The following is a 288,358-nucleotide window of genomic DNA, read 5'->3' on the forward strand; positions in this document are numbered from 1 at the left end:
CTGAAGCAGTCTCATATGCATCACCCCCAGCGGCGACCGCCTCGGAGGACGCCATATGCCCCAGGAGCCTCTGGAAATGTTTTAAGGGGAGCGCCGTGCCCGGCCTGAACGCGGTGAGGCATTTCAGCACTGACTGCATGTGCTCGTTGTTGAGGCAAGCTAACATTGAGACTGGGAAAGCATGTCGGACATCTGGGCGTCAGTCTCAGACTGGGCATGCTGGCCCGAAGGCGGCAGCCCAGTTGAGTCATCCGCGTCAGACGCCGGACTACTCTCCGATGCAGCAGCGAGCTCATCCGGTTCGGGGGGCTCAAGAGGATAGGCTGGCTGGCCGTGAGGCGAGTCGCTGTTGCCTCGAGCCCGGACGGAAGTCAACGAGCATGTAGCGGGGCGGGTGGTTCGCGGGGACGTACCCGACAAAACCAAGCCGTTGCCATCCCCAAATCGCCTCCAGCCGGGTCATCCTCAATCCCGTGGGAAGAAGGAATGGTGCAGGGGGTGGCTGGAGTGGCATTCCTTCTGAGGAAGGAAACCCTCGACCACAACATTGCCGAGGTCATGTTCTTGCAGTGAGAACATGAGTAATCCAGAAACGCTGCCTCGGTGTGATCGCTGCCCAGACACACGAGACAGCGCCTGTGGCCATCAGGAGCAGAGAGCACTCTACCGCATCCAGGAACTACACGGGGCGGAAGGGCATCTTTAGAAAGACACGTCCTGAAAAGGACGTTCAACGCCAAAACTACACTGCTGTGCAGAGAAGGGAGAAAGCTGCTGATATGTGCCGTAGATCCAACAGTAATCGTACTCAGAGATAGGAGGAACAGTATGTGACTCACAGCTCACTGCATACACAACCAGTCGGCTCCGAAGAAAATTTCTGAATGAAACAGACGTATTTCCCTCCCTTTATACCCGGATGTCCAGGGGCGGGACATGCAAATTCTGTCTGCCAATTCCTCATTGGCCTTTTCTCATAGATCAGAGATGCGAAAGGCTCTCAAGAGAGACCCCTAGTGTTGCTTCTTCGACACAACGTCGAAGTGAGCGACAGACGGGGAACCAAAAATAAGCATATAACACATGAGGTGTGTGTGTGTGTGGACGCGCACAAAATGGCGGATGTGACTCACGTGGAGAGTACGTCACACGAGATTTACGGCCCGAGAGTTTTGCAGCGAATGTGGGCAAAGAGAAGCCGGTTAATGGCATCTGAACGTTTACCATGTGTCTTCGCTTGTACGATAACTTGGGGACAAAGCTGAGCTTTATCACAAAGTTGTCTACTAGCAAAATGTTTGTGAGGGGTCGCGCGTGTGTGCGGTTAGTAGGACAGAGAGAGATAGAATAAAGTGACGGCGCCGAAGCCGGTTTTGCGATCGTGGGAGAGAAGGTAACTTTTGCGGTGAACAGCTCGTAACCTGTCCCACAGTCTTTGGTCCTATAATGGATAAACACAGTGTGCCGGTCTCATCCGCGATGGCGTAAATATACAACAGTAGGTTGGATTGTGTGGCAGGGCGGAGGGCGGGGCCGGGTCATGATCCTATGCACCCGGTCCCATATTAGGCTAATTATGCCTCTATGAGGGTTAAAGGCTGACTGCGGGGGTTTGTGCGGGAGAGAGAGCTCGTTTACGGACATGTCCGTCATGTGTGTTTTTTGTCTTCTTTTAAGTTTACTATTAAACTATTATTTGTATTGAAAAGCCGGTTCTCGCCTCCTCCTTTCCATTGAATACCTTTTACAGATTGCAACACAGCAAATCTCATTCGTGATAACAGTATGTTCCAGTAATAATAATAAGTATTATTAACAGCAATGAGCAGACTCGGTGGTCCGTAAACTGTACAAGCAATAACCTTGATACACAAGAATAACACTCTATAATATTCTATCTCTGCCCAGATGTAACCACTTACTTGAACCACGTGAGAACGCAAGTAGAATGAATGTGTGTTCATCCGTCGTTTGACTCCAACTCGGTTCCTCTAGGCTCGGGTGATGACAGGAGGCCGTTTTCTCGCTCTGTCGGCAGGCAGTACGGCTGCTGATTCTCGGCGGGCTGGCGGAGATATCAGAGATGTTGACTCGATTGAAGATGGAAGAGAAATCTTCTTTCTTCACTTCTGCAGGCAAATGGATGAAGATGCAGATTGCTCTGCTGTCTGCTTCGGATCTGTTAGTGTTCGGTGGAACACAGAGTAATCTCAACTCGTCCAGGCAAGATGGAGATTGTATGGCCACAGTTTTAAGTCGTACGTTACTTTCTTGTGTAACGAGGCTGCACCTGAAGAGCAGCAATGAGCTGCATCTACGTACGGCACGCAAAGTCACCGGAAGCAATGCTCAGAAGGAATTCGGAGGTATTTCTACTCCCGATGACATCATGGTTGAGGGGCGTTCTGTTGAACGCCTCATCCAATAGGAGTTGAGATTTCGATCCTTTGGAATTTCACACAGTTGTAATGTGAGCAAGGCTTCTTGGGATTGATAGTCTGTTTTGTGACTTTACGACTTTGTTAGGCCTGCTTTTGTCTTGTATCTGAATACATGAGGCCCAACATTGTTCATGGGAGAGCAGAAAAACTATGTACATTATTTTTGGAATATATACTCCAAGATATTTTGGATGCAAAGACATACAGGTTTTGCAATTATACCAGAGCTAAAACTCTCTATAGCAAAACTGCGTTCACTACTGCTATTTTCATAGGGTGCGTTTATTCATGTGGCATTCACTACAATTGTATGCCAAGTTAACACATAAGCATAATTCATGCTGGTTTCCTTCATCACATGATAAGTCCATGCAAATGTGCCACAGCAACATCTCAATTAATGGACAACCATGAAGCGGTGAGATATCAGAGCACATGCCAGAGTACTCATTTAGAAGTACGTCAGAGGCATCTCAATGCCATAAATGGTACTAGGCATATCAAATAACACACTGGGATTTGAATCTGCCCTCCATCGATTTAAGAATCCCAGCTAAAACCAGCCAATTTAAAGTATCACCAGAAGGAATTAGAATGCACCACCCAAAATAAACATATTCCCATCTTCTTTCAAATATATGAATCTGATTTGGAATTCTGAAGATCTCAAACTTAATTATAGCCAATTTCATGTGATTGCACACTGCCTCTGTTGGTAAATAAAGTTCAGAGGGCTGAAAATTAGGTTTGTGTGAAAAATGCATGGAGTATTTTGCCCTTTTAGATATCGATGGGCAATGCAAGTCTATAATATCCTCTGGTGAACAAGCTGAACATCAGGCACAGCTCAAGCATTTTAGTCTGCCTTTTGAGCAGTTTTTGCAGCAGGTTGTTCACCTTCACAACAGAATATTAGTTACAGTTGAACTATTTTGCTTTTGAGCAAATTAGCCATTTCCCTCTCTAAAGATTATCTTAACCTTGTGACAAATGCAGCAAAAAATGTGCCGTTGTTTCTGTTGGGTCTCCAAGACCACTTTCAGATTAACAGAGATTATACTGGTCTTTGAAAATAGCATCTGGAGTATATCAAGTAGGCATGGATTTTTGTGTAACCCAAAAATGTATGGGAAAAATTGGAAAGGCACTGTAGGGGGAATAGAAAATGACATATAGCATTTGAGTTATAATATGTTTAATTTATATAGCACCTTACCAAAATTCAAGGACGATTCACTATAAAGAACAGTAACATAAAATAAATAGACAGTCATATGGACAGTGGACAGTTCACCAGTCTGAAAAAAAAAACCAAATGCTGTTGTATATAGCAGATCAGATCGTGCAATCGACATATCAATCCAGTAAAAAAGAACATATAACATCATGTAGACAGTGGAGAATGTGTACTCGATGTTATGTGTTAGAATCTGAACAACATCAACATGACACAGAGTTGAAAGTGTGTTTGTTTGGCTGGCACGCAGTGTGGTGTAATAATAATGGCAGTGAACAGAACAGCCTGATCAACAATGACATTGGATTGAGTGAAAGACAAAGGAAGGTTTCTTGTCTAGGTGTTTCTGGTATGTCCCTTGACTTATGGAGCAAGCAGATACCTGGACAGTGGTGAATCCAATTGCACTAAGATGTAAGGTCTAAACTCAATGTGATGTCAGCCAGTGAAGACTATGTGTGATCTGACAGACCTGAGTCAGGTCATCCCAGGGTAAGTCAGTCAGTCTGTCTGGTTGTCTCTGATACTTAAAGACAGGCACACACACTGCATTGTGTCTTTTTCAATATCTGCTTGCAAGATAGAGACAGTTGTGTTTTACGTCAGACTGTGTGATATACAGTACATCTTAGCTATGACTTTGGTCATGATTAATAGTGTTGACTGGGCATTTAAGTCACCAGATTGTGTTTGATATGACATTTGATATGAAAATGTAATCACAGCAAACCCAAGCAACTGGCTTGCCCAGTCAGTTGTGGTTAGGTCACAAGAAAAAGATCAAAAAAAGGTCACATGCTCATTCTTTAGAGTGATTTCAGGGTGATTTGGATAAATGATCATAACATGAAGGGAATGCTAATACCAAGATGTTTATGTTGTGTTTCAAACAGGCTAGCTGTACACATTATTTTCAGAGGGCTTTAGAGACCCACTTATTAGAGGCCATATAGACTGGGCTTTAGAGAACCATCATAGCACAACTGCAATGATTTAAACCTATATATATATATATAAAAAAATCTAATATTCATTAAATTCAGGTAATACCTACACATAACAATAAATGACACTCTGAAGTGTATAGCAAAAAAAAGTTGTTTTGTTTTTTTATGAATTCCCAACATGTTCAACCAATACTGATTGAACTATTCCAAATTATTTTAATCTGTTGTCTTTACTGTTTCATCATTAAATAAATATTTGCTTTATATTCATATTATATTAAATATATTGCATCACATAGACCTGGGAATTTTTTTATTTTTTTATAACAGGCTACCAGCGAAGATATCATCAATATTAGTTATCCTCATTAGTTTTGAATAGTCAAATTTCTTAACTCTTCATGAAATAACATATAATACTTATAATAATTATAATTAAAAAAAATATTTTTCATTATTTTTCATATATAATTAATATGCTTTTGTGTTGAATTGTTTTGTGAATTCAGAACTTCCACTTCCCAAAAACAAATAAATAAAAATTTAAAAAGAGTGGTGAAATTTCACAACCCATGTAACCTATGCATGGTCATGAAAATGTCATGTTCACGTACATTTCAAGAGACCAGGCTGGTATAAAATTTGACAATTTCTCAAAATAACATTTTCATCAGTATTAATGCTTGGGTTTCTGAGGGTTAATATTCATTGCTTAGGCAATTAATTGGACGTCAGTGACCATGTCAAGACTTTGCCATATGATAATAGAATTATTTTATGATTCCTGGGATGTATCTCTGATGGCTAAATCATGGCCACAGTTGTTGTGTGTAACATTCAAAGGCTTCGGGCTGTTTAATCTCCTGCACCACCGTGGAAAGCAGCAGAAATATGTTGTGCAGAGAAACACGAACTGTGTAACTGCTACAAGCCATCCCACTTGACATTAGAAGCATCAGGAAACTATCACTATCTATCTCTTGACTGGGATTTATTGTCCTTGCAGAAGTTTGCCTGGTGAAGAAGTGCTTGGACTGCAGCCGGCTGGGCTTGGGTATGGCACTTTGACTGAAGGCAGGACATCACCTTATGAAAGCAATGTTCTTAGGTACATGGAATGTCAAGGGGAGTCACGTGTTGATATGACTTTGCCAGAGTGCTTCACTCTGCTTTCTGTCAGGACAGTGCATATCTGCGACACCATTAACTCTCCACTGCTACTGTCACTGTATCAGAAAAAGACTTGGTTAAGTTACATTGTGGCTTCAAGCTGCAAGAGATGTTTTTATCCCTGTGTGGTATTACTTTACTAATCAGCTTCAGCCATGGTGTCATATTTCAGAACTGTCAGCTGTTCTCATCGCATATCGTCATAAAGGGCACCAAAGAGAATTCCAATCAATTTATTTGAATATTGGCTTAACCAATAGAGTGAGTGTTTGAAACACATAAATTATACCTTTCACCTTTGAGTCTGAGGTGTTTCTATTAAAATTCCTTAGGAGAAAATAAACTATAGTAAAAATAAATTAGAGTACAGAGCTATAAAATCACTTTGCATAGCAAGTTACATACAATTTGGTCTTGGAATTTAATGAGAAATGTGAAAACTGATTTCTCTGACTTTTAAATGCAGATATATCTTGAACAATCTAAGCACAGTTTGAGGTATTTTTGAAATCTCTATTGAAATGCTGGAGGGGACACTGGTGTGAGATCACTGGGGCCTTTCTCTCAGGATAAATTGAAATCTGAGAAGAAGGAGATTTGCTGTTTATTGAATTTCTAAGGGTGTGTTCACACTTATAGTTCGGTTCTCTTAGCGTTCACACTGGCATTTTTAACACCGAACCTAAAGATACCAAACAAAAGGCATAAGGATAAGGTCACAACCTGATTGGACAGCTTTTATGACATATATTTTGTGCCTGAACTTGCCGAACATCCAAAACAATGCTGGCTGCTGGGCTAAATGTGCTTGTTGGATTTATGTATACAAGTCCTTCAAAGGTTCACAAGAACATAAAGGGAAGAGCTTGAAAGAGATCGGAAATGTATTCTTGCATGCATGCTTAAAGGAAGGAAGACAGAAAAGTGAGCCACAGAGAAGAGAGGGAGAGTGGTGTTACAATTTATTATTAATGACTGGTATGCACAACCTAACACCATACTGCCCTCTAGCAACATGTGGAACTTTAATACAATGTATTTTGGATGCATCCCTGAGAGAAAATCATAACCTTTTGTGGTGCTTTAATATTTATTCAGGCCACAAATTAAGTCAATAGTAAATCTATAATTGAGCCACAGTGTAGGGAGAGGCAGAGTTGTTGCCCTGTAGACATGATGTTTGATCCCCATGGTAGGCTTCTGGTATTTTAATTTGAAAGGACAGCTTTGATGCCTAAATTAATATATATTTCCCTCTGATGAAGGGTGACAAAGGGTTAACCAAGTCATTTGGATTTCAGACAGGATTTAAAGAGCAAATCTTGGAGGAAAAAACATGGCATCTTTTATTGACACATTTTGCACCAACACTTCTGCCTGTAGAAATCTTTAAAGGAAAGATAAACGGTAGTTTGGCCTAAAACTAAAATTTAGTAATTTAAAATGGATCAATTTTAGACTTAAATCTCTGAGCCTAATAATCTGTCAGATGTATACAAGGTGAAAAATAAAGTCAGGGTTGCCAACTTTTGATACCTGGTTGGGGTGAAATTTTGATGTAATGGCCAGGGCCACTTTAATACATAGCAAAACATTCAAGCCCCTGGGCCTCGTGGTACCTTAAAGCAGTGATTCCCAAACTGAGCTTACCAGAGTTCGCGTAACCTCATTTGCTTTGAGGTCAAACATGCATAAAATGTTCCACTATAATTTAATTGTAAAATTAATACATTTTAAATGTTATTAAAAATCTTTTGCTTGCAATGCCAGGGCCAATCTAAAAAATTATAATAATGGCAGAGAAACGCAAAAGCACTAATTCCCCAAAATACATTTCAGCTAGCAGCTCGTTTTTCCTGCAGTCAGACCATTGCTATTTTATGAATAAAACAAGATGTCTAAGAAAATTAAAAGTGCTGATGACTCATCATCAAAAAGAAAGTAAGGCTATATACCAAGACTTATCTTAACTTCGGTTTTATTGAAGGACAGGACATGACTCGGCCAGAATTTGTTATTTATGGCGAGAAGCTAGCCAGTGACAGCATGAAGCCAAGCAAAATGCAACAACACCAGGAAACAAAACACCAGGAGACTATTGGTGAAGGTCAGGATTTTTTTTGAGAGACAGAAGCAGTTGGCACTATCAAAAAGATCCACAGACATCAGAAAAGCATTTGAAAGAGCAGGCAGTGATTTACACAGAGCCTTGTAACATTTGAGTGTTCGCTATTAATTGCAATGGCTAAAAAGCTGCACAATATAGGAGAGCAGCTAATCAAAACCACCTGCCTGAAAATTGTAGAGAGGATGTGTGGCCCACAAGTGGTGGATAAAATGAGAACCATCCCACTCTTTGACAACACTGTCAAAGACAGAATTGATAAAATGGCTGGAGATTGTCAAAACCAGCTGCACGAGAAGCTTAGGAATGTTCCCTTTGCATCCATTCAGTTGGATGAAACAAAACAGTGTCAGACAAATCAGTGCTCATCTTTTAAGTGCAAAATACTGATGGTGATGACTTGAAACAAGACAGTTTTATGCCTCCCAATCTAGCCACAACAACAGCAGGCCAAGATCATTTTATAGCTATGGACTCTTATCTCTCATCCAACAATCTGCCCTAAGAGAATATTGTTGCATGCTGCACTGCTTGGCTGCAGCGTTGATGGTCAAAAACAAGGCATTTAACAGCTGATCGAAGGCAATTTTCCACTTCATGCTACATCTCCAAGCACTGGCAGGTAAAGACCTTAGTAACACCCTTGCAACTGTTGTTAAAGTTGAAAACTTAATTAAGACGCACCCTACTAACAAGAGACTATTTGCCCAGCTGTGTGAGGATGAAGTGCATCAAACACTGCTGTTACACACAAATGTATGCTGGTTGTCGCGTGGACAAGTGCTTGTGCGTTTTATGGAACTGCAGGAAAAAATTAAAGAATTCTTGAAGATCACTGTGCGAACAGCTGACTGATGCATTTTGAATCAAAACGGCATATAGCCACTCTCTACAATGAGACAAACAAGCAGATGCATTTGCAGTCTCGCGGACGTGGATTACCTCGGCTGTGAACACGAGCTTGCTGACCTTCAAGCCGATTCTGTGTCAAAGGAATATTTCCACGAAAACGGATACAAAAAGTTTTGGATTGTCAAAGGACATGTGTTGCACACAAACTGGCCAAACACACAGCATAGAAAGGGTTATTCTACCATTCAGCGCTACATACCTGTCTGAGATAGCCTTCAGTGTGCTTGTAACAATAAAAACATAAGTAACAGGCTTAATGTCCACCAGGACTTTAGACTAGCTGTCACTAGCATCACACCTGACATCCCATCCCTGGTCAGATGTATGCAGGCCCAAGGTGGCAATTCGTTTTTTAAGGAAGGAAAAAGTTATTGATTGTAACTAACCATTTGTTATTGTTACTTATTGTTATTTTTATAACACATACATTATAGTTGTGTCAAAACCAGTGTTCACATAATGTGCATGTGTGTATGCAACAATCTGCCTTGTTTCAGTTAATTGGTCTGAGGGAGATCGAGGATAGAGCTGTATAGGTGCTGTTAATAACTTATTACGCTGATAATGAATCATTATTATTCTTTTGGTAACAATGTGTGTGTACAGGACTACTGTGAGTGCACATATAATGTGCGTAGCTTTTCGTAGATACAAGTATTGGGGGCTCCAAGTAAAAAAAAAAACACTGCCTTAAAGTGACCATGGATATATAATGTGTGTAATTGATACTTCTATCTTTTTAACACTGCAATTTCTAACACCAAAGAAAGACCTAATCAAACCCTATTAGGCAACAATCTGCTTCTTTTTTATATATTTTTTTTATTGTGCTTCAATTAACCTGCCATTCACATTTTCAGAACACCCATAAACAAAGTTTATTTTTTTTATTTTTACTGGGTCAAAATGTTAGAAGCACATGCTCGAAGTTGGTTTGTTACACATTTGCAATTACGTATTAACATAATTATTAAACTGCATTTTATGTTTATATTAAATATCCGAAACCTTTGAATTTGACTTTTTTTTAATATTCAAAATGCAATAGGAAATCCTACTGAACTAAATTAATTTAAATAAAACCTTATTTGTATAGGGCTAGTTATCATATTTTGACTATAGACCACTTGGACTGTGCTTCCAGCAAAACAAAACAAATATATAATAAAATGGTTTGCTTTTGAAATATTGTTCATCAAGCTCTTAATAATGTATAGTAAGTCATATTCAGAAATATATTAAGGCAAACATGGCTAGTTTGTTAGAACTGGAAAATGTGTCCAAAATTCATGGAGGTCCAGACTTTAAACCCCTACATTCTTGTGGTCTCTTCCCTCCGCCAATATATGCTACATTCAAAAATGTAGGCAACTGAGTTGCTGCCTAATCAGTTAATGGCTTAATAGACAGCGTTTTTGAATTAGTGGAACTCTTATGGAAATTTAAAAGCACCTTAGTTCATCCTACCTCCATAAACAGCCTATGAAGTCAGCCTTTTCCAGTTATTGGACGCAGCCCTTCCATTCCACTCTGCGATATCCCAGAGCTCTGGTTATCCAGTCCGAATTCTGGAGCACGTTGATGTGCGTTGTGGTGGTAAATTTGATTCTCTGGCCCAAAAATTCAAGTCTACTGCTGATGGTAAAAATCCAAATTAAAGATTTTTTGCTATGTTTTATTTATCTTACATTGAATTACATTGTCTTATTATTTATCCTGTGATTAATTCAGAGAGAGTGAGAGCGTGAAACAGAGCCTGAGAGCACGTGTTCTCATGCCAAATGCGTGAGAGTTGCCAACCCTGATAAAGTACAGTTCTTCAAAGGCAAAAAAGGTCAAAGGTTGAAAGGAGGTAAAAAGCGGCATGGTATTTCACACTGATGTCTGACATCCAAAAGGGATTCACATCTAAAGTACTGCTCATTAAACCATCAGTTCCCAGGCTTCAAAACTTTCAAACCTCAGTCTCCTACTAGGCTGAGATACCAGCAATTTCTTTGATCAACAACATGACTGCTCTGCAACTTTTAACTGCTACTAATAACAAAAATCAAACAACTATTAATTAACTATTAGATAGTAAGGTTCATAAAGCCTTGTCTGAAAATTTAAACCAGTTTTAAAAGTTTTAAGTTTATACAGACATTACAGTGAGACAAACAACCTGCTAGCTAGATAAACCATCAGATAGTTAGACAGACAGACAGACAGACAGACAGATTGATGTTGCAGGTTATTAATAGCATGTAACTATTTTCTAGATGTTGTTAGGCATTGGTATTATGTTTCTTGCGCTTGCTAACATGTTTTTGCTAGAAATGTGTGTGTGAGAGAGAGAGTGAGAGAGATAGAAAGCAAAAACAACATTTCCCCTTCTGTCGCTCTCTTACGTTGTGTCAGAGAACGACACTAGGGGTCTCTCTTGAGCGCCGATATTCACCTCTGTACTATGAAAAAAGGCCAATGAGAGTTGGCAGCCAGTATTTGCATGTCCCGCCCCCGGACATACGGGTATTTAAGCGGCGCAAATACGGGAGTTCATTCAGAAAATTTCTTCGGAGCCGATGGTCGTGTTTGCAGTCTGCTGCGTTACTACACACCGAGTTCCTGCTATCCTCTGCTGCATGCTGTTGGATTCTGCGGCGCACAACAGTGGCTTTCTCCTGGTTGCACGGCTGTGCACTTCCTGCCCCTGAGCGCATCGACAGTTGCAGATAGAAAGATCTCTCACGAGTCTTTCATTCATAAAAGAGTGATTTTATTTAAAAGAGTAATTTCCTCTAAAAGAGCAAAAACACAGCGGCGTTGAACATCCTTTTCAGGACGCGTCTTTTTAAAGATGCCCTTCCGCCCCTGTGTTGTTTCTGGATGCGGTAGAGTACTCTCCGCTTCCGACGGCCACAGGCGTTGTCTCGTGTGTCTGGGCAGCGATCACACCGAGGCTGCGTTTGTGGATGGTTCATGTTGTCATTGCGAGAACATGACCATGACAACGTTGCGGTCACGGCTTGCTTCCCACGGGATTGAGGACGATGCGGCTGGCGATGGAGGTGATTTGGGGATGGCAGCGGGTGCAGCTCCGCCGGGTACGCCCCCTCGGACCACCCGCGCCCCAGCACGCTCGTTGACTCCCGTCCCCGCTCGAGGTGGCGGCGACTCGCCTCACAGCCAGTCTGCCTACCCTCTTACGATGGAAGCAGATGAGTTCGCCGCGACATCGGAGGGCGTGGGCTCTGACACTGAGGGCTCCTCTGGGCTGCCGCCTTCGGGCTTGCACGCCCAGCAGGAGGCCGACGCGCAGATGTCCGATATGCTTTCCCGGGCAGCCAATAGCGTGGGCCTGGATTGGAACCCTCCATCCTCCCCGCAGCCATCACGGCTAGACGATTGGTTTTTGGGCGTGGGGCGCCGCTCACAGCCTCGCCCCCCCCAGTACCTTTCTTCCCGGAGGTGCATGATGAGCTGACGTCTTCGTGGAGAGCACCCCTCTCCACTCGTCGTGCCACCTGCTCATCCGCCCTCGCCACCCTCGACGGCGGAGCGCGCCACGGGTACACGGAGATCCCCCAGGTGGATAGAGCTGTTGCGATCCATCTATGCCCCGGAAGCACTACCACCTGGCGGGGCCGCCCTGTACTCCCTTCCCTGTCCTGTAGAGCAACATCCTCGCTCACCGCGAAGGCCTACAGCGCTACCGGACGCGCCGCTTCCGCCCTGCATGCCATGGCTCTCCTGCAGGTCCACCAAGCCAAGGCACTCCGCAACATGCACGGGGGTGGCCCTGATCCCGACATGCTGCAGGAACTGCGCTCAGCGACCGACCTCGCCCTGAGAGCGACGAAGGTCACAGCGCAGGCACTCGGGCAGGCGATGGCCACTCTGGTGTTCCAGGAACGTCAGCAATGGCTGGACTTGGTTGAGATGCGTGAAGCCGACAAGACTCGCTTCCTCAACGCCCCTGTCTCCCAGTTCGGCCTCTTCGGCGACACCGTGGAGGACTTTGCCCAGCAGTTCTCCCTGGTGAAGAAGCAGACGGAGGCCATTTCTCACATCATGTCGCGCCGCAAGCCTGCCGCCACGGCCCAGGCCCCATCTGCTCGCCGAGGGCGTCCTCCTGCGGCCAGAAGACCTTCTGCTCCGCCCCAACCTAGGCCCAGCTCTCAGCCCCAGCGTCGAGCAAACCGCAGGAAGTGTACGCCCCCTGCCTCACGGACCCCGTCGAGGACCCGGAAGGCTCCCAAACGTCCCTGAGACAGCGGACCCAGAGGACGAGAAGTTAGCTCCAGAGATGGTGAGACCGCTCCGTCCCCCGGTGGAGGGCCGGGAGGAGAATCTTGTGTTTTTTCATTTGCAGCACCCCCTGACGGGGGCTGCGGTACCCAAATTCTCAATAAAAGAGCTATTTCCTTTACCTCTGGGTCACATGGCCCGCAAATGCCGTTCTCACGGCACTTGTGTTTCAGGCCTCAACAGTCCCGGCGCCCAGGATGCGGTGCTCCCGCCCTCAGCCCCACGACTGTTCCCCGGCCGGCCGGTTCAGACGAGTCCAGAGGACGCTGACATCAGACCTCCTCCTCTGTCACGAACCCGCCCCCTGCCGGGTGCGCGGAACAAGGTAAGTGCTTTGAGCTTATTCTCAGCACCAGAGCCTCGGGACGCCACAGAGCCTCCCGACGCTGCGTTACCTGTTCCGCACCGCTGCGAAGCCCCGCCGGGTACGTCCAAAATACTTGTCCCCTTGGTGCCCCTAGCACAGAGCGCAGAGGCATGGCTTTCTCTGCCCAGCTCGTCACGCTGGCTGCACCGGACCATTCGACTCGGTTACGCAATTCAGTTTGCCAGGTCTCCGCCCCCTTCCTGGGCGTTCGTTCCTCCGCAGTGCACGGCGAACATGCCCTCTCCCCGCGCGAGGAAATCGCCTCCCTTCTAATCAAGGACGCGATAGAGCCTGTCCCTCCAACCGAAACGAAGAAGGGTTTCTACAGCCCTTACTTCGTTGTACCCAAGAAAGGCGGTGGCATACGACCGATCTTGGACCTGCGAGTTTTCAATCGGACCCTGTCCAAACTCCCGTTCAAAATGCTCACCCAGAAACAAATTCTATCTGGCGTTCGGCATCTAGATTGGTTCGCAGCGGTAGACCTGAAGGACGCGTACTTTCACGTCTCAATTCGCCCTCGACACCGACCCTTTCTACGGTTCGCATTCGACGGCCAGGCGTATCAGTACAAGGTCCTCCCCTTCGGCCTGTCTCTGTCCCCTCGCGTCTTCACGAAGGTCGCAGAGGCGGCTCTTGCCCCGCTACGAGGAGCGGGCATACACATACTCAATTACCTCGACGATTGGCTCATTCTGGCCCCCTCGCAGGAATTACTATGCGCACACAGAGACCAGGTGCTCGAGCACCTCCGCCGCTTGGGGCTTCAGGTCAACTGGGAGAAGAGCAAGCTCACCCCAGTCCAGAGCATCTCTTTTCTCGGTTTGGAGTTAGACTCAGTCTCAATGACAGCACGTCTCTCAAACGAACGTGCTCAGTCAGTGCTGGAATGCCTCGCTTCCTTCAAGCCAGGCACCGTGGTCCCGTTGAAACGTTTCCAACAGCTCCTGGGGCATATTGCATCCTCCGCGGCGGTCGCGCCACTGGGGTTGATGCATATGAGACCACTTCAGCATTGGCTCCAGACTCGAGTCCCGAGACGAGCATGGAAATTACCACTGCCTGCCTCCAAACCTTCAAACCCTGGACAGACCTCTGCTTTCTTCGGGCAGGGGTACCCTTGCAGCAGGTGTCCCGTCGCGTTCTGGTTACAACCGACGCCTCCAAATTGGGTTGGGGCGCCGTGTGCAACGGGCGCGCAGCCGCAGGCCGGTGGAACCAAGGCCCGCTGCGCTGGCACATCAACTGCCTAGAGCTGCTGGCCGTTCGTCTTGCCCTGAAGAAATTTCTTCCGATGATTCGTGGCAAACATGTCCTGGTCAGGACAGACAGCACCACGGTGGTGGCTTACATAAACCGCCAAGGCGGAGTACGCTCCCCCCACATGTCACAGCTCGCCCGTCGTCTCCTCCTTTGGAGTCAGCAGCGACTGGAGTCGCTGCGCGCCACTCACATCCCCGGCAACCTCAATGTGATAGCGGACGCGCTGTCAAGACAAACCTTGCCTGGCGGAGAGTGGAGGCTCCACCCCAATCGGTCCAGCTGATTTGGGACAGGTTCGGCAAGGCCCAGGTAGACCTGTTTGCCTCCCAGGAAACCTCCCACTGTCCGCTCTGGTATGCCCTCACAGAGGCTCCCCTGGGGACAGATGCTCTGGCTCACAGCTGGCCCGTGGGGCTGCGCAAGTACGCTTTCCCCCAGTGAGCCTTCTTGCACAGGTGCTATGCAAGGTCAGGGAGGACAAGGAGCAAGTCACTCTGGTGGCCCCCTATTGGCCCAACCGGACGTGGTTTTCGGATCTCACGCTCCTTATGACAGCCCCTCCCTGGCGAATTCCCCTGAGGAAGGACCTTCTTTCTCAGGGACGGGGCACGCTCTGGCACCCGCGCCCAGACCTCTGGAAACTCCACGTCTGGTCCCTGGACGGGACGCGGAGGGTCTAGCCGGCCTACCTTTAGCCGTCATAGACACTATTAACCAAGCCAGAGCCCCTTCGACCAGGCATCTTTACGCCCTGAAGTGGCGTCTGTTCGCGAACTGGTGTTCTTCCCGAGCCGAAGACCCGCAGAAGTGCGCAGTTAGGTCAGTGCTCGTGTTTCTTCAGGAGAGGCTGGAGAGGAGGCTGTCCCCCTCCACCCTCAAGGTGTATGTTGCTGCTATCGCGGCCCACCATGACACGGTAGACGGCAAGTCTCTTGGCAAGCACGACTTAATCGTCAGGTTCCTAAAAGGTGCCCGGAGGATGATTCCCTCCCGGCCTAACCTATTTCCCTCCTGGGATCTCTCGGTCGTCCTGAGGGGACTCCGGAGACCCCCTTCGAGCCGCTTGACTCAGTTGGACTCAGGGCCCTCTCTCTCAAGACTGCCCTGCTGGTCGCGCTCGCCTCCATCAAGAGGGTCGGGGACCTGCATGCGTTCTCTGTTAGCGACGCCTGCCTGGAGTTCGGTCCGGCAGACACTTTCGTGATCCTAAGACCGCGACCGGGCTACGTGCCCAAGGTTCCTACCACACCCTTCAGGGATCAGGTGGTGAACCTGCAAGCGCTGCCCCGGGAGGAGGCAGACCCAGCCCTCTCACTGCTGTGTCCGGTACGTGCCTTACGTATTTACCTGGACCGCACACAGAGCACCAGACGCTCTGAGCAGCTCTTCGTCTGCTTTGGGGGACAGCAGAAAGGGAACGCTGTCTCCAAGCAGAGACTCGCCCACTGGGTTGTCGATGCCATTTCCCTGGCTTATCACACCCAGGCCGTGCCCCCTTTGCGGGTCCGAGCCCACTCCACCAGGAGTGTTGCGTCCTCATGGGCACTGGCTAGGGGCACTGCCCTAGCAGACATTTGTAGAGCTGCGGGCTGGGCAACACCTAACACTTTTGCGAGATTCTACAATCTCCGAGTTGAGTCAGTTTCGTCCCGTGTTCTCTCAGGTACCGAGCCCGTAGAACTCGGTGACACGCCGACGATCTGACCGGGTGGATCGCTTGCACCCAGCGCCCTTCCCCTAACCAGGGGAAACAGTGCGCCTTCTTCCCAGGAGATCCCAGGCTTGGGACACTGGTTGGCTCCTCCCCTAGCCCTTGCGGGTCGCAGTTCTGCGGAGGGACTCGCCGACCCAAACCACTGCGGGTACCGCTAGCTACCCTGTACTGGTATAGGGGCCCCACAGGTAAGGCCTCCTGCTCGGACTCCCCTGTGTGTAAAACCACGGTTCTGTCCCCTCACGTGAGTTGACGCCGTGTTTCCCTTAGGCAGTCACAGCTGCCCCAGGTGCCGTGCTGTATGCTCCCCCCTCTTTGAGGCTGGTGCTACCACCGCACTACTGTTCCGCATAAGGCCTAGGTATAGGCCATGCGATGTATGTGCCACTCAAATTTGCCTCCCCTCCGGGTAGGTGTGGCCTCCGCAGGGTCTTCCCCGCCCTACCAAGGGCTAAGACCCCCTTCCCTCAATGCGTGTAAGGGCCCCGGCCGTAGTTGCTCTATGCGAGAAACATAGAGAGAAAAGAGGCCCAGCCAGGCTGGCCCGTTCTCATGTTGGCGGCCGTCACCTTGTTCCCCCCTCCGGGGTAACGATAAGGAATCCTGATGGCTTAAATGGGGCATTGGGGAAGGGTACGTGCGGCTGATACAGTTGGTCGTTCTGCACGTAGGAATACCTGCTCGCTCCTGTATCAGCGGATCACGTACATGGCTCAGCGCATGGCGCTTTTTAAGTGGACCCCTAGTGTCGTTCTCTGACACAACGTAAGAGAGCGACAGAAGGGGAACGTCTAGGTTACGTATGTAACCTCAGTTCCCCGATGGAGGGAACGAGACGTTGTGTCCCCCTTGCCACGTCGCTGAGCCGAGCCCCTGTTGTGGCCGGACCATTTCCGGCTCCTCAGAAAAATCCTGAATGAACTCCCGTATTTGCGCCGCTTAAATACCCGTATGTCCGGGGGCGGGACATGCAAATACTGGCTGCCAACTCTCATTGGCCTTTTTCATAGTACAGAGGTGAATATCGGCGCTCAAGAGAGACCCCTAGTGTCGTTCTCTGACACAACGTCTCGTTCCCTCCATCGGGGAACTGAGGTTACATACGTAACCTAGACGATTTTCCAAATTTAAAGAACAGAATCAAAAAGTATTTGGCTCATACAAAAACATATAGACCCAACCCGGACCTGATTTTTGTTGTACTTATACTCCAAAAACTAGTTGTTAAAGCCTATCCATTATAAGAAACTTTGTTTAATACTCTTACAGGTAAAATTCCAACAGGTAACTTTAAATGTGGCAATTGTACTAACTGTCAATTTACCAAAAATATGAAATTCTTAAATAATCCTATAAATGATAATCGTATTGACATAAAAAGTTTAATAACATGCAAAACTAGGAATGTGATCTACATTATTTAATCTTATTTAATGTCCATGTAAAATGCTTTATGTTGGAGAAACATCTTGCCCTTTAAAGGAGCGAATGACCAGTGGTGGGGCTAGGGGTTGGCCAGGGATGGCCATAGCCACCATGGACCAAAGCCTGGCCACCCCATTGGTCACTCCATTCGCAATTGCTGTTTTTGTCGGTTTTAGTTTTTTTGCCACAATTTAGTTATTTAGATGTGAAATCATCTCTGTACAAATGAACATCTGGACATAACATGTGCCCAAATCAAAGTTGCCAAACCTCTCTGTACCGGGTGTCATTGTATCCACTCAACCCCACCCCCCGCCCCCACAGTCTGACGATATAACAGAAAGATCGCTTGCCCCTGCCTGGTCACCCCTTTGAAAAACTCCTTGCTCAGCCCCTGTGAATGACAGAACATAGAAGCACAATAAAAAGAAATGATAAAAACAGTTATGTTGCAAGACACTTTAAAGAATTCAACCATTATCATCCTTTTTCTTTTAGGGTATTAAACATATAAAATATAGTACGAGAGGTAGGGATATTGACCTTGTGTAGAAAAAGAGAGAATGTTTTTTATTTTTTTACTTTAAAAGTGTATTTCCAAGGTGAATGAATGAGGACTTTTCTGTGAAGGATTTTTTGTAATGATTTTTGTGATCATGATGGTTCTTATGTTGATGATATTGAAAAACTGTGTTAAGATTCATATATAAATAGTTTTTATATTGTCATTTGTGAGGTGTGTTAGTGAAGTGTGGCCTATTTGAAACACCATTCTGATATTTTAGTTGAGTTTCTGACTAACTGAATGATTGAGGTAATGCAAATCCTTAATTAACTTTAAAATGAGTAGGGATGCATCAGCTGGATTCAATTCCAGAGCCCAATATGATTGGCTGTTTAAGTGTGCTTTCATTGGTCAAAGTGGTTTTAAATGCGTATGTCTTGTATTCTTATCCTAACCTGTAACATCACGCTTTGGTTTGTGTTATAAGTCCAATAAAGTTTATGATGACTAAAAGTCTGATCAGTCCGAAAGGTCATAGCAACCCCAGTCAAAGCAGTCTCAAGGTATGTCCCTAATTTGGTAGCTTGAAAGCTTAAGGTGTTCTTACAATACAACATTTTGAATGGGAGTTAATGGGAAATATGGCCTGTTCGGATGTCTGCTTCAGGGATACAGTAATTCTGATCAGCACACTAATTTATAACAGTCTGAACTTCTGTGCCACGCTTGGTGGATAAAGCTTCTAGGAGGAGTTACGTTTAAAAAATATAGGTCTCAGAAGAAGAATAATCTAAATAGTAGATCAGAATGTTGGCTTTGTCAAGCCAACAAAATGAATCTCAGATTCTGCCTTGATAGGCTACTTCTAAATGTTATTGCTGTATGTTTTCATAAGGATGTTGTAAGGAATAGTTCACCCAGAAATGAAAATTCTGTCATTATGTACTTTTTTTTTTTCATGGACTGCAAAAGGAGAAATTTTGTGGTACGAAAGCAGCACAAAGGTCAAGAAAGGCCTGGCCTGACCCAATTAGTGTGGTCTCTGATGAGTCACAACCTATTTCTCTTAAGCATCTGGATTCTGTATGCTTTTACTACTATTTCCAGGAATGGAGTGTCCTCTGCTACCTCTCCTCCCCTGCAGACATGTGATCTTGCTCAGAGAGAATCATGTCAGATAATGGCAATGGATAAATAGAAGCATCATGATGTGAAAAGCCAGTGGCACTCTATTTGTAGTATTATAAATTACCTCCCTTTAAATTTTCTTTGAACAGAACTTGGATGACCCGAGTGGATTCATAAGGGATAGTAGCACTGAAAAATAATTCTAAGAATGGGATTTGGCCAAAACGCTAATCAAACAGAGGTCATGCTCTCAGCCCTGCTAGTAAAGTTGGACCTCTGATATCACAAAAACTTGTGTTGGGGAAGCTACTTTGAAACTGTACCTTACCATGCAACTCAGACTTTAAAGTAGTCAAAATCCAGTCAGGCTACTCTTAATTTTTTTTGTTAACTACACTACAAGCTATCAAACAGATGATAGCAATTTTGAAGTTAAATACACAACTATTGAATTATATAAATGATAATTTAATCATTGCCACATTTAGTCTGGCACAGAAACAATGACTTGTTTAAAATCCTACCTGGTCTCATAGAAACACATCACTATACCTATATTTCTGCAGAATAATTATTTGATTAACAATTTTAGAAAATCTACGTTTAGCATTAGCCAGCACTTGTACATTTGATTTGATGTCAGACGTACTGGTACCCTAAATGCATTTAACGATAGTGGCTGGAGACTCTATTTCCACGTTATTTACAATAGAATTACCAATAACAAGGGCTCTTTTAATATGATTCTCAGTGGGTGCATCACTGAGTGTGGAGAATCGATTGGAAACCCTAACAGGAACGGGAGAGTGGTGTCACTTTTCTGAGCGAGAATGTCGCCAAGACTTCACTCAAATGCCCTGCTGCGGGGGCTCTACAGCTGCATCCAAAGTGTGCGTGTTGCTCTCTGTACTGCCCGTATCTGAAACCGTATCTACTGGCTTCTCTTTCTCACTGACCTCCACTAGCATTCGGATGCGTGTCTCTAACTCATTAACCTTCTCAGCCTGACTAATTCCCTACATTTATCACATGTGAATCCTTCACTGCTGACGGAAGAGGCTATTGTAAACATTGGTCATCTGCATTTGTTGGTGTTCCAACCTGGGGACATTCCTCCGCCCCTGGCAGTGGCCCCGCTCCAGGCGATCGGGGAGTTATTTCCCTCCTCCCCTCGCGGACGGCGGTCTTCCCTCGACCCCTCCGCGTTTCTGGGGGACGGCAGGGCACTCCTCCGCCCCTGGCAGCATCTCCATCACTCCAGGAGTTTGGGGAATCCAGTCCCCACTCGCCCCGCGGACGGCGGCCGTTCCCCGCATCTGGGCGGTCGGGCTACTCCGTCACCCGGTACTCCCCTGGGTGGACGGCAGTGTTGAAGACTCTGCGACGGGCATCCCTCCTCCTTCCCGGGTTTTGGCACCAATGTAAGGGGATTACGATGGGCAAGGAGGAGGCGAGAACTGGCTTGTCAATATAAATAATAATTTAATGAAAACTTAAACCAAAAGCACAAACATAAACACACACACATGACAGACATGCCTGTAATTCTCTCTCTCGAACCGTCGTCACCAGCTGCCTTTATCCCTCGCGTGCCCCATCAGGCTGATTGGGGACCGGGCGTGCAACATTCTAGCCCGGCCCCGCCCCCCTCTGCTCCACAGAATGTTATACATGAACGTGAATATTTTCACCAATGTTCGCAAAAGACTAAATTGGCTGGCTAAAATGTAATCCAATTAAAATTTTACTGAAACCTGATGCACAGCCTTACAGTTTAGCTGCACTGCATAGAGTGCCTTTCCCACTGATGCAAAGTAGATGAGAGGTTACAGAGGATGGAGTCCATGCAGATAATACATGAATTCACAAAGCCCACGGACTGGTGTGCCCCTATGGTCCTGGTAATAAAGAAAAATGGGAATATCAGAATATGTCTGGATTTAAAGCATCTCAACAAAGCTGAGAAGAGGAAAATCTATTCTGCCCACGTTAGACAACATTGATCCAAAGCTGGCTGGTGCTAGAATTTTTTCAATATAGGATGCATCATCAGGCTTCTGGCAGATCCCAATAGACTCCCACAGTGCAATACTGACCACCTTCATTACTCAGCGAAGTTGGTTCTGTTTTCAGCATCTGCCTTTTGGAATCACATCAGCGCCAGTGATTTTTCAAATGGAAATGAGTGGGCTGGTCAAGAGTCATGAGGGCTGTTTAGTGGTCATGGATGATATCCTGGTGTATGGCAGAGACCAAGAGAGACATGATAGGAACCTGGAAGCCTTTTGCAGACAATCCAGGAGTCAGGGCTAAAGCTAAACAGAAAATGTCAGACAAATGTAATTGTAATAAGAGTGAACTCCAGTTCTTCGGACACATCATCAGCAGTGATGGAGTAAAACCAGACCCTGACAAGGTAAAGCAATCACTGACATACCATCACCTAAAGACATTACTCAGCTTAGACTAGTGCTTGGCATGGTAAATTACTTAGGGAAGTTCTTACCTGGCTTATCCACAGAGCTCTACCCACTCACTGAACTGCTTAGAAAAGATTTTGCATGGCTGTGTGGCATACAACAACAGTAGGCCCTTAATAATGTAAATAAAATATTATCTTCAGTGCCAGTCCTGGCATTCTATGATGCTATCAACCTACTATCATGTTCACTGACAGCAGCCATTTCAGGCTGGGCACCACCCTGCTGCAAAGATGACCCACCCGGTGACAGATCTAACCCAGTAGCTTTCTGCTCTAGAAAACTCACTACTGCCGAACATCGATACTCTCAGATTGAGAAAGAGTATCTGACTGCAGTTTGGGCATTGAACAGCTTGCCTACTATCTCCAAGGCCTGGGTGAGTTACCGCTTCAAAAGGACCATAAGCCCCTGGTCCCCCTTCCCAACACCTATGACCTAGACAAGACTGTCAATGGCTACTGATGCTCCAAATGTGGTTCAACGTCAGAGCTGTACATGTTCCAGGCAAGTCATTGGTAGTGGCTGAGACACTGTCATGCAAACCAATCAGATGGACATGAGGACAGGATTGTAGTTTTCACCACTCACTAGCAGTCGTAACATGATTTTTGCGAGGTGTGGTATTCCACGGGAACTCCACTCAGATAATGGCACACAGTTCAGTAGTGCAAACTTTGCAGACTTTTGTGAGAATTGTGGCACTCAGCACTTTACCAGCAGCCCCCACTACCCACAGTCAAATGGTGCTGTGGCAAAGCCGGTATTCTATGGCAGCCAGACCCCTATTTGTCTCTCTTGAGCTACAGCGCCACACCAATTGCTGCGACTGGGGCAAGCCCTGCTAAGTTAATTACAGGTCATCAGATCCGCACCACATACTTGTCTTGGAGAAAAGTCTATAACCGCGTCTCAACAGTCACCAGAAGTGGCTGAGAAGGACAAGAAAATCAGCTAAAGGCATTCAGTTCGTCCTCTTTCTGACCTACACCCTGGCGGGAGTGTCCTCCTAAAATTGGATGGGGAGAAAACATGGTGAACATCAGTCACAGTTGTAAGACCAACAAAGGCAAGGTCATATTTGGTACAGACACTGATCGGAGCCATCCCAGTCATAATAGGTGTCACCTGCAGTCTGTGCCTTCCTCAGAGACAGACAGTAAACAAACATACACTTCACTATTCAATACAAATACAAGAGACCCAGAGCACACTTGCACACTCCTCACCTGTTGCTGATGTGGAGCGTGTTCCACCTGACTCCACTCTTGCCCTCAAATCAACATCAAGTGGCAAGGTAATAAATTAAATAAAATAAATAAAGAGAGAGGAAAAAAGAGTGAACAAATAATTATGCGGACACATATTTCTACGAACTATGTTTCTATGTATTCAAATATTTGGGTAAAATTCTTTACTGTTGGAAATGGTATTCTAAATGGTGATTATGCATTTCTGATTGCAGGCATGACAATGTTAATGTTTTGGAAATATCTATGCTTAAGAGGTTGTTTATTTCATACTGTGTTATGCTTGTTAAGTTTTCTAGAAAGTAACAGAGCTGTGATGTAATGCTTACCTCATTTGCCATAAGGGGTTTCACTTCACATTAGAAATGTGATAAATGTTGATTAACATTTCATTTAACATTTGGCATTTAACTGTGAGAAATGTTCCATCTTCATTACAGACGTTTATGTCTTTAAGGGCAGATGTGGTGATGTGTGTTTAGCAGTTCTACAATACCCTAAATGCTTCATTGGGTGACATCACAAGAAGTAATGTATGGATTGCAGTGCTGCTTAAGGACATTAGCTGTGTCTCGTTTCGTTGGCTGCATCCACCGGAGGTTGTATTTGTGGCCGCATATGTCATCAAGGCTGTCTCATTTCAGAAAAGCAAGTAGGACACTCCCAATGCAGCCTTTCAATGTGGCCTTATTTCACGGGAATTCAGAGGATGAATGAGGTGTCCTTCATGGTCTCTCACAACCCACATTTCTTTGCTTTGACAGAAATTAATATAAATTGTCTAAATAAAAATTACGCCAATTTGCCTGAAAATATGATATTCAGACGCAAGTAAACTTGTGAATTGTATTTAATACGTATAATTATAGTAATATATAATTAAAATAAAGTAAGTTCTAGACTAAAAGTACACCTGTAAATCTATTTCTTTCACTCTATATCATTATAGCTCTCCTAAAATGTACCTCATATATTACCTTCCAAAGGGACTTTCCCTTCTCACTCAAAGCGCTCACGCTTGTTATAGAGTAGCGTGCTGTCAAAGCAACCAGGAAAAGTTATTTTTTCGTTTCTCCTACGAAGGCTGTCTTGTTTAAACAAGGCTTGTTTAAAGGAGGATGCTCGTTATACCGCTGCCTTCAAAGGATGCATCCTAGCACACTCAAAACGAGACACATCAATGGTTGATGTAAGTTTTAAGAGTTTTACATGGGCGATTAATAAAGCCTTTGAAACCACAAATCTATAGATGTGAGTCTGTGACAGTAGTGACAATTGCCTCTCCTCTGCCCACTCTTGTGTCATGCCACTTTGTCATCTCCTGTGGAGCAGATATTTATTATTGTTGTCTTATTACTTTCTCTGCTCTGTAAAATATCCTGTGAACACTTGCACTGTGCCAAATCAAATACCTAGAAAGGCCTCTAGTCATTTCTCTGCAGGCCAAGCAAAATGTGTGTTTATCGGGAGAGTGGACATGCTGCAGTGTTTTGACTGTTGAAATTACTGTTGAAAGAAATTGGCTCCAAGGCTGGTATACAGAACAGGGGGTGTCTTTGAGTTGTGTGGCCAATTTTGTTTACAGCTGTAGTGTGAGTCTGTGTTAACAGTATAAAAATTTGAGTGTCCTTGTACAGACAAAGAGCATCTAAAAGAAGCTTCCACATTTCCTCCTGTGAATCATTGAAGAAGAGAAGGTCTGTTCAGTTGGACTTGTGCACTGCAATTATATAAGTGGTATTAAAACTCAGATGCAAGACAAATGTAAGACATTTTTAAAACACATTGTGGTTTTTTTATGATTTAAAAAAAAACTTATTTAAACTACTTGCTCTTCTTCTTAAACTGTGTATCCAGTCTTGGTTATCTTTCTACATCTGTGTTTCTCATGAAAGAATATGCTGTATATGTACTGTTTTATGGATATGGAGGGATATACAGTGTAAGCCTGACCCTGTGCTGCCCTTGGGTGAAGATTACAGAACTTAAGAGCCTGTATTACTGTTGGTCAGGCTAGCTAGCTGATGTTTATTTAATGTATGCAATTGTCGTTGATTTGCTGTTATTTACCTGCTTTGCTACCTGGAGCAAATAATTGACAGTAATTACTAAATTTGATGAAGGTATTCTTACGAAAGATGTGGAGAGTGAAATGCCATTGGCATTCATCAGCTACTGTAGTTACACTAAAGTGTAATTATATATATATATATACATCTTATTAAACTCACTGTGAGTAGAGAATTGATGACAACCTGCTCTATTATGTAACAACACACCTCACAGTCTTCAAAAACCCTCAACCATCAAACAAGACCAGCTGATCTAAATTGGTTAGGTTGGTTTAAGCTGCTTTTATTCTCAGCAGGAAGAGCCTGTTTCAAACCCAGTATATTGACTTAAATTTAAGGAATTGTGTTAATATGATACTAAATTTGAGATAAACCAGCAGGCTAAAGTGATAGGCCTACAGTATGCACACAATAAACCCTGGACATCTGAACTTAATTTGAGTGTCATATTGGTATACCAATAAGCATACTTACAAGTATGACTGAGGATTTATCAGAAATTATTTTGCATCCACTGCTCATCCTTGTTTCATGGAGCTTTACTGTGTGGAAGTCTTGCATGAAGAATGAGAGTTTCTTGACCTGCAAAGGTTACTAAATCATATCCTTTAAAATCACATTGTAAGGGAGAAACCTGCTAGAGAAATCACTCATTCTTTGATATCTATTCAGGGACAAGAAGATGTTTCAATATTAAAGTTCATTTTATGTAGGAATGCAAATGTGCATGAACTTGAACAAATTCCAACTTTTATGAACTTTTTATATATTTTGGATAAAAAATTTATAAAATATATCTCAAACTGTATCATATATATATACAGTATATATATATTCAGCATAATTGTGAGTTTAATATTGCTTTTGCTACAGTCCAAAGAACAAGTAAAAATGAAAGTAAGGAAAAACTAAGCACTGTCACAATAAACACATTTGTGCATGGAACTACATTCTTACGTCACGGATCAGGATCTTCAATTGCTAGTTCAAAAGATGTGCGCAAAAGATAACATCACTTCAGAACAAGTAACGATGGCTTGGGCTGTGAGAGAGAGAGAGAGAGAGAGAGAGAGAGAGAGAGAGAAATTGAGCTTGTACCATAAATTGTGTCTGTCACAACTCCCAAGCAGTAGCATAGTGTTAGTCAGCTTGCTGAAGATAATAGGAATTTTGGTCAAATACATCCTATTTTCTCTGTGTAAAACTAGCTGTCTGAACGGGTTCCCCGTTCCACCCCTGCAAGAGTATTTTGCAGTAGCCAGTGCACATGTCATTCACTATAGAAACCATTCTCTTTCTAACATTTGTTAGGTGTTCACTATTGGAAAATGCCTCGGGTGTTGCCAATCCTTGAAGCACCAATAACACCACATCTGTCAGTTGACAGACCAATCACAGCAGTGATGAGGGAGTCCCATGTCCCTAATTTAAACCACTGTCATAGGTGCCTTCTTCATTCTCGTTCTCTTCCTCTGTGAAGATCATTGGAAACTATCCTCAGCAGGACTCGCAAGAAGTAGTCGCTAAGCAGTTCATCAATCGAACCTTTCAGGTTGTCACGATCCCCGGTTGTCTGCCCCGTGTCTCTTGTCACCGTTATAAACTACAACTCCCATAATTCCCGGCCCTCATCACTGCCAGCACTTTGTTATTGTTCTCACCTGCATGTCATTTAGTCGTTATTGTGTCTCTGTATTTAAACCCTGTTTGTTTGTTCAGTCTTGGTCGATCGTTGTTTGTGGATGTTGGAAGTTGATGTTTTGCCTTGTCTACCCAGTTTGTGTACCCTTGATGTTTTCATGTTTTGGTTTCATTTTCCAATCATGGACGTTTCCTATGTTCCAGTTTTGTTTGTTTTCACTTTGATCAATAAAGAACCCGCGTTTAGATCCTCACTCCTCATCTGCCTCCTCCTGCTAAACGTAACACAGGTACGTTACAGAGCCCGGTTGATCTTTTTGCGAGTATATTCGCTGTCAAAATGAATACTTTCTGAATACTTTCTGCTTTAGAAGCTGTTATAGTTTCTACCTCTCAAGTACATTATGTGGCAGATCGGCCGGTCCTGTCACATTAAAGGGATAAACACAGAATCAAGTGGCATGTTGTGGTGAACTGCTTCTGTGTTCTTAAGTTCAGGCTTCTGTCATGGCAACCGCAAGCTCACCGAGTAGCAGAGTGAAGGGAAAGGATCTCTTCTGTCTGTGCACTTGTGGATCTATGATCTTGCCTAAGGATTCCCTCCCACTAGGTATAGCCTGTCTGGGGGTCAGGGAGACAGTCCAGGGAGAGCTGGAGCTTATTGAGATGTGTAGGAGGGCAATGGCCAAGCTCAACACAACAGCTACAGCAGACTAGCCAGGGTACAGAGAAAGATCTGTATGATGGCAAATGGCTGCCGACTCATGCTGCTTCAGTCAAACAATTAATTCCAGCCATCCCTGTGTGCGTCACATGCGCTACTTTAGGAGAAGACTTTTTCACACAGAGTGCCTGTTAAAGGTTTCTCTGCTTGCTTCATGCTTGTTTAATTTTTTTCATGTACACATGAAACATGTAGGCTGTATGGACACAAGTTGGAAGATTTGGGGATTTCCAACTCCCTCCAGTCAAGGCGTCGGTGGATGATCACCTTCACCCCTATAGTCAGGTGACCTTTTCGTCTGCTCCCCCTTCATTTCTGGGATGGACGGAGAGACTGTTGGACTCCATTTACCAGAAGATCTTCCAATCTTCTGTTTACTACTTTTCTGCAACCCCTTTGGAGCGATCTCTCAAAGGAAAGTGGTGACAACAGATGCGTCACTCATAGGTTGGGGAGCGGTGTGTGAAGGCTGAATAATGAATGAGATTTGGCCCGCATCACTACAGAATGCACACATAAACTTTCTAGCACATCCTCGGCAAACGCACTGATTTATGCATTTCCTCCACTGAATCGGATCATTCCAACTCTAAGAAGGGTAAGAGAATATGGCCTTTCAGTCATTCTGATTGCCCCGAACTGGCCAGGGAAACTGTGGCGATGGGAATAATTAAACTCTTATACACCCAGCCTTGGACCCTCCTGTTGCGCAGGGACCTCCTATCGCACACGCGATGGAAAATATTTCACCCTGCCCAGACCTAGTAGCTCTTTGGGCCTGGCCAGTGAAAATAACTTTTACATAAAGGCAGGGTCTTTTCTATGGTAAAGGTTTATCTCGCAGACATTTCGCTTGTCACTTGGGAATTTACTCAAATGCAATGGATCAACACTCACTCATTAGTTAGTTTATGAGGGTCGCACAGCATTTGAACAGGGTGTCAAAACCAATGGTTCAATCATGGGATCTGTCTGTGGTCCTGAAAGTGCGTTTTCAGCCTCTCTGTGAGCCAGTTGAAAGTACAGAATAAAATAAAAAACAAGCTGCTTTTATTAAAATGATTGGCCTTAACAACTGCAAAGTGGGTTAGTGAACTACATGCTTTGACAGTTCATCGCTCTTGCATGTGCTTTGCTGTGGATTTATTGGGAGTGTCTCTTAAAACGAATCCTGATTTTGAGTGTGGAGGTGAGCATTAAGCCGGTGGATTTGCTAACTTTTCAGCCGCTGCCTCTGAGGATGAGCAGCTTCACTGTTTGTGTCCTGTTCCTACTCTATGTTTGAACGTGGAGAGAATTAAGGCAATAAGGAAGAGTAATCAGCATTTTGTTTCTTGGGCTGACTCTTAAAAGGGCAGACCCATTTCATAATAGTGCCATCTCATTGGGTAGTGGAGGCTATTATATTAAGTTATAATAGCTTGGGTTTGCGACCTCCGGAGGGCTTGAGAACTCTACCAGAGGAATGCCTCGTGGGCACTTTTTAAGGACATTTCATTCCAGCACTTTTTGCACAGATGTGAGTTGTTACAGTGCATTGGCTTATTCAGTGCTTGGTGTGGTTGTGCATTCAGTCGAAAAAAAAAAAGTTAAAAGCACAAGTTTTTTTTTGTTTCCCACATCCATTCTTTAAGAATTTGTTGGGTTCTTATATTTTGGACACTGACTTGTCTGCTTCAGACAGTAATTCTGTTGGGAGTTGGTATATCCTATTGTGAGATACCAAACAAATGTTAGAAAGAGAACATTAGGTTACTCATGTAACAACAATTCTCTGATAAAAAGAGTGAGGTATCTCACCAGTGCCCTGAGTATGTGTGATTATCAGCTGTGATAAACCTTAATGCTGAAGCAATTTTAAAGTGAGGATAGGGGGATTATTTGTCTTCACCAGGCTGACATTTAAAGGTTAGCAGGGTCCTTCTTGATCTAGAAATCAAATAAAAAAAAATCACAAAAAGGATTAGACAATTAACGGACCGATGCAATAAGAGAAACACATAACTCACCTCTTAGGGGAGACAGCAAATCCCAAAAATGCCCCTCTGTTTGTTTTCCCCATGATTATTCAAAGCCACAAATGAAATGCAAACATCCTTTGGAAAGCCCAACCTAAGCTAAGTTGCACGCTCTGCATGCTTGCATTAGGAAGCTCCTCAAGATTGCACTAAAACAAAAAGAATGCTTAATGCATGAAATCAAAGCATGACAGCTGGTTCCATGTAAATTATTGAAACAAGTCAGTGACATTGAGTCTAGAGGAGAAAATGCAAAGTGAAAGTGCCTGCTTACAAGCAGAAACTGAAACAGGATGCACCCACCCTCAGAACGATCCAGTGCTGGTCCGACCAATCAGACACTATGCTACAAGACTGTTTTGATCACGAGGACTGGGAAATGTTCCAGTCCGCCTCTGATGACGACATCGAGGTTTACGCTGAAAGCGTAATGTGTTTCATCAGGAAGTGCGTAGAGCAGGGGCGAAAATTTCATCAAAATGTTGGGGGGACAATAAACATAACAATTCTCAAGAGCAAATTTTGAAGAGGACACCAAGGGATTTTTTGTTGTTGCCCCGTTTGCATTTGTATAATTTTATTTCTTAAACAATTATTTGAAGAATATATCATTATATTATTTACAATACACATATCTTAAAGATATTTTAGGGGGGGACAACCCTAAGATAGGGGGTGGGGTCCTGACCCCCTCGACCCCCCGGGATTTTCGTCTATGGCGTAGAGGACGTTCAAGTCAAGTCAAGTCAAGTCAAGTTTATTTGTATAGCGCCTTTCACAACACACATCGTTTCAAAGCAGCTTTACAGAAGCATTAACAGACGCTAAAACTGTTGTCTATAAAGTCGATGAATCATCAATGTGCAATTTAGATAAAATCCGATTCTTAATCGTGTTTAAAAATAATTAAATAATAATTGTATTAATAACCCCAGTGAGCAAGCTGTGCGCGGACCTCCGCTTTTAATTCTGGGAACGCGGAGGAGCATAAATAAGCCAGTTATACCCTCCGTAAAACCAACAGAGCAGCCAAACGCCAGTACAGGCACAAAATTGAAGGACAGTTCAACACCACCGACTCTAGAAGTATGTGGCAGGGAATTAACATCATCACGGACTACAAAGGGAATAAAAACTCTGCCGTGAACACAGCTGCCTCTCTCCCGAATGAGCTTAATACATTTTATGCTCGTTTCGAGGAAAATAACACCGCCCTCGCAGTGAGAGCACTCATGGCCGATGCTACAGAGGATGGTTCACTCTCCATCTCTATTGCGGATGTAACCCGATCCTTCCGACAGGTGAACATCCGTAAAGCCGCAGGTCCAGACGGCATTGCAGGCCGCGTCATCAGAGCGTGCACGAACCAACTGGCTGGTGTTTTTACAGATATTTTCAACCTGTCCCTCTCCTTGTCTGTAATCCCCACATGCTTCACAACATCCACAAAAATCCTTTACAAAATCAATCAAAAATCACTTGTTTAAATGACTGGCATCCTGTTGCTCTGACCTCATCATCAGCAGATACTTTGAGAGGCTAATCAGAGATCACATCTGCCCACTTCACTGGACCCATTGCAGTTTGCCTACCGCAACAACCGCTCCACTGATGATGCCATTGCATCTACAATACACACTTCTCTCCCCCACCTGGAAAAAAGGAACACATATGTGAGAATGCTGTTTGTAGACTACAGCTCATTCAACACCATAGTGCCCTCCAAGCTTGTGATGTGAAACTCTGGGCTCTGGGCTTAAACAGCTCGCTGTGCAGCTTGATCCTGGACTTCCTGTCAGGCAGACATCAGGTGGTTAGAATGGGCAGCAACATCTCTTCATCACTGACCCTCAACACTGGAGCCCCGCAGGGCTGTGTTCTCAGCCCACTCCTGTATTCCCTATACACACATGACTGTGTGGCAATACATAGCTTCAATGCCATCATTAAGTTTGCTGACGATACGACGGAGGTGCACACTCTGACACACTGGTGTCAGGAGCACAACTTCTCCCTCAATGTCAGTAAGACCAAGGAGCTTCTAGTGGACTTCAGGGGGAAAGACAGAGTACACAGCCCCATCACCATTAATGGAGCACCGGTGCAGAGAGCCAGCAGCTTCAAGTTCCTCGGTGTCCACATCACTGAGGAACTTACATGGTCCATCCACACTGAGGCCGTTGTGAAGTAGGCTCACCAGCGCCTCTTCTTCCTTAGATGGCTGAGGAAGTTTGGAATGAACCAGCACATCCTCACACGGTTCTACACCAGCACTGTAGAGAGCATCCTGACTGGCTGCATCACCACCAGGTACGGCAATAGCACCACCCACAACCGCCAAACCCTGCAAAGGGTGATGCGAACTGCCAGACACATCATCGGAGGTGAGCTTCCCTCCTTCCAGGACATCTATACCAGGCGGTGTGTAAAAAAGCTTGGAGGATCATCAAAGACTCCATGAGAACCATGGGTACTCTCACGGCTACCATCAGGCAGGCGGTATCGCAGCATCAACACCTGCACCAGCTGACTACATGAAAGTTTCTTCCCCCAAGAAATCAGACTTTTGAACACTTGATCTCTCACGATCAATATACATCAGCACTGCACTTTATTAATCTTATTATCTCACACTGGATTGTCATAATTATATTCTCCACAATACAACTACTGTATATTTATTTTTTATATACTTTTTAATAAAACAAATGTATTGTATGTGCATTCTATATTGTGTTTATTATTTACTGTACATTGTATATTATTATTGTGTTTGTATTTGATATGTAAATTGTGTTGTGTAAATATGTTGTTTATTGTAAATTAGTATATGTCTCGTCACTGTCATGACTGCTATGTTGCTCGGAACTGTACACCAGACTTTCACCCACTGTTGCACTTGTATATATGGTCGTGTGACAATAAAGTGATTTGATTTATAAAGGAAGGGAATCATGCGTCTGTCTATTAAGGTTTTTTACTGAGGATCTGAAAATTAGGTTTGACCATAACAGTGTTCAGCGTCGTGGCCGGGAGGACACAACGTCTCCTTCCCTCCATCAGGGAACGGAGGTTACAACAGTAACCTATACGTTTCCCCTCTGTCGCTCACTTTGACGTTGTGTCGGGGGAACAAATTGACGTGCCAAGCATGGGAGTAGGCCGTGCCAGCCGTGCCATTTCTCTCTCTATGTTTCTCGCATAGAGTCAAAGTGGCTGGGGCCATCTTAACGCTATCACAAGCATCAGGGAAGGCGTTCTTTTCCAACTCCTATTCTTTCAGGGGGAAAAGGCCCCGTGGAGACCACCACATGGCCAGGCTGGTGGAGGGTAAAAAGTGGCGGAGAACTTAAATAGGAACTTTTACTTGGTGAATGTCTCCTATGAACTTTGTTGAAATGTTGGAATACTGCGACCTAAGCGCTATATACATCACTCTTCAAGGCACAGTTGTATACACTCTGATGCCATCCTTGTTCCTATATTTCAGCGTAAAGCTTATAGACTGCTATGCACTGGTGTTGATTTTAACAACCTGTCAGGACTTAAACGCATGGAGTTTTCTCTGTTATCATCTGTGCCCTTGTGTCTGGTGAAATCAGTGCTTTTTAATGCATGCTCTGTGAACAACAAGGCTGTGATTTTATCGGATATTATCACAGAAAAAAAACTTGACCTTGTGTGCTTAACTGAAACTTGGCACAAACAATCTGATGGACTTTTGTTTAATGAACGTACTCCTGCAGGCTAGGGGTTGTTTGATCTCCCGCAACCCTCTGGCAGAGGTGGGGGTATTATTGTGCTGCCTAATAAACAATACAACATAAGTCCCGTGGCTATTCCCCAGTTTAATTATTTTGGATGTCTCGTTCTGAGTGTCCATGCACCCTTCACTACTGCCATAGCTACAGTCTACAGGCCTCCTAAGACAAATGTATATTTTTTATCAGAGGTTGCAGATCTACTGTCAATGTTGCACCTCAAGTTTGAGAGAACTCTGATACTTGGGGATTTTAACATCCACGTTGACATTAAAGGCTCTGTAATGACAAAGGACTTCTTGTCCTTACTGGAGTGCTTTGATTTGAACCAGCTTGTGGACTGTGCTACACATAATAAAGGTCACACATTAAGACCTGTTGATTGCTAATGCTTTGTTTTTGTCTCAGTTTTCCACTGCTGATTTGGGACCGTCTGACCATTTGGCTATCTTTTATAATATTGAACTCCCACACACTAACATTTGCTCTTCTTGCACTGTACAATACCACAAATGGAAATCCATTGATCTCTCTGATTTCACTGACTTTATTGACTCTTCTTTAATTAGTTTTTCTCCATCTGACCCACTGGAGGACAAAATATCTATGTTAAATACTGTACTCTTGTCTGGCTTGGACTCATTTGCTCCTTTGAAATCACGGTTTGTCTAATTTGTACGTTCCGCTCCCTGGTATAATGATGAGCTGTGCTCTATGAAGGCAGCTTTTCGCAAAATAGAGTGAAGGTGGCGTCTCTCTGGCCTGAGTGTACATCACCAGGCTTGGAAAGACCACTTGCATGAATATAAGGCAGAAATTGTATCCGCCAGGTCCCGTTATTTTTCTCAGATAATTGTCAACAAATTGCTCAAATGTAACAGTTCCTCTATTGTACCTGCATCAACTCACCTCAGATTTCTTCAGCACCAAGATTGACAATGCTCGTAAAGGCCTTCTTAATACTCCTGTCTCATCTGCTTCACATCTTTGTATTTCTTATTTCTCTGGCATATCTTATAAAAATGTTTTTCACTTGACCTGGTTTCTCTTGGTAATGAGGTATCACAAATGAAATCTGGCACTTCCATAGTTGATCCTATTCCAACTTGTTTGTTTAAATCATGTTTTGCCTCTTTGTGTCCTGTTGTCTTGAGTATAATAAATGACTCCCTGTGCACTGGTGTTGTGCCAGCAGCATTTAAAACTGATGCTGTAACCCCTGTACATAAAAAGACTAACTGGGATTTGGACAATCTTAACAACTTTCATCCTATTTCTAATCTTCCCTTTCTTGCAAACATTTTAGAAAGAATTGTGGATCTCAATTATATACTCATCTCACTGTAAATAATCATTTTGAGCCCCTTCAATTTAGCAAACTTCACAGCACTGAAACAGCATTAGTGAAGGTCACAAATGACTTGTTAACGGACTCTGGCTGTCTTTCCATTCTGATCCTCCTTGATCTCAGTGCCGCTTTTGACACTGTAGATCATTCTCTCTTACTCACACCTCTTGAGACAGTCTTTGGTGTCACTGATACTGCATTAAACTGGTTTAAGTCTTATTTCTCAGATCGTTGGCAGTTTTTTCCTTGGGTGGATATAGGTCCAAGGTTGATTTGGTTAAATGTGGTGTTCCTCAGGGTTCAATTTTGGGGCCCTTACTTTTTAGCATTTTTCAAATCAAAATCAAATCACTTTATTGTAACACTACCATGCACACAAGTGCAACAGTAGGTGAAAGACTTGTGTGCAGTTCCGAGCAACATAGCATTCATGACAGTGACGAGACATATACCAATTACAATAAACATATTTACACAACACAATTTACATATCAAATGCACACATACTTACACAACACAAAAATAATCTACAATGTACAGTAAACAATACACACAATATAGAATACACATACAATAAAAAAAATAAATAAAGAGTATATAAAAAATATATATACAGTAGTTGTATTGAGGAGAATATAATTATGAGAGTCCAGTGTAAAATAATAGATTAATAAAGTGCAGTGCTGATATTGATCGTGAGAGATCAATTGTACAAAAGCTGACATGTAGTCGGCTGGTGCGAGTCCTGATGCTGCGATACCGCCTGCCTAATGGTAGCAGTGAGAGCATCTCATGACTCGGTTGGCTGGAGTCTCTGATGATCCTCTGAGCATTTTTCACACACCGCCTGTTATATATGTCCTGGAGGGAGGGAAGCTCATCTCCGATGATGTGTCTGGCAGTTTGCACCAACCTTTACGGTTGTGGGCGGTGCTAATGCCATACTAGGCGGTGATGCAGCCAGTCAGGATGCTCTCTACAGTACTGTGTGAGGATGTGGTGGTTCATTCCAAACTTCCTCAGCAATCTCAGGAAGAAGAGGCACTGGGAGCCTTCTTCACAATGGCCTCAGTGTGGACGGACCATGTGAGTTCCTCATTAATGTGGACACCGAGGAACTTGAAACTGCTGACTCTCTCCACCAGTGCTCCATTAATGGTGATGGGGCTGTGTTTTCTGTCTTTCCTCCTGAAGACCACTGCAAGCTCCTTGGTCTTACTGACATTGAGGGAGAGATTGTGCTCCTGACACCAGCTTGTCAGAGTGCGCACCTCCTCTCTGTAGGCTGTTTCATCATTGTCAGTGATCAGACCTACCACTGTCAAATCGTCTGCAAATTTAATGATGGCATTGGAGATATGTGTTGCCACACAGTCATGTGTGTATAGGGTAAACAGGAGTGGGATGAGAACACAGCCCTGCGGGGCTCCAGTGTTGAGGGTCAGTGATGAGGAGATGTTGCTGCCCATTCTAACCACCTGACGTGTGCCTGACAGGAAGTCCAGGATCCAGCTGCAAGGAGCCTGGAGTTTCACATCAAGCTTGGAGGGCACTATGGTGTTGAATGCCGAGCTCATTTACATGTTTCCCCTTGGTCAACTCTTAAGACCTCTCTGCCTTAATTATAATTTTTAATGCAGCTGACACCCAGATTTACATCCATTAAAAACCTGGTGATTGTGTGGCTGTCGCGTTCCTTGCACAATGTATTACTGAGATAAAAAAATTATGTCTCTAAATTTTCTTTGTCTTAACACTGACAAGACTGAGGTAATGCTCATTGGTTCACCCCACCAGCTTCGTAAAGCTGGTTCTTTAAACTTAAATATGGATGGCTCTGCTCTGGAGTTACAAACAAAACTGAAAAATTTGGGGGTGATATTTGATGCAAATTTAACATTTGATCACCAAGTCAATAATTCTGTTAAAACATCATTCCATCTCAGAAACATTGCAATACTGCGCCCCATGTTATCATACTCTGTGGCTGAAAAACTGATCAATACTTTTGTGTTTTCTCTTTGATTATTGCTTTACTTGTAGGAGTTTCTAAATCAACTTTAAATAAATTGCAGTATGTGCAAAACTCTCCTGCTAGAATCTTGACAGGGACCAGGACAAGTGATCACATCACTCCTGTCTTGGAGTCCTTGCATTGGCTTCCTCTCAGGTTTCATGTAGACTTTCATGATTACCTACAGGACTTTGCATGGTTTGTTCCCTCAATACTTGTCTGAACTTTTAACCCCTTACACTCCAACGCGTGACCTCCGCTCCTCCGAATCAGTTTTTTTAACTATTCCTTCTACTCGTCTACGTTCTATGGGTGACAGGGCGTTCTCTTCCCTCTAAGGTTAGACATGCTGAATCTTTTTGTATTTTTAAATCTTCTCTTAAAACTCACTTTTTTAGGGTTACTTTTCTGTGATTATTATGTGATTTATTATTGTATTATTTAAAAACAATTCTAATGGCATGTTTTCTTGTATTAACGTATTTCCACGCACTTGTGGTCGCATCTCAAGGAAAGGTACACACACTGAAGCCAATGAATAAATGTCTGATAGGAGATGGGAGTTGGCATAATGTGGCTAATCAAAGGGTACTGGAACTTTTGGAAACAACATTATTACATGACTACCCGTGTAATAATGGTGTGCGCACACACAAGAAGCAATGCCATTTGGGCACCAATGTCATTAATGCACCAATTTTAAATTTGGACACAAACCTGGACTAGATGCGAGCTTCAGAATTCAGAATAATTATCAGTAAATACAGACTTATTTTATGTCTTTTGCTCACACAAAACTGTTGTATGGCTTCAGAAAACTTGGAATATAGAGACAACATTTTGTTCTTTTAGCATTCGTTTTAGTTTAGTATATTTGCCTTTTTGTGTTGACACTCATTTCATGTGACAATGCTTGCTGAATCACTTATCAATTATTTGGAGCAAGGCTGTGAATGGATTTCTACTGGCTTATCAGCAAAACCACACTGATGAGGACACACTCACAGCAACAACTTAGCCAATAACAAAGGACCTCCCAAAGAGTCTTAATGACATTTTTGATGGTAAACAAGGCCTTTCGGTGTCTATCCCACCCCAAAACTTCTCTGGAGGTGTTGTTCTCCAAATGTTAATTATTAAATCTTATCACAGTCTTCAACAGGAACAGCGTCATCTTTTGGAAGCTGAATTGATTGTCAGTGTGCGCATGGAGGCATGAAGTGCTCATATATCAACAATAAGGCTTAATTTAAAAAATGGAAACCCAGGGACAGGCTAAATCCCTAAGTGATCTTCTTCAGAGAAGACACGCATAGAAGCACAGCAGAGGTTAAATGTTGTTTCCTCCTGAGGATGTTTACTAATAACCTCAAAATTTTCCTTTTCCATCTGGTCACTCAAGCTGTTTCCCAGGTTTTACAGTTTAAAAGAAAAGCTGAGAGGGAACGTCATCTTTTTTCTTGCAGCGTCGAAGAAGTGCTTATCCTCTGATGTATTGGCCAAATGTTTGAAGAAACAAAGTTTTAAATATGATGACAAACAGATTACATTCTTTATTTTGTATCACCTTAGTCAAAATGTTCCATATTAAATATATCCTAGAGGTAGAATTCTACACCACTAATCTCTCCACTGTTTGGTGCAGTGGAGAGATGAGCTGGAAAGAACATCATGTTCTACAATGAATATAAACACCATCCTTATGCATACCTGTAACATTGCATTGTGTACAAGCAAGTGGGATTGGATAATACTTTTGTAGATTGTTAAAAATGTATCTGGTCAATCATTCTGAAATTGGTCCACTGACAAACAGGTTTAAATACACACCTAAGTCATTTATAATTGCAGTCACAGATTTGGACTTCACCCAGAGCTTTGAAGGAAAATAGGGGCTTCACAAGCTTTCCTGAGTTTGAAAAGAGGCCTGCAGATGTGCCGATTAGCTATTATGAAAACCAAAGAGAATTGCTTCAGTGAGTCATTCACAGTGCACTTGACAACAGTTTCAATCAACTCCAATTTTGATCTTCAGCGAGGCTTACACAAAAGAGCTAAATGTATCTTAACTACCACATACAAAGTGTAAAGAAATAGGGCAGATTTGTGGAAAAGGTAAATAACTCCTTTGATAAGGTCCTCAGAGGCTTTTATGATTTCCTTATACTTTTTCATGTTACTATTTTACACAAATGTTGTATGCTGAAGGAATAGTAATGTATATACTTAAAAAGCATTGAAAAAAGCTTTCAAAAAACATCTAAAAAAGTATTTAAATGCAAAGGCAGAACAAGGAACTGCTTAAAATTAAGAATATTTGTTTTCTTAATATTTTGAAATAAAGAGTTTGATGTCCATCGGTATCTATAGATCATGTAAATTACAGTAATGAAATCTTCCTCCCAAGTCTAAAAAGACCATTTGAAATTAATCTTCAAAAACAGTCTGAACTTCAACCTTCTGACACCAGACAAATTAATACATTAATGCATGACTGCCAACAACACCAATTTGGCAGTGCTTGAATTGGAAGAAAACAAGTGCAGGTACTCTCCGTTTTACTATTAAATGATACTCGGAGACCACTTTTGTTCGCAAAAATAAATTCATTTCGGGGTTACTGGCAGGGCTCTTTAAATGCTTTTTTCATGGGCTAGATTATCCAGATGAAAACTCAATGGGGCCAAACTTTTTTCCACATTTATCTTATCAAACTCTTTCATTGTAACTAACATGTTAACTTGAAAAACAAAACACTGTTGATAATGCGTGTTTGTTTACATTAAAATAGTCCTCAATAAAAGGGGGTTTTAATTAATATATTTTTTAGGTCTGGACATACATTTATTTTTAAGATCTGGCTAAAGAACACAATTTAGGTTTCGATTAACTTTACTTCGAAAATAAAAAAAACAATAAAGGTTTATTGTTTATGAAAACAGTGGAAAAACATTTAGGACTGCTAAATTCTGTATATCTTTGACAATATTAACCCGTATAAGAAAGCAATAGCAATCTAACATAGAAGTGTCTTTTTAAGATAAAATAATGAAAAAATGCAATGCCAGTTATATCGTTTCTCTATTATTCTACCATTCAGGAGGAGAAAATGAACCTTTACTTGTCCTGCACAAATGGTGTTCAGGATTGAGAACTCTGACACACTTCTGATCATAGAACCAAACACAATCAGGATATATGATGTATGCAGGTTTAATGACGCTTCACGTAATCACTTTTAACGAGCACGACTGACCCTGAAAAGATGAGACACACCCATTTAACACTTGAAGAAAGGATAAAAAAATAAAAACTTTGTGTATTTTCTTTAAAGGTTCGGTTTTCATCATCAATTCATCTTTTGTTGAAAAAGGTTGTGCATTTGAGCTGACATCACCTCTGTAACAGTATTTTTTAAGTTTTTAGTTTTTACTGCACCTGCTAAGCAATTTGCATGAATACATTTTGATTGAATTAGACAATAAATATGCTCACCTAAAAGTTGCGGGTTCATGTTTTAAAGAGCAATGTAACTGAATTAAGCTCAGACAAGGTTAAACGCAAACGCTCCACTGATGTTGATTCATGTACCGCTGAATGTTGTTAAACTCGCTGCTAAGTTTTGCGCAGAGAGTGCTCAGATGTTTAGAATGTGAATTATATCAAAATCCATCAGGTAAATTGGCGGGCTGTATCAAATCATCCACTGTATTACATAAAATAAAAAAATGACAAAGTACCGGGAGACTCAGACCCAGAAAAACTGCAGGTACTCTGTTGACTAAATTAGAGAAGTGCAGGTACTGCATACCGGTGAGTACCCACCCACTTCAAGAACCTTGGCCTGTCACATGAAGTAATAAGGAGGAAGTTGACTGGTATTAAACACCAGAATAACTATGATAGAAGTATGATGTGGAAAGTCTGCCAAACCTTGTTCTTTTCCAAGATGTGTGTAGGACCTACACTCAGCGTATCATTCCGAAGCATGGAAACGGATGTCTGGTTTATTTTTAACATGGTCATCCTCATCATTTTACAGTCAGATTTTAACAGTTTGTGTAGAACATTTTAGAGCATGTTGTTGTGTTGTTTTCAGTGTGGAAAATGGTCATGAATAAATTAAATACTTTTTAATTTGTGTGATATAAACAAAAAAACCTTACAGCACCATTTATATTAGTATTTGTTTTTTTAACAGTCTTCTTGATCAATGCTGTATAAGATGTTCAATATGTGAGTTCTTTAATCAGGGCACATCACTCTAATACTTGTGCTTAAAAATCAAAGAGCTGTTTAATTATTCATTATAAAGAGATATATTATAATTATTATTATTATCATTATCATTATTCCTACAAATACATGTATCCCAGCACTTTGAAAATAAAAAAAAAATTCTATCTTTTTTAATTTTTTTTATCTTTGTTAAAACAAGAAAGCTAAAAATATCCTATGGTGAAAAAAATTAAGAAAAACCACAAACAATTAAAACATTGCGAAAAAAAATAACAGCACAAAAAGACAAATAAAACCATAATGAAATCAAAAAAGAAATTCTACATCCTTTACAAACACCATGGCCCAATAATTTAAGAAAATAGTGTCTCTAAAACGTTCATATTGCTTTGAACCTTCATCCGTTCCCTTTGTGGAGTTCAGCATCAAGATAGTGCTTTGAAGTTTTCACAATGACCAGAAGGTACTCTGTACTGACTTCCAAAGGGAAGTCTTGAGGTTGCCAACAGATGTCTTTTTGCGTCTTTGAGAAGAGAGAGAGTGTCCCATTATTAGCTTGTTTACTCTTCAGCACAAATTCCTTTTGTTTCCTTTTGGCAGTAGAGAAAGAAAATACAAGGTATAGATACTATTCCTCATGATCATGGAGTATTCACCACTGTTGCATTTAGGATTATTACTCTCTAAGAATATTATTACTATTATTATTACCATCACAGATAAACAGAGTGCATTGTGTGTTGTGTGCGTGTTGGGTGTGTGCGTGTGTAATTGTGTGCACATGAGTCAAGTGTTCAGTGCTCATTGCTTGCTTTCTCAAAAGAGAAGCTAGGCAGAGTCAATAGCTTGGAGTTCGGAACTCCCTCTTGAGGCAGCCCGTCTCCTCCTCCACCCAAATCAAAAGAGTCCTTGGAGTCACTGGAGGGAGCTCGCCTCCTCAGGCAAGTGTCCCTGCTTGGCAGCGGGGGTGGCACCATAGCCAGAGCTGGATTAAAGCCCCCTGGATGCTCCAGTCCTTCTGGCGGATCCACGGAGATGCACGGGGGACTCATCTTCTTCTTGCGGGTGCGTGGCGAGGACTGCTGTTGCTGGATGCTGTCCCCTCGTGAGACAAAGCCGGAGGAGATGGAACTGCTTTGGGGACTGCTATCCACAGACGAGCATACCTCTATGGAGTGTCGGCGTGGGTCGTCTAGCCAGGACAAGGGCCGCAGTAACAGCAACACTCGCTGGCCCTGAATATCCACACTGTGGTACTTCTTAAGATTACTCCTACTTACACCTACATCTCCCATTCCTCCGCCAATCCCATCGTCGCTCCTGCATGCAAGCCCGGTCCTGACAATAAGGGACACCTCCTGGTCCACTGAGTCCATTTCTTCCTGCTTTACAGGGGGCCTGGAGGCTGATGGGTGCGGATGTATTGGTGGAGAGTGGGCGTGTCTGGAGAAGATGTTGCACTGGTCGTAGGGATTGTGCTGCGTGTGCACGCTAGATCGTGAGGGTTTTGGAGAGGCACCTGGTGTGGCGGGAACCAGAAAGAGTGAGGGCTGGTACTGCTGCTGCTGAGGTTGGATGATGACAGGGGGGTCAGATAGTTCCCGGAGCCCCAAAGGACCCTCATTTCCCCCTCCCTCTGTGTACAGAGTCTCCTGAGAGTCGGCACTCACTGCCACCTGAGGGGAGCAGGGACGGAGGAGGTGAGGGGAGGGTATGAGGGTAACATTAGGGATTAAGACATGAAAGGGTGAGAGGGATACTGGTTAATATGAGATGTTAGGGGTGTAGTAGCCAGCGGGAGGGAGGGAGGGGGAATCGTGGAGTTAGAGTGGAGTTTACCATTAGCATTGCACTCCACAATTTCTCTGTTTTAAAGGATTGGAGGTGGAATTAGAAAAAGAGAAAAAAGGCTGCTTTATGGCATCTGTTTTGAGTGCATTTGTAGCCCCAATCAGAGGTAGCTAACATTTAGGATCTAACGCTGATGTTCTTTTTAAAAGCTAATTTAAAACTTGAAATAGCTCACCAAAAAGAAAATTCTTTAAGCCATAACCTACAAAAAATAGCTCTTAAGTTGTGCTAGTACCAAATTTCAATAAAACTTGCTTAATAGTAGTGACACGTTCTGTTTTTGAAGTACCATTCCTAGATCAACAACCACTAAAATACCCATTGAAACATTATCAGTATTTTCTGTGTAATTGTGTTCAATGCTATAGGAAATGTGTATATTGCACCCTTTCAACCAAATGAACAGTGTACACTGGAGATTTTGCCAAATAAATATTTGTTAAATAAATGTATTATTCTCCCTTTTGCTCTCCCCTTTGTCATATTCTAAGTAGCAAAGTCCCATGTACTAAACTTACACACTGCCTGAGTTGCTGTACCTAGAAATGCTACTGCTTTGAGTAAAGTCAAATAAGTGAAAACTTACAGTTTCAATTGCACTTTCAGTGAGAAGTGTGTAATAGGTGTATAGTTTTCAACTAGGGCAGAGAAACATTCACCCTAAGGCAAAACTACAGGCACTGTTTGGCTGACTGCACTCTGAGCCACTGGACTACTGCAAGAGACCATAAGACCCATGTCTCTTCATGGGGTCACATTCTCTCCGAACTCAGTAACTGGAGGACTTCTTCCTTGCCTCTAGCTGAGAGAGTCCAAAAGAAGGCAACAGCCCAGTAGGAGAGAGGTGGGTGTGAGTTTTGGGAGAGGCTAAAGATCAAGAGGAACCAAACAAACATGTCAAATTTAAAAAGTTAGCCGATACAGAGTAGGAGACAGGAGCCTTGTTCAGTGTTGTAGCTTGTAAAATTGAATCTATACTGCCACCTAGTGGCAATATATCTACACCACTAGTCAAACGTTTGGACACAGTTGACTGAATTTTTTAAACTGTTTGAAGCTTATGCTTAAATGTTTGAAATATTAAGATGAACATAAATTATTCCCATGTATACATTTCTTAACAAAACTAACCTGATAGCTAGCCAGCCAGCCAGACAGACAGATTTTGATGACTTAATTATATTCATAAATGTGTAAAATAGCAATAATAAAGCACGATAAGGTGTGTCCAAACTTTTGAAGTGTTTATATCAGACAGTTTTTATTCTTAATGCTAGGGTGAACAACACTTTTTATTTAAAAATTAAATAATGTGCACCATAATTAGATTGCAATTAAATAATGTGCACCATAATTAGATTGCTGTACATTTTATGTGTTTTTAAAGAAGATGGTGTAAACTGATGGTGATTATTGCAGATAACTGATACTGGTGTTGGGTCCGATACCGCTTATGTACTGGTGCTCATACATGTAAAGATGCTCCAATACCAAAAACGATACCATCTGACGTACGAATGTCATCACGTAAACATTCAGCCCACAAATTAAAATCAAGTTATGTCCAATTAGTCGATTATTTAACTGCAAAACCTATGATTTAATGAAATAAATATATAGTTTGCATGTAATTCAAATATGAGCGCTTGTGAATGTGTGGAGACAGTGCTGTCCTGATGCCGACGTCGACGCTTAAAGCTCCTCCTACTCCGTAATAAGCATCACGCTCTCTGTTTGTAGCAGATGACAGTAAACAGAGTACAAATTCAAGTTGTAGCATGAGACACATACAGGTTACATATTTAATTAAATAGCAGCCTTTTGTGGTTTAATAAGTACCACTTTGAGTCATGCAGCAACCGACTTTTCCAGAGTGGGAGCTGCCATCATAACGTCAGAGCTCCTTGGTCAAAACAACACAGAAACACTTCAAAATAAACGCTCTATCATAATAAAAGCGAAATTTATAGGAAAAAATTATGACAGAAATATATCACTACTGTAAAGTTGTTATATTCACTGTAATACTCAAACTACTACTACTAATAATAAATTAGAAGTAATTGTATTATACTTCAGCAGTATCTAACAACTGTGATGCTCTGTTATACATCACATTATTTGACCAATAATTACTCCAATGTTGTATTTTGAATTGTGCTGTGAGGCTCTGTATAAAAGCACTTCATTTGATAAAAATAATACAATATTATGTTGAAAATTAATTGCTATACTTAAATTAGATTAGTTTGTTTTTTAATACATTTATTTATTAAACACCATTTTGATGATAAAATTGAAATAAACGTTTGATATGGAGTTCATAAAAAAAAAAAAAAACAGGTATCGGCTTAGTATTGGTGAGTACCAAAAATGAAGTATCGGTACTCATACTCACTCTCAAAACAAATGGTATTGGGACATCCTTACTTAGACATAGAAATCTCAATATATAAATACTTTAATGTCAGTTATTTTCAGTATTTAAGTCCCCCTGATCTTTACCCTATTATTTTGGCCTTTACAGTAGCCATGGTGAAATGCATTGGGATGGAAGATTTAAGGGGTGATTTAGAGGGTGTGGTGGGAAAAAGAGGGACAGGTTCAATGGTGATGTGCTAGAGTCCAGCTGACTCAACCACCCCATTCCAGCTGTCTCAGAAACAGGAGTATCTGTGTCTCAGGAGCAGCTCGGGGTCGGGCTGGGGTTGCACCATGCTGAGCTGCTCGGGGTTAGTCACATTAGAAGGTGTTCAGGCCAAGAGAGAGCAGAAAAAAAGGAGAGAATGCAGGAAGGATTAAGAGCAGAAATGTACTGGCCAGAGGGAGAGATCAACAGTGCAGAGGTGTCAGACTTCATACCAATCACATTCCCATAAGTCTCCAAATACAATCCATAAAGTGTTGAATGGAAGACTTGGCATATTATGCATTATGAGAAAATTCAAGCAGAGAAACAATGCAAAGAATAAAGCACAACATTAGGAAATACAGACACATTTTAATGGATTCTGAAAGCAATGTATCATTCTATCTTTTGAAAAGGAGCCATGAGAGAGGGTGAGATGTCTGAACCTGAGCTCACCTGTCTGCGTAGGGTGCGTGAAAGCATGTGTGCCCGGCGAGGTGGGGGGATTCGAGGGATGCTCTCTGAGTCTGAGAGACTACGAGGACTGATTGGTCGGAACAGATTGGTGGGCACAGTCAGGTGCTGGGTGGGTTCTTCTGTTTGAGATTGGACAGAGCCAGTAGAACCTAAGTGACAAGACATTTAATTTAACAATCTAGCAATTATTATGTAAAAAAAACTTTATTAAACTGATATTACAGTGTTATTACATGCTTACAAAAAACATATTTAAAACAATCCAAAAATCAGTGATGCACCTGTCTGAGCTAGGTGAGGTGAGGTTGTGTGGATATTGTTTGTTGAGTTGGGCTGCAGCATGTAGATATCATTGGGCAGAGAATGTGTACGGCCCACTGAGGTCTTCTTCACATACAACAGGTGCTCATCCGTTGGCTTGCCTGACTCCTGGAGGTCTGTGGGATCTGGTGGAGCTGTGTTCTGAGGGGCATTAAAAGAAGTGCAAGTAGAAGTGTGAGATGAGGCTTGTGTTTGGACCATCAGGGGCCTTCTTTATAAATACACGAACAAACGCACACTGGTTAGCATACAATGAAATGCAAACAGTGCACTAGACACAGGGAGGAGACTGATCTAGAAGCATGTTCTCATAAACCATGTCGTATCCGTGTATGCAAATCCATACTTTTGATTAACTGTTTTATATCCATGCAGACGACTTTTATTGCAGATGAGTGAAGAAACTTTTAACTTAAAATATTCATGATCTTGCTTTACAAATTTCAGTACTTTTATTCAACACATTCTAATGTTCTTATAATGTTTTTTTGACATTGCTGTATTTACATTATAGCTGACATTATGGTGTTACGCAAAGCTCAGTGCACAGATGACACATTTCAGTTCTCAAGAATGTTTATGCACAACTTTTTTGTCCACATAAATACGACATGAGAAATGAAAACAATGTAAATAAATCTTAATCATGTTAGAAATGCTATGTATTAATTATGTATGGGTCTATGAGTATAGTTCTGAGATAATGAATATTAATTAAATTGTGAGGTGATAGAACCATCAGCCTCCTCCCAATAGAAGCTGCACCCAGAGCCTGTACTACTGTAGCTGGCAGACATCAGAAGCCAACCACATACAACACTCCTATGTTTTTTAAAGAAGCATGGTACTAGGCAAAACTCCATTTATATAATACCAGACCAAAGATAGGTAAAATAATAAAGATAAAATAATGGTACAAGAAAACTAAAAAATAAACACATGTAGATATGCAGACAGGCAGATTAAAAAACGTAAACAGCATCATCTAAAAAGTATGAACACACAACAAAGATACAGATGGAGACGAAGTTCAGAAATGATCTTTAGATATGTGGGAGGAAGAAAATAGACAGAGGTGCAAAACCCAGACAGTAAAGTAGCAGATCAACAGGCTGTAATACTATTCTACTTGATTGGACTGGACCATACAAACACCAGGCTGGTGGGAAATGAAAAGAGAGAAATAAAGAAACAGAAAGGAAGAGAGGAGTGGACAATTAGAAACCCCAAAACTTCCAAACACACTTGCCTCTCAGCTCTGCACAAAGGTCGCTTATCAAACAATGGAGAGAAGTAAAGATGCTCTACTATTACAAAATCCCTTCCTTAGACTGATGCACAGACATAAATACATTCTTGATCAGATTACTATTGACAGGGTACAACCAGGTATCAGACAGCAGATTACTTGCATAATTATTAGTTAGTCATGAATCACTGGCAGTTGCTTCATAACCAGGCTTATCATTAATTCACAAATGTAGAGAGGTGGTCCATCCAACTATGGGATTCTTTAAGGTTCCACTCTTAAGGACATTTAAGAAAGGATGGTTTATAGGCCAGTGCCCTGGGGCATTTGACTGTCAATAGTCTGCAACTAGTCATGGTACGTTGTCTCTTGCAAAGTATCGTCTGTTCATTCTTGTAATTGCAACTTTATTTCTCATATTTATGACTTTATTTCTATTAATTGGACATTAAATCTCACATATCATCATGATAAGAGGTTGGTGCCCCGGAACCTCACAGGACCATAATCTGTCCTTGCATTTAGGTAAAATGTTAAAAGAGAGCAGATTTTTTTTTTTTTTAACTGAACAGAGGATTTGAATTAGAGGGCCAAATGCCTTGGGGCTAAATTATGCTCAATTATAAATTAGGCCCAATATAGGTGCAGAGTGGAGAGGGTGAGTGGCTTTGGAAGCAGTGCAAGGCTGAGAGGCAGGAGTGGAGAATGAACATTGCTCTACTGTTAAATACATTGCACTCCTGACTGGTTAATAAGAGGGGGTTAAAATCGTCTGGGACAGAGTCATCCGTCAGAGCTAAGGACCAGGATTTCTCCGATGCCAGAGACAGAGCCTCCATCTCGGCTAGAGGAATCTAGAGAAGAAGAGATGAGCCAAGAGTGAGATGGTAACTAAGACATGCATAGTTAGTAGACACACACACAGACTTTCACACTACTTAGAGCAAGAAAATGAATAAACTTAACTCAAACCGTTACATGGAGAAGTCATTAATTTTAGCAGACATACTGTAACAGTTCAGCACACAGATAGACCATTCAAAGTCAGATGGCAGGAACCTTCCTTTAGCAGCCATGATAGATGTCCTGGTGTTTAACAGTCCTCAAAAATTAAATGTATATTAGAAATGAAAGTTGTACCTCAACTGGCCTCAAGGACAAGTCATGTGGAATATTTTGAAGTTTAATCATCAAAAATCAATTAAATGGTTTTTCCACACTGTGTCTTAACCAGGCATGATGGAATACGTTTTTAGTGACAAGCAATATGCCTATCCACACTGAATGCAAAACTGTGTTGTGTGTGATATGACACAATAAAAGCCAGTCAGAACACATATAGTATGATGTTTAATAGATTAAGTTGCTGTTTACAAAAAAAACGCCTGGCGATGGCACTGAAAATAAAAACTTTTCACAAAGGAATTGCACAAACTCTGATCACAAACTCCTTTTTTAATTTAAAAAGTGCTGTGAAAGATATGAGGCCAAATATTATATAACTATGATCGTATTCCATCATGTAATATCTAATGGGATGAACCAGTCCCTGCCTCCACCAGTGCAGTGCATGGGCTACTTTTTGTGAAAGGACTTAATAATTTTTATATAAATAAATAAATGTATATAAATAAAATAATTAAAGCTAATGAAATACTTCTAAAAATAATGTCTTTACATTTTTTTTGACTGTAGTAACTTATTTAATCGTAATTGTCTGTTATTAATTGTGAATATTGAATAAGATCATATTTATGTCAAATATTAATATTTACTGTGTGCAGACCAATTATTTAACCAATGATAGTAGTTTTTGTTTTTATATGCCACACTTTTCAGGCTTTAGAAATGCATTAAAGTGAGGATGGGTACCTGTTACCTGTCCGACATTATCATTCAGGCCTAATGGAATCTGGTTTTGCCGATAGTTCAGAGAGAATCTACATATTTTCTTCACTGTAAACCACAGATATCCATTCATAATAACTTTTATAAACATTAATGAACTGTTGTGCTGCACATATCCCCCATTGAAATCTGCTACTCATAAGAACCAAGAAGAGCAAATGCCTGATGTGTGACATCACACACTGTACCAATTAAATTTCATGGTGGGCAGGGCTACCCAGCATGCAGAAATCGAAATCACAAAATCGACAAAACGTCATGCTGCTCATCACTTGTCATGGCTGGTCAGGACAAAACCTCTGATTAACTTTTATCGCATGACACTTGGTTGCATTGTGCCTGGTTAGGGCATGTGTCAGGCAAAATTACTGCATATTACACTGTCCAATTAACTCCAACTGAGAGCTTGGACTGGAACAACTTTTTGCAAAGTCGTCCAAAAACAAACAAAAGAAAAAAGTAGAAAGAAGGTGGTCAGCTATTTCCATAAATGCATTGCAGATTCTCCAATTACATGAAAAAAAAGCTTTTAGAAGCCTACATTTTGCAATGCTAATGTAATTTAATGAAATATTTCTCTGTGAAACAGACCAAAAGAGATTTTCGTGCATAATTCAACAGCATCCATCTCTTTATCGATCCACACATTATCTCTTCGACTCGAGCCTGATGAGTCCATCACTTTTTGCAATTTATGATCTTTGGAAAAAGACACAAGAGTCAAAGTATCTTTTCATGTTTGAGAATTGCAAGAGACATTTTTCACTCTTATGGGATGAGGAAGTAAGAACGCAAGGGCAGATGAATATTACTGAAGCAGAACCGAGTCCTCAAATCCCAAAATGCAGTGGTGGTAACCTACATACAAAAAGCTTAGATGCCATTGTCTAACAAGTAAACAAAAAGTCCAAGTTGTCCAGACAGATGAAACAAATAAAAAGACTTAATGGCTTTACACACTTGAAATTGTTAACTCAGGGGCATTCTAAACCCTGTGTAAACATAATCCTTGGTAGTCTTGTTTCATATTTCTGTTAAAAATTACAAGTGTGAAGCATTGCTTAACCCAAGATTAAATGTGACATTAACCCGGGGTTTAACAAGATAATAACCCAGTGTGCAATAGCGCCAGAAAAGCCAGAGAGAGAGAGACAGAAAGCTGGGTGAACAGGGAATTGACCTGTTTCTCTGTGTGGTGCTTGCTGGGAAGTGGGGGCAGAGCGTAGTAGTGGCAGATGGAGCCAGACAGGTTGTCCATGATGCTGAGCTCTCCTTCCAGTGAGCCCTGGATCACCAGGGAAACTGAGTCTAACATAGGTCTCCTCTAAAAGCCCCAGCATGTGGTAGACAGAATGAATGACCAAAAGAGAGGAAAAGAGCAGACAGAGACAGAGGCAGAGGGGATGATGGGGTGATGTGAATGACAGTACACAGAGAGAGAGAGAAAAAAGAGGAGAAATGAAAAAAGGAGGAGAAGTAGACTACTATCCAGGTAGCCAACAGAAAGAATTACAAAGGGATACACTAAATACTCAGTATGCCTAAAGGACCAGTTCACTCAAAAATGAAAACTCTTTCACTATTTATATTATTAGCACTAGCTTTCAAGCTTCAAAATGGATCATACAATGGCCCATATGAATTGTGCTACAAACCAAGTTTTCTGAAGTCATATGAACAGTCATATGAGGTAGTTGAGGTAGTTATTTACTGAAAATTACAAATAACATAAAAAGCTTGACATACACCCTAGCTCACAATGGCATGTTCATGAGTGTTCATGACAGAAGTAGTGATGTCCAATCAGTTGACCCAGTTCACAAAACTGGTCTGAAGGATTCATTCACAAATCAGACTAATCCAGTTCTCAAGTTTCTCACTGACTGGATGATCTCGAGTTAACAGCTCTTTTTAGGTAATTTCTCAGAATTACCTAAAATGTATTACTTACTTAAACTGGAAGTGCAATGTATTATGCAGTAATCCGATGTCATATATTTAAAAGTTAGTGAAACACCATATTCTACACTTCCAATGATATCCACCAGGGGGCACTAGAATTCTATTAAGATTTGTCCTGATAATGAGCAAAACGTTTTGACACCACCACACTCCAGAAGCAAGCTACAGGGAAAATGTCATTGTTAACTGAAAGGGAAAAAAAATGGCTGGTATTCTGGAAATAGCCAGCCTCCATTAAAAAAGGTCTGCATAAATACTTTCCCATGACACATCTGACCTTGGACTGCTGAGTTTTAAGTGGAGAAACCAACAGGCACATCTCTTTACGACAACAACAGAAACTCATGAATTTCCCACTCTAAAAATAGCAAGTAGGTTAGTATTGTTTTTATTTGAAAACATGTACTTTTTTAAAAACAAATATATGTTTGTAGTGATTTGAAAACCCCTGATGACTATTCTGCATCCTGACCGACCTATATTTTTTAACTAATTACTAAGTACTGCATCACCAGAAGTTCATACACCCTTAATAGTAGTCCCACCCCTATGGTTAGGGAGATTATTGAAATGTTGAATAACTGAAGGAAGAAGTGAGTCTTTACGAAAAGTTTAGTGCCAAAGGAAAGTACACACACTGACCTCAAAGCCAGCATCTCCACTAACCTCTAATGGTGGTGCCATACTATTAGGAGGATCAGGATCTGCCTTGATGTGATCTTCTGAGTTTCTCTGTATGTCTGTTGGTGGGCTGTCTGTGGGATACACAGGTCCCGACAGCTCTTGAGAGTCTCTGGAGATCCCTGGTGACCCCCCTGGACCACCCACGACTCCCGGCCCTGGAGGTGGCAAATGCCCTCTGTACATTCCTCCAGATCCACCTAGAGTCTCAAGCTCCAACTCAGCTTCCATCTCCGCCTCCTCCTTGGCCTCTTGGTTGCTTTCCTCCAGATGCTTCATAAGCACAGCGATCACCACATTGACCAGCACAAACTGAGCTGTCAACACGAAGGACACAAAGTAAATGGGGGAAACCATCGTGTTGTAGCAGATGCCCGTGTCCTGGGAGCAGTCTCGCAGTGTGTCCTATGATGTAGTCAGAAAGAGTACAAATATTATGTTTGGTAGAGTTAAACCGATTGAAAATGAGTGTACACAGACAACGTGTAAAGCATTTGAAATAAAGCAATGGGCATCATTAAAATTCAGCGCCATAGAAGGACAGTTGATTCTAGTTCCCACCTTCATAATGCCATTCCAGTTGTCCCCGGTGGAAACGCGGAACAGCAGGAGGAAAGCCATGCCAAAATTCTTGAATGTGGCGTAACGGCCAAGACCTTCACAGGGGTGAAGCTCATCACATACTGGGACGCAAACAAAGTCAAAGGCATAGATCAGGATTATGCAAAACTCCATATTTTCAAAATAAACTAGTCGGTTGGATGCCTTAATGACTAGTTGACTAATCAGTCTTTAAAAAGCCCTATTTACAGTAATTAGGGTAGTTTTGGGTTCACCTGACCCTGATTGAACGTGCTGAAAAAAATTGTTTCGACCAGCTAGTCTTCAATGCTGGTCCATGCTGGCTTATGTTGAATAGTGCTGGTATGGCTTTGTAGGGCATTTTTCACAAGCAAATTATCTTTCAAACTCTTACAAAAGCTGTTTGACCAAGCAACCTTGCTGGTTAAGCAAGTTAAGATGCCTAGTAGAGACACCAGCATACCATTTTGGGGACCAACATCCAAAACACAACATAAGCTGCTGACCAGCAATGCTGGTCTATTCAACAGGGGTTTCTTGGGGGCATTTATATAAGACACCATCTTGTGTTCAAAAACAGCAGTGTTACAGATTTTAAGCCCGGGGTGTCAAAATGTGTGTGTTTTTTTGACTACCTTTAACTAACAAACTTCAGTTACAAGTCAACCATTTTGACCCATCTCCTGTATAAATGAATATGGGATGAGGCAGGAAAAGTGTGCCCTGCAGACAGTCAATCTCAGTTCAACCAACATATATTGCATTTGCAGGGTTGGGAGGATTACTTTTGAAATGCATTCCACTACAGATTACAGAATACATGCTGTAAAATGTAATTTGTAACATATTCCATTGGATTACTCAAGGTCAGTAACATATTCTAAATACTTTGGATTACTTCTTCAGCACTGGTAGATTTGTTCACTTGTTTTGACTATAAAAACTCTGCCAGAACAGTAAGACAAAATACACGTTAAAAATACATTCTCTGAAAAACCTAAATATCTTATGCAGTGTTTTCTAAAACAATATCTATCAAATTGATCTTGTTTTAAGGTATTTTTACAGGAAAACAATACAAAAATTATTATAAACAATATGATTGTTGCCTTAATAACCAAGATCTTACTAGAAATTATGAATTCTAGAAATTAGAATTATGATCCAATGGGAATTTTCTTGTTAAAAAAATATGATCATGCCTGGTAACATGAGCATATAAAATGGCAGGTAATAGCATTTTAGCTTAGCATCAAGCTGACAATTTACACAAGATTTATTTATATTTATTCTGCTCCAAACTTACTTCAAACGTAATAATCTGTCTGCTCGTATGAATGTAACAAATCATAAAAATAATTTCACTGCTGTTCAAATGCACTATGGATCGCATAATTTATATGTACACATTTTTCCATCTGAAAGGACTAAATATTAAATGAAAAAAATGACAATAAATTGCAAAGTAATCTCTTCAGTAATCAAAATATTTTTTGAATGTAACTATTCTAAATACCACTGATTAAAATTGTAACTGTAGTGGAATACAATTACTTATATTATGTATTTTAAATACACATTCCCGTTACATGTATTTCGTTACTCCCCAACCCTGTGCATTTGGATGGCATTGTAAAGCTGGATGTGAATTATGAAGTCTCTACATTTATCTTGAGCTGGCTGATTGGAAATGACATCAGCCGTGGCATTGTGCTGAGCTGAAGTGAATCATGGCTGGCTGTATTCAGTAAATCTGTGCCAAATGTGCTGCCACATATTTTTGAGAAAATCTACTACAGATATATAATTAGTAAGGTTGACAAGGTTGGAAAACTTTCTAAAAGGCCAAGGTGATCCCAAAACAATTAAAAAAAAAATTCCATTTAATAACCAATATTAAATCAAGCAATTTTTTAATAAATAAAAAAAAAAACGTTTTTTGGCTTCGGCTTATAGGTCATGTCTATTAGAATTGAAGCCATCTAAATGCTAGTGTACTCATACAAGTTGACAAAATGAACTTTCTTCAAATAAATGCATTCAAATAAAAACAATTTTTTTAATCTATTCTAGAAATATAATATTGAAAAATGTGATGTAATTTTCCAATCAAATGCTCTCTAGATTGAGAATGTCCCTCCCCCAATCTTCTATCAAATAGCAAGTAAAAAATCATGGTTCGCATACCTAAACTGAACACTGTGCTTGTCAATTGATTTCATGGGGTCTTTAAAACATAACAGACAATCAGAAGTTGAAGTTACAGCACCAGTAGCCCAATCAGTATTAATAAGGGGGACTTTTAGACAAAGATAAAAAAAAAAAAATAAGTTATACTGAGTGCATTAAATTGAAAATATTGCAGATGTCTGGTGTGTTTTTTAAAGTTTAAAAAACAAAAAAACAGTGGAATGTGGTGCAATGGTCAAACATGTGTGTCTAACATGTGTTAACAGGGGAAAAGATACAAAAACAAGCACAGTGTGAACAACCCTTGAGCTAATAAATAAATTATTAATTATTTTGAAGTAATTTCAAATTCAGTGGAAATAAAACCCAGATAGGAGAATCATATGGTGGAAATATGTGTGTATGTCTAAGACAATTAGAACATGTGGAATATTTTTCCTTTTAATGTGTTTGTTATGCTTACTCAGGTCACCAAACAGCTCTACTCCCAAAGCTGCAAAGATGAAGAAGAGCAACATGAAGAGAAGACCCAGATTCCCCACCTGTACAGAGAGAGGAGAGGAGAGAGAGAGACAGCCAAGGAGAGTTTTTCATGTAGCACAAGAGAAACTGATAGGTCAGACCTAGAAATACCAGTTGTGAGGAGCCAATAATAGAGAGTCAAGAAGTGAGAAAATGTCAGCTGTATCCCTGGTTAGTCTGCCAATCCTATTTGTGGACTTAAGTTCAGCCTTCAATATCATCATGCCTGATCTTATCTCAACCAAACCGACCCAGCTCTCCGTGCCCACCCCAATCTGTCAATGGATCACCAGCTTTCTGACAGATAGGCAGCAGCTAGTGAGACTGGGGAAACTCATATCCAGGACCCTCACTATTAGCACTGGTGCTCCTCAGGGATGCATTCTCTCTCAACTGCTCTTCTCCCTGTACGTGAATGACTGCACTGCACTGCAAAATACCCCACTGTCAAGCTCCTGAAGTTTGCAGATGACACCACGGTCATTGGCCTATTAACGATTGTGACGAGTCTGCATACAGACAGGAGGTTGATCAGCTGGCTGTATGGTGCGGTCACAATAAGATTGAGCTGAACACGCTCAAAAGAGTGGAGATGACAGTGGAGTTCAGGAGAAACCCTCCAAGATCTGTACATCTCCAGTGAGGAAATTTGCAGGTAGAATCACTCTGGACCCCACAAACCCTGCCCTCTCCCTCTCTGAACTGTTGCCCTCTAGCCAGGACATCCAGGCACAAGAACAGTTTCTACCCTCAGGCTATTTTCCACTTGAACAGTTAAACTGCCTCAGGACTCCCCAATAGTGCAATAATGTAAATAGATACCTCATGTACATATGTAAATTCACTGAGATTTAATTCAATAACTGTACATACCCCTACCTTGCACATACATTACCACTTGCAAATTTACATATACCATTCTATGTTATATGTCGTATTATTTGCATGTCTGTTTATACTGACCTTGTTTTATATTCTGTCTCACTGTAATGTTCTGTGTACACTTGAATCACCAAAGGAAAAAAAAGAAAAGATCCTTGCATACATGAAAACACTTGGCAGTAAAGCCCATTCTGATTCTGATGTCTATAGAACTGCAAAGTATATACCCCTAGGTCAATAGCATGAAAACAAGGTGTATATATATATATATATATATATATATATACAAATATAAATACAATAATGGCATTTCAAACAGTATTTTCTTTCAACCATTCAATGTTAAATCGGCCATTTGTTGCATGATAGCATGTATATCGCACCATTTCGCAGCCGTTTCCGGCATATCACGGCCCACTTTGGCATATAGCAGCCCCATTTCGCTGCCGGCCCACAGGGAAAAGTCCGCCTCTGGCTAGTGCCATGCTCTTCCAGTTGAGCTACAGAAGCAATTCCCTTTTAATTCCACTTCCTTAAATTCAATTAAAAAATGTCATTTCCGCATTATTTTTGCTACCTCAATTTACATTCAATTCAAATGCAGGATTCAAATTTATACCAATTCAATTCTGAATGGTGTACAACCCTGTTGGTCACAGACAACTGGATCAGGCATGATATAGAGGAAAATGGAAAAACATATAGAGAAGCAGATTTAAAGTGCTATGATCCAATAGATATGTTGACAATTCCAATTACAGTGATGTTTCTTTTTCTAAGTCTGGCTATTTTCCCACCCTAATCTCTCCTAAGTGCACCGCACACTGCCCGGATTCACAGTGATTTAGGATCAAGCTCACACAATCTGGCAGCATACTTCAAAACATCGTTCCGGATCACCTCTCCCAAAATGCATATAGGTGGGTCAATGGCCCGGAATCACAAAGGGCAACTTCAATCAACAGCAAAAGTAACAGAAAGGATGTTAGGAAGCATATGACCAGGAAACAGCTAAACATGATGTAATCCAATTAGTGACAATCAGTCAAAAGTAGAATTGAATGTCTAATTATCTGTGTGCATTTCTGAGGAGAAATAAGGAATCAAAAGTGTCCTGCAGTGCTGCGTTACCATATCAAAAAACACTGCAGGTGAAGGTGGAGACTAGTGCAATCAATGCGTGTGCTGGTGATTTTTGTCTTTGACATTTCTGATATTCTCCAAGCAGCCCATCAGAGCCAATCTGCTCCATTGAGGCCTCTTAATGGCTCATGGATTGACCATGTAAATGAGACCTGTGGAGAGCAGAGGGCACCCAGGTGGACAGGACATGGGGACCGGGAGCTCTTTCTCAGCATTATGTGGATGAGTGGAGAATAGATCTTTATGAGTGAGAGAAGACAGAGAATGGGGAAAATGTTTTAGCAGTACCTGAGGCAGGGCTTGCATCACAGTGTCAAGCAGAGCTCGCATTCCCACGGCCATCTTTAGTAACTTTAGCACTGAAAGGAGAGGACAGTCCACTGATTTCATCATACTGTACATACATCAATTATACAGTATTTATACAGGGGGTAGTAATACTGAAAAAGTGTAGAACATATCCCCTTGGTCTAGTGGGTTTTGGTCTAATGATCTCTATAACTCCCTTATATACCGATCTAGAAACATCTGTGACTCATCCTATTACCCTGATTAGACAGCAGTAAATGCACACACAGTGGATGCACTGTTTCTTTTGAATTTGCTACTGAAATGTAATTCTCCTCTAATTTTCAAAGTGGTCAGATCACAGAGCATGTTATTATTGGGGCGATGCACTACACACATAGAGCTTTAATGATGTTGATGACATGGCCATTCAGCCATGGAACAGAGAGCGATGTGGAGGCTTGGTTAATTGCTATCAGTGCAGTGAGTGGATGATGCCTGTGACTTTCATTAAAGGAATGTCTGAATGAATCCAGGAGGAAATAGGTTAAGTAAAGGTGTTTCTTTAACTTGTGGCTTTTTAAATAAATAAACCTTCTTAAAAAAAATTCACACTCTCATTAGTTCATTTAAAGAAATCCAACAATGTCTAACAGTAGACATACATGCATTAAAGAGGATTTTTGTCATTTTTCAAGAACATTTTCACCACAGTGTCATTTCCTCCACATCTCAAATTCTTGTGTGTATAGCAATCTGTAGTAAAATTACATATACATTTTTTTTTAATAAAATGACTGACTCTTTAGTCTGGCTGAAACTAATTCCATCGCTTGCAATTTATGTGTCCGACAATAGATGTTTTTTCAAATTTCTTCTATAATTGGACAAAATTACATCTTAACTGTAAAGTTATATATTATAGGGATTTTTATTGGTTTTCTTCACACACCACATGTCTCAGATTTCATATCAAGCATACTCTTTACTGACACTATTATCTCCTTGGTAAAAATGCACACTACCTTGATTTTTCTTGGGGCAAAATATACCTGAAGTGATGATTTAATGTCGGAGCTTGTCTATCTGTCTTTTAAAGTTGACCACATTTATATCCACATCAATGATTAAAGTAATTATCTGTTTAAGACTTTATTCCAAAAAAAGTTTGAATGCTCCATAAAGGTTTAAATGCTCCATAGAGTATTCATCTATTAGGAATATTCCTCCTTATCTAAAACAAAGAAACTGAAACACAGGCATATTATACTTTCACCTGTTTGTAGGCTATATTGATTTTATTTTCATGTTTGAATTTGTATTTATTATTCACTGCAAAATGTGTGCTTGACATTTCACATTTGCTTAACACCTCCTGCCTTCAGAATAATGTTGTTATACATGAACAGACAAACAAAAATTCTGTTTTATGCAGATATTAATATCTGAAATACCAGGAGAAACCAAAGTTAACAACATATTCCACAGTTAATATAGCCTACAAATTCAGCATCATCTGGTAAGTAAAAGAAGAATAGAATATTTTTTAAATAATAATTGTAGAATGATAATAATAGTAATAGAACTAATAATACAATAATAATAATAATAATAATGATTATTATAATAATTAGGCTATTATTATGAAAAGACATATACAAGGCATATTTTATTAATAGAAACTATATTTGTGAGAGCAATGTTTAAAAATTGGCATTTTATATGGTTTGGACATTTTCACTTCAGGTTTAAGCCCTGCCCACACCCTGTTCTATCCGAATACAGACAGAGATACAGATCATTTTGTCATATGAACAAATATAGATACAAATACTGATAATGGCTTCGCTGCACACCCCTTGTAAACATGTAAAAATTTATATTTTTAAATAGGAATTTCATAGTTTGTAAAAGTTTGGGTCTGGCACAAGGGCAAAAAAAAAAAAATATATACATTTTGTACATAAAGACATTTTAAATTTAGCATGGAAAATAGTGTCATAGAACAAATTGGAAATGTTTAAGTTGAAATCTGTCTGTTTTAATAAAAATGAACCCCTGTGAAATACAAGTTCCCATAGTTGATGAAACACCCGTATATTTGTGTACACATACATACACACGCACACATGTTGGTGCGGCTATCATTATGAGGACTCTCCATAGACACAATGGTTTTTATACTGTACAAACTATAGATTATATATTCTAACTCTAACCCTACCCCTAAACCTAACCCTCACAAACAACTTTTACACTTTCAAGAAAACATAGTTTAGTATGTTTTTTAAGCAATTTGAATTATGGGGACACTATAAATGTCCTCGTAAACCACATTTATAGCATTGTAATTACCAGTTTGTAACCTAAAATGTCCTCGTAAACTACTTAAACCTGCCCACACACACAGACACACACACAGACACACACACACACACACACAAGCTGCTGGCACACAGACACTTGAGCAGGTGTGTTTGCTTGGACATCTCTGTTGAGGGAATAATCAATAAAGTCTCATTTCTGAAGCTCTTTTATTAGAGGAAGAATAATTGTTCCAAGCAGACAAGCGGTCCAGCTTCCCACCCTGTGTTTTGTGTGTAAGCTCATGCGTGTGTGTGTGTGTGTGTGTGTGTGTGTGTGTGTGTGTGTGTGTGTGTGTGTGTGTGTGTGGTAGAGTGTTTGTGTGAACTGAATTTCTCATTACAGCCATCTGAACTCTTTGTACACAGACTACGGCTTCTGCTGAGCAGTCTGTGAAACAACAGAGATCATAAGTGTGATATAATCAACCCAGCCTGATCTACTGAGGCTAACAGGTGGAATGGTGTGAAAGTACACTTTTGCAGGGGAAGAAAAATGGACTTTGGTGGTGAAATTACAGAAGATAAGAGAGGATACAAACCACGAGCGATCCGTAGAACTCTCATGATGCGAATTATAGTGGGGTTAATGGGAAGGGAAGCATTGACCTCAATTTCCTCCAGAGTTATGCCCATGATAGACAATAGCACAATGGCAAGATCCAACTGGTTCCACCTGCATAAAGAGACTTGTTTGGTTAATAAAAATAACAGATGTAAAGTTCCCATATTGGAATGATTGTATTTAGTATGTCATATTAACCAGTGAGGAAATTTTCAGTACAGAGTTTCTTAAGCCCTAATTATCCAAGTTAGAGATAGATCAATAGACATGTGTCCATCCAAGTTACAAATGTTATTTATGCAATTAAACAAAATATCTCAAAAACAATTAGCAAATAAAGCAGCGTTTCCATCCCATGTGTTTAACACAACAAAATATTCACCTTGAGGGAAACTGCTGCAAAATAAAATGAAAATATTGTATTAAATGTTATGAATTACTTGGGATTTAAAACAGGCAAATTTAATGCCCTATAATTTTCTAGCGTTCAGTAGCAGGTGCCTTATGTCTGGGAGTGAAAGCGTGCCTCCCAGTTCTGAGAGGTAATAGCAGCCAATAGTTTTGATGACAGGCTTTGGCATTTCAGAATAACCAGACCAACATTTCAGGTGCTATTATGTGTTCACATTGCTTGTTGAGGAAAAGTAAATGTTTAATGCACATCTATTCCTATATAAATTCAATAGGAATATATTTTCAGTAAATGTGTCTTCTTATCAAATAAAAACAATTATCCACCACAAGGCAAGCACTATGTTTTTATGCACATTTTGGAGATTTTATTTGCATCTTAGTGTTACCATCCAACATTTTTTTTTATAAAATTTGCAAATATATAAATGGAAACACAGCTAATTAAAGAATATTGGTGTAAGTAAATGGTACTGGCCATAAAGACCTCATGAAATCTAAATTAGAGATTTGTAGATTTTAGTCCATGTGTATACTCATTGATGCCATCTTTATGCTATTGTAGACCTAAAAGTTGACAAAATTCACATTTAGCATATGTTTCAGTGGAACATATCGACACCGGAAAGACAACTGTGAACATCAAGCAAATCACTGAGTCTTTAAGTTTTAATTGTTCATTTTGAATGTACAGTTTTGTGTACTGTGATAAAGAATAGCCAACAAGCTTGCCAGAAAGTACTACTCATTTAGACAGTTTATGACACGACATGCTTGTGTGACAAAACAACATTTCCCATCATTCTCTGTGGCAGCACAAGAAAAAATCTCTTTTCTTTGCCAATTATGGAATAAGAGATAATGAAATATGAAATTGCACAATGTCTGTCCATTGTTTCCCTGACTAAAATCACTCAAATGCACATCATATTGTAATTGAGAATTCTGAACCTATAAGTAGAAACTTCTGAAGAGGACTTTGGAAGGTAGCATTTTGTTCATAAATATGCCATAGATAATTCAAACTTAAAGTAACTCTTCTTTGATCCTGGATTTTACTTCTCCTTTACACCATGTTTCTCAGCATAATCATTGTCCAAATACGGCTTAAAGCTTTGTGGCTAACTTTAAATAACTACCTCTGAGGGTAAAATATTACACTGTCATGGTGGTTAGCTACAGTCTAGAGCATGCTTTGTTTTAGACACATAATTTTCTAGGGCCTGAAGCCATGAGAGGTATTTCATTAGATATGCTGAGAAATTGAATTCAAATGATTACACAAAGCCTTTCTACACTTTCCTACTGGTTTCATTCACTAGTGAATCATCAGTGATCAAAGTGTACTTCCATCTTCCATCCCAGTGGATTTGTAGCAGGTTGCGTACATAAACTGTTCATAAACAGTCATTTCCAATGATGTAAATCAGTAAGCTCTTCAATTTCAAACTTTTACGACTTCATCTCTTGAATAGCATGTTGTGAAATGCCTAAAACAATTGTCAATGCAGTGGGTGGCATTTCCTTTTTTTAAATCACATAAATTATGTTTAATAATATTGCTCATTAATATGCAAATAGCTGGTTTACATTTTCTTCTACATGGATTAGAGATCTAGGAATACATTGACATGGTATGCTCTTCATTATGTTATTGAAAGAAAAGGCTGTGAACTTCTAATGGCATATCAACTTCAATAATGAAAGCCTGCACTAAACCTAATCCTCACAATTTCATTAGTAATTAAAAGACTAATGGATCATTCAAACCCAATAAAAATGTATAAATATGTTAAATATTACCTATACATATGCATATTAAAATTGTAACATCAGGTGTTTAGCACTACTTTGACACTAATTTAGGAGGAACAAATTCCAACCATAGTCAAAGCCCCAGGCTGTGATCTGAACAGTAATCTGTTTTTGGATACTTCAAGACGGGTTTCTTTTAACAACCACAAATTATTAAAATTTGGTTTTCGTTTTCCACCACAGATGCCAATTTATTCAGCCCTCTTAATCTTCCCACAGACTAAGAAAAACCAAGGAATTGCAAAGCCGTGATATCATTTCAAGGGATGTGGCTTTGTTCAAGGGAACAAACCCTATTTTATTTTAAAAAAAGATCCATAGGGGCACCATGAATTCTCAGCAATTTTCTGATGTGAGTGCATCTTAGATATGAGCAGTAACTTTGAGAGAGCCACGTCTCCTACCTGTCCTTGAAGAACCGGCGAAACCCAAAGGCGACAAGCTTGAAGACGGACTCCAGCACAAATATTATGGTGAAAATGTAGTTACAGATCTTCAGAGATTCATCCAGTACCTGTTAAAGTGAAGAGATTGCAAAGAGAATGTAACAGTGAAAAAGGTAGAAGTGATATGACTTTGTAGTAACACAGAACTCAAACTGTTGTCCAGTTATTTGTATGGACATTAAAAAAACACACATTTTGCCATCTCTAAAAACAATGAATGTGAAGACTATTAAACTTGAAATTGCAATTTTATCAAAGTCAGTAGACAGAAAAGAGCTGTGTGATCTAACATTTGGACTGCACAGATATTTAAAGTGTGGGTTATATTTAGTTTATTTGTCTGGTGCATTATTTACAGCTAGCTTGATGATGCTGATTTGATTTAATTTGATTTCACAGTTAACAGTCAGAATTGTTCATATTGGCAACTTTTTTCAACTTTCTGATTCAATTCAATATATAAAGATACTGTTTTATGTTTACAAAAAAATGCCCCTGGAAGTACATTTCAGAGAGAATAAATTGAATGTTAAAAGTCAATTTTCAACATTGGCACATATACCACAGAAAAGTGAGTAAATATGCAATCTGTGGTCTATAAAGAATGGAATAGGTCATTCCGCAATAATCAGTGGAAAAGTTGATGAGCTATCATAAGTGGTTAGATTAGCTCAGGGGACACAGCAGTCATTAGATGACATTTTCAGGGTCTTACAGAGGTAGCGGACGTTTCCCGAAGTCCACCCTTCCCCGTCCACCACACAGTAATTAAGGCCAGGCCAAGCCTGACAAAGCACAAATCAATTAATTGTGTTCGCCGAATGGGTGTGTAAGCCTTCAAAGCCTAACAATCCCTTCCGCTCTGCTTCCTGCGAGATTCAGCGTGCCATCGGGGCTCTAATTAAAACAGACTGCTATTTATATCTACAGGTGAGGTCAGAGACCTCCATTAGCGATAGGTGCAAGCCCTGGAAAGCATCCCAACAGGGATGTCTAAAGGGAATGGTAAACACCAGCTGATTGGAGGAAATATGACTCAGGAGAAATGCACTCTATCAATTTATATCTATAATTTGACACCACTCTGCCTCTGTGGTAAGCACACTATATGGAAAAAAGTATGTGGACACTGAACACACCACACATGTTATTGTTAAGCATTTAATTTCAAAATAATTGGCATTAATAGGGAGCTGGTCCTCTCTAACAGCTTTCACTCTTCAAGAAAGTATTTCCAATAGATCCAGTTCAGACAAAAGAGCAGCAGTGAGGTCAGGCTTTGATGCGAGTCTCGGGGCTTGGCTCACATTTGACATTTACATTTATCCCAAAGGTGTTCACTGGGGTTCACTGTCACTTGTAATTTACAGCAGTCTTTTCCTCATCAAAAGTGACATTTCATAAAATAATAATAATTTTAAAAAAGCACTTCAGATGAACGCATTACACCACTAAAAGGATTTACAGAGAGCCAATGTAAACTCCAACAGATCTCCAAACTCATGTTATTGTTTTTTAGTCCTCTACTAAATATTCATGAATTGTCTAAACTCTAGTGCTATTATGCAGGGGGGAAAGACAAATTAGGGAATATGCATGCATTTCAGTGTGGTTTGTTTCAGTGATGCATTGCCTCGTAAAGCTTCTTCATTCATAAGTAGAAATACGAAATGTCTTGGAGCAGGACAACATAAGCACAACATTCAAATAAGTATAATAAAATGAAGCACATTATGAACTCACTGCTATGACATAATTAAAATGCAACACAGCAAAAACAAAACATTAACATTAGCTACTTAATCAGCAAATATTCAGAGCAATAAAAGTGAGACAGTCGTGATCTTAAATTACAGTAAAATCATTTGCAGTTAAATAACCACAGAATTTTCTTAAAGGAATACCAACAAAGTGCATGCACTCCAAGAGGTACTACCTTGGGTTGTTGGTAGTGCTCCATGGACATGGTGATGACATTGAGCCCGATGACAATTGTGATGAAGAGGTCCAGATAGTGGCTGGTGCAAATCTTGTGGATGATAAGCCGTGTGGGTGAGTAATCAGAGTAATAGGGTTTACTCTGGGCTTCTGAAGAACCATGGACACAGGGAGGAAGCATAAAATAATAATTTGGAAACTTTTTGTAAACACTTATGTCCACACCAAGAAAGGAAGGAAAGAGGAAAAGAAATAGGGGAAAAGAAAACAAGCTAAGAGATTGATCAAATATGTATCACCCTCAATTACAAGAAAATTATAATTTCACAAGGAAGGATTTAAAGGAATAGTTTGCCTAAAAATAAAATCTGTTATTATTTACTCACCCTCACTTTGTTCCAAACCGATATGACTTACTTTCTTCAATGGAAGAAAAAAGGAGTTCATTGTGAATAATAAACTGGTCGCTCTTTACATGCAGTTATAATGAATGGGGACTGAAGCTTTCAAGCTTCAAAAAATATGTAAAAGCACAATAAAATTATCATAAAAGTTGTCCATACAACTTGTCACTATATTCCAAGTCATCTCAATCTCAAGTTATACAATACCTTTTGAAGAGAAATAGAGTGTGAATGACTACTTACACCATAGCAGTCGTTTCTTACACCAAGTGAATTTAGTGCACTTGTCATATTGACTACTTTTATGAGACTTTTATGGTGTTTTTGTGTTTTGTTTTGTTTCTTAACTGCAGAAAAATTATATTATATTATATTATAAGGGTGAGAGTATATTATAGGTTATTACACTATCTAAGATTTTATATCCGATATTACAAGAGGGATAGCGCATTCTTCAATTTCTCGATTTGTGCTCCATTGAAAAAAATTAAGTCATAAGGGTTTGAAATGACATGAATAATATGAAATGTATAAATAATAACCAAATATTTAATTGAGGGTGAAATATTCCTTTAATTGTGGCTAAGTTCCCGTGGCCTGTTAAAGAGGCAGAATCCCAGATTGAAGGACTTGACACAACAAATGATCTTATTCCATCATCAGTATTCTTGTGGGATCCCCAGAGACAATGAAAGAAACTTCATTCCTCAAGCAATTCTAAATATAACATGTGCATATTCTATAAAATGTTAGTTTTGCTGTCTGATCCACTTCTATTCTTTATGTCACTCTATTGTTCAGTTTGTCCCTCACGCTACAGACAGAGAGGGCTGGAGGGATGGCAGAACAGCAAGGGGTGGGGGTGGGTTTATCATCCTGACACACAAGCAGGGCTACGAGTGGCAGCTGCGTTCCCTGTGGTCCTGTCAGCCCATTATGTGGGCTGTTCCTGGCACCAGCCACTAGACCCTAGGAACAGGTACTATATTCAACCTTTTCATTTTTATATACAATGGTGCCACATCAGCAGTATTTGTTTAATCACATGGCTGCTCCCCACTGGATAGTGAGTTTGAGTATGACTTATCAAGAACATGCCCAAATTATTTGCTCATTAAAAGGTTTTGTGTGTCATTTTTTAGATGTAAAAATTGTTTCTCATAACACAGCTTAATTTGCAGAGACAACTATAAGTAAGCCATTCGTATGTTGATTCCCTAAATCAAGCATCACTGGCACTATCAAAGCATCACTGATCTAGTAACATGGTTCAACCTTATGGTATGTGTTTCAGATGGGACAATCTGTTTTCACCGACAAATGGCAGATGGAGGGAGTTTTGAGAAACCTGTTTAAAAACAGTGATTATTTTTGAATTTCTGTATGGTGATGCTATTGTAGAAAGTCTATACCAGGGGTAGGTTTAATATTTGGGTTAAAGCCTAGTCAGGCTCTAAGACTAGATTTTTCACTTGTTTTGACTATACTTGTTTTGACTATAAAACTGCCAGTACAGTAAGACTGTACTGGCAGTAAACATGTTGAAAATACATTCTCTGAAAAGCCTAAATATCTTATGCAGTGTTGTTTTAAAACATGATCAATCAAATTGATCTTGTTTTATTAATTATTTTCATATTTTTACAGAAACAAAAATAAAAAAAATATTATCAAGAATAAAATGTTTGCCCTAATATCAAAGGTCTTACTAGAAAAAAAAAGAAATTATGATCTAACATGAATTTTCATGAAAAAAATTAGCAGACCTAGTAACATGAGCATATAAAATGGCTAGAAATAGCATTTTAGCTTAGCGTAAAGCTGACAATTTACACAAGGTTTATTTGTTATTTCTTCTGCTCCAAACTTACTTCTCTGTCTGTTTATATGAGTGTAACACATTATAAGAAAGTGTTTCACCGCTGTTCAAATGCACTTTGCATTGCATCATTATTTGTATAAATGTTTTCCATCTGAAAGGATTAAATGTTAAATGAAACAAATAACAATAAAGTGCAAATAAATCTCTTCAGTAATCAAAATACTTTTTTGAATTACCATTTATTTAAATTGTAACTGTAGTGGAATACAGTTACTTATATTTTGTATTTTAAATATGTAATCCCGTTACATGTTTAATGAAGACAATATGTCGTTAAATTGAACTTCAGTCTGCAGAAACCAGAATTAAACCACTATCATGTAAAATTTAGTAAATATTTGGTAAATGTTAACTACTTTAATTCTTATAATATTTTTTTTAATTATTTTTTATAACTTTTTTCACTGTATTTTTTCACTGTTTCAATCAGAAACCAACATCTATTATAATATTAGTTGGCCAAAACAAAGTTTTCATATATTTTTGTATGTTAACTTTTCCATTTTTTGTTGCTTCATGAATAATTTTGTGCTTCATAATTGTTCCAGTTTACCACTATTGGTGGGGCAAGTTATCACAAAATGGGCAAACATTTAGACATTTTTAAATGCTTTATTTGTAGCCCAGACTTTAGGGTATGTGGCCATGCAGAAATTGACTCAAAATAAATCTACTCATAGAAATATTAATTGTAGTAAAAAGTGTGACAATTAGCTCCGGACTCATGCATATGTCATATATTGGGTCACTCTACGAGGTCCTAGGACAAAATGCAAGGCTACACCAGTTCTGAGGATTATTGCCATTAGAATCATCAAATACATCTGGCTTTATTTTTGTTAATTGGAGCCATGTTCATTGTTTTCTCAAATGTGCTGGCTCGACATTACTTGTGCTTATGAATCTTAGAAGTCCAGACTTGGCTACATATTGCCACTTCTGTTATTTATTTATTTATTTTTAATGAATGCTAGGATCTATCAAAATCTGTAATGAGGTATATCATATCCTCTTTAACTTACAATATGTGTTTTAGATTAATTGATTTGGTTTGTAGACAACAGTATCCAGGGGGGGATAAACCATGCTCAATACCATTCTTTGGGACCAAAGACAGTGGCTGTGAAGACTACACCAGTCTCACAGGTGCTCAATTAAAGGGACAGTTGCAATATAAGTCAGGGATGTGGTGGGCTGGGAACATTTTGCTGTTCACAGATGTTTTTTGTGAACAGATGTTCACAGATGGTTTTACAGCAGACAGGTCAGCTCCCACAAGACAACACTGCTCATCTACTTCCCTCCTACCCTCTTCAGTGAGATGCTCTCCCTTTGTGAACTTGAAAAAAGCATGTATTTTAAGGTCTTAGGCTTTTGTAAAAGATGAATGAACTCAATTTTGATTGGCTCACTTCACCAACAGAAATCCTGCATTAACAGGAATCTCATATAAAGACTCCATGAAATCGAAATAAGAGGTTTAAGGTTTTTAAATTTGAGGCTTTAAAAGTGGTTTGCAGCCTTTTAGTCCAAGTCTATTGCCTTTAAAGCAAAATCATATTTTAGCAGATATACACATTTAAAATGTAAAAAATTTCTTTTCTGGGCAAAAGACCAGAAAAATGATGACTCAAGTTGCACTTCAAGGAATTGTGTCCAATCTAAAGCACTCTAGAATGAGAAGATCCTTCAATCAACTAGCAAGTCCACCTGCAACCAACTGGCAAGCAAGTGATCAGTGATTTAAATTTCAGTACAGACTGTTTTCAGCTGGATATGTCCTGATCAACCTATTAGTTTCAATAGGAAATATGAACACAAAGGACAGAAAGCTGCACTCATCAAAATATTTCATGGGGTCTTTAATGCAATAATGGTAAATTGTTTACTGTTTGAATAATCCTCATCAACGACAGAGGGAAAGCTCTCTGAATAACCTGAGTATTAATGAGTATTGCACTGAGTTAAATAAAAAAGACTTTTGCTCTCTGGCTTGCATATCAGCTGGAATTTTTACCCCAACTAAAAAGATGTTGGGAGACAGTGAAGGACTTGGCATCCCATTTATAGAAAATGATTCCTATTGGCATCAGTGCCACTCTGATGTCATGATATAGCAATGGGTCCAGATAATGTTCACATCAACATCAGCCAAATCAACTTTAACATGATTTAAAGTGAGGGAATATGGATCAAAACTATTTTTAACCAACATGAGAAAGATGAAATAGTTGTGGAGAATGTGGCTCTTGGACCTCTCCATCTCTGCCTATTTTTGTGGCACAAGCTAATGATACTATGACTATGATTTAATGAGACATTCTTTGCTTAGATGGCAATTTTAGCCCACTCCAATTCCATCTATGAATACATTTGAGAATGATGGCCAGACATTTGGGTTAGGCGATTAAAGGTTTGGGGCTGAATGATAGATAGCAGCATCCCACATTTGAATAAAGCCACACAACTTTGGTCGCCCACCAGTCTTGGACATGCTATGTAACTGTTACAACTCAGTGCAATATCCATCAGCCCCCAAAAGAGGTTACAACAACAAATCTATTGGCTTTTTCGGTCAGTGAGGCTTGAACTCATGCTGGTATTAATGCATAGAATTTAATTCTGACTTTGCTGCAGTTAACATGCACTTGGAGGAAAAGGCTCTAAACTTCTCAAGCCAGGAACTCTGGACCTCATAAAATGATTTACGGAATCATAAGTGTGTGAAAACCCCATTTTCCCTTATCTGTAAAAAGTATTTTGTAAAAATTTTGTAATAAAGAAATACATGGTCTTGATTTCTCAGTTTCAAAATCTAGTGAGCTGCGTATGGAGGCATTTCAAGATCAAAATAGGCAACTTTACTATGCTGCCTCCTAAGATAATTTGTTTTTAGCCAAATTGTAAGGCAGCTTCACACACGCGCACACACACACACACACACACACACACACATATATATATATTGATGAGACAATTACAGAATGCATGACGACTACGAAGGCATTTCAACGCCATTAATCCGCGTGCGTTGTTGACGCTCGCATGCGCGATATATTAAAGCCACGTGAGGAAAAAGGAAGATTTTCTCAAAAGCTTAATTTCTCAAAATTAAAAAGAGTTAGTGGCCATCCATGATCATCCTAATCGAACATGGTTTAATATCCCAGTTAAAAACGACGTTAAATATTTAGGTATCTGGATATCTAAGTCGTTGGATAATTTGGAAAAAATTATTTTGATAATTTTGATAAAAATGTAGATAAATGTAAATTAACTATTAATACTTGGCTGCAGAGAGACATATCGATATTCGCAAGAATTCTATTGACGAAAGTAGGCTATAGTCTTTCTAGGTCCATTTATCCGTGTTTCTCACAAGCACCTTCTGCTAAAAAGGTAAAATAATTAAATAAATAGAATTTTGATTGTATATGGAAAAGGAAATATAGTACGTAAAAGTGATATGACTAAAGATTATGAAGATGGAGGTTTTAAGATGATTGACTTGGACATTATGAATGGGGCTATCAAGCTTAAATGGTTACAATTGTTTTTTAATAATGAGTCCTCATTCTGGTTTGAGATTCCTTCAGCTGTATTTAATAAATGTGGTGACTTAAGTTTTCTGTTACAGTGTGACTTTGAAATGTCTAAACTCCCTGTAAAACTTTCTGCTTTTCACCAACAAGTTCTATTATTTTGGAAATTGCCCACATAACATGTCAATCTGGAATAACAGATGTGTAACAGTGAGCAGAAAATCTTTGTTTATTGATGAGTGGTGGCAAAAAGGCATATGGTCAGTGACACATGTTATGGATAACTTTGGGAATATAATTTCCTTTTTCCTCGCGCGGCTTTCCTCTATCGCACGTGCGAGCATCAATAACGTGCGTGGATTAATGGTGTTGAAATGCCTTTATAATGATGAAATATGAAATATTAAAAAGGCTTATACATTTTTACATTGTTATTATTAACAATAATCAACTTTACCTAAAATCAAACCTTTTTATGCTGCTTGTTTAAACTTATTTTGCAGCTTTGAAGATTTATGACAAGAACACATGAAATGTTCCGTTTAAAATAATTCTGACAGTCAAACTAAAAATGAATGGCATAATGACTAAACATCAATAGCGATGTGCACTCTCCATGTGAGAAATACAGTCATCCTGTGTTTGTAACATTTGTTGGACTTCGGTGTGTAAATTAGCCATTATATAATGTAATCACGCCTGCTAAATCACACACATCTGAATGATCATTCGTGATGTTCATGTCTTGAGCTCAAAATGCACTTACAAACACCAACAAGTGTTTGAAATAACATCTGACTTGGATCTGATGTGGATTCCAATCACAGAATGAAGTAGAATTACATTCATTACTGAGTTATATGTGATGCTTTCTCTTACGCATACTAATCAGTTTCATACTAAATATACTTTATACTAAAACAAATACCAGAGACCGCTTAGACAAATGTCTCATGTGCTGAGAATGTGCTAACGTGCTAACCATAAAAATATAAATCATAAAAGTTTAAGAACCAGAATGGCAACCTTTTGAATCATGCTTGTGCCAGAGAATTATTGCACCTCGCCTGTAATTGACCAAAATGCTCCGTTCGACTTTTCAGACACCCTCTACTCTTCCCTGTGGAACCCGGAAGCTTGATCTCTGACCCACCTTCTGTAGATCTGAATTTCTGCAGTTTGAATTTTAGAATATTGAATTTGGTTTTCTGAATTTCTTCTTCATTTTGAAAACTTGAAGCTGTATTTTATAAAAAATACAGTGTAAGAATTCAGAACCAAAAATTTGCTGTTTGAAAATACATATTTATAAAATTGTGCCATAAAAAATAAAAATATAATTCAATTTGGTTAAATATGAAATGTCCAGGATTGGAGTTTAATAAATTCAAATTCAAACCTATTTAAAATACAACGTAATATTAAATTTGGCAAAATCACACTTATAATTCAAATTCAAAAGTCTATAATTCAAATTGACACAATTCAAATTCAAATTGTTTTGTCATATTTCTGGCTCAATATTTATCCAACTAAACAATTTTTAAGAATAAGATTTAATGTTTGGTACTCAAATCTGTGTCAAATATACAAGTCAGAGATAGAAACAGCTGAACACTTGTTTTTTCAATGTAATTTGGTGAATTCATTCTGGAAGGAGTGCTTTCTGGATGCTACAAAAAATACCTGCCAGACTGATAATTTCATGGGAAATTGTTACATTTGGTTTATTAATTAAGGATAAAAATGTATCTTATGTTATTAATAATGTATTGCTTTTATTGAAATTTTACATACACAAATGTAAATTTTTCAAAATTCCTCCCTGATTAGGACTACATGCTTTTACGAGCGTGCCGGGGGGTGTACCTGGCGGAGCTGCACCCGCTGCCATCCCAAGATCACCTCCATCGCCAGCCGCACCGTCCTCAATCCCATGTGAAAAAGGAGCAATGCGGGGGGCGGCTGGAGTGGCGTGCTTTCGGTAGAAAGCAAGTCGCGACCGCAATGTTGCCATGGTCATGTTCTCGCAGTGAGAACATGAACCATCCACAAACGCTGCCTCGGTGTGATCGCAACCCAGACACACGAGACAACGCCTGTGGCAGTCTGAAGCGGAGAGCACTCTACCGCATCCAGGAACTACGCAGGGGCGGAAGGGCATCTTTATAAAGGGCGACCTGAAAAGGACGTTCAACGCCAGCTGCGTATTTGCTCTTTTAGAGGAAATAACTATTTTAGAGAAAATCACTTTTTTCTAACTCTTTTACTTATAAAAGAGCATAACCTAGTTCCGTTTTATACCCGTATGTCCGGGGCGGGGTATGCAAATACTGTCTGCCTAATTCCCATTGGCCTTTTTTCATAGATCAGAGGCATATTCGGCGCTCAAGAGAAAGCCCTAGTGTCGCTTCTTCGACACAACGTCGAAACCTCCTACTCCCCTACTTTATTTTTATTTTTGTTTATTTTACTTATTTACTTATTTATATTTTATTATTTGGTTTGTTGTGGAGAATGTGATGTGTAAATTGAATTGTAATCTCAGTCTTTGTTTGTAAATCTTTCAGGTATGACTGCCTTTCTGTTGATCTTCATACAAGAATAAAAAAAATAATAAAAAAAACAGACTTTGGCGAATTGTTTTGCGCCTGCTGTCAGGCATGTCCTCGCATGCGATATGTTGTATTGCGTGCGCAGGTGATGTCATGCGCGCGCGGGATCTTCCCGTTTCCTCGTGTGGCAATGAACTAGCCTTCTGTGCGCAAGTGTCAATAATGCGCATGAGGGTTTAAAACGCGCATGCGAGTTCTTCCTTTTTCCTAGCCTGGCTTTAATCTATCGCGCGTGCGAACGTCAATAACATCCGCAGATTAATGGCGATGAAATGTCTTCATCATGAAATGACGACCATCCAAGATGTCGGACAAGTTGAAAGAAATATTGATTTCAAATAAACAATTTTTTTCATTCAATACCGAAAAGTATGAAAATAGTTCAGTGTAATATAAAAGAAAATTATAATAATAAATATATTATTTTTAGCCAAATATTTGTTTGTGCTATGAATTTTTATACATAATAGTGTATCACATTGTGAGAGCGTTGCATCTCTATTAGTCACTTATAATGTTACATAAGATTTGGGAAGCCTTAGGATGTGTTGCCTATGTAGGTAGGCTCTAGGCAGCTCACTAGGTTTTGGAAGTGCGCTGATATTTCAATAATATCTGTTTCTGTGTTTTCTATTTTGTGAATGAATCTACACACAGAGGTCCAAAGTACTTGAAGCAAATTCTCCATAGAAAAGAGAGGTTATGTGGAAGACAGAAGAGTTCCATCCAAGAGATGAACACATAGCACTTATACTGTAGCTAGTACCTCAGAAGTTAAATAAGTCAGTTGGGAAATACAGACAAACTCAGGTTCATAATCTAAAATTATTTGTACTAAAAACACCACAGATTATTGCAGAAAAAACAGTAATTTTCAGATTGTACAATATTTAGTTATTGATTTTAATCTTGTCCTACATAGAGGAGGGATTATTACTGATTGTTGATGATTTTGAGGACTCTAAGTCATGAGTTAGGGTCTAAGGGTAGAAATTAATGACATTCAAGTGTTGGTTATACGAGGTCAGCTTGGCATGTCTCTCTAGAGCTGTACTTACAACAAACTAGAGTTCTGTGAAATGTGTTTGATAATGCTCTGTCCATTATATGCACTCTCATGAGTCATATGGAGGGAAAGTCATGAGCACTGGGAAATTGTGGGCAGTGGGAGGACTAGACTGTTATTTAAGGAAGAGCCTGAGAAAAATTCTAAAGCATGGATGGCAAAATGTCAGACAAAAATAGAACAAGGAAAAAACAGAGGTGATAAAACAGCCTTTACTGAAAGAGAAGGAAATCAGTTGCATTTTCTTTTGCCTTAAGCCAAAATTTGTTTTATCAGAGGCTGGTTTCACACCTGTGAAGTGCATGGTCAATGACTTGCTCCATAACGTAACAAGTCAATGTCTGCTGGACATATAGTTACTGATACTCCACAATGTAAGAATTGGTTTATCAGCAATACTACAATTGTACTTTTTTTTTTGCCACAATATGCCAGCACACACTGAGTTAAAACCAACAAGAAATGACAGCCTAAATGCCTTAACACTGGCAAAATACAGAAAAACAGAAACAAGAGGAAATGTGAGACTTTAAGGAGTTCTGGTAAAAATAAGTATTTAAGGGATAGTTCACCCAAAAAAATTAAAATTATGTCACCATTTACACATTTCCACCTAACATCTCATTTTGTGCTACACAGAAAGAAACAAGTTCATGTGGATTTGGAACAACATTAGTAATTAGTGATTAATGATTTTCATTTATAATTTCTGAGTGAATTATCCATTACAATTTAAGAAAAATAAATCTTTAGTAATGGAGGGCATTCAACAGAGCTCTCTCTCTCTCTCTCTCTCTCACACACACACACACACACACACACACACACACACACGCAAACTTACAAAAAATAGTAGTGATACAGAAACACAGACCCACACACAAAGTATAACATGCTGGTAGACGTGGCAGGCAAACCACACTTTCTTTCTGAGTCTGACTTGAGCAAGACGGTCCATCTGAAATGGAGGCTGAATGGCAGAAGCTGGTGGAGTTGTGAGTGTGTGGATGGGCAACAGGGCAGCGGTGATGATATTTGAAAGAGTGACGGAACTCTGTAGTACTCAGTATGAGAGGTTAATTAGTACGTCTAACATTTTGGAAACATGATTTCATCTTGCAATCAGAAAGATGATGAATCCAATAAAGAAATAAAATCTTGTCCATCAAATAAAGTCTTGAACATGTTCCAAATCCTATGCACCTATGCAACCCAAGGTAATATGTTTGTTATGTAGTAGTCAACCAATATTTACAACAACAAAGGGCCATTTTTGCAGCTTACATAGCTTGTTTTATCCCAAGACTGCAGTACATCTCTATGACTGCTGGAATATCTCAAGCCTCCACACCTTCACAACATGGCAAACAATCCAGCGATATCCAGCCTGATCTCATCACGAACATTTTGCTTTCGTGGCAACCCTTTTTCAAAACGAAATTACATTCTTTATAACACGTTTGGCTGCAGTTTCCAGGTGAAATGTCCATTGGAGAGCGCCAAAAGCATGTGAAATGGTGTCGTAATCAGATGAGGTTTATAAGTTTAATATTAGATAAAGGGTTTAATTAGTAAAACATACCTCCCTAACCTCAAACTTGAATCTAAACCTATAGTGTTCTAAAATGATCTAAGAGGTGAACAAAACATACATTCCATACCTAACCGATAGGGTCCAAAAACATAATGGGAAATGGAAAGCACAATTTCTGAAGGTGTTCTTGTGTTGCTTCTATCACACTCTTGTGTGCTTGAGTGGTCTTGGACCTTGTACTGCAGAGTCCAAAGTCCAACACTCTATCTGGTGAGCTACAGTGGAAGTTAATCACATCAGAATAATTGTATAAATATGCCATATTTCCAGAAAAAAAAAAATATATATATATATATATATATACACTTATTCTAATGTGAGTCACACAAGGTCAAAATTGAAATGTTGAGAGAAAAAAACAAAAACACAGATAGGTCACATCTCTGTATCCACAGATTTCCTGAGCAACCACTGGGCGGAGACATGATGATTCTAATTGCCTGTTTTGGTCTCCAGACGCCAAATAAAAACTAGCAATCCAGAGGAGAACAACAATTATTTAAGTGTTACTTCGAATAAAAAATGTATTTACTTGTGCAGTTGTTGGTTGTCATAACAACTCAAAGTAGTTAATGATATCAATGTAACTCGGATCATTACTACTACACAATAAGATGAGGCACTGTCGATACAAAAATGGTCCTCTCAACTCTGTGAAGTATCGGCATGTTTTTTGACAAATTGAAAACAGTCGAATCGTGGAACACTTATAAACACTAATATATATATATATATATATATATATATATATATATATATATATATATATATATATATATATATATATATATATATATACTGTATATATATATATATATATATATATATATATATATATATATATATATATATATACACACAGTTATTATAACTTAACGTTGGTAGCAATAATACTTTGTAAAACAAAACAAAACAACTATTCTAAACATTCACAATAGTCTCTTCAAAAGTGTCGGGGTCTGAGTGAGTTCATCAGTCTAGAGCAATTGGATATGAATATTAAAAGAAAATATCAACAGTTTGTTTTTAAGCTGAATGACAGCAGTCCAGTTTTTGTGTTTGAATATATTTTTTACATTCAGAATACATAGCCCTACCTATGTATGGGACATAAGAGGCCTTTTAATAGATCAAAAATACTGTATAGGGGTTCAGGGGTGTCCCCTGAAAGAAAATGTATACATTTAAGTCTGAATGGAACATTTTTATATATTCCATAAAGTGACAATCTACTTAAACAAACAAACATTTTACATAACAGTGCAGCATAAAAATACTGTTGGCTATATATAGGCTGTAGGTTTAGATAGGCTCACTGTCAAATAATGGAAACATTCTCAACTCCAGAGAACTCTACTAGGATAACTAGTAATATCAAAGTTTTGGTAGACTTTATTTGATATTGAGATGATAACATCTTTGATGAATTGTCCCAAAATTAGAACAAACATCGGTTTGTTTATTATGAAAGGCTTGTAACATGCTGATTAATGAAGCTAAATTTAGAGAGGGGAAAATGTTTTTATAAGCACCACGTTAACTTATCCTGTCACAAACCTGCCTTATTTGAACCATCGGAGTCATATATCAGACAGATGAATATAGTTTCACTTTGCTTCATTCATGTTTTCTGTAAAGTGTTTAGGCAAAAGATCCTAGTATCCATCTATATTGCTGCTCACTGCGTCTCCACTACTGTTGTTAAAATAACCGTGCCTGCAACTCTACTTATAACTCTACCGTTGTCCAATTACCTCCACAGGTGTAGGATAAAAACGGACATTTAGAACAGCGGTCACCAATTAGCACACCGTGGTCCTGGACTGGACCCTGGTTTGGTTTCATCCAGACCGCGAGGCATCATGACAACGGTTGCTTCATCTTACCATTTCAAACTTGAGTATATACAGTATAAAACTCATTATATCTATGGAGAGTCCTCATAAGGATAGCCGCAACAACATAGTGTGTGTGTGTGTTAATATAGTTGCACTCTTCGCCATCCCGGTTTAACACTCAAAAATAACGCGATGGGTGAATAACATGAGAAGATGGTCAGAGGTTTCGCACAATATATTTTTTAATTAATTTGTTTTATCTCTTGGATCTCTCAAATCAGTACATCCACAGCTTGAAGGTAGGAGGATCTTGTGTTTATGAAGTAGGCTAATCTTGTTTTAAAATCTCCCCGCTCTGCTTCCAGATGATCCCCTGAACACTGTAAAATACTCATGGTAGCTTATGACAACTCTATAACCTGTAAATCCACTTTGCTACCTAATTACACTTTGACATCAACAACATAGATACTGTACATAGAACTGCTAGAACATATACACTCACCTAAAGGATTATTAGGAACACCTGTTCAATTTCTCATTAATGCAATTATCTAATCAACCAATCACATGGCAGTTGCTTCAATGCATTTAGGGGTGTGGTCCTGGTCAAGACAATCTCCTGAACTCCAAACTGAATGTCAGAATGGGAAAGAAAGGTGATTTAAGCAATTTTGAGCGTGGCATGGTTGTTGGTGCCAGACGGGCCGGTCTGAGTATTTCACAATCTGCTCAGTTACTGGGTTTCTAAGGTTTACAAAGAATGGTGTGAAAAGGGAAAAACATCCAGTATGCGGCAGTCCTGTGGGCGAAAATGCCTTGTTGATGCTAGAGGTCAGAGGAGAATGGGCCGACTGATTCAAGCTGATAGAAGAGCAACTTTGCCTGAAATAACCACTCGTTACAACCGAAGTATGCCGCAAAGAATTTGTGAAGCCACAACATGCACAACCTTGAGGCGGATGGGGTACAACAGCAGAAGACCCCAACGGGTACCACTCATCTCCACTACAAATAGGAAAAAGAGGCTACAATTTGCAAGAGCTCACCAAAATTGGACAGTTGAAGACTGGAAAAATGTTGCCTGGTCTGATGAGTCTCGATTTCTGTTGAGACATTCAGATGGTAGAGTCAGAATTTGGTGTAAACAGAATGAGAACATGGATCCATCATGCCTTGTTACCACTGTGCAGGCAGGTGGTGGTGGTGTAATGGTGTGGGGGATGTTTTCTTGGCACACTTTAGGCCCCTTAGTGCCAATTGGGCATCATTTAAATGCCACGGCCTACCTGAGCATTGTTTCTGACCATGTCCATCCCTTTATGGCCACCATGTACCCATCCTCTGATGGCTAATTCCAGCAGGATAATGCACCATGTCACAAAGCTCGAATCATTTCAAATTGGTTTCTTGAACATGACAATGAGTTCACTGTACTAAAATGCCCCCCACAGTCACCAGATCTCAACCCAATTGAGCATCTTTGGGATGTGGTGGAACGGGAGCTTCGTGCCCTGGATGTGCCTCCCACAAATCTCCATCAACTGCAAGATGCTATCCTATCAATATGGGCCAACATTTCTAAAGAATGCTTTCAGCACCTTGTTGAATCAATGCCACGTAGAATTAAGACAGTTCTGAAGGCGAAAGGGGGTCAAACACAGTATTAGTATGGTGTTCCTAATAATCCTTTAGGTGAGTGTGTATATATATATATATATATATATATATATATATATATATATATATATATATATATATATACCATAGCATAGCCATAGCAGTACAAACATCTGTGAGGTTACAAGACCTTTTAAATCCGTTCCCTATCTATTCAGTTAATAAACCTTCTCCTACTAAATGAACCATGAAGGCCCATAAAAAGATTAGGTGCACTTTCTGCCAAAAGGCAGGTGAAATGTAAAACACTCTGCATGCATTTGTAATCAGAATCTAACTCAATGTTAGACATTTCTTGCACCCCCACAGCAGAACATTCTAAAAGAGGTTTTTGAGTAGTTTTTACTATATGCACTTAAAAACAGTAAAATTGCCTATTAAAACTAGGGGATCAGGGTGAGTTTGACTAGTTTATCTAGATTTTTTTCCCCCTTTCAGAAAAGCTGTTTTTGAATGCAAGAACGCTTATCTTATGTAAAACTTATTTTCTTATGTAAATGCCCCCCTGGAAACAGAGTTGGGGTCAGCTAAACCCAAAACTAGGCCAAATATACATGACTCCATTAAGACTAACAACTAGTCATTCAGAGAATCCACCTAACTATCAATTTTGAAAATATGTAGTTTTATACATCCCTACACATGTTATTAAAATTCAATTCAAGTAGTATGTTTTGAGTGTAAAATCATACAAATTAACTGTTTAGGGATATCCAGACGGAAAGGACAAGCTAAATTGACATAATCAAATCATGACATTAATCTGAGTAAAAAGTCATTCTTTTAGCTGAATATTTCTACACCATCTGTTCAATTTAGGGAGCTGTTACTTGCCCAACTTACATGAAGAACACTTTGAGTCATTTTCACTTTCAGTAGGAAGAAAGGAAATGGTGTTTGGAGCTGCCAGGTTACATAAGCTACTGTGTTGCCTTCTGCTGCCAAGAGTGGAGGTTACACACCATACTTGTAAATAAATTTTTTCTCTCTGTCACTTTGTCTCATTGCTGTCCGAGTATCAGTCGGGAGACGGTATTATATACTAGATCGCTAGAGATTAAAACATTTCTAACTACAAATGTGTTGTCATCTCAGTGCTACAAGAGTGCAAGACAAATCAATTAAAATTCTGACCTCCTGTTGTACGTTAAACTGTATTTTGTAATGTAGCTCTGTCATTGTGTATCTGTAATGGGGGGTAATTAAGCTGCGCTCACTGATATCATTGTTTATTTGCATGTTGTCTGGCTGTTTTAGCACCACTTCATTTACTAAATGAATTCTGCAAATTAGGTAACAATGCAAGCACACCCAAAAATGTTTTTGCTGAACTCAATTTTCATTGTACTATTCCAGATCTTGCGGGTCGTGAGTGCAAGGCTTTGGAGAATACAGCTGAATACTGTGATCTGGCATATTTTACAGTAGGGCTGCCATAACTAACAGTTATTTTGATAATCGACTAATCTAACGAATATCAGAACGATTATTCAACTATTCAGCCGATTATCACAACGATTAGCACTCAACCAACAATTTAGCTTGTGCCTCATGTTAAAGGGTTGTATTAAACGTGTTTACTAACAATAAAGAGGACACAATCATCTTTCAAAAATACCTCTAAATAACATTTACTTAATTACAAGGGAAAAAATATACTTTTTTTTATTATTAAGTTTAAAACTATCACTACAATAAAATCATATTTTAATCAAATGTTGTTGTTTTTTTTCCATTTTAAAATATCTACAAATCCTAAAAAAAAAATACAGTGACATGAAAAGCAACATACAAGATATTTATACTTGCTTCAGAGAATGTGTCTTGAATATAAATGTTAGGGATACCTTGTCTTGTTTTACCGTTGCCCCTTTTGTTTCCATTTTTGTCCCTTTTGTTTTCCATAGGTTCACTTTTGTCCCTTGTTTAGCTCCACTGTCTCACTAGTCTATTGTTTAAAGAACTACACTTCCCAGTATCCACCTGTCATCATCACTGCCATTTTGTGTCTTTGTTCACACCTGTTTATCATTTGTAATCATCCTGTCCTTGTGTATTTATATCCTGGTTTTTGGTTCAGTCCTTGTCTTTCGTTGAATGTTGTTAGCCTGGTGTGTGTGTGTGTGTGTGTGTGTGTGTGTGTGTGTGTGTGTGTGTGTGTGTGTGTGTGTGTGTGTGTGTGTGTGTGTGTGTGTGTGTGTGTGTGTGTGTGTGTGTGTGTGAGAGCGTGTATTTATCACTTTGTGGGGACCAAATGTCCCCATAAGGATAGTAAAACCCGAAATGACCCCAACTGACATTTTGTCGGTCCCCATGAGGAAAACAGCTTATAAATCATACTAAATTATGTTTTTTGAAAATGTAAAAATGCAGAAAGTTTTCTGTGAGGGTTAGGTTTAGGAGTAGGGTTAGGTTTAGGGGATAGAATATAAAGTTTGTACAGTATAAAAACCATTATGTCTATGGAAAGTCCCCATAAAACATGGAAACACTACATGAGTGTGTGTGTGTGTGTGTGTGTGTGTGTGTGTGTGTGTGTGTGTGTGTGTGTGTTCCCTGCCTGTGTTTTCGGTGTTGTGTTTATTTTCCCCATTGAGGGTTTTCCTTTGTGTTTTTGTGTTTGTAATAATAAAGTAAGCTGCACTTAGATCCGCTCTCCTCGTCTGCCTTTGCTGTCTGCATTCGTAACAATAAACACATGTTTTGTAAGTTAATTTTTTTCAATTGTTTATACTTCTGCCAGTGCAGTAAAGACAAAATATACTTATATTCAATATACAATATATTATATGAAAGCCAGTCTAAATATCTGATATGTTGCTTCTCACGTAAATATATGCTGTTTTAAGGATTTTAGATATTTTAAAATATTAAATATTATGTTCAACATTCTCCAATAACAATTTTTTCTTCTGCAGTATAAAGTATTGTAAAGTAAATGTACATAGTTTTAAAGGAGTTTTAGAAAAAAGACTATCCAAAAATTTATTTTGTTGCAATATTTATCTATACTATCTCACTTTTTAGTTCACTTGATTTCAATCAATTTTTAACAAACTCTCGCTTCTTAATAGAGCTGCGTGTACCGGATTTCTTTAGATACACACCTGTGGGGGTCACGTGAACATAACAGAGCCTAATTATACATGGTACGTTAATGGAGTGGTGGTGGCGTAGTGGGCTAAAGCACATAACTGTTAATCAGAAGGTCGCTGGTTCAATCCCCATGGTCACCACCAGTGTGTCCTTGAGCAAGGCACTTGACTCCAGGTAGCTCAGGGGGGATTGTCCCTGTAATAAGTGCATTGTAAGTTGCTTTGGATAAAAGCATCTGCCAAATGTAAATGTAAATGTTATTACAGTGTGTCATGGTAAACTACTGGCCTTGCACAGTTTTGACAAGGCACCTCAGTAAATGGATAATTAATGATGACTAAGGGAGGACAAAGGTAGAGGAGAGGCAGATGCTTTCAGCACTCCTGCAGAGTGATATGATTAATCAGCCCTTTGATCCCACATGTGAGTGTATAGCACCGATGTCAGACCAACAGGAGGGGAACAGAAGCTAATTGAGAGAGACAGACAGGCAGGGGGTAATACCCCACCTCTTCCAAACAGAAACCCAAAACAGAATTATAAAATATGCTGAGGCGCAATGTAACTGGACGGTCGACATATAAAAACATTGTCTGATAATAAGAAGCAAAACGGAGCTGTCAGTTTTTCATCTTGAGTAAAGTGACATAACTCAATCATAATGTGAAATAACTCCATTATAATCACATCAGTGATCAAACTCTTATAAGCAATATCTTAACAGTTGTCTCTAACACAGAAAATTGAAAGGAGAAAGAGAGAACGCTAAAGGATCTAGGGAAGAATAAGGTGCAAATAAATGTATGAGAGAGACAGACAAAGAGAGACAGAGGAGAAAAGGTAAGAACAGGGGTTCAGGGGGGAACCCTTGTTCAATAGCTGCGTTTCCACTGTCAGGCCAAATGAAGGCATGCTAGTGCGTACCAAGACCAGCTGCGTTTCCACTGTCCCTTCCGGGGCTTAATCGTGCCTCCTCAGGGCTTATTCGGAGCTAACAGCCTTTGGCCCACCGAATACTCTTTGACCAAAGAAGGCCTGGGGACTGAGGTGCGGTCAATGTCAAAGGTGAAGGTTTTGCGTTTCATTCAAGTCGGATGTGGGACATTCCTACTTTAATTCTCCAAACTCTGACCATAAAATAATTCCAATGACAGATGCTAGGAAAATTACGTTTAAACAACCAAAACTACAACCCTCTAGTTAGCATAACAGGGGTTTGACTGTTTCCTAGCAACCCAACTGATAAACAATGCTGCTATGCTAGCATTTGTGCTACAGATATAAGATCATCAAACGAGAGTTTAATATACTGTTTTGTACACCAATCTCTGCAAACATTTGTTAAACAAGCTTTAATATCTTGTAATGTAGGAACTTTTACTCATTGATCAATATAATTTATTAATTATGAATGTTTATCACTAAATTTTTACATCTCTGGGTGATGACATATTTGTGTGACGTCACACACCTTCATCTCAGTGAAATTTTTTTTGGACACGTTACAAATCTGTTAAGATGCACAATGGACAAAGCGGTGCCCAAAGCCATGGTTCGAGATCATGGACGGTGTGCTGGGACCACGTCCCGCTGTTAGTGGAGATACCATTCGAGACACCATGGCGGTTTTTATTCATTTGGTTAAAGTCGATGAGTTGTCAACATTAAATTATCTTGAAAGCTAGCTAACGTTTACATACAATATAAACTTGATATTCTAGATAACTAGATAACATGCGTGTTTGTTTTGGATTGTGAAATGGGTGGGTGTGTGACGTTTGCATCAGGGCGGCATATTAAATGCTGGTTTTAGGGGAACACTGTGGGACTTTTGGCCCAATGGTGGGAATGCAGAGCGATTTTGGTCTCGTGGCTTGTGGTCTGAGGCTAATGACCGCGACTGACCAGTTTATGGTACTGGCTTGCATTGGTCCGATACTGAAAAAGCAGCTAATGAGGTGGAACACCTTATAAGAGAGATGCTACACTCTGTGCTACACCGAGAACAACAGAGTAAACATGTTACACTTACCAAAATAGACTTTTTTGACATTACTTTTGAAAAGGAACTGTCAAAATTGTTTCGGTAAAGCAGACATAGTCATGCAAACTTAAAGTGAGACACTGCATGGGGTTCTGGGGTATTATCTGAAGATTTTTTTAAGTAGAAGCTTAAAGTTTTCAGGCAAATTTAATGAATACAATTTAACTCAACAATATGTACAAATTAGCTTTAAAAAAGGGTATCTTGAGGGGTGTTTTTGCACTTTTAACATGGATTTATATTAGGGATGTGTCAGGATGGTTGACAAATCAACTAGTTGATTAGTGGGGTCAACTACTAACTTAAAGGGATAGTGCACAAAAAAATACTAATTCTCTCATAATTTATTCACCCTCATGCCATGCCAAATGTGTATTGCTTTCTTTCTCCTGCAGAACACAAATTAAATTTTTAGAAGAGTATTTTAGCTCTGTAGGTCCATACAATGTAAGTGAATGGTGACTAGAACACAAAATGTCCAAAATGATATAAAAGAGGCATAAAAGTTATCCCAATGACTCTAGAGGTTAAATCCATGTCTTCTGAAGCAATATGATAGGTGTGGTTGAGAAACAGATACATATTTAAGTCCTTTTTTACTATCAATATCTGGCTTTGATCAGCTCCAACCAGTAGGTGGCTGAATGTGAAAGTGAAAGTTTAGATTTACAGTTAAAAAAGGACTTAAATATTGATCTGTTTCTTCACCCCTATCATATCACTTCAGAAGATATGGATTTAACCATTGTAGTATTATGGATTACTTTTATATTGCCTTTTGGGCCTTACATTTTCTGGTCACCATTAACTTGCATTGTATGGACCTACAGATCTGAAATAGTCTTTTAAAAATCTTCGATCAAAGATAGTCATTCACATCTCAGATGGCATGAGGGTGAGTAAATGATGAGAGCATTTAAAATGTCCTTTAATATTTTTAGTGGTGGTGGTTTAAAATAGAGATGCAAATCTCAAATTAAATGAGAGTCACCAATTCTCAGAGGGCTTTTTTGGTTATAGTCAGCATGGTAAAAACCCACTGCAAGAAGGTCGTATCTTAAAGGTTTTAGCTTTAGTCTTCTTATGCACTGAAGTTACAGAAAAGTGCCTCATCATCAGTACATTTCAAGATGATCGGAACTTCTTAAGTAAATCGGTTTTTATTTTTAAAGCCCATCATTCTTTGTTCAGGATGCACATAAGCGGTTTTGTGTCGCTCTGTATAAGAGCCTTGCTTATTTCTTAATTTTCTTAATTTAATGGTTTTGTGTGATGAGGCTATAGTTATTTAGCCTATTTTTTTTTGTTGAAAATCCTTTAGTTACCATGTTATACCCATATATATCTCGGAAACACGTCTGATCGGGGTCATGTGAACATAACGGAGCCTAATTATACATGGTTCGTTAAAACCAATTAGTCGTTCAGACAATCCACCGACTAGTCGAATATGAAAATTGGTAGTTTTGCACATCTCTAAATTATATTGATTTAAAATAAATAAATAAAAAAAATCTTCTGCGGTTTCACATTTTAAATGCAATATTAATCCAACCCACAACATAAAAACTCCTCAACTCACAAAAGTGACATATTTTGGATTAAAAATGGATAATTTTACCAAAAGGTGAAAAATGTGCATCCATGGAGATAAAACGCTGGGAAGGGACCAAAAAGTACAACTAATTTTTCAACTAATAATTCAAATCACTTTCCATTCATACAGGGGAGCAAGCCCCTGCTCCTTTTGTTCACAAATCTAATAACCTTTGCAAATGTAAAGGTGCACTTTTAAGCGGAGTTGCCATTAAGAGCGTGGAAATTTATGAGGAGATGTCTTTAATACAGCACTTTCGAGTGAGTTGTGTGCGATATCAGCTGTTTTAACAGACGCTTCACGCTGGACATGTTTTTGCATCAGTCCGCACTGTTTTTCAATGTAAAGCAGCATCTCGCGCAGGAGTGCCTGTATAAATGGATCATTCCTACAATTCTGTGACATTAAGTCCCCAGTACAAGAATGTGTGGTATTTATATTGTTTAATTTCATCCGATTACAATTTTAGACCTTTTATAATGTTACACACTTCTGTTGGCTTAACATTTACATGTTAAATAACTGAAATCCTTTTATATTGCACTGTGCCATTTCCTCATATCCCCAAAACTGCATGTCAAACATATTTGACAAAAATAAGTGCTAAATCATTGGATTTCTATTTTTCCAACAACAATTTAGAGTTTAGTGTTACATTCTCTCACTAACAAGTACTCATTTGTGGTAAATGTGTCATTTTAACCCTGACAGTGGAGGTTTTTTTATTTCCCTTTATTTATTGCGCACCCTGTTATGTCATATTTTGACCTTTCATTGAAGATATATGTTATGACATCACACACACTGGAGGTGGACATCAGCCATTCTGCAAAATTACTTTTAGTTATTAGAAGTTTGTAACTCATTTGTTTTATTTATGTTTTCCTTTATTTTGTGGTGATAGTCATATGTGGTCAAACATAACATGTCCACCCTGTTCTGGGAAGATACTGTAAAATGTATCTAATTAAAACATTTCAATATACAGTATTTTTGTTAACAGAAATAAAATAAAAAAATATTGTTTTACAAAATGTTTGCTATATATCAATCACAGACCTTGAAGTGGCTAATTTATCCACTGAATGTCCACCCTGTTATTGTCCACCCTGATGCTGCCCATTTAACTGGATGGACATCTGAATTTCTTTGTAATTTTGCTTGGCCAGTATGACTAATACAATCTTCAATATGTCCCTGTAATCATGAAACATGAAGATACCTGTAAAAGTATGTTTTATTTTCAAACGTTTCAAAGCCGGAATGTCACAGAATTGTTGGAATGACCCTTTTACAATATGAACAGAGTTACAGTTCCGCCACTCTCTATATGCAGATTACCCAGTTTGCGTATAACAGATGACAGACCCGGTCAGACGATCAGGGACTGGGTAATAAACCACTTTTTTTGGTAGGACTACACCACTGATTTCACCACTAGAAATCTGTACTCACATTTGAATTTATTTGATCAATTACAATCCCATGGAATGGCACATTACAGCAAAAAGCACTTCACTCACGTCAGTCACAAATGAGTTTCAACAAAGTCATGCAGCCATTGAACAACACCAAGTTGTGGTGTCTGTGTTTTAGCATGTCAATATAAGTTTGAAAACAGTGTTATGTGGTAACATCACAAAACGAAGTGAATCACTACGCCACGACAACAAACCAATGAAAGAAATCTGAAGCAGACAGATCAAAATATGGTAAGCTAATGACATTAACAGTGATACTCTCCCCTTCAAACAGTCAGCCACAGTGCATCACATTGGGGGAAACATTGAGAGATTGGTCACACGTGGACCCATTGTACCACCAAGGTGACTTCAACTGAGCTCAGCAAGAACTAAAGACATATTCCAAAATAATGTTTATTCTTATAAAAGGCTGTTTGCTCTCTCTTTGTCCCCTGGGTGAGCTTGAGTCTGGGCTGGCTGGAATTGGTAATGAGGTGTAAAAACCACACATACAAGACTTCCACAGACAGTTCTTGTGTGGTCAGATCAGATCTGATGAGGTGAGAGCCGTTGATGGTGCCCTCCAACCCAGTGACCACCCCACCCTCTTCCCAAACAGATACCACCACGGTGAACACATAGACATGCCAGAGGCAATCTGTACCTGTCAGTGAGTGTTCAGGACTGGACCAACTGACACCGGTCAGCATTATATCTAGAAGAATGAAATCATATTAATCAGGTAGGGAAAGCAAAAGAACCGTCAAAGGAGCTGAAGTATTTTTGGAAATAATATGCTGGTGGGTGTTCCAATTATTCTGAGTCCAAAGTAACACTATTAATATACAAAATGCAGGACATCCCACAAAATGTATTTATCCTGGCAGTTTGGATCTAGATATGGTCCTTCTACACATTAGTTCAAGGTGATGCAATTATACTGATGTTAAAATCATTCTTCTATCACAGCTTAATAGGCAGATACTTTAAATGTAAAAAAGTGTGAACACTGTGGTGCTATCAAATCAATGCTCAGTTTGTCTGAGTGGCTCGAACAGCCTGACAGCAACATGGACCAGTGGCGTGAATTTGGGGAGAGACTATCTGTTTCTCTGACCAATAGATGTAGAGGGTAGTGTTCAAGTAACCCTTTTTTGCAATTCCATTTTGAAATGCTAATGGCGCAGAAATTACACATAAGAACTTTTAAATAAAAACTTTAAACTTCTCAATTAATGACAACAGCAGTCTTGCCAATTCAAGTTCATATGAAAGAACCCATACAAGTTTTCTGTTGAGGTTTTCAAGCAAAGGTCCACAGTTATCTCAACATAATGCTCTCTAATACCACTAAACAAGCTGTCTTAACAGGATATTTAGTTATTATGTTCAAATAAGTTTCAAAATATTAATCAGCATAGGCAAAGCTGAAACACTGTTTAATTCCATTTCCGACTGGATACTTGACACATCCGTCCGCTATTCACACATAAAGAAAATTAGATCTATAGCAAAAGAAAAGATGAAAAACTGACGGGAAAATTAAGCACTTTTCCTTCTACAGCTATAGCGGTGATGGAGTGAAAGCACTTTAAAACAAAATTTACACTAACCAGCTTATGCGGAAATCAAATACAGATGAGAAAGTGTGGCATGAGAGGATGCTGCTTTAATAATATAATACAATAATTTGATCTTTGACCTGTGAAAAAAAGGTATAGTTCACCCAAATATCAAAAATCTGTCATTGTTTACACTAAAAGAGATGTTAGGCAGAAAGTTAGGGGCAGACTGCCTCAGTCACTATTCACTTTTATTGCATATTTATTTCTTCCATTCTATGGAAATGAAAGGTGACTGAGACAGCCTAACATTTCCTTGTGAATTCCACAGAACAAAGATTGTAAAAAGGATTTAAAACAACATCAGGGTGAGTAAATGATGACAGAATTAAAAATTTTCGGTGAACTATCCCCTAAGTGATAAAAGCTATTGATGTGTGCACAAGTGTCAGCATAGTCTTTATAGGGATAGTTTCCCCTTCCATTTTCTGGTCCTACGTTGTGACCCAAGGACAGTTTTTATACTGTTCTAAAGATCACCTATTTACATCTGTATTTCTCAAGGGCTTGAAAATAAATCCCATTTTTAACTGTTGCCTGAAGATCAAACATACTGGACCAATGTCCAAACAAGAGCTAGCATACACACAGAGATTGTCAATGAAGTTGTTTTAATGTTAACACCTTGTGATGGGAATGGCAGGCAGTGGAACCAAAATAAATGGTCATCGGCAATACCTAGCAGTGCATCCAAGGTGGCATCAGAGCAGGCAGATTATGGAATTAAAGAGATAGTTCACCCAAAAAAATTTTATTCTCCTACACCTGTATGACTTTCTTTTTTTCCATGGACCTCAAAAGGAGACAATCACTTTCCACTTGTTCTATAGAGTGAAAGTGAATAGTGACTGAGACTAACATTCTACTTAACATTTACTTTTGTGTTCCATGGAAGAAAGAAGGGTGTATTGGTGTGAAACAACATGAGGGTTAGTAAATTATGACAGAAATTACATTTTTGGGTGAACTATCCCTTTAACTAATTCAACTAGATATCATTTTTGCACTTTATTTAGACTTTATTTAGCACTTTATCTCAGAATGGACTGCCCTACATGCATGAGAGTAGGAGGGTGGGCAGACCCAGGTTCAGGGATACACCACACACCCTGCTCTCTCAGTAAGCATATCACCATGCAGGCCATGGGACATGCTCTTGAGATGTTCCCAGGTAATGGGGGCAAGCCGGGGGGCAGGGTCCTGATTAATCACGGGCCCGAGCATCTCATTCCTCATTCGCCGGTCACTCTAATTAGCATTAGCATCTAATTTAGCACGCGGCAAAATCAAAATGATCAAGCAGGACTCAGAAAGATGTGGAAGGCTACCGACCAGATAGCTCCTTCTCCTTACTCCTTCTTTTTTTCTCCATGCGTTTAAGGCGCTTTTCCTCACGCCGTTTGGCTTCTTCTGCTTCTTGGTGTCGACGGCACTTGTGAAAGTTCTCAACCACCACACCGACGAACATGTTGAGCACGAAGAAAGCCACGATCAGCAAGAAGGAGATGAAATAGAGCAACATCCATGGGTTGTAGTTCATAACAGGCTACAATATAGATAAACACAAGAATCAATGTATAGATTATAAAATATGTGAAGTCAATAGTGCAATTGAGACCGTCCATCTTTTCAGTGGACTTGATTCTGGAAGTATTTTTCCCATTAATTTTATCCATAGAGATTTCATAAAAAAATCCTTCAATAATGAGCTCTAAGCAAAACCAACAGCCTGATCTCATGAAATTCATGTGAACATGTCAACATTTTTGCAATTAAAAATTTACGTGCTATATAAAATACCTTTGGCTGCTGTTTTGCATTGGTATAAGTGATATACTGTGTATAGGTGGGTCTGTAGAACAAGCATAATAATGTATTTTTTTTTTTTCAAAAGATGCATTATAGTAAAAGTGTATCTATATCATAAAATAGCAGGTTCTGAGTAATAGAGAGAAAAACAAGTATTTATAAAGTGATTATTAGCTATAAATGTCATGATTTGAGTGAAAGTGAATAAAACACACATTGTTGTAGTGCCTCTGGTGTTCATTTCACCTGGAAACTGCAGGGAATTGTACCTAGAGACACGTATAACAAGTTTTGCAAAAATGTCCTGTAAATAGAGTCATGTGTTCACTATGAGACCAGGTTGCAGCAAACCAAACAACTCTGAGTTAAATCACTACATTACAAACTCTAGAAGTACAAGTCTGTGTAATTAACATGTTTCTTGGGGGAATGAACCACAATCTCATGAAAAATTGTGAATGACATAATAAAATCGATTATGAAAAAACGATGAAATGATGGTATAATACAAAACTATAGACTTAAGTCAATATTTGTATAGAAGTGTAAAAACAATATTTATGAAGCATTGCAAGATAATCACTTATATACAAAAAAATATATACACTATATACTCAATTATGTAATTTACAATGATTCATGGGAGTGAGTGGTCACTGCTCTTCTGCTGCATTTTTGTATCTTCATGGTAACAATGACTACTTGATTACTGGAGGTCTCTTCAGGATCCAGTGGTGATTTAGTTCTTAGTTGGGACTTTGGCTATTAAGCATAATTATTTAAAAATGAAGATGAAATCACACCAGGTCGTAGTTTCTACAGAAGCATACAGTATATAATCTCTTAACAATCTCAGAACTCATTTGGAAAGGTTTATACATTATCACTAGAAACTTAATTCTCTATGGAGATAATGAATGGGATTTGCAGTTTTATAACCACATTAAGTTGCTTGCAATTTCTCAGCTGAAAAGACCAGCTTAGACCACAATGACTTTGCATGTTGGTCCAGACTCCATTATGCTAGTTTGGTGCTGGTCTAGCCAGAGAACACGTAAAGCCAAGCTACTAACCAGTTCAACTTGTGTTTGACCAACATGGTCATGCTGTTTCAGCTCCCCTGGTGTACCCTGGGATTAACTGCTTTGCTCAAGAACAACGCATTGGTGATCGTGCAGAATTATGCTATCAATAACACTTCAGTTCAAAGGTCTATCCTACTTGGAACTCTAAATATGCTTTCCTCTAGACTACAGCATCTACAGCAAGCATTGCAGAAAGTATGTCCCAATTCAAACACATGAACGCCTTAGCTGGGAAAGGGGGCTTGGCCCTTTTCAAATGGAGCAGAACAGTATTTCAGCAGTCCACTGCCAGAAACGAGGCATGGTTATTTCATTTTCAAGAAGAAAACTCCAAATGTATTATTCATAAATGTACTGAAAAATCATATATTTCTTTAATGGAAAGAGAGTAAAATAAGACACTTGAAAGGAAAAGATATGTTGAATGGATTGTAAGGAGCTTATTGAAGAACTGATGAATGAAAGAGCAATTCTTTGAAGTCAAAACAGAAATTCTGACCAATGATTTTTCACCTTTGATTCTATTTATGTAGCTTGTCCAATCAGAGTTTGTGGTTATAAATGAGAGAGAGGGACAGGGCTGAAATCTGAATGATAATTTGTTTGTGACCCACTTTAAATGAATAAGGTTTTTTGTGACCACAATGACAGTGTCAGATCAAATACAGTAAAAGTGTGGTTTGATAAATACCTGCTGATCAACACCGACAGCATCCAAACCATCATACATTATGTCTACCCAGCCGTCTTTGGAAGCCAGAACGAAAAGGGACATCAGAGCCTGAGGGAGGCAGAGGAGATCAAAGAGGATAAAATAAATCATTTACTTCAGTGCTTCCTTGTGAATGTGTTTAAAATCTAAAGAAAACATGACGAATTGGAAGCAGCATTACCAGTCACTTGCAGGTATCTAAAAGAGCATCTTTAGTTTAATCCAGACAAAACAAACGTTTGTGTAACCAAGTGCTTACCTGCCCAAGGTTATCAAAGTTGTACTTGTGTCTGACCCATTTATAGTTGGCCAGGAGGCAATCTGACTTGTTGGTGATGTTCTTTGTATCCTCCCCATGACACACAAAGAACTTTCCTTTGAAGAGCTGTGAGGAGAATGCAATTTTATCACCACAAAGCCACCTTTTTTTGCAAAGATGCTATCAGTGCTTTTTTGGAATACAACACATAAAATGTCCCTACTAATGAACATAAATCACCGAAATAAGTGTTCTGAGAAGCCACACCAGTATCTGTGACAGCCCTAGCAAAAAGTGTCATGGGTGCAGCCCATGTTTTTATTTATTTTTTCCCCAATCAGAAAATTAGAACAGGTTTGCTTACCCGTAGCATGCATGAGGATGGTCTAGTAGACGGAGTAGCTAAGTCATGTGGAAGAATCATTAACATTTGCACACAATCATTATCTAAAGACCATGCCAATACGGTTATTGATCTGAAATGACATCAAGTCTCTCTAGTACACATGAAGAATGTGCTGTAATGACTAACAAGAGTACTGTTCTCTAGATGGTAATGTTATTTTTGTGCACTATGTTCTTTAAAAGTAGTACTTGTTACAGGCTACAATTACCAATCACACTTCATGGCTATCTAATGAAAACTTGCAAGTGGCACAGTTAAGACTTCATACAAGAAGGTTATTACCCCATTATTGAAACCTAGATAATAATTCCAGTGTCACTAAGTAAATGGCCATTTGAGAATAACTGTACCCTTACTCAACATTAGTGCAATGAATTCTCCTCCATAAAATAATATGGAATTTATACAAGGGGCAAAGTCAATGTTACATTGGACACATAGGACAGAAAGAAAGAGCACAGCCATCTTTTCCTGGAAGAATGGAAGATAAATTACACCAGCTTTCTCTTACACACCCTTACAGAACATTTGAATCATAGTCATATTATTCAGTCGTGGTCAGAAAATGTGTTTCGAATTTACAGAAATTATAATAATCTTGTATTGTTTCTATGCACCACATCTTTCAGGCTTTATTTTTTTTTTTTAAATGTATAAAATTTTGTTTTGTCACCCATATATATTTATTATTATTTTATAAGAAATTCAAGCATTGCTAGAATAAAAAAAAAAAAAAAAATAATAATAATAATAATAATAATAATAATAATAATAATATATATATATATATATATATATATATATATATATATATATATATATATATATATATATATATATATTTGGTATTTATTTTATAATATAATAATTTAATACGATTTTATATCATAATGTTTTCCAGATCAAGAAAAGCATACATTCAGTCAAATGTGTCCAAATTTAATGGTAGTATATTTTAATGTGATGGTAACTTAGCAAAATTTTAAAGTGTACTCCAATATATCCATAAAGCATAGACCAGCTTTTACAAGAACATTTGTAACAGCCTGTTCCAAGAAAAAAAAAAAAATCTGTCATTCATTATAATTGTTAGGTTTCTAACTTGTGCAACTGTTGTACTCACCTGAACTCCCAAGATGCCAAAAATGATGAAAAAGGCGCAGCAGATGACCACAATGTTACCGATAGGTTTCAGTGACGACATCAATGTCTCAACCACTAGCTTCAGTCCTGGAGCTCTGCTGATCACTCTGAAAAATATAGAGGAGACAGATATTTAACATATCTGATATCCAATATCTGTCTGAGGGTGTTTTAACCTTTGATGATCAGATAATCTGCACAGTAGACTTGGATACACTGAAGCGCTGCATATATGCAATGTAACCAAAAGGTTGCCAGTTTAAACACTTCAGTTTCACCAAAGAGTCCATAAACTAACACTACTGTGCTGTAAGCAAGCAAGATATCTACTTAGAGATCATAAGAACCGCTGTCTTGTTCTTGTGTGCCTTGCTGGGTTACTGTCTGTGAGTGGATAAATATTTTACACTGACCTGTCATTAGTCATCCTTTTCATCTTTACTTTTAACATAACTCCTGGCATTCCATCAGTGCAGCAAACTCCATGAAAAGTGAGCAGAGCAAGAAGCACCTAATTTTTAATTCCGAAGAATTAGACTAAGCAACTGCAATGGAATGCTACAGGGAAATTTTCTGTGCTTCAACAAAAATACAGCTTAAATTAATGCAGAGGCTAAATGCACAAAGTGCAAATAGCAACAAAAAGCATCTTCTTTACACTTTAAGTGCAAATAGTGGCAGATACTATTTGGACTCCTAATTAATTAACAACATATAATATAGCGGCATCACTGCAGTGTTTATTATTTTTATTAAGAGTAAAACAAACACCAAACCCTAAACATAACCTTAACCTTACCTTACAGATATTAACCAATATTAGTAACCACAAAATTAAACATGGTTAGGCCTACTATATTAACACCATACTACTGTAGTAACACCATAGTTAACTGCATTAAGACTATGGCTTCTGCCAAAATATTACCACAATATATTACTAAAGTAAAACTGAACCGATCAGCCACAACATTAAAACCACCTGCCTAATATTGTGTAGGTCCCCCTCGTGCTGCCAAACCAGTGCCAACCTGCATCTCGACATAGCATTCTGAGATGATATTCTTCGCACCACAATTTTACAGAGTTACCGTAGACTTTGTTAGTTTGAACCAGCCTGGCCATTCTCTGTTGACCCCTCATTAACATCTGCAGAACTGCCGCTCACTGGATGTTGTTTTTTTGTTTATTGCACTGTTCGGAGTAAATTCTAGAGACTGTTGTGTGTGAAAATCCCAAGAGATCAGCAGTTACAGAAATACTCAAACCAGCCCATCTGGCACCAACAATCACGCCACGGTCAAAATCACTGAGATCACATTTTTCCCCCATTCTGATGATTGACGTGAACATTAACTGAAGCTTCTGACCCGTATCTGAATGGTTTTATGCACTGCTGCCACACTATTGGCTGTTTAAATAATCGCATGGATGATTGTTGGTGCAAGAAGGGATGGTTTGAGTATTTGTGTAACTGCTGATCTCCTGGGATTTTCATACTCAACAGTCTCTAGAATTCACTCCGAATGGTGCTAAATACAAAAAACCTCCATTGAGCGGCAGTTCTGTGGATGGAAATGCCTTGTTGATGAGAGAGGTCAACAGAGAATGGCCAGACTGGTTCAAACTGACAAAGTCTGCGGTAACTCAGATAACCGCTCTGTACAATTGTGGTGAGAAGAATAGCATGTCAGAATGTTATTCTGAGATGCGGGTTGGCACTGTTTTGGTGGCACAAGGGGGACCTACACAACATTAAGCAGTTGGTTTTAATGTTGTGGCTGATCGGAGTATAGCACCTGTCAACCTTCAGGGAGGGTGCCACACACAGTGACACAAAGACACCTGCTCACAGTGCTCAGGCACACATAATAACATTATAGCTTGTTTGTGTTGCGTTGATTTTAATTGAACACAATGATGAACTGAAGCAGCAGGGGATTCATATGCACTGCAAAAGGTATTGCATATTGCAATATGTATGATATTACACAAACAAAAATTTCAAGCAAGTATTTTGTCATGAAATACCTTACACCATATTCGAAGTCTTCAAAAGCATATGGAGCTTTTAAGGTGTTTTTTGGGAAATTAGTTGAGCTTGGCAGATGTGGTAACTGTAAACTGTCATTGTATGGAATAGATTTGTGTCAAGATTCTTTAAAATTTAGGCTTTTGTGCCCAACAAAAGCAAAAAAGTTTGGAACAAGATGTAAGAATTAAATAATGACAAAATATTTATTTTTAGGTGAACTATTCCTTTAAAAGTTTCTCCCTTTAAATTGAAGAATAAAAGGAATATTAGTCCTCATCTGGTGACAGCGATTTCTGTCTCCTCACCCCAGCACTAAGCTAAAGCTGCAACAGCCTGATTTGATCCTCAGCTTTGATCTTCTTAAGAAGTGTGTGCTGTGATTGTATCAGAGTCTAAGGATGAAGAAAATGCCACATTTAAGAGACAAATCAGAGATTTAGTCAAAGTGACTGGTTGGAGAGAGAAAGGAGGCTGCCAAAGGGAGTGTAGATAACAGCCTGCTCCATCTTTTGTTTGTCTGAATATCTCTCCCAAGCTCAAGCATATTTAACAAAGCTCACATTGGGGATTTAAGGTAATACCATACAGTCAATTATGGAAATGTCAAATCATGAGAAAGATCAATATGTCTAGACACATTCTCATCTGTAAATGAATTTGAGAGGGACATTCCAGTGAGGGAGCTAGCAATGTGAAATGATATGCCATCTGTTTGTGCTGCCACCATGAGATTTTAATCCCTTACCAATAGAGGGTGCTAGTGCCTGTGTTGTGCCAGTAATGTTCTTTCTTTAAAACAGTCGAAGACATTCCACAACACAGTAACGTTACAGTATATGCTTATTCAGTTTTACTTTAGAATGTTTTGTGTATCTGTGATAAATATACATTTGCCAAGTGGTATTGCCAAAATAATACTTCTACAAAAAAAAATTAAATAATGAAATAAAAAGTGCCATGGTATACTGATGGTATCAGATTGTAATACCACAGTATTGTTTGTCATAAACATGTGCAATACACCACAGCTCATACAAATCATGGTACTTTTTTGTTGATAACAGTCACAATGACAAAACAAGGGATTTGTCATCTGTATAAAATGGTGGGGACAGTTTTATAATAAGTGAGAGCTGATCAGACTCGTCTGGTTTTGGTGAAAGTGTGTTCTGAGAACTGTGTTTTGCAAGCCTTCAAAGAGGCTCTGTCTTTATGTGCATTGCCTCTATCTGCTACTTGTGTTCAAAAAGGTATTCATAAATAAATAAAGGAAGGGAATAATAAGTGGAGCACTGAAGGAGCCTTTTATTCCCAGTACACAGAGACACAGTTGTAATTAAAGGATGCTGTATTTGGGCTGGGATGCATTAGTTTGGTGGAATCAAGCTGAGTCTCTCTGACACACACACACCAAGAACACAATCTGACTGCATCTGCTAAAGCCCAATAAAAACAAAACAAAATGATCGGGACAACTGAGGTTTGTTGTTGTTGTTTTTAGGTTGTGCTGGCTGATACAGTATGACAAGCGTCTTTGACTTCAACTGACACCGAGCAGTGTGTATGCCAGTCTGGTCTAGTTTCATGCTACTATACCTACATTTTTGCTAAATAATTTTTACTTGGCTTATTTTTACATATGGCAGTTCCATTTTAAACATATTTTTCAAAAGTACAACTAATTTCTTTAAATATAAAATTTTTTAATGAGGAAAAATATTAATGAGTGCACCTTTAAAAATTCAACATAAACATGGCAAATGTAATACATTAAACAATCAGCATATTCACTGAGATGAATACTTAAAGCAAACACGCCATGAGGATCCATGACCTGTCAATCTTTTCTCTTTCTCTCTCATATCCTATAGCACACACATAATCCATTGAAATTACAACTGCATGCTCAAACACAATTACACAAGCAATTATGTAGAAACAATAACCCATAAAAGACATCTGCAGAGATGCTGTGAATGTTACAAATCAGTCCCTGATGAAATCCAAAAGAGCCAATCTGTGCTTATCATCTACAGTATTGTTGCAGTTATTCTTCCTTTTAATTACAGCAAATAGACAATGCAGAAAAACTCATTTTTGGCTAAGCAGTGCTAGATTATCTTAACAAATGCCTTAGAGAGGATGTGGATAGGGAAAGAAGCTTGGCTGTAATTAGAGGGGAAATGAATGAACAAAAACAATAATAAAGTGGTACGTTATAAATTGTTTTATGTGAAGAGGTCAAGCAAGAGCTTCTAGGAGACAGAGCTAAATTATATCTGCAGATACATTGATGCTGGGATCAGAGGTATAGGTGTTTAAGTTATAGTATGTTCCTCTGGGACACATACAGACAGTGGAGGATGGATGACTCTTCATAGGTATTTGAGATTAATTTACATCCGCATCTGTGACATACAGTGCAACATACAGTGGAGGGATTTAACCTGTGGTTCAAAGAGTTGATGAATGAGCATAGAGTGTGTGCATCCCTTCGTAATACAATGCATAAATCATTCTGTCAACAGCTCAAACAAACAAACAAACACTCATATGTGCCCGTAACTATGACATTAATACTTAGGAGTGCCCCGGTACACAGACATTACCTACCCATTTTGTATATAAGTAGCAAGGGAAGCGGTAAAAAAACAAAAAAATGCATTATCCCAAATACAGTAGCATACATAAATCTGCCAAGAGCGTTTTATCTGGAAAGCATGCATTCTAACTTTTGAGTAGAAAATCTAATAAAAATCTTTAAAAGAGCCAATTTACATACATTATAAATAATAAACATCTCAAAGACACCTGCTAAATGTCTTTTTACATCCTAGAGGAAATGTCTTATAAACCTATTGCAGATAAGAAAACTATCTAAAAAATATATGTTTTCCAGATGAAAATGGGTACATCAAATAAACTTTAGGGTGTAGTCACATGAACTATCTATGATTGTAGTTATAATTTTTTAATCAATGTAAACAGTGTATTTTAATACATACAGTACACCTGATAAGACTTTGATGTCATTTGTTTTTTATGTCATGAGGAATACAATTTTCCTTGATATTTTGATATAAAAGAGGTCTATGTATTATAAAAACTGACTGTAAATTTCAGAACTCAAAACTTAATACTCAATGCAATAAAATCATTTATTGAAACCAAGCTGCCAAAACACCTCATTCTCTACTTCTGCGACCTTTCTACGTCACTAGGGGTACTCATTAAATCATGACCGCCTCCACAGCATCAACATCAATGCCTACTTTATATCATTGCACCTTTGGCCCCACCCACTGGGGCTCAGCTTGTAAACACAGAGAGAGAACACGGCAAACAATGTGGCCTAGTGTCATCTAACTATTCCAGTACAGGATGATACTGGAAACTGGATGTGTGTGTCTTCATTGTGCTTTGGACTATGTATTTGCGTCATGTGGATGTGTCTTCAGATTATTTCAGCGTGGATTGCTTGTGAACAAAATTATTCAAGCTTTGCAAAGGAATTGTCATTGTAGGATGGGGCAGTTAAAAACTCTGCTGGGCCCGATCAAAAATGTGAGTAAACCGTTCCATGCATGAATATTTCAAATATCATGACTATTTGATAGTTTATGGTGCTGAATCTTTGTCTACACCGAGCCTCTGTTGATACAATGCGATGCAAGGGCTTGAGCCTGTCAACACTGGACACATTGACACAAACTTTATAAACCGTTTCAAGATAATTTTCATCTTATATGCCGCCAATAATGTACTTTTCGTAAACATAAACATGCGGCATGTGCCTGGGTCGTGAACTGTCTTTATGTTTGTGCTGAAGTCGTTCACTTAGGTAAGGTGTCGGGTGTGTATGTGGCCGAACTCTCACATGTGTCTTCTCTCGTCTTGTTTGTCGATTGGTATGAGTGTATATCACCTCATTGTCTTGGCGATGTGAGCTCATGCCAATCAGATATTTTGCCTTCTTGTGAGAACATGCAGCTTTGTTAATGTTTCTTATGGAATGATATTCATCTCATTATGATTAATGAATGCACACACAATTATGCATGTACTAGATACATTTTGTGAATGTATTTTACTAACCACAAACAAATGCCATTTGATTTGAATCTGTGGAATTCGGGATTGAATGATTGTGCAGCGATTTGTACAAATACAGACATGTTTGCAAATAAACATGGTCTGTTCTACATTAATAAATCAAAAATTGCTCATGCAAAAATGAATCCGTGCATTTGTGGATCAGAAGACACTCGTGCATTTATTGACATCTTGTTCGAATCGATCATGTTCGGTTCATTTGGATTTTGAGACTTCCTTTTCACAGTTTACAGCATTCCACCCACACACATACACACACACAACTAACGAACAAGCCAGTGCTATTCATTAACGTGAACACGATTCGTAAATGTGTGTCACTATACAATGAAACAAATGCTTTTCAACCGGTGTCTGTAGAATTAAGAATTACATAAATGTGCAGCAATTTGTACAAATAAAGTCATGTTTGTGAGTATAAATGTTCTGCTTTGTATTAAAGTGTGACAATTTCCACGTGCAAAAAGGAATCCGTGCATTTGTGGATCAGGCGACACGCGTGCATTTATTGATTCCTTGTTCGAAGTCGATCCTGTTCGGTTCATTTGGATTTTGAGACTTTCTTTCCGCACTTTCAGCAGTGAGGATCCACACGCAACTGAAAGGCAAGGCAGGCAGCTACCACTAGATGGCAGTCGCAGAGAATTACAGAGTTGGCCTGCCCTGGTTTGAGAACAGATGATAATGGACATTGTTCGCATTCTCCCGAAGAACCTTTAAAACATGGATAATACCATTTTAAACCAACAAGCTGGTTGGGTAAGTAACACTAATATTTTTTTTCTTTTTTTTTCTTTTATTGCATACTGAAAAGAAGAAAAAAAAGTAACTTCCTATAGACTAGCAAGTTAAAAAAAATGTACATTTGATATATTTGACATATTAATTACATTTTATAAATATTCATTTGATGAGATATTAACAAAAAAATGTTGGCTCTTCATTACGTATGTTAGATGATTCTTTAGAGTGCGAGCTGATCAGGGAGGAGAAAATGTTGGCGTGGCTCGTCTGATGTTTTCTGTACGTGAGAAACTGCAAGAAAAACAAAACTAAGGACACTTGTGACAAATGTCAAAAGGTAGTGTGTGGGATCTACACATGGAAGGTAGAGAGTACCTGTGTTGACTGTGAGTAATCGATCCACAAGCGTCAGTGAATGATGTGCGGGGTTTGCCCCCAAAACAACCAGATGCCTTGTTCAAGTGAGCCCACTTGAAATATGACGACAGACATTAGAAGCTTCATTCTAAAACCTCAATAGAAGTTTCGAATGTAAATATGACATGACATTTTGGTACAGTCTAGTATGAACGGTCAGAATGACCGCTATGGCCATTCTAGTAGTTATAGAATTCTCGTGTTAAATGCACGTACAAGTCTATCGCTTGATTAGTGTCCTTTGGAAGATCAAAGCGTGTCTCAGCCATGACAGTATTACAAATGTCATAGACAGTAATGTCTTTGAAGGCCATGTTTAAAATATATCTCTATAAATTCATGTGCATCCATGCTCTCAGTATCTTTGAGTAAATGAATGATGCAATGACACAATCGGAAAAGAGCTATACACACACCGGAAACTGTAACGCGTGCGCACGCGAAAGTCTCTTTGATTTTTTTTTTTTTTGCACAGGTCACTTCGGGGGCTCTGACCATTAGGAAGATGCTCGTGGAAATTCTATAACTACTAGAATGGCCATAGCGGTCATTCTGACCATTCATACTAGACTGTACCAAATGTCATGTCATATTTACATTCGACACTTCTATTGAGGTTTTAGAATGAAGCTTCTAATGTCTGTCGTCATATTTTATGACGTCAAAATCCTCGAACAAAATCCTCAATTAGAATAAAATAGAATAATATGGATTAAATGGATCACGGAGCGCCAAGCGAACGCAGATAGTCCAAGATAATACAATCTTTTTTTGTAATATATAATAGTGCTAGACTATACAAAACATATATGTATATTAGCTGCTAGACTGCCCCGGAAGGTGCGTGCCTCGCTTTGTGTCCAGCAAGTTTTCACCACAGTGAAAATGTTTTTGAAAGTCTAAACGCCAACAAACATGGATTGAGGCGGAATATTTCGTTAGATAAAAACATGTTGTGAATTTAGGAAATTATTAAATCTATATTTTTTCAAAACATGTTGACTTTTGGACTTTACAACGCTCTGAAGTTATTGGAAATGTTTGGACAACACGAATTGGAAACAATCCTATGCAGCCACCACTGGAATCGAAATCCATGAATAAATGAATCTGTTATATTAATAATAAACACCAGGACACGAAATTTAAATTCTAATGAATGTGAAAATGTATTAGTTCATCGAAAATCACAGAACTTGCTATTGTAGCTGATTACAGATGCAACTTTGATTATTTATATTAAATTATTTTCTTTGTAAAATAAAAACAAATCAATACAATAGCTTATAAAAACATCACCAAAGTGTATTTCAATGCATAGTAAAAACCTTAGACATGTATGAAACACATATAGGCCAAACACAAAATGGACAAAACAGTTAATAAAGAATATGAACATTCGCTAAACTGTGGGAAGACGAACTGATTTAGAACATTTACATTTACATTTATGCATTTGGCAGACGCTTTTATCCAAAGCGACTTACAGTGCACTTATTACAGGGACAATCCCCCCAGAGCAACCTGGAGTTAAGTGCCTTGCTCAAAGGCCCAACAGTGGTATCTTGGTGGTGCTGGGGCTTGAACCCCCGACCTTCTGGTCAGTAACCCTGAGCCTCAACCACTGAGCCACCACTGCCCCCAAATATTTAGAAAGCAATATTTGTTTTACTGTGAGCAAAAATATCATGCTGTAAAACTATAATGAAAATAGTATGCTGTAAAATCATTATGAACGAATTCTCCAAAAAGTGGGCTCACTTGAACAAGGCATCTGGTTGTTTTGGGGGCAAACCCTGCACATCATTCACTGACGCTTGTGGATCGATTACTCACAGTCAACACAGGTACTCTCTACCTTCCATGTGTAGATCCCACACACACTACCTTTTGACATTTGTCACAAGTGTCCTTAGTTTTGTTTTTCTTGCAGTTTCTCACGTACAGAAAACATCAGACGAGCCACGCCAACATTCTCTCCTCCCTGATCAGCTCGCACTCTAAAGAATCATCTAACATACATAATGAAGATCCAACATTTTTTTGTTAATATCTCATCAAATGAATATTTATAAAATGTAATTAATATGTCAAATATATCAAATGTACATTGTTTTTAACTTGCTAGTCTATAGGAAGTTACTTTTTTTCTTCTTTTCAGTATGCAATAAAAGAAAAAAAAGAAAAAAAGATTAGTGTTACTTACCCAACCAGCTTGTTGGTTTAAAATGGTATTATCCATGTTTTAAAGGTTCTTCGGGAGAATGCGAACAATGTCCATTATCATCTGTTCTCAAACCAGGGCAGGCCAACTCTGTAATTCTCTGCGACTGCCATCTAGTGGTAGCTGCCTGCCTTGCCTTTCAGTTGCGTGTGGATCCTCACTGCTGAAAGTGCGGAAAGAAAGTCTCAAAATCCAAATGAACCGAACAGGATCGACTCGAACAAGGAATCAATAAATGCACGCGTGTCGCCTGATCCACAAATGCAAGGATTCCTTTTTGCACGTGGAAATTGTCACACTTTAATACAAAGCAGAACATTTATACTCACAAACATGACTTTATTTGTAAAAATTGCTGCACATTTATGTAATTCTTAATTCTACAGACACCGGTTGAAAAGCATTTGTTTCATTGTATAGTGACACACATTTACGAATCGTGTTCACGTTAATGAAGAGCACTGGCTTGTTCGTTAGTTGTGTGTGTGTATGTGTGTGGGTGGAATGCTGTAAACTGTGAAAAGGAAGTCTCAAAATCCAAATGAACCGAACATGATCGATTCGAACAAGATGTCAATAAATGCACGCGTGTCTTCTGATCCACAAATGCACGGATTCATTTTTGCATGAGCAATTTTTGATTTATTAATGTAGAACAGACCATGTTTATTTGCAAACATGTCTGTATTTGTACAAATCGCTGCACAATCATTCAATCCCGAATTCCACAGATTCAAATCAAATGGCATTTGTTTGTGGTTAGTAAAATACATTCACAAAATGTATCTAGTACATGCATAATTGTGTGTGCATTCATTAATAATGAGATGAATATCATTCCATAGTTTCTGTATTGCCACATGCTTCTCTATCTTATGTCATACCCGCCTCCTTGTTTGCTCATTATTGTTTCATTAGCAACACCTGCCCTTTATTAACCGCTTGATTTCTCACTCTATTTTAGTCTCCACATGTGTGCTGTCCAGTGCCAGTTTGTCTTGTTCTCCAGTCAGTTCTGTTTGTTTTTCTAAGTGCTTCTGTCATTCCTGATCCCTGCTCTTGGTCCAGTCGGTCCTGATTCCTTGTTCCCTTCTGCCCCAGCCTGAATGAACCTTTTGTCCCCTTCGGGGTTGCTAATGTAAATAAGTAGTTTGTTTGGTAAATAAAGTATTTAGTTTTTATCTCTGCGTTTGGGTCCTCATCACTGCAAAATGTGATACAAACAGGCAGTAAGTAAATGTTAGAACCACACATAATGTAAAAATACAAATGCTCTTGAGATCACGTTATAACAACAAATGGAACTACAGTAAACATGAAATTACATTGGACTAAAAAGAAAACAAACCATGACATTTTAAAAGTCTACCACACCCCACTGGTGCTCACACAAACAGTAAATGGGCAAAATTAGAACACACATCTCAGCCCACCTTAAAGAGCTCAGAGCTGCCTAAATTACTGTACACATGTGGTCTGGATTACCCCTCCATCCCTCCCTCCGTCTGCATTCACTCTTTCTGGAGTAGCTGAGCTCATGCTGTGGATACTTTTTACAGCTGTCTTTATCTTTTTTTTGATTTCAACTTGGACGCCACAGAGAGGTACATTAATATAAAGTCTGTCGACTGAGGGAAGGATCAAGACTCAAGTAAATGTTTCAAAAGTGGTACAGAGGCAGACACACACAGTAAAGTTCAATGAAGCAGAGTGTTCTGGCAGCGTAGGAATCTCTCTGTGTGAGAATCTTTCAAAAGTTCATGCAGAGAAGCTAGGGGTGAAAACACAGACCGCTCCATGTTTAATTTGCAGGGTGTTTTTCCTTGCCAGGCACTCAACAATCTCTGACAGTCAACAGAAGCATCTTCCATTAGGTATAATGGGATCTTATCACCCAGACTGTTTAAAGGTTAATTCACATTATGTAACTATGTTACTATAGGGTACAATATTCAATCCTTCATCCAAATTAAAAAATGAAAATTAATTCAGGAGTTTTCCTTTTATGGAAATATGCTAAATGCTAATGATAAAATGCAACTAGCCTATAATCATGCATATATAGGATGCAAAATAAATAGGCTTATCAACTTTAACATGGGGGTACCTATGTCTTTTGTTAATGACAAAGGCTGTGCATCTAATCAAACTGAAATTGGTACATTGATTGGCCTAATAAATATAACTTGCATAGTAACAGGCTCAAAGTATTTCAGATTGGGTGACATACAGATCAGATTATTTCCATTTAATTTCATGTGCTTAAATATACAGTATATTTATGAAACTCTTCCACCACTCTTACCATGTGACTTGGAAGTATCCCCATGTTGTGGTTACTATGCAAACCCATTACATTTTACCAAATAAAATCAATACATCGCAAAGTTGTGTAATTAATTTGATAAATTCTGCAACATAACCTTCAAAAAAATGATAGGAATATGCACAACAACCAGCATAGTTTAGCTGGAGAGCAATTATGTATGAAATTACATAGACGTGTGCTGCTTTGTTCCTATCCTATATAACTTTAAAAACATCCATCAAACAGAAAGATTCATACTTTAAACTGTAATTAAAAATATAATATGAGATTTGCTAGGTTTGTCATTCTATCAAAACAACTTGCTTTACTATGACCTTTTTTGGCACTCTACAGACCAGCAAATAAACTTTGCTGTATCAGGGTATGTAACATGCAAATTTTTAAATAAAACCACCAGAAATTGATGGCAAGGAAACAATAAGTGGGGGGTGGGAAAAGTCTACACCAGAGGTCACCAATTAGGGGATTGCAGTTCAGATCCATATGCAAGGTTGGTGCCATCTGGACCCTAAAATATTCCCATGAATTAATATAATCACAAATATAAACCTAATCTTTTCTTTCTCTGGGCTTAATTGTAATCCAGAGTGACCCCTGTTTCACAGTGCTGCTTGACTTGTTCTAAAGAAACAAACTTTCACTGAGAGGCTGACAACTGCCTTCATGAAAAATAAATGCTCCTCTGATCTGTGGAACTGAATGTGTTTTTCAAGCAAATATGTGTCCACATTCCACTTTCTTCTGTACAGTAACAGATAAACAAAAAGAGGATAGATATACATTTCAAATAATCAAAAGATTAAGATCATTTTATATATAGCAAATACAAATTGTTCTTTGGTTATTGTCCTTCATAACTGATATTCCTGTATAAATTGCAAAACCACATCCAAAGAGTTGTTTTAATTTCAGTTCCTTTTCGGAAATGTAGTTGACAGCACATTTCTACTCTAGAATTTGTAACACAACAGGCAAGTAAAAACAACCACTGTAATATGACCTGTTTTTGGAAAGCATCTCTTAGTAGCATGGGGAACTTGCTGAAGTTCATCCCGAGTTGAGGAGTACTTGAAAGGGAGAAGGGAGCAACTGGGGTAAAAGACCAGTGTAAGCACTTTTTATTGGCAAATTGGGCAGGAAAGATGAATATTTGATTTGTATTTATTTTGTTCTGCTTGAATATAACATAAATATTTGATAAGCAGGGAAAGCCTCCAGAAGTTCCCTTTGAGGGAGGAAAGGTGCAAGGCACACACACACACACACACGTTGGTGCGGCTATCCTTATGAGGACTCTCCATAGACAATAATGACAATAGATTCTATCCCCTACCCCTACAACTAACCCTCTGAAAAAACATTCTGCATTTTCACATTTTCAAAAAACATTGTTCACTATGTTTTTTAAGCAATTTGAATTATGGGGACACTAGAAATGTCCTCATAAACCACAATTATAGCATAATACCCTTGTAATTACCAGTTTGTAACCTAAAAAAATGTCCTCGTAACCCACCCAAACTCGCCCGCCCACACGCACACACACACAAGCATGAACACAGCTACATACTGCATCAATTATGAGCTAATTGATGCATCTAAGTGAGGAAGGGGATGAAAGGGATAATTGTGGAACTCCAGTCTGTACATTAATTATGCTTCCTGTACATAAAAGCGGATGCCGATCCAAAATGTGCACATATAGCACTTTGACCTGATGTATGTATAACATGAGTAATACAAGATCTTTTATGTATTAGACGTGCACAGGAAACAGTAAAGAAGGTAAAAATATTAGTACCCTAAAGCATGATGTCGGGTGATCCTTTTGTGCATACATGCTTTAACGTAATTCTTTTATTATATCATATAACTAAATGCAGTACCTGAGGGGTCGCAGTGTTCTCAGTAACCGTAGCACCCGCAGCATCCCCAGAATCTTCGTGCCGCTATTGGAGATCAGGGATACCAGGATGTCAATCACTGAGATCATCACCAGCATGCCATCCAGTATGTTCCAGCTGCTCTTTAGGTAGGCCTTCTCCCCCAAACACCAGCCCAAGGCAACCACCTTCACAATATCAACAAATATACTCTGATTTGTAAGCACATACATGTTGAACGAAGTTTCACTTAAGGGATGGTAATAATTAATTAAAGGCACTCTCAGTAATTTTTTGCTCATATAGAGCTGACTGATATGTCAGTTGTTTTTGACTTATTACTGACACCTGGCAGCATGGATGAAGCTTCACACAAAAACAATAGTCATTGGTAGTCAGTGCCTTAACATAAATTTGTAATTTGTGACCAGCCATGGTCAATTTATTCCGCAAGTCAAAGTATATGGTAATGGGGGTTACCGAGATAACATTAGTAGTTTGTAACAGTATGCACAGTATATATATATATATATATATATATATATATATATATATATATATATATATATACACACAGTATCTCACAAAAGTGAGCACACCCCTCCCATTTTTGTAAATATTTGATTATATCTTTTCATGTTACAACACTGAAGAAATGACACTTTGCAACAATGTAAAGTAGTGTGTGTACAGCTTGTATAACAGTGTAAATTTGCTGTCCCCTCAAAATAACTCAACACACAGCCATTAATGTCTAAACCGCTGGCAACAAAAGTGAGTACACCGCTAAGTGAACACGTCCAAATTGGACCCAATTAGCCATTTTCCCTCCCCGGTGTCATGTGACTTGTTAGTGTTACAAGGTCTCAGGTGTGAATGGAGAGCAGGTGTGTTAAATTTGGTGTCATCACTCTCACACTCCCTCATACTGGTCACTGGAAGTTCAACATGGCACCTCATGGCAAAGAACTCTCTGAGGATCTGAAAAAAAGAAGTGTTGCTATACATAAAGGTGGCCTAGGCTATAAGATTGCCAAGACCCTGACACTGAGCTGCAGCATGGTGGCCAAGACCATACAGCGTCTTGCGGTTTAACAGGACAGGTTCCACTCAGAACAGGCCTCGCCATGGTCGACCAAAGAAGTTGAGTGCACGTGCTCAGCGTCATATCCAGAGGTTGTCTTTGGGAAATAGACGTATGAGTGCTGCCAGCATTGCTGCAGAGGTTGAAGGGGTGGGGGGTCAGCCTGTCAGTGCTCAGACCGTCTTGGGGTTTAACAGGACAGGTTCCACTCAGAACAGGCCTTGCCATGGTCAACCAAAGAAGTTAAGTGCATGTGCTCAGCGTCATATCCAGAGGTTGTCTTTGGGAAATAGACGCATGAGTGCTGCCAGCATTGCAGCAGATGTTGAAGGGGTGGGGGGTCAGCCTGTCCGTGCTCAGACCATATGCCGCAGACTGCATCAAATTGGTCTGCGTGGCTGTCATCCCAGAAGGAAGCCTCTTCTAAAAATGATGCACAAGAAAGCCAGCATTCAGTTTGCTGAAGACAAGCAGACTAAGGACATGGATTACTGGAACCATGTCCTGTGGTCTGATGAGACCAAGATAAACTTATTTGGTTCAGATGGTGTCAAGCGTGTGTGGCGGAAACCAGGTGAGGAGTACAAAGACAAGTGTGTCTTGCCTACAGTCAAGCATGGTGGTGGGAGTGTCATGATCTGGGGCTGCACTCATGCAGGGCAGGCACAGTTCATTGAGGGAACCATGAATGCCAACATGTACTGTGACATGCTGAAGCAGAGCACAATCCCCTCCCTTCGGAGACTGATCCGCAGGGCAGTATTCCAGCATGATAACGAACCAAACACACCTCCAAGACGACCACTGCCTTGATAAAGAAGCTAAGGGTAAAGGTGATGGACTGGCCAAGCATGTCTCCAGACCTAAACCCTATTGAGCATCTGTGGGGCATCCTCAAACGGAAGGTGGAGGAGCACAAGGTCTTTAACATCCACCAGCTCTGTGATGTCGTCATGGAGGAGTGGAAGAGGACTCCAGTGGCAACCTGTGAAGCTCTGGTGAACTCCATGCCCAAGAGGGTTAAAGCAGTGCTGGAAAATAATGGTGGCCACACAAAATATTGACACTTTGGGCCCAATTTGTACATTTTCTCTTAGGGGTGTTCTCACTTTTGTTGCCAGAGTTTTAGACATTAATGGCTGTGTGTTGAGTTATTTTGAGGGGACAGCAAATTTACACTGTCATAAATGCACTACACTCACTACTTTACATTGTAGCAAAATGTCATTTCTTCAGTGTTGTCACATGAAAAGATATAATCAAATAGTTACAAAAATGTGAGGGGTGTACTCACTTTTGTGAGATACTGTATATATCATGTTAAATAAACCATGAGTAAGAATCACCTCACTAAAAAGTGCAGTGGTGAATGTAAAAACTACAACGTGATCATACCCTGAAGTGAACAAAGGCATGTCAGGTAACAAAAGTCAAGAGTTTCAACAGCCCTGTCATCTTTATCCAGCCCAGAAACTTTTTGTCAGTCACGTTAATTAACCTCCAGTGAGTATGATTATTCTCCGCCATGATTTCCATTTGAAACCTGGTGAGTGGGTGTGACCTGGCATTAAGCAGTGGCCCCAGAATAGAAACCCTAGACCTCTGTGACTGACACCTATGAATTTTCTGTCTTCTCCAGAGGCCAGAGCATGTTCTTCCATTTCAACAATAGTCATTTGAATATCTGGCAGACAATCCTCCCTACTTAGTATTAACTGCTGTGGTGAAAAGTGCAAAATTGAGAGCGGTGTTTGCCTAAAAGATCTTTCATGTCAGTTGATTCTGGATCCTGTTTTATCTTTAGCAACTTTACGAGGCTGCATTTGTTCAAATGTTTAATTCAGCTGACAGGAAGCAGACAGTTGTAATTGTCAGAGGGAGGCACTGTCTCAAAGTCAAAGAGCTGCAGGCAGTCTATCGAAGAAGCCTGTGCAAGAATGTTTTCACCAGACTACATTAGACATGCTGATCTAAGCGAGATGGCCACTACAAAAAAGCTGCAGGGAAGTGGAGCTACTTTTGGCTGTTATTCTGATCCACAGAAGGATTGTTGAACCTCTGTCAGGGAAGATGGCACACTGAAAAAAATGCCAGCCCATTCACCTACCTTTACAGTCATTTCGGTCACAAAGATGGCGGTAAAGATGTAATTGGACAGCGTGAGGAAGATGCGCTCCTGTGAAGAGAATCAGACAAGCAGGAAAGTGATGGGTGAGTCAGTGCAGGATCAGAGAAGTTTCTGCTTAGTGTGTGTGTGGCATAACACATTAGAGGTGCCTCCTGTGAAGGCATCTATTTGACTGAGATGCTGCCCACTCACTGAGTACTCCATGAGCAATACCATCATACAGAGACCCAGCATCACATACACACGCGCACACAGCACGCAATACATTTCAGCACTCTCAGTGGATACCTCTATATAACACAGCGGGTAACAAATGGATGAGTAACAGCTTCATCACAGTAACTGAGAATAACTCAGTCTGTGTTGTCTTTATAAGTAAATCAAATCTGAAAAATCATTATTTAACCAGGCCTAAATGTTATATAGCACAACAGTTTTATTATTAATGACTCTTTTTCATCCACTCTATGACCCCTAGAATTAAACGGGCCAGTTTGTTTTGCTGATGAACCTTTCAGAATTGAAGGTAAACACCCACTTAAAGTGATATTTCATCCCAAAAAAAGAAAAATCTATAACCAATAATCAACCCTCACATTGTTCCAAATCCAAGTGACTTTCTTTCTTTGGTTGAAGGGAAAAGAAGATGTTAGGCAGAATGCCACAATTAATGTTTCTTTTTATTGAAAAAAAGATGCAATGAGAGTGAATGGTGATTAACTTTCTGCCTAACATCTCCTTTTGTGTTCCATGCGCAGAAGAAAGAAAGTCATACATGTTTGGAACAGCACGAGGGTGTGTCACATGGGTAAACTATCCATTTAACATGTGAAATGACAAACAGACATTGTTGACATTTAAATGACGGCGGTCATGTTTTCAAGTGTATTAATCTGTCTGACATCAGTAAGGTGAATAAAGGTTTTAGCAGCTTAGTTTTAATAAATGGTTTCAATAATTCAATAAATGGACAGGGGATGCATTTCAGTTAGTGCATGTTACAATTGAAAATACATCAATACATAAACATAAGACAGTTCCGAGAGAAAAAAAGAGCATCATCCTGAAATTACTTGAAAACCTGTATGAATTGTAAAACCAGAGCCAGAGACAGTGTGCCTAGCAGTACAATGTAGAGAAATGCTCTCTTGTGATGCTAGTATAGTAAGTCAATCAAATAACATAATAAATGCCCGAGCTCTTAATGTGTACATTATTTGCTGAAGAAAAAGCCTGATCTTACCACTACTGTGTGCTCATGACATATAGTATACCATAGGGATGCAGGTTCGATCTAACCTAATCCTATCCCTGTATAACAAAACAAACATAACAAAACAAGACAAGACAAACAAAACAAAACACAAAAAAAAACACAAAATAAAAAGTAAGTAAACTGAACACAAAACTAATAAATAAATGAATAAAACAGAATGAAGTTCACATTAGAGGTGACAAAAATATTATGATTGAAGATGATCTGTCTATATCAGGCATGCATGGATTGTGATAGTGGACTGCTAATGGATAACAATCTGGGCTGCTTACACAAAGGTTGTTAGTTTGATCTCAGTTAAGGATGACCCAGTTAACTGTAGGTGCACTGAGAACCCTACATGGCTCATTTGAGCAAGGCACTGATCACTGAATCACTGCAGTATGTTACATGCTTGATGCCATCACTGAGATTTACTTTATGGAAAGGCAGCAATGAATGAGAATCCATACACAAATCAGCCCTCTGCTTTTAAACTGCCACAAGTCATTTTGTCTAAGCTTAACCAGTAGCCAACCCTGCAAAAAAGCCTTGGTGTTTTGACAGTCATAAACTTGGCAATAGGTTTTTTAAGGATTCAGAGTGAAAAGGGATGAATAGCCGATTTCTACTTTATACAAGTGGTGTGGAACAAAAACAAGCAGTGGAGATCTCCAGAATGGAATGTGGAGAACATGGTCTTACTGGATTATTTGTCATTCTCCTACACTGTCTAAGCAGCAGGGCCCAAGGGCCATCTTTCCCATGAACCCTCACTAATGCATGTTTGAGTGGGTCATCACACCATGTTCTAAACCTCCTTCATTCTCTCTGAGAAAACCTAATTCTGACATCATCACTGTGGTTTGTATTGTTTTTGAAAACAGAGTGACGTCTTTGCCATTCCATTCTGCTCTGTGGTTTGCTTTCATTCATTGCTGGGTCAACCGACTGTGTGTCAAAATTCATGAACGAGGAAGAGCTTGCCTGAGAAGCTAAATGTTTGGTCTTCAAAAGAGAAGGGTCAGTCGGTCCCTGTCATTTACTTTCATTCTTTTAAAAGTTACTGAATGTCTGAGATAGCACACACAATACTGATGCTGTCTCTCTCCACTGCAGGTTGCTTCTAACATGCCTGTGGGTAACCCATACTGTACATTATAGTCGAGAGACGGCCGTCTTCATTTGAGATGGAATAAGGGGGAGTATATGATCAGAGAGAGGGAAGGAGAGATGGAGAGAGAGAGAAGTCAAAAGCTACTGAAGCTCCATAGGTCTTTTTCTCATCCATTTCCCATTACTTTGGGTACTGAAAAGACATGCTCGTGCCTTTTCTTCACAGGGGGACTCAGGTGGGGAGTATGATGGTATTTGTTCATATCCAAATGAAAAAGAAAATTATTCATATGAAATATTAATGACACATCTGAGCTCAGTGAGGTACCTGTTACTATACATGGAGTCTGTCATAAAGATGTGGCCTGATATGCATAAACTCAACATCAAAGCATTACAGCCGAATTTACAAAATAAAATTCTGCAATGACAGTGGAACCAAACAGACTTTGTCTGGTCCAAGGGTTTCATAATTGGTCATAAATGTCATTTCAAACTGTGGCAAAAAGCAGAAAACCAAAGTATTTCTATTGAAATACATGCGTTCACCACCAAATAATCACCAAAACTATTTCATTAGTTTGTGCTGTGTTTGTGCTGATTTGTGCCTCAAAAATGAACGTTTGTGCTGGTTTGGTGTTTGAGATATTAAGCATTCTTTTTTGGGCTGTGTGACGTCACTCTCCACCCCATCTCGCTCAAATCGATCCAAACCAGTGTTGGTCATTTGTGCTCGGTTTGTGCCATTATAACAAACGTTGTAACTATTTCCCTTCCTAAAATATAGCAAAAATGATTTTGGGAGTGGTGATGTCATTCTCCACCCCATGTTGTCTTTCAAATCAGCACAAACGAATTAAATAGTTTTGGTGATTATTTAATTATATGTGGTGCCAACTTCAGGTGCATTCTCCACCAAACATTTCACAGCTCATTAACAGCAAATACTGCAAAAGGCAAAAAAGAATATCTCACCCAAAATTTCTGTATTTTGAAACGTCTTTCACAAGCTGTTTGGCTTGAAAGTGAATGGTGACCAAAGCTTTAGATATTTTTAGTGAATAACAACTTACATTTCAGTTTATTTATTAAGCAAAGCTATAGTATGGCTTGGACTATAGTGCAAAAATATGTATGAAACACTTTTATTTTTAATGCAGTACACATATTTACATAGTTTGAAATTATTATGTGAAAAACTAAAACTAACTAACTGAAAATAAAAATATTAAATGATCATTTGGCTTTTATTTCATTTTATTCACATTTAGTTTTAATTTATGACAAAAACACTGGCTATGAAAAAAATGGGAGAAATAATAAAAAGGAATTTATTGACTGAGATAACTGGACCCTTGTGAACTATGTTTACTCATCAGCTGTTCCTCCACACCTTTTGTTAGAGAAGAGGCCATGTGCACTTTTCCATGTGGAGAGCTCAGGGGTCTCTCTCTGCCTCATCAGTTACAGAGGCAAGAGCGCAGTCATCATTGGGTAAAAGCAAATCATGCAAATGTATATAACCCTATTTACACAAAAAATTTAAATGGGCTGATAAGCTAAATTCTCATCTCAAGTTTTCTAGCACATTGTGATTACGGTACATAATGTTATCAAAGGCACATTTAAATATGAATCCCTGTGTATACCAGCTCACCATGAGTGACTGTGCACATAAATGTGAAAATAGATAATTAATACATTTATAATCACAACATCCAGAACCTTTTGATTTGAGTTAACAGACCATACTGTGAATGAATAAAAGAGCAAATGTGGAGACCTCGTTTGGCACAAGAGTGAGTAAACATTCTCAGTGGGCAAAATTTTATGAAGATGAGTGTCCTATAATGACAGAAATCTGATAGCTGAAAAAATTATTGACATCTCTTACGTCTTGTCAAGGGGATTTGAGCACTTCTGTTTTGCTTAGCATTTATAGAAAGACTACTAATTAAATAAATCCACTATAATAGCACTTTTCCCCTAAAGATAATTACTCATGTACTGTTATATAGAATATCCTGTACTCATACTGTATTGCATATACCAACCACACATGGGCACTTCATTAGTGTATAAGAAATATAATACTGAAATTTCTTCCTTTGCTTTTTCTCTGTCTTAGGTGTCCTGAGGGAACAAGTAGTGCTAAAAGTGGTACACTTACAAAACGGAAAATGAGATTTAGCAATGTATTTAAGTAAAGCTCTGTTGTCTCCTTTGGGTTTTGTAAGAAAGCATGAATAATACATTTCATATTTTTGTTTTTGTTTTAATGTCTTACAAGAACACCAAAATCTTTCCACTCCTAACTAATATTGCTAGTGAGATGCAATAATAATCAACCAACATACGCTAGGTAGAGCCACAACCAATCAACATACAATAATTATAACCCATTTCAGAAGCTGGAAATGACAGATATCACAAATGAGAATTTGACTAAAAGGGAAATTTTATGGCTATGTGCATCATGGCAACCTATAATATTTGGAGAAAACTATCATTAGCATACTTCTTCATCTAAATAATAGCACACAGTATACAGCCCTGGAAGTATACTGTCTGTATGTGACCATCTTTGCTTCATGGGCACTTCATTAGTTTGGAGACACATTTTTGAGCCAGTCACTTGACCCATACAGTCAATAATCTGACTGAGAACATTGGTAACAAATGGTAACAAATTCCTTGTGTTTTGATTAGTTGTGTTAAAATCACTTAATTTGTTCATTTGAATCGATTTTTTAAGCATGATATCCTCCTGTATGCTAATTTTGCAAATATTTTCAGCGAAGGAAAACTGTGCTGAGTGCCAACTGTTGGCCATTTTTTTATGACATTCAGTGTCTTACTTTTCCCACAATGCAAAGCAAATTAAACTAAAGACGAATTACTAAAGACAGCTGTGAGCTTGTTTTATGCTGGCTTTCTCAGATGCCTTTAGTTAGTCAGATTAATAATGAGACTAAGTCAATGGCTATGATTATGCAAGCAGTTCATGAGCTGAGCATTCACCAGTAAAATATTAACTGTAGATACATATACAGTATATATAAATATCATGAAATATTTTAAATGTATATGTTGCCCACAACAAAAAAAAAGGTCAGAATACATAACTACTTATAAATGGCCATCAATGGAGAAATATTTTTTTGGTAATATTTTATTTCATGTAATGGTACAGTTATGGCATCTAGCAGTAGGAGCAAACACAAATGTGATTTTTACTGTACTGTATCTGAAATTTATAGTACTGCTTCACATTTTATGTCTTTGAGTTCAAGCTGGTGCTTGTTGACCATTATGTGAAAACCTTGGGAGAGATTACCTAAATACAGGTGAAACTCGAAAAATTTGAATATCGTGCAAAAGTTCATTAATTTCAGTAATTCAACTTAAAAGGTGAAACTAATATATTATATAGACTCATTACAAGCAAAGTAAGATATTTCAAGCCTTTATTTGATATCATTTTGATGATTATGGCTTACAGCTTATGAAAACCCCAAATTCAGAATCTCAGAAAATTAGAATATTACATGAAATCAATAAAAAAAAAGGATTTTAAATACAGAAATGTCGGCCCTCTGAAAAGTATAATCATGCATGTGTACTCAGTAATTGGTTTGGGCCCCTTTTGCATTAATTACTGCCTCAATGCGGCGTGGCATGGATGCTATCAGCCTGTGGCACTGCTGAGGTGTTATGGAAGACCAAGATGCTTCAGCTCTTCTGCATTGTTTGGTCTCATGTCTCTCATCTTTCTCTTGGCAATGCCCCATAGATTCTCTATGGGGTTCAGGTCAGGCGAGTTTGCTGGCCAATCAAGCACAGTAATACCATGGTCATTGAACCAGGTTTTGGTACTTTTGGCAGTGTGGGCAGGTGCCAAGTCCTGCTGGAAAATGAAGTCAGCATCTCCATAAAGCTTGTCTGCTGAAGGAAGCATGAAGTGCTCTAAAATGTCCCGGTAGACGGCTGCGTTGACTCTGGACTTAATAAAGCACAGTGGACCAACACCAGCCGATGACATGGCTCCCCAAACCAACACAGACTGTGGAAACTTCACACTGGACTTCAAGCATCTTGGATTGTGTGCCTCTCCATTCTTCCTCCAGACTCTGGGACCTTGGTTTCCAAAAGAGATGCAAAATTTGCTCTCATCAGAAAAGAGGACTTTGGACCACTGAGCAACAGACCAGTTCTTTTTTCTTTAGCCCAGGTAAGACGCTTCTGACGTTGTTTGTTGTTCAGGAGCGGCTTGACAAGAGGAATACGACATTTGAAGCCCATGTCCAGGACCCGTCTGTGTGTGGTGGCTCTTGATGCAGTAACTCCAGCCTCAGTCCACTCCTTGTGAAGCTCCCCCACACATTTGAATGGCCTTTTCCTGACAATCCTCTCCAGGCTACGGTCATCCCTGCTGCTTGTGCACCTTTTTCTTCCACACTTTTTCCTTCCACTTATCTTTCTATTAATGTGCTTTGATACAGCACTTTGAGAACATCCAACTTCTTTTGCAATTACCTTTTGAGGCTTTCCCTCCTTGTGGAGGGTGTCAATGATGGTTTTCTGCACAACTGTCAGGTCAGCAGTCTTCCCCATGATTGTGAATTCAACTGAACCAGACTGAGAGACCATTTAAAGGCTCAGGAACCCTTTGCAGGTGTTTTGGATTAATTAGCTGATTAGAGTGTGACACTTTGAGCCTACAATACTGAACCTTTTCACAATATTCTAATTTTCTGAGATTCTGAATTTGGGGTTTTCATAAACTGTAAGCCATAATCATCAAAATTATATCAAATAAAGGCTTGAAATATCTTTCTTTGCTTGTAATGAGTCTATATAATATATTAGTTTCACCTTTTAAGTTAAATTACTGAAATTAATGAACTTTTGCACGATATTCAAATTTTTCGAGTTTCACCTGTATCTGCCTCTTCTAACATTGTGTAACCTTGTAGATAATGAAATCAACAATTAGTACTCTGATGTCCGCATGTCTCATACAGGAAACATACACAGTTAAACATCCTTGAGACTGGAGGATAAGAAAGAAATTGAACCTCATCAAGAAAATAAAACCATTATATCCGTAACATTTATTTGAAATTTCACATGAGTGTTTCCCAATTCTTTAATTATTTCCATTGGACCCTAGCAAAATTTGTGTCAAAATGTTCAGAGGGGAAGGGAGTTTTATAAAAATGTGAGATCAGTGCCTCAAATGTTTTGAATGACATGGTTCCATGTGTGTGTATGTTATGTGTATGAGGTTACATTACTCACAGCGCTGGAGGGATCGATTCTGGGCCTCTCCATGGCGATGGTGATGCAGTTGAGAAAGATGATGACAAGAACCACATGGTCAAACATCTTGTGAGAGATGATCTTGTTGCATGTCACACGAAATCTGCAAGACATAATCGCAACAGACATGGTGGTTTGAGTGATACAACAAAGGACAAATATCTGATCTTAAAATTGATTATTAAGAAAATTATTTCCACGTGTTTTCACAGTAATTCAACTTCTGTCAGTAAAGGTGATAGATTCATGCTGAACTTGTTTCTACCATAAATCTTACTTCAAGTACGCATGACTCCTTTTATGAATAAATAGTCCTCAGTACTCTTTAATGTCTTTGAGACTTGGCCTGATCTTAAAGAATTCATGCTCAGAAAGGCACTGTGTGGGAACAGAAGGCAAACTCTGCACCGTTGTCATGCCAACCTTCTTCTCGCAGCCCCAATCTTTCAAGCTGGAAGTGTGGTCATGCTGGGTGATGTGAAAGAGAAGTCTAAGTCACACCCTGCCTCCTTCCAGGTGGATCTGTCAGCTGTGTATGTACAGACTGAAGTTTGTTTGAATTCCTCCGACCAAATGAAAATTCTGTCAATATTTACTCACTATCATGTTGTTCCAATTTGATGACTTTCTTCTGTGGAACACAAAAGGAGATGTTTGGCAGAATGACATGCACTCTCTGTCACCATTCACTTTAATTGTATAAAATAAAAAATGCAATGAAAATGAATGGTGGTGACTCCCTAAAATTCTGCCATTTGTGTTCCATGTAAGAAACAAAAAGCCAAATGAGTGTTTGGAACAACCTGTCCATCTTTACTAGTCTATTATGGGTCTTTGCTTGAAAGAATGCATTTCAGAGCAAATACCAAAATATCAAAATGTTGAATATGGTCAAAAGTCTGAAATCATTTAAATATACGTTTCTAACTATATTGCTAAGCCCAAGAAGTAAGCTTTTACTACAACTTACCACAGACCCATGCTTTGGACACACACAAATGGGTAGACAAACAGACATAAAAGCCTCTCTGCTTAGGGTTCAGCGAAACCAATGTACACCAGTCGGCAAATCATAACTGTGCAAAGTGGCAAGTGCTTGTATCACACAGGACTCGCACAGGAAGGAGGAGGAGGATGACCCGAGGTTGTTTGATGTTTAATTAGTAAAGTGCTGACAGAGTGTAACATGCAATGCTGAGTTTTCTCTGCCTCTAATAAGTGCAGCCTCCATGGAGCTTAATGTAAGCAGAAATGCATATAAAAAATGGAAGGCTGTGGAAGGAGATTAAATAAAGGGAAAGACCAAGAAGAGAACATAACATGCCTTGGGGAGAGGCTAAAAGTACAGCAGCTCTCTCCACCCTTGAGTATCTAAATCAAGACATGTTTCTTTACTTGGGTGCATAGGGGGACATGCACTACATTTCCATTTTGAATGTGCAGCCATGGTACTATGATGAACGTGATACCAGCATATGTTTTAAGTTGGATGCTGGTGCCCAACCTGTGATGCTGGTTTTGGTGTCCCCACCAGGCTTCTTAAGACTTTGAGCTAGATGTGGTCAATCAGCTTCTACAGAAAGATCATGCTGTTCAGTTTTTACAGTTGACACATGCAAAATGTGCAGTGTTGGGAGTACTCCAAGATCATCACTGGGAAACACTGGGGTAAACAATACCATAGAAAAACATTGTGAGCCCTTCTCAACACAGGGCCCTGGACTTTTCTGGTTTTATCCTCCTGATGACAGCTCTGACTGGTCTTTACTGGTCATTTCTCAGCCAGGAGGTACAAGAGGTTCAAAAGCAGCAGACTCTCACCTTGACTGAGGTGTGAACAGGTAAAGGGACCAGGTGGCCCTCTGTCGACACCATTCAGGCTGCTTATGGTCCAACCAGCGGAAGAGACGATCCTTGCGACTCTGCAAAAAGAATGACCATATGAAATTAAATGAACAGTAATTTAGTTTTTGGCATTACATGATATAATAGTACTGTTACTTTAATCTCGTACCATCAAATTGAATAAAATAAAAACACTAGAAATTGTGATAAATATTTTGAAGAACAAATTAACAGTAACAAATTAAGCTTTTATTATTTTCTCACCAGGTTTCCTTCATCATCTGCATTATCATCGTCAGTGTGATGCTCGTCTAGAGAGAGTTGCGTGGTGCCTGCGGAAGGGGAACTCTTGCCGTTGCTAAGGAAGTTGGGTGGCCGGGTACTGTGTATGCTGGCAGAGCGATGCACGCTTGGTACCTGCAGGGTGTCTGGAGGTATTTCAAAAGAACTGCGGGTCTCCAGGGACTCCACGCGCCAGTGCTGAGGCCTCTGGCCCACAGAGTTCGTCCTGGCAAGGGAGGTATCATCGCCCTCAGACATACCCTCCCCACCCCCACTCTCTCCAGCATCGCCCTCATCTGAACTGGACTGGCCGTCACCGGAAAGCAAGGACCTCCTTTCACCAGATTGTCTCTTTTGCCTCTTCAGGCTGGGGGCTCGGCCAAGACTGTTCCAGCTAGAGCGCCTGCTGTTCCAGCTGCTAGCTGAACTCCAGGGGGCATTAGGGGAACTCCGTGCACTTGACTGAAAGGTGATGGGGGAGCAGGTCACTCTCATATTGTGATTACAACATGTGTTCCTTGCTGAAAAAGCTTAAGCTTAAACTGGATTGGAATTGGTCTTTGCTGGCCAAGGTGGTGCTTAGCTGGTTAAGCTGGTTTATCAGCTAGTCTCACAGTCTGTCAAGCTGAAAAGTGCCCAAAACCCCTCTGAAACCAGCCAACAGACCAGCCTGACCCAGTTGGAAAACAAGCTAAGACCAGCAAACCATCCTAGGCTGGTTTAATTTGTATTTTTTTTGCATGGTATTTTCTAAGGCTTTTCTCACACTAAATTTAAATCTGATTTGTCTTACTACAGTATTATCTTACAAGTGGTGAAATCAGATCCCTTTTTTTTTTACACAGAGTACAAACAACTAAACAGATTTGAATCAGATACAGTACACCAAATAAATCAGGCTGAGCAAAGCCTATGTGCAAAAGAGATTTTGCATTATCATAAATGATCACAGGAAAGAGAAGAATCTAGTCAACAACAAGACTATGGTTTATTTAACTTCCTCAGTCATGAGAGAGAGAGCGGTAGTTACTAACCAGAGATTTATCTTGGCAACTGGGATCCATGGAGACATTGCTGCCTCTGCGAGACTCATAGCCAAGTGCTGGGTCACCTCCTCCTGATATCTTGGGAATGGGCATGGGTGTCGCAGCCGTATGAGTGATAAGAGGAGGGGTCAGGCTGGTCTTTAGGTCCACATGGCCATTGATGGGCACAACTGCGTGGACAGAAAGGAGCGGATAATAAAACATGCTTAAAATCAAAACTGAACCTACAGTACAAAACATGACAGACAGCTGAAAAATGCATTCGGTACCATTTCAAGCATGAATTTTATTCATGAGCCACATACCTTCAAAAAGGACTGTAATGCATTATGCCAAGTATAGTATAGATATTACGAATAAATGGTTCATCCCATATCAAAAGAAAAATACTGTAATTAATAAAAACAATACATAATAACACAAAAACCTCCTGTTCATATTACTGTTATATGATAATCAAAATAATAATTTACAGAAACAATTTTTTTTTTTTAACTAAAAACACCATAAATACAGAAAATCAAATACTTCCACAGTGCATACTTAAAATTACACATACATGTACTTTCAAATAATATATATACCATTGTCTGTTCTAATATTCAATTCTGATTGGCAGGAATGTGTGCAGTTCAAACCATTAAATGCACAGGTAGTTCCAGTCTGTTTTAATCATCATTGGATATTTTTGTGCTGTTTGAAACCATAGCAACATAACATTACAGAGCAAGCCGAGTTAACTATAGCAATTGAAAACATTTCCTAACCAGTTTAATCAGCATAGCTAATATAATGGAATTCAGCTTGTTTTGTACGAAGGGCAAGAGATTGAAATCAGGACCTATTAAAGGCTCTTTCGCTGTCCAGCAAGGCGATGCAAGACGAAACTGTAATGTGTTGTGTATATAATGTTTCTGTGCTGAAGTGCCAACTATAGCCACTAGAGCCCACCTTGGCTATACATAGCTGTAAATCCTGAATATATAGTTGTAAGTTTGAATATATAAATATAAAACCGAATACATACTTGTCTGAATATATTTTTATAAAATCACTTTGTGATCAGGCTTATTGATAGACATGCTGTGATGTTTCATACCTGACTAAAACAGTTAACATGCATAATATAATTCTTTTTTTTATTTTTATATTTTTTATATTTGTTTTACACCATGATTGTCATAATCAGCCAGATTTCCACATACTGTTTAACATGTGTATCTAACTATTTATTTATTCATCAACTTCTTGCTGGCCTTGGTTTGGAAGCTCAAGGGGTCCTTCATCACAGGCAGTTAAAAATGACAGACTTCTGTAATTATTTATAAGAATTACACAATTTCCTTGTGCAGTGATGGAAATTATACACAGGTGTCAGAGGACGTGTTGGGGGGCCCCAGTGGAATTGCGACTGCACCTCAGTAGTTTGGTGGACAGTCGAGCTTATAGAAATGGATGTGCACTGCGATAGGTCATGTCTCCCCTGTGTATCACATGCTGCTGCTAGTGTCTGAATAAAATCATCATTGGTCAAAAAAAAATAAATAAATAAATTTCTGTACACTATAGCCTTAGATTTGTCTAAGGAATCTTTGGTGTCCATGTTGTGGCCAGAACTTTACCACAACATTGTTCAAAACGTAATTAGACATAGGAACTGCTTTTGGTTACACATTTTATTCAAGAGCATCTGTCTATGATCATCCCTGATCATAAAGTTATAACTATATATTTGGATTTACAATTATATATTCAGGCTTTATATTTATATATTCAGACTTATAACTACAGTATACATTCAGGATTTACAACTATATTTTCAGATTTATATTTATATAGTTTGTCACTATACTCAGCAACATTTTCCTGTTCCATGAGATCTTTTCATGTGGTGTCTGAAGTTTGATTTTGAGTCAATTTGATCTATTTTTATTATTTTTGCAAAATGTATTTTTTTATTTATGTAGCTAATGAAAATCCCTGGAATTAACACATTCTTTTGAGACAAAATACTCATTTCAAATTTTCACTTTTGTTTTAGATTATTAAATCAAATATTTTTCAATAACTTTCCAATAAGTGAAAGGATAGCATTTGGGGTAGAAAGTCCCCCTTTTGCAGGTGCTAAAGGCCTCTATTAAACACATTGTTTTTCTTAAGTGGGGGGGGGGGGGGATATTTGTTATGAAAAATTTTCAAAGTGGATCCACATTGTAACCAATCATAATAGAGATTAGTTTGTTTATAGAATACTTGAGATGTAATACAATTCTAAATGTGTTTGAAATTAACAGGAAATGGTTGACTTTTTCTGAAGTGGTTATTTTGAGTAAGCATCATCTTAAAAAAGCGTCTTTCTGTTTTAAAATTACTTGCATATTTGACAAATTGAGCCCTATAAATATTGCCCCTATATCTACACAATATCACTTTAAACCTCCTAAGTGCCTTTTACCCCAAATGTGGGGTAAAGGCTCCTTCACAAACTTTTTTAAAAACTGAATTTTAATCGAAACAACCTTCCGTTATTTTTCTTTTCACACAAATTACGTTTCCCCATTAATTTTCAATAAAAAAAAATATTGATACATTTTGTGACCAGAAAAAAGGTAAATTCTAGGGTGTCTTTATACTACAGTATGTTAAATCACATTACAGTAATGAGAATACTTTAATTTTGTTACATTACAGTAGGATACTGACTTGGCTAATTGCGGGTGGATGTGCTTAATTGTCATGAATAATGTAATAATAAAAAAATGGCCTTTAGTTTCTTCATGCAAAATATAGTTTTTTCTTCAGGAATAAAATATTAAAAAAATATATAGGATGTGTTAAAGGACTATTAAAGGAATAAGTGCTAAAAGGTGTTTGTTTATCATCCGCACCTATCATATCACTTCTAAAGACATAGATTTAACGAATTGAGTTTATGGAATATTTTTCTGTTGCCTTTATGTGCTTTTTAGAGCTTAAAAAGGTTGACACCCATTCACTTGAACTGTAAGGACATACAGAGCTGAAATATTATTCTAAAAATCTTTGTTTGTATTACGCAGACGAAAGAATCTGGGATGGCATGAGGGTGAAGAAATTATGAGATATATATTTTGTGTGTGTGTGGAGGGGGGGTGATCTATCCCTTTAAATGAGTATTCATATACTTAACATAAATAAATAAAAAATAAAAACTGGCTTGTGTGCTCTGTGCATACTCTGTGGCAAGCTACACGTTTCTGTCAAGTTCATGTGACAATACACCATGTTCTTATGTGTGAATGAGTAAACTAGGCTCTGTGGGTCTCACCAGATGATGCAGATGGATCCCTTTTTTGTCCAGAAACATCATCCAAGCTTCGTGCATAGAAATCCACTTCAGAGTCTGACTTTGAGGCATCACCCTTTGTCAAATGAGGAAGAAAACAGATGTCAGTTGCCAGGCCTTGGTGTTGGAATAGGGAAGTCATTTTGTATGGTAAGTAACAGACAGGTGGGGAAGGGTGTGTTCTCTCTACCCCAGCAACCCATGAAAGAGGTCAGAGGGTGACTGGAATCTAAAGGAAAGACATACTGCACAGGGTAATCCACAGAAAGCATGCATTGCATTCAACAGCACCAGATTGCACTACCACTCTGAAAACACCACATATTAACCATCTTATTTGTTAAATTACATTTTCAGTGTATTTTAAGCAGATGATCTCATGGTCAGACCATCTGCTATATTAGTGTAAGACATATCCACATGTGGATGAATATGTGTGTATTTTTTCTCGGCTCACTGGAAAAACAGCACCAGAAGAGCAGGCACTTCCAAAAATCAAGCTGAAGAAATAAACACTGCTATTTTTATCAGAGGGCTCATCTCATTGTTTTGCCTGTATTCTCCTCATCTCCAGAAGTGGGGCTTTAAAACAGCTTCCTCTGAAGAGTGTTTCAGTGTGGTTTAGTGCAGAACTTCAAACCTGGGTGGTTTGTCAAAACACAGACCACAGTTTAAGGACTTAAGTCCTCTTCTCTCTTTGTCTCATCTCTTTCTCTCAATTTGATCATAGGAGGTGAGCAGTGAATGCAATTTAAATAAAAATTAAGTGCAGGAGGATAAACAGTATTGCCCTTTTTCATCTTGTGAGGACAGCATGAGAAAATGCCATCCTAATGATGACATATTTATGCCAAATATTTCATATTGCAATGCATAAGGGCCATAACAATTACAGATATTGAGACAGACAACATTATGTCAACAGAGTAGTCATCAATCAATTTGGGCTTTTCGGTTATCAGTTTTGATAATATTCTGATTTGAATATTTGGTTACATTTTTGGTACTAATGGAGAAAGAACAAGAGAGAGGATGCACAGTGGTGACCATTCGGACAAACCTCTGGACCTACATACAATGTATCCCATTGGCTTAACTTGTTCAAAGTCCTGAATGAAAGCTTTGTGAATTTCAGTTTCTGAAAAAATAATAATCAAAGCATTAGTAATGAGAGTAAATGGATTAAGAAAAAAAAAGGCAAATTTAAGTTGCATTGAAACCAATGGGACAATTGCAACACTAAACAACATAACAGAAAATATATTAATTCACATCATAACTACAACAAAAAAACAATGAACAGGACTTGTCAATAGGGAATAATGCAATATCTAAGTTACTAAGGCAACAACAACAAAACTCGAAATGGAGTCACTTTAGCCAACTTCTGTTAGTCAAGACAAGAAAAGAACTCCAAGCCCCTCTAAACATTGAACAGTAAAACATAACACAGCTGTGATAGGCTGAACTTAGAAGAAAGGCACAAAAAACATTTCAGGAACAGGCCACCACCTTCCGCAGTTAGCTGTTAGCTTAGCACTGGCACCCACTGTTACTCACAGCATGCTTGGTACTGAGCAGTGATGCATTGCCTGTCTTGGGCTTGGCTATCCTAACTTCCACATGTCCTTTCTGAGCAAAACGAGGTAGCATAACTGTGAGACACTGGCAACTGTACTGTAACTACTAGCTGCATTAATGATTGCCTGTTACGCTAATAAACTAGTGAAACCTAGCTATTTAACCCCTGCTGAAAATATTGCTAGTCATCAGCATATGTATTTGGCCAGCATATAAATTTAAGATGGTCTAAGCAGGGACCCCTTCTAGCTCTAAGGATCCTAAGCTAAATCAATTAAAACTAAGCTGTTTAAGACACGTTTTCCAGAACTTTTTTCAGGTAGAAGGTGTGAAAGTAAGTCTACAGGGGTTGCCCCATAAAATAAGATGTTATGTTACTGTGCTACTGCTTCTTAACATCACATGTCTTAATTTGGGAATTCTGCTGGGCTTCACCGACCTTGCTGATAGAGACATTTCAGGCATGTTTTGACATGAGATGTGCAAATAGCCTCTTAGTAAGTACATGGCTATTTGTGCCTTTCATTTTGTGGCCTTCCACTGCAGATGTCACCTAGCACAGCTGCATAAATGAAAACAAATACAGGATGTGATGTCCAGGAACACAAGCAGACAGAGTCTCCTCAACAGGGTCAAGTACTTCCACTCAGCTCTGGCTCACTGAATGGACTTTTTTTTTCTTCAATTGAGCTCAGTAGATTATTATTTTAATAGAACTTTAATAGAACTTTGCAAGAAAACAAAAGCCTAAGCTTTGCTGGTCTCCCTGACTCATCAGGCAGATCTGTTTGTTGGTTTTGTTCAATTGCAAGCTGGCCAGGCTGCCAGACTGGAGCTAGACTAGTTGAAAACCAGTATGGAAAGGCTGTGAGACCAGCCTGACTAGCTTTAACCAGCTAAGACCAGCCAATCAGTTCAAGCCATTTTGGCAGGTTTTTTTTTTTATTTTTTATCACAAGTTAAAATAAAAACTGCACAGTGAAACACTATGAGATAAACATAATAAAAAAATATTTCTATTCAAAAGGACTTCCCAGTTTCCTTATTTGCTTCTGCACAGCAGTCTGTCTGGCTTTGTCTGATTTCCATAAGTCCAAACACATCCTTTCAGCCAGATAAAATAAAGCATGAGACTCTACAAGGTTTGTACATTGCCGCCAGGCATTGAGCAAGTGAACCTGAAGAAAGACTTTGAGTCAAATCTACTTCTATGAAAAAACAATCACAAGTGATATATCCACAAACGTCTGGGTCCTCCTGGTTAGTCTCACTGGGTTACATCATGCGGAGTGCTACATACCCCTGTGTCTATTGGTAGCTGAATACAGCTCAGCTGGCCATGAAAATCCTCCCTCTTGGTGATTTCCTAAAGTGGACACGTGTTAGGATTTACCACACAGAATGCAAAGGTAAGACAGAAAGAAGAATAGCACAAACAAGTAAAAAAAAAAAAACTTCTGTTAAAGTACAATTCATGCAAAGATTTAAAATTTTTGGTGGAGTTTAGGCTGTGATCATGGTCAGTACAGTCAGTAGAGTTCAGTGGCTGGCATTATTAAGGATGCAAGCCACCACTTATTTGTTTTATACATTTTTTTCAGTTTAATATCAAAAATGATATTGACCAATATCTTTGCAAATCAGTTTTATAACCATACGATGGATAAAATAGCCATTTCACATGTTATATTTAAAGCCATCATTATTAACATTACATAGGCCTACACTGCATATTTGTTTTTGCTTTAAATTCTTTTTGTTTTATTAATCATTAATTAAAAACAACATACCATGATCAATACTTTACTATCTATTAATTTAATTAAACTTGTGAAAAACATCACACAATATTTAAAAAATTGCTAAATAGGGTTAAATCTTTGTCATTTAGTGTGAAATAACTCATTTACTTGAAAATTAACTTTGCATTAACTTGCATTTCTGTGCATGCAAAAATGAGCGTAATGAGAATTTTTTTTTTCCACATTAAAGTTTATGATGTGCATTAATATTCACTTTAAATAGGTAATAAAATGACAAGTTAAAATACACTTAGGATTGATATTTTTATCTGAGGATCAATCCTTTAAATACAACCCCATTTTCAGTATAAGACTAATACCCATCCAGTAGTTACAATGCTGCAACTGTTATCACTTTTAAAAGCTGAAATTTATGAACTCTCTTTTAAATCTCCAAGTCCTAACTGTAAACACATTTTTCTTTAACCCTTTACACTAACATATACTGGATTATTCCTGCTGTGAACCTGTCGGAGTAAATTAATGAATTCAGCCAGTGGGGGGAAAAAAAGACAGTAGGTGATGACTGAAGCATGCAATGTGAAATAGATGTTGAGTTCTAAACAAGGCTCTATATATGTATATATATATATATATATATATATATATATATATATATATATATATATATATATATATACACACACACACACACACCGATCAAACCACATGCCTAATATTGTGATGGTCCCCCTCATGCTGCCAAAACAGCAGCAACCAACATCATTTTGAGATGCTATTCTTCTCACCACAATTGTACAGAGTGGTTATCTGAGTTACAGTAGACTTTGTCAGGTCTAATCAGTCTGGCCATTCTCTGTTGACCTGTCTCATCAACAAGGCATTTCCATCCACAGACCTGCCACTCAATGGATGTTCTTATTGTTTTTGGCACCATTCTGAGTAAACTCTAAACACTGTTGTGTTTGAAAGTTACAGAAATACTCAAACCAGCCCATCTTGCACCAACAATCATGCCACGGTCCAAATCACTGAGCTCACTATATTTCCACATTCTGATGGTTGATCTAAACATTAACTGAATCTCCTGACCTGTATCTGCTGTATTATTTTATGCACTGCTGCTAAACCACGGTCTGATTAGATAATCGCATGGATGCTTTTTGGTGTCAGATGGGCAGGTTTGAGTATTTCTGTGACTGCTGATCTCCAGGGATACGCACAACAGTCTCTAGAATTTACTTCTGAATGGTGCCAAAAACAAAAAGTTCTGTGGATGGAAATGCCTTGTTGATGAGAGAGGTCAACAAAGAATGGCCAGACTGTTTCAAACTGACAAAGTCTACGGTAACTCAGATAACAACTCTGAACAATTGAGCACAATGCCGGATTGGCACTGTTTTGGTGGCATGAGGAGGACCTTCACAATATTAGGCAGGTGGTTTTAATGTTGTGGCTTATATATATATATATATATATATATATAAAGAAAAGGGAACTCCGCTTTGGGTCAAATTAGCCTTCAAATTGTTGAACAATAAACATTTAAGTGGCAGTACATAAATGGACACATAGCGAAAGACAAAAATAAATAAATAAAATTTTGAATCAATAATCTAAATGGACGAGATAGGTATATAAATTAAAATGCTAATCTGACCAGGAACACAGTTCCTGTGCAGTGGACGGGATATTGTGCTGTTGGAGGGACATTTGTCCTGGCCCTTGATCTCTCTATTTTACACACATCATTCAGCCACTGGTTTCCCCAGCAACCCTGACGCACTGAAAAGTTCGACTAACTAAAAATAAACACATTTCCAGAAAAGGTTACATTTTGCACATACAGTTAATATATAAAGCTAACAAGGTCCAAGAGAGAGCAAGAGAATACCTTGGTATTCCGCTTGGCATCAGATCATCTGGTATGAGATTATAATTGATGCACTTATATGATAAAGGAAAAGGTCACACAAAAATAACAAAATCTGTCCTTATTTACTCACCCTCAATTTATTTACTTTGTGTTCCTTTATGACTTTCTTACTTCCAAGGAAAACAAAAGGTGATTTTTAAAAAACATACAGGCCATACTTTTCGATATAATGAAAGTAAACGAGGATTACTGCTGACAACCTCAAAAAAAAAAAAAAAAAACGTTTGTATTCCAAAGAGGACATCCAGGTTTGGCATTAATGTGAGTAAATTATTATTTTTGGTATAACTAATTCTTTAAGTATGCACTTAGCTAAAGGAAAGGTAAGAATTCAGCTGAGTGTGGGTTATCCTCTTTAATTTAGGAGTGGAGAGTTTATTTTTTAAGGGTTCTGAGTATCTAACATAATTTCCACTAAGCTGCCATGATGCACAATGAAAGCTATTTATATTTGACAGGCGGGCACAGAAGAGTCACGTGCATCTTTTAGAGAAGAACAAAGGGAAGAATTGAGCTTCATCCAGATAGTACCTTCTCTCAGTACCAAAACTCTCTGACTTTTCAGCCACAATTCTAACTTTCCCATTCACTGCTTCATACAGATATATATCTGAATATATCTAATCATCATGGATATGTCACACACAACATTTCTGTTTCAAAAGGAAATACATCAACCAAAGAAGAAAACTGGGTTTGTCAAGTGATTTCAAGTGACATATTCAAAATAAATGGAACCGTACAGTATTTGGTCTGAGATTTACAGTAAAATGTATCATCAAATAAAAAAAACTATTCCACATTCTTAATTAGAAAGCCAAACAACAAGATTAAAAACTGCCTCTTCTCATATATATATATGTGTGTCTATATAAATATAAAGTACCTCATCATACAACATTTCATAGAAAAAGAAGTGATCAAATCTTAGATGTTTGTGCTGTGCTCAGCATACACACCAACCTGCGTGATTTCCAAATAGACAGTAATAAAACAACCTCTCTACCCAAATTGATATATAGATACACCACTTCTATCTTTGAATTATCTTAAGTCCGGCCATATTTTTGTGTGCGTCTGTCAAAGAAGAATGGTTGCTATGCATTGGGAGATAGGTTGCCTTGTAAGATCATGGAAAAAGAAAAAGCATGAAGCAAATAAAATGAGTTCTCTGGAGTGAACAGGGCATGAGTGTGGTATAGCCACATGCCTATTACACTGCTCTCTCACAGAACAAGGAATTCATCACTGCTTACTGAATAAATAATGGTATTAGACAAAGAGGAGAGGAGAGAGCTGGATGAGCATGAGAAAAAAAAAATGAATGAGATGGTGGGAGATATGTGATAGAACAGCGATTCCCAAACGGGGGTATGTGTAACCCAGGGTGTACTTCAACAGATTTATAGGGGTGGAAATCAGCAAGGACCTAGTGATATGATATTATATTGATATCTGGGACACAATATGATAAAATTGCATTTCTTTACATTTAGTGTCTAAATGTTGGTGCTTTGCGCAATTACATTCTGAGCTCGCTCTGAGTTTGGATTTTTGTCGACCTGATGCTACAGATATGTTTTGCCTTCTGTCACAGACATGCTCTGAAAGGACCTCTTTTTCCCCAAAAAAATATTAATGTGGAAAATGTAACAGAAAATATTGATTCTTGGTGCTAGAATATCTGTTTGAACAGCACTGTGAGATAAAATATTGCAATATTTTGAAGAAAGAAAAAAAATGCCTTCCCCCAGCATAGCAAATACCAGGGGATCCTTGAAAAATTTAGCTTTTGCTTTGTTAATCCCATAAGGTAGAAATTATTAATAAAAACATCCCAGCTGTAAATAAAGTAAATATTAATTGCAATTAAATTATTTGTTTTTTCATGAACAAATTAATGCATTTAGATCCTTTTTAATGCAACAAATGGTAAAAATGGTGTCAAATTACTCAAATGACATTCATAGCAGAATATATACAGCTCTGATTAAAAAATAAGAGACCACTGCAAAATTATCAGTTTCTCTGAGTGGCGAGCAGGGCAGGGCAGAGTGGCGTCTGGGCAGAGTGAGGCTGGGAAGATAAGTGGCAAATGAGTGAGGGGCGGCAGAAGTATTTGAAGAGAGGAGACAGTGGCAGACGAGTGAGAGAGACACATGAAGCTGACTGTGTGTAGTGTTCAGATGAAAAGCCAACAGATTTTATGTGTAGTGAAACTTAAAAGCATAACGTAGTGTGAAGCAGTGTGTTATTGTGTGTGACTGAAGAGTTCAACAATAAAACGTGTTTTGTCAAGTCGGCCCCAGCTTCCTCCATTCCACAAACTATTTGTATATGTGTTTGAGTAAAATAAAAAAAAAATTGTATTACTATATTAAGTATGGACAATATTTCTCCCAAATTCCAAATACAAATATTATAATTTAGAGCATTTATTTGCAGAAAATGACAACTGGTCAAAATAACAAAAAAGATGCAGTGTTTTCAGACCTTGAATAATTCAAAGAAAACAAGTTCATATGAATTTTTCACAGCACAATTTTCCCCAAATCTGAGGATTGTTTTTCCAGCAGGACAATGCTCCATGCCAGACAGCCAGGTCAATCAAGGTGTGGATGGAGGACCACCGGATCAAGATCCTGTCATAACCAGCCCGATTTCCAGACCTGAAACCCATTTTAAACCCTTGGAGTGTTATCAAGAGGTAGATGGATGGCCACAAGCCATCAAACAAACCTGAGTTGCTAGACTTTTTGTGCCAGGAGTGTAATAAGTCACCCAACAGCAATGTGAATGACTGGTAGAGAGCATGCCAAGAGCCATGAAACCTGTGATTGAAAATCAGGACAATTCAACCAAATATTGATTTCTGAACTTTTTCTAAATTAAAACATTAGTATTGTGTTGTTTAAAAATGTATATGAACTTGTTTTCTTTGCATTATTCAAGGTCTGAAAACACTGAATATTTTTTGCTATTTTGACCAGTTGTCATTTTCTGCTAATAAACGCTCTAACTCAAAATATTTTTATTTGGGAGAAATTTTTCCATACTTTATAGAATAAAGCAAAAATGTCATTTTACTCAAATACATAACTATAAATAGTAAGTCAAGAGCAACTAATAGTTTTAATAATGTGGTCTCTTAATTTTTCCTAGTGCTGTATATGGAGACATTGGACAGAAGTATATTTCTCCAATTCTTTGCTCGATTAATGATTATGGTAAATTATATGCAGGATGAAACTTGTTAAAATGGGACACTGATTTAGTTGGGCATCAATGAGTTCTAAAAAACCCCCTCTTAAACCAGTCTAAGATGTATTGCTGGACTTCGCTGGTCTGTTTGCTGGTTTAAGAGGGGTTTTGGGCACTTTTCAGTGGGCCAGGCTAGGAAACTAGCTAAGATCAGCAAACCGTCTTAGACTGGTTTAAGCTGTATTTATTTATTTATTTATTTTATGTTTTTAATGTTATTTATATTTTAGCAGGGCTGATGGTGTGCAAAAGACATACATTATTGGGAAACACTTTGCTAGAGGACAAAAAGGATAGAATGACAAAGGCAGAGGGACACAGACTGTGAAATGTAGAAAAATAGGAGAATAAAATGTAGTGCTTAGGTCGGAGGCTAACTTTACCTCTGTCTGGAATCCTTCCACTAAGATAGCCACCAAGAGGTTGAACAGGACATAGTTTCCAAAAGTCATGAGGGCGATGAAGTACAGAGCAGCAACAGGAGAGGTGGAGTACATCCCGTTATACAGTACCTTATTCCAGTCCTCCTGAGTCAGAATCTGATGTACATGAGCAGATCAAACACACACCATCAACAAATACACAACCACAGATGATCACAACAGTTAGTCTGTAGTCCTGTTTACAACCAGTGTTAACATCCATCTCAGATGATCTGATCAGTGGTCAGCATAGACAAGTGAAACTACAGATTGTGTTGCATGCCGATATCTTGCCTGAAAAACTGTGACAATGGCCCACAATAAAGAGTCAAAGTTCTTGCGGTCAGGAAGGGTGTCTCTATCACTCTCAGAGCTGAATTTACATCCAAACAGGTGCATGCCTAGAATACTGCAAAACAAACAAAAAATAAAAAAAACATATAAATAAAAGATAAATGGGTTTAATGTACATTTCACTTACACAAATTAATAATCTTTGGCAGTCTGTCTTGCCTGAAAATGAATATGAAGAGCATAAGTAGCATGCAGAAGGTGGCAACATTGTCCATGGTCTTCATCAGGACCACCAGCTGCCTCTGCAGGGCCGGCATGAAGCGGACCAGCTTCAACACCCGCATGAGCCTAAAGGTCCTCAGCACTGATAAACCTCCTCCCTGCTGACCAACAATCTCCCACACGCTGGTAATACACATATACACACATCTAAATATCTGATATACAAAATACGCAACAAGGCATTTAGCATTTAAGGAATATTTCACCCAAAATTACTATTGTGCCATTGTTTACTTACCCTCATGTCTTTCAAAGCCTGTATGCTGTTATTTTGTCCTGATAATGTTTGAAGAATGGTATGCAGCTATTGAGGGCTCAAAAAAAGTACCAAAAACACCATAAAAGCACCATTAAAAAAGTCCATATGCCTCCCACACTATATTCTAATAATTTAAAGCCATATATTATACACTGTATTTTTAGTTTCCAAAGCCATGAGGTAATTTTGTGTTGGAAAAAGACAAATATTTAAGTCATTATTGTTACACCTGCAGCACCTGCTATCTCTCCTGTATGCCACCAGAGGTCGCCATCCCCTGAGTACTAACTTTCACAAACTACATCTCCCATAATCCTCCGGTCAGACTGATTACTCACCCACCTGTTCCACATCAACTCTGTTTATTTAAGTTCCCTGTTTATAGGCATTCATTGCGAAGTCTTGTTTGCCTTGTCAACATTTCTTGAGCGTTTAGTACCATTCCTGTTTACATTGTGTTTTGACTCCTGCCTGTTTCCTCATATTTCTCAGCCTGCTTGTGGGTTTTTGGATTACCTGTCTGCCTGTGTACCGAACCTTTGCTTGCCTTTTGTTTTTCCTTTATTTGCTACTTTATTTTACTATTTATACTGTTATTAAAGCTGCACATGGATCTTAACACAACTTCCCTGATGTTTTCGCTACAGAAGACTACGCCAAACTTAGATCCAGCTGCTTTTCAACAGTTACACAAGCTTGTTCAGTGCACGCAGCCATGCTTACTAGCCACCATCAACAGCTGTGCAAGCTCACCTCAATCATGAAAGAACTCTTCAAATCCGTGCAGCCAAACCCACATGTACCTCTGAAGATGTATGGCTTCCACTAACAACTCAGCCTGCAGCACAACACCTTCTACTGCTGTTGTTAATCCTCGACTATCGTTTCCAGAGAAGTTTGACGGATCACCCAGTAAGTGTCGAGGATTTCTCATACAATGTGGGCTTTTTCTGTCTCAACTAACTCTAATGTATCCCAATGATGACGCTCGTGTTTACTTCATTGTATCACTGCTGTCAGGAAAAGCACTATACTGCGTTATGGCAGTTTGGATTCATGAGAACATTTTAAAGGGTTCCTTGTCTCACTTGTGTCCCAGTTCCTAGCTTGTTTACGGAAAGTTTGAAAACTCTGAGGGTGGTAAGGACCATGGAGAACTTCTATTGAGTTTAAAAAAGGGGAAGAAGTCTGCTGCTGAATTCGCCTTCTCCTTCCGCACGTTTGCAGCAAAAACTGTGTGGGTGGAGGACACCATGAAGCTGTTGTTCTTTCAGGGGTTAAATCCTAACCTTCAAACTGAACTAGCATGTCATGATGAGGGGAGATCTCTTGATGAATTCATCAAACTAGCCATTTTCCTGGATAAGCTGATCAAAGCCCATCGTCCAGTCAGTTCTCTAGCATCACTTTACTCTGACATCGCTGCAACCAGTCATCACGAGCCCATGCAAGTGGGTCTTTCTTCTCACTCCTTCGAGGAATGACAACGCCGTCTCTGAGTGATATTATGTATTTACTGCGGAGAGTCGCTACATTTACTGGCTGCCTGCCCAACGCATCCCCCTTCCTAGGGCCGCTGGGCTCTGGCAAGATTCAACAAATCACCCATTCATTTGTCTTCAAGTTGGACTCTTCCATCATAAGGAGATTCACTTCCTAGTCACTCTCTCTCCTAAGAACCTGATTGTTCTTGGCCTGCCATAGCTGAGACTTCACAACCCTGAGATCTCCTGGAGAGATGGACAAATCACTCATTGGAGTACTTCCTGTCTCCAGTCTTGCCTCAACCTTCTTGAACCCATCTCTCTTCCTCCTGTAAGCACCACAACGATCCTCACTGAGGAGATTTCGATCCAAACATATTGTTATTCAAATCTCCAGGATGCATTCAGTAAAGTAAAGACTATGCAGCTTCCTCTGCAACATTCCTGTGACTGTGCCATTTATCTTCTACCAGGCTCCTGTCCTCCACATGGATGGATATACTCCTAATCTGAACCTGAGACTAAAGCTATGGAGGAGTAAATTTCGGAGTCCCTTGAAAAGGATTTCATTCGACCATCAACTTCTCCTGCTTCTGCTGCTTTCTTCTTCATAGGAAAGAAGGATGGGGGTCTTTGTTCATGCATTGACTACTGAGGCCTGAACATAGTCACTATTAAGTATTGATATTCCCTCCCTCTGGTACCAGCAGCATTATTATGTGCCAAGATCTACACTAAACTGGATCTTCGTAACGCCTACAATTTAATGCGCATCCTGGAGGGGGATGAATGGAAGACAGCCTTTTCTACACACACTGGCCACTACGAATACCAGCTAATGCCTTTCGGAGTTTTCAACAGTCCATCTATCTTCCAAGCCTTTGTTAATGACATTTTTCAAGATCTTATTGGCAAATGGGTCATAGTCTACATCGATGACATTCTGATATACTCTTCTTCCCTTGATGAGCACGTTCAACACGTCAGAGTGGTGCTCAACTGCATCATTCAACATCAACTATACGCCAAGATGGAGAAATGTGAGTTTCACCAGTTGAACATCTCTTTCTTGGGGTATGTCCTCTCCCCTGGGGAGGTCACCATGGACTCTTCCACGGTACAAGCTGTGCTACAGTGGCCACTACCGTGTCTGTCAAAGAACTACAGAGCTTCCTTGGTTTTGCAAACTTCTACAGACAGTTCATCCAAGGTTTCAGCTTAGTGGCTGCCCCACTCACCTAATTGCTCCGTGGTAAAGCACAGAAATGAAACCGGACACCTTCTGCTCGTCAAGCCTTTGATGACCTAAATCATCACTTTACCACTGCCCACATTCTAAATCATCCAGACCCAAAGCGACCCTTCATGCTGGAAGCGGATGCCTCTGATTCAGGAGTTAGTGCGGTACTCTCCCAATTACAAGGATCTCCCACCAAGCTCCATCCCGGTGCCTTCTACTCACTTAAGTTATAGCTGTTGAGAGATATTACGATGTAGGCAACCATGAACTTTTAGCCATGAAGGTGGCTTTCGAGGAGTGGAGACATTGGCTGGAGGGAGCTCGTCATCCTTTTCTGGTAATCACATATCATTGCAACCTGGAGTACATTCAGTCTGCAAAATGCTTAAATCCTTGACAAGCTCGATGGTCTCTCTCTTCTTCTGCAGGTTCAATTTCAACAACACCTTTCGAACTGGCTTCAAAAACACAAAAGCCGACACCTTAACCGCCATTTATGGGTCCACTACTGGCAAAAACCCTGTGACTTCCATTATCCAACCTACTCTCATTGTTGCTCCAGTGCAATGGGACATTATGGCAGACATTACTCAAGCTCAGAACCAAGAAACTACGTCTGCTGACTGCCCACTAGATATGCTCCTTACGCAACAGAGTTCTTCAGTGGGTTCATGACTCGGAATGTTCAGGACACCCAGGCACTCAAGCTACAGGTTGGTGCAAAACTGGTTTTGGTGGGAGAACCTAGCGTCTGAGGTTGCAGACTATGTAAAAAAAATAAATAAATAAATAAAAAAAACTGCAATGTGTGTGCCACCTCTAAATTCATACGACAGCTCCCGTCTGCTCTCCTTCAGCCTCTACCTGCCCCTCGACGTCCTTGGTCCCATATCGCAGTGGATTTCGGCACGGATCTACCCAACTCTCAGGGTTTCACTACCATCTTAACCACGGTGGACCGCTTCTCTAAGGCCTGTAGATGCATCCCTCTGCCCAAGCTTCCCTCATCTATGGAATGTGCTGAAAACCTGTTCCAGTATGTCTTCCATTTCTATGGCCTACCTGAAGACATTGTGTCTGACCGTGGGCCCCAATTCACCTACCGAGTTTGGTCAGCATTCTTTAAGTTACTCCACGTCAATGTGAGTGTAACCACTGGTTATCACCCTCAATCCAATGATCAAGCTGAATGTCTAAATCAGGACCTTGGTAAATTCCTCAGGGCCTACTGTCAAGTCAATCAGCACAACTGGAGCTGTTTCCTTTCCTGGGCCGAGTATGCTCAATTTATTGTTCAAACCAGCCACCGGAACCACTCCTTTCAAGTGCATCCTAGGAGCCATCTGTGGTCCTGCTGTTGATGCTTGGATACAGCACATTATTGCAACTCCCGTGAAAGAAACGATGTCCCAGGTATGTTGGTCCTTTCAATATTCTTCGTAAAATCAATCCCGTGTCATTCAAGCTTTAGCTCCCTGCTAATTACCGTGTTTCCCACCCTTTTCACATTTCCCTGCTCAAACCAAAACTGGTGCCACACCTTCTGTGTACATAAGCTCCTGGACTCTCGACGGCGGGGTCAGATGGTTCAATACTTGGTTGACTGGGAGGGTTACGGCCCTGAGGAGCATTCCTGGATTAACTCTGAGGACATTCTGGACCCTGCACTCATCGCTGAATTCCACCACAATTTCTGTAATCGTCCCGCTCCCAGAGGTCGAGGTAGACCCCGTCGCAGACAGCCTCCTCATGTCAGGAGCAGTGTGGGAGTGGGGGGCTCTGTTACACCTTCAGCACCTGCTATCTACATTTACATTTTATGCATTTGGCAGACGCTTTTATCCAAAGCGACTTACAGTGCAATTATTACAGGGACAATCCCCCCGGAACAACCTGGAGTTAAGTGCCTTCCTCAAGGGCACAATGGTGGTGGCCATGGGGTTCGAACCAACGACCTTCTGATTAAAAGCCCTGTGCTTTAGCCACTACGTCACCACCACCACTCTTATCTCTCCTGTATGCCACCAGATGTCACCATCCCCTGAGTACTCACTTTCACGAACTACATCTCCCATAATCCTCCGGTCAGACTGATTATTCACCCACCTGTTCCAAATCAAGTCTATTTAAGTTCCCTGTTTATTCATTGCAAAGTCTTGTTTGCCTTGTCAACATTTCTTGAGCATTTATTACCATTCCTGTTTACCCGGTGTTTTGACTCCTGCCGGTTTTCTCATATTTCCCAGCCTGCTTGTGAGTTTTTGGATTTTATGTCCATTTACCAGTGTGACAGTGCGGAGTTCGGGGCTGGGTCAAGATTTTACACACCCGGCATACCCTATTACATACCCTTATCAGGCTAATCAAGCCTCCGAGAGGGATAAAGGCCGACTGTGGATGGTAGTGCAACAGAGAGAGAGCGTTTATGGGCAGCTGTCCATCCTATGGGTGTGTGTTTGAGTCTTTTGGTTTAAGTTTTTCATTAAACTATTAGTTATATTGTGAAGCCGGTTCTCACGTCCTCCTTTCCCTTGAACCGCTTTACAACCAGATTACCCCTCTGCCTCTCGGAGTTACATGGTTTGCCATTCTGGACTGTCTGCCTGTGTACCGAACCTTTGCTTACCTTTTTGTTTTCCCTTTATTTTCTACTTTGTTTTACTATTTATACTGTTTATGGTAAAGCTGTGCATTGATCTTAACACAACTGCCCCGGCGTCTTCACTACAATTATTCACTGACAGTATAATCACTTCTGCGGAAGTTAATGTCCAGCCCATGTCTACGTTAAGAGTGTAATGTTAAGACATTTTCATGGTATGATATCTGCCACACCAATTACAATGGTATTATGGTTCATGGTTTGAGGTGCGTTGATCATATTATTAGCAGTTTAATATTTGGTTATAAAATATGTCTGAAATATATTTCAGTTATAACTAATTCTTGATTTAATCCTTTAACTTTTGATCTTGACCATCAGGACACTCTTTTAATCTGACAATGAAAAAGAAAAAAAGAAAATCACTTCCTGGTAAAACAATAATAATAAATACAAATAAAAAAATGTGTAACATGTACAGAAGTACCATTTTTTTTTTTATTATTATTTTATGATTTATGAAATTGAATAGTAATTGTTAATGATTATTGCACAGCTTAACACTTCAGATATGCATTTGCATGCATTCAGTAATTTGTTGCATTTTGTGATTTAGTTTACTTCTAAACAAAACCTACTGAAAATATATTATTAATTTGCTGTTTATTTATAGGCATTTTGTCCAATACAAAAGTTTCATTGTCAGTTTCCTGTATGAATACTGTCAATTTCCAGCACACCAAAAGCCATACATTTGTAAACCCTATTTAGTACTTTGTTTTACAAATAAAAAAATTATGTATTAGTAGTATCAAACAACTTATTGGCCCAACTGTTGCACTGAACTTAGGTAAATGAACAAACAGTTGACACATCTTTATATTGAATGAGTGCTTAAATCCGTTTGCTTCATTTGTGAATGTGACGGAAAGCATAACTTTAATTTATCTACTAATTACAATTCATATAAAAATAAATTGAATCTGGTGTTTTTATGAAACAGGGGCTATAATTTATTATACTGTATACTGTATTTCCACTTATATTCATCTCTGCAAATTCCGTGAGGTAGTGCTCACAGAAATTGTGCTTAAATGTTTGAAGTTTTTCCCACCTGAGCTGATACTTTTTGCAACAAACTGGATAACCATCAACATTGATGGTGCCTCGTGGGTCTATAACATACCCAAAGTAATTCCAGACAGCTGACTTCAAATGCTTTGAGGCTGAAATAAAGGTTCAGGCTCAGACATGTCTTTATGATGCACTCATGCTGTGCTCCAATCATGTTGCACTTGTGACACCTGCATGGCATCTTATAGTGAAGGATGTGAATAATGACTTCAGAATCTATTCCTCATTTAAACATACAGCGCTAGAAGACTTGAAATATGGTACATGAGTTGTATGGACTACTTTTATGTTACCTTCATAGTGCTTTTTCGTTGTGTTGTTATTTAACCTTGTAGGAGCTTCACAGCCATGGTCACCATGAACTGTTTTTGCGTGCAGGTGCTGCATAAATATTCTTCCAAAATTTCTCCTTTTGTGTTCCACGAAAAAAAAAAAACAGCATGTGGGTTTGGAATGACATGAGGATGAGTACATGATGACATAATTTTTATTTTTGAGGGAACTATTCCACTAATAAATGCATAATCCCATCATAACGGCATACTATGGCAAATTTTGTGAGCATTCAAACGTCTTTATCTAATTTACGTAAAAAAAAATGTGAATGGATGGATGTGAAATTGAAGCACTCATCATGACAGCTGACAGTCATCAGACTGAACAGGCAACAGATGTCCAAACACAGTGATAGCTGCACTGTGTCTGGCTGTCACTGTTATGATATAACAAAATACCAGTGTGAATTTTTTCTGAAATGAAGATGAACGTCAATATACAGTGATGCATGAAATGTTATTAATACACATTCAGAAGTTCTGAAGAGGGATCCAGAGCAGAATGAGTACCTGATTACTACAATAATGCCATCAAAGATATTGTAGGGGTTCTTGATATATCCAAAAGGGCCATAGACCAGCAGTTTCAGAAGCATTTCCAGAGCAAACAGACTGGTGAAGACAATATTACTGATCTCCAGAGCGTTCGTCAACTCATCAGGCTGAAAAGTATGAGAGAGAGAGAGAGAGAAATAATAAGATAAAAACTTATTCACAAATAGAGATGCTTTTGAACCATATCAGTAAAGTTGGGTAAGGTCACAGGATTACAGTATATTTGTACGAAAGTGTGCTATTTTGTGAACATACTCAGTGCTAAAGGGCGGACTATATTCTATATTCAAAAATTACAATACAGCTTACCAGTACCTTATTGCTTTTATATTTGAAATAAGGTATTATATGTAAGGTGATAATAAGGTGAACAGGTGTTTTGTATAATAGATTATATTGTCTATATTGTGTATTTATAGTTAAAACAAGTTAAATAATCTACCATTGCTGAAGAAGTAATCCAAAGTATTTAGAACACGTTACTGACCTTGAGTAATCTAACGGAATATATTACAAATGACATTTTAAGCATGTATTCTGTAATCTGTAGTGGAATACATTTCAAAAGTAACCCTCCCAACCCTGTATACACACACACACACATACATATACACACACAGCGCCAACAATCTTCCATGTGATTATCTAATCAGCCAATTGTGTGGCAGCAGTGCAGTGCATAAAATCATGCAGATACGGGAGCTTCAGTTAACCATCAGAATGGGAAAAAACATTATTTGGAAAGTGGCATTATTGTTGGAGCAAGACGAGCTGGTTTGAGTATTTTTGTAACTGCTGATCTCCTGGGATTTTCACACACAAAAGTCTCTAGAATTTACTCTGAATGGTGCCAAAAAAAAAAAACATCCAGTGAACGACGGTTCTGAGGATGGACATGCCTTGTTGATAAGAGAGGTCAACAGAGAATGTCCAGACTGGTTTGAACTGACAGTCTACGGTAACTTAGATAACTTCATTTGTGGTGAGAAGAATAGAATCTCAGACTGCTATTCTAAATAGTACAGTATACATACACATACATGCATACATACATAATACACAATATAAATATACACAACAGTTGAGAAGTTATATAAGTGATAGATCTAAAAATCTACAAATCTGCACAACTCCAAAAGATCTGAGTCAGATTTGTTCTCATTTAATTAAATGGAATGCTGACTCACACTACCATGCCCTCATATCACTAACAGCATTAGGTTCAACTGTGCTAGACAAACTTACTTTGGATTAACTTTTCAACATTAAAAAGATTATTATTGTTCTTTAATTTTATCAGCACATTGTCTCACCATATGAATTACTAAAGCTTTATAAAGCTTTCAGATAAAGGTGAAGAACAAAGAAAGAACAGCAGATTCCCCAGTGTAATTGATGTTGTTGATAGTTCGGTATGCAGAGAGAGAGAGAGTCTTTTTTTTATGAGGCATGGGTGAATTGAAGGAGAGACATATGGGCCGGTTCATATTTTGCTTTGTTTTTTTTCGATTGTAAAAATTAAACTGGGCAGGAGACCCAGCACGCACAATACATTCTTGAAACACCACGGCTAGCTACGTTTAATGAACAGAGTCCTAAATGACTGGGGGAAAAAAACAATATCCCCAGGCATGAAACTCTTTGCCTATGAAAACTAACAGTGATTTACATTTAAACAGTTTTCTAAAACTGTAGAGCTTTAAATGATGACAAAATACAGCAACCTCATAACACTAATAGTTTTACAGTGATGATTGTTTCCTTAACATTATTAGGGAAAAAAATACAATTACATACAGTGCATGAAATAAAAAAATATCATCTATATAGCTAATGGAATTAAATTTAATCAATCAGATTGGTCCCTAGAGCACAGAGATAAAGTGTGGGTCTATTTGTGGCTGTTGAGGTGTTTCTCAGAGGTGAGGAAGAAAGCCTGCAAATTTTGGGGGGGATATGAGCAGGCCAGGGATGGGAACTTTACCTTACACATCCACTCACTTTACATACACAAAACAAATGTACTTACAATGGGATAATTCCACATGCACACACGCACGCGCGCGCGCACACACGCAGTTAACAGATCACACACACACACACATTAGACAGAATACGAAGACAAAATCAAAGTTCCCCAATGAATCAAAAACAAGGACTAATTATGACAAAAACAATACACAGACTCACATACTGTAGCAGTCACAACCCGGTTGAAACAAGACGATATGGTGGTGCCTATGCACAGTAGATACTCAAATTCCACAATCTCACAATGCAGAGCTCAATGTGGTCAGTCCAGCGAACATAAGCCACAGGGCAAGACAAAAACCCTGCATCAACAAAAATAAAAGGGAAAGCTGAAGGGGAAGCCAGGCCGCGGTCACAATTGTCAATCTGCGAGCACACCCGGACATCGTACAACCTGTGCCGCTTCATCTACGATAAAGAGGGAAACTCATAAACAGCAGCTTCTTTACAGAGGTTAGTGCATACAAAACAATTGCTTACCCACATGATCATCAGCACGTTGGTCATTTCCGCATCAACTACTCAGTTGAAAAACACAGCGCTGGGTGCCCTAAAATAACAATGACATAAAAGTGTACAGCCAACAGCTCACCCTCAACGAAGCACGATTACTCCTACATGATAACATACCCAAATGCAGCCACAGCCAAACACTAGACCCGTATAGTCCCAATCTTTACTGCAATGGAAAAATCTGCCAGTGTCCGAATTTGCATCAGCCGGCCACCAGTCAACAGGCTTCCAAAGACCCACCTGAAACCTTCCCTACATACACAACCTTACCTGGTTCTAATTAGGTGATTAACATTATGCATGCCCAAATCAAACGGACACAACTATTCCGGTTACAATTGGTATCCAATCCTACTAAAAAGTTTAGAACAACACATACTGAAGGTTGGATCCTGATCAAAACCAATACTGGATGACGTGATCTAACCCGATTTCAGAATCCTTTTTTTTTTTTCTTTTGAACAACCAGTTTTCAAGATTTTATCCAATCCGGTAGCCGAAATCCGATCAGATTACTTCTGAACAACTGGGCCCTGGTCAATACCTGTAAATGAAAGATCCCTTTAAAAACTGGCCTTCACTGTGGGAGCAAAACAGCATGTCCGGAACTGACTCCAAAAAGGTCTCAATCTTACCTCTGTTGCATTTCATCGGGCTCTGGATCAGTTCCTGACTGCACGAAAAGCTGACATTGAACATTCAGGGAGTGTTTGCCTCCAATATGCTGATAACTTATGACATATGAAAATATGTTGATTGCAAGCCCAAATGAAAACAGCCACATAGCTGCACTGAAAATTGTCCTACAAGCTCACAAAGGAGGATTCAAGGTTAACCCTGACAAAGCACAACTGGCCAGAGACAAGGTAATCTATCTAGCCCAAGATATACCTGTCGAAGAGCAGAAAATGACAACAGAGTGCGTAGAGACATTACAGAAACTTTCAAAACCTATAACAGTCACAGGAATGCGGAAGGTGATAGGACTTTTTAACTACTGCTGTCATTTTATACCTGTCTTTGCCAGCATCACCAGCCCTCTCATTGACTTGTATAAAGGAGGAAAGCCTGGAGTGGACACCAGAGGCAGACAAAGCTTTAACTACTATGAAGGAAAAACTGATTTCCGCCCCAGCCCTGGGCTTCCTGATTGTCACCTGCCATTTCACTGATAGACTAGTTTGAGAGATGAAACCTACTCAGCAGTGCAGTGTCAAAAGCCAGGCGATCGATACAAAGTTTTCCACAAAGATTCCAGCTACTATGATGGGCCAACCACGTTGTATACAAGCCCTAGATAGTACAATATGTGCTGTAGAGGCTGTGGAAATCCTAATAGGAGCACAAACTGTCACATTGCATACTCCACAAAGTATAGTGACTTTGTTGAACAACACGAACATCAAAACCATTATGGATGCAAGAAGGGAAAAATGGGAGGCAGCTCTGCTGAATAAGGATATAAGAGTAGAAATATTCAGAGACACAACCCTTAACCTCTCAATAATGTTGTTGGAACCACATGAGGGATTACCACATCTTGGTCCAATTAATCCAATTCCTCTTGAAGGTCCAGTAAAAGAGTTCTGGTAGATGGATCCAGTTACTACATCAATAGGAAGCGACACACTGGATGGGCCATTGTGGAGGCTGATGGGACAGTTGTGAAGAAAGGAGAGCTTCCCGGCAGTGGTGGAGCTAGGGGGTGGCCAGGGGTGGACAAGAAGACCACCAAACGACACCATTCTCCAAATTTAGCTTTCTCTCCTATGTCTCATAACTATAAGAATGAATAAATTATAATTATATATATGGTAACATCATGTTGTGAGGGGTTTTTCAGTGGCAGGGACTGGTCAGGATTTAAGGAAAGCTGAATACAACAAAATGCAGAGATATCCTTAATGAAAACCTGGTTCAAAGTACTCAGGACCGTAGACTAGGCTGAAGGTGCAAATTACAACTGGACAATGGCCCTAAGCACACAGCCAAGACAACGCAAGTGTGGCTTAGAGACAACTCTGTGAATGTCCTTGAGTGGCCCAGCCAGAGCCTGGACTTGAACCCAATCAAACATCTCTGGAGAGACATGAAAATGGCTGTCCATCGATGGCCCCATCAACCTGACAGAGCTGGAGAGGATCTGCAGAGAAGAATGGCAGAAAATCCCCAAATCCAGGTGTGCAAAGCTTGTCACATCATACCCAAAACGACTTGGCTGTAATCGCTGCCAAAGGTGCTTCAACTAAGCACTGAGTTAAGGGTCTGAATACTTATGTTAATGTGATATTTCAGTTTTAAATATGCAAAGTTATGAAAAATCAGTTTTTTGTCTTTTCATTATGGGGTATGGAGTATAGATTGATGTGATGTTTTTCTGAAGCATTTTAGCTGTAACATAACAAAATGTGAAAAAATGAAGGTGTCTGAATACTTTATGAATGCACTGTATATACACCCATGAATATACTGTATATACAGTATACCAAAAGGGTGTACGTATTTGTGTGATTTGTGTGGTTTTTCATGAACTGGAAAAGTGTAATTATTCATCATCTGTGGTTCTGTGGGGTTTTACTAGTTGTTTCTGGACATTTGTAGTTGTCAATTTTAGACAATGAAGAGATTCGGAAGTTAGGTTTTCTTCTAAGGAAAAAAAGCCTCTGGTTTACTGTGCTCTAAAAATGCTCCCTTGGCAAGGAACAAAGCTGTCATGGCCAATCTCCAAGCTTGAGATATGTGTACCCTCATTAACAGCAATGAAGCTTCAAGCTTCGTGTCCAGCTTTCACAAATTGTTGGAAATAATTTGAGCCTATGATGAGCACTTGACATTGTTACATTAAGGCATGAACTAGCCATTCTCATTTCCTCACATTATGCAAGTCGTCACAGGTTGAAGACAAATTAAATGTTCTGTTCTTTAAGGTTTTCTTTCCTGTGTTCTTGTATCTTGAAACAGAAGTTGAGGTGGGGTATATCGAAGAAAGCATTTAAAAAAAAAAAAACAGCCAACAGGCTTTGGTTTTGCACAAACAATATATATATATATATATATATATATATATATATATATATATATATATATATATATACAATTTCTAAGCTGATTCTCTTAAACACCTGTGCAGCCAAACACCCACCCCACTTCATCTTATCCAAGAATAGGAGATAATGTTTTCTTTACTTTCAGTAATAACTAGGCCTAACTCATTTCCAAGTTCCTGTGAATCCCCAGGGCCAGACCTGAAGCAAAAAAGGCAACCTTCAGTACTCATCAACTTGCATAGCCACAGCATCAATGGCCATAATAGCCCAAATAGCAGATTAGGAATTGAAAGTAAGCAGAAAAGGGCCAAAAGGAGTGAGAGGTCAAAATATAGACACAGAGATGCATTCTGGGTTAATGTAATGTGTATCCTGGACCTTGTCACTGATTTGAATGTGCTGTTGTAGAGTTTAATTTTAGGATGGAAATGGAAAGAATACATGCAACAAAAGTTGCAATGTATATATTGAAGGAATATTTCACCCACTAAAGATAATTTTCTCAATTTCTCACTGTAGATGTGAGGGTGTGGTCAAGCGCCCATCTGGGAGAGGGAAAGCAATAAGGACATCCATCTGAGATGAATTGTGACTAATTAACATTTCCATGTTCACAGTGAGAGTTGGGGAGATAAAAGATGGCTCAGTGTACCGAAAGGGAGAGAGAGCCTGGCTGAGAAGGTGTTTGTGTGTTTGAATTGAAGCTTCACTGTTGCACTTTAAGCAAACGTGTTTATTTTCTGTTAATAAATAGTGACATTCCGGAGTTGGAATGGCCGTGTCTCGCTTCCTCCGTTTGACCCAAATATGAACATCTGTTACACTGGTGCTGAATCCCGGGATAAGGAGGAAGGCATGTTGCTATAGAGTCGTCTTCGCCACCGGAGGAAGTGTTCCGATCCCTCGCCCGCATCCACCAGCCTCAACACCAGGCCCTCATGGATCTGTGGGCGTAGCAGCAACAGCGCTTCGTGGTGAAACTTTGAGGCCAAGAAGAGGACCGACGGGTATTGCGGAGCTTGGTACCCCTTCAGAATAATCTCCCGAGTGGGGATTCCTAAAGAAATCCTCACTGACCAGGGCACTATTTTAATGTCGCATACACAACACGAGCTGTACAAATTATTGGGTATTAAATCTATTTGGACATGGGTGTATCATCCACAAACGGATGACTTGGTCGAAGAATTTAATGATACCTTAAAAAATCTGATTCCTAAGTTCATGCACGAAGATGCACGGGATTGGGATAAGTGGCTCGAAACCCTGTTATTTACAGTGTGAGAGGTCCCGCAAGCCTCAACAATGTTTTCCCCATTTTAATTATTATATGGGTGTAAGCCCCGTTGCGTCTTAGAAGTCATGAAGGAAAACTGGGAGGAGGGACCTACACAAAGTAAAAATGAATTTCAATACACTCTTTACCTGACAGCAAAACTCCACACACTGGGGCGACTTTCACAGGAGAATTTGCTACAAGCTCAAGAACACCACATCGAGACAACCCCAGGGGTAGTGTTATGTAGTCATCCCTAACGCTCACTCGAACACAAGAAACAAGTAGTATGGGAAACATTAAAGGCTATGCTTGATATGGGTGTAATAGTTGAATCCCACAGCAATTGGGCCAGCCTGGTGGTTCTCGTGCCTAAAGTGATAGCTTGTTCCGGTTCTGCGTGGATAATAGAAAGGTCAACTTGGTGTCGAAATCTGCTACTTATACAATGCCTCATATTGACAAACTGCTCAATCAGTTGGGCTCGGCTCACTTTTGTTCAACACTGGATTTGACAAAGGCATATTGGTATATCCCCTTAATGCCTATGTCCTATGAAAAACGGCCTTCTCCACGGCGTTTGGATTAGACCAATTTGTGACCCTTCAATTCGGTTTGCACTTTGTGGTGGGCTGCTTCTGCATTCCCCTGATTTCTCTCTCCCTTTTGTTTTACAGACAGACGCATTGGACAGGGGGCTGGGTGCTGTTCTGTCCTAAGTGGTTGAGGGGGAAGAGTGCCCGGTGCTGTACATTAGACGGAAGCTCACTATGAGAGAGACGAAGTACAGCACCATAGAGAAGGATTGTCTGGCCATCAAGTGGGCGGTCCTCACTCTCCGCTACTATTTGTTGGGACTAGCATTAACCCTCTATTCAGACCATGCCCGCTCCAATTGCCGCATGAAGGATGTTAACACTCTGATCACCCGTTGGTATCTGGCAATCCAGCCATTTAAGTTCAAGGTGGTCCACAGAACGGGCGCACAGAGGGCTGTCGTAGACTTCCTCTCCAGAAAGGGGGGGGAGTGGGCAGTCAGGACTATTCGCCCAGCCTGAGTCGGACAGTGGGGTATGTGGAGGTGAGGGCGTAGTCAAGCGCCTTTCTGCTGAGAGGGAAAGCGGTAAGGACATCCACCTGAGATGAATTGTGACTAATTACCATTTCCATGTTCATAGTGAGAGTCGGGGAGATAAAAGATGGCCCAGTCCACCGAATGGGAGAGAGAGCCTGGCTGAGAAGCTGTTTGTGTGTTTGAATTGAAGATTCACCATTGCACTTTACGCAAACATATTTATTTTCTGTTAATAAAAATGGACATACCTGAGTTGGAATCATTGTGTCCCGCTTCGTCATTTTGACCTAAATATGAATATCTGTTACACTCACCCTCATTCGCTTCGTCATTTTGACCTAAATATGAATATCTGTTACACTCACCCTCATTCTGTCTCTAACTCGCATACATTTCTTTCTTCTGCAAAACACAAACAAGGATATTTTTAAAGACATAAAGGTAGCATAAATGCAATCCATAAAACTTGAGTGGTTTAATCCATGTTTTCTGAAGCAATAAGATCAATTTTCTGTGAGAAACAGTCCAAAATATAACTCCTATTTCACTATAAATCTTGTCTCCTGGCACTATCATGATATAATCATGAATCAAGCTTTGATTGACTTGCATCTTTTATCCAAAGCGACTTACAGTGCCCTTATTACAGGGACAATCCCCCCAGAGCAACTTTGAGTTAAGTGCCTTGCTCAAGGACACAATGGTTGTGGCTGTGGGATCAAACTGACAACATTCTGCTTAACAGTTTAGTGCTTTAGCCCACTATGCCACCACCACTCCATTTTTCATTCATTAATTCACTATTCACTAATGTTAGTTAATGCTAGTTCATAGTGCTTTAACTAATGTTATCTAATACAACTTTTGATTTTAAAAGTGTTTAACTATATGTTTTAATTAACATTAACTAAGATGAATAAATGTTGTAACAGTATTGTTCATTGTCAATTCATGTTGGTAAATAATGATAGCAAATGTAACCATAATGTGCGTTACCAAAACTTTAAATACTGTGCTGTCAACTCTTTTCAAGTACTGTTTTTTCAAGACAGACAATAATATAGTTTCTTGTGTTTTTAGGGTAGCTATGGAAGCAGATATGCCTTTTGATCTATGACAGATATGACAGATCTACAGCCAAATTGAAATGGAAAAAATTCAACAAGAAAAAGAAAATGGGCAGAGGTGCTTATAAACAACTCAGAAAAAAAGATTGAATCTGCAAACTGATGGAAAAGATAGATTGGGATGTGCCTCGGTTTATTTTTAGCCTCTAAAATAAAAAGCACATGCTCCTGCTCTGTAAATAGATGCCATGTGGTCAAGTTTTGTATGGTTTCCATGCGCAGCATCAAGAAACCAACATCTCCATTCTAAGAAACACAGAGTATAGTCTGAAAAGAGGGTCGAACACAATATTGTGTGCAGCTCAAAGAACCAAACCATCTTCTACCTGTTCTTCTCAGTCATTCACACATTTCCCCCTTTAGCTACACTCTCTCAAACTCCACTTGATCTTAACTTCACCCAGCAATGTGTAAATGTTCCATCTGTACTGCACAAAGAAATTCCATAACTGGACAACACAAGCTTATCCTCAACAATTGAAGTCCAGGGACAGTAAACAAAGCTGGAATATATTTTATTCTTCAGTTCAGAATATCTGCTATGTTCTCATTTCATGTTTCAAGTAAAATATAAATTATCACAAAACTACACATTGTTACTGACAACCAGTCAGTAATTAGACTGATTTAAGTTTCACTAATTTTACCAATTTATATTGGTTTCACTAAGTGCACACAATAATGGTTTTGCATGAAATGGAACAGATGCAATTAGGCAGATTGGTAGAGTTTTATGAGATTTAAAAAGCCCAAGTGACCTTGTGCATCCAAGATGTTGCTCTATCTCAGTCTCCCATTCTCCAGATGGACCCCTCAGTAAAGATGGCTTTCACTGCCAGAATTCCCCAGGAATTTACAAGGAACAAAACAAAAGAAGAGACAACAGAAGCAAGTCTTGAGGGGGAGAGGAATGCCATCCATGTGTGTGTGCGTGTGTGTGTGCACTACCCTCTTTAAGGCTACTGCAAACAATGTGGGAGCTAAATACAGCCAATGGAGAGAATTAGATCATATTGCCCTTCTTTCTAGCAGGTCCAGCATGCTCGTTCTCAAAGGAAAACTCAACTAGAGCCATTGTAAGGGCGGGGGGAGGCTTTTGGGGAAGTTAAAAGTGTCTGAGGGGGTGGGCCACCCACAAACATTTTGACTCATGGCCTGTGAATTCAAGTGATGGCGCCAAAATGCAAAAACATTTTGACCCATCAAAAAGCAATTAAAAATCAAAAGTTCACACTTTTAATGGAGTTTTCCAGCCTCTTAAACTCCAGTGGCCAAGGACAAAATTTCTTACATCTTCCCCCATGGCCCTGCTTTTGTAAAAAAGATTTTAGCAGTCACTCCTATTAAATTCATATCTCTTTGAATAAAACACAGATATTACTAGAATAAATCATTCTAATCAGAGTGAGCCATGATAAATGTTGTTTTCGTGTCTGAGAATCAACCATTTTATAAGAAAAAATGTAAAGCTCCACAATGCATCATACTCAGAGTTAGAACAGAGTATTTCATCATCCATCAAAGTTGCAATGTCTCATAAAATGCTGATAATTTTCCTAGTTGTTCACATCAAAGCACTGAGTTACGACTTCAATCTCAAGCAAGAGTACATTGCAGGCGGGCATGAACAATGCAGAGTATCTTGGCAGAAGCAGCACATGAATCTGAGCTTCACCCCTGAAGCCTTCAGAACATACCTGTCAATGTTCCCATTTTTCCCTGGAGTCTCCTGTATTTCACACCCATCTCCCGTACCCTCCCGTTTTGTTATTTCTCCAGGGAAACTCCCATCATTTTTATGGTCCAAACCTTGTTATATGAATAATAAAATCAAAATATTATTCAAAAGTTGTCCAGTTGCCAGATCATGTATGAAATGTATCCTACTCACACAATCGACACATCATACAAATTTCAACCCATTTGTGACCTAAACCTGGCAACCTACAACTCTGCTGTTGAGATCTGCACAGGTAGTAGACCTGGGAAGTTTAATCAAGCATCACGGGTAGTTGGGAGGAGAAGTCTTAGGTAGTGCTCTGGCGAAAAAAATGAAATATACATATAAATATAACAACAGCTGGATGGAAGAATTTAATTTCATATCTTGAAGAAATAGCAACAATGGCCACGCCTTTTGCAAAGTGTGTCGCACTGATTTCAATATCGGACACAGTGGGAAAAATTACGTTACTCAGCACATTAAAACTTAATGGCACAATTTGTATGTATTTGTATTTAGCCTGCCTCTTCCATCCATCATGCATACGGAGCACCTATCCCAGTACCGGGGTTGACCTGAACAAGGCATACTGACACAAGCACTGGGCCTGGCGTCGAATTCCTCCACCGAATTTGATTGCCGCAGGTGCTGGGGAGGAATCCAGGGTTCACCGATCCCGGGAACTCATGTGGATGAAAGAGTGCACGTCTTCCATCAGAAGGGGAAAGGCGCTTGTGTGCCAGCGGTAGACCTGGCCAGCTGCCCACATCCTTACCTGTTTGTACCTACCAACACACGGGACAAAACTGGCTCAACCCGGAGATTATAAAATCTTGCGAAAATATTGGGTGTTGCCCAGCCACCTGCTCTACAGATGTCTGTTAGAGAGGTGCCATTGGCCAAGGCCCAGGAAGAGGCTACACTCCTGGTAGAGTGCGCTCGTAGTCCCAAAGGGGATGGCGCACCCTGGCCTGGTATGCCAACGTGATGGCGGCCACAATCCAGTGGTTAATCCTCTGTTTGTAGACAGTGTTCCCCTTCTGCTGTCCCCCGAAACAGACAAAGAGCTGCTCGGAGCATCTAAAGATCTCCGTGTGATCCAAGTAGATACGCAAAGTCATACCGGACACAGTAAAGACAAGGCTGGGTCTTCCTCCTCGTGGGGCAGCGCTTGTAAGTTCACCACCTGATCATTATAGGGGTAGTGGGATTGAACCTTGAGCACATTTTGAACACGAAAGCCTGGTCCGGGCAGTGAAAGGTGCACGCCATGACTTCTCAAGTTCTTCAAGCACCTCCGGGAAGAAAGGCACTGGGGCGGAGCGCAGCCGCGAGCAGTGCTCCGACCCCAGGAACCAATCATCAAGCCTTGAGGGTTCAGGGCAGGGTGGAGGGTTCCAATCTACCCCAACACTCATGGCAGCCTGGTAAGCATGGCCGTCAGCTCAGCGTCTGGAGTGGCTTTCCCTCTGAGGAAGGAAACCCGCGATCACAACGTGGCCATAGTCATGTTCTCGTAGTGCGGAAATGAACCATCCACGAATGCTGTCTCAGCGTGACTGGAGCCCCGACAAGTAAGGCAGCGATCGTTACCATCAGAAGTGGAGAGATAATGACCATAATTAGGAACTGCACATAAACGGAAAGGCATCTTTAAAAAGAAAGCGTCTTTCTTTCAGTCCCACTGTTTCTGTCAGTGCCCACTGTTTTAGGAAATACACTCTTTTTAAGGAGAAATATACTCTTTTAGCGCTCAACACGTGCTGCCGAAGCACCCAGGGGCATACTCCACACCTCTCTGTGTGAAAGGGGAGAAACCGCTGTAATGCGCCGTAAAATCCGGCAGCCGCGGAGATTGCCCTTTGCTTTCTTGCAGAGGTGAATGGATTGGAAGTGAAATGCATGAACACTGCTCGGCTCCGAAGAAAAAACCTGAATGAGTGGTTTGCAAATTCCACTCGGCAATTTTCATTCGCCTTTTCTTAAAACGTCAGAGGTGTTTTTGGCTCCCAAGAGTGACCCCTAGTGTCACTACATCGACACAATGTCGAGCGAGTGACAGATAGGGAACACGATATGTTATGGCTGATCATGTGCCTTGTACTGCTTTATTAATTAAACAGGAAAACTGATTTTCACTGTCCTTTTTGCATTGTTATAGCAACATTTCTAAGTGTAAATTAGGCTGCTTGAGCATTCAGTGTTAATCGAGTAATCGAGTACCCTGACAAAACAAAATTTATTGCAAGTGACATCTAAATTGAAAATATTATTAGACAGATTTTTCCAGGTATTGAAGAACTCCTTAGTAGATTCATATGAAAAATTTGAATATTTGAATATCAGTTCAGGAGACGTATCCAACTCTTATTTAATAATGTATTTCACAAAACAATCATGCTGCAGTTAAATTTAGGCTGGCTTGAGCATTGAGCATCTTTTCAACTTTTGTCTTCCGTGTATGGACGTGTTTTTAAAATGTCAATTGGTAATATTGAGTGGCTGCGACTAAATATATGATGTCCATAGGGCAACTTGTTAATTGTGAAACAGTGTTTTCTTAATTGCATGAATTGCACAGGTCGCCACTGGATGTTAGCCCTAGTCATCTTTAACTGCCAATGCAGTTTAGTATCTCTTTAGTGTCACATTTATCACCCCAATATTAAGTAGCCATACAGTGCAATAATTGATCAGTAAAGATATGGAGTAACCTGTACAGTTGTTTAGACCCAAAAAGTCCATTAATGTGCATGACCACAATCATTTAACTTATCAGTGTGGGTTTCCAAATATCGAATCAGAGGGAACAGCAGAGAGATGCACTAACCTGCTCATGGTACTCAATGCCCATGCTGAGTGTGTTAATGAGAATGGCGATCATTATTCCTCTTCCAAAGTACTTGCTGTCCACAATCTTGCGGAAAGTGTCACACACCAGCCTCCAGAAAAGCACCACCTTCGCTGCCCGAGCTCCTAATGCAAACTTCTTCTTCCTGTTGGGATCTCTGCTGTCCCGATAATGGGCATCCTGAGTGAACTCATACACTCCCTCACTGTCAGAGTCTGCCGTCTCATTCACATCCATTCCCTCTGACACATTGCTCATCAATTTAGCACAATAAGGACATGTCTCGGGATCAAAGGTCAAAGTGGTGTCCAAGTTTGTGCAACTGCAGTTTGTGGGGGCATCCTTGCAGATGATCTTGCCTGAAATTTATAAGAAACATATAAGAGAAAATTATATAGCTAATATCCACACTTTGTCTTTTCACTGTATTGTCATCCCCACACCCATCTTAAGATTCTGTATTTATGTACCCAATAGATCTTGGCATGTATGTATGGGTTTTTAAAGGTAATTATCTGATTTATCTACTTTATTTTTCATTTTATTGATCAGTTTTATAAAGTGGGATACAATGTCAAAATCTGGGATTAAAAATCCATTTAAAACTTATAAACGTATATAAACAAAACAATTTAGAATTTTGAGAACAATAAAACAAAGAAATGTTATAATAAAAATCTTCCCCGCAGGAAGCTGAAAAATATGGGGTGGACATGTTTTCTTTAGTGCTGGTACAAGTAAGAGCAAGGGATTCATTACATTGATAAGTAAACATCTAAAATTGAGATTAAAGTTAAATTGGGAAGAGTCATTATTAATTTTGCAGAATTTCAAGGGAAAGGTTGATATTGACTAATATTTACGCACCTAACAAAGATGATCAGGGCTTTTTTATAGATCTTGAAGGGATGTTGCAAAGCACTGGCACCCCTCATGATATAATATTGGGAGGAGACTTTAATCTTTTGATGGACTTAGTCCTTGTTGGCCCTTTAATGTATCCCTTTTGCAAAATCATGATTTCCAAGATATATAAAGCTAAGAGAGTATTTTTCTACCTTTCCCTCAGTGAAATAGGCTGGTGATGAAATTTTTACCTCGGCCATTGATATTAATTATGCTTTTAAAGAATTCTATCTTGATCTCTATAGTTCCAGGTCTTTGTCTACTGATGAAGATATTAGAAACTTTGTGGAACATTTAGAACTCCCTAAATATATGACTGACCAAAAAAACTATATTAATTCTGAGATAACCTTGGCAAGATGGCTTTGCTGCTGAATTTTTTAGATCTTATGCTACAGAACTGGCTCCACTTTTGTTAGAAGTTTATATGGAAACATTAAAGAATAGAAAGCTTCTGCCAACCATGACACAAGCCCGGATCAGTCTGATTCTTAAAAAAGGACAAAGATCCAAGTGAGTGTAAGAGTTATCATCCAATTTCCCTTATCCATCTAGACATTATAATATGGTTACTGACATCTCATTTGATACCGAAAAGGCGTTTGATATGGCAGAATGGGATTATCTTTTTAAGATTTGGGAATGTATGTGTTTGGGTGTGCGTTTATTGGATGGATTAATTTGCTTTATAGACACCCATTAGCGGTGGTACAAACAAATTGATTAATTTCAGATTACTTTACTCTGGATAGGGGTACCCGGTAGGGTTGCCCTCTTTCCCCATTATTGTTCTGTCATGCCCTGGAACCATTAGCAGACACAATAAGAAAGGAGGATGATTTTCCAGGCGTGATGGCAGGAGGTGTGGTGCGGTTATTATTCATCTCTGACCCTACTAGATCTATGCCTTGGCATTCTCCATAGAATAATTAATTATTTTTATAATTAATTTCTCAGGATACAGAGTCAATAGGTCTAAATCCAAAGCTTTGGCTCTGACAGTGTACTGCCCAAAAACAGCTTTCCAGCTGGGGACCTTCCAGTGGCCCAAACAGGGCATTTATTATTTGGTTATTTTATTCCCAGCAAATTTGTCTGATTTAGTTTATTAGTTAATAAAATGTTTTCGAGCAATGTGGACAGGTGGGCTTCATAACATTTATCGGTGATTGGGAAGGTTAATGTTATTAAAATGAATTATATTCCAAAATTCAACTATCTGCTACAGTCTCTTCCTGTAGATGTCCCCTCTCTAACTTCAAGCAATTTGATTGCATAGCGAAGTTTTCATTTGGAATGGTAAGCATCCCAGATTTCATTTCAGTAATTCAGTAACCTATATGAGACTGAGATTTCATTTCAGTCTCATATAGGTTACTACACTCAGTAACCTATATGAGAGTAGTGTGTTGAGATCCTTTGAAAATTTGGTTCAACATTTTGGAATCCCCAGATCTCAATTTTGTTTAGGTATTTACAGCTGCACCAATTGTTCTGTACTATTTTGGGGAATACACCCCCCTAAAGTGGCAGATACTATAGGAGTGGTGATTACTGCTTTTGGAAATGGTCATGAGGCATCAGTGTATTACTCCCTGCTAATTCAGAGTCTGGGGGACATATATAATCATTTTGTTATTTAACATTTTGCAAATATTGTTTTAAATATGTTTATTTTTATATATATATATATATATATATATATATATATATATATATATATATATATATATATATATATATATATATTATTATTATTATTTTTTTAAGTTTTGATGTTGTGTCTTTTCTTGTTAAATGTATTGTAAAATATTTAAAATATCTAACCGATATTTGTAATTTCCCATTTTAAAATACTGTGTCTCACATTCAGCTCAAGAAACTGTAAAAGTCCATTTACCTGGAGGACATTTTGTCTCTACCAGGCACTGGGAGGTGCTGATAGGAGTTGGGGGGATGTTTAGGTTGGTAAGGATACTAGCTGTGCAGCTGCCTCCTCCTGGCTCAAGGATTCTTTGTCTGAGCTGCTCTAATGACAGAGATGACTGTAACGTGGGATAGTTCTTATGGACTTGAGCTGCAAATGGCACTGAATTCCTCTTGTATGCCAGGAGCACTGTGGGAGAAGGTGATGGCCCATAGCGCAGCAGCTCGCGATGGTCTGGAGTTTGAAAGACACTGTTCAGAGATTCGGCACTGGCGGGTCCCAGTGACACTGGAAATGGAGAGCAGGGGTCCTGCTGAGGGATAATAAGTGGACCTGCTGAGTCCACCTCCGTTCGGACACTCCCATTGCCCAAATGATACTGGTGGTGAAGGTGATGGTGTTGATGGTGCAAGACATTGCGAATGGACCCCTGCCGCTGCTTCTGCCGACGTCTTTTAGTGGGTGGTGGTTCCAGCGGTGGAGAGGCACAGACCCTGAGGCCCGCCCGCCGACCGGCAGCACGGATGAGGTGCCCAATATGCCTGCTGGCCTTGCGAATGATGTGGACCAGGTATTTCAGCAGCTCGTCATAACAGCTTCCAGGCTCGGAGAAGCTATTAAGTGTGCTGGCGTTGGACCTGAAGCGTACTCTCTGCTCCTTCATAAGCTGACTCTCCCTTTGCTTGGTCTCAGAGAATTGTGTCGCTATGACAACTAAACAAAGGTTAATCATGAAGAATGAGCCCACCTAAAAAACAGCAGAGGGAGCAAAGTGGACCATGAACCGAGAGTGCTTCTTTACTCATTAACAACATTGTTAATGTAACAATAATAAAAGATGGCATGGTAAAACTAAAAGCCATAAAATCAATTGTTATTTCCTGTACTGAGATTACCAGTTAATATGAATCGAAATGAATAGATTGCACAGTCAGGGCAACTACATATTTAACAGAGATAACTGAAAAATAATTCAAACATTTCAATAAATATTTTTTACAACAATGAAGGGTATATGTTAAATGCCCCTATATGTAAACAACATGTCAAAAATTATGTGGAGAGCTATTTCTAATTTATACATTTGGCTATTTTAACTGCTGTTTCCTTGGAAAACCATTTAAAGAATGGCCTTCCCAGAAGAGTGAAAGCTGTTAAAACAGCAAAAGCAGAACCACCTCCCTATTAATGCCCATTGTTTTCAAATTAAATGTTAACAAACACATGTCTAGGTGTGGTGTTCAGGTGTCCACATACTTTTGACGTTGTTTATGTACCTTGATTATCCCAATAGTAAGCCTCAGTCAGAATCATTATGTGTCGAGTGACATGAACGCATGTTGTTCATTCCATTTTATCATAGCAATCCTTTTGTCAAGGCTAAACAAAACATGATTCATTGCATATGTACTGAACATATTACTTTTCTTCAAAAAGTTATTGCTGACTATTAGAAAATGTGATCTTTTGGAGATGATCCTCTTGTTCTTTTTCAGCAAGCTATCTTAGCCTGTCTGAGCCAGAGTAACAGTAAGTGTTATTAATGAGAGTGATAATCTTAAAATATATGCCCTGGCCAGCCCAGCTCAGCTCAAAGCCACTCACTATGATCAGGAGGATGAAGTAGATGAAATTGTAGAAGGAGTGAGAATCCATAACAAAGTACATGATGTCCACCCATCCCTCCAGAGTAATAACCTTCAGGAAAGAAGAACAGAGAAGAGGGATTCAAAGCAGATTATATGCAATTTGTTCAGTAAAATGCTATTTAAAAGAAAAAGCTTTTGCTATGATATAAATATAAATAGTGATATGCCGATAACCAGGCTATTGGGCAGACTGGTTCTTTGGACCATACGTGGCTACTGAGACATTTACATGTATGAATTTGGCAGACACTTTTATCCAAAGCGACTTTCAGTGCCCTTATTACAGGGAGCAACCTGGAGTTAAGTGCCTTGCTCAAGGACACAATGGTGGTGGCCATGGGGATCGAACCAGCGACCTTCTGATTAACAGTTTTGTGCTTTAGCCCACTATGCCACCACCACTCCACTCCAGAGATATCAGCATCAGCTCATAACATAATTCAGTCACAAAATATACCAATAAACTTAAACGGTTCTCTGGAATACTTGATACTTAAATTAAATACAGTAATTTTGTTTACATTTACAATTTGCTATCATTAAATTGCATTACATAATGTATATCATTATAATATCTGCCAGCAGCAGATACAATAATAAAAAAAACATGTATCTATGATTGTATGCACCAGTGATCATTTGTTGGTTCTGAATGCATGATGATTCAGGACAGATATCTCTGAGCTGGACTTAAAAACCTGTTATGCTCATGGGGGAACACCCTACACAGCCTTCATTCCTGGCTCCCTTTGATTAATCTGTCACCGATTAGGGGAGAATCAGGGGAATGCAAAACCGGAAAGGCACTTTGCATGCTATTTGCAGGGCAATTTGGGAGTGCTAGCAGGATGAGGAGCTGTCAGACAGTTAATACATTTTTAGATGCTGAAAATTAAGCACCTAGCTACAGAATTGGCTGCTTGCAAAAGGAAGATTAAGACATCAAGTCCTTCCAGAGTTTAGTACATGACAGTCTCCAAAATAATTAATAGATTCCTATTTTGGTTTGTTATAAACATGTGAAAAGTGGTCCTATTGAGGGTGAGTATGAGGCTTCCTTTTATTTCAATCTGAGATTAAAATACGTGGGTGCATACTGTAAGATGCAGAATAATTAAACCATATCAGCCTTTTGTGATAAAACATTTAATAGAGAGAGCTGATCCCTGCCACTGTCTCTATTAACTCTGAAAGAGCTAATCCAAAATCCAATGCAAATATTGAGCTTTGATATTTAAATGCATGGTCAGCCAGTGTCAGCAAGTGATATTGAAGTTTTGTAAGCACATAAAGATTTGTGGTCAGTCTCAGTTTGGGTCAATTTTGAGATGCAATTAAAAGTGCCAACACTGGTTTAAAATCTTTAATGCCAAAAATAAAAAAAAAAAATAAAATAAAATATATATATATCTATATATATAGATATATATATAGATATATATAAGTATTTTTGTCTGGCTTTCCAGTAAATATATCTAAACATCCAAAACTGCATTCAGTTATCTTAAATTGCATTTATTTTTCTTACCCTATTAGCAAATGGCTTCTTTTATTTATTTTTTTTTATTTTTTTTTTTTTTTATTATTGTTTTAGGCATAAACCTCACTACATTTAGTTAGAATAGTGAAATAAATCTTTTTGCCAATGGTGTTAAAAAAATTCAAAATTCAAGATACTGTATATCCTATTAAATATATATATATATATATATTATTTCACTATTCTATATTATGTATGCAATTTTGCTTACCAAGTAAATTTATATTGTTTTAAGAATGTTAAGATAAATTTTGTATGGAATATACTGTAAGACAAGTTATTATTTATGCAGATTGTATGGCTGTGAAGCCAAATTTATTAACATTAAATTGCAACTCTAAATAGCTGAAGCATTCTAAAACTCTTTTGCCTATAGCCTTATTTGTACAAGTCACAGAATCACCAATACCTTTCTTGGGATTATAGAAGAGAAGCATCACAACAGACACTAACCTGAAAGATGGCAATCCAGGCATAACCAATGTTGTCAAAGTTTATGGCCCCCTTGAAGGGATTAGCCTCGCCGGCAGAACAGTTGGTGTAATATTGGTTCCAGTTGACACAGGTGGTGTTGTCTGTGTTATTGTAAGCTGCCATGTCCAGCTGGCATTGTAGGCCCTCCTTGTGGAGCATCGGGATGGCGTTGCACATACGCATGCCATTCTCCCGTGGCTGAGAACAGATGAATGGGTTTTCATCATCGTTCTCTGTGTGGTAATAGTTGTGCAGGTGTAGACTGGTAGGACTGGAACAAAAGATAACATAAAACACAACAATACTTAAAAGTAAAGTTCACCCAATAAAATTACAAATCTGTAATAATTTAATGACCCTCATTTTCTTACAAACCTGTATGACTTTATTTTGTGGAACACAAAAAGAGATGCTAAGAAGAATGTTAGCTTTAGTCAGAATTTGCTTTCAATGCATCATTCAATGAAAGAGAATTGTGACCGAGGCTTACATTATCCCAAATATCTCCTTTTTTGTTTCATCGAAAAAGGTAAATTATCCAGGTTTGTAACAAATTGAGGGGGAGTAAATACTGATATAATTTTCATTTTTGGGCAAAATATCTTTTTTTTTTATTTTGTTTGCAGATCAACAATAATAAATAATGCATTGTAAAGTCAGGTTTAAGTGTAGGAGTGGACACCTAGAAGAACTGTAAATCTTGTTTCCAAATTGATTTTTTGGTGAAATATTGTAAAACTTGTATTTTATGCTTATTTTTGTTCCTTTTTAATATGTACTGCATATATACATTTACAAAGTAACACAACTCATGCAGATGATTTTAGTCAAGGTAGTCACCGATAGTAAATTTCTTGTGAATGAAAATGAGGACGTGAAGGATAGGTTTATAGTCTTTTTAATGGGATATACTGTTGTATACCTTTTCTATACTGTTGAATATCTGTTTCCATGGTGTGTCCAAACATTTTGGTGGACAGAAACTATGGAAAACATGGGCTAAAATAATAAAACTAGATTATAAGGTGAAGTGTGTAATTTATGTCCCTCTAGCGGCAACAAATGGAATTGCAAATGTTTTCAAACAGTTTTCCCAAACATATCTCCCTCATCCATTAGTCAACTAGTTAGTCCTGCCCCAAACTCGCACCACTGGTTGAGCCAATGTTGGGCTGGTCAGGTCAGTCAAATGAACAGGGGTGCGTTTCTGAAAAGTATCGTTACGCAACTATGGTCGTAACTTCCATCATTACCAACAAAGTTCAACGATTTGTTGTTTCCAGAAACCGTAGTTCCAACGAACATTCACAAACAGCAGTGCAAAGTTACAGCTTTGTACGCTGTGGCTTCTATATCTTTTATTCCATAATAATGATATATATATATATATATATATATATATATATATATATATATATATATTACTTTTCATTCCGTCAAGTATTTGATAATATTTACATGCATTTAAAAAATAAAATGACTTATTCAGGGTTTTGCAGAAAGCCTTTCTGAAATGTCATGCAAACACAAATGCAGCCATTTAAAAGCTTAAAGTCTGTTAAGAGAAAGTATTTTAACACAAGCAGTTTCTGTCAGAGAACACAGCTTCAGTGTCCATGTTTAAGCAGAAGTGCTGTTTTGGCTGTGTTTCAAAAGGGATAAATCATCCTCCGAAGGGCACTTCATAGGGAGAACAATCATAATAGATAGATCCAAACTGAATTGTCAATAAAAATGCTTTAAAGGGAATAAAAAATGACTGGGGTGGTTGGAGGTTGGGGTTGAGGATGAATGCTGTGTTCAGCCAGAAATCAGAGCAGACGGGGAAGGGTGGAATGTTGTTATGGACCATGTGTGACACGGACAGGATAAGCTGTTTCGCACCGTCTCCAGGATGCGTGCGGGGTCCGAGTTGGGGTGACAAAGCTCAATTTTGGGGTGGTAGCAACAATTATAACATTAACAGAATTAAATACAACACATCTGAGACAGTACAACTGATTAAACTGACTGTTTATCTATGCCTCACAGCCTTGTTTTCATTAGTGTAAATTTAAATATGGCATCTATCCTGACAAAGGTTTACTATTCAACAGATTACAGTGCTTTCTGTTATGGTTTCTCCTAGGGTTGGGAAAACACCAATTTAAGCCCTTGTCAGGCTGTGGGGAGATCAGCGTTAACTATCTCCAGAGGAGAAGTGCTTGAGCAAGGCCTAGCATTAATGGCATTTGGCTCTGACAGTGGATAATTGGGCTGACTGTCAACACAAATTCACCTCAGAGAAAAAGTGCCATGGCGAATTAGCTGCACAAGTACCTTCAATTACCACTGGGACAAATCCTAGCCTCCCAAAGAACCCTGCCCCTTGAAATATTTATTTCTTACGAGTAATTGAACAGTTTAAGACTGTCTTAATATTACATAATCGCCGCTGCTAGCCAATCTCTGTGAGGTAGTTGATTCCTTCAGCACGTTGTGTTAGCCAGGCCATGTATCCGTAAGGTCTTATTCCTGCTCTCAAAGAAATGATAGCTGTGATGTTTATGGAGCTAGATAGTAAGAATTTTTTTTTATTAATTAATTGCTGAAAATGATGGGAGGAAAATGATTAGGATCCCATTAGCTAATTTGTATCGCTCGTTAAGCATTAAGTACAAGTTAATGTCCACTACAGGTTTACGCTGTTCTTACATTGTAAATCTAGTAGCGGGGCTGTGGTCAACACCATAATAATAAACCAGTGTATAGCAAATAAAGGCATTGCCATCTCTGTAAAAGTTTGCAATGGCAACACTAAAAATATTTTTAGTCATTTTTAGCTGACCTCAAACTAAACACCTGCATATATTTAGTGTCTTACTGAATAAGTAAGGACTAGTTGTTCTCCACTGATAACCTTTTCAAGCATAGTCCTTTATTGTTTTGTTATTGACCAATAAAATTGTGTTTAAATAGACCAGGTGTTGTAATTTGGTCTCCCATCATTACAATAATATTTTCATATTATAAACCTTCTTTTGAGGCCAAGGCATTTAAACTCACAGGGAGAAGTTTTCAGGGAGAAAGCAGCGGTTGCGAAGGAGGCCGGCCCATAACTGAACCCCAACAATCCCAAAGATGAAGAAAACAAAGAAGCAAAGCAGCAGCACATTGCCCAGCATGGGGAGAGTGTCCAGCAGAAGCGTCACCAAGATTCTCATGCCTGCAACACAATGAAAGAGAAACATTATTTAATCCCTCACAAACACAAATATACACTCAGAAACTGATGTTTTAATAAAAAGATACTGCCACAAGCATATTTATCTCATAAAACATATGAAATTATAGCTGTGTGATACACTGAATGCATTGTTCCCTTCACGTTTATGAGAGCTTATTGTAAACCTAGTACAAATGTTTATACGGCCCAGTAAAATTCTCTGTCCACCAAGTTCTGTGTACTATTCCAGTTTTTCAGACACTGCTGCATGGCTTTTACAATATATCTGCCCTGTGTCACCTCACAATGCCAGCTGACTGGAGCATAAATTATGAAAATAATTTCCTGTTAAGGGTTTGGCTGGTAATTGGTGGAGAAGAGTAATCCAAACCGTGCTCCCTGGCAGCCACCAGTCTGTGGATAATAACTGTAGCTGACAGTAATTTTCACATTTGGAGGAAGAGTGAGTGGCGATAAGCTGTGAGGCATCAATACCAGCCAAAAAGAATGAATAACAATGGATGACAAATTTATTCTTCTCTGATGAGATGCCCTGATGGAAAGAAAAGAATATTTAATGGTAGGGAAATTAAGAAACGTAGTCAAGTGTTTACCAGTGTGTTTTTGTTTACTTGTAATTAGGCAACAGCGAGTTTCGAATGACAATCAAGGTCTCTGAAATTCTGAGCTTTTATTCCAATTATGATGTGTTTCTCATGGATAATCCACTGAACTGAGATTTCTAAACAGAAAATCACTTCCAAACTTCGGTCATTAATCATTAAACTCCAAATGACTGTGGAGTTCACCCTAGTACAGCAATTCAGCTGAGCTTGCCAAGTCAGAGCTTAACAAGCACTGAATCAGTGACAGTGGCACAGATCTGTTTCCCTTTCAAACTTAAAGGTAACTTCTCACAGGGAGGTGTAATTCTTGGAGAAAAATTATATTCATTAATTGTGGTCCTTTAAGAAGCATCATAAATGGAATGACAGGGCATCTGATTTTCCTTTTAATGGAATAATATGAGTTCAATCAACAGCATTTGTGGCTAAATGCTGATTACTACAAAAATAACTTTTACTTATTTAACTGCAATTTCTATCACACTAAAATCATATTAACACACAGTATATGTAACACGTATTTTTATGTCTTGTGGCTATACTTATGAAACAGTGTTTATTTTAATGTTTATGGACTGGCCCCATTCACTTCCATTGAAAGTGCCTTACTGTAACTGTGATTTTTGCTTTTTGTTAAATAAATGAGGGGTAAGACAAAATTATTTTTGTGATAGCCAACACTACGCCACAAATGCTGTTGCTTGAGCTTAACTTGTATTGAATCTGGAACATTCCTTTCATGGTGATATGATGTAGATGTTGACTATAGTCTAATTTTCTTAGTGAATATTACCTCAGCATTGTTTTTTTCCAAACTGCTTAAAATGTATAAAATCTGCTGATAATATAAATAGGAGCACTCCAAATCTGTTCCCTGAAAAGTTTTAAGAATGATATGTTCTGCATGCCTGATTTGCTCAAATGTTAGCAGAAGCATATATAGCCAACAGCTAACAGAACCAAAACAACCCACCATTTAATTAAACTCTACTACTAGAGGCACCAAATAGACTGGCAAAAATACTGCAATATTTCCATATAACTCCAATAATTCCAAAAGTTTCCCAATTACTTCTCCCATCCCTTTTGTCATGCCCACCAGCTTCTGTTTTTTGAACAAACAGGTAGTCCCTCCCAAACTCACACCACTGCCAGATGTTCACCTGTTAGACTGCTCAAACAAACAAAATATGAATAGCTTTCTTAGAACTGTCTCTGTAAATTAAAGAGGGAGAGAAGAACGTATTTTAACTTCAAAAAATAAAACAATGCCATTTAAATAATTATTTCACCATGTCAAATCCTCAAATCCTTTTCAATATCAAACACAGATATGTAGTCATTGCAAAAACAGTCAATCCATTTTTTCCTTATCACCACCGACACCTAGCTAATTTTCTGGGAAAAGTCTTGTTGTTTCTCTGTTACCTTATTTGACCCTGCTATGTGAGTCATTTAGCATTTTACTAATGCAAAGATCTCTCACTGTAGGTGGCTAAACTCATTTATGTCTCCTTCTAAAAAAAAGATTATTTAGAGGAGAGAGAATTCCCCAAGGCAAAACTTTAAATACCCTGCCAGAGCTGTTCTATTCTCTTGAAAAGAGAGCCTCCGGGGCCATACAATGTGCCCTGGCCCCTGTATTATGAAGAAAACCCCTGGGATAGCCTACCCTTTGGAGTCCTCCACATCCACAAAACAAGCTCAATAACAAAGCACAGGGGAAAACAGGGATCATAACCAGGCCTTCAATTTATTTCTCATAAGCTTCAACAGATAATAAAAGAGCAGCCTCTTGAAAACTGCAAAAACACAGAAGCCTTTTCCACTGCTCTATGGCTGTATCAATACAAACACACACAGGTGTTGATATTTGGCAAGAGACTAAACTACAAATAAGAGAAACTCAATCATCTTAATACTTATTCAATAAAGTTTATCAAAGTACAGGGCTCAAATCTCTGATTTCATTCTTACATTAAGCAAAGCTTATTGAAGAGTGCAGGTGAAATGAATGGCCTGATGTTAAATAGATAACTTAAAAATAATGTTATCACACATTGATTTTTATTTGAAAATTGCCAGGTTTCCATTATTCATCCATTATTCCTTCCACAGGTTACTAATCCTTTGTACCAGACATCAATTGTATAATATTTCATTCAGCTTGCTCCATCGTGCTTTGATTGTTTTTAATAAATAAGATTGTAGTTCACACCCCATACATAAATTAATGAACTCACTAAACACATGTTCCACTTCTGTGCAGTATTTAAGTACAAAAAACAGTGTCTTATTTACTAACCACATGCAAAAGAACACTGCCACTTTAAACAGGCAGTATCTCAGCTGGTAAAATGTCCGGCGCCAACTGTTGTGGATGCGGAGAATGCCTCAAGCACAGTTCAACACCTGAACATCATAGTGAAAAAGGCCAATTGCTTGATTGTGTCATGTGAGAACATGCTCAAGCCAGATATCAGCATTAATCCTGCCTCTAATTTGAAGAAACATATCGAGGTAAATTTCATATTTCTGCTTACTAAATTCTGTGTCTATAATGTATCCTGTAATTTAACTATTTATCACTGAGATTATTGGGTTTGATGTGAGAGATTAAGGCAATGTTATCAATTGGACTGGGTGATACAACAATCTCGATGTTTATCTGAAAAAAAAGACAGATGTCCATGATTTCGATGATAAACTTTTGAGTAATTTTCTAAACTTAGCCTATGTTCTACATCTAGAACAGGGGTGTTCATTGCATTGATCGCGATAACAAGACAACCACTGATTGGTTGATCTGCGCACTGTTTGATTGAAAGGCGGCTAATGTTTGTGCACTAATGCGGGTATGCGCGGGTATGAGCAGTGTCTAGTAGGCTATGTCATAAAAAGGCTATTAATCAAACAACAATAACAAGGAAACGAGAAAACCACTCTCTACTTTTGGCTGAATAACTTGAGTAGCTTTAAAAATATTAATGTAATAAAACAGTGACATTTTTAATAATAATATTTTTTAATAATATTGTTAGTTTTTTTTTTATAATACCGACCCCTGATGTAAAGATTGTGTAAATTTGTATAATAAATTACCAGGAAAGTAGAGATGATAATCAAATTAACATAATCTTTACATTATTAAAAAAACTAATAATATTATAAAACATTATTATAAATATCACAGTTTTATTCTAATACATTAATACTTTTAAAGCTACACAAGTTATTCAGCTTTGTTATTGTTATTTGATTAGTTGCCTTTATATGACTCAGCATACTAGACTGTGCTCAATTCAGTTACATGTACACTTCAAGTCCAACATTTTGATGCAAATATACTTTTTGTCCCACTGTTTAAGTTCACTTTAGACCAAACAAACTGCGTTTACATTAATGCCTCACCAAGATGGGCTTTGGCGGAATTATAAAGTGTATTTGATCCTTTAGGCACGTACCCCCATTAGCGCACAGACATTATCCGTCTGTCATTCAAACAGCACGCAGCTACATACGTCAGAAAATAAAAAGTCAATCTATTATATTTTATCTAGATCAAACAACCAGTGGTTGTCTTACTATCCTGATCGATGTAATGAACACCCCTGGTCTAGATATAGAACATAGACTAAGTATAGAAAATTACTAAAAATGTTATCATCGATATCGAGGACACCTCTTCTTTTATTTTTTTTATTTTTTCTTTCAGATAAACATCAATATTGTTTTATTTCCCAGCTCTATTGATAACATTGCATTAATCTCTCACATCAACCCAATACTCTCAGTGATAGATAAATTACAGGCTACATTATAGACACAGAATCTAGGGAGCAGAAGTATAAAATTTACCTCGATATGTTTCTTCAAATTAAAGGCAGGATTAATGCTGACATCTGGCTTGAGCAAGTTAAACTCACATGACACAATCAAGCAATTGGCCTTTTTTACTGCGAAAATCCCTTTCAAATGAGGCCATGATGCATGGTGTTGAAATGTGTTTCAGGCATTCTCCACATCCATAACAGTTTGCACCGATCTACAGCTGTCATTCAAGTTTTTAACGTGTGATTTGATTTGTCGGGAGACATGATATTCTCGTAGCCAATCATGTTGATAGATAAAAATAAAATCAGGACAGGGAAGTAATGAGCACAGAAAATAGCACAGTAGAAGTACAGTTACAGCAATTAAAATATACTCAAGTAAAAGCATACCATTTTAAAACTTTATTAAAGTACAATTCCTGGGAAAAATGACTTAATTACAGTAACGTGAGTATTTATAATTCATTACATTACACCCCTGGAAGTAGGTGGGTGGAATGAGGGAAAACTAAGCTTACCAGAGGGTTGTCATGGGTTTCAGGTGGAGTTAAAAATCTAGGAGGTTTTTTTTAGGTGATGAGAAAACAGTTCAGAAAATTTGGGAATGGGTAATACAAATTATTGAAGGAAGACTGAGAAGATGGCAATGGTTGTTGCCCCTAATGTCATATAGAGGGCACACACTCATTATTAACAACTTGGTTGCATCAATTCTATGACATCTTTTAGCATCGCTTGATCCACCTGCAGGTCTTCTGTCAAAGATACAAGCTTTAATTAAGAATAAATGGGGTTCCACAATGTGTTTTATATTTATCAAGGAATGAGGGTGGGCAAGGTCTTCTACATTTGGAAAGTCGAAAGCAGATTTTGGGTTAGTTTGACCAAAAAATGTTGGTGAAAAATAACATGTGGAAGGCAGAAGCTAGTCTAATTCTGGAACAAGTTGGTTGTTTGGGAAAAAATATTTCTTGTACTGTGTAGAAAGAAACTTGATAGGACTGTATACATATTATAGCGTTTTAAAAGTATGGGGCATCCGTGAAAATATCAAGGACTACACCTACATTGTCTCTTCATTGGTTATTAAAAGAGCCTTTAGTGAGAGGGGCAAGACTAGAAATATCTAAAATGGCAATATATGGGATGATTAACAGCTTAACAAATGCAAAAGTGATCACTTTGAGATATTTGTTGGACATTTCCGGATGTAATTTTGAGGGAGTTGACGCAACAGCACAAAGCTTAGGAATAAAATCAAGGAGAATGATAGGAACATTTCTGGAAAATGTAAAGGAATTTTAAGAAAAAGAAGATTTGGACTTGATTATGGAATACAACAAAGGACATGTATCTGACATAAGTGTTTCTTTCCCAGATATGGAAATGTCACCTAATTTTACTTTTGATGTCAAAAGAGTACATTTATATGAACTAAGTGTTAAACAAAATTAAGCTTAAGGGTGGGACAAACACTCCTTGGAGTTCTTATTTTAGTGTTGGAAAAGATTGTGAACCGGAGAATATTGTCCAAGCCACCATTGACCAGTTACAGGATATTTGCAGTGGAGAATACTGCATGGTATTATTGCTGTAAATGCATTTACTAGTATTATAAACAGGTCAATTGAAAGTAAATGTCCTTTCTATGAACACAGAGAAACAATTATTTTTATTTTTTTAATACTGTGATAGACTTTTTTAAGACTTCAAGCTATGTTTGCAGATTTTAAGGTTTCATTTTGTAATGTTGGTTTTATTTATGGTTATAAATATTGGAGAAAAAATAACAAAAGGGGCAAAACAAACGTTTTTAAATTTGATTGTTAGCCAAACAAAGACAAAAAGAAAAAATATTTTTGACAAGAAGGAAAAAAATAGAAGGGCGAGGAGGACAGGATATGGATGTTTTTATTTTTTTTAAACTTGGTAAAAACAAGAATAAGACAAGAGTTTTTATTTTACAATTCTATGAAAGACATTGAATGTTTTAAGAATGTATTGAATTATGAGGATATGTTGTGCTCTGTTATCGATGATAAATGTATATTTTTTATATGTATTGAGTGAAATGTATGGAATTTTTTGTGTAAAATTTAATAATGTGTTTTTTCTTTGGTTTTTGAGTGCAGTGCAATTATTAAGTGTTTTTTATGTATAATATGTAAAACTTGTTTCTATTAAAATATGTTTCAAAATTAAAAAATGATCTCTCTCTCTCTCTCTCTCTCTCTGTCTCTGTCAATTTATTCTTCAATAGTGCTCTCCTTTCTCTCACCAATCTGTGTGTCCAACACTCCAATTACTGCTGTCCTTCTGAAAATGATGACCGTACCATAACCCCTGGCAGACACTCAACATGATGTTGTTCCTAGCCCCAAATAATAATAGAATGCAGAAGTGAGCAGCCAGGCAGGTTTCTAATTAACATCCAACTGGCCTCAAGCTGAATTCTAATCCAGAAGATGAAGTGTAAAAGAGCTCCAGACACTCTGACAGACTAATACACTTTCTTGGTGGAGTGAAAGGGCACATATTGTGTAGTGCTTTGTGTACATTACAAAACCGTTCCTTGAAAAGTCATCTAAAGATAAGAATTATGTCTTCATTTACTCACATTCATGTTGTTCCAAATGCATATGACTTTCTTCCGTCAAACACAAAAAGAGATTTTCGAAAGAAGTATGTGCCATTACTCACTGAAAATCTTAAATCTGCCCTCACTCCCCTTGGTGTATTCACAAAGGCTCAGAAGAAGCATTATCTGATTCATGAACAAAACGTTATTTAGAGTTGATGTTTTCATTAATAAAAAACACAACATAAGAAAGTAATTGAAGAATTTTCATTTTTGGGTGAACTATTCCTTCAAGAGATGGATTTCACACCTGCACAGTGAATACAAGGCAGAGTGAGCCAGCTGCACACCACAGTGGTGTTGAGTAGGGCTGGGAATTGCCACGGTCAACCCGATTCAATATTACGATATTTCATAGCTGATTCAATATGTATTTCGATTCTGTTCTGTAATTTGATGTGTTGATATAAAAACTTCATAAAAAGATTTTAAAAAAAAACTTCAAGTCCATATTCTCAGAAATAAATGTCTATTGAAGAACAATTGTGTCTGAAATGACAATTGTGCTTACTCTGTAATATATAATTTGCAGGTAAATGTAGGGATGTGCAAAACTATGAATTTAAAACTACCAATGGACCAGGCTAGGCAACAATAATGAACCCATAAGGCTGCATTATGTCCATTTGTATTCAACAAATAAAACTATACTATATATAATTTTACCTTATCAAACTAATTTTGTTATTTTAGAATATAAAATATAACATTAATTACCATAGGCTAATACTATTATCATAATGATAACTTTGCAACATACAAATGGAGGCTAAAGAGTAAACTTGTTCAAGAACCGTTAGTTAGATTATAAATATTGTGGGGGTGCGATTTGTAACAGAATCGTTGAATGTTTTTTATTTTTTTATTTTACAGCTCTAGAGTTGAGTATTTTGATTTGTGAGGGAACATGTTTGTCATCTTCTGACAGTTTTGCCACGTTCCCTCATCAATCAAGCCATGGGTATGGAGAACAATGGGGTGTGTATTGTTGATTAAAACTGCTCTTCAAAGAAAGGGACAACAAAAAGATAGAGGGCACAGAGATACAGTATAGAGGACGTAGAACAAATTTATGTGACGCAAAGTCGGAATGCCATGACTCTGGAAAGTTCCTGTCATGACAATTTCTTATCAATATTTGGTCTTCCATGGAAAAAATAGTGGCTCAAGTCCATTTACTGATCATTTATTCTAATACTTTGCAGTCAAAATAATTTCAAGCAGCCAAATGATTGATGGTTTGAGTTTGAAACCTCTTTTGTTTTTTCTTAATAATTTGGATTAGCGCCACAAACGTGGGGGGGGGGGGGGAATAAGGTCACCAAAATCACCAATTCTCTGAGTGATGGTCTGCAGCAGGTGAGCCACAGATAAAATAATTTCTAATTATTGCAAGCATTAGGCCCAATCATAAGCCTTGGTGGCTCTTAAATAATGATTTAGGCTATCTGCTACCACTTTGCACCCCTATCTCTGATTGGCACAGGTATTAATGATGTAATAATTATACCGAATAAATGTGTGTAGACTTGTCTTTTAAATAAACTACAAGGCACACACCTGGATGCCATTTCAGACCCCCTGGGCCTACCATAATGACCATGATGATGATCAAATTAACATTGGCCGCTCCAGTGATAAGGAATGGGTGCTGCTTCTCTACTACCTCAGTGGTTCTCAACCTGAGGGCTGGGGCCAACTTGGAGGTCTCTTCAAGCTTACAAGGAGACCGAAATACTTTTATTATTTAAAATATAATTATTAATAAATTTAATTGTTTTAAATAAGTTATATTATAACAATTTAAATTACAAAATACTAATAACAAGATGTACAAAAAGTTAAAACAGATATCATATTCCTTATTTTAATTCAACAACTTTTGTTGTTAAAGAACATACAGTTCTTGAAACTTCTGGACTCTAATCAATAATTAGTTATTGAATCTATTGACACTCCTAGTTTACAGGCAGTTTTGTCATCGTTACAACAGAAGTACCATATGGCCTACTTGAAGGGCCTTCAAATATTGTCTTGGAGAGTGGGAGGCCTTGGAGTTAAAATGGTTGAGAAACACCGTGCAAGCTGATCAAAGAGGGGTTTTACACTTAGTTGCTGTATGTGTTTTACTGATTGGATAGTTTTTCAATTATGAGTAGACCAAGTATAATAACCCTTAAAGACAGGAAGTGGTTTGAGAAAAATACAGTACATGATGCAATTCTGCCAACTGAAAATGCATCTGGTTGTTCAGGCCACATATGTATTGGAACTTTGTCAGCATTCAGAAGTGTGGAAGCCCAAAGATGACAAAGAATATACATTATGCAACATCTGTTGCTTTTTGTACTGAAATAATCAAAGCAATTTTAGCTGCCTCCTGTTTTTAAGTTCAGCAAAACATTTCTGAAATAAATGTATAAGTAATGTGGGAATAGTACAATTGATTTATCTGCATTTTGCAGTGACACATTTATGTTTCCAAGTGTAAATAGAATATGCAATCCCCATCAGATAGCAATTAGATCTATCAAGACACAAGAAGTGACTAAGTGTTAACAGGCTTACAGAAATATATACGGGACAGGAACCCGTATATTACCCTCATCGAAACTTAAGCTGGGCTAGTGAAAACATTCCAGCTAAACGCTGCCATTGTTCAATATTGGCCTCCACAAAAAGGGACATCAAGCACAATCAGCCAGACACTGTTCCTCATGAAATAAGAGCTGTAGTGGAACCACTGGAATTTCCATGGCATGGAGGGTTATTAAAACACCCGGTATATAAAGATGTGGCCAATTAAATATCATCACCCTTCCTTAGAGAGAGTGTGTGAGGCAGTCTCAATTATTGTTTATTCCACCCAGGCAGGGTGTGTGTACGTGTGTGTTTGTGTGTGTGTGTGTGTGTGTGTGTGTGTGTGTGTGGAGAGAAGGAGAGAGAGAGAGAGCGAGAGAGCGAGAGAGAGAGAGAGAGAGAGAGAGAGAGAGAAGGGAGGGGTCAGTAAAAATCACTGAAGAAGAAAATTATCAATAAATCTGTAGTCCCTAAAATGGCATAAACTCCACTGGCATATGACATAGCTCAGGCTAGTTTTTTCTTACAAATGTTGATTAAATCAAATTAATTGACCACAGGGCTCTGAATATAATAAACTTGCTGATAAATTGAATCAATTTGTGAGTTTCAAATTCTTTTTTTTTTTTTACAAAAGAAAGTGTAGCTTAATTGAAAATTAAATTAGCATGGTGAAGTATGCGGGTGGTGGTATTGTACTCACTAGGCACTCGGTTGATAGCCCGAAGAGGTCGAAGAACTCTGACTGTGCGGACGGCAGAGAAACTAACATTCTGCAGGTTGAGAGAATATTCCAGCATCCTGTAAACACATACAAAGAGACACAACTTTTAATGTCTTTGGACATTTTAGCCAATCTTAACAAATAATGGATGTCTTGAATAAGTGGCATTTACTGTAAACAAAAAACTAAAAAAAAATACAGCACAAACAAACATGTTTTAAGCAAATCATTTCATAATAAGAAGGGTTTTTTAGGTTTAAAATTATATTACTATTATATTATTTTTATTTGTATTTTTATTTACACACATTCTAGTTGGAAAGCATGTCTATAATTAATGTGGTTACTCTGCCAGGGGCACCTGATGTGTGAACTTGAGGGGAACTGGCTTCATATATCCACTATTCATGACTTTGTTAGTTAAAAGTAACTGCAAAAAATGGCTGAGAAAAGTAAAGTTAGTTCTAAGAAAATATTTAGCATCAGGTTTGAAGTTTTGATCAAATTCATTCCGATTAAAGTATTTTCAAGTGTGACTTGAGTGTCCAAAATTGTTAATAAAGTATCTATAGCGGGTGTGGTTCTATGGTCAGTGGATATCCGGGGCTTAGCCCAGAGACATACATGTATGCATCATAATACACAGGATACACTTTAAAATATGTGCTTAAATGTTACATTAGCAAAGAGTCCATTTTTAAAAGAAGTAAACCTTTCAATAGTGTTTGTTATAGAACACAATTTTTTTACATTATTTATATTACATTTTATATCATCTATTCTTATTTTACACACACTTTTTGAAGCCAATTCTAAAATACAAAATTGTTATGCATCCAGAACAAATCAAGTGAAATCCTGTTACAGGCTACGCAAACCAAATGTATAGTATACAGTAAAAATGGAGCATTCATAGACTGTGGCTGCGTGAGAGCTAGTCAGAAACTTTGCTTGATTGTATTCCTTTTAAACATAGGTATATCCAAGATAAGCTTTTTTTTTCTTTTTATTTTTTGTAAAGACAAATATAGTATTTGTGATGAAATCTACAGTTGATGCTTAACAGTTACAGGGCTGATAAGTGACAAATCGTTAGCCTTATTTGACAATGCAATAAATAAATTACATCTTGCCGTTGAAGTGCTGATGCCAGCTGAGGCTATTTTACTTCAATATTTCAATAGTCTAATAAATCTCCTCACAAAGACAAGTGCACACCTTCTAACCATCTGTCTAAAGCAATCAAGGTAATTACATTCAAAAGTTCCACTCTCATTGGCTGGATCACATGTAACTTCTTATCAGTGATTGGCCAGTTTACATGTCAATATACTTCTAGTCTGAGTGGGCAGTTCTTGCCAGACGTGAATGCACATAAAAGGAGACACTGTTTTATGTGCAGAGAGCAGAATTGCAGTTCGAAAGGATTTGATTTTACTGTGTGCATGAAAACTCAGTGATTAGTAAAAGGAAATAAAACATTTGGGGCTTTTCCTAAAACATTCAGGCTTAAGCCCAGTAAGGCCACCCCTAGCACCACCCCTGCTCTTTAGGGCCACTGAATATTGCATTTATGCATTCACTAATGAAGGTACATCTATTATATGATCCACCTTTTGGATTTCTTTGGAATTTGTATTATCACCTAACGGCAAAACTGATTTGATTGTTAAGCTGTTGAATAACTTCCATATCTTTACCCCACTATGGCAGTATAGAGTAAAAGTGCAGCAATATTTTCAAATAAAGACTGACAGCCTAGACAAACTGCCAACACCATAGATCAATCGAAAGTTATGAGGATTCATCAAACAATTACACTGAATCGTTTTTCAATTAGGTCAAAGGGAGGTGGAAGGAAGGTTAATGTAGCACTTTCGCAAACAAACTCTTCACAGCTGCTGTGCACATGTGAACTTTGAAGCAAGGCACATGAAAGAATTGCATGTTTTCATAGAAAATAAACAAAATGTGTGTCTCTATGTGACTGTGTGCTTGCAACCATGTAATAACAGCCCAATAACAGTTTCTGGCCATACAACAACTTAAAAAGGGTGAAAGGGGAAAAAAAACATGTTACGGCATTTTAATATGAACATATCTTAAACAATTTAGGATACACGGCTGAAGATGATAAACATATGCACATGTTAATGAGTGTTCTAGTGGTCATGTGACCAATTTCAATGTATGTTGCATGATCTAGAGTGTTTCTCCATCTTCTCAAATATGGACTGAGTCAAGTTGATGACGTGCAAACAGTGCGAGCCCCATTAGCCAAGCAGGGCAGCAAGGAAATGTGTTCTGACTTTTTTGCTCCTGAAATGTGCAGAACAGCTTTGAAGACTCTGATTGGGCTTGATAGAAACCAGCTGATGACCAGACTATAAAAATAATAACATGTTACTAAGACCAAAAACGTAGGAGAAAAAAACATAGGGAGAAAGCCCTGCTGATAACAACAACAAAAAAAAAGCTTTATCTGGCCTAAGGTGATTTACTGGTCTTAGCTGGTCATCCAGCCTGGAAATGCTGAAAAAACTAGTCTGCCAGCTACTGTAGTCTCCTAGTCTGACCAGCAAAAATTGCCCTAAAAGCCAATTAAAACCATCCAAACAGAAAGGCCTAATCAGATTCGCAATGCTGGGAGACTGACTAAACACCTCAATCTGGTTTAAGCTATTTTTCAGCAGAGAGGATTGAATGAAACAGAGGGCGAGACCGAGAGAGTGAGAGAGAGAGAGAGAGAGAGAGAGAGAGAGAGGGTGGGGGGAGGGAGAGAAACACATTGACTCTTAAGGACAAAATGATTATAAAGAATGGGAGAGACAGGACATCCATTAGGACATTCAGAAAAAGTATCCCTAGTCAGTATATCAAGCAAGAGGATGGTGGGACACATCTAATCAAGCTGGATAAGTGTAAATGTGACACTGTAAACAGCCTCTTATGTCTATCGTATACATGTATGAGAGTTCACTAATGTGCACACAAACATACAGACATAAACAGATTGAAGTATCTCATCTGGGAGTTTGTCTAGTTTGCACCAGGACCGTTTCTCTGTTATCTGCAGCCTGATTTCATGAAATTTACGTCCACATGACAACATTTTTGCAATTGAAAATATACGTGCTGTATAACACATTTGGCTGCAGTTTTACAGTGAAATTACCAGCTGGAGGCGCCAAAAGCAAGTAAGATGGTGTTGTATTCTGATGCGGTTTTAAGGTGAATTTTAAATGTAAAAAAATACCTAATACTTTTCCCTGAACGTAACCAATACTGATTTAAAATATATATGTGTCGTTAAAAAATACATCCTTTCCTTAGCAATGCCTAAAAACCTAAAAAGCACAATTTCTGAATCAACCACGTCATTTTGTGCCACTTCTATGACTCGTCATCTCACATATCAGCTTGAGTTCATGGCTGGTTAAGTCCAACACCCTATCAGGAGAGGTACCATGCAAGTTAAAAATGTTGGATTGAGTGTATATATGTAGCTGGGTCTGTAATGCAAGCATTAAAATGTATTATTTTTCGAAAGCTGAGTTTGAGTATAAGTGTGTCGATATCTTAAAATAGCAGGGTTTGAGTAATAGAGAGAAAAAATAAGTAATTATAAAGTCATAATTTGCCATTAAAGTCATGATTTGAGTAAAAGTGAATAAAAAAACACAGTTGTTGTAGCACCTCTAGTGTTCATTTAACCTGGAAACTGCAGGGAATTGCACCAGCAGACACAAAACTGTACTATATATAGAGTCATGTTTTCACTATGAGACCAGGTTGGTTATCTGTTTGTGTTTGGCACAGCTGTGGTAAAGGTCCCAGAATCACCCTTTTACCTCACACAATGGTCACACAGTCAACATTGTCTGCATGCTGGGTACACAATGCCAACTGGGAGGTCACTATAATAGGAAAAGTGTGAGAAAAACTAAGACACTCAGATTCAAAACAAGTCTAGGGTTCCACATCCATAAGAAATCAGCTCAATACGATCTCTGTTCACATCCAAGAGTGCTAACGTATGGCTATGAGCTGTTTGAACAGTTCTACAACAGAATATGAAAGGACTGAAAGGCATTTAAATTCCTGCAGCATTAAAAATACCAGCCCTTTAGGGACATGCATGATTTCAAACATTATAACTTGGTGTTTAAACAGTCATAACATGTTTGGTTAGCTTGTATAAAAACATTGCAACCAACTCTCTTTTTCTCTTTCTCCATCTCATTCCCTCTTCATGTCCCTTGTCTTCAAAGCAGAAATCCTGGCTACAGTTCAATCAGAGCTTGGTGTCTTCCACCACCTGGCAGGTTAATGAGGCATGTTTCAGTAAAGGTTCACTGCTGTACAGTCAGCTCTCCATTAAGATAGTGATACCATCTAAACACACACACACACGCGCACACACCCGCGCGCGCACTTTGTCCTAACTTCAACCAGAAACAGTGCAATAGGAAGAGATTGGCCACAAAAAATTAATGGGAAAAAACACGATGCTAAATATGGTGGCTGTCCCACCTATAGTTTTTTGTAAATAAAGACTCACTTCTATTTTTACTCTTAAATGCACATTAGCTGGACTAGCCTGAAAAAATGCCACTTCTTCGCTAGATTTAAGCTAAATGTATTATTTTATTACTGTCAAATATTATTTATGGTGGGGTCCCTTTCTCTTAGTTTAAGTAACAGCAATCAACCATCAGTTGCTACTTGCCATAGCTAACAGGAAGTAGGTTGTGGAGTGTACATTCTCATACTAGAGTATTAAAGGAAAAAAAATAAAACTTTATCATGCCCCTAAGGACAAGAAAAGCTGTATATTTTAGTGTGTACTGCACTGTATCTGCTAAGAGCTAATTAAGCATTTGGGAGTACACTAGCATGTTGTTAGATTCAAAGTTAGCAGACAAAACATTAATTTTGATTTGATTTGATTTTATAATTTTTTTTATTGTTGTCTGAGCTCATAAACAGAGAGAGACAGAGTGGTACTAACATCCAATACATCTCTTCAGTTTTATAAACCTGTCTTGTACTTTTCATTTAATTTTCTCTCAACAAGCTCTCAGACACAATTGCCGTCAGCGGTCCTCTTCTGTTTTTATGTGATGGGGATGATTGATTTATTAAGGTCGGAACAGGATCTGCCCCTGGACCCAAATTCAGAAGAGCATAATGACAAGTTCTTTTCATCTTTTCACACAAGTGTTCTTCCAAACAATATATCGAGACCAAAGCCAAAGATAGCCTTCCCATCCAAAGAGAAATAATGTCTGAGAAAGAAAAGAGAGCAGCACTATGTTTCTCAATTTAATGAGCCATTAAGTCAAGTTTTTGTCAGAATGTGTTGCCCCTTGATCTTATTTGGGACATTCTACAAAACCAAAACTTCCAACTTCTCCTTGCACTATAAGCAAATATGTGCATCTGATGAAAATAAAATATCTGGAAAGAAATGATAGCTTTGTGTCTTTATTCTCTCTCTCTCTCTCTCTCTCTCTCTATATACATTACAAATGTATACAGTGTATATATATATATATATGTGCGCATGTGAGCAAAGTTGAGCAGTGTGACACTCAATAACCCACTCCCGCTCAAGTACCGTTCACATTCACAGGTAAAACATTTTAAATCCCACTCAGACATGACAATTCTCTGTAGTATACTTGTTCCCAAGCACGTACACATGGGGTGGCTACAGTGGACCGAGAAACTCTGGTTGAAATATAGGCTAGGTCTATATTTATTAAATTATCAAATGCTTAGTAACCTACACTTCTGAAATTATGTGATTGTATTGTTGTGTTTTAGTATATAACATCTTGCTGTTTATTTTTTCATTGTTTAAAACCATGGGGCAGCTGTGGCTCAGGTTGTAGAGCGGGTCGGCCACTAATCGCAGGGTTGGAGGTTCGATTCCCGGCCCACATGACTCCACATGCAGAAGTGTCCTTAGACAAGACACTGAACCCCAAGTTGCTCCCAATGACAGCATATTGGTGTATGAATGTGAGTGTGAATGTGTGTGTGAATGGGACACAGTGTAAAGCGTTTTGGTGCAGACCATTTATAACAGATGGCTGTTAGATAATCCGGTCTACAACATACAATGTGTGTGTTGGCACTGACACTCGAATACATGCACATTTGCACTTTTCAGTTAAAAATGGACATGAGTGACACAACTGATCCAGAAAAACACAATCTTTTCAACTTTAAAGTTTGTTTGAGTAGTTTATGTCAATAATGCAAAAATGGACTGGTCCCGGGTAGAATATTACAGGTAAAAGTGAAATTCATCATTATTCTTCAGTTGTCTGGAGTGAATATTAGGCTACTGTAGATTTGATACATTAATATGTTACTAAATTAGTGCTATCAGACTTTAGGTCTGTAAATTAAAATGAGCAATTGCTCATCCTAATTTTGTGTTCAGTTGTAGAGGGTGTATTAAATTATCCAGAAATTACCATTGAATGCTTTTCTCTTTTCAGTAATGTTCCTTGATTAATATTTCCTACAATTTTATATGTACAAATTGTATACAATCTAAAGAACTGTGGTTAATTACTGATATAATAATTATTATATTAGTAGATACCATATGCCCCCTTTGTTTTTCCTTGATATTTTTAAAGCAGCATACATTGAATCTGGACTTTATATATATCAAACAATCATGTGTTCTGCATATGCTCTTTATATTTACAGCAGGATTTTAACCAAAAATATTTGCCCTGTATAAAGTGAGATTTTGTACAATCTATATATACATATATATATATTTGATGAAATCACATTTAATGATCCCAAAAACAAATAAAAACTATTTAATTCACGAATTACACTGCCTTTTTGTTTTATAAAGTACTATAATTTATAGCTTTTTTCTCTGCAGTAGCAATGTCTGAAGATGTTATCTCCAACAACTAATCTAGAGTCAGTTATTTTACGATTCACTTATGGTTCAATTCATCATTATGGTGTGGATTTGGCTTTGAGAAACTGACCAGCAGCTATGTGCAATTTTTAGAAATCAAAAGCAACAGGATGTCGATTAAGATAATTCCGCTATGAAATTCTCTGTGCGAGAGCAGAAATCTTTCCCAATCAAATGCTCAATTGCATAATGAAGGCATGAAAGCAGAATACTGTCCCTGCAAATTAGGACACACTGATCTGCAAGATCATACAGGTTTATTAGATTTGATGCAGGGATTTTTTGTATGTGTTCACTGGGATTCAAAGAAAAATGCTTTGACTATATACAGTAGGCTAGTATTAAGCTTACATATTCAAGGGTGCTCTAACAATGGCAACCCCGCAGAACCGGGCCTGCATCTAGCTGGCATTGTACAATTCCAAAAGGTCTATTTGCTAATTATCACGGTCTTTCCATCTCTCCATATGATATCCTTGTTCTTAACTTTGATTTATTATTTAAAATTTGATCTTAGTGATTTGGACCGTGGCATGATTTTTGGTGCCAGATGGGCTGGTTTGAGTATTTGTGTAACTGCTGATTTCCTGGGAACAGTCTCTAGAATTCACTCCGAATGGTGCCAAAAGCAAAAAACATCCAGTGAGAGGCAGTTCTGTGGACGGAAATGTCTTTTTTGCAGAGAATGGCCAGAATGGTTCGAACTGACAAAGTCTACAGAAACTCAGATAACTGCTCTGTACAATTGTGGTGAGAAGAATATAATCTCGAATGCTATTCTGAGATGTGGGTTGGCACTGGTTTGGCAGCACGAGGGGGACCTATCCATTATTAGGCAGGTGGTTTTAATGTTGTGGCTGATCGGTGTATATTAGTGTATACATAATGTATTGATAAAAATACTAGAAGGTATGTTCCTAGGTTTATTCCGTAAAAACAAACTGTGACATCCACATCATCCTTTCAGGAACCAAACAGTTCAAGGACAAGTCTGTAAACCAAAAATGACAACCCTATTGCCACAATTTTATACAATACAGTAAACATCAGAGAATTGTAAAGTGGATTGTGGCAGGGCGGAGGGCGGGGTCGGGTCATGATCCTACACACCCGGTCCCGTATTAGGCTAATCAAGCCTTCGAGAGGGATAAAGGTCGATTGCAGAGGATCGTGCGGGAGAGAGAGATCATTTACGGACATGTCCGTCATGTGTGTGTTTGTTTAAGTTTTATATAAAAAATATTATTTATATTATCAAGCCGGTTCTCACCTCCTCCTTTCCATTGATCCCTTTACATGGATTTTTATAAAAAATATTATAATGAAAATATCTAAATTCTCTTAAAAAGCACATTACTTCAACAACAATGAGACTTGTTACAGTAGGTCAAATTGAATTGTACAATTATCAACCCTGTTTCCTTTCTGAAGGCCTACTGTATATCCATACTTTCTATTAAAATACTTTATAATAAAATGCATTAATTTATCTTTTAATTTTGCAATGCAGTTCCTTAACTGTGTTTATGTTTAAAATCTTACCATATTAAAGTTGAGAGCGAATCAGTTTCATAACATGACCCACGTAGAGTATACTATGTCAACACTGACCCTCTCTTCAGTGGCATGCTTGCCTTCCAGAATAATAATTATAATGGAAGCTAATGCAGACGTACAACTTGAGTAGATAAAGAGGAAACCAGATTTGCTCTGTGAGCCTTAGCCAAAGAGTGGTCCTTAGATGGGTGGAAAATAAATAAATGAGGCGAACCTTTAACTGCTTTTTTCTTGAGAGGATGTTTGAGATTCAGAGCCCTTTTCTTATCCCAATGAAAAGGTTTTTGTATTTACTGTACATAACTTGTTTAAGCTGCAGTTCTGGACACAGTCTAAAAAGCATCAATAAATTAAAAGCAGAGGGCATTTGGGTCTGAATTTGGATTCAGTTCATGACTACAGTAAACAAGGACATGATTTTGCTTTAAAATTTGGAACAGCAGGTGAAAACAGTGAGATTTAATTGTAGCATACAGTATTTAGGGGTTGTTGGCATAATTTATATGGACTTTTTTTTAAAACATATACGTAGAATTTAAGTTTAAAATTTATATAAAAGTTTGTGTTTATTTTAGATGCAGTTTTTCACCATTTTAAATAAACTTCACTAACTTTGCCTTCACTAGATCATTTTAAAAGTCAAATAATAATTATTATTTTTAAGTACAAATATTCCATTTATTCTGTGATTTAATATAAGGTCATAAAAGCTGCAGGCACAATAAATATAAAAATATAGCAAAATGCAGTATAAAATAGTTTTAGATGGAGTATAGCATGTCACAATACAGTTCATGTCAACTACTCCAATTTTTTGTCCAAACAGATTTTATCATACACAGCGAGTGCCAAAAGCCATTACGTGAAGTTTGATTTTTTTATTTACTTTAAAGCAATTTTTTCACCAAATCTGTTAAGTCAATGGCCAATAAAAGCAAATTATGTTCATGTCTTTCACTCTCTCACTCTCACTGCAAGTGAATAGTTCTCAGCCTGATGTATGTGTGGAAGCTCTCAGACATCTGCTAGTATATGTGAATGAATGTGTTGGAAATTCCAAGCAACTCCATAGAAAACTATGAGATGAAGAACTTAGATGAAAATGCTGACTGGTGTCCAATGTCATCAACAGCCTCCAGGCCAAATGGCATTCCTGAAGTATTTTATCCCTAATCACGGAATCCTTATTCAAGTCTAGGGAGACTCCATTAGCATTGCCGATGTGGCAGTAGTTGGGGTCATGACCTGATCAGTAGGTTTTACGAATGAATTTTATGAATTAAGACCAGAAATCAACCAAAGCTCAGGGCAAAATTGCTATAAAAAGTGATTTAAAAAGCTATATAACATATATATATAATATATATCTATATAATATTTGGTATTTTTTAAACTCTATTAGGACTATGTAGTTTCGTTTAGGGTTTTGTTCTGTATTCACGGTCACATGAGTTTTTTTTGTTTTGTTTTTGTTTTTTTCATTTAAAAAAGGATACATGATATCTTGGACATTATTTAAAGCCTCTTTTATTTTTTAACAAAAGGTGAAAGCCATGATTGTTCAGATCAAGAAAATGTGCCCCAAAAGAAGTTAAACATACTCCTAAAACACAATTAAAATTTTGACCCTTGTTAAAAAATAAATAAATACAATTCTGACACTGGGCCAGACCTTATGTTATTTCTATTTTTCACCCTCTACTGGAAAAGGCTATTTTTGAAGGTTTTGATCATTGGTGTTATAAAAAGGCTTCTAAAGAGGTCTGACTGAAAGTTTTCTGGTGACAGTCAATTGTAATTGTCAGCTATTCTTGACATGAGTGATAGCAATTATGTTGACAGGTTGAGTTGCCCTCAATACTATTGCCTTGACCACAAGAAACAGACAGCAGTCTAAATGAAACATCATATATGCCAGTTAAAACAACCCACAGGGAAAGTAAATTATCAAAATTATCAAATTTTGATAATTTAATCAAAAAGTAAATTATCAAAAAGTAAATCTTCAAAAACACACTGAAATTTGGATAGTTGAGTATTGCATAAGTCAATCCTGGGTCTCAAATTTGCTCGCAGGGTTAACCTAAAAGTGAGTGGTGAGTGTGTGCCAGGAGAGAGAGTGAGTTGAGGGGTCTTTTTAGGGCAAATAACTACAATGCTTCCAGGAAGCCTGTCAGAGCTTTCAGTCCCTGCAAATGTAAGACACTCAACTCCCAGACAAAGAGCCAATCATAGAAGAGAAGAGAAGAGAAGAGAAGAGAAGAGAAGAGAAGAGAAGAGAAGAGAAGAGAAGAGAAGAGAAGAGAAGAGAAGAGATTAATAAAGTAGAAGTGGAAGCAAAAGAGAATGTGGATGCAGAAAAGGTAAGAGAGTTGGGCCTGGTTTGATTGTGGAGCAACCAGTTTCAACATTATCCAAGATGATGTATTTAACATTCAGCATTTCATTTGAGGGGCTGAAGAAAAAGTAATACTGTAAGACAAACAATAAGTGGAGCTCTCCAATTCTTTTGTTGTTTTTCTTTGTTTGTCCTGTATTTAGTAATCTTTTTCCAATCAGTTTTACCAGGGACAAACTGCTGAGCATTCGGCAGCACATACCAGACAATCTTTTCACGGATTTTGACTATTCGGATGCTTTTCTGGACATTTTAGTAAGACGAATAGCTGTATTGTTAAAGAGACACAGGCATGGGAAACAAGCCAGCATGCTGGTCAGGCTTCATCAGCGCAGAATTCGAACAGCGCTGCCGAGTTTTGATCTAGCAAATCTCCACTCTATTCATAACAAAATGGACGAACTTCATCTCCTCACCCATACAAACAAGGACTTTTCAACCTCTGATGCCTTGTGCTTCACAGAAACCTGGCTGAGTTAAACCATTCCGGACAGTGCATTACATCTGCCGGGCTTTCAGCTGTTCAGAGCGGATCGCATCGCGGATTTAATAGGAAAAACAAGAGGTGGTGGAACATGCTTTTACATCAGTGAAAGTTGGTGTACAGATGTAACAACCTTAAAGGAGATGTGCTGTCCTAATTTGAAAGCACACTTTATTAACTGTAAGCCTTTCTACTCGCTACTGGAGTTTTCCTTGTTTACTCTGGTGAGTGTTTATATCCCACCACATGCGTGCAAGAATGCAGCGTTGCAACAGCTGGCTGATCAAATCACAGACACGAAACCACAATACACGGACTCACTTATTAATATTATTCTTGCCGATTTTAACAAAGCCAAACTCACCTGCCCAAATACAAACAGCACATTACATGCCCAACCAGAGACAGAAATAAACTGGATCATTGCTACACAACAATAAAGGATTTATATCGGTCTGTCCCTTGTTCAGTTCTGGGACTCTATGATCAATGTCTGGTTCATCTTCTTCCAACCTACAGGCAGAAACTAAAATCAGCTAAACCTGTATTAAAGACTGTAAAGACTTGGACCAATGAAGCAGAGCTGTAACTCAAGCCTGCTTTGACTGTACTGATTGGAGTGTATTTGAGGCTGTAGACACCAATCTGTACAAGCTCACAAATACTGTGACATCATATATCAGATTATGTGAGGATATGTGCATTCCTACTAGGACTTATTTAACATACAACAACAACAAACCATTAGAGACTGGTGTTGGTCCACCTGAAACAGGTCTCAAACAGGTCTGTGGATTATGCCGTCAATATGGGATTGCATCATATCCTGCAACATCTGGACAGACCAGGGATATATGCAAGGATTCTTTTTTGGACTTCAGTTCAGCTTTCAACACCATCATCCCAGCCATTCTCCAGACTAAATTACACCAACTCTCTGTTCCCATGTCTATCTGTTAATGGATCACCAGCTTTCTGACGGACAGGCAGCAGCTAGTGGGACAGGGGAAATTCACTTCCCGCTCATGTACAATCAGCACCCACTACCTTTTTGAACTGTTGCCTTCTGGCAGGCACTACAGAGCACTGAGCACCAGAACTATCAGGCAAAGGAACCATTTTTTTCCCTCAGGCGATCCATCTTATGAACAGTTAAAACTGTCCAATTGAGCAATAATTACACAGTATATATATATATATATATATATATATATATATATATACACACTCACCTAAAGGATTATTAGGAACACCATACTAATACTGTGTTTGACCCCCTTTCACCTTCAGAACTGCCTTAATTCTACGTGGCATTGATTCAACAAGGTGCCGAAAGCATTCTTTAGAAATGTTGGCCCATATTGATAGGATAGCATCTTGCAGTTGATGGAGATTTTTGGGATGCACATCCAGGGCACGAAGCTCCCGTTCCACCACATCCCAAAGATGCTCTATTGGGTTGAGATCTGGTGACCATTTTAGTACAGTGAACTCATTGTCATGTTCAAGAAACCAATCTGAAATGATTCAAGCTTTGTGACATGGTGCATTATCCTGCTGGAAGTAGCCATCAGAGGATGGGTACATGGTGGCCATAAAGGGATGGACATGGTCAGAAACAATGCTCAGGTAGGCCGTGGCATTTAAACGATGCCCAATTGGCACTAAGGGGCCTAAAGTGTGCCAAGAAAACATCCCCCACACCATTACACCACCACCACCAGCCTGCACAGTGGTAACAAGGCATGATGGATCCATGTTCTCATTCTGTTTATGCCAAATTTGGACTCTACCATCTGAATGTCTCAACAGAAATCGAGACTCATCAGACCAGGCAACATTTTTCCAGTCTTCAACTGTCCAATTTTGGTGAGCTCTTGCAAATTGTAGCTTCTTTTTCCTATTTGTAGTGGAGATGAGTGGTACCCGGTGGGGTCTTCTGCTGTTGTAGCCCACCCGCCTCAAGGTTGTGCGTGTTGTGGCTTCACAAATGCTTTGCTGCATACCTCGGTTGTAACAAGTGGTTATTTCAGGCAAAGTTGCTCTTCTATCAGCTTGAATCAGTCTGCCCATTCTCCTCTGACCTCTAGCATCATCGAGGCATTTTCGCCCACAGGACTGCCGCATACTGGATGTTTTTCCCTTTTCACACCATTCTTTGTAAACCCTAGAAATGGTTGTGCGTGAAAATCCCAGTAACTGAGCAGATTGTGAAATACTCAGACCGCCCGTCTGGCACCAACAACCATGCCACGCTCAAAATTGCTTAAATCACCTTTCTTTCCCATTCTGACATTCAGTTTGGAGTTCAGGAGATTGTCTTGACCAGGATCACACCCCTAAATGCATTGAAGCAACTGCCATGTGATTGGTTGATTAGATAATTGCATTAATGAGAAACTGAACAGGTGTTCCTAATAATCCTTTAGGTGAGTGTATATATATATATGTTTGTGTGTGTATATATATTGTCATATTGTGTATTTCTGTATATATTTTATTTCTATTCACTTTTATTTTTATTCTATTTTTTCTTCTTGCTGTATTGTTTGTGCACTGGAAGCTTCTGTCACCAAGACAAATTCCTTGTATATGTATGAATACTTGGCAATAAAGCTCATTCTGACTCTGGTAAATATTGTCAGCATTTTCACAATATGTCTTTTCTCTTTTTCCTGACTAGGAAAAAGTTGGCACATGAAGGACGTGATCTTTTTGTGCAAACCTAATGTAATTGGAAACTGCACGCAGAGTAATGCCTGAAATAATAGCGAATTGGTTCCCTGTCAAAGTATGCAACATTTGGTAAAGCGTTATGGAAAAAGTCATAAAACGCACTTCCATCAAGGTTATGGCAAAGCATGCTAGATTCAATTCTAAAAATGCATTCATACCCAAAGTCTTGTTAAAAATTGCAAGTTTTTTCTTGTCATAGAATGGAGAGCAATGAAACTTTGTTTTTTACCTTGAAACAATTTGTGAAATACACTATAACACTCCCTGTAGATGCTCAGTGTGTTAGGAAAGTTGTGTGTGTTTAGAGTGTATAAAGACTCCCTGAAAGGGAAAAAGGGCAGACTAATTTGTGAGCAAGCGAGAAGAAGTTGCCAAACCACTGCGGGTGTCTGAAACTGATACCTTGTCTTTGTGGGGTATATTGAGGGTCTGCATTCTCTAAAGGCTTGCTTTTAAAGATTGATAAGGGAGCAGGCTAGCCTCAATGTCTCCGCAGCTGAGACACACAAAGACATATGATCCTGAGCACAGCAGCCAAATCTTTAGACCTCTATAAGCTTTTGGCTCATATGAGAGCAGGCTCTCACCTCAAATAAATGAGATGGGAAGATTGAAGAAAGCAATGTCTATGTGAAAGGGGTTTTGGAAATAGGACCATCCAGTCCAACCACCAACACCAATTTATTCACTTTGTGCACAAGCTAAAGTGAGTTTTAGGTGTGTGATTTATTGCATAGGAAAGCAAGAAGTTCTCCAAAAGGAAAAACACAATAAATGATAAACTTTAAACTGAAACAAATGGTTCCTATAAACTGTGCCTCCCAGCTCTCTGGTTTCTAATGAATTATACTTTTTCTCTTACTTTGTTTGGCACGTTTTGCCAAAGACAAAAAAGGAAATTATTAAAGGGACAGTTTACCCAATGAAAGTATGACTTAAATTGCCATTAATACAATAGCAATTGTAATGTGTCAAAAGACTTGGAATGTACCCTTTCCACAGACTGTTTAGTGTTATTTATTTATTTATTTTACCATAATTAAGCTGGGTAAATCTATAATTTTTTTATTGACTGATGTAGATTTATATCACTTTACTTAAAATTAGGGCTGTCAATTTAACGCGTTAATAACGTGCGATTAATTTTACAAAAAATAACGTGTTAACAAAATGTACGCAATTAATCGCAATGCTTTCCTGAGAAATTCCTGAGAAATGCAAGCTTGTAGTACCAGCTGTTTACTCCAGAGGGCAGTAAGTGAAATGTCATCTGTGTGAGCAACACACAGTTAATAACAGTGAACAAAACATTAACAACCCTTCACCAGACACACAACACAAACATGCGTTATGTTCTTGCATTCAAAACACTTGAAGGAGCGCAAATGCGAACTGAGGGATCTCAAGATGTGTTTAAAGACTGAGTATTAAACTATATTTAACTTGACACAGGGACCTACACATTCAATTTTTATGACACAACACACCCGAGACGCAACACAAGCATGTCTGATGCAGGTGGTATGGTCTTTACCTCACAAATATTTAATTACCAACGAGGTTAAGGAGGTGTCCTTTAAACTGTTACACCGTTTTTACCCTGTCAATCTTTATTTAAGAAACATGTTCCCTGAAATAGATCCACTTTGCTCCTTCAGTAATGCTGTAGATTAATCTGCCCCTCACCTTTTTTGGGAATGTGTCCACGCTGTAGTATTTTGGAGAAAATTGTATTTTGTTTGTACGTACCTCTATTTTAACTAGTGTTTTTTTGCTTTATAAAGACGTTTTATTTGGTTTTCACAGTTTTGATAACTTAAGTTAATATTTTCTTATTAATCTGTTTATTTTTCTTGCCAAGTTTTTTATACAATTTATGTCTATAAAGCCCCTAATTGCACTTTTTTGCAAAGATTTGAAATATTATTTAAATACTCTTTGTACCTCCAACAACTCCAAAGCATTGAAAACCGTTTGCACTATGTAATGAATATAATGTATTGGCATTATTGTAAAATATATCTGTAGTATTGTGTACTATGTATATACCCCTGGCTTGTTTCTCAAAAAAAAAAAAAAAATGTCTGACGCAGGTGTACATTGATGGGTCCTTAAACAAGCACTCATAATAAATCTCCAACTGATTGACAAATTCACTTGTGAAATGGATTGCTGTGACCTGTATGCCAATGATTGACTTATGATCAATAATATGGTAGTAAACAATACATTGTATTCTAAAGCCACTTTTTGAATGGGCTTATCAATGATTAACTCTTCTGCCACAATAATGTAATGCATTTTAATTATCTGAATATTTGTTATTATATATATATATATATATAATTTTTTAGATTTAAAGATAACTATGTATCATTATTTCATCATTATATATTGAATTATTGTTATATGAGGGGCTTTCTCAGCAAATCTTTGTATATGCGATTAATTGTGATTAATTAATCGGGACACCCATGTAATTAATTTGATTAAAAATTGCAATCGATTGACAGCCCTACTTCAAATGAATTATATTACCAGGCATTAAATAATAAATAAAAACTGGTTAACACTGCTGCTGTGCAAGTGACAGTAAATCTGAAATCTTTCTCTCTTCAGACTGTCTCTCTCTCTCTCTCTCTATATATATATCCCCCAGTGGAAATTTGTGAAAATAAATGGAATTATTCTTTGTTTTTGTTTTTATTACTTTTATTTTGTAAAAATAATATTAACTGTGTCCTCTCATTGACCTCTATAGAAATGTACCCTTCTACAGTTTACTTCCACATTGTAAACCCAGAACTGTAATATACAGTAATGCATTAGTTGTATGGACCACTTTTATGGTACTTTTTATGTTGCTTTTTTGTTAATTTTGTATTTTGACAGCCTCATTCACTTTCATTATGTGATAAAGACTCTGCTGATCGCACTGCTGAGGATGTGAAAGACTATAAGGACTAGGGATGTGCACGGTAACCATTTTAACATTTGGATGATAGCGAGGTTTCACAAACAGTTAATTAGTGTTTCGTTGGGATGAGAGAATAAATAATGTTTATTGTACTGGAATTTCCTTAAACACTACTCAAAATACCAGCAAATAAAGTGCACAGTGAGCAATGAGACTAAATAGCACAATACATAGATCTTCAAAAAATAAAATCTCACAGTTAAGTCAAACAAAAATAATGAAATCGTTACAGCCTGTATATGTGCTTTGCCCAGGCAGGTACTCATATCCTTATAGCAGCGAACGCAAGTATTTTCATGTGTGTTAAATCAGTGTTTCCCAATCTTTTTTCTGCCATGGCACACTTTTTACAAGTAAAAAAATTCTACGGCACACCACTATCCCACATAGGCTAACCATCATCTACATTTTTCCTTTTCAAGAACTTGTCCATGTTTTCTGTCTGTCTTAATAGCGTGTTTACTTGTAATGTTTGAAATTCGGCTATGCAAGGAAAAAAAAAAAAACAACAACAACAAGTCACATACAGTGCTTGCATTAGACTTTCTCATCGTCTGTCATTTTGACGGACAGGGTCATTTTAATTTTCATATTTTAATGATAATAAGACATTTAATTGCTTTTAATTTCATTCACATTTTCATTTTTAATCACGAACTTACAGGACGAGAATATGATTCTGCATTTATTTATTTATTTATTTATGAAGAGAACAGATGAATGCAAATTAATGTTTTTTTCCCCGCAGTGACAGCGAAGGCCACTAAAACACGACATATGAACAACGCAATATTACAAAAAAATAAATCTGATTAAAATATGAACAAAACAAATAAAAAATTACCTGAACAGAACTCAATCGACAACTCAAAACTTCCTCCTGGTCCGCATCGACTTAAACTGGGTGCTCGCCTGTGCGTAATCAAATGCATCAAGGGACGACTTCTCATGTCAGTGTCACAGAGGGGCGATTTTATGAGTTTACCACATAAAAAGCAGGAGATGTGCACAATAAACATTGAAAACATGTATTTGGAAAAGAGAAAAAAAAGCTTGGAGTTGCTTTGATAGATAAAGTAATAAAAGGACTCGTTCATGTTTAGGTCGAAGCATTTTCTTGGTGAATTTATATAGTTCAATTACTGGGGTCTCCGATATTCATAAATGATAAGGTAATATTTAATTAAAATGAATGATGAGGCATCATCATTACAGTGAACAAATTTTAACAGTTTTTAAATATTTCTTGTTGCTTAATACTCTCAGAGACATTATTGGTGAAGCACAAACGAAAAACACTTTTATGTGACGTCACTTCACAATTAATTCAGCAGTGCTGAAGCGAGTCATGTGAAAGATCCTTATTGTGTATAAATAGCACTCATTTTTGGACATTAATCATTGCATTCACTATCACAAAAGTGACCGATTATGCTTTCAAAGATGAGGAGTTTGGATCCCCAAAATACTTAAAAAAAAAATAAAAAAAAAAATATATATATATATATATATATATATATATATATATATATATATATATATATATATATATATATATATATATATATATATTCGATGCATTTATTTATTTTGTGGAATTTTATAATTTTCCACGGCACACCTGACAATCTTTCACGGCACACTAGCGGCACAGTGGTTGGAAAACACTGTGTTAAATAGCCTCTTCTGTGCTTTGAATTGTTAAATGCATAAAAATCAAATGGCACTAAACTTTTTAGATTTTTGTGTGTAAATATGCACACAAAAGGGAAAAAACACTGTATTACTATTTTTCAAGCTTAGAAACTTTGCTTTTGGTATTCTAATAGTGTAGCATCAGAAGGTTAACCGAACGTTGTCTATCTGTGCACTAACTGTACCTAATGCAAAAGTCATGAATTACTGAAGCTTTTTTGATGGTAAGCTTGTCATCTGGAGAAGTTTCAAAACACCCAGAGGGGACCTGGTCTAAGCCAACATGCTGGTGGAACAAGCCAGCAGTCTGTCACTCTTGTATGGTTATCTCGTGTACACATTTTGGCTGATGTCTCCTGGATGTACTTCCATATGTTTCATATTCTGGGCTAATTTCCATCTCAACAAATAATGCTATGCAATTATCAACATGAAACATGAGGTTAGGTCAGTGGTCACAGTGGTCAGTGGGCAACAACTGTGCTGTCACTGGGTCAGAATTGACAGACATCATGGAACGGAAATGGCTGGATGTCCTTGTTTTGCTTAGAAAGCACACATAATGCCAAGTTAACTCTAAGACCAATTTATGTGTGTGGATACGCATGTGTGTGCATGAGTGGGTCTATGAATGTGTGTTGGATAGCAAATAGCCTTATGGTTAACAATCTACAAATCTTCCATCCAGTGGCATGTATTTCAATCATGTTTTGAAGTTTTCACAAACTAGAGCAGGAATCAAATGATCGATTATTCACATGAAAGTGCAATGTGCCCAATTTAGAAGCTTTCCATCAAATCAAAATAAAATAAAATTAATCAAATCACTTTATTGTCACTTAACCATATACACAAGTGCAACAGTGGGTGAAAGTCTTAGGTGCAGTTCCAAGCAACATAGCAGTGTGACAATTACAATAAACATCTGATTTACATATAACACAATTTACACATCTTGTTACACAACACAATATACAATGTAGACCTAATAATATATAATATACAGTATACACAAAATAAGCATGGCACAAGCTGATAGATTCTTTGAACCTGTTAGCAAATCAGCTTTCTCACATGTGATATGCCTAGGCAATTGGCTCCTACAGTGTAAGCTGACAGGTCCTTTGACATGTAATTGGGAAGTCAAACAACTTACATACTCTCTCTTTGCATAACATTTAAATTTGCTCACTTTGCGAGGAAGCCAGTTTCTCTGCAGAGCACTGACGATATTTTCTCTGAAACCTTCCACCTCCACTTATCTAATTGCGCAGCAGCATGTCCACATGCTTAACTCAGTATGTCTGTTTATGTTCTAGCATTAGCAAGTATCTGCACTTACTCTACAGCAGCAGCATACCATTTCTGGTCAGCCAAGATCAATAGCCTATCACTATGTCATACCCACATTAACATGCTTAGTCTTTTCAAGAGTTGCCATGACTGAACTAAGTTCACATTTACAACTGAGAATAGAGGACAGAGAGAAAACTTGTGAGTGTGAGAGCAGTGTTGGGTAAGATTATTCCAAAAAAGTAAACCACTACTGATTACTTCTCAAAATTATAATTAGATTACTTTACTGACTATTTCATGGGGAAAGTAATCAGATAACTATTTATTTTACTTTGAAGTTACTTTCTAAATCCAATCAAACCTGCGAAAAATACAAACGTGACACTAATAGCTATTTTAGTTCTTTAATATTGACTGAAACAATAACAAAATTACAGCAACATGGCTAAGAGATCCAATGCATTTCTAAAAATGCAACTTAAATTTCTTATCTCAAATATGCTGTAGTAGTATCTTCAAGTGTATGTGTGTGTGTTTACAATGTGTGGCATGTATCTGTCCAGTATCCTTGTTTACCTATGTTTGTGTTGGTGTGAAAGATAGAAAAAGAATACTAACTAATTTTAAAACACATTCGCATACAGCTTTGATAGTAAAACCATTGTGCATGTGATGTTTCTTTTCGGTGTGCATATACTGGTTTGCTTGTGTGTTGCATCATGCATGTGTATGTGTGCATGTACAGGATGTCTGTTTGTGTGTGTATATGTGCAGCATGTGTTGGTTTTAAACAACTTTACAGCGAGTAGATTATTTCTACCTCCTTGCTTGTGCACGGACGAATTGAGTATCCTTTATCACTTGCGCATGTGTTACGCTATTGCATTCTGTTTGTGTTTAATTGTGTAAAGTACATGACGAACATAAAAGAGCCATTGCATAACGTCTTTTTCAAGATGGCATTCTGCAAATGCTTCCTCCTTGTGAGCGATATCTCTCTCTGTCAGATGGGAATGAGCACTGTTTTCCATATACACCTCTCCTCCCACGGCAGCTGCATAAGACACACGATGGAGGTAGGGCTGGGCGATAAAACGATATCAATATTTATCATGATAAAAAACTCCACGATATCGATGAATAGCTTTTGAGTAATTTTCAATATATAGCCTGTGTTCTACATCTAGACATATGTGTTGCTAAAAACACTAGCAGTTTGGCTTTCTTGTCGTACGTTTACACGCGTGCTGAGCGAATGTGAGCGAGCGCTTTCAATTCCGAGCATCAAGCTCACGAGGTGGATTGTAAAATTGACAGTTCTGCTTCAGGGGAAATGCAGCCTCAGACTGTATGAAGTTGTTATTGTACCCGCAACGCAGGTCACCGCGTTCCGGATCCGGACCCCAGATTGATTCCATCTTGACTGCAAGATATCATAACGATGGTTACGCCCTCTCCTCGTCTCTAGTGAGCAGCGCACTGAAACACGCTTCACTGATGCCCTGTCCGGGGCCGCACCCGCTTCCTCTTTTCCCCACATGTGCATAAACACGAGGTGCGTGTTTCCAGAGTGCCTTTAGACCAAAAAGTTTTATCTTTCTAAATTTAGTTTTATTAATCAGCATGTTCCAAGCCTTTAATAATAATCAAATAGATTTCAGTTCTAATTTTGTGAAATGATTCAGATGTCATTATCTCTGACAAGGATGAAAGACAAAACAATTACTAGTTTGTAGCCTAGTCTTTCTCACTTTAATGAAAATAGAAAAATGGTCCATTCAGACTTTTATATTTTCAAAAGTTTCTCTCTGGAGATACCCTGAAAAAAAATCTGCAATGTGAAATGTCGATATCGAATGATATGAAAAAGAATATTGTGATAATATTTTTTGCCATATCGCCCAGCCCTAGATGAAGGCGCACGAGGATGGGGTAGAGCATGAAGATTTGAGGAGGATTTGTCTCCAGCCCAGCCCAGCATGACACTCTCCTCCAGCCAGGGCTGGGAGCAAGCTGACACAGCGCTCAATGAGATTGAATTTGAGTGCATGAAAACTTGAAACGCTTCGCTTTCGTTTTCAAATTGAATAAACAACTACACTCCGCTGCATCCATAGTAACACCACTCACTCATCTGCCGTCACCACGATACGTGTCCTCTATGCCTTAGTGATTTGTTAGAGTACATGCTCATTAGCTGACACATCAACACACAAAAAAGTACTAACATTGGAATGTAATACATTTTCAAATGCATTCTACTTAATTAATATGATTGTCTTAGCAATACATTTGTAATCCATGTAACGTAATTTTATTAATGTCTGTAACGTAATCAGATTAATTTAAAAAGTAATATGTTACATTAATGAGTTACCACAAAATGTAATTAGATTACAGTAACACGTTACACGTTACTTTGTAACGTGTTACACCCAACACTGTGTGAGAGGCTAAAATGGCAAAAGTAAAACTCAACTCTAGTTTCAATAAATTCGGTTTAAGATTACTTACCCAGCCAGCACAATGAAGAAGTCTAGTCGATTCCAGGTGTCTCCAAGGTAACACTTTTTCCCAAAGATGCCCAGTGCAAACATCTTGATTACCATCTCAATTGCAAAAAAAGCAAAGATGAAGTCATCAAAGTCCTGAGAAGAAGAAAGAAATATCCGACGTGTTAGAAAAACTCAGAACGCTACATTGCCAAATACTGCAAAAGTGTTCTTCTTTGATCAAACTTCAGTACACTACAGATTAACCCACACTTAATTTAGAATGACTTATAAATAAAGAAATAAACCCTACACAGGCATATGCAGATGAATATTACATTTTCCACTTTGATATCACAGCATGGTGTGTGTGCGTCCATGTGCTGTGGGGCTAAGCCTTGACTTTTCCTTAGAGTGAGCTTAATGAGTCTGTCCGAGTGAGCACAAACAGGAGAGTCAAGCTTTCACCCACAAATCCTCTGCTAGTCCTCTGCTAATGTTCCCCAAAATGTGTTTTGCTTTAAATAACCTAAATATGCAACACAGGAATAGAGATAATGATATGCAGGTTGGAGCCTATTATTAATGAAAATGATGAATGCAATCCATTAAGAGATAAAAGAGTCAATGACACCTGCATTATAACTTTGAATTACTGTTCTCCGCTTGTGTACTTTTCCCTTTGGAGGCAAATTATTTTAGTGACTTTAGTTTGTGCTAATGGCCATGACGATTAAAGCCTGAAGTGCACCTTTGCCAGATTCTGGAAGAATTTACTCACAGAACTCTCCTTTGTAGTGATCTGAGAAAAATACAATACTGTCCAGCAATGGCTGTACAACCCAAATTGGTAATGTTCTAGAGAAACTCTCTTCTTTTTTGTCTTTTAAGCATTGTAACTGAAAATAGTAAAGTCTGTTATGAATTGGCAACAATAGCATTGCACCAGTGATGCAACCAGTATTACAGTTAGGAATAAATATCTGGATAAATCAGTTTAAAACATATCTCCTTATGTATGATGAAGTTATGAGAAAAGCTACTTCAATCTACAGCATATTCAGTTTATTATTGGTAAAAAAATGGTTTGTTGTTGAATAGATTGTTGATGTAGACTGTAGCATTGGCAATGCATGATTTGTCCCATATTTGAAGCTAGTCAGATAGGTTCTTCCTTGTAAATGTTGCCTAATGTGGGTCAGGGACCATCTAAAAAGACCATAAATTAAGCTAAAACATCCTAATACTCTCGGTGTGATAAGGGACCATCTGAAAAGTCCACACAAGTGAAAACTGCCATCGCTCAAACAGTTACTCATACAGTCCTTAAAACCATGTAATACGTTTATTTTATACACAGTAAATACATTCAACTTGTCAAAAATACCACGAGTCATTTCAAGCACATAATATGTTTATGTTATGTAACAAACAGCATAATTGTCACTAAAGTACCACAATAACAGTTCACAGCTTGTATATGCACAGCCATCATATCTAAACATGATATTCGCATCCACGCAGCCACGTCTGCTTATTAGGTGCAGATGCGGTTTTCATTCACACACAGCAGTGCGCAAGTCTGTGCTCAACCCTGTCAGGCTTTCAGATTTTATTCAGAATCCCTCAACAATGCAAAATAATGGAAAGTCAGATTGTCAGATTCAACAGCCAATCAGATTGATTTATTTGTTCTTGATGGGTGTGATATTAATGATATGTCCTGGTCAAGGCCTTCTAGCAGGCCTTGAGTGACGTAATCACGTTTTAAGTGATATACGTAATTTAAAAGCGAAGAGCACGAGATCTTGCTGACGAGACGGCTGTCATCACTGCTGGTATTGCTGTTGAGAAAGAGATCCTTATGGATTTAAAAACACAAGATGTTCTGCATGACCATGTGATTGCTTCATTTATTAAACAGGAAAGGAGGACTGATTTTCACTTCAAGTAAATTGGTAAGTGCTTTTTGCAATATAGAATTTAGGCTGCTGGAGAATTCAGTGTCGGATCAAGTTTTGAAAAGTAGAGATGCGTTCGGAAAGTCGGATTTTACAACTTCCTACAAGGAAAAGTGCAATGGAATACATTTTGAAGTCAGAATTATAACTTGTAGGCTTGTGCAGAAATTCTTAACTCTGATTTCGTCGAGATGCAGGGGCATGATGCCACACTAACATGTCGACATTCAGGGAGATATACAAAGTAAGTGATAAACATTCACTTTATTAAGTAATATCGATAAATGAGTTCATTTCCACATTACATGATAGAGAGCTTGTTTAACAAATGCCTACAGAAACAGATGTATAAAACATGGTCAATTGTAATCTCTTTTGATAATCGTACAACTGTAGCACAAATACTTGCGTTGCAGCATTGTTTATCAGTTGGGTTGCTAGGAAACATCTAATGAGAGTCAAACCCCTGCTAAGCTAACATGAGTGTTTCAGTTTTTTTTCCTTAAATGTCATCTTCCGAATATCGGTGAATGGATTGCATTTATGGTCAGAGATATCAAGTAGGAATATCCCACATCCAACTTGAATGGAACGCAGCATAAGCATGTACCCTGACGAAAAACATACAGTGAAAATATTTTTTATCCACATATCCCAACTAAGCTGGGGTCAGGGCCCTGCAATATTGACAGATCTTGACCTCAATACTTCAAAAGAGATGGATGCATCTCATATACAAGTTTAAAAAATCTAAAATCAGTGACTGTTAAATTACTCTTCTTTTAAATATATGGTTTCTCAGCAGTCCATGAAGAGCTCTTGGCTTGCACAGCTGTATGAGCATGTGTGTATACATCTCTGCGGACCCCTTCTACGGTTCAACAGATCTCTCCAAAGATAAACGACGCAGACCAGGGGAACCCCTCGACATAACAGTTTCAGCCAGCCTGTACAGCTCAGGGCTTAAAAATTCTCCACAGCTCATCTTTTTTTCTCTCTGCCTCTTAAACACACACACACACACACACACACACACACACACACACACACACACACACACACACAAACACAATATATGAATATCTTCCCCTTTATAAAGCCATGTCTGTCATCTCCTTTGTTTCAGAGAGCCTCTTTCCATATTCCTCCGCCCTTCATTTTTCTCACCACCCATTTCTATTTTATACATGTCATCCTTCTCTTTCATATTTCTGGGGAAGCATTCAAAAATAGCTAGCATAAAGAGTCAGTCCTGTGTGCGTGTGTGGAAGCGAGGGTGTTTGTGCATGTATGGTGATCTTTTGGCACTGAATAAATCTTCTCATGGTGTCCCTTTTGTTGTACAAATAGCCGAGCGCTTTATTGTCTGAGCTGTGAGTAGGTTATTCCAGTGCGACTCTTGCACTTTCCTCTGAAAACCAGTTCTTTAAATACAGGAAAAAAATAAACTAAATCCACACAGAACATCCATCCACCCCCACAAACACACGCATAGAGGAAGCTGACACAAACATTCACTATGGGTAAACAAAAATATCTTCTGCATTCCTTCTGTGTTCATACTAATTGATCTTATTCATGTGAGCAGAGAGCGGTTGCTATGCTGATGACATCATTTAGTCTAGAAGGAAAGTGTACAATGCAGCAGATAAACACCAGCAATCACACTCAGACTCAACGAAATATTAAACATACCCTACTGAAATTACAAAATCTAGCCTTGATTATGCAAGTAACCAGTAAGTATGCCGATGTGGTTTTATTGTATTTACTTGTTAACACAGCAGAAATATATATACAGGGGAATTTTAATTTGGAGGAAAATATTATTCTAATTTATAATAGTTTTAGAAGTGTTATAAATTACCATAATTTTGACTTCTGATTCAAAACCTAATAATTACAAAGATGTTGGCCATGTAACGACTTCCCTATGTGAAAACTGGTCTCCACTATGTGCCGTTTACTAAACATTTCCCTTCTATGATTCCTATGCACTTAGTCCTATGGTATAGTTGATGTTTATCAATAAGAAGCATAGCTACCCAAATACATGAAAAAAAATAACTAAAATACACAGTAACCATCCCAATGAATATCCCACTATGCTAATGTCAAGCAATAAACTACTGTCATCATTTGAATAACGTAAATTGGATTCCAAAGTGAAACAACTTACAAAAATTATGAAAATGGGTTGGCAATGGTAAGAAAAACAAGCCAAAAGAGAAAATTATCATCCAGACACAGACATACACCAATCAGCCACAACATTAAAACCACCTGCCTAATATTGTATAGCGCCCCCTTGTGCTGCTAAAACAGTGCCAACCCACATCTCAGAATAGCATTCTGAGATGATATTCTTCTCACCACAATTGTACAGAGTGGTTATCTGAGTTACATAGACGTTTTAAATTCAAACTAATCTGGCCATTCTCTGTTGACTTCTCTTATTAACAAGGCATTTCCATCCTCAGAACTGCCGCTCACTAGATGTTTTTTGTTTTTGGCACCATTCGGAGTAAATTCTAGAGACTGTTGTGCGTGAATATCCGAGGAGATCAGCAGTTATACAAATACTCAAACCAGCCCGTTTGACACCAACAATCTTATTATCTAATCAGACAATCATGTGTCAGCAGTGCAGTGCATAAAATCATGTTATACAGGTTTAGGAGGTTCAGTTAATGTTCACATGAATCCCTGAATGGGGAAAAATGTGATCTCAGTGATTTGGAGCATGGCATGATTGTTGTTGCCAGATGGGCTGGTTTGGTAACTCAGATAACCGCTCTGTACAATTGTGGTGAGAAGAATAGCACCTCATCTATTCTGAGATGAGGGTTGGCACGGTTTTGGTGGCACAAGGGGGGCCTACATAATATTAGGCAGGTGGTTTAAATATTGTGGCTGATCAGTGTACATAGAAAAAGAAAAAGTGTGGTAGACAAACAGATAAGAGACAGAGAACGAAAGATATGGCTAAAGAATGATAGCTAATTCATTCTGTAATTTTAACTCACGCATGGAGAGCTTCTATGATTCTGTGTGACTGCAGGTACAGTAACCGGTCGGGGCAGCACACATACATAGACACACACTTACGTGGTTTTATTAATCCATCATTACACCTTATGCAGGTTAAGCTTGACTCAGTGGGTGGACACTTTGAGCTGCAATAATTTTCTCCCAACATACATGCATACAAAGTCAGTACAGTATAAGCATTTCTAGAAATCGAATCATCCCAAGAAAACGTCTCGGTTACATGAAGCACAACCCTGGTTCCCTAAGTGGGAACGAGGCACTGCATAATTGCATTAGGACACGCCCTGAGTGTCATGTGATCTGAAGCCCTTATACAATCATGCAAATTCATTGGTTAATGCCGCTTAAGCGACGCCCCTGCGGAGCTACGTCTCGGGCTCCATAAAGGCACTCGCTTCATGCCATAGAGTCAGATTTTTTGCATGAAGGCACAAGCATATGCAGCTGCTAGAGAGTATTGCCCGCTTACAAAGCATCTTGTTCAAGCATAATCGCATCAGGAACAATATACATTCACTCCATGCGAACAGCAGCTGCCAACTGTCTACGCCCGTGTGGCAAGCATATAGTGGTGCACAAGTGAGCTAATGCATCTGCATAAAACAGAGGGAATTATGAGTTAATTCTTAAAATATTGAGTTAATAATTAATAAAATGAGAAGCTGGAGTCAAACCCTTGTCTAGTTCATAAAATCTAATGTCCTCCAAGGATGCACCTCTAGCCAAAGCCCATGCGGATGCCATGCTCCTCATAGAATGAGCTGAACTACCTGAAAGCTACGGCAAATTACGCGCTTTGTAAGCACTTGAAATTGCATCCACTAGCCAATGAGACAGATATTGATTGGACACAAAAGCACACAAACAACTGCACTGACTTACACCACTGGCTAGGACAGTCAACATAAACTCGCAGCGCCTGAACTGGGCAAAGCATGTGCAATCTTTCATGCTCCTCTGACTGAAATGGTGGAGGACAGAAAGCCTTAAAATTAATAGTCTAAAAGCGAAATTATGTAAAAATGACCTTGGGCAAATAGCTCAAGCGAGGTCTAATCACCACCCTTGAACACCCTGGCACAAAATCCATACATACAAGGGATTAATCAACAGGGCATGCAAATTCCCAACCTTTTTAAACGACGCAAATGCCACCAGCAGGGTCGTTTTAAAAGTCTGAAACTAACACATAAATCCCATAAAGGAATGCTGCCAGGACAAAAAGGTCTAATCCTGTCTGCCAACAGAGACTCCATTGATAAGCACATGCTCAGCCACTATAACGGCAACACAGATATTAAGCGTTGCTTAGGAAACCCTGGCTCCAAAACACCACTGCAAAAATTCGAGCACTGTACCGACAGGGCAGTGAACTGGATCTTCACCTTTTGCTGTACACAAAGAAGCAAAAATACACCACTTGAAAGTATGAAGCTTCCTATTTGATGGAGCTCTAGCATCCAGAATGGTATCAACCGCAGCAGGGGATAAACCATCGTTCAAAAAAGTGCTCCGTTGAGGGGCCATACCCATAACTAACACAAGTCTGACCTGGGGTGCCAATTGTTGCCCAGAGCATGAGAAAACATGTCTGTTCTGACTGGAATCTCCCAAGGCACTTTCTCCAGGAGAGAGACCAGAGTCAAAACCATACTTGAGATGGCCAAAACGGCAGAACTCTCTGCAGAACTGCGTGCAGCAGACTGATCGGTGGAAATGCGTAAAGACGCGTTGTTGGCCACTGATGTGCCAATGCATCGATGCGTATTGGTGCAGGTGGCAAGAGGGAAAACCAGATGGCACAGTGTGACATCTCGCTCGAAGCGAACAGATCCACTTCCGCTCTGCTGAACCTTCTCAAGATTTGTTCCATAATCAGAGGATGTAATGTTTACTCTCTGGGCATCAAATCCTGTCTGGACAGGAGACCCCCCCCACCCCCCCCCAAATTCAACCAGCCCAGAACACGCACTCCTCCCTGGTAATAGATGTAGGGCACCACCGTCCAGTTGTCTGGCCAGAAAAGGACATAGCTGTCCTGGGAGGAAAATCTTAATGCCAGCAGCACTGTGAACATCTCAAGACAGTTTATGTGCCAATATTACTGCTGGCCCATTCAAACTCCATAGGCTGGACGACCCTTGTATACAGTATCCCAATCCATGGAGGAGGTGTCTGTCGTTCTAACTTTGCGGTGACACATCTGTCCCAACAAAACACCAGACATAAGAAGGCTGGTCCGTTTCCACAGTAACAGAGTTCGGTAATACCCACGTGTTACTTTGAAGAGACGGGACGTATGCATCAGTGGTTCTTTTTGGAGTTCATCCACCACTGAAAATGTTGCAGGGAGAACGCGTACAACTCTGAACATCGCTAGATGCTGGCGGAATGACAGATTGCGAGCTGGAGACAGATGTGGCAGCATCGCCTGCAAATCTAGCTCCACTCCTAAAAAGATAGTCTGTTGCCTTTGGAACAAGACACTCTTGTCTAGGTTTACACACAGCCCTAGATTGCTCAGATGGCTGAGAATGACATCTCAATGTTGTGCAGCCAAAGTCTCCAAGAGGGCTAGCACCAACCAATCGAAATTCAAAACATGGATGCCCTGAAGCCTCAAGGGTGTCAAAGCCGCATCCATGAATTTTGTGAAAGTGTTTGGTGCCAGTGCAAGTCTGAACGGAAGGATGCATAACTGCTTTGCCCCCGAAAGCGAATCTGAGAAAGCACCTAAGATTTATAAATATATATATATATATATATATATATATATATATATATATATATATATATATATATATATATATATATATAAATGTGTGTGTGTGTGAGCAGTATTTATCACTTTGTGGGGACCAAATGTCCCCATAAGTTTAGTAAAACATGAAATTTTGACCTTGTGGGGACATTTTGTCGGTCCCCATGAGGAAAACAGCGCTTATAAATCATACTAAATTATGTTTTTTGAAAATGAAAAAATGCAGAACGTTTTGTGTGAGGGTTAGGTTTAGGGGTAGGGTAAGAGATATAGTACAGTATAAAAACCATTATGCCTATGGAAAGTCCCCATAAAACATAGAAACACAACATATGTGTGTGTGTGTGTGTGTGTGTGTGTGTGTGTGTGTGCGTGTGCGTGTGTGTGTGTGTGTGTGTGTGTGTCTGTAAATACACACCTATTTGAAGGGAATCAGAGATTTGTTTAACTGTTTCCTGATTTAATTAATGAAACTTTAATGACACCGCATTAACTGATCAACTAAACTCCTTGAAATCAGGGTGGCAGCATAAGCCTTGTGTTGAGACTGGTATGCGTTCATAAGAATAACAGTGCTTGCAGAGACCAGAAAAGAAGAGCAGTGAAGAAATAAATGATAATGTGTTGGGTAGAATAGAAGGGGCATGCTCCCTGGCTTTATTGTATTAACCTGAATTCTAATATTCCAGCAAAGGCATTCTTTTAGAGCTTCTGCTGACGACTAACCTGAGTCACATCAGCTACGCAGCCCAGGTGTGTCTCTCTGACAGTGATGGGAGTTCATTTTGTCTTTGTAAATTTCCTGATGACCAGATTTAAATTAATATTTCTGTCAAAGCACACTAATTTCCCCATGGCAGGAGGAAGAGTGATTTGAGAGAGCAGTTGGAAAAGATAATCACTGTAAAGACTCACAGCCCAGGGATAAAACAACCCAATCCGTTTATTTTACATGTAAACCAGGGAGGAGCACTCTCTAATACAGTCACTGCGGTTGACTGGGTTCCCATTTTAGTATATGTAGATTTAGTATATGTACAAGTTTACAGATAAAAAAATGTAATAAAACATTTCCATTCAATCCCAATTAAAAATTGGCATTATACAGTAAGTGGAAAGCAATTTAACCCTGTGACAGTGAAGAGTAAAATATTATATTTCCAGGAAATTCACAGCTTTAATAAAAGTATTTTAAATTAAATTCCCATGTTAACAGTAAAAAACACTATACCATGCGTATCCCTTAATATACGCCTAAAACAACTTTACTGTATACTACTACCGTATAGGGGTGGGTAAAAGTATTGTTTTTCAGATTATTCGTAATCTTCATTTGATCTCGATATCGATTCTTAAATCCCAAGATCGATCTTTCACTCAATGCACTACCCTCTAAATGTCGTGCTATGCGACTAAAGTGAATATATTTGGCAACTGGCTGGTCAATTTTTACATTTTACTCACAAATAATTGTGTAGTTTAGTCTTGGAGTGTTCAGCAGTGAGATCCTTTCACAGAATTTGTTCATTGTTCTCTGTTATGTGTATTCAAGAATGAGATCCACGCATCCCATTTGTCATTGAATACTGTCTTTTTTAATACCCTCTCTGTTCTTTACAGTCAGCTGTTGATCAAAAACAACTACAAAATAATTTAATTCTAATCATGCATGGCACAGATGAAGTAAAGCCATTTGTGTCCACTCTAGTTAACATGCACTCATTTAAAGGCATTGTTTACAGAAATGCATTTTTTTTTTTTTTGTTAAAGATACAGTACTGGTTTTAGCACATGTTCAAAAAATCTATGTAAATATTTATAAATAGTACAAATTATGCAATTTAACAATAAATATGTATAAAATATATTATTTATGGATTGAATACATTTAATGTGACCACAATTATGAAAAGAGTAATAAATATAAATAGTAAAATGTATATTTTCCTAATTAATCTAGTTAAAATGTCCCCTGTATAATAAACAGCATTAGCTGGGGGAGAATTTGTTTTATATGTAAGCAATTATTTATATAATTATTTATACAGCACATTTCATACAACATGTAAAGTGATTTACATAATAACAAAATAAATAAAAAAGGCATACAAGTAAATGAAATAAATCAAAAAACAAATGACTGACTGAGTGAATAAAAAAAGTTATGTTTTATTTAAAAATTTATTGAATATGTATATCAAATATTAATAAAAAAGGACAACAATTTATGTTAGTTTTAAAAAGTAATGTTTAGGGGTCAATGATGTGACACTTTGTCCAAATCTAATAAATTATCAAACAATACATAAAAAACCCAATTCACACATAACAATTACTTGAATACACCTCTTCTATGATAAACATGTTTTCAATTAGTCATATTTATATATTTTTTGGTGCTTAGAGTAAAAAATGTCATGTGGTGCAACTGGCAGTGACTGGGGAATGTCCTCCATGGCCGGTAACGCTGGCAGTGACTGGGTAATGGCCTCCATGGCCGTGAGCACTGGCAGCAACTGGGGAACAGGGGCCCCTTATCCTCCTCCTCCTCCGGTAGGTCAGAAGCACTGCTTTGGGAATGGTCAGCAGCAAGCTCCTCCGCCACCTGGTGGTTAGCAAAGGCCCCTCCATCTCCTGGTGGTCAGCAGCCCGCTACCTCTTTTCTCAGCGGCGTGAATCCCAAGAAGGGCCAGAGATATGACAGGGCACCGGCTGAGAGGGGTCTTGGGATTCGGCATTCCATTTCTGCTGCATAAGCTCAACTTTTGCAAGCCAGAATTAGTAGTCCACCAAATCCCAATATGGCCAGCTAAATATCTCCCCCAGCTCCTCACAAGGGAGGAAAAACTTTAATACAAAAGCAAAATATCAAGAGAGAAAACTAAAACAGGACTGACAGGATTGAACAAGAACTGACTGACACAAAAACAATCTGGCACAATACTGAACACCAGTGGGGTTTAAAAGGGGAAAAAGGAGATAGGAGACAGGTGCTAGCACGAACCAGTGTTGCCATGGTAACGCTGATTGAGCTGCTGAGTGGCATCTGTGGGAGACACGAAGGACAGTAAAAACAGAACCGATGGGCGAAGGAGACTGTCATGATCCCACCAAAAGAAGAATAATCTAAGACTAAAGTAGCAGGATCATGACACTTCTATTATTATTTCTTTTAAAAATTCAGTTAAACAGTTTTATTCATCCACCAAATCAAAGTAAAGTGGCACAAGCAACGGGTTCAGTAGGTAGTAGTTTTGTTGTCATGTGACACAAATCATAAAACAGAGAAGGTTTCTTTAGACTCACAAGACTGTGTGTGAAATCGTAATTTTATAATATAATTAAATATCGATATTTTGACATTTAAATGATGGTTCAGGACATTTGGTGCAGCCATGAGGAAAAAGTTGTGTACACTTATGTATTCACTTTTATGGACATGGGGCAGGGGTGCCCTCATGGGGGCTGCTATATTAGCATCACATGACCAGCTGAATACTACACACATAAAAAGTGACTGCCCTGTAATTGGACACTTTTATTAACGCATTAAATTAAAACTGGTTTACTGTGCATAGTGAATTTCTAAAATGGCATTGTTAACTGAAAACTACTGTGATTGAATGATGCAGCCTCCAGGCACTATAGGTGTCAGTGAAAGCCTATGTAAGCCACTCTGACACACTTCAGAAAATTACTGAGTTCACCTTCAAATAAAAGAACATATATTGAAATAAAAATTGTTGTGCTATCAATAAGGTATACTCTACTCTACTATCATAGCCATACTTAAGACCAAAACTATCCAAGAGACCTATAGACCCAAATACCATACTAGATTACACTACTCTATGTCGTGTCATGATACCATACGTATTATACTATACTATACAATGCTATCCTTTAATTATGCCATACCAAATTACAATGTGCTATACCACACACCACTTTGCACTATGCAATAAATACAAATGAAATAAAAATGTTACTTTTAAGAAATTATTTGCTCTAGGCAAGTAATTTTGTCAAGAGTATGTAAATATTGATTTCAAAATCCAGTCTGGCAGCAAGCCACCACTCAGTTGATCTACAGTATGCTTTATGCTTTAGTTCACCTTTGAAAAGAATGTTATAATCACTTCTCATTGACACGCTGTACAGTGAACATGACCCGCTGTCATGATGTAAAAGGTACAGATTAGTTTCATTCATCACACCAACCATTAGTTTAATAACTCAAAAATAAGAGGCAATTCACCTCTTGTAACAATCAGTCATTGTATTTTAAACCACTTCATTACAATGACTGGATGAGTGGCTTTGAATTCATGTTTTAAGTAATTCATATAATGTGGTTTAATCCTCTCTGGGGATTAGCTATTACAGATTGATTTGTTTTTATAAGCATATGACACCACCATAGCATAAAAGATATGACATATGATATGGGTAAACATACCCATACAATATGGGTAAATAAATCTGTATCTAGCTGCAATGGACAGTCAACCTGGGTGTTTGCCTCCATTGTCTGGCCGCTTCAACACGCATCCTGTTTAATGGGAATTACGGGACGTATGCTTTGTGGGATGTCACACCACTGATCATTTTGATAGTCGACTGGGGGCGGGGATCACCCGCCCCCTGTTTTGCTGCTTAAATAACTGTAAGTTAGAAGAGGCATCCGGAGGCATTTATTTCAGCCAAAATACAGGACGTCCTGGCTAATATGAGACAGTTGAGATGGCAATAGCAAATACTACACCACTGTCATCCATTGTGCTCTGTGCTACGCTTTCTTCTAACATAATAAAAGCATCTTGTGGAGTGGAGGGGGGGCGGGGCCGGGGCGGAATATCGCGCACCCGGTCACCAATCGGCCTGATGAGGCGCGCGAGGGATAAAGGCGGCCGGTGACGATGGTTCGAGAGAGAGAGAATTACGGCCACACGCCATGTGTGTTTATGTTTATGTGTTTGTGCTTTTGGTTTAAGTTTACATTAAATTATGATTTATGTTGACAAGCCGGTTCTCGCCTCCTCCTTGCCCATCTTTAACCGTGTTACACATCTTTACTTCAATTTAAACGGGTGTTTCAAAGTCATTCACTCGCACTGCACACCACTGGGGAGACCAAAGAGGTGATGATGTAAAAGGAGGCATTGATGTCTTGCTGTTGAGGCTGTTGCATTAATCAAGGCCCCCTAGTTACGTAGGAAAGTCATGGGTGAAGCAAACAAGTTGTTTTTGCAGAATGGTGTCAATAAATGCTCTTTTTGAAGCACTTTGGTGCACAGATCGGGGACTACAGGGGCACAAGCCCCTAACCCTTTCGTTCACAAATCTAAAGGTGCCCTTCACAAATGTAAAGATGCCCTTTTAAGAGGTGGTGCCTTTAGGAGGACAGAGATTGATGGCGGATTTCGCTACATACTCTCTCCATTTCCTTTCCCCTTGTCCCTTCTGAGATCTGTGCACTTCACTGGTAGGAAGTTTTAAATTCTGGAAGTTACTGTATGTTTTTTATAGCACATTAAACACTTATACTCTTATGAGATTAAGGAAAATTGTAATCCTTATGTCATGACCCCTTTAAGGGGTAGGGTTTGCATAGCCAGACCTTTGACTATGGTAAGAGATTTGGTCCGTATTGCACATAATGTTTTGTTCAAGAACAGCCTACTAAGAGAGTAAGAGCCATCTGGCTGACAGTTACAATTTGTTTTGTTTTTAAATACAGTTTATAATAATAAATTGGCAAGTAAAAAGGTATTTCAATAATAGTGTGGATGTTTCAGTGAAAGATTGCACAAAAAACACACTGAAAATAGACGAAAATGTGTAGATAATTCAGAAAATGTGCATAGACTATTTCACATAACAATGAAAACAAAGCAGAATATGCAGTTTTGCTAGTTGATCTAGTTCATTTGCTCAAAAGAGAATCAAACAAAATTCTGAATATCTTTCAAAAAACTGATATAACTAACTAACTCGGCAAACGTAGAGAAAAATCACATCCAAAGCGTTTGTTGTATGAACTGGGTACGTTGCAAATACAACTATGTTTCCAGTCCAACTGATTATAAAATTGTGTGTCCTTAATCTTAAAGTTGTGCCAAAACCAGCCTCAGTTCACTATATCGAGAACAGGTTTTCTATTTTTAGTGTGCTATATGCATAAGATATATGGATTGTAGTGTGCGTGCCATCCGAGGCTATAAGCCCATGATTTTGGTTAGTCTATAATATTTAAAATTGTCTTTATACAGTATGAAAACAACAGAAGTCTATGGTATGTCCCTATTTATATAGCTAAATAAACATGAGTGGGTGTGTGTATGCATGTGTGTGGTTGTGTAAGAGGCATGCATAGCAGATCCAAAGCAGAAAAGAGAATTTAGCGCTCTTGTATCCTTAAGGCAACACACTCATCTGTTAAATAAAGCACAAGGAATTTAGCAGATTTAAATCAGTTACCAAGCCATGTACCCAAGTCAATGATAAACCAGAGCAGTGTCTTTCCTGTGATAATCTGCTTTGAATTACAGGCGAGGATCTCTTTGTTGCCCATCGCCACATGTGGTTTTAGGCATTCCTGTGTCTTTTGGAAAACAGTCAATACAACATGCTCCAGGATATCTAGAGAAACCCAGAGTTCCACGAAGATGAGAGTTCAAAGAGAGTAAAGACTTCCCACTTTAGTGTTCTAAAAGTTGTTGAACACTTTCATTTGTCAAAAATCATTTAAACTCTGGGTCCAATTACATTTTTGTATGTTGTCCATCTGTTCCTTTTTTGATCCATGAAAAGTACACCAGATTAAGAGAGGTGAAGTATGAACGGCATGAAACTTACCTTCAGGATCTTGCATCGCTCCGTGTCACAGAGGCTGTCCTCACAAGGGTGAAACATCCCTAGAGTAACACAGTTCAGCAGGATCACCAACATACTGGCCCTCTCGAACCATGTGGAGAGCAGGAGTTAAGGAGAAGTACACAGAAGAACAACACAAAACACATACAGTACAATCTCAGAGACAGCAAAAGTTCAGTTTGCAGGGTTCCCATCCTGTTTGAAAATAGAAAAGAAAATTGGCCACTCAGCCTGCTCAGGCTGGTTTGTTTAGGTTAAGTTCTGAAACCAACTGACTGACTAGCTAGACCAGCTTGGACAGGCTAGGACATGAGCTAGACTGTCTTAAACCAACTCGGGGTGTAAAGTAACGAATTACAAATACTCATGTTACTGTAATTAATTACTTTTTTGAGTAGTTTAAAAACTGCATACTTTTACTTGAGTACATTTTAAGAGCTGTAACTGTACTTTTAATGCGCTATTTTCCCACCGTCTGTTTTAGCTACTTCCCTCTCCTGATTTTATATTTATCTATCAACATGATTGGCTTGGGAGATTCTTGTGACTCCCGTCAAATAAAATCACATATTAAAAAACAATACAGCAGCTGTAGATTTGGTGCCATCTGTTATGGATGTGGAGAATGCCACAAGCACAGTTCAATACCTGAACATCTCAGCAGCACCTGAAAGGGATTTTCGCAGTGAAAATGGCCAATTGCTTGATTGTGTCATGTGAGTTTAACTTGCTCTAACCAGATAACAGCATTAATCCTGCCTCTAATATGAAGAAACATATCAAGGTAAATTTCATATTTCTGCTTCATAGATTCTGTATTTAAAATGTAGCCTGTAATTTATCTATCACTGAGATTATTGGGTTGATGTGAGAAATTAAGGCAATGTTATCAATAGGGCTGGGTGATACAACAATCTCGATTTTTATCTGAAAAAGAGCAGAGAGAGAGAGAGAGAGAGAGAGAGAGAGAGAGAGAGAGAGAGGTGTCCATGATATCGATGATTCTTTTCTATACTTACATACTTACAGCAAGTTGCTCACAGCTTGCTCACTGGGGTTATTAATACAATTATCATTTAATTATTTTTAAACACTATTAAAAATAGTATTTTATCTAAATTACACAATGATGATTAATTGACTTTATAGACAACACAGTTTTATCGTCTGTTAATGCTGATATTCTGTAAAGCTTCTTTGAAACGATGTGTGTTGTGAAAGGCGCTATACAAATAAAATTGACTTGACTTGACTTGACTATACTTAGTCTAAGTTCTACATCTTGACCAGGGGTGTTCATTTCATCAATCATGATAGCAAGACAACCACTAGTTGGTAGATCTAGATAAAATATAATAGATTGACTTTTTATTTCCTGACATCTGTAGCTGCGTGCTGTTTGATTTACAGGTGGCTAATGTTTGTGTGCTAATGCAGGTACACGCCTAAATGGTCAAATACACTGTAAACGCAGTAGGTTTGGTCTAAAGTGAATGTAAACAATGGGACAAAAATCGTATTTGCATCAAAATGTCGGACTTGAAGTGTACATGTAACTGAATTGAGCACTGTCTAGTATGCTGAGTCATATAAAGGCAACTAATCAAACAACGATCACAAGGAAACGAGAAAACCACACACTACTTTTGGATGAATAACTTGTATTAGACTGAATAATGAATAATGTAATAGAATAAAATATTTTTATTATATATTATAGTGATATTTTTAATAACAATATTTTTTAATAATATTGTTATTTTATTTTTATTTTTATAATACTGACCCCGGATGTAGAGTGTGTGTTAATTTGTATAATAAATTACCACGAAAGTAGAGATGATAAAATAATTTATAATTACTATAAAGATTATTTATCTCTATTTGAGTGACTAAATAATGAGACAATTTTAATTTGTGTGTGAATTATTCCTTTAAAGCCCAATGTAGCCCCTGTAACAAACAATTGCTCTACCGCCTCTATTGTGCGGGACATGATGCACCAAGTGTCCATGCTTTTTTTGTGTGGTTTTTTTTTTGTGTTGCATTCCTTGCATTGTTTTGAACATGTATTATGTTAACAATAACTCTCTCAGTCAGCATTAAGGAACATTTAGACCCTACACATTAACTGATTTTAATGTAATTGTTTCATACATTATGATATTGAAAATAACTTTCATCTTTTCATTTCTGTAATCATGTCACCCTTTTATTTATTTATTTTTTTAAATCAGATTCATGTAGTGTTTACAGTATCATAGATAAGCATTTTAAAAGTAAAATACTTATATTTTTTATTCTTTCTGTCAAACAGCCATAAAAGGGAATGTACATTTTAGTATGTGTGCTACATTTTTAAATTGCAGCATAGAGTTTTATTTTAAAGAGGCATAGCTTTCGTAACTCAAGACTCACTACTCATGAGTACTTTTAAATGTTCTACTCTTTTACTCTTGAGTAGTTTTTAGGACAGGTACTTTTACTCTTAAAATTTTTTAAGAAGTAACAGTACTTTTACTTGAGTATTATTTTTCAGTACTCTTTCCACCCCTGAAACCAACTAAGACCAGCAAGTGTTTAAAGCAGTAATGCTGATAATTTATTCATGCACCTCTGTTGTGTAAATACTTTCCTACTTTAAAACTGTTATAATCTATTTTGGAAATAAATTAAGCTAAAATGTTTATAAATTATTCTATTATTGTAAGCAATCATTATGACACATAATTTGTTAATGTAGCTTCAACACATAACACCTTGAAGGCTAAAATCACTTTCTCCAACATAAAACAAGGTCAGTCCATCTAAACGTGTTACAGGTCCAATGGTCATTGTGTTTGTCATTATTTTTCTTGATTTATTTGTTGGGAATGAATGACTCCAAGTTCCTTCATCCTTTTAGCACACTGCTTGTAATCGATCACTCGGTAGATGAGTTTGGCTAGAACCACAGATGCCAAAAGCCAATCCAGGGGTCAAGCTTTTGCATTTACATCTAAATTAAATTCAAGAATGCTAATGCTTATACAGGGTGCTGTGAAAGTGGCACCAGACAGAAACCAGCTAATTTTTCACAATTACTGCCAACAGAAGCCCCAAAGCGATACAATTAGAATCCCCAAAACTAAATGAAAGGATGTGCCATCAATCAGGACATTTCTAAAGAGCAAGTTACTTGCCAGGAGATCATGACTGATTTTGAATTCCTATACTTTCATAGTATGTACTGAATTTGATTAAGAACAAAATTCTCGACCATTGATGAAATGCGTTTTGTAAGCATGCAGGTATTTATTCTAAATACCTTCCCAGACATACTTTCTGTTTCCGCCATGTCAGAATTGTTCTTTTGACCCATATATTCTTTGACCTATGATATGCCAAAAACTATTTACTTAGGTTTTGTTGAAGTACGTACAACATGGAACAACTTTCTTGGTACCTATGGCACATACACTTGAAAAGAACCACAAGAGAAGTATGCATATTTGGACACAACGCATATCCTTGTTTAACAATAAAAACATAGGCTAGAAACATTATATTGTTTTATGACATCATTACTGAAAAGGGATATAATGAAACGCATTAGAAATCACGGGAAAATACTGAATGGAGATTTACAGTAGGATAAATGCATCCTATGGGACCCTGTTCCCCTCAGGATCACTTTCACAAAGGCAATGAGAAATAATATGCTACTGGCCTTACTGTGCTGTACTGAGATTTCTGGGATATAGCCTCTGCATTGGCATAACAGCATTTTACAGTTCTTGATCAAAATGAATGTCTCCAGTTGCATAAAGGGATTCAGGCTGTAATGTATTCTGCATGAATAATGTAAACAGACAGAACGTGTCTCCTTCCTGCAAAAAGGCAGAAGACTAATTACAAACTGCTAACTCCTCTCAGGCATCATTGATCAATTTACACTGAAGCAGAGGCACAGAGGAGAGTTAGTGCAACTCATAAAGCCATTAGTTATGTGGCGAAAATATAGCAGGCTCAAAAAGTGTAAAAAATAAATAAATAAAGATAAACATGTACATCCCCCACTGTCATGCTAGTATACTTAAATCAAATGCACTGCAGCTGTAAATGGTGACAATTTGGACAATTGTTGGAATTGAGAATTTGATCTATAATTTTGTTTGTCACTGTATTGCACACACAATAATATTATTTAACATTGTTAAAATCGTATATATCCCTAACCCTTTTAAAGGGTTTCATTTAAAAAATATATACATATATATTAATTTGACTTGACACCATTCACTGGCATTGTCATTCTTTTTCATTCAATGAGTGTGAACAGTGACCAGGGAGTGACAAAGCAACTTGGACAATCTTTTCCATGGATAACAAGTCAAACTAGTATGAAAACAACATGAGGATGTGTAAATGAAGACAGACTTTTCATTTTGGGGTGAACAATGCCTTTAATGCCCAGATTATTTTGTTTGCACAATCATATGAGCATACTGTGCAGTTGTTTTGCTAATTTTAAGTGTATTTTTCACATAAAGTTTATTTAAATATGCCAATTTGGCACATATCTCTATACTGAGACTCTTGTGCAAACCTATGGAAAGTTTGAAATAATAAGAGGTTTTGGTCATCAGTCACTAAATTTGCCAATTGCATTTCTTAGCAACTCACTGAGAGAGATGATGTTTCTTTGCCAGTATACCGTGATAAAGGAAGAAACCCATTGACAGCAATATCCACAAGAGCCTCCATAAACAATAAATGAAAACACTGGAACACATGATTTTGTGCTATGAATTATTTCATGAAGTGTGGATTTAATCAGGCAAAACAAAGAACTGAATTCAGTAAACAATGGGTAGAATCTAGAATGATATATGCTGTGTGATCCTTAAAGGGTAACTCTATCCTTTCGAAATGCACTCAGTGGGCCGTGGCATGAATAGAGATGCATACAGAACATCCCTCCCTAAGTTTACACCATGCGCTGTCAGCAGACATTTGTTTTCGAATATGTGAACACAGTTTTTTTTACTCACAGGCAACAGTGGGCTCAGAACCTCATCAGCTCTTTATGTGGAGTGCATTTCCCTAACGTAGGTCCCTTCATGCTCCAAAAAGCCTCACATTCACTATTCTGACAAGCTGAAATACAGTGTGTGTGTGTGTGTGTGTGTGTGTGTGTGTGTGTGGTTTGCAGCTTTTCCGGGCTGGTTTTGCAGACTAATGCTAGACTCTGATAGCAAACACTACTGAAAAAGTGACAGAGGTGGGCTGAATAAGCAACATGCTGATATTTGTCAGGCTTTGTGACCTTTGGTTAAATACTTATCTTATGCTAAGTAATTAATAAATGAGGGAGCGTTTGCAGGATGCAAGACTATTTGGAAATTCTGTTGCAAGTACATGCACATGATTTCCTATGTTTGACACGGATATGTTTGTATATTTTAGACGCACATACTAGATGTACAGAGAATCTGTTTTAAATCAAATGTAGTGGAGATCAGGGATAGTAGTTTTTTCTTTTCCATCATAGCTCACAACAGCTATACCTGCCATCTTTTGATATATATATATAAAAAAAAAACATTTCTGCAAATGTATAGACTTAATGAGAAATGAGAATTACTTTATCATGATAAATTACATATCTAATTAAATACAAGAATTCAAAGTATTATAATCAACACCATTATTAGTATGCTACAGTAAAAATATGGTATTATTAAGCTGATGATATTAAAACCAAAAAAAAAGTGCATACATCAAAAAAATAATTTCATTGTTTTAATACTTTAATATTACTGAATAATCTTTACCTTTATACATTATATATGTATATACAACAGTTAGTTCCGGTCCTCGAATCTGATTGGACGAGAGACATTCCATGAGCACTGATGGTCTGACACCATCAGCACTTCGACGCTTCACTGTGTTATCACTCCTCCTGTGTTCATGCCATTCTAAACTAAAGTGTAAAAGCAGTGCAGATGTGTTAAGCGCTATTATTTGTCTTTTTTTTCATGTATTATTTTTATTATATATGTTAGCCAGCAGGTGGTGGCAAACTTTTTTTTTATGTGTAATATGAACCTGTAAGGTGATGTGAAGTGTATCCGTGTCAGCCAGTGTTTACATCAACACATTCTCACACCCCAACTCGTCACATACGGACGCTAGGGCAGGACCCCTTGGCGTCGCTTATTGACGCGCCGGGTGTACCTTTGGTGTCATTTTACGACGCGTCCGGTTTTGAAACATAAAAAACCAGTTGGAGGGCCATTGTAGCCTATTCCTTTTTATTTTTATTGATTGCGGTCTCGACTCTCGACCCATTCGCGGCGTGAGCTTACCCGAGACGTGACATTTCAACGCTACACGCTCCGGTTCGGAGATATGTAGAACGGCGTCATTTTACGACGTGTCCGGGGTTTTAAACATCAAAAAACAGTTGGAGGGCCATTGTAGCCTATTCCTTTTGATTGTTATTTATCGCGGTCTCGACTCTCCACCCATTCGCGGCGTGAACATTTCAACGCTACACGCTCCGGTTCGGAGATACATAGAAGTCTATCGGACTACCCTGCGCGTCGAAAAATGACGCCAAAGGTATACCCGGCGCGTCAATATGTGACGAAACTGCCCGAAGCGTCCGTATGTGACGAGTCGGGGTGAGAATGTGTTGGTTTACATACAGCACTCCGTGATCGCTCGTATTATTACATTACTAAAGCAAGAAAATAGCTTTAAACAGCTTTAAACAAACATCTCATCGGACTTTCCACATTGCAGTGGACACAATGTTTAAAATGGTGGAGAACATTGCGGTTTTTATAGTGATGGACTCTTGCGCAGGCTACTGTGAAATAGGGAGAAATACCCCCCGCTTGGACGGCTACTTTTCAAGCTGACAGCATCTCTGCTTGGGTGTGGCAACAGGAGATCGCACATGCTCTGTCTCTCTCTCTCTCTCTCACACACACACACACACACATCCATCCATCCATCCATCCTTGTTTATCCAATAACAGCACAAGCCGTGATATTATTTCTATAACAAATGCTTGGATGCATCATTTGGTTTGAACCAGCAACGGCAGATTCTGATCCGCCACTTAATAAAGTAGTTCTGTGCACAAATGAGTTTTTATGACCGTACTCGGTTTTTCCCAAAAAATTTTTTCCCTTGAATGATGCCTTTCTATTGTCTATCCTTGAGACCTAATATAAACAAAGTCAGGTGACTGACCTAAAGAGGTCGGCTTACTATATAAACATCCGGGGGAGCCGACCACTTCCTCTTTGCCTTTCTCTTCTCTTCTGAGCCCGGTTTGGTTAGTCCGCGTAGATACTCTGTTGTGTGAAAAATTTCACCCATTCAATCCGTCACTATATGGTGTAGGTGCCTTGTGCACCTGAGGATTGTGGTCATTTCTCCCTTTTTTATACCCTACTAGGTAAATCGCAAACCTCTCTATTGTTTGTGTTTATATGTATTGTTTATATTAATTCTTGCTTTGCAGGAATATTTGTTTCCAACACTCTAGGAAGCGTACAAATTTGGTAAGTAATCTTTGTTATTATCTGCACAAGCTTGAAAGGAATGTCTTTTATCTCCCTGTTGATTCGCTGTTCACAGTGGATGGGTTTGTTTTGCCTGGTTAGTTCTGTGCATTTGCGTACAGAAATGGCATTTTCCTCCCTGAGCAAACTGTGTTTAAACTTTGGAAAATTCTAAGTATACTAATATATTGTTTCACCCTGTACACTTCTGTTCGCAGAGGTAGAGTGTTTATAGGCAGCTATGGCTGTGCGCAGCTGGGTTGTGCCATCCTCTACTATACTATAATGGTGGTTTGAAAATATACATATACATACTGTTGAAGTCAGAAGTTTACATACACCTTAGCCAAATTCAATTAAACTCAGTTTTTCACAACTCCTGACATTTAATAGTAGAAAACATTCCCTGTCTTAGGTCAGTTAGGATCACTAATTTATTTTTAGAATGTGAAATGTCAGAATAATAGTATAGAGAATAATTTATTTCAGCTTTTATTTCTTTCATCATATTCCCAGTGGGTCAGAAGTTTACAAACACGTTGTTAGTATTTGGTAGCATTGCCTTTAAATTGTTTAACTTGGGTCAAACCTTTTGGGTAGCCTTCCAGAAGCTTCTCACAATAAATTGCTGGAATTTCAGTCCATTCCTCCAGACAGAACTGGTGTAACGGAGTCAGGTTTGAAGGTCTCCATGCTTGCACATGCTTTTTCGGTTCTGCCCACAATTTTTCTATTGGACTGAGGTCAGGGTTTTGTGATGGCCACTCCAATAACTTGACTTTGTTGTCCTTAAGCCATTTTGCCACAACTTTGGAGGTATGCTTGGAATCATTGTCTATTTGGAAGACCCATTTGCAACCAAGCTTTAACTTTGTTGGCTGCTGTCTTGAGATGTTGCTTCAATATATCCACATAATTTTCCTTCCTCATGATGCCATCTATTTTGTGAAGTGCACCATTCCCTCCTGCAGCAAAACACCCCCATGACATGATGCTGCCACCCCCATGCTTCACGATATAGTGATGGTGTTTTTTGGCTTGCAAGCCTCACCCTTTTTCCTCCCAAAATGATGGCCAAAGTGTTCAATTTATGTTTCAGTATACCAGAGGACATTTCTCCAAAAAGTAAGATCTTTTTACCCATGTTCACTAGCAAACTGTAGTCTGGGTTTTATATGACAGATTTGGAGCAGTGGCTTCTTCCTTGCTGAGCAGCCTTTCAGGTTATGTCGATATAGGACTTTTTGTTTTACTGTAGATATCGATACTTGTCTACCTGTTTCCTCCAGCATCTCCACAAGGTCCTTTGCTGTTGTTTGGGATTGATATTTGGCTATTTATTTATTTATAAAGCACTATTAAAACATCAGACTGTTGACCAATGTGCTGTACAGTAATAAAAGTAAATAATATAAAACTAATGTTGGAGCTAATCTTATGTGGAATGGTAAATCATTCCAACACTTCGGGGCAGCTACTGCAAAGGCACGATCGCCCCCTTCGCTTCAGCCTAGACCTGGGAACAGTCAGAACCATCTGGTCAGAAGACCTTCGAGACCTTATGTATGTGCAAGTGTTCCGATAAATAAGAGGATGCTAACCCATTCAGAGATTTAAAAACAAATATAAGAATCTTAAAATCTATTCTGTATCGGACTGGCAGCCAACACAAAGAAGCTAAAATATGGGAAATATGCTCTTGCTTATGAGTGCCCATCAGAATCCTAGCAATGGCATTCTGGACTAAATGCAGCCGAGATAATGATGACTGGCTAAAACCAACGTATAAAGAGTTACAGTAATCTAGATTTAAAGAGACAAATGAATAAATCGCCTTCTCAAAATCACTAAAAGATAGTAAAGACTTTTCCAATAATCGTAAATGAGTTAATCTGTTTGTCAAGTTTCATGGAGCTGTCAAACAGGTTTTTCAGAACCGGTTCACAAAAAGGGGCCAGTTAAACTAGTTTCAAAAAGTCAGGGACATCAGATCCCCCAAACCAAATAATCTCCACTTTACTTTTATTTAGATTTAAAATATCTACCAACATCCAGATTTAATGACATTTAAACAATTCAAAATTTAATCTAGAGCACTCTTTATCATCTTTTCTCAGGGGCATTTGTGTGTCAGCTGCAAAGCAGTGAAAAGAAATACCATGCTTATTAAAAATAGACCCTAAGGGCAGCATAGATAGCGAAAACAAGATAGGGCCAAGAATAGACCCTTGTGGAACCCCGAAAAAAACCTGACCGATATTGACCAAAAAACTTCTATTTGACAAAAAAGACTTGAGCCATTTAAGACCAGTACCCTGAATACCCACCACCTCCTCAAGGCAGGAGATAAGGATTTCATGATCTATAAAAAGCACAAGGATAAGTGTCAGAGTGTTCTGAATCAATTAATAAAAAGATGTCATTAAGTACATTTAACAAAGCTGATTCTGTACTATGATGAGCTTTAAATCCTGACTGGAAAGCCTCAGAAACAGCATTTTGGTCCAAGAAACTCTAAAATTGGCTAAGAGCGACTTTTTCTAGGACCTTAGAAAGAAATGGCAATTTAGAAATCGGTCTAAAATTTGATAAAACCGTTTGATCCATGTTAGTTTTTTAAGAAGAGGCTGCACTACAGCATGTTTAAGATACTGTGGCACTGATCCTGTTTCAAGACTACTATTAATTATAGCCAGGATACTAGGCCCAAAAACCTGATGAAAAGCCTAGATTGTATCACATCATAGGGACAACTAGTAGGCTTCATTCTGCCTACAATTTCGGCCTGAAAAAGGATAGAAACTTGTTTAAATTGATTAAAAACAGCCTGACAAAAAAGGGGCCGATGGATCATAAGTAAAATGCACAATATGTGATCTAATATCAAAATTTAGAACATTTTCACAGTCATGTGTACAAATATATCAGTGCATGAAATATAAGTCGGAGTTAATAGTACTAAATAAAACTTGAGGCATGTGAGAGTTTTTGGTAATCAAATCAGAAAACTATTGTTTCCTAGCCTCTTTAACCGAATCCTGATAAATAGACTATGACTCTCTTAAAATGTCATATGACACCAGGACTTTATCTCTCTCCCAATTTCGCTCAGCTCTTCTGCAAGCCTGTCAGGAGTGGCCTCATTTAGCAAAGGCTCCGACTTAGGTTTATAATTCTTAATCCTTGAAGGAGCAACAGAGTTCAAAATGGAAGAACAAGAGAAAAATTTAGTAGAGGTAGTAGGAACACTACTATGCCTGGACAGCTGGGAGAAGAAAAACTCAGATCTGTGGGTACTCGCTGCTATAAAAAATAGGTACAGTATTCAGTTTCGTCTATGTCCTTTCTCAGAATTCCACATAGCTACAGTCAAGGACCTAGTCCAGGCACAAGTTTTAGCCAAAGAAATCCCAACTTTTCTGCAAAAAAGTTGATTTCCAAAGTAAGCTCCAACAAACAGCTTATTGGGCCTAAAGATCCTCCGAAACTTGGACGACTGATTGATCTGTGCACCAAATCATCATCAGGTCATTAGAGACACTGAAACTGGTATCAACCATGTACAAGATCTGGTGTTCAGTGTAAATATGGAGAAGAGCGATACCAAGCCACAACGGTAGGGCTAGTTTAGAACTAATTGACAATGACCACCTTTCTGACCCCACAGAGAGTGACAGAATTGACTACCCTTGCACAAGCTCTCCGCTTAGGCAAGCAAATTGAACTGGCTCACTTCCAGGGGTTAATGGGCATGATATCTGCCGCAATTAGTAGTACCCTTGGGGCTTCTCAGAGCACAGCCACTGCAATAGTGGATGAACAAATTCCAACTTCACCAGACGAGTGAAGTTCAGAGTCACACCAAAATGCATCCAGGCTTTACATCCAAGGAGGAACAAAAAGTTTATATCTCAAGGGATTTCTCTAGGAAACATTCTAGTGAGAAGAATGACAGTGACTACAAATGCGTCGCTGACTTGATGGGGAGCCGTTTGGCAAGGCATGATGGTCAGGGTTCATAGTTATTTCCCTGGACCACAGAACATATTAATGTGTTAGAGCTGAGCAATTCATCTCTCTTTAAGGCACCTACAGTAAATCTGATTCTACAGGGCAAGCATGTCCTAATAAGGATGGACAATATGTATTTATTGTATGTCTGCCATATTTCAAATCAATCACCAGGGTGGCATGAGATCACTGCGATGCCTTCAGGAAACCAGAAAGCTTCTGCTTTGGGCCATCCCAAGATAAACCAGGCTGCCGATCTCCTGTCTCTGACAGGGCCTCTTGCTGGGGAATCTCAGTTACACCCAGAATGGTGCACCTAATATTGACTCGGTTTGGCAAAGCCCACACTGAACTGTTTACGTCAGCAGAGACAACACACTGCAAGATGTGGTTCTCAATGAGTGGCCAATGTGGGCCTTTGGGCATAGATGCAGATCATGAGTGGCAGGGAGGACTGTGATACACTTTTCCTCCCCTGTCTCTGATTCCCCATATGATCAAATGAGTGGAAACAGGCCATTACAAGATCTTACTGATCACCCCCAAATGGCCAAGGAAATGTTTTTTCACATCCCTCCTAAGCCTGATATGGGGCCATCCATGGCCATTGCCAATGAGAGTAGACCTTCTCTCTCAGTCAAAGGGCCAGATTTGGCACCCGAACCCAGCCCCACTACAGTTTTAGGTGTGGCCTCTTCTTGACCGCTTCTTAGCCCCTCTCTCAGGAGTTATATGAAATGGCTTTGAGGACAATAAAAGTGCCAAAGCACCCTCCACTTGGGACAATTATTCAAGCAGGTGGCATGTTTTTTCAAAGTAGTGCCAAGACAGAAAGCTGGATCCGACAAAATGTGGTATTGACTCTATACTTTGCTTCCTTCAGTCACTTTTAGACTCAGGAAAAAAGGTCAACACAATACGGGTTTATGTTGTAGCTATCTCTCGTTATCATGATGTTGTTGAAGGCGTAATCACTGGAAAACATGCTCTGATATCTCAGTTTCTCAGAGGAGCATGCCTTCTGTACCAAGGAAAACCTTTAATGTCACATTATGGGATCTTCCTATGGTTCTTCAATTCCAGACAAAAGCCAAATTCGAGTCATTAGCCCAGGCTGATCTTAAGTTGCTAACATGGAAAACTGTTTTCCTTCTTGCTATATGTTCAGACAAAAGAGTGGGTGAATTACATTCTTTATCATTAAGTGAGGATTGTCTAAGATAGAAAGCCTCCCTTTGGCCTAACCCAGCTTTCCTACCTATTGTTCATAATTCCAGTACAGTTAATCAAGTAATTGAACTTGCAGCATTTCAAACTGACCTGTCTCTCCTGGATACAGGGCTTGATCTACCCACCTTACCTACCAACCACTACACTGTTATATTGACCGTACACAGCCCCTGATACATTCACATACCTAACACTTTTTGTGTTTTAATACGAAGGATACTGGAAAGCCAGTTTCGAAAAAGCATCATATTGGATAGTGGACATTATTGCACATGCATACTCTAGCCAGAGCCTGATAGTTCAAGGAAAAAAAGTGGCTCATTCGACCAGAAGCATGGCAACATCATGGGAAGCACTCAAGGGGGTAACTAATTTGCAAATTTGGGATTGGGATGCCGTGTTGTGAGTTTTTGACAATGAGATTACAGTCTGAGAAAAAAAAAATTGCGGTTAACCGGTTTTAAGATTATAATTTTTTTTATTATTATACAATAGCACTGATTCAAAAAAATTAAAACATATAACATATAAGTTTTTGTGGATGTATTACTGGGGGATATTTGGATGCTAAGGGCAGCCCTACAATAAGATGCTCCACTTTAGGGCACGATACCGTTTTTGAGCATCCCAAGCTCAGTGATGTGCTTCAATGTAACCAGAGTGCTTTAAAAGTGTGTAAATGCAAGATTATTGTGGGTGTGCAACACGTAGCCTAGTTCAAGGCATCCAACAGATTTTTCATCTGCAACAGTTTATTAAACCAAGCCATTGTGTGTCATACACCCTACACAAGAATCTGCAACAGACTCTATAAAATTACTGTCCACAATACCTTTGGAATAAACCTGTGGACTACGCATAATAATGGGAAAACATTTACATTTATTGTTGAACATGATGAAGCAATTGTGGAGAGCGGACCATGCGTTAAGGGACGGTTGGGGCAGAATGATTGCAATCAGCCAGGAGAGGGATAAGGTGGAGCCGGAGTTGCAGTTAGAGAGAGAGAGAGAGAGAGAGAGATGCCCAAAGCCTGTCTGTGTGTCTTTATGCTTATATGTAGCTGGCTGAAAAGCAGTGCATGTTTTTGTTTTGTTATCCCCCGAAAAGTATTTATTAAATGTCTGAAGTGGATTGTTCACCCGGTCCTGCTTTCCCCTTTCAAAATTGAGAACCTGATGGGGTTATCATGCCGGTTGGCTCCCTGGCCTGAGTCGGGCGATGGGGGTATGTGGAGAGTGGGGGGCATGGCCAAGTGATGAGGGAAAGCTGGGGAAGAATGATCGCCATCAGCTGGTAATGGGATAAGTTGGAGCCGGAGCTGCAGATCTAGAGAGAGAGAGATGCACGAAGCCTGTTTATGTGTGTTTGTGTCTTTATGTTTTTACGTAGCTGGCTGAAAAGCAGTGCATGTTGTTGATTTGTTATAAACTGAAGAGTGTTTACCGCTTCCTCCTTTCCACATTGAGAACCTGATTTGCCACAGCAATGCTTTAACTAATGAGGATGAAAAGCAGCAACTTTTTCAAAGTTCAATCGCTGATAGAAACTACACGCAATGCATCGCGCACTGTAAGCACATTTAAACATTACAAAAAGTAGCATCTTTTATTTCATCACTTTGAAATCACCAAAGCTAGAAATATTAAACTTACTAGTTTGTTGTTGGATGACTAGTGGAGCTTCCTGTCCCATCAGTAAGATGTGTTTCTTTGAACCGCGGCCCATGCATTTTAAATCTAGGCATTCAGTGTGATTCATGCCATTAAGAAAACACAGTTTCACAATGAATAAGACACCATATGCATATATTACGCGGCAGTCAACTAATAATACCAATTGACATTTTAAAAACACGTCCACGCACGAAAGCCAGAACCAAGGAGGTCTAATACCAAGAAAATTATCTCTAATAATATTTGCGATTTCAATTTTGCTTGCAAGAAATGTTGTTTCGTCAGGGTACATGGACACTTATTAAAACTTGATCTGACACTAAATGCTCAAGCAGCCTAATTTACACTTAGAAAACTCCTGATGTTGCTATAACAATGCAAAAAGCACTTACCAATTTGCTTGAAGTGAAAATCAGCCCTCCTGTTTAAATAATCAATCGCACGATCATTAAAATCCATAAGGATCTCTTTCTCGATGGTGATGAGGCAGTGACAGATCTCACGCTCTTCGCTTTCAAATTACGTACATCACTTAAAGCCTGATTGCCTCTCTCAAAGCCAGCTAGAAGGCCTTGACTGGGACATATCCTAGACCACACCAACCACACCAACAAAGAACAAATAAATGTATCATTTATCACTTTAAATGCATTAATTTGCAGTGTTCAGGGATTCTGTGGAAATTCTGAGGCCTGAATTTCTGAGGATTAGGAATGGAAAGCGATTGTCAATACATAGGCAAAAAGGTCAATGAGAATGAAGGGATGAAAAAATATTTATTTATTAGGCATGCTACACCAGCAGAGAAGGCTTTGCTGGCCCTGAGAAATTGCCACTTTCTTTCTATCACTTCTGTCTGCATAATTTACATCCGTCGTATTCAGTCATACATTTAACTGCTCCATAACAGGTGAATTAAGTCGCTTTTTTGGTGGATACGAGTTTGGTATATGAAATTATATTTTGTAGTGTGTTTACGCCCCAGTGAATTGAAAGTTCACGTTCAGTCTGCGGCACCTGACTAAGCACCATGTGGCCACAGTCTGTAACCAAAGCAACAGCTCATGTACCCACACAGGTGCAAGTTTTTACATTTAGCCTTGTATAGCCTAAGTATATTATTTTTGCCACATCTAAATAAAGCATATCACGGTTTTAAATGCTGATTCTAAATTATTGCGGTTAAATTATCTGTGATGTTTTTAATTACGGTTAATTAAATAATGGTTAATAGTGAAACCATATAATCGCGGCATCCCTATTCGCAAAAGGCCATTTCGCTTCCTACACCATCCTGATTATCTATCCTAAGTATTATAGAGTGGTCTTTGTGAGTGACTGCACACATTGTGAGTATCAAACTATTGCATCAAAAAAAAAAAAGTCTGCGTAAGGATGCCTTAGTTATGTGAATCATGACCATACTTCCTCAGATATTTGATGTAGCCTACATGATTAAAAACCCAACTTAATACTGCAACACAATTAATTACGAGCCACATTACAATATCATTTGACATTCAGAATCTGCCAAGATCCAGTTAACTGCATTTCCAGATCTAACTTGGCAGAGATGGATCCGACAAAAGATGGAACTGACTTCAGTCAATATTTCACAGATATGAAGCTCACATTCTCTGACACATCCTCATCCCTCAAACAAGCCCAGCTGTCAATCTTTTGTGAATTAAAAGCCTAAAGCTGTGAAGAAAGGCAGGGATGTGGTTTTGAGGATTTGAGAAAGAATCTGTGGGGAATGTGAATGTTTTTATGCCACAGGTTCCTTCCTGCATTGCACTTAAAGTTTAACTGTAAATTTAGCAGCAGTCCTCAAAGGTGGACTCCCACTGTTGGGATCCTCTCTTAAAAGGATAGTTTGCCCCCCCAAAAAAAGATTCTGACAGAATTTACTCACAGTCATAACATTTTTGGAGCTTGAATGCCACCGTTCACAGTCCATTTTTGTTGCATGGAAAAGAGCAACCTTGACATTTTACAAAACACCTCCTTTTGTGTTCCACAGAAGAAAAAATAAGGTGTGAGGCGTCACATTTCCAGCAGCAGCAATTTGTCCAAAATGAATGTGAAACTGCTGTGTGGCCACACAATCCCAGGCAATCATAACATATTTGATGCTTAATATATAGCTTTGAGCTGGATTTTGGACAATTAATTTTCATAGTGGACGGGGCAACCCAGATGCCGCATAATTAGGAACCAAGTGACCAACTAAATGTTCTGTAACTTGTCACTTTATTCTCATACCTGGTTAGGACATGGTGTCAGGGTGAGTAAATAATAAAAAAATATGCTTGATTACATTATATACAAGTATAAGCTATACTTTTATAAAGCAAAAACCTTGATATCAAGGCCTTTCAACCAGAGTTGTTAATCATGAGTGAGTCGACAATGATAGACTCTCTACTGCACACAGCCTTCTTTTTTCTTCACTGTTAACAATTAGTCCTGCATGGTCTCCCAGAAAAAAATATTTAATTTCAGCATCAGCAGGGTTGTGGGGCATAGCATTCTAAAACAAGAAACGTTACAGATGTACAGTATCTCGACATAAACAAAATTATAACGCCATAGAGCTACGGCCTATTAACCAGGTCCATTATGCCAATAATTTTAATTTATCTTCACAATACAATTTTATTGTATTTATGTTGGCAAACTTTTTATTTTACTTTGTGAAATTATCATCAATCTCACCTCCCCTGACAAGCTCTGGCGCCCCCCTGGGGACTCACGCTCCTCTCAGTTTGAAAACCGTGGTGGTAAAAATAAAAATTAGATATGTGTCTATCTGGTCACCTAACTGAAGTCTAAACACTCAAATACAATTATCCTCTTTTTTTTACAACTCTTTTTTTTTTACATTATTATTTCATGTCAGATTTATAAAAGTAATTTTAGTGCTGGTCTAATTTTACTCCAAAAAAAAAAAAATGGTCCATGTCCTGGTCCAATTTTACTCCAAAATCAAAATAAACATATAAATTAATTAATTAATATATTTTGCTTATAGGAATAAAAAATTAAAAAATAAAAAGACAGGTCATAGCAGAAAAATATAGTAAAAATACAGTAATACAGCAAATAAAAATGGCTGTTACGGTAATGATAATCATCATTGAAAACAATAGGAATAGTAAAAGTGAAGTGTCTGGACGCATCATGGTATTGAAAACTGCCGAATAAAATGAGCAAAAAATCTTAACAGCACTTAATGTTGACTCATTTTAGTTAAACAATATGTTTCTATGTCCTGGAGAAAATGTCTTGGTTAAATATGACCAGGACATTTTATTCACATGTTTAATGAGAATCCCCTAAAAATGGTAGGTTATGTTTTAAATTAATGTAAAAAAAAAAAAAGCTTAAAACATTACATATTTTAAGACATACTGTATATGTAATATATGGGTATAAGCTTAAAGCCAGATTGTCTGCAACCATTGACCATAAAGGTTTTGTTAACCTGTTGTGTTGATTTAAAAGTGCTAGCTTGTAGCACAGTTAAAAAAATAACATAAAATAGAAAGTGCACATGAGGTCAGTTTCAAAATCTTTTTGACTGGGAGTACATTGTCCCCAAATACATTAATTTTCTAATCACCATGGAGATGAAACAAAACTTAGGATCAATATGCCTTGACAGAATGTTAAGAAAGCAATAGGAATAATTTGAATGTGCCAAACATTTCACACTTACAGAGGCTGTACACGTTGAGGCGGATACGTATTGTGCCAAGAGGCAACGATTTTCTGCCATGGAGCATTAGCTTGTTCATTCGCTCAATTAAGGCCCTGTTCGTACCCTGCAGTATCTCAATGTGTCTCTGTCTTTTCTCCATCTGTCTCAACCTCTTCAGAGCACTAAGTCCACTTTGCTCAACAAAAAAGAATGAGACACAAGGGCCCCATTACTAGAATTAATCTGTAAAATTACTCTTTACAACAGTCCTTTACAAATATCCCCAATCAAACATTTCTAAGGGCATATTTACCTCATAAATAACTAAGAAACCGAAGCCAAGCAGTCTATCAATCAAACTACATTATTAACAGATTAGCACTATACTGTCACCCAATTCAGAACATTTTCACTGATGCATGCTACCCCCTGCCACAACTGTGAACCATGCATTGACCCCTGACAAGGGTGTTTTAATTGTGCAAAATAACATGAAAGAGGTTCCAAGGGGAATGAGCACAGAAGGGCAAAAACAAGATTTTGCATTATGAAAGAAGAGTTTCCATGGCAGGATTAGTTGCTTTGATGTAGCAGGGGATTGAAGACAAACAGACAGGACATAGTTGACCCATGAGAACTCATCTTCTGAATACACTACTTTACAGGGGCTATTCACATAGGTGTTCTTGGGTTCAGAACAGCTAGATAGAGTGCAATGAAATGGAGCAAAAACAGGGTCTCTAGATGTATTTTTTAAACTTGAACTACATTTAATTTCACAAGCCATCTAAGACACAATGTTAATGGCATGGGAAATAATGGCACAATCACTAAAAACATCCAATATGGAAATCCAAGTAGCAACTGAGAAACAAATAGAATGGCTCCCCATTAATTCACTGTTTTCCTTATAGAAGCCGCTGTGTTTAGTTGTCCTTTAACACTGCAGCTCAAGATCTAATCGATTTCGGTTTAATTTCTCTGCTTTACAGAGCACTTTGTGCCATAATCTCCACAAACCCCACAATGATTGTTATGGATTATTATTGGGAAGGGCCTATTTCCATTGTGGAAAAAACATTCTATGAGATAAAATGAATTAAAACTGGAATATTTTGACCACAGGCAGATATATAGAAGTGAATAACATGCTTTAGACACAACTTTGAAATGTCTACTTTATTTGCAAATACAACTTTATATGACAGAATGCTTTCATTGTTTTCCAGTAACTAGTTAACTCCAGATAAGACAGGGTTAAAAAGTATTCAGATCTCAGCGCTCATTCTTGCTATGCACCAAAAAATTGTTTATATATCGTTCTAATGCCCGTCATCAAAACAGTAATTGAGACGTTATTCTGCTGAACTATGAGTCTTCATCTTCTTCTTCATCATGAAAGCCAATGTTGCCTAGCAACAGACATTTCAGAGCACAAAGGAACAAAGGTGTTTCCTGGCTCAAGTTTGCAGTCAGCATGTGAGAGTTTTCCACTAGAACAATGGGAAATGTAATATACATATGCCTAATTACATCCTAGAATGGACCCCAAGACAGCACTAAAACTGGGAATTAAGGAATGTAATTTAATTTATCTTTATTGAGTTGGCAAGTCATGTGTCCAGACACACAAGTCTAATATACCTCAATAATGTATGGACTACCTACAGTATACAGTACAATTAAAGTCAATATGAACCCATTTTACTTTTAAAATGGTACATATTTCAGAGTGAATCAGGATATGCAATATAGGGCAAATGTAGTTCACTACTTGATATTATCATTCAGGGATTGATAGAATTGTGAAAAGTAGGCATTACATACCAGAATGGAGCCAGGTGGTTGGACTTAAACAAAGCTGGTTGGATGATCTTAGCTGGTTTAAGCTGGTTTTAGCTGGATTGAGATTGTCTTCCAGCCAGACCAGCTAAAAAGTGGCCAAAACCCCTTTAAAACCTGTCAACTGATCAGCCTGACCAAACTGGGTTACCAGCTAAAACCAGATAACCAGATCTGGCTCGATTTAGCTTTTATTCAGCAGAAATGTGAAAGGGTTAAAAATAAGAATGATTTGTGACATCAACCAAAATGGAAAGTCACTTCAGAGGCTGAGCAAATTATTCAATTTTGTTCAAAGATTACAAAAACATTTTTATTTGAAATAAAAAACATAGACCAATGAATTGTGTACAATAAGACCAGGAACATTCATTAAAAAATAAATAGGGTCAGTTTTGATTTCATGTAGACTTTTTTTAATTATGCAGCTCTCTTTTAGCTGATACAAAATTTATTTTGTCTAGCATTAACGTAGAATAGATACTGCAGTGTGTATGTGTCTCTAATGGTGATGTAGGAAGAGTGATGGGGCCAGTGGATGTGTCAGAGCATGGTGGCATCTGCCTCTCGCCAATAGGGCCCCTGAGGCACTGAGGCAATCAGGTCCCCTCACCCTGCATCTTCTCTCTCTCCTTCCTTCCATCATATCTGCAAAAGCCCCTGGAAGCCTGTCTCTAAGGCACAGGTGTAAACTGAGAAGCCATTCGAGCACACCAGGGCACTAAAATGTGGTTCTGTCTTAAAAAGTAGATTTTTTATTTGGAATGAGTGCAAGTAAGTTGATTTTCAAATCTTGGTTTTCATGAATCCAGACATGAATGAATGGATGTCTTGAACGAAAAGTCTTGTTACTGTGATGAATAGTTATTATGTTAAAAGAATCAGTTCTTTTAAGAAATATTTTAAAGAGTACCATAGATGCTCTTTTCCATATACTAAAACTTCAAGTGAACTGGGACTGTCAAGATCCAAAATGACAAAAACAAAACTACAATGTAACAGAATATCATTTACATTTACATTTATACTTTTGGTAGATGCTTTTATCCAAAGCCACTTACAGTGCACTTATTACAGGGACAATTCCCCCGGAGCAACCTGGAGTTAAGTGCCTTGCTCAAGGACACAATGGTGGTGGCTGTGGGGATCGAAACAGTGACCTTCTGATTAACAGTTATGTGTTTTAGCCCACTATGCCACCACCACTCCACAACTATAGAGTCTGGAGTCATACAGACTACTTTTATGGTGCTTTATGGCATTTAATGAATTTTAGTTTTTTTGTCATTTTGGAGTGAATGGTGACTTGGTGAACTATTCCTCTAATACTGTCTCTACTATGTATCTCATTGTTTTCCTTTAATTGAAGGACAGAGTTCTAATGTCCATGATTTTATTGCCCTGATAAAATATAACAGGTCATGTCACCTATGGATCATCCCTTGCAGTTGTAAAGAAAGATTAGATTAACAGTTATAAGGAATGGATTGGCTTTTGATAGATTTTCAGAAGGCCACTTCTCCTAAATATATGAGCTTGAGTCACAATAGCAATGGAAATCTTTTATGGAGAGAGGAGATCATCAGTCAAGAAAATTGAGCTTCATGGTTCTATGATCATTTCCCAATCTCCGTTAACAATAATTATTGTAATTGTCAGTGGTTATATTTTCAAATGCAGGAGTGTTTTTTCTTTTTTTTTTTACAAAACTGATTCTAAATTCTGATTGGATGTGTCACATTTAAAGCCATTGTAAATGCATACATGTGACCACACATTCTATATTAATACAACTAGTTGCTATCTTGCTTGGCAACCTCAAAAATCCTACAGATAGGATAATGAACCACTACTTGGCAGAAGAATTATTTATTCTGATTAGTATTAATAATGCTTTACATTTAACTTCTTGTTGAACACCGGTAGTCTATATTCCTGTTGCCACTGCTTTATAAAAGCAATAGTCACTCAAGTTCATGCACTACAGTGATTTTACCACAAGAATGCATGTTATAAGCACTCGTTGCATGGCCGATCATGTCTTTTTCCATTATTTTATCACAGAAAGTAAAACGAATGGATTTTATAAATCTGTGTACGATTACATAAACTATATTGACTGACAATACTCACAACTGAATACATGATTCAGCCTTCAAGCAAACATTTAAACAATTCAGCTATCCTGTGTGCTGTACAGTTCCATTTCAGCGATTCATTTAAAAGCTGTATTATTTAGCAACCTCATCTTTATTAAGCGATCTTGACCCCCAGCACCATTTTTACCCAGAAGTAAATGACAGCTGGCACAAATATGATTTGCAGATTTTTATTCATTTATGCATGACCAGGAATCTAATAAACAAATTCCCCCTGTGCTAAACAAAAATGAATAAATCATTTTAAAGCCAAAATATGGTCAGCATTTCATTAGGATCAAAGTGCCAACACAAAGGGTCACAGAGCTATTTTTACATCATGGAGCAAACAACTAAAGGCAAAATCCTTAAAGCATACCGGTCCCAGTTCAGTGGGCTGCTCCCTTTTAAGACAAACATCATAGCAACCTCTCTGAGAAGAACACTTACACTTGAATTACAAAAAAAAGAGACTGTTCAGAGACAAAACTGTCATGATTTCCTGTGTTGATTTATTTCCTATTGAAACAGGAGGTCAGGGCAGGACATATCAAAGAGCTAGTGCCTTTTTTAAGCCAATAGATTTCAATCTATGTAACAGAACTGAACCATGATTTTCTTGTTATTTCTAGTCAGAAGCAGGAGGTATTAGGGGCATTCTTATTCTAGAAAGCATTTGATTGGACAAAAATAAACCATCAATATTTGAGGTCCATTTTCCCTGAGAAGAAAGAATGTATATTTCAAATGCTTATATCTGCTTAAAGTTTATTTGGACTTTTAGGACAGTACAGTAGCATTCAGTAGGACCACAAAGCTAACAAACATGAAGCAAAAGCCACAAAAATCTTTTAGTTTTTTTACTTCATGGGGTATAGTACAATAAAATGAAAAGGCTTGCTTTATGTTAAGAGACAGGAGAGGGCACATTTTATAAACATCAGTGTCTTCTAAGCATCCAGGACTCTGATAAAAACATTTCAGATTCTCACAGACATGAGAGCATTGATCATGCAAATGACAGATGTCTCTAGAATTTGGTCTAATTTGTGTTTCTTACTGTTATACTCTTATTTTGTCTATTTTGCCATAAGTCCCGTTTGCCTGAGCGATATCAGGACGGCCATAAAAATCGGGATGTGCCGCTGCCAATCATTGCTATAGATGATGATATCATCCAGATAGGCAGTGACATATGCAGTGTGGGGGCAGAGGACTTTGCCCATGAGTCTCTGAAACGTTGCTGGGGCCCCAAACAAACCAGAAGAAAGGGTAACAAATTGATGTAAACCAAACGGTGGAAATAGCCATTTTTTCTTGGGACATGGGAATCTGCCAATATCCCATTGTTAAATCCAGAGTAGAATAAAAGTGAGCTGCACCCAACTGGTTGAGAACTTCATCAATGCGTACGCATCAAATTTAGACACTGCATTGAATTTTCCATAATCAACACAGAACCGGACCGAGCTGTCCCTCTTATAACCAAGCACCACTGTGCTGGCCCAGTCACTGTGGGATTCTTCTATTACCCCCATACCTAGCATGACCTTTAATTATTCCCAAACCATTAGATTTTTTTGCGTTCGGGTAATCGGTAGGGACGACTTTGTACCACTACCCCTGAGGCAGTTTTGATATGGTGCTCTATGAGATTCATGTGACTGGGATGAGGCGAGAACACGTCAGAGAATTCTCCTTGCAACCTGGCAACCTCCGTGACTTGTGACGGTGAGAGGTGATCTCCACAAGTGACTGGGGTGACTCAATCGGTGGCTTTGAAGTTCACCTCTGGTCTGAGCTCCGAGGGATCTCAGAAACCACTGTTGCCAAAGTCACGGGAACCACCTCTATCCACGGTTTTACAAGATTGAGGATCCCTGACTCGCCGTAATAATAATAATAATAAATACAGAAATAGAAAAATTGGACCGTGTAATCAAGGAAATTCTTTGGAATTCACTGTTATATCTCAACAGTTTATCATTGAGGGTAAATAATCTTCTTTTTGCTCCTGCATTCCAAGCTCACTACTTCCTCTGTGTAGGTCTTGTTAGGGACTAGATCATATCTTCTCTCTGGCTGAAACAGTCGGCCAAATGGCTCAGTCCTGCAAAGATTAAAGCAGATCAACTCTCCCAATCTAACAAAGATACTCTCATGCATAAAAATACAGAGACACACAGACAAAAAGACTGCAGAATCCACAGTATATTAGTAGGGCTGGGTTTTGATACAGATTTGCCTATTAAAATAGATTCTGATTCACAAGCTCTGGATTCGATTACAATTTCGAGTCGATTCCTTTGGGTTTATTTCAGTTTTAATGTCCCTTTTGCTTACATATAAAATAAATTATCTCCCAGCTAATGCTGTTAAGTATACTAGGTACATTAGAAAAATATTAATTTTACAAATGATATTTTATTACTTTTTCATCATTTTGGTCTCATTTTGGCTTTTTAAAAAGGAACAAATAAATATATTCAATCAATAAATAAGATATTATATTTCATATATTATTTTTGTTACATATTTGTAGAGCGGAGGAGGGCGAGCTGGGCAGGAACAATGCACGGCCGGTCCCCAATCAGCCTGATGGGGGTGCACGAGGGATAAAGGCGGCTGGTGACGACAGATCGAGAGAGAGAGAGAATGACATGGAGCAGCTCTGTGTTTATGTTTGGGTGTTTTCTTTCAGTTTATTATCAAAACTATTATATATATATATATATATTGCCAAGCCAGTTCTAACAATAACTTACATTTATTACTTCAAAGAAAATACAAATGTTTAAGGCATAAGAAACAGACCAGATGAAATATTTTTTTCCCAAATTGTTTTCCATTTTATTTCTTCTGAATTCCATGTTTAAAAGATTAATACTTTTTTATAAAAAAATGATTAATCAAATCAATTAATAGTGTTCATCAAATGAAATTATTTGATCATATAAAGTGCTTCAGTAACATCTTCACAGCTGAATCTAAAACAGTTATTTTTTGTCAAATAACATAAGCACAACAGAGAATCACTGTATAAATTAAAAACTTACAGTACATTCAGTACAACATCAAACTTGCTTGTGAAATTTTCTAAAATATAATTATTCATGATAGTAATATTAATAATTATAACAATAATAATAATGCGGTAGTAATATATTTTTGTCATAATTTCTTCAACTTCACACATCCATTTAAACCAAATGTTTATTTTGATGGATCACTGTGTCAGTTTCTGTGTCTGTTTGATGGTAGTTTCACACTTCTGGATAAGCATTTCGCTACATGGTCATTTGATTGTTACACCGTAAGATGCTACAGTTTAATTAAATAAGTAGTCTAGAATGTGCTGCATGCTTCGCATTAAATGAGTGTTTAGCTTTCTGTAATCTAATACACAGATTACAGAATTCATAATGTGATGTTTTTAGCTGGTCAATGCGTTCACACATCACTTTGTAGAGTGCAACACAAGAGAAATGGATATTTCTTAAATTAAGTCGCAGTCTGCTGTGGTTTAATAAACAGACTAGGGCACTTGTGCAACAAATGTATAATATCAACGGAAGATTTAGTGACAACACAGTACTGGCCCGAAAGCGCAATCCTCTCACACTGGCCCCTTACAGTTTAACCCTCATAATAAATGTTTAATTAGGCATATATAGGTCTCACAAAATTCTTAGCTAGCCATTATTAAGTGCTTTATTACGACCTTTATTAAATGTGATATACAGTATGTAATATTTTTACTGTACTAAATCATTAAATGACCATGATATGTCATTAGACAATTAGGAGACATGATAAGTTGAAATACTGGCTTCTCTGTTAACAATGCTACAGCCAGTATATTCTACTTTAGTTTCCATTCCAGGCTGGAATTTCTGTTTATGTTTTAACCTGTGTGATTTAGCATCTTCAATGTCTTGGCATGATCTTGCCCACATTTGGGGCCTGTCACATAAATCCCCTAGGAGGAGTATTTCAAATTCAAGAGCATGTGTTCAAACAATGCAAAATGTCAGACTTCCAGTTGGGCAGAGCCTATGACTATGAGGGTGACAGTTGTCCAGCTTGATGAGATCTATATGTGTACAAATTTGGTGACTGTAGATGAAAAGGCAGAGCCTCCCAAATATCGCATTTTCAAGGTGCAGGCAGAGAGCCCCCCATGTGAACTTTTGCCAAGCTCTAATGGCTGTCGATTCTGATGCGTGTGCAAAAAGTTTTTTGAGAATGTTAAGGGACCTTAAAGCCCCTGAAACCTTGAAAAGAAGAATTTTAAAAGTAATCCTTAGGAAAATAATAGGGCCTCAGCACTCATTCTGGCAATTCTGAGCTTTGAGTCTGCGGCAGGGCAGACAATGTTCCAATATTTTGAATTTGGACTGCAGCTCCCATTTCAAATGATTGTTGTCAGTCTTGCATATAGCACCTTTACGCATGAATTGGTTTAATAGTAAATAGTAACCTTAAGAAACAGAAAATCTATTTTGTCAGGTTTAGCTCAATTTCGGGGACAATTTTGTACACACGCATGCACGCACGTACACAGATACACACACATAGTCTCCTGGTAAGTATATGAATAGCAACAGGTGGGACACTGAGTAGCATGTTGCTCTATGAGGCAATCAGAGGTGAGGTGCAGGAACACACTGACAGTTTTTCTCTTGATATTTAAGCATGTTGGAAAGAAATCTCCATAAAAAAAAAAGTTAGAGATTTGACACTTTAACATAATTAAATGCTGCAAATACACACTGTCAGGGGTGTATACAGTGGGTGCATCTGGTACACAGGTGAAGAGTGTTTTTGTTTTCCCAAATTAAAATACTTCTATCCCAGCTTAATTTTCAGACACAACTAAGTAATTCATCGGTAGGTTGATTTCTTGGAAAGTGTAAACACTGTGGCTATATGTGGGGGATTATCAAAAAAAAGTCAGACTCAACAACATTGGCTCAACCAATGTCATCACTTTGGTGCTGGACTATCTGTTTTATCGACCACTGGCCGACAAGTAGAATATTTAGGAAACCTGTTTGAAAACAATCATTATTTTTGCAGTTTCGTTTGGTGACACTAAAGGCACAGAAAATACACACTTCAACACGAAAATTAAATGTTGTGCATTTACACAGTAGACAATGTGCTTTGAGGACAGATGCAAACTATAAAAATTCCATATGAAGATATAATAAAAGGCTGAGGGAAAAATCAATGACTCTTGTCAAACCTTATCTCTCCCTTCGCAGCTCTGCTCCAATTTGTCAGGTTTTTAATCTTTGAGGAGCAAAGTGACATTCAGATCCTCTGAGCAGTACTAAGGTAAAATGATATATATACACACATACAAACAACAGTTAGTTCCGGTCCTTCTGATTGGACGAGAGACATTCCATGAGCACTGATGGTCTGACACCATCAGCACTCCGATGCTTCACTGTGTGTATCACTCCACTTGTGTTCATGCCATTCTAAACTAAAGTGTAAGGGCAGTTCAGATGTGATAAGAACTATGGTTTATATTTTTCATATGTATTTTTTTTTACATTATGTTAGCTTCCTCTGTCCACTGCGCTTTTGCGTTTGTCACTTATCACCGGAGCTTACGCTACGTCATACGCTGGAACTAGACTCTCTTGTGAACGTGCGGACAGCAGTTACCGAATGCCAGTGAATAGTTTACTTTATAAAGTTATAAATATCACTTCAGAAGGCCTTTATTAACCCCCTGGAGCCGTATGGATTACTTTTTTGATGGATGGATGCACTTTTTGTGCTTCAAGTTACCATTCACTCCCATTATAAAGCTTGGAAGAGCCGGGATATTTTTTTATATAACTCCGATTGTGTTTGGCTGGAAGAAGAAAGTCATATACACCTAGGATGGCTTGAGGGTGAATAAATTATGGGATATTTAAAATGTTTGGGTGAACTAACCCTTTAATAATTCAGAACAATGTAAATGTACAATAAAGTATTCCATTGAACTTGCGATTTTCCAAGTCTTCTGAAGACATGCAATATGATACAGTAAATTAGAAAACAAAGTTTATAGTTTTATTTATATAGTTCACCCAAAAATTATAATTCACCCTTATGCTGAGTGATTTAATCCATGTCTTCTGAAACAATATGTTCTGTTTTGTAACTCTGTAAATCTTGTAATCTCTCTCATGATTTAAAGATCCTTGTGCTTGATGTTTGAATTGATCACTGTACACCTGCTGTGGTTATCAAAAATTAATGAAGGTTTAGTTTTTTGGTTAATGAACAGCCCCTGGTCACTAGAATATATCCAGCACTGTTGCAATGAATAAGAAATTCACACTTCCTATTTTTCATTCTCTTATAGGATTCAGGTGTAGATGGTTTCAGTGAATTAGATGTTGGACTGCTCACAGTTTTACCTGAAGGAAAGCCTGCCAAACGTCCACATGCCCTCAACATGGATGCAATGGAGGGAAGAATTGTCATGGATGATGTCCCAAATTTGCCACATTCTTTATGTCTCCATTTGCTTTGATCTATGCTCTAAATTTAGACCATCCAAAGACAATGAGGAACACATTTGATTTTATTCAGTGGGTATTTCTGTCTTTGGGAGGAAAGAATCTCAAACTCAAACTCCAAACCCTTAAAAATCGGCTTTTAAGCTGAACTTGTTTCTGGCATATTTTGCTGTAATTGCAGTTCAGTTTAAGAATCTTTCCAAAGTCAAATGCAGGTTTTTCCAAATTGTAAAGGCTCTTTTTCTTTTTAAATAAATACTTTTTTGGTATTGTTCTGCAAATGCTCTATACCTTGTTTTAGGTCCAGATATTATGTTGTCATGCAGCAGAGTGCTGCAAGAGGTCTAAGGCATAATTTTTTTATTGTGTTGTTCTTAAAGAGTTTCAGCTGTTTATTACACAAATAAACAGTTGCGAATTTCAAACTTGTTAAGTGCGTTATTTGAACTAGAAAAATTATGTTCAGTTTACTTAAAGAGAATGTGGAAACCGATTGCACGTAGTATTTTAAGTGTATACAATTTAAAGTGATACAGTAAACTCATGTTGAGATTAGTGGTATTTCAGATGTAAAGTGAACAAATTGTATTAATTTTAAGTTAATTGACTTAATAGAGTAATCTTACTAATAAATCATTTGTAAGGTTAATAATTAATTTATAGTAATTAACAAAAAACAAGCAAGTAAAGTTAACTAGAAATTTACTATTAATTTTAATAATAACAAGTTGACATTACTTGCATAGGAACATTAATATAACTTCATTTTAGCTAGTAAGTTTGCTTTGCAAAAATAAGGCAATCGGTTTCCTTAATTTTTAAGTAAACTGAACATGTCAAATTTTACAGTGTATAAAGGTAACACATTTAAAATACTGTCTTGTGTAAGACAATGTAATGTTTAACGTATATTGTACAAAGTATAGCTAAGTAATAACAGTTTGTTATTGAAGACAAAGTGTGCAATTTGTAGTATTTTGAATAAGCCAAAGGTGTTACTGAGCATATACTGTTTACTAAAATATAATACACTTATGGTTTCTTGCTTGTATGTTTTGAAGACACTCACAATGAATTTGTAATGCACTTGTAACACAAATAATATCACTATATTATAGCAATTGTACACTTTAATATCACTAATCAAGCATGTAATTACCCTACACTAAAACTGGATGCCCCTTTATATCATCCTGTCTGTATTGTCTGGAAAGTAACTTGCTGGGATACTCACACTGCCCCTCCTCTTAGCTGCTAGAGTCCAAGACACCCACCTCCCACAACCCGAACTCCTATTTGAAAAACCAAGATTAAAATAGCCCAACCAATCTCCTGGCATGTCATAACCCATTATACTCAGTAAATAAAGAAGAATGCTTACTTGCTCACATGACACCTTAAATAACCAACTTGAAAGAGTTTCCTGAATATATATTAGCTGTTTTCACAAATATAACTTGGCAACCAGTTGGCTCTTTCTCTTTTTTTGTTTTTGTACCATCTGCTGGCACAAAATGACCTGTTGTGTGTGCTATCACAGAATATAGTCATATAGTGTTTAAGTAACAATTATATAACAGTTAGCCTAGTTCTGGTCCTCTAATTTTATTGGACAAGCAGCATTCCAAGCTAACATTTTTATTATTAAATTATTATTATTAGGCTGTCAGTCTGTCCATTGCTTTGAGAAACAGAAAGCTTGACACTTCTGCTGTGAGGTAATCACCAGTGTCAAACAAACTTCCCCAGTATAATTTGATTAATAAATGCAATTCTGGTATTTTCTTCTAGAGAAATACATATTCAATCCAAGGACTGTAGAAAGCAGATCTTCATGTCAAAGTTAATCACTTCTGAAAGCAAAAGTTTACTACTGATGCCAGGAAAGCTTGATCAGGGAGACCTGGAGATTTTTATACTTCAAACCAAGTGATTGTGTGCTAAGCAGATGGTATTATCAAACTTTAAGATGTAATTAATATATGTGAGATTAAATGAGAAAAACAGCCAAGTTCTGAAGGCAGAAAAGGAATATTTAATTGCTCTCCTAAAGTTTACAGAAAGCTTACAAAACCTTCCCGAAAATCAACAGGGAGCTGAATTCTACCGAGCTTTTCCAGTCATTTAATATTCCAGGTCTATTTTTCACTTGCAATGACTGTTTGAAAATATTAATGGACCAAAAAATCTCTAATCATCTCTTTTCAGCTCACTCGCACACATGCACCGAGACATGCGAAAACCAAATTTTAATGAATAGGAAATGCATGTAAACACAAAGTGATTTGCCATGGCAACACGGTTCAGTTTGACAGTATGTTTACACTCTGAAGAACTTGGTCTCTTTTCGGGTTGTAAGGAGATCCAGTTTCTATGGTAATTGCGGCTCATATATTAAGGCTCCTTCTTTTATGAGAGGTGGACACATTGTAGTCATGCAGATACACTAAAATGTTTAACTGATGCGTCCAATAAAAGACTAGTGCATTACAGAAAGCTCCATAGTAATTCAAAAATGGGATTCTGGAATCTCTAGGTGCTAAGAACAAGGAGACAATTGGAATACACTCAAGCCAGTGCCACTTAGCTGATTTTTCCAGTGATTTTCAGGTGTGAGGTTCATTAACATAATCGCCAGCCAGGTAGAGAAGACAAAGCACACATTAGCATGTGCCAGTGGCAGGTCGTTAATCATTTGAGGTCAAGACTCCCTGCTGAGTTAATAGTCAAGGGAAAAATGTCATCCAACATCACAGAAAAAATCATTCTGTCACTGGGGCGTGCTCTTGTGTTCTCTTCAAGTGACCAATGAGCATTTTCTTTTCCTGAAGAACTGACAAGATCTCAAGCTGATCTTAATGTTTTAATTTGCAATCGCACACAGCTTCATATCATCACAAACACTGATTGTAATGCATAGTTAATCTGTCACCAAGCGTTTTACATATTAAATTACTGGTGAAAATCAGAAAGCATAGGCACAACAGTCTATTTTTATTGAACATAATTCCTTTACTCGCTGAAATCTGTATATGGACATACATGTTCTACGGCAAGCCTCACAATTATAAATACACAATCACACACTTTCACAAGGTATGTTACTCCATGAATCGCATCCTAAATCACTCTTTTACAATTGTTTATGTTCGCACATTTGTTTATGTACTCCTGCAGTTATTTCGGCAAGCTCTATGTTACAAGGAATTAGAGAGATTTGCAGTGATTTGGTATGTTTGTAATGCCTCCACCATTCTGAATCAGCAAGTGTGTCATAGCTCCAACTGAACAGAGTGAGATCTCAGCAAAACTTTCGACAAGTGTGATGCCTTCAGACAAAATCGAGTTGTTTTATGTCTGCCAGTGTGACACCGGCTTTAGAGTATAACATGGAAGCTAACAATAGCTGAACTGATGGACCCCATAATCCAAAACTAGCCATAAAGGGCACCACTGTTGTGCAGGCTGCCAGACAACTCTAAAGAGGCTAATGTAGAGAAAAGGGGCGGATCTAGAAAAATATTTATGGGGTGGCGAGAGGGGGGCAGGAATTTTTGAGGGGTGGCAACATATGACAGACTTATATATACTTAATTTAATCACGTTTATCACAGTTTGATGAGAAAGAGTATGTACACACTACAAAAGGGCACAGGCTGCCATTTACAAACTCATACAGACAAACAATCAATGTCTTGCATTTGAGGTTTCATGTGAAACAGTTCATTTTAGGAATAAGTGACCATACAATGTGATCTCACTTAATAGGAGATAGAAGTATGATTGAAGTAAGGGCATTATCACCGGAAAGGCATTAGGTCTCTTGCCGCTCTGGCGTCATCTAGTGCTGCATTCAGTGCAGTCGGACATTGGAGATTCACGCTCGTAAATTGTCAAATTGGCCATAACTTTTAATTCTTTGCTGCCAACTGGGGTGGCAGCAGGGGTGGCAAGGTATTCTTTTAGGGTGGCATTTGTGATTTCAAATCTCCCATTTATGTCAAAAATTCTAGAAAAGGTATTATCCTCCCAAATATGTTTATTTCTACTGAGAAATAGTATATATGAAGAATTTCAATCAGGATTTAGGCCCAAATCACACATGATTTGCTCTTATCATCTGATCACGGCTGCATTTCACTTCTAGTGCTTTTAGATCTTAGTGCTGCATTCGACATAATAGATCACAACATTCTAGGCTAGAGAATTATGTTGGCATTTGTGGAGTTGCATTAGCATGGTTTAGGTCTATTTAGCTAATGTTACCACTTTGTCTAAGTAAACAAAAGTAAAGTATGGAGTGCCACAGGGATCAATTTTAGGGTCTCTGCTTTTCTCTTTGTATATGCTTCCACTGTGATGCTGATGATACACAACTTTATATTTCTTCAAAACCTGATGAGATTTCACAATTTTTCAAATTAGCAGAGTGTATCGATGAAAGATTAGATGGCCAGAAATTTCCTTCTACCCAATTCCGACAAAACAGAGGTAGTAATTGTTAGGCCAAAAACCTCTAAAAACAAACTGCTAAAATATAATTTGATTCTTGATGAATGTACTGTTACATCGTCTTCAACAGTGAAGAACTTAGTGTTATATTTGACACCAATCTGTCCTTTGAAAATCAAATTACCAATGTTTGTAGAACAGCATTCTTCCACCTAAGAAATATTGCTAATTTAGCAATTTAAAACGAATTCATGTATTTATGACCTCAAGACTAGATTATAGTAATGCATTACTGGGAGGATGTCCAGCAAGACCAATAAATAAAGTTCAATTGGTTCAAAATTCAGCAGCCTGAGTGCTGACTAGATCCAAGAAATATGATCATATTAGCCCCATTTTATCAGTGTTACATTGGCTACCTGTTAAATTTCGTATTAATTAAAAAATTCTGTAAACTAAATGCAAAGCATTTTCTATGATGCTATATTCTATCACATTCATTACGATCGCAAAATTCTGGCCTGTTAATAGTTCCTAGAATATCAAAATCCACAAAAGGAGGTAGATTCTTTTCATATTTGGCTCCTAAACTATGGAATAGTCTCCCTAACACTGTTCGAGATGCAGACACACTCACTCAGTTTAAGTCTAGACTGAAGACTCATCTATTTAGCCAGACATAGACCTAATTTATCCTTCAACTCACAATTAGATGCTTTAATTAGGTCTGTTGGAACCAGAAACACTGATCATGATCTATAAATCTGCAATAAATAGAATGGCTATCTATGCTAATATTATTCTATTTGTTTCCCCGTCTCAACCTCGGGACTAATAGCGACTAATAGCAGCCGGTGCCAGCCAAACATCATTTCAGTTTTTTACAATGGACTTCAGAACATGAACTGATGCCAACTCCAACCATAAGACATGGGACACTTCATATGCCATTGCCTGAACTTAGGACTTAGGATAGACCTCACCAAAATTACCGGCCGGTTGAACTGCGATGCACCTCACTGATCTCTGCTTGCATCACCTCAGTTTAATGATGGACGACATTCTTGAAATGGAATACATCGACTCAATTAATTGCCAACAAAACCCTTCATCTGCCAATTAACAAGGACAATTGCATCTATGTGAACTTCTGCAGTTAATTCAGGATGGACTTCAAAAGACATCAGTCATTAATCTTACAGTTCATACAAAAGCTTTCTTTAAACACTGCCCCTTAACACTTACTTAGTTTAATCATTTTAAACATGACTTCAAATATACAGTACATAAGTAATATTTACATTATATTCATGATGTTAGCAAGAGGGGAACTGGCCCCAACAGTGAGCCTGGTTTCTCCCAAGGTTTTTTTCTCCATTAACCAACATATTTTGTGTTCCTAGCCACAGTCGCATTTGGATTGCTCACTGGGGTTATAAATACAATTACCATTTAATTACTTATTTTTATACGCACTTCATAATCGTATTTAATCAAACTTCACAATGATGACTCTAAGACATTATAGATATTACAGTTTAATTTTCTGTTAATGCATGATCTTCTGTAAAGCTGCTTTAAAACGATGTGTGTTGTGAAAGGCGATATACAAATAAAAATTACTTGACACATGCAACAAGGCCGCGTGCATCTCTCGCTCTCTCTCTCACCTACTGGCGTCTCCGGCTTCCCTTTATCTTACTCTACCGCTGATCAGCTGATTCAGCGCTGGCCGTGCATCCTCACGGCCCGGCCACACCCTCCTACTCGTCACAGAGATGTTAGGCAAAATCAGTCACAGTTAACTTTCATTGTATGTAAGAAAGGAAGCAATGAAAGTGATTGATGACTACGCAAACATTTAACCTACTCTTGTGTTCCACATGTAAGAAATAAAGTGTGGGTTGTTTAAGACAGTTATGAATGAACCCTTTTTTAACTATCCCTTTAACGCAGGGAAAGCTGATGTGTAGAGTTATATTTTGCAGAATGGGGATTTAATCGAGTGGTAATCTATGCCAGTAGTACAGGTGAGAGTTAATTAGCAAGCAAAGCTCAATAAAATACTTTATCCCCCTGATGGGCTGCTCTACAATGTCTGCAAACTCCCAGTCAGGTCTGTTATATTCATTGCTGTTGAAGTAAATTTGATGGCAGGGGAGTTTAACCAGACACTGCATCCAAACAAACACTGCAGTCAGTTCTGAATAACAACCAATTAACTATGAGGTAGGGAATGCATTTGCAGTATCTATCATGCATGATTTGAATGAACAGGGTAGCGTTGCCTTGTAGACTGGTATTCATTTCAATAATTGCAGTTTATGAAAGAATAATGAATTCCCCACTTTGACTGTAACCCCAATTTATTCCAAGTTAATATTTTCTCCCCAGTAAGAAGTCTGCAGGGATTTTTCCTGAGGAATTTGTACATCTGAATGATCATAAAACTTTAACCTTTACACAGTTTTCGCCTCTAACTTGCGTCTTAGGCTTTGTTCACACTGTATGTAACTACAATTTGTTTTTCAAATTTAACCTTTAAGACTGACTGTCCACACTATAATTTTGCAAGTAATGAAATCAGATTGTTTTGTTCAGACAGTGTAGTTAATATCCAATTCATCTGCATATTGCAGCTGACCCAGATTAGTTGGGCTTTGCGAAAACAACTGCATTTCATTGGCTCTGTACCTGTACTCTGCACTATGACAATACAGTTGAATCTTAATAGTGGTTGCTTAGTAATGACTTAATTCATGAGCTGCATCAGACAACATGTCAGCCGCAGTATTGTTGATTGTTTTCATGCATATGCTGTCCCCTACACCACTTACTAGTTCACTCATTCACCATTCATTATATATTGAATATTACATGTTAGTGAAAATGAATGAATTCAGACACGGTTATAGACACCTCTGCTCACTATGTATAACATCTCCAGAAAAAGAAACTACTTGAAATCCGATCTGACCATTCAGACTAAAAAGCTTTATCAAAAATCTGATTTTATACGTTTATACCATGGATATGGTTTGGACCAGGTTGGCAAAAATCACTGACTGCAAACAAATAAATGGATTTGATTCGGATATGGCAGGATTTTTATTTTTGCTGCCTGTCTGAACAAAACCTTTCACATTTGCTCTGTACCTTTAAGTCAAGCTTCACAAAGGTAGCTCCAATGCAATACAAAAAAAATAAAAAATCACATATGGAAGAGACTTGTTTCTTCTATTGTCAGTGAGATATTGGAAGCACAGAAACCGAATGTGGACATTTGCCAGATGATGCATAGATTATGTGAGGATGCTGAAAGCCCATGTGCTTGCAACACATTTATATATGTTAGACTGTGTGTAATCAATGCTAACCTTGTTCAAGCATCTTGTGTAAATGTCACATAAAACCCCCTTAGAAGGCCTGCACTGTTTCTATCAACATAATCATGAGACCTCCAAAGAGATACTACACACATGTAGGCATACATATAAACACATTTGTTGGTACAACACACAATAGGGAACACACACGCAGTTGTGCATACATCAATATAAACCAAGGTCTTCAAATACACATCAGATGTAGATCTATAAACATAGATCCCAGGAAAACAACATACTATTCACATAAACCATTCCACAGCCCAACGGTCAGACACACGATCACACAAAGAAAGCAGAACATGTGTTGAAATCACAGCAACAGAAATCAATTCCTATTTGCATTTAGGCAATTCTTCTCATTAGGCTGCTGAGTCATATCTGTCTCAAAAGGGATGTTCTTTTTCTCTTGTTAACAATCCAACAGCTAAATCCCTCCACCTCTTGCTCTCGAAGCTTTTCAGATGGAGCCCAGCAAACACAAGACGCAGAAGGGTAATAACCTCAAACACGAAACATCGATCACAGCTCTGGCGTGCCATTCAGTTTCACACACTCAAAAAGAGTAAAGCATTTCCCATCGACTTCAGAGAATTCCAGTTGTAAGACTGCACTAAATTTGTGTCCTTACATCAATCTGTTGGCTACATGTCTTTTTATTATTGTGTGAGAAAATATGGTACCACTGAGAAGCCTGTGTGTATGCTGCTTTCCACAACATTGCTTTGTTGCTGTAAATTTTTGTTTGATCAAATAACTCAATGCCAGTCCCTGTATACAGTATCTGACAAGCTTAAGAACAAGGCAGAAGCTTTGACTAAGACTGAGTGCATGCTTAAGACCAGACACAGTGAAATATACACAAATTCTTTCAGTTTTACGTCAGTCTTTTAAAAACAGACAAAAACATTTACCCCCTGGAAAAAGAACACAATATTACTGCAAACTGCCCCCAGAGCTCACATGTAGTATGGAAAGGTTTTCTGTTGTCAATATTTACAAAAGCCTTGAATTCCAGTCAACATATTTTTGAACATCTGCATCTACATTTGGAAGTAATATGAGAAGGCATCTGATGGTCTTGGCTTTTTAAATTTTTTTATTGTTTTTATTTAATTTACTTTGTGAAAAAGACATCATGCATTTTCACTATCAAAAATTGTTTTGCAATATCATGGGGCCAAAATATCATAGAGATTTTGAGGTGGGTTCTTTTGACTTGAGCCAAGGAAAAACCTAACAACCAACCAGTACAGTATATCAACTGCATAGCAATGCCCTGGCATCATGACGGCAAGTATTACAATGGCAAACAACACTCGCATTTTCTTCAGAATACCGAAACATTTAAGGGAAGACTGTTTTCATCATTTAAGAGAAATTAGATATTTCAAAATAAAGATCATTTTCCACCAAAGAGTCATAGCTCCGGCGTTTGCCGGTTCATTCTGCTGTTTGTTTTTCTCTCTCCCTCGTGTTTCACAGGTGGAGTAGGTGAGCATAATTGGCATTTCCATGAGAACGCTGATCGCTGCCAGAGAGGCGTTGATTACAGTAAAGGGTTTCTCACACACTCCACCTGTCTTCCTCTGATTGCACAACCTACTTCATCCCTTGTGTGTTCCCTGTATGTTTGCATGGTTTATTGTTTGCTGTACCATAACGGTGTTCTCCTATTTAGTGTGAAGATCCTTTCTGTTGGTTGATTTGTCTTCAGTGGTGTTTGTCCATCACGTCGGCCTTGCCTGGTGATCGTGCTTGAGAAGGATTCCTTGGTTTCTGCCCACGTGTTGGGAGACTAGTTCTGGGCTCTGCTTTGTACCACACCACTCTTCAATGATTTGCTCCGGACCTCCACAGCACACACACTGACGAACACACTATCCTCACCCCTGTGGCTTCCTTACTGAGCTTGACCGAGCTGGCACTGTAGCACTTTTGTTATCGCTATCCTACAGCAAAGGCGTCATAATACACTGATGTATCAGGAGTTAGATTTGTGACTTCTTGAGGAACTGTGACAGCACAAGTGGTTTTTTTTTTTTGAGTAAAGACTACAGTGAACTGAAAGTTAAATACATAACATACCAAATGTGGACATACAAACCTCAACAACCAAGCTTTGGTTCATATTCAGCACATCACATCTATTTGTTTCAGTGGAATCTAATCTAATAATGCAAAGCCTCTCTAAAGTTAATAACTACACCATTAGAGCTATTTTAATCCAGAGCAGACAATAGTCGGCTTCCCAGAACATGGAGGTGATTCAAAATGCGTGGTGTTTGATCAGACCAATGATAATGATACTATAGGAGAAGAATTCTACCAAACACAAAACCATATAAAAAAGTCATGTACTTCTTGTGAATAATGTTGAACCACAAACTGCCAAATATCCCAAATTTAAAAGGGAACACAAGATTAAATGGGTCATGACATGATGAATACAATTTACCTTGATCTTTTGACATTTAAGAGATCTTTATACTATAAAAAACTAACTGTATGTTTTAAATCAAAGTAAACTTTAAAAACTGTAAGTGAACCTCAAGGAACATATTAAAATAATAAAAGAGGCACATCATGAGCCCTTTAAAAAAGTGCAAACACTATCACAGTACACCCATGTTTGCTGGCTTTATTTGTGCATAATTCATCATTAAACACCATAAGAGCTTGCAGTGACATGATTAAATAGTGCCTCTAACAGTATCTTAGACTAAATCATGAGATAGACTGTGTGCCCCGAGCAATGAATAACACAGACTACATAAACAACTACAGATAATATATAGTATGAGAGGTAAAGCAGTTCAATAAAGGTGATGCCAGAATGGAGCATTTCTCCTCATAAATTGTGGAGCAGTAGGATATCCATCATCTCAGGGCCTCAGGGTAACACTTGGGAATGTAAACTAATGAATGTATAAACAGATAAGTGAGGTAAATGGAACATGTGGTGGTGGGAGATAAATTCATTCTTTTTTTTTTTTCCTTTTTCAAATACACGCACGCATAAATGTTTGTATATCACAAAATTAGTCACATTCAGTCACAAATGCATTTTGAACTCAGGGACGCTACTTTAGAATTTGGTTAAAAGAAGGTATCTTAGGAGTAGACGTAATGCTAAAATCGGTCTTTGCTTACCAAAATGTGAAACATTTCCCCAGGTGTTGTTGGGCTTATGGACACGTGTGAGCTGTCCATGGAGGTGCGACAAAGGCGAGTTTTGAAGTGAGTTGTTTTCATCTGTACATGCTGTAATACAGTGAAGAGGAATACATGTTTTATAAACTGTACCCCAACCCAAACCCTAAACCTAACCATCAATGGATTAAAAATGTAATGTTAGGGGGAAAATGTACCTCAGAATAGTGCCAGTCACTGATTATGCAGTTATGTACGGTAATAAATATGGATTGCAAACCCAGGTCTCCCATGCTGCTGACGCAATAAGCTTCCTGTCGCCACAAGGGAAGATAAATACACTTGATCCAATGTCTGTTGGGTACAGCTATTTTGATAATCAATTAATCTAATGATTTTTAGAATGACTATTAGACTATTTGGCGATTATTGCAATGATTAATCATTAGCCATTAACCGATTATTCAGCTTGTGCCCCAACTTAAAGTTTGTATTATATGTGCTATTCACTGTTTCACTTTTTCATTTAAAATTGTCTAAAAATCCTTAAAACAAGATACATTTACTTGCGGAGAGCGAAGCAGAGGAACGGCCGCCGACCGCGAGGGGAGAAGGGGGCTCCCCGGCCTGAGAGAACAAGGGCCGGGGCCCTCAGATAAAAAAAATTCTTCTGCAGTATAGCTCCTAAAGGATGTTGTATTAAAGGGGTCATGACATGAGAAACCAAATTTGCCTTGATCTTTTGGTATATAAGAGGTCTTTGTATCATTAAAACGTCCTGCAAGTTTAATATTTTAAGACGTCCTCCCCATTCTAAACGAATCATTTATTTAATCAAGCTCAAAATACAGCTCGTTCTGGATTCATGGTTAGAAGTGACGTGTCGGTTAGAAGTGACGTAACAGCGTTTGCATATGACCGCCTCCAGCACAACATAACTACGCTATAAGCGCAAGACAACTACGCTCATTTCAGTATCGCCGTCGCCTCACAAGTGTTCAGTCGATGGACAGCGAGCTCTGACAGAGACTACTTGTGCACAGGAAAATTACGATGCCACACAGATGTGCTGTTCCTGGCTGTGGTCAAACAAAACCTCTGAATAAGCTGCCGAAAGATCCAGACGTCAGGGAAAAATGGATGCAGTTTATTTTTTGCGGATCGACCCAGTCACGGCAGTGTTAACTTAAGCGTTTGTTCTGTACATTTTAAGGATGACTGTTTTGAGAACAAATCTCAATATGATGCTGGCTTTGCCAGAAAACTGTTGCTCAAAGATAAGTCCGTGCCGACTATTCTGGGAACAACGACGACGCAAACTGTAAGTAATCTATTTTAAACTTTAAACTACTTTTTAAAGCGCAATTTCATTCATTATGAATAATCACAGTGTTTTTACTTAGTTTACTTGCATATTGTTCTGGCTGGGGGCGTCAATAATTGATACATAGGCACTGACGTTAGCCAATCATAACAGTGGGCGTTAACACTGAAGTCTTAAATGGAAAACGCCCCCAAAACAGACTGTTTGAATCAGAGGATGAGAAACAGGGTGGGAAAAGGTCATAAATCACTAGATTTTAAAAGTTTTTCTTAAAAAAAAATATATTAATACTATAATTGCACCTAAGGGAACATAATAATACAATAAAAAAAACCATGTCATGACCCCTTTAAATGAGTTTTAGATATATACATATATATTGGGAAAACAAGCCAAAACAAAAATAAATCAAAAACGCATTTTGTTGCCGTGTTTAGTGGGGTAAAGACTACCCTCTCTCACCTTTCTGTTCAATTCAATCCATCTTTAACTCACAAAAAAACTAAATCCCTCTTATTAATAAAGTTGCGTATTGCCAATTTTCTTCACGATAAAAATGCACAGTGACATATATTATGATTCAATAAGCCATGAGCATCTTGTTAATATCAAGCTGCATTATTAAAGAAAGTTGTGTGCCTCAGCCGGATGAAGTTTCAATCTCTCCCCCTTAGATCAGGACATTTGCGCAACTCATAGAAGAGGCGCTGACCACACAGAGAAATGCAAGTTTCAGAGTTTGAAGTTATTTACATGATATGCTTCCATATTATTTGAACTTTAATAAAGCTTTAACGCATTAAATATAACAGCATTTAAATTGCAACTCCAGGGTGTTTCCTTTAAAGACGCTCAACACGTAAGATTTGCTTCAGTGGAGCAGTATCTCCAGCTCCACTTATTCCACAGTGAGAGTGCTTCTCTATTTACTTATTTTTCATTTTTCATTACAATTCAAACATACATTGCGATCTACATCACCTGAACCTGTGAAAGTTTAGAGTGCATCTGGACTGTGAGCTGAGAAATTCTTCTTCTCCTCAGTCAGGTGCAACTATTAGACCCCCCCCAAAAAAAGAAAATGTTTTTTATTGTCGATGTTGCCAATAATGTCGACAAATCATTTCAGCCCTACTGTTGGTAAATGCCACTTCTCAGTAAGTTGGCTTATTGTGGCCTATCCCAGGGTACTGGAACTCTCGGAAACAACATGCCAACTTAATGTGTGATCATGTTACCTTTTTCCAGAAATAACATGAAAAAAAAAAAAAAAAACAATTCACACAAAAGGCATGATCCCAGACACTGCTGATTATTAAATAGAACCTAGGATGATCTGACATCCTCTTTTTCCAATACATGTAAAAATTTTCTTTAGATTCTCTAAAATGTACGTGATTTTGCTGTTTTCAAATTGAAGTGCTCTCTACAATCGTCATAAATTTTATGTGTGCTGTATATCATTGTGTCTCTCTTACACACACACACACACACACACACACACACACACATACACGGTGCGTGCAAAGAGAGTGAAAGACCAGTGTTAACAAGTAACTTAACAATGTGAATGTGTGTGATTGTGTACTTATCCACTCAGGGATTGCCATCGAAAGCTTATGTCCACGTTCAGTAAACATGGACTGTTTTGACTGTTGTAAGTGATATTTCAGTGCTTGGTAATGGGAATAAGCTGATAACCAGAAGTCTGTGGCATCTGTGTTGGAAGCACGCGCTAAGCATAGTAGGTCATTTCGCTGTCCAGGAAAATTGTGGAAAGAACAGCCTTTGCATCAGAAGCACACCTAGAATGCCCTAAAATGCTAATTAGGTCGGTTTTGGAACAGAGATAAAGTTGGGAGGAATTTTATGTATAGGACAGAAAAAAACAAAGCCAAGACACTGGGGAAGTCATCTGAATCTCACAGATTTCATTTCCTGGGGCTCTTTAATGACTTGGGATTTGTCATGCAGGGCGTATTGCACATTCAATTCTCGGGATTTCATGTCTGCATACTCTGGTAAGGCTGTACTTATCATAATTCCTTTCTCTTTTCCCTGAATTTGGTTCTAAATATCCAATGACAGCACAAAGCAAAAAGGCAATTTGTGGCGTACCAAATGCACATTCAGCACATACAACGTTGCTATTGTGTGTCTTCTCATGACAATCAGTTAATATGACATCTTTGTGCATGGTATCAGCTGAAGTGTTTTGATTATGAAGCACTATCATTCATACACAATCCTTTGCACAAAGACAGTGATTTCAAAGCTTTTCAAATCAACAGCCAAAAACAACCTTTTCACGTATTGTGCCTAGTTCAATAACTCTAAACCAAAGAAGTGAAAAGAGGTTTGGTTAAACAGAAGATGCCTCATCTTATAATATACAATAGTAGATGTCAAAACGGTGCTCTTTACTAAATGGAAAACTGTAATTAGCCAGCACTAGATACTCACCTGAATGTTGCTCATTAAGGGGGCTTATCACCACATTTTTGGCTGGCTTTGAGAAAGGCTGAATTGCTGATTAAAACTCAGGATGCTAACGACATCGCCTTGATTAATATTTCAAGCAACTCAAACATGGTGTTGTTTTAAAGGAATGTTGACTCTAGAAAGATCCTCCTCTCACAACTGCAATGCTCTGCAGTTGTAAAGCCCAAGCTCACAAAGCATCATTAAAGCAGCACACGCTGGCTTCATCTGGTTTGTGTTACTTTAAATCAACAGGGAAGTACAGGGATGCTCTACACTTATTGGCTGACAGAAAATAGCCCCTCCCTTTGAATGATCTCTCAATAATAGACCCCCCTCAGGCAACAAAAGTTAATTCTGGAATAGTGGTGTGACAGCTAAACATTCAAAAGTTCTACTAATTGCCGGGACATTTTCTCCATGATTCTTTCACTAACAAACTTTACTTCCCCCAACTTGTAAATTAACAGCGCTATTAATACCCTCTGTTCCTGGTTTACATGTCTTGGCTTTCTGCAGCAAAAAGAAGGTAGAGTATATTCAAATACTGTTTATCAGAGGTTACCATGAGTCACAGTCCCACACACATACTGCACTCGGGCCGCCCCATCCGCCCTATTATTCCAGCTGGATCCCACGTGCAGACAGACTCCAGCAGGTGGAACCCGTCTTAGTCACTGAGCTGAAAGTTGCACTGGAATGGGGCAGTCCCATGCATTTGTTCTCCATTATGTGCAATCATGAAGTGGTTTCTCAAGCAAATCTTGAGGCTGATTTGATCACCAACATTTATAGACCATTCATTTGGCAAGTGACTTTATGACGACTGAATTTTGGATTTACTTCATTTTTGGCCCCATACTATGCAACATGATACAAAATATGTTTTTCTAATTTTTACATTCTGAGACAGTGACCGAAGCCAAACAAATATTTCAGACGTGCTGTCTAGACCGACCCTAAACTATTTCACAGCTTTTAGATGAAATGATAGTGCAATGTTAGTGAGAAGTCTGGCCTAGAATTCAGGAGCTAAATGGTCCTGAGACAGAAACTGAGACAGTCTGGCTGGGCAGAACCAGCTGTTTAATGATATATTCATCTGCATTTAACCACAACATGAGTCTACTGAATTACAGTATCTCTGCAATCCCCTAAATATGAAAATATTCCGTTATTATCTTGAGGGTTCTAAATGATACTGTTCAAGGCTAAAGGAGACCCACTTGTTTCACTGAGCACTACACTTAATACAGTTTTGTAAACATTATCATCCATTTATCCACTAGAAACCATGCCAAGGGATGTAATAAATGATTACCCCAGCTTGGGCTGGGTGGCATTACCTTAAATACCATCCTTGCAATGGCAGAAATGTCAATCGGTAGGCATTCTGCTATAATGTTTATATCCACGGTGCAGTTTAAAAAATTACAACACCAACTGAGTTGCAGAAAAGCAGTTTAATTGTAGACAACATTGATGATTATAATGCGAGTGATTCAATTGCAATGTTGCAACTTGGATAAATAAATAAATATAGAATTCTACTGATATGTGGTCTGTGCATATATCAGCTATTAGCAATGGATTCAAAGTGACTCATCCAATCATATTTATAATGTATTACCATTTTGATTATTTTGTTCTTAGCTCAAGTGCTACATAATGCTTGAAGTTGTTTTTGCACTGATTGCAGACTTATCATTAATTTGTTATGAATCACAATAAAATAAAAATATCAAGATATAACAAAAAAAAATCAAATCAGATTAAGTCCCTTTAAGTCACTAAGATTTCATAAAGAAAAAAAAACAGATATTAATACATAATTATGTAATACATAAAATATTTGAGGGTTGAATTTCCAGCAAAAATTACTATATTGTTAAGTATACAGTTAAAGTTAAATAAAATTACTCAGTTAATCATTCTGAACATACCACCCACCTCTAAACCCAGACATATATTCACTTTCACAGGTTCAGTGGAGACCAGTTAGACAAACATAATGGACTGCTAACATTTTACTAAATGGCTGTAATCTGAGAATCTGATTCTGAGTAGAGAGATTCAGATTTCCTAAATAAATATATCTCTGTATAGGCCATGTACATTTCCCTTGGGTTAAGTAATGTATATAAGTAAGTACTTCAAATGGCTTTTGAGGGACACAAGGGCATAAGAATGCATGTTTACTAGTTCTGATATAAAAATAGAAACATTAAAGTGTGTTTCAGCCCACCAAAGAATGAGCAGCGGGCCTGCATTTGTGTATATGTGTGTGTGTTTCAGTTATTTCTTTGAAGTGTTGGCTGAGGTAGTGCACGGGACTGCCTGGTATTCTCTAATGAGGCTGAAGAAAACGCAAGCTGATGCAAACTAGGTTGACAGCAGTGCTTTGGTGACATTTGACTCACCATAAAGTTCAATGCGCCTCGGGCCCTTGTAATGAGGCTACAAAAGACTCTGAATACCAAAGCCTCAGCAAACATACAACACCTCATGCTTAATGCATACCCCAAACAGCTTAAAACTAGCACCTAAAATAAACAAAGGAAAGCATACTAGAAAACATGCCAAAACAATCCAACAAAAAACATCTAATATCAGTTAGAGATCAGGTTCAAGCAAGTCTCAAGTATACAATCTAACTAACAAGTGAGCAACTGTTTGTCGATATTTTCTACAGTGATGGCTACCAAAGGCCCATTTTAGATCCCTGAGTCTAAAGTGGGGCTGAACTATACTAATGCACGAGTAGCCACTTTACACACACACACACACACACACACACACACACAATCATGGATTGAGTAAATCCAAGATAGCTAACTGACAGAAATAAGCAGCATAAAGATAAGCGATGCGTGATGAATGGTGGCGTGCTGGTGGAGACGGTATTTTTCATTAGCTCTTAAGATTGACAGAGGTCACTGCATTAATCATCTAAGCAGCCAGTGAGGAGTTGCTGTAGGGAGATTCTGCATCCCTCCTCTTGTGAATCTCTATTCCATCATGACCTCAACAAGCACAGCAATTTATCAATCAGCATGGCAGACTAGACAAAACACTTGAGCATCTATTTTTACTAGGGATGTGTCAGAAGCCGAATACCCTATTCGGAAAGGCACGAATAATGACTTAAAAACTAATAATAGATTTATCAAAATAAAATAAAAAAAATATTTGTTTGACTGATCATCCAAGAAATACAAGCATAAAGTGACATTGAATATTTGTATTTTTTTATTTTTGTATTTTTCAATATCTGACCAGAAGAGATTATTTTACATCAGAGCTCATCTAGCCATCTCTTAAAGTTGACCTCATTTATATTCATATCAGCGATTAAGGAAATTATCTGGTTAAGACTTTATTCCGAAAAAAGTTCAAATGCTCCATAAAGGTTTAAATGCTCCATATAGCATTCATTTATTCGGAATATTCCTCCTTGTGTAAAACAAAGAAATAGAAACTTGATCTGTCTTTTTCCTTCTTGATCTTCTTTAAAAGGCAAATCATAAATTGAACATTATTATTATTATTTAACTAAATAATAGTGTCCTATCATAAATATTCCTGATAGATCTATGGGGCTTTCACCGGTTTATAGGCTATATTGATTTATTATATTTCTTTTAATGCTTGAATTTGTATTTATTATTTACCACAAAATGTGTGCTTGACATTTGACATTTTGTTTGACACTTCCTGCTTCCAGAATAATGCTGTTATACGTGAACATATTAATGAAAATTCTGTTTCAGGCAGAAATTAACATCAGAAATACCAGGAGAAACCAAAGTTAACAACATATTCCACAGATTATGTGGCCAAAAAATTCAGCTTCACCTGGTAAGAAAAAATTTATAATAATTTAATGAAATAATAATTCTATAATAATTATTATTAAAAAAAATACACAAGGCATATTTTATTAAAAGAAAATAACATTGAAAATGGGTTTCATTAAGTTTTAACACACTTCCTGTTTAACCCCGCCCACACAGGTTCTGTCCATATGCATAGACAGATACAGATCATTTTGTCATATGAACAAATACAAATACAGATAATGGCTTTGCTGCACACCCCTAATTTTTATTGTTAAACTCCTATGACCACACAGGAGATAATTTACTTTTTAAATAATTAATAATTTAAACCTGTTTCATAGTAACTGGGGATAATTTATATTAATGGTTTAAATAAAATACTATTTCCCCAGATCCATAACCACAATAGACCACTATATTCAGCATTATGGTACCTTTTGGTAGCCTTATCTTTCCATTCCTAGTTACTAGCTGCTCCTTTTTCTTTCCTTTTCTTTTCCTACATTGGATATCTGTTGATAGCAATTTGGTTATTGAATAAATATGTATGTTATTTATTTACCATTTTGATGCCTATAATAATAATAACAATAATAATAGATTGATATCCCTACACTTGGGGTAAAAGACCCCTAGGGGGTTTAAAGTGATATCATGTTGGTACCGGGGCAATAATTATAGGGCACAATTTGTCAACTAATGCAAATAATTTTAAACTTCCAGATTCTTTTTTGAGTAACAAATTAAGATGATGCTTACTCAAAATAACCACTTCAGAAAAAGTCAACCATTTCCTGTTAATTTCAAACACATCTCGATTATGATTGTACGAGTAAATATGAGCCCACTTCGAACATTTTTCATTACAAACTTTTCCCCCCACTTAAGAAAAACTTAAAATGTGTTTAATAGGGGCCTTTAGCCCCTGCAACAGGGGCCTTTTTACCCCAAATGCTATCCTTTCACTTATTGGACAGTTATTGAATAATATTTGATTTAATGACCTTAAACAAAAGTGAAAATGATCAAAAATTATTTTGTCTCAAAAGAAATGTATTAATTTCAGGGATTTTCATAAGCTACAAATTTGCAACATTTAAAACAGTAATACAAAATAATAGATAAAATTGCCTCAAAATCAAACTTCAGACACCACACGCAAAGATCTCATGGAACAGGACATTTTTCCAGTGTGTAGTGACAAACAGGTGTTTAGGAAAGTGCTGTGGTTGTTTTTGATGCCATTTAGTGTTTTGGGAGAAAATAAAAGTAATGGAGCCTTTTACCTCACAGAGCCTTTAGCCCCGTGTACCCTACAATTAATATTAATATTATTATTATTATTATTATTATTATTATTATTATTATTGAAATCAAAAGGGCCCCTTTTACCCCATATTCAGATTAGTGGTCAATCAATGTGGGTTTTCAATGACCAATTCCTAAACTTTTACATTTGGTCCCCCACAACATTGAATATTTGGTTACATCCTTGTCTTTATTAAATGTTGAAAAAAAAAAGGTCAACGTCATCTATCAGTGAAAAAACAAACAAACAAAAACTTTTATATCATGAACTGTAGAAGCACAAATAGCGAAGGAGAACAAAAGGAATTCAGGCAGAGACATCAAAATGTTAAATGAGCATTTCCTTTTTCTGTTCTGTGAAAGAGTGTGAAGATGCTAGAAATAACAACAGCAGCTTGAGTAGCCCTTCCGGGAAAACACACACACACACACACACACACACACACACACACACACACACACACACAGTTTCATTTCAACATCAGGAGATATTTTGTTTTCTTTCTGTCTCAGAAAATCAAAGGCTCTCTGATATTTTTTTCTCCTGCAGGTTTCCCTTGGTTACCTCAGTAATTAAGGGTTTGAGACTCTGCTAGTGAAATTAGCAGATATTCAGCATTGAAGAATTTATTAAAAGATATCCTGTTGCATATACAAGCAAACGCAGTAGGACAGTTTTCCTTTAAACCCAGATTTCCTCACACAAATGCTTCCAGACATATGTAACACCATAGACATTAACACAGCATGCAAACATAACCATACACACAAACATATCAATTCTGTTTATACTAATTCTGTCATTCAAGATGTGAGATACATCAGTTGCCAGGAAAAAGGAAAAGGAAATACTATCCAGTGAAAATATACGGGTGATTCTCAGATTACAGACATGTTTTGTCCCTGGGATTTACAGTATTTTTAGGAAAAACACATTTCACTCAACTATTTTAAATGTCCAAAGTCAGTTTAGACAAAGATAGACCTAGACTTTTGTATAGTGTCTCAAGATAATTATTTTAGTACATTTCATTTGTGTTTTATGGTAGAAAATGGTTTTGGTGCTGTCCCCAATCCTAAATTTCAAATATAATGCCTTATTTAAATTAAAGATTTCTTACAAAATGTTGACATTTTTTGTGTATTTTAATTAAACATGGTTTAAGATAGCATATTATTAGCTAATTTTAAGTACCTATACTTCTGGACATCTTTAATTTAGCTCTATCCCTTAATGTATCCGTCATTACAACACACTTTACATAATGCACTAAAATAAAGTTTTATCAACATTCAGTTTACTTGGTAGCCATGGTAACCTGAGATCCTAGTGGAGCACATGTCGGTAAAGAAAGCAGACTTGTGTTTTGATATCCAAAAAGGTAAGAGAATTTACTTTTTATTCTTAGCAATAGGCATTTACACGTATTACATGACATCACCAATTATATATTTATATAAATTTAATTATATAAATTCATTTGATGACTTTTTACTTATTTTCTATTAATTCACTGTACTTTACATGTAGCTATCCAGCTAGACTTGCTAATCATCTATGAGGCTAGGAATTTTTTTTTTTTTGCAAAAATAGCAAAGATTTCATCACAAGCACAGTCATCAGCACATCACAGCTTGTAATTGTGATTATGGGTTGTGGTGGTAATGCCAAAACAAAAAATTCCAGCAACACATTTCTGCCTCTATTCAGAGAAATACCCATACACAAGTCAAGCAGTCCAGACTACTTCAATTCGGTCAAATTTACATAGCATTAATCCCGTAAGAAAAGCACCTGCAAAAAATAATAGCCTTCATTTTAACAGAACTCAGAACATTCTCTGGCATTATTTTATGGAACAACATGGTGGTCTCTTTGTTTCTACAACAACAAAGTCTGTGATGCCTTTAGGGCTCACCAACAGATACATCTGAATTTCACTTGAGTAGTTCACAGCAAATCCAACACCATCAACTCCAGAGACTTTCCAATGGACAGATATCTGCGCAACAGTATAATTTGTCTGCGAGCTAGGGTTGGGAGGGCAATATATAGAGAATATTCATGAAATGGCCCATTTGTGATGATTTTGTGGGAAAAATACATTTATCAATATAGTAAATGAAGCAACATTGTGTATCACAATGGTTTTAATGTGCTTTTCATTTACCTATAAAAAGGGTTAGTTCATAAAAATGAAAATTCCCTTGTCATGTACTCACCCGCATGCCATCCCAGATGTGTAGGAAGTGTTTTAGAAGAATATCTCAGCTCTGTATGTCCATACAATGAAAGTGAATAAGTGCCGAAATGCTCCACATAAGGGCAACTTAAAAGTAGTCCAGATGACTCTGGTGCTAAATCAGTATCTTCTGAAGCGATGTGATATGTGGGTGAGAAACAGAACAATATTAAAGTCATTTTTCCTTCACTTTCATTTTCTTCTTCTTCTGTTTTTGGTGATTCATATTATTTGAGCATATCGCCCCCTATATGACAGGGAGGATAATTTATGATAAAAAAATCATTTAAATATTGATCTTTTTCTCACCCACACATATCATGTCTTACCACATGGATTTACTTTTACTAAAAGTAAAATCTATCTATTTATCTATGTGAAATATGAAAGTTGAGAATACCATCCCTCTTTGTGTTAAATTAGTGGACAGCTACAAAGGCTGTTTGGTCAAAAATAAAATAAAAAAACATGTTAAGCCATCTCAGACATGAATATTGAGATATGTATTGAATATTGTCAAAAAGATGAAAATATCAAGATGCTTTTTTTTTTTTAGCTAGATCACCCAGCCCTACTGCAAGCAGCATTCACCATTCCACAGATAAAAAAAACATGCCATGTTCATCACACAAACAATGTTTTTGCAGCAAATTTAAATGTGGTGTAGTCATGTGCTAGGTGCTGCTTTGACTGAGGGGGCCCACAGTGCTCATTTATGCATCAGTGGGGCTGTCTACAGTAATAGCAGCAGCAGCAGATGTGTGGAGTGTTAAAATCATTGCACTCCTCTAATAAGCACCTCTTCTCCCTCTATCATCATTTTGGGCTGCTCTGACTCGCTCCTCTCTGCCCTACTTTTCCACCTCCGTTCCATTCTTCTTCCCCACCGCCTCGTCTCCTCTTTCTTCTTCCAAGTTTTCGACTTTTGTACAATATTTATGAGGCGAGATCTAGGGATGAGAGGCAGCTCTTTCAATCCACAATATGGCTTTTCCTGAACGAAAAAGGCTATTTCTACAGGCTGCGAATGTATCATGAGGTAGTTTCCTGAACTTTTGGCACTGGCCACTTAATGAGAGAGTCCAAGCAGAAAAGATCAAGTGAAGAGCAAAAGATTCTGTTTAATAGTTCATAACGTTGAAAGATCTGAAGGTTATACAAATGGCCCCATTACAGCACTACTATAAAACCACAATCAGATCCACAAAGAAGGCGCAGTAAACGTTATCGCTGAGAGTTAAACATCATTCTTTTCTTAGTAATTACTAGTCCAGTGGGCACCAGCAAGGAGAAGGTGCAGATGCCTAAAGAAACACAAACAATTTTTCAAAAACCCATGTGACTTTTTTATGCAGGACACAAATGAGATGTTTCCCATTATGTTGTACATTAAATGGACCCAAAGGTATCATAAAAGTAGTCCTTGCCACTCATGCATTATATTCCAAGTCTACTGAAGGCATATGTTTTGGTATAACTGAAAATTATTAATATTGAAATAACCCACAATGTAAGTAATTTTTGCATGTTTATGAGTGCATGAAATATCTAATTCAAAGTGGCATGCATGTTCAATTGAGAATTTATAAAGGTAAATTAAAGTAAATTATTACAGAATTTTAAGAAACTGCAACATTTCCTCAAAGGTACAGAACAAATTATTTGAGTACACTAATCATACCAGATTTCAGGAACTTTCAGTACAAAAAGCAAATGATAACTTTCCTGAGATTGCAAATATAATTAACATGATGATGTGCATTGCAAATGAAATCAGAGGCGAGTTCAAGCATATTCAGTCAGTCAGCACATTAAGTCTGTGAATCTGAAATTCCACATTCATAATGTGATTCATCCACAGAGTGCTTGGGGACTGTTTGTTTTTTGGAATGATAAGCAAGCATTTATACCATCAGTCATCCAGTAAACCACCTACTACTTCTATTCTTTAACTATTTTCTCAGTGCCGTTACTATGGTAGGATGCCATCCTTTGTTGGGCGTTTGAATATGTGGCGTAGGCAACTTAAGTCAACATGAGAACTTAAGAAAAACAATTTTGCCATTTTGAATATACTATACGAAACACTGCTGTCACAATAAGAGGTCAAGCCATAGTGGATTTTGTTGTTACGATAACGAAGGTGGTGGGAAAGGCCAATAACCGATTAATTGTCAGATAGTTTTTAGAATTGATTTATAGGATACATTTTTTTCACTATTTGTTTTTATTTTCACTGGATAGTATTCATGCTTTTCCTTTTTCCTGGAGACTGATGTCTCTCACATCTTGAATGACAGAATAAAAATAAACAGAATTGATATGTGCGTATGTGGTTGATTCTCACGATCAATAATCAGCACTGCACTTTATTAATCTTATATCTCACACTGGCCTGTCATAATTATATTCTCCACAAAACAACTACTGTATATATATATATATATATATATATATATATATATATATATATATATATATATTTTATATACTCTTTATTTGTATTTTTTTATTGTATGTGTATTCTATGTTGTTTGTATATTTGTATATTATTATTATTGTGTTGTGTAATTATGTGTACATTTGATATGTAAATTGTGTTGTGTAAGTATGTTGTTTACAGTAATTGGTATATGTCATCATATATGTTGATGGTATATGTTGCTCGGAACCGCACACAAGACTTTCACCTACTGTTGCACTTGTGTACATGGTAGTGTGACAGTAAAGTGATTTGATTTTGATTTGATTTGATTTTGTTTGCAAAGAGTCCAAAATTAATACAATTCCAAACAGAGTTTATTGTTCAACCAATATCCCAATAATAACCAGAAGAAATTAAGATTTGGTGCATAACGTGGGACTTTTAAGTATAAACAAGCCCAAAACACACAGGGAAATTTTCATCTTTCAGCAACTATTGGCATAGATTTTTGCCGATAACCGATAGTTTCAAAAAACCAATATCTGCACAAATTATTCAATAGATAAATCGGTCTAACTCTAGTCACAATGCAAATTAGTCCATTCAAATGTGTTTATCAAAGCTGTGGTAATGCACAGTTTTACATACCTACAAAGAAGAATGACAGTTAATAAGCAGTGTTCCAGTATTTTGAATAGTCATTTAAAGGAATGTTCAGAATTCAATCCAAGTTCAACTATATTCATAGCATTTGCAGCATAATGTTAAATACCACAGAAAACATTATGCAGTGGTTGCCAACCCGCCTCTTCTACATGCTACTATTTCACCGTCAATAAGTACATTTAAAACATATCCAAGCTAAAACTTTAACAAGTAGCCATACCTCTCTTAGCACTGACCATTACTTGGGGACAGGGACTAAATACGGTTCAAAGAACGAAAACAAAAACTGAAAACAAACAGAACGTAAATGAAAAGCAGAACAAAATGATTTTCAACCATTCTGGAGTGAAAATGTTATGTTTAAATTCTGGTAACTAGTTATAACAGGTTCAATTAATTCCAATAATGTTTTCATGAAACTAAAGCCTAAAGGGTTTATCACAGTAAATCATTAGAACTACACCACTTGCCTGAAAAAATGAAATGTGATTTGGTCCTAAAGGAAACTGCTGCATCACACATTTCTTTGCCTAATTGCCCATTGTAGATGTTCTGTGAACAAAGACCTTTTTAAAAACTATGTATAATTACAACATATACAAGCACAGCTAATCCACTTACAAGAAAAACATTATTAGAGGTAAAAGTGCTTTTCTCTGAGGTTTCCAAGTCTTCACTGAATTATTGTTAGATATGATGCATTAATAGAGATTTGATGCTTTTGGGGTTTTGACTGTGAAGCAGATCTGTAAATAAAATTATACTTAACTGTATGCTGGTGAGGCAAGTAGTTTATTTTGAGCTTGTTTTTCCAGACTAGGTCCCTTGATTCTCTTGCGAGATCTGGCAAATCTGCAATTGGTATTTCACCCACCCCTTAGAGAAGAGTACTATAGAACGTTATTAACCGCTCTTTTATTTTGTTCTAACTGGTAACATTTTGGAAAGGAGGCTGTGGAATTTCTGAACCAGAAGCAAAAAAAAAAAAAAAAAAAAGGTTTTGCTCAGAATAAGCCAAAATGAAAAACAAACATTTTTTTTAGTCCCTGTTTGGGGATCCACTTTGCCTGCATTTCTGCACTAAGAATGTTCAATCTCATAAAGGAGAAAATAAATGAAAAGTGTGTTAGCACAGGTCATGCACTTAGGTTGTGATGTTAAAAGAAAGAATGGGATGTGATAAAAATAAAAAGCTTTATTTCTTGTCTGCCCAAACTAATTAGCCTCTAAATCACATAACAACAAATAGTGACATGTTGCTGGTCTAAACACTACAAGAAACACTCCTAGATTTTGGCTAAGGTTTTGCTACATCTGTGCAACTTAGGTGGTTACAGGCAAGATTATAATGCCAAGCCCATTATGTCCCTCACATTAAGATCGCCTCTGGGGGCTGCACTTTTTCGGCATCATTCCCAGACATTTTAATATTACTTCTGCCATGTTCTGTTACATCTCTCCATATGAGAAATCATCATGAACACAGCAGACTATGAAACTGGTCATTTCAGCATTGGAGGGATATTTATTTCTGCAATGAAGTCTGTCAGAGTCTCCCATGTGTTTTAAGCATGAATCGTCTGAGATGTTTCTCTCTCTCGAGCTTGTCAGAGGACGTTTAGGGTGAATCCTGAGAGAGAATGAGGTAACATCTACAAGAATTCCTTTCTAGACTTTGTGGCTCCATAAGTGAAACTGTCCTGACAAACAAAGAGTGCTTTGGTGCAAGAAAAAACATTCAGTGGCTTTGCATTTCTGGAAAACAAACTCTATGTTTCACAGAGTGATTCACTTTGCATGCCTGGATTAACCTTTTTATTCATTTGGGTGATAAAGAGAGAGAAAATACCTAGCATTCAATTCCATTCTGAGACATGTAAGATTGTTCACTCCGACAACCTCCGATGCAGTGAAAGGTACTAATCAAGTCTTCCATGTGTGATTTTAAACACTTCCTCACCCACGCTACCCTACATATCCTCTTCACTTCTGCTTCCTACATATAACTAGGAGGAAGAGACTCTTCTGTCAAAGTCCTGAAATACCTCCCTAAAATGCCACAACATCCAACACTATGACATCCTATTCATAAAATATACCACATGATTTATCATTTAAACCTAAAATCTTAGCTTTTTTGTTTTGATTAAGATGGATTTGGGCTCCTGTCAGGCCCTAGGCTGGGAGACCAGCTTTACCAGCTAAGACTAGCTTTAAGCATATTTTTATTATTATTGTTATTATTATTTATTTATTTATTATTTTTATTTTATATTTTCAGTAACACTGGCATGTAATAATTACTCAAACAACATAATGAAGATATGACAACAGATTCTACAAGTTTTCTTCAGCCGTTTTCATATCAAATAGAAGAGAGGGGTTATTGTAGCTGACAGCTGAAAATAATTGAGCGAGTACTGAACTTTTTGGCTGAATTTATCACAATGTGTTATTTGGTGTTTAAAGTTTAAATTTAAAAACATCTGCAAGAGTGAAAGGGTTATGAGAGGTTGATATGGCACAGAGTGGGGCAGCAAAAGGTTCTCAAATGAGATTAAAAATGTAAGATCAATTGGTTTAGGCTCGAAGCTCCACAGCTGTTCTTTGATCACCTCGCTGAAGAGCCACAGAAGTTCTAAGAACAAATGCAAAGAAAGAAAAAAGAACAGAGAAAGACTCTGCAAATGTAAGAGTAGTTCAAGCAGGAAGATTCATAATGATCCATCTTCATGCCATTACCTATTTAGCTTCTTAGTCAATTATATACTAGCCCTCGCTTTAAAAGTCACTTTTCTGTTTCAGTGAGCCAACGTGGCTATCTCCACCTCCCCACTGCATCCAGTAAAGTCCCATCCTGCTATGGGGTAGGCTCCTCACCCCTGCTTCCTATCTTCCGGAAGGATCTGACAGTTCGAGTTGGAATCTCATTGGACTGTCAGATGCCCCATACGCCAAAGAGATATTAAATACATGTTTTTTCATCAAATAAACATCAAATAAATTTCACTTAATCTATGAGTCTTTCTGGCTGTGGACGAGACTGATCTCAAAGTGAAATCAGAATCTTTAGGTTGACTTATATTTAGCTAGAATCAATCTGAGCTTAACGAAATTCGAAACACTGCCCCCAGTGTCCAAAGCGTTAAGTGTTGTTGGACGGATGGACACGTGTGAGCTATTTTTTCCACGTAAAAGGGCCGCAAAAAGTGAGTCTTGAAGCACGTTTTTAGCTGTACAGGATGTAACACAGTGAAGAAGAATGCATGTTTTATAAACAATACAAATTAGCTAAAAATATACATATAATACAATATTTTGTCTAAAGTCACTTCAAGGCCTTTAACATCAATTGCGCTTTTGTGTCCATCCTCACCATTTTTCATTTGTTTTTCCAAAATAAATACAGTATGCACTGAATGGTCATTTTTGATCTCGCTTTTATCAGCGTCTTACACTGGAGTGTTAAGTTTTTTTAAACACGGTGTCAGGTTTTAAAAGCGTGAGACAACTGTGTTATAAAAAAAATTTCTTTGCTGTGTCTTACTTTTTTTATTATTACGAAATAATGCATTCAGTCTTAACTTCCTCTTACAGTTAATTTAAGGTATACATTTTATTAGAATATGTGTTCCATAGGAAATTAACCCATGGTATTGACTTTGACATAGCAATATTCTACTAATTATAGTAATAATGTTAGAATAAGTGAAACATTTGTGAGATCATTTTTTCTTTATTTTTAATCATATTTAAACTAGAAGTGCAGTTCATTTATTCCATTAATTTTGATTGAGACTAGATATGTTTTTGTCAGTCTACTTCAGCTTATTTCAGCTAAGACATCAATCTTGTGCATGTTTACATAGAAAAACAATTGAAAAACAGCACAGAAGGAAGCAAAAATACATTTGCTTAAGAGTATAATACCAAAATCTCTCTGCAGTCACTGCTACTTCTATCATGTACCATGATAACCACAGATTTACATTACTGACAAAAAGCCAGGTAAACTACCACAAAACAAAGAATCTACCTCAGGTAACCTTAGCTGAAGATCAAGACCAACAGAACTATGGTCACTGAGGCTTTTTGAAAAAACAACCATAAGCATGCATATGCTACAGACTCATAAGAAGAGAGGAAACCATGGAAACCATTTTACAAAAAATTATAAAAATGTAAACAAGGACTGTAAACAAGTGTAACAACTCCAGCAGCTCCCAAACAAGAGATCGTTCAAAGACTAAGCACGTTATCACTCTGTAATGAGCCACCAGCAAAGCTACAGCGAGGTGCTCATTAGCTATTCACAACACAGTCAAATTAGCCCACACTGATATATATATATATTTTCATGTTAGCCTTTCACAAAGGATTAAAAGCCACTCTAAACCATTGGACAATCACCAGTTAAATCAAATATCAGACCTGCCTTCTAAAATATTCTCCCTCCGAAAAGCCTATGGCTCACTGTCTCTCATACCCTATCTCTCCACTGTCTCTCATACCCTATCTCTCTCCCTATCTCTCTCTCTCTCTCTCTCTCTCTCTCTCTCTCTCTCTCTCTCTCTCTCACACACACACACAAGCAAACAGACACACTTCCTGCCCCATTTTAAAATAATCATGAGTGTTCCAAAGAGAACAACAAGCAGAATTTTAAATGTCATTGTTGTTTTACTGAGACTCATCAGACTGCAGCAAATACATTCAGTTGTCAACAAACTATTTTCAGATTGACAAACGGAGCCTGAAATAGGTGTCAGATTGATGATAAATAACAACTACCTGCATAGCACCTTATACAAAAAAGTAATGTGGCAGTGATCATAATTTCATGGTATTTTTGAATGATAAAAATGGATTATCATGGTACTCCAAGGTACTGTATTTTCAAGTGGCAGTTTTCAATTTATTTTAGTTCAGGACACAGATTTTAAATTGGACATCTTTTTTTTCTTTGTTGGAACACAAAAGGATATGTTAGGCAGAATGGCATATCTAGGCTGGGCAGACAGCCTCAGTCACCATTCACTTTCATTGAATGGAAAAAAGATGCAACGAAAGTGAACGGTGACTGAGCTTATTAGTAAGGTTAATATTTTGCCAAACATCTTCTTTTGTGTTCCACAGAAAAAAAGACATTCATGTGGGTTTGGCACAACAAGAGGGTGAGTTAATAATTAAAGAATGTTATGTTTTTAAACCATCCCTTTAAAGTAGATCTGCCAATATACTGGCAACAGGAAAACATCAAACTCTAATAACGAGGTAGGAAGACCCTGCAGCTCCATACCAAGAATCAAAACATATACAAGTTTACCATTGAATCCTCCAGTGATTAAACATCAACCAACATATTCAGCTGAGCCTGGGGTCAGAAGCACTGAGACACTAAGAGACAATGGGTAGTGCCAAAGCAAAGGACGCCTCAGGAAGCAGCAATGTACTCTATTTAACTTTACGGCTGCACTTCACACAGTTATGGAGACAGTGCCATAACTACACAACCTGAAAAGAAACTGCCTTAGAGAGCACCTGTCAGTTTCGGAAGAGAATAAATCTAATTTCATGGCATTAAAGTTTGTAGATCATATAAATTAAGCTGAAATGAAGTGACATACAGTACGAGTAGTGTAAAATGTATCTGCTCCATCCTTACTTACAGTATCAAACTAATACTTCGAACAAAAATGACAATTCTGTCATTATTTGCTCATCCTCATGTTGATCCAAACACATTTGACACATGAAATACAAATTATATATTTTGAAGAATGTTGCAATTGCTGATTTCTATACAACTGCAGTTGTAGCACCCAAGTGTCAAAACAGTAGTACATGCAGCTCATGCATCATATTCCAAGTCTTTTGAAGACATCTGGTCACTTTACATGATAAACAGACCAAAATTTAAGTCGTTACAAACTTTCAAATCAAATATGGTGATGTGACAATAGCATCAAACCTCTTTGATTCTTGCAAGTCTTGTGATCAAAGGACATGATATCCTGACACAAGAACCAATTAATTTTGATGGTTCTTGTTTCATGAGATGCACACTTACAGTAAATGAGGACATAACATATACTGTAAATCTATTGTTTCATATAATGCTAATGATTAATGCCACTGACTAACCTTAAGCCAAAATCTAAAAAAAAAACTTTAAATTTTTAGTTTATTTATATATTATTTTTTATTTATTTATTTTTTAACAGGGACATCCTCAAATGGAACATAGATTTTTCAGTTAAGGGCATACCCAAATCTCCCCAAAGGGCTGGATTGGTCAGATTTAGCTCACTTTTCATGAACCCAAGCTACACACACACACACACACACACACACACATACACACACAAACACTGAGTGTGATTTAAAGTGAGCAGTGCAGTATATGTATCCTTATCACAGAATGTCAGTGGCTGGTTCAGTATCTGAGAGAGAGCAGCCGTGTCTCAGTAGCCCTTTTTCACATCCTCCAACATTTGAGGAGAAGAGAAGCACCGTGACTCAGGGGAAGCAAACGGAGGAATGGGGAGAAGGGAAGAACAAGGCAAATGAAAGAGAAAGAGAGCAGAGAGGAAGAGTGCCAAAGTGTGATATGCTTCTTTGATCTGCTACTGTGAGATATCAGAACTCCAGTTTTAAATGTAGGGGAGCTGATTTGGAGAAGGTCCAGCAGTCAGTCTTTAATATCTATATAATTATTTTAGTGGCTGGACATCCGTCTTGCTTCTAATAAGATGATGACAGACAAAAGAGGTGCTAGAAAGATAATACAAATGCCCAATAACAATGGATGGTTTTGAAGTTATATTCAAAACCATAAAAACTGAGCTCATTAGGATGGACAATGATGTTAGCTATGGATGATTGCTCATATATTATCACATTAATATATGACATGGTCTCATAGTTTTGGTCTCAGCATCAAATGGCACAGCCATATGCATTTTACACAGAAAACTAAGATAGAGAAGAGATCATCAATTACATGAGTGATTATCAGTGCTTTTCATCATGTTCTTCATGCTTTTGGTGCATAACATTTGCTCTGAAAATTGTTCAATGCAGAAAAAAACATTTATTCCTCATCAATTATTCAGTACCTTGTGTTTTTGACCTTGAAATAGTAAGGACATAGGAAACATATACAGTTTTTTTTTTTTTTAAATCGCCTTCTTTAGAAGTTCATCTTACAGACATGATGACTACTACACGTATACAACTTACACTGGGTCTTAATAATATTTACATCTACTGAGCATCTTCAAAATGACAATAACCTTTTAACCTAATTGAGGTATAAAATATACCTTTTAAATGTTTGGAGGTTAACAGCATTACATCACTGATTCTATTTCTGATGAATGCTTACAATGTATAATCCTTTGCAGAAACATAAGTGCTTTATGGGAGTATATAAATTAGCATGTAAAGAGTAAATCTGCACAGCTCTCTCATATATACAAACATATGTCTAATTTGGAGATGATACTTCATCATAATCCCCACCCCACACAGGAGTCTCCTTAAGTACCCTGTAAACTCTTTGTGATGAGCCGTAGGGAACATTCACTGAGTCATTAAGATAAAGTCTTCCATCTCAGTCATATAAAGCAGTGTTTGCATTGGAAAAGTTCAGATGAACTTCAGAGCTCAGTAGCCATTCTTTCCAGACAATTGTGCAAGCACCAAAAACTTAAGGTTAAATAAAAAAGGTATATTAAACATTTTTTGTATGCTTTTGTTGTAATTAATATACTCAGATTAAACTTCATAGCCGTATACTGCTATACTGTGTATGTAGGTGCCCCTCTCCCAATTTTCATAATTTCTTTTGACATTACTTTTGTCAAAATAAATCGTTCTTGTTTTAAAGGTGCCCCTAGCATCACCCAATGGAAATGCAAACATGGTTTTCAAATAGTTTTCCCAAACATTCCTCCAATCTTCCATTGGTCAACTAAACAGATAGGTACCATTTCCACCTGGTATTAAAATGTGTTTTTGGTGATCCAATCCCAAGTGTCAGTGCTACACACAGGACAAATTACAAAATCCACATACAATGGTAGTGGTGGTGGTGTAGTTGTCTAAGCACATAACTGGTAATCTGGTAATCAGAAGGATGCTCTCGAGCCCCACAGTCACCACCATTGTGTCCTTGAGCAAGGCACTTAACTCCAGGTTGCTCCGGGGGGATTGTCCCTGTAATAACGGCTCTGTAAGTCGCTTTGGATAAAAGCGTCTGCCAAATGCATAAATGTAAATGTAAATGTAGTCAAAAACGCAAGTCACCACATCGCATTTGAGGTCTGAAACGTAATTCATCCTGAATGCATCCTGGAATGCAGCGAAGCACCACCCTTCACCTGTAAATCAACCACTGTGCTAAAACAAGACTTTGCCGAATGCAAGCAGCTTTAAAAGGAATCGTCTCGGTTACCTACGTAACCACGGTTCTCTCTAGATGAGGGAACGAGTATTGCGTAAGCTAGCTTACGCTACAGGAAAGATTCATCTTTTCTGAGATATTGAAGCCAAAAAATTATCCTTAATTTTGTATCATTTGTCAACGCAGTGCAGCAACTGCAGACCTTGAGCGGGCTAGCTAGCGAGCTCATTGGTTGCTCTGCGGCAACTGCTGCAGCCTATAGACGAACTTGCGTGAACTCGCGCCCAATGAGAGGTGCCCGCGCGCTCACTGTCCCAAAGCCCGCCAGAATGGTCGTGGCTAGGGTGCATATAAGCGCAGTTCGTAGGCTGGAACCCTGGTTTTCATTGAATGAAGCGAAAAATCGCTCGTGGCGCGAGCACGGCCAGCTACGCAATACTCGTTCCCTCATCTAGAGAGAACCGAGGTTACGTAGGTAACCGAGACGTTCTCTTACGAGAGGTTCTCTCGTATTGCGTAAGCTAGCTTACGCTACGGGAACCCATTGTCAACGCCGAGCGCGCCAAGCATCCACTGCATGAGCCCCAGGGGGGTGGGGGGACCCGGGGGAGCCCTTGTGAGTGGGGAAATAATATTTTGCCGGCAAGAGTGCGGGTCAGTGTGTGTGTGATACATAAGCACATAGTGGGAAGGGAATGTGTCCCATTATTGCAGCTTACCAGGGGAGCTGTAGCGTATTAAACCGCTAGTAGTTTTGCCTGCAGAGCGGGCACTTCCAGATTGTAAAATCTGACAAAGGTGGAGGGGGAAGCCCAGCCCGCTGCCACACATATGTCCTGAATGGAAATCCCGCTGGACCATGCCCACGAGGAGGCCATGCCTCTGGTGGAGTGAGCCCTAATGCCTAACAGGCATGGCAGGTCTTTCGACGCGTACGCGGCAGCAATAGCGTCCACTATCCATCTAGCCAGTGTCTGTTTCGAGGTGGCGAGACCCTTGGTGTGCCCTCCGAACGAAACGAAAAGCTGCTCAGCGCGTCTGAAAGAGGTGGAGCGCGCAGTATACAATCTCAGTGCTCTGACCGGGCAAAGGAGATTTGTGTCGCGTTCGCTATCGGATGCTGGCAGAGCCGATAGGGAAATAATCTGTGCTCTGAAAGGAGTACCGATCACCTTGGGGACATAGCCGTGTCTAGGCTTTAAAATGACCTTGGAGTCACTTGGTCCAAACTCCATACACGCAGCGCTGACAGACAGCGCGTGAAGGTCTCCCACACGTTTAACTGATGACAGGGCAGTCAGAAAAACGGTTTTGAGTGAAAGGTATTTCAAATCCACGGATTCAAGCGGTTCGAAAGGGGGGGCTTTCATAGCTTCGAGAACTACAGAAAGATCCCAGATAGGAACCGATGGGGGGCACGGGGGTTCATCCTTCTAGCTCCCCTGAGGAAGCGGATGACCAGCTCGTTTTTTCCCTGTGACTGGCCGTGCAGGGGTTCGGCGAATGCCGCGACGGCCGCCACGTACACTTTGGACGCATTGTTGTTCAGGTTTCAGCGCAATCTTAGGCCGAGGCCCGTGGGGGGGGCGGCGGTCTGTGGCGGCTGTCTGAGCGTGATCTGGGGCGGCCGCCCTGTAGACGCTGGGAAGTCTGGCTTTGTTGAGCTGGGCGCTGTGAAGATGCTCGTGCAGGAGGCTGGTTACGTGGGCGGCCTGCAGAGGAGCTAGCGCAGCGAGGCAGGAAGAGATTCATGGCTTGGGTGGCTTTCTGGACTTCCGAAAAACGGTCAACAATGCCACTTACCGTGGAACCGAAGAGACCGGACGGAGAGAGCGGCTTGGCGCGGAATAGGCGCGGCCAACACAGGCGGAAGTAGTTCTGCAGGCCTTAGACGGGAGCACTGGCTTAGACCGCCATCTCGCGGAGGGCGGGCAAAGGTGTGCTGCTACCGAATCCTCGACCGGGGGGGATGGAAGAGTAGCCCTTCTCGGCGGCGCCGTCCACTGAAGCGAGAGAGGTGGAGACGTGGGATCGAAACCTGGCCGAGAGAGGCGCGTTCCACGATTTAGAGAGCTCGGCGTGGAGTTCCGGCAGGAAGGGAGCGGCCCGGGCCGCGGGCGCCGCGCGGTGGCGGCTTTGAAGAAAGCAGCCGTCGAGTCTGTTGGGAGCCTGCTCAGGGGGCGGTGACCACTCGAGCCCGAGGCGGTCGACGGCCTGTGTGAGGAGGCATATCAGTTCCCCTTCGACTCCGGCGCGGGTCCTGCTGGATTCCTGGGCCGATGAGGAGGCTTGTGACTTGCTGTCCGAAGCCATGATGGAACAGCAGCCCTTGTCCTCCGCCTCGCTCTCCGAGGTGACAGCAGTGCGGCCGCTCGGCGGCAACTGCGCGTCCCGGGGGGGCGGGGAGGGTGAACGCGATGCTCGAGGGAGAGGCTCCGGCGAGACAGTCGCTTCTAAACCCGGTTCCGGCAGCCTTTGGGAGCGGCGCTTCTTCCGGCGCGGCGAAACAGAAGGCGGCGCGGCGGCTTCGGTCCTGAGCGCTTCGAGTCGAGCCCGCAGGGTCGACATCGGAAGCTCCTCGCAGAGGTCGCATCCGCCGTCAGCGAAGGCGAACTCTGATTGCCCCAGTCCCAGGCAGAGAGCGCAGATGATGTGGCGGTCTCCGGCGCTGAGAGGGGTGCGGCATGAACCGCAGGTGCGAGGCATCTTTAAAAAGACGCTCGTGCTCTTTTGTGAAGTTCACTGAGGAACTAGTTTGCTTTAAAAAGGATACGTCGCCGGATGGCGTAGCTCGCAGGATGGCTGAAGGTGGCGGCGGCCGGCTTCTTCGAGCACTGTCCAAGCTTGCTTGATGCCCCTCGAACGGCAACGCGGCTTCTTGCAGTTTCAGAGATGCGAAGAGCTTCGCTGAAGAGATGAAAATCAGGGTTCCAGCCTACGAACTGCGCTTATATGCACCCTAGCCACGACCATTCTGGCGGGCTTTGGGACAGTGAGCGCGCGGGCGCCTCTCATTGGGCGCAAGTTCACGCAAGTTCGTCTATAGGCTGCAGCAGTTGCCGCAGAGCAACCAATGAGCTCGCTAGCTAGCCCGCTCAAGGTCTGCAGTTGCTGCACTGCGTTGACAAATGATACAAAATTAAGGATAATTTTTTGGCTTCAATATCTCAGAAAAGATGAATCTTTCCCGTAACGTAAGCTAGCTTACGCAATACGAGAGAACCTCTCGTAAGAGAACACTGTCACCTAAAAATGTGAATGCATACACAAGCAGGAGAACTTCACAGATCTTCTTCAGTTTGTCTGATATCAACATGCAGGCACACAGGTGAGAAGCACACACATCTGAAGCACAGGTTAAAACAATAAAATAGGAGAATTGTGCTTGAAATGTTGCATTTGAGCTTAGATCAAATTTCAGCTGCATCTGGTAGAAACAGTGCACTGCTTCCTTTTTTCAAGCTTTCTTTCTCTTTTATATGTCACACACTGACATTGTGATTGATGTATGTCATCATGAAATCAGAGAGCCTCCCCTCAAAAATCGTAAAGCAAGTGGTCACAGGAGACGCATTTGAGATGCAAGGTAGTACCAGGTGGAAACAGTGATGTGTCTCAGCTGACCGGTGATTGGATCACCAAAAAGGCAACATAACACCAGTTGGAAACAGGCCATCGTCCCATCTCAAACGCTATTGGTTGACAACGTTGCTATGTCTGACTAGTCGGGATGCTCAAACAAGCAGAGAAATGTTTTAAATGCACCACAGAGCCACAGTATTTGCAACTTTCATTGGAATCAAACTTGGCTTATTTATTGTTGTCTCTGCATATTTAATTGGAAAAAGAGTATGAAATTTATGATGAAATTGAAGAGGTCATACACCAGATGAGGACCAAGCTTGAATTTACAGTATAAATTATACAGGATAGGTATGGTACTGTAAATCTGATGAGCTTTAATAAATAAATATATTACATGTTAGGGTTAATTGTGTCTAACATATGTCTAATCCAGACACATACAGGTCCTTCTCAAAAAATTAGCATATTGTGATAAAGTTCATTATTTTCCATAATGTCATGATAAAAATTAAACTTTCATATATTTTAGATTCATTGCACACCAACTGAAATATTTCAGGTCTTTTATTGTTTTAATACTGATGATTTTGGCATACAGCTCATGAAAACCCAAAATTCCTATCTCAAAAAATTAGCATATTTCATCCGACCAATAAAAGAAGAGTTTTTAATACCAAAAAAAAGTCAACCTTCAAATAATTATGTTCAGTTATGCACTCAATACTTGGTCGGGAATCCTTTTGCAGAAATGACTGCTTCAATGCGGCGTGGCATGGAGGCAATCAGCCTGTGGCACTGCTGAGGTGTTATGGAGGCCCAGGATGCTTCGATAGCGGCCTTAAGCTCATCCAGAGTGTTGGGTCTTGCATCTCTCAACTTTCTCTTCACAATATCCCACAGATTCTCTATGGGGTTCAGGTCAGGAGAGTTGGCAGGCCAATTGAGCACAGTACTACCATGGTCAGTAAACCATTTACCAGTGGTTTTGGCACTGTGAGCAGGTGCCAGGTCGTGCTGAAAAATGAAATCTTCATCTCCATAAAGCTTTTCAGCAGATGGAAGCATGAAGTGCTCCAAAATCTCCTGATAGCTAGCTGCATTGACCCTGCCCTTGATAAAACACAGTGGACCAACACCAGCAGCTGACATGGCACCCCAGACCATCACTGACTGTGGGTACTTGACACTGGACTTCAGGCATTTTGGCATTTCCTTCTCCCCAGTCTTCCTCCAGACTCTGGCACCTTGATTTCCGAATGACATGCAAAATTTGCTTTCATCCGAAAAAAGTACTTTGGACCACTGAGCAACAGTCCAGTGCTGCTTCTCTGTAGCCCAGGTCAGGCACTTCTGCCGCTGTTTCTGGTTCAAAAGTGGCTTGACCTGGGGAATGCGGGGATGTTTCTACTCCAGACTCAGTCCACTGCTTCCGCAGGTCCCCCAAGGTCTGGAATCGGTCCTTCTCCACAATCTTCCTCAGGGTCCGGTCACCTCTTCTCGTTGTGCAGCGTTTTTGCCACACTTTTTCCTTCCCACAGACTTCCCACTGAGGTGCCTTGATACAGCACTCTGGGAACAGCCTATTTGTTCAGAAATTTCTTTCTGTGTCTTACCCTCTTGCTTGAGGGTGTCAATGATGGCCTTCTGGACAGCAGTCAGGTCGGCAGTCTTACCCATGATTGCGGTTTTGAGTAATGAAACAGGCTGGGAGTTTTTAAAAGCCTCAGGAATCTTTTGCAGGTGTTTAGAGTTAATTAGTTGATTCAGATGATTAGGTTAATAGCTCGTTTAGAGACCCTTTTCATGATATGCTAATTTTTTGAGATAGGAATTTTGGGTTTTCATGAGCTGTATGCCAAAATCATCAGTATTAAAACAATAAAAGACCTGAAATATTTCAGTTGGTGTGCAATGAATCTAAAATATATGACAGTTTAATTTTTATCATTACATTATGGAAAATAATGAACTTTATCACAATATGCTAATTTTTTGAGAAGGACCTGTACATAGTACTGTGCAAAAGTTATAGGCACTTGTGAAAAACCTTCAAAGTGAGGATTTCTTAAATAAGTAATGACATAAATAGTTTTCATTAATCAGTTAACGTCATACAAAGTCCAGTAAACATAAAAAGATTTAAATCAATATTTGGTGCGAACACTTTTGCCTTCAAAACAGCGCCAATTCTCTTACACCTGGACACAGTTTTTCTTGGTTGGAAGATAGGATGTTCCAAGCTTCTTGGAGAATTCGCCACAGATCGTTGTCTCAATTATTTCTGTCTCTTCATGTAATCCCAGACTGACTCGATGTTCAGTGGTGGGCTCTGTGAGGGCCATGTCATCTGTTGCAGGGCTCGCTGTTCTTCTATTCTATTTGCAAAAGGAATGTTTGGGAGTATAAAATGAATATTTCCTATCGACACACTAAAGACACATATATAAATAACCATCTTAAGACAAATGTTTTTATGAAACATCTTATGTGCCTAAGACCTTTGCACAGTACTGTATTTATTTCACTCTTGGTGTGTGTGAGAGGGATAAAACTCCCTTTGCCTCTATACTTTGCTGTTAAGCTTAAGCTTCAGATGAAATCCTAAACCAAAGCATATGTAGTGTGTTTATGGTATGCTGTCAGATTGTTTCAACCATTTAAAGTCATCCCCTTCTGCATCCATTACCCAATCATCTCTCTTGGCTTTCATACTGTCATACAATCTGACAAATCCCAGGACCATATTATGCTATAATTACATTCCACCGACCACAATATCACCAAGTAGGAATTGCTTGAAATGACCATATGATAACCATCTACACCAGTGCCAACCCTTCCTTCCCCTTCCTGTTGAGTTCAACTCAATGTAATGTAATGTTTTGGGTGGCTTGTTTACTTTTCCCCCAATATGATTTATGTTTTCAAACTGCAGTATTAAAGCTTGAACAGCATTATTCAAAGCCCATCTACTGTAGGCCAGTTTTTTTTTCAAGGTTTGCTTGCATCTTGTTTACAACTTCCACACTGCTGCTTTTCAGCAAAGTCAGAATCATGCATAAACATCATCATTGTGATCCAAATCATCCTATTCATGTAGGTTTTTAGCAAAGCAAGATAATGACAGCTGACTGAAAATAGCAACAGCTGCATCATGGCAAGATGGTGTTTTTGACAAGAACAGACATAATTTGCTCAGATAGAGAAATAAGGTCAGTGTGATGGAGGGTAGAGACTGACCAATATTGTTTTGTTTGATTTTTTTATGACCGATTCAATAAAGAACATTTTGGTGTTTATATCTCCAATAACTGATATGCAAAACCTATACATTTTGAATTGAGAGTGATTGGCTGTTGCATAAATATCGGAGTAATTTATGTTTGTATTCTGTATACAATACATTAAGTTACTTTCCCTTTGAACACCATTGTTTCCTGTTAAATGCACAGTAGGGCAGTTGTTTGATTCAACTCTTTAGAGGCCCAAGAAATTGTGTTATTTATTGTTAATGAACTGATGATCGATTAACCAGAAAAATGTGAATATCATTAAAAAATATTGCTCTAAACATTTTTCAGTCCTTCATAGATCCCTAATAGAGGACATTCTGAAGCCTAAATGGGACATTTTTCTCTCTGGCCAGAGGAGTTTGTTCCCATTTCTTCTATTTATGAGTCTTCAGCTTTCTCACTCCACTCTTGCATCCTTAGCTGTGACCCGTCACTGTTTACAGGTCACGGTTGGCTTAGGGGAGAGCGCTAAAGGTCGGTGGCATTCAGAAATGTACAGTTCCCCAATTGAACATCACATTTCTCACACATTCTGAAACACATGTAACCCTCTGAGCCTTTGAGTGCCAAAGAGTCTGAACCTGTTACTGACCCAGAGCCTGTTAAAGTAGCTAAACACCGCTGAAGCACTTAGCCCAGGTGGCCGGTGGTCTGACAAATCTAAATCCAGTGCCAATGAAGGGCTGAGGAAGCAGTGAGGGATTTGATTTTAAAACTGCTTAGCTCAAACCCTTTCCTCTGATACCAGTCTCATGACATGGTAATCCGACTGTGACCGCAGTGCTTGGAAGATGCTGAACATGCTAAAAACAAGTTGCTGATGTCTCCCTAAATGCAGAGATGCTGTAAGGGTGGCAATTTGTGTGTTCTCAGACATTAAGACACGAGTTGGATTACTGAAGTGACTCATAACTATGTCTTCATTTCCATTTTCCGCATGTATTCCTTTAAGTATTTCCAAAATTAGGCCTAATAATGACTGAACAATCTTTCAGATAAAAACTACCAGTCTAAGGTTTGGACACACACACAATTTATTTTTACTATTTTGAATTGAAACAATAAAATAACAGAAATGGTAGAAGTGACCAAAACCTTTTAAACAAATTAAAGCTACGCATCTCATATTGTACTGTAGATTCTTCAGTGTAGCAACCATTTCCCCATTCATTCTCTTAACCAACTTCATAAGGTGCATCCTGTGATGATTTTGAAACAGTACTGAATGGGTTACCATATACTGGCCACTTGTGGACTGCATTTCCTTTACTATCTAGTCCAACTCACCCCTATTTTTATGAAAAATGTATAATTATAAAAAGGTACATATAGGCTCAATTTATATTTGTTTACAAAACTACTTTCTAGCATTTAAGCATAAACCTTTAAATAAAAAAGGTGTCAAATTTTGACTAGAAGTGTATGTGACCACCATTGCTTGCTGCACATCATGGAAGAAAATGGTCCAAAAAAAGATTACTGCAAAGAGGAGAAGATCAAGTATTTATAGCTTCTCTTACACAGTACTTAAAAGACCATCACAGATTGTCACCAGCACATGTTGTGTTTTGGATGCTGGTCTCAAATATGGGATGTTGATGTGTTGTTTTTCTCTGCATGCCTTTTCACTATAGGTTAATCAGCAAGACGTCCTTAGTCAATCAGCATCACGAAAGACCATACTGGTGGATCAGCTTAACCAGCTGGGTTTTGCAGGTCCACCTGCTAGACCAGTACTGAAATTCACACTAGTTTAAGAAAGTTTTTTTTCCCTGGGCTGATTTCAAAGAGCATGTTGTGAAGGTGCAGTAAGTGATTGCACTGTATGATCGTAGTATCACTCTGCATATTGACATTAGCTCTACTTCACTTATGTGAATTGGCTGGTGAGGTTAGCCAACAGGCAGCTCATGCAAGGACATAAGATGCCACTTAGAGAGGTTACAGCACCAAAAATAAACCCATGTGGTATAAACACAAACAGAGAGGGCTGAAAGCAGTGCAAGGCAGATCAGGGTGAGAGTTGGATTAAGTGATCCCCGGGCAGTGAACCATCTCTGCAGTTTGGGTAGTTGCTAGGGGGCAGACTTATATGGAAAAGTTTTGGATATGCTGGGAATCCTCTAGAGAGGCATAAAACAGCAACCTCTGACCTTAAAGACATTACAGAACTAGACGAAAGAGGTTTAGCAGCAGTGTGACGCAAGCTCTTGCAAGACTTTTTTTGTTGTGTGTTTTTAGTTTTTCAGCTGAGCGCTGTGGGTAGAGAGAGCGAGATGGATTTTCAAACGCGTTTATCAGAACACGAACGGATACCAACCAACGGACATAATGCCATCATGCTTTGCGTGCACAAATGATCAAAACATGTCATCAATATGCAAATAAACTCTAGAAAATCTAAATGTGAATTCTGAGAGTTTATTCACATATCAAGAATATCCAGTCAGGATTTCTTATGTGCATTTTCAAAATGTGCATCAAAATAGTTGGATGGAAATCCAGCTATTATTAAATTACCCATTCATTTTATTTAAACCTATGGAGACCGTGAACAAGAATAAAGGGAAACGATAATCACGGTCAGTTGAAAAGAGTAAAGCGGCATTTGATTGATTACAGAACTGATAACATTAGGTTTAGTAAAAAGAACTGCTCATAACATCTCATAGCACACTCATTTTGATGCTGTGAACTTTAACCTTTTTTGTTAAATTATTAGCTTAATTTACCTTGGAGCAAAATTAGAGACACGCAACTTGAATAATTCAAGTAAATTTAAGTTAAAAAAAATATAAGAGCGCAAAGAAACATTACAAAAAAAAAAAAAAATAGAACAAATCACGGCATTCAAATTATCAACATGTAAAACATTAAAAACCACAAATTAAGAGTGCTTGAATTTCTCAGGTATTTAACAAACAAACAAACACAAATCCGATTTTTTTATCCCACCTTGTTAAAGTCAGTTCGACAGTGTTTACATGAATACCTCCCCAATACACTACCCATTTTAACAAAGAATTGCTTTTAGCCATTAATGAGAGCAGCCTTAAGGCACAGGTGCTTTTCACGGATCATGCAAGTAAAAAGCATGTAAGTATTTGAATTTGTAAGTATACAGCCATCAGTCAGTTAGACATAGGTACATGTTTTTATTTACTTTTTTATTTGTTATAGTTTCAACACATATATACAAAAATTATAATTAACAAAACAAACAAAAAAAAAAAAAATCTAGATTACCTTAACATTACAGTTTAGTGAAAGAGATACAGCAACTTCAGACCTCTTCTTGTCGTTGAGATGTAAATACAGTCCATTTTCCCCAGTTATTTGCGCATTGATCCTCTTGAACTCTTATCTTATGAGTCAACCATTCCATTACACTTATTTCAGACACTAGTTTCAGCCATTCATCTCGTGTTGGTGGGTCCGGCTTATACCATCTTTTCGTAATGGCCTTTTTACATGCAGCTAGCAAAATTTTAAACAGGTATCGGTCTTCTCTTGACACAATGTTTCCTTTCATATTACCAAAATACAGCACTGACCATGACTTAGGTATATCATAACCCAAGATTTCAACAATAACCAAGTGGACATCCTCCCAAAACTGTGTAATAACAGGGCAGAGCCAAAAGACATGCGAATGGTTTACATTTACCGCTCCACACTGTCTCCAACATGGTTGTGGTATTGACAAAAATGTGCTCTTAATTTTAGGAGTAATGAAAAATCGTTATTTACATTATTTTGGCATCAACTCAGTACAAACTTGCCAGTTCTTCTGACATCCCAATCCCAATCTTTCTTTGCTTCCTTTGATTTGCTTTTCAAAAGGAAGACATAAATGTATAAATAGATGAATAAGAGAAAAATAGTAACAGTCCCTCACTCGTGAGGAGTTAGCAGTCAAGGCCACATACCGGACAAGCCCCCTGGGGCGAGGAGACAGGATTGTTATATAGCAGATCTCCAGAGAGCTCAGCCTGGGACTGTTCTCATGGCTACCAGCATACAACAGCTCAGGATCTCAATAAAATAACAACAACATGGAAATAAACACTGCAGACTCTCCACAATGCACAAACAACAGCTTTACTAAAAGGTACTCTATTGGCTTTCTGTACCTAGTATTAGAGTAGAGGTCTTTTCTGATTTCTACTCCCTGACAATCTAATTGTGGGTTGTACCAGTCAATAAGGCTTCTATGATCTTAACCATTTTTCATTGTATGCTTTGTCTCTCTAAAACTGCTCAACTGAGGGAAGTATTATTATCCATACGGATATTTCAAAACAAACAATAATTCACAAGGTTCCCGGCCTGGTTCCCATGCCTCTACACTAGTACAGGGAGTAGAAAAGCCTGGGAGAGAGAGAGCGAGAAAAATTAGAGTCTCAATACACAATGCATACCAAATAATAAAACAAAAAGTAGGAAATGAGCAAAAAGGATAGGAACAACAGTGTTTACAGTGAAGCAAAAAGGCAGCACATTGATCTTTTCCAAAGGGTGAAAGTGGGACACATCAGGATGGAGCAAAGAGGCAGTGAGAGTGCCACAGTGCTGCTCGCTCATGATCCCTCATGACTGACTGCTACAGCAATTGATTAGTGGGAGGAAAGCTGGGTGAACTTCCAGCTTCACACAAAGCACACTAGGGGTT

The 288,358-nt window shown here is 38.4% G+C and overlaps 1 protein-coding gene and 1 long non-coding RNA gene across 2 annotated transcripts; one reads left to right on the top strand and one right to left on the bottom strand.

Annotated features, from left to right (window-relative positions):
- Nucleotides 1-40,371: 40,371 nt before the first annotated feature.
- Nucleotides 40,372-214,523, bottom strand: cacna1g (calcium channel, voltage-dependent, T type, alpha 1G subunit). Its single transcript, XM_052112236.1, has 35 exons — nt 214,417-214,523; nt 199,808-199,941; nt 177,172-177,269; nt 166,632-166,791; nt 163,566-163,857; nt 161,529-161,621; nt 159,897-160,671; nt 157,070-157,449; nt 143,403-143,554; nt 135,776-135,961; nt 135,557-135,671; nt 135,224-135,379; nt 126,282-126,375; nt 122,963-123,144; nt 121,911-122,390; nt 121,623-121,723; nt 119,781-119,904; nt 112,088-112,156; nt 108,900-109,084; nt 95,132-95,258; nt 93,603-93,728; nt 93,323-93,412; nt 91,070-91,283; nt 65,293-65,444; nt 63,315-63,424; nt 60,662-60,795; nt 57,757-57,827; nt 55,385-55,463; nt 52,711-52,832; nt 52,135-52,554; nt 50,687-50,830; nt 48,330-48,452; nt 46,310-46,490; nt 46,008-46,177; nt 40,372-42,747 (listed from the first exon to the last, which is right to left on the bottom strand). Exons 1-35 carry the CDS (start codon nt 214,507-214,509, stop codon nt 41,866-41,868), a joined length of 7,014 nt encoding a protein of 2,337 aa, XP_051968196.1. The 5' UTR covers nt 214,510-214,523; the 3' UTR covers nt 40,372-41,865.
- Nucleotides 100,621-114,603, top strand: LOC127633273 (uncharacterized). Its single transcript, XR_007969193.1, has 3 exons — nt 100,621-100,750; nt 114,251-114,386; nt 114,483-114,603. It is a non-coding gene; the product is annotated as an uncharacterized LOC127633273 (long non-coding RNA).
- Nucleotides 214,524-288,358: the final 73,835 nt, after the last annotated feature.

The sequence above is a fragment of the Xyrauchen texanus genome, chromosome 40 (assembly GCF_025860055.1).
Source record: "Xyrauchen texanus isolate HMW12.3.18 chromosome 40, RBS_HiC_50CHRs, whole genome shotgun sequence".
Taxonomy (NCBI): Eukaryota; Metazoa; Chordata; class Actinopteri; order Cypriniformes; family Catostomidae; genus Xyrauchen; species Xyrauchen texanus.

Excerpts from the sequence above, each read along its gene's own strand:
- cacna1g (XM_052112236.1), bottom strand. The coding sequence starts at position 214,509 with ATGTTGGTGATCCTGCTGAACTGTGTTACTCTAGGGATGTTTCACCCT. Across the intron at positions 199,942-214,416 it reads AGCGATGCAAGATCCTGAAG|GACTTTGATGACTTCATCTT; the intron begins GTAAGTTTCATG and ends TCTTCTTCTCAG. Across the intron at positions 135,380-135,556 it reads CCATTGTCACAGTTTTTCAG|ATTCTGACTCAGGAGGACTG; the intron begins GCAAGATATCGG and ends CATGTACATCAG.